The sequence below is a fragment of the Nyctereutes procyonoides genome, unplaced genomic scaffold (assembly GCF_905146905.1).
Source record: "Nyctereutes procyonoides isolate TBG_1078 unplaced genomic scaffold, NYPRO_anot_genome, whole genome shotgun sequence".
Lineage (NCBI taxonomy): Eukaryota > Metazoa > Chordata > Mammalia > Carnivora > Canidae > Nyctereutes > Nyctereutes procyonoides.
In genome coordinates, this window is record NW_026575029.1 from 4,991,108 (window position 1) to 5,279,465 (window position 288,358).

Genomic DNA, 288,358 nt, shown 5'->3' on the forward strand with positions numbered 1-288,358 from the left:
TAATAATAATGAAGTGTATATAAGGCAGTTGCGCTAGTTTGCCAAGGTGAAGGAATGCATCAAAACTAAGTAAAACACTTATTTATTGATTGTGCCTCAATGAACTTTAAAGACATTATGCAGGCAGCCCGGGTGGCTCAGTGGTTTAGCGCCGCCTTCACCCAGGGCCTGATCCTGGAGTCCTGGGATCGAGTCCCACATGGGGCTCCCTGCATGGAGCCTGCTTCTCCCTCTGCCTATGTCTCTGCCTCTCTCTCTCTCTCTCTCTCTCTCTCTCTGTCTGTCTCTCATGAATAAATAAATAAAATCTTAGAAAAAAAGGCATTATGCTAAGAGAAATTAGAGAAAGACAAATACTGTGTGCTCTCACTTATATGGGGAATGTAAAAAGGAAAAAAATAAGCAGAAAAACAAAACTCACAGGTACAGAGAACAGATTAGACAGGTGGTTGCCAGAGATGGAGAGTGAGGGGGTGGGCAAAGTGGGTGATGGGGGTCAAAGAGTACAAACTTCCGGGTACATGATAAAGAAGTCCTGGGGGTGTGATGCACAGCATTGGGCAGCCGGGTGGTAGGGAGAATAAAAAAAATACCACCCCACCCTTCAGTATGGAAGCTAAGGAGTGAGCACTGAATAATCCTACTAAGTTTAATTTTCTTTTCTCTTGTTTTTTTAAGTTTAATTTACTTAGTTCACTTAACGGTGCTTTAAAATAATTAGTGAAGGGGATCCCTGGGTGGCTCAGCGGTTTAGCGCCTGCCTTTGGCCCAGAGTGTGATCCTGGAGCCCCGGGATTGAGTCCCGCGTTGGGCTTCCTGCATGGAGCCTGCTTCTCCCTCTGCCTTTGTCTCTGCCTCGCTCTCTCTCTCTCTCTGTCTATCATAAATAAATAAAATCCTTAAAAATAAATAAATAAATAAATAAATAAATAAATAAATAAATAAACAAACTAATTAGTGAAGAAATCAGACACAAAGGTCCCCTACTGTATGCTTCCATTCACTCCTAATTTCCAAAGTGGCTAAGTCCACAGATAGAGAAAGCGGGTCAGTGGTTGCCAGGTGCCAAGGCGACAAGTGAATGGGGAGTGACTGCTGATAGGCCTGGGCTTCCCTCTGCAGTGATGAAAATGTTCTGGAACCAGACAGAGGGGGGGATGACTGCACAACACGGTGAGTGTACCGAATGCCACTGGGTTGCTCATTCTAAAATAGTCTGTCTCCCATTAAGTGAATTTTACCTCAATTAATGACAAAAAAATTAACTTAATAATTAAATTTTTTAATGCAAATTAATAGAACAGTGATATATATAATAGAACAGTTATATATATATAGTTTTATTATATATATATATATATATATATATATATATATATATATATATATATATCATAAAACTGCAAATGACCTGCTTGCATAAAAGTCATTTTCATTTGGGAGGAAGAGCTCAGGAGGCAAGTGCAAGTCCTAAAGGGGGTGCGGGCACGGGACGAGGCCGTGGCCCGCGGAAGGACGCGATCCCGGGACCGGGCGGCCCGCAGGCCTGCGGGGTCGTGCTCAGGGACTTGAGGCCCGTGGTCGTCAGGGCCGTGGCTTGAAGGTGAGAGGAGAGGGCCAGGTGAGCCCCGGGGGGCCCTGCAGGGGCTCCGCTCCAAGGCGAGCCCACGGCAGGTGCAGGTGGGGCGCTGGGGACCGGCCCCTGGCCCGGGCGGGGGGGGGGGTGCAGCTCCAGGTCAGGCTGCCGGGGCAACGGGGCCAGGGGGCTCCTGGGGATGCTCCGCCTCTGACGGCAGGGCCTGGGGCACGGAAAGACAGGCCGGCATCAGATTCCATCTTGTGCCTGGTGTCCCTGTTCTCCTTCCTTTCCAGCAGCTTCTCCAGAGGCTCGCAGCCCAGCTGGGGGACTGCGGCGCCCGCGGGCTCAGGGTGGAGGGTGGGTGCTGGGGCACTGCGGCTCCACCTCCCTGCTCCCGGGCGCCCTTTGCTGGCCGCCGACCCTAGCCGGTGGTGCAGGGCCCCCACCCGGACGGTCACCCAGCCCCGCCGGGCCCCCCAGGCCCCCCAGGCCCCCCCAGGCCGAGGCACGGGGGGCTCTCCTTTCCCAGGCTGGCCCCGCCTCCCCCACAGGGCAGCTCCAGGGGAGGGTCCAGCACCGCGGCTGCCTCCCAGGCTGCTGCTCTTCCATCCAGACCCTCCCTGACCCATGTGTCCCCCCGGGGGGACAGCGAGCCGGCGCGTCCCCGCTAGTGGCCGCTATTACCCGCCTCGGAGCTCCCCCTTCTGTCCCTGCGCCCTAGCATCAGCCCTTGCAGGTGCAGGTCAGGAGATAGACCCCCCAACTCTCCAGCACCTCCGAGGAGGACGAGAGACCCCGGAGAGCACGGGAGAAACTGAGTCTGGCACCTATTTAGGAAGCTGAGCAGGAAGCATTTATGACTCCCCTTCTGAAAAGAGGCTCGGGAGAGCACAAATGAAAGGCGGCCAGACACCTCTCTTTTAGACTGAAGATGGCAATGAGCTACAATCAGATACAGGGCAGGAAGAAAACGTTGGCCCTGTACAGTAACGATTAAAAAAAAAATTGAACATCGAACATACCTTTCTACTAGGTAGGATAGTGAAACAGGGTGGAATCTTTTAAAAACAGCTTTTCGGACATTTGTTCATTTGTTTATGTAACAAGCATGTGTCACAGGTTTAAGTTGTGCAGGATTTTTTAAAAAAGATTATTTATTTATTTATTTACTTACTTACTTATGAGAGACACAGAGAGAGAGGCAGGGACACAGGCAGAGGGAGAAGCAGGCTCCCTGAGGGGAGCCCAATGTGGGACTCCATCCCAGGACCCCAGGGTCACGCCCTGAGCTGAAGGCAGATGCTCTACCACGGAGCCACCCAGACGTCCCCAAAACAGCAGGTTCTAATACACTTTCTTGATGCAGTGGCAACTTGCCACGGAACACGCAAACGGCAGACAACTTCTCATATACCTTTTCTGTAAGTCACTCTTAGGGGCTTCAGTGCTGATGCTTTAACTAAGGGGAGAGAGGAGTAACCAGCCCCCTCCCCTGTTTCTGTGCTGACATGGAGGGATGGCGACACCCCAGAATCTGGCCTTTCATGTGAATCAAGACTATACTTCTGAGGGGCGTCATAGACTGGAACAGATTTTGCCATCATTTTGCAGCGGCCAGGGGAATCTTTTTTAAATTTTTTTAAAAGATTTTATTTATTTATTCATGAAAGACAGAAAGAGAAAGAGAGAGAGAGAGAGAGAGAGGCAGAGACACAGGCAGAGGGAGAAGTAGGCCCGAAGCGAGACTCGATCCCAGAATCCCAGGACAACCCCCAGAGCCAAAGACAGATACTCAACCACTGAGCCATCCAGGCGTCCCTTAAATTGTGCAGGATTAAGGAGGTAGTGGGAATACAGAGAGAAGGATCTCCCTGCTGCCCCAGAACAACTCAACTGGGAAAAACTGAAGTGAGAAACACGGGAACAGTGTAGAGAGTCTCATTTTTTTTTGAAGCTCAACAAATTTAGTTTAAAAATGTGCCCCCAATCTTGACAGCATGTTTCCCCTTCCAAGAGGACTTGTGTGGTGTTACCTGTCATTTCCTAACATGATGGTAATATAGACGACAGGATCTTTTAAATGCCTTTTTGTGACAAAATTGCAATTTGGTAATTTCTGCCAAGCTTTACGGTTTTTATTTTGAACAGTTATTAGTTGGTGAAAGCTCAAAGTCTGAGGATCATTGCATTGGTCATCTGTAACTAGAGTCATGAACTATTTCTCAATTTTCTCTCCTCTGATTAAATTGTGAGGGATGTGAGATGTGTTCACATGTATGTTTGCCAGGACAGAAAAGGCTACACTATAGTAACGGAGTAAGCCTACAATCTCAAAGGCTTAATGCAAAACCAAACTCATTAATTTCTTACTCATGTTACCCCTCCACCGTGGGTGAGCTGGGGGCTTTACTCCACGTAATCACTCAGGGACTCAGGCTGATGGGGGAGGCTCCACCATTTGGTACCTGCACATGTTTGTGGGAAATCTGTGGCCTCTGAAGACACGATGAAATGTGAGGAGACACCTGGAGAGTCACTCAGTGGCTCTGACGGCCAAGCCTAGAAGTAATCAACCTTGTTTCTAACCACATCTCCTTAGTCAGCCATGTAGGCCCAATGCGGGACTCGATCCCAGAATCCCAGGACAACCCTCAGAGCCAAAGGCAGACACTCAACCACTGAGCCATCCAGGCGTCCCTTTAGTTGTGCAGGATTAAGGAGGTAGTGGGAATACAGAGAGAAGGGTCTCCCTGCTGCCCCAGAATGACTCAACTGGGAAAAATTGAAGTGAGAAAGGCCCAGCCACACAATGAGAGGATCTTCAATATACACTCAATGTTTCTACTAAGCCAGGACTGTAATGTAAAAAAGAAACTGGTCAAGAAAATAAGGCAAGACTGCAAAGTATTTTGATTTCCAGGTGAAGGTGTTAGTACCCTATCTGAGAGGCATCAGGGAGGACCGAGGGAAAGACCAATGTTCCAAGTGTGCTTTAGAAAATATAAGCTAATCCCAGCATGAAAGATGGGATTTCAAGAAGGTGGAGGAGTGAGGAAGACCAGTTTAGGTGTTGTAACAATCTTGGCATAATAAGAGCTGTGTCAGTGTTGTACAAGGAGGGTGAAAAGTAAAGATGAACATTGCATTTTCTGTAGGTGATTAATTACATGGAATGTCAGGATTGGAAATCCAGATTTTGGAATCTAGAGATGATATGTGAAACCATGAGAGCCTGTCAGGGGAGAGGGGAGAGGGGTTCACCCAGGGCTTAGCTGCCCCTTGGCAAGCAGGGTCTGATGGAGCATGAGAAGTTGGCTCCTTCAAGAGAGGCAAGTGTTGGGCAGGCAAGATGTAGATTTGGGCACACTCTTTCTGGAAATTTTGTATGTACTCTTAGGATGGAAAATAAAGGGACTAAAACTAAAAGTCAAGATTTTTATTTCTGTATAAATTTAGGGCTGTTTGCATTTTCTAATTTATCTGATATGAAGATATGTTACCTTTACCATAAAATTGGACAGTCCTGGTTTCAGTTTAAAAAGGAAGAAAAAAAACAGGTTAAAAGCAAGTTTTCATCTTCCACTAACTGTAAAACCAATCATTCTTCCCTGAAAATCACATGCTTCAGTCCTGTGACTCCTATCCTGGCACACATCTCCTGGGAACCCAGCACCCAGGGGAACTGGATATGATGGGTTTGTGTGGGTGAATAACATACACACAGAGAGACATAAACACAAGCAGCATTATTCTGGGCAATTCAATGATTCTGTCCGTCTTTATCAAATTACTCTCTGACCCATAAAGCGAATTAGTCTTACCACTGAGAACAGAAAATGTCCTATCTACTGCATGGTCCGAGAAATTTCCCTTTTCTAGTCTTTCCAAACCCTCTCCTTAGGCCACCTACCTCTGATCTTTATTTCATGAAGCTATTCTTTAAATGCCAAGTGCAAAATTTGAGCTATGAGACATAAGACAAGTGTAACCCATTCAGAGTATAAGTGGATTAATGAAATTCTTGTACTGCTATTAAAAAAAAAAAAAAAGGCAGCAGCAGCAGCAGCTCAAACTAGGTGCCATACTGGCAGAGTTAGGAGCCATGTCTTCATATACAAAGGCTGACACTCTACCAAAAACACAATGTCTTGCTTCAAATTTGACATTCTCAATCCATGGGTCACTTTCATAATCTCCAATATCAACACCCATGATAAATGTAAGTGATTAAAAAAAAAAAAACCATCCACTGACTTTGGATGTGATCAGATCAGAATGCACAACCTGGTAATGTCACTCAGTCATGAGTGACTTTGGGCAAGTCACTGAGTTCTCTGTGCCTGTTTCCTAACCTCTGAAATGCCAACAATGACCCCCCACTGTATAGGTCTCCTGCAACTATTGAAAACAGATAAGCAGATAAGCATGTTAAGTACTTAGCCCCATGCCTCACACATAGTAGGCCCTCCACCGTTGAGGAGCCCTCCTCAAAAAGTTTCCTTATAGATGAGAAAGCGAAGCCCCAAAATTTCAGTAACAGGACAGGGCTTAGCACTGGCAAAGGCACTCTCATATGGCCCTGATTCTCTGAAGTTCCTGATGCTTGCTAGTAGATAAGCTCTTTCATACTGCAAGATTTCCTCAGTCTTGGACATCTGGGGTGGGGATGTGCAGAGAGCCCCGAGATACCAGGGCACCTAGTGTAACAGCATGGCCAAGACTTCATCCAACCCTGGCAGAGAAGCCAAGGAGCAAGACGGTCCTAGAGATGCCATCATCAGCCCCTTTGGTGTGATTTGCCCAGTGCTCTGGACACTAGGGCTCTGTCATACTGGGGATCCAGACATTCTAAGCCCAAGGCTGAATAGTCAACTCTTCTTCCTGCTTCTACTTATCCAAGCCTTCCACCACTGCCTAGAGCTCTGCTTACTGCCTTTGCTCTGCTTCTCTAAACTTCCCAGAAGGGGCTACAGACATGGCAGGCACCAAAGGCATCTTATAGGTAACTAAACCACACTCATTATCTAAGAATATGTCTTTTTTCATGGTGGTGGTGGTGGTGCAGGAGCATAGCTAAAGTGTTTCTGAAGTTATTGAACTTTAATGAAAGTCTAAAACTATTCAGATCCATACCACAGATATAGAAAGGACCATAAGAAACTACACTATGAAACTATATGACAACAAACTAGACAACCTAGAAGAAATGAACAAATTCCTAGAAACATAAAACTTGCCAAGACTGAATCATAAGGAAATAGAAACTCCTAATAGGCCAATTACTAGTAAGGAGCTTAAATCAGTAATCAAAAACCTCCCGACAGACAAAAGTCCAGGACCAGATGGGTTCATTGGTAAATTCTATCAAATGATTATAGAAAAATTAATACCACTTCCCAAACTCCTCCAAGATACAGAAGAGGAAGGGACACTTCCAAACTCATTTTATGAGGCATTACCCTGATACAAAAACAAGAATACTATGAGAAAAGAAAATTTGTAAGCCACATCCCTGATGAACACAGATGCAAAACTTTTCAACAAAATATTTTCAAACTGAACTCAACAATACACTAAAAGAGTCATACACTATGACCAAGTGGCATTTATTTCAGGGATGCCAGGATGTTTCAACCTCTACAAATCAATGTGATACACCACATTAACAAAATGAAAGATAAAAATGATCTGATCATCTCAATAGATGCAGAAAAAGCATGTGACAAAATTCAACATCCTTTCATGACAAAAACTCTCAACAGAGTGGATATACAGGTACCTCAGCATAGTAAAGGCCATATATGACAAGCCCACAATTAATATCATACTCGATGAAACACTGCAAACTTTTCCTATAAGATCAAAAAAAAGACAAGGGTGCCCACTCTCACCACTTTTATTCACCATAGTACTAGTAGTTTAGCCAGAATAATTAGGCAAGAAAAAGAAATAATCCAAATCAGAAAGGAAGAAGTAAAATTGGTCTCTATTTGCAGATGACATGATATTATACATAGAAAGATCTAAAGACTCCATCAAAAAACTGTTAGAACTGACAAATGATTTCAGTAAAGTTGCATGACACAAAATCAATACATAATAATTAATCGCATTTCTATATACCAACAGTGAACTATCAGAAAGAGAAATTAAGAAAACAATTCCATTACAATAGCATCAAAAAGAATAAAATACTTAGGAATAAATGTAACCAAGGCAGTGAAAGATATATACACTGAAAACTAAAGACACTGATGAAAGAAATTAAATTTCCATTCCAAATAAATGGAAACATATTCTTTGTTCATGAATTAGAAATCTTAATATTGTTAAAATGTTCACACTGTCCAAAACAATCTATGGGTCCAATGCAATTCGTATCAAAATTCTAATAGCCTTTTTTTCACAGAAGTTTTTTAAAAATCCTAAAATTTGTATGGAACCACAAAAGACCCCAAATTACCAAAGCAATCTTGTGAAAGAACAAAGCTAGAGAAGCAATACATTTTCTGATCTCAAGCTATATTACAAAGCCATGGTAATCAAAACAATAAGGTTTTGGCATAAAAATTAATGCCACATTAATAACACATTAATAACACATTAATAACACAAATGAATGAAGCAGTACAGAGAGCTCAGAAGTAAATTCATGAATATATGGTCAATTAATTTTCAACAAGAGTCATGAATATACAATGGGGGAAAAATAGTCTGTTCAGTAAATAGACAGCCACATACAAAAGAATGAAGCTGGACCCTGACCTTGCATCACGCACAAAAATCAACTCGACATGGATTAAAGACTTTAACAGAAGACCAGAAACTGCAAAACTCCTGGAAGAAAACAGAGTAAAAACAGAGTAAGCTCCTTGACATTGGTCTTGGCAATATTTTTTTTTATTTTGACACAAAAAGCAAAGTCAACAAAAGCAAAAATAAATACAAGCTAAAAAGCTTATGCACAACAAAGAGAACCATCAACAAAATGAAAAGGCAGCCTACGGAATGGGAGGAAATATTTGCAAATCATGTATCTGGCAAGGGGTTAATCTCCAAAATATCCAAGGAACGCATATAACTCGATAGCAAAACAAACAAACAAACAAAAAAAACCCATAAAACCTCAATTAAAAAATGGGCAATGTCCTGAAGACATGCAAAAGGCCAACAAATACATGTGAAGGTGCTTAACATCACCACCTTAGGGAAATGCAAATCAAAACCAGGATGAGGTTATCACCTCACACCTGTTAGGATATCTATTATCAAAAAGACAAAAAAATAATAAATGCTGGTGATGATACAGGGAAAAGGGAACCCCTATACATGTTGGTGGGACTGTAAATTAGTATAGCCTCTATGGAAGTTCTCAAGAAATTAAAAACAGAACTGCCATGCGATCCAGCAATCTCATTTCTGGATCGTCCAAAGGTAAGGAACACATTATTTCGAAGAGGCATCTGTCCTCCTATGTTCACAGCACATTATTCACAATATCCAAGAAATAAAAAACAACCTAAGTGTACACGGACAGATGAATAGATGAAAAAAAAAATGGACACACACACACCAGAATATTATTCAGCCTTAAAAAAGAAGGAAGTCCTGTCATTTGCAAAACTATGGCTGCAACTGGAGGCTATTAAGTTCAATCAGCCAGAGAAAGACAATTAACACATGGTATCACTTATATGTGGAATCTGAAAGAAAGAAGGGAAGAGGAGAGGAAGGAAGGAGAGGAGAGGAAACTAAATAATTAACTTAGAAACAGAGGAGAAAAGTGCTTTCCAGAGGCTGGGTGTGGAGGAAAGAGGGAGAAGTTGGTAAAAGGATATAAACTTTCAGTCGTTGGATGAATAAGGTTTGATGATCTAATGTATGCTGACATGACATTATATAATTGAAATTTGCTAAGAGAGTAGAACTTCAATGTTCTCACACACAAAAAAAGGGTGTGTGTGTGCATGTACCTATATGAGGTGATGGATGCATCCATTAACTCAATGTGGGGGGGGTGGAGGGGAATCCTCTCACAATGTACAGGTAAGTCAGATAATCATACTGTACATTTTCTCTTACAATTTTATTTACCAGTACAGTTGGAAAATACAGTGGAAAAAATATTCAGATCCTTATTTATTCCTCTATTTGAGAACGTTAATTTGGAATATTCTGAAGTTGGCCACTCATTTCTCTGAGCTCATAATAAACAACCGTATATGCGGGTGACCAGAAAAAGAGCAGCTAACCTGTTTCATATTCTATCTAAGGGCACCTGGGTGGCTCAGCCAGTTAGGCATCTGGCTCTTGGGTTTTGGCTCAGATCATGATCTCAGGGTGATGGGATCAAGCTCCAAGTTGGGCTCCTCACTCAGTGGGGTTCTGCTTGAGATCCTCCCCTTCTCCCTCCGTCCCTCCCCTGACTTGTGCTCTGTCTCTAAAAATAAATAAAACTTCAAAAAAAAATTCTGTCTAAAATAAACCATTCACTTCTTTTTTTTCTTTTTTTTAACCATAGGAAAGGTGATGGGCTAAAAATCTCTGAAACATAAAATAATAGTAACTATATGATTCTTCTTTTTTTAACTTTATGATTCTAGGAAGTGATAACCACTTAGAAATTTTGAACCTTTTCCATTCTACCGGCCTTCACTGGGCCCTGATTTCCTTCGAATATCTCCAAAGACATTTGATTTGTTCAGTTTCAAGTATATACTCCATGTAAACTTTTATTCAATAAACTGAGTTAGAGAATGTCTCTCATCTGATTAAAATCCATATGGTCGACCTCAGAAGGCAGGATCTGGGATGTGATTCAATAAGAGAACATGGAATCAACCGTACGGAAGTGCAGGAGCTCAATGAATACCTGCAGGTGCATGACTTGACCAAGGGGTGAACCCAGAGTCCAGAACTCAGGAAAAGAGGTAAGGCCAAGTCACCAGGGACTGGCAAGCTTGATGGGGGCACAGCCTAGGCCGTGAGGTGGGGGATGACAGCCGGAGGTGTAGTCACAGAGGTAGACAGGCTGCCATCTGTGGGCCAGGGGTCCGGCTGTCACTCCCTCACCCGGATGCAACTTCTCCTATACGATTCACTCTCCTTGACTCTGAATTCTTTGCCCACCAAGCACTCTGCTGATGGTTTATTTAAATTCTCAGGTAAAATCCCAACTGGAGAAGGGCCAGGGGCATAAGCATTCTCATCCCTGGAAAGAGAGAAATATTTGGGAAGCACTGAAAAAAAATATGTTAACTGTGAAAGAGCTTCAGAATCGGTACCAAGAAATCTCTATTTCCCCACTGTTGTTTCTTTTCGTTCTCCATCCAAAATGCCTACTGATTTCAGAGCCAGCTCTGAGCTTGGGGAAACAACCTGGAGGAAGACGAATAACCACAAAAAATCTGACTCTAGTCTCCAAACTGTTCTCCCTTAAACACTCTGTGCATCTGATTCCACCCCCCCACCCCGCACACACACACATAATCTCTCTTAATCCAATTTAAAATCATGGTTTCTGTTCACTTTTCAAGAATTGTGTAAAATAAACATTTCAGCAGACATGACTGTATATTAGCTTTGGCTCCCCTGCTTCTTGACAGAACTGCTTCGCTGTCTTCCACGGTATGGCCTTCTAACCATGGGGTCCTTTGCGCAGCCGCAAGACAAACAGGAAGAAGGATGTGCATCACGGTCCACGTATGTGAAGGGTGACATTTAGAAAGCCACTGCTCTAGCCCTGCAATGAGACAGCAATGTTAATTACCTTGCTCCTGGCATGGAAAATACTAAACTGACCTGCACAATGAGGACGTCAAACTGTCTTTTTTAATCCGACACCTGCACTGGAAATGCTAGGAATCTATGACACTTACAATTAAATACCTAAGATTACCAAACACAAGTTCAGACAGGGCTAATTTAGAAATTATTGTCAAGACTCACTGAGAACAGTCATAATTTGGGAGGGAAAAAAAGTTTAAGACAGAAAAAAAGCCCCACAGAGGGACTAGGTACATGGTTTCCCCATTTGGAAACTGAACTGAAAGTCAAAGACATTTATTTTACTTAGACTAAAACTCACAAAGATAAAAAGACACCTGAGAAGAAGAAGAATCTGTGGTACTGAGTCATTTCCTGGGAAGAGCTGCTATTTCTATGAAAGAGAAAGAGAAAAATCTAAATACTGGATCTCCTTTTTTTTTTTTTTTTCCTGTTTTGGTAAAGAACAAAGATTTCACCTCTAACGTTTGGTGTCAAAGTGGAGTTTTTGCTTGACACTCATGTTGACATCTTTCTCCATGTAAAATTGAGACAGGAAGTAGTAAAAGATGAAAGTGCCAGACCACGAGGGAACCAAGGTCTGTCCTAAGACATACTCAAACTTGATAAGCCTTGAGTATATCCCAAGTCATCCTTTAGAAAAGAAAAAGAAAAACTCAGAGAAGCACTTTTTATCTCTTAGAAATTATAGGAGATACTTTGTCTTCAATACCTTACACCTGGCTCTCTGAGAATTCTGTGACCAGTTTCAAGAGATTGTCTATAGGAAATATCAGGAATCAGAATATGGCCAAATAAAGGGTTTCCTGAACAAGATGTGACTGATAGAAACCAAAGCTATTGGAGTAGAGGAAAGATTAATTTAAGAACACTGCATGCAGCATAATGACAAACTAAAACCTGGCCAAGATCAGATAAATTTTCTTTTGGGAGGAAAAAAAAAATCCTGTGCATTAAATCATAAAGTTGAGTTTTTCAGTTCAGTAGCTCATGTTTGGACAATAGCAAGTTCAGGCTCATTACGAAGGTAGGTGTGGTGCTGAAGCAAGGCTGGGGGTGGGGGGGCGGGGATTAGAACATGAAACCTCCTGGTGTCTGTTAACCAATGACAGCTCCATAAACGCCTAGGAAAACAAACAGGCTGAGGGAGGCATGACAGGTGAGAGGCCAGTCTTGTCTTTGAGAGTTTTACATGCAAAAATCCCAGCAAGGAAACAAAAAAAAACTAGACAGACCTGCCCTCCAGAGAGGGTTTCTTCTTTGCAGAAGGGGCAAACTGACCCGGGACACACGAAGGTTGGCATCCTGGCAGCCAGGCTGCTACTTCCCCATGATAAACCATTAAAATGAAGTTGCTACTTGCTCCTGACATTCCTGTGACCACTTTAAAGACACAATCTCTCAGTTTCAATCCTCAGATTACCAGCTCAAATGTCATACACGCCGAGCGTGCCTGGGGCTGAACTGTAAAGCAGGCCAAGTTCGTTTCTTGGGTGGCCCTGGCTGTTTCTCTTGGAGCTGTTCGCACGACATTTCCTTCCTCTCTGCCTCCAAATGTGCTGGGGTCTGCATGTGATGCTCAGAATGGTGGTGATACACTCAAGGGATGGATGTGCAAGTCTTGAGCTGGCACTGGGGCCCCTCACTGCAGGCACAGGTGGAGGGTTCCTCTAGAGAAAGAGTCATTTGGGGGGGGGAGAATCAGTCATTAGGGGAGGGAGCCCATCTTCCAACTTTGAACCTGGAATTTGGAAGGAGAGCCTCAGACAGGACAGAGACAGGGACCCCGGTTCTCTCGGCCAAGGATCTTGACGGATGAGTACGCTCTCTGAAGACAAGCCAAGAACTGAAACTAAAGAACCCAGACAGGGTGACCCACTTTGGGTCTTCGGAGCTGGAAAGTAATTAGCTCAGCCTTTGAAAGTAGGGCTGTTCTAATACTCGTATGTACTTCGCTTTCTTCTCCATCTGATTCACCTTTTAATGGTGTTTGAAGGGCCCCAGCCTACTGTAGCTGGATTAAAGGGAACACACAGAGAAGGCAATTGCATTCAGGCTGGGCCAAGGACCTTTAAGTGTGTACAATATGCCTCCGGGGCCAGGCACAGAGGCAGAGCTCAATGAAATAAAAGAATCCCTACAGAAGTTGAATCCTTTATGAAGGGAGCCAGCTCTCCCTCTCTGCACAGTCTCCTTCTGCATCCAAGCCTTGATCCTGGATTGGGATTCTGGATTTTGTTTTCTTAGGGGAGTGGTGTTCTTACATTTCAAGCTCTTTCCCTACCTCCTCACAAAACCTGTTCCTAAGAAAAAAATCACAACTATTTCTTCAGCAAACACATACTTGAGGCTTACTGGGGACCAGGCTCCAGGTAATGTTCTGGGGGCTACAACACAGCAGTACTGAGGACCTGCCCACAGGGAGCCCACACTCCCACTGGTCAGTGCCACCTCCCCAAGCTAGATCTATTCTTCTTCATCATCTTCTTCTTCTTTTTTTTTTTTAATAAGCTAGATCTATTCTAAGCCTTATCTCTGATTATAAATGGAAGCATTGTATCCTTCCTTATGGGAATATCTGATGTCAGTTTGGGGCCACTTTTCTGGACCCTTAGATCTTTGCAAGGCCAATTTTGGGTGCAGATCCCACTGACCAGATTCTTGTTCACTGCTCTACAACACTGATCCAATGGTAGTACTTAGCACGTGACCAGGTGACTTGATCTGTTTTCCTGTGAGTAATGAACAGGCAGAAACTTGCTGCGCCTCAACCGCCAGGCTCTTGACTGCACCAAGTTAAATCTCCTAACAACTGTTTTAACAATGTCTTGCCCACTAACAAATCGACACAGTGTACACAACAGATTTGGGGTAATAAATTATATTAAATGACAATGACTTTTCTAGCCTTTGATAAGATAAATACGCTAATAAAGTCTTATTCTGAAAAGACAGAGCTAAAAAAGTAATTGTTTCCCTCCAGCACTGCCTCTCTGAAAGGCATCACCCAGACTGGGAAAAAAGGCAGAACTTGAAAATAAAACCCAAAGGTATCGTCACCATAGATACGCGAAAACCAGGGTAACCCATCCTCCTGCGAGGAGAGTCCCAGCCTCCCCGCCTTCTGTGGAAGCCTTCCTGCTTTATGCCAGCACCAGGCCATCTCAGCCTTGGGCTCAATGCCCAGGCTACCGGTACTTCTGGGCTTACAAAACCTGCATGTCAAAGGGAAAATGAATTGCCTTAAAAATACAAAAGTAAGGGATCCCTGCGTGGCTCAGCGGTTTAGCACCGCCTTCAGCCCAGGGCCCGATTCTGGAGTCCCGGGATCGAATCCCACGTCGGGCTCCATGCATGGAGCCTGCTTCTCCTTTCTGCCTGTGTCTCTGCCTCTCTCTCTCTCTCTGTCTCTCATGAATAAATAAATAATTAAAAAAAATAAGGTGTTCAAGTAATGATACACCCATTTAAAAAAAAATACAAAAGTAAGACGATCTAACTGAAATGAATTCAGGTTCAGTTATGTATCTATTGTATTAGTTGCTAATACAATACAAAGTAGCAATGAACTGGGGGGCTTAAACCCAGAGGTGCATTTGTCTCACAGGTCTGGGGGCTGGAAGTCTGAGATGGAGGTGTCAGCAGGGTTGGCTTCTCCCGAGGCCTCTCTCCCTGGCTTACAGATGGTCATCTTCTTCCCAGGTCCCCACAACCATTTTTTCTGGGTGTGTTTGTGTCCTGATCTCTTCCTTTTATAAGGACACCAGTCATGTGTCCTACATGGGATTGCAACCCATCCACATAACCTCCTTTTCCTTTAATTACCTCTTTAAAGGCCCTATCTCCCAAGATGGTCACGTGTGAGCTCCTAGGAGTTGAAACTTCAACACATGAACTTTGGGGAAACTTGATTCTGTCCCTAATATTTATAAAATACATGATGTCCTTGTGATTATTAAATTTAGAATTCACAAACGTTTTTATTTACTTGAAACAGTTTGTAGGTTAAAAGTTCTTACTTCATAAGGATTCTTGGGTATTCCCAATAATTCTTTAAAAATTATGCCCACCCGTAAATTAGATAAATTACGGAAGTATTCATGGATGCAATTTGAATTTCCAGCCCATGCTTCTCCTCCAAACTTTCCCTTGTGAAATCTGTCTGTCTGACATTGGGTGTCTGTGTGACATCTCAACCTCAGCAGGTGCCATCCCCTCACACCTGCTTCTCATGCCACTTTCCCTGGTCCCGATGGCAGCTACATCAGTTGCTCTGGTCAAAAGCCATGGAGTCCGATTCTGGATGCTGAATTTTCTCTGAACCCAAAGCTGACATGTAAGGAAATCCTGGCGGCTCCAACTTCAAAGTACACTGACGTCCACATCTGTCACCCCCTCCGCTGTGCTGGGACAAGTCACTGCTGTCTCCTGCCTGATTACTGCTGCCGTCTCCTAGAGGGCTCTCGGCTCCTACCCTTGATGCTCTATGGTCTATTCTCAAAAGAGCCGCCAGAGCAGTCCAGGCAAATGTAAGTCTGGCCATGTTAAATCTTGTAATGCTCTTCCACTTTACTCAGAGTAGAAGCCAAGGCCCCAGACCAAGCTCCACAGCCCACAGTGTCCTGGCTTCCTGCTCCCTCTCGGAGCCCATCTGTAGCCCACACTCTCCCCTGCCCAGGTACAAGGGCCTCCTTGCTATTTTTCCACATCAGGGAGCTCCTGCCTTGGCAATTCCCTCTGCTGGGAACAGCCTTCCCCTAGACGGAGCAAGGTGGGCTCCCTGACCCCCTTCCAGTCTCAACTCAGCTCTAACTTTCACTGGGAGACTTATCTTGACCACCACCATTGTGACTGGTAGCCTGTCACCATCCCCTCCCTGGGCATTCCAAACCTCCCTTACCCCAGTCTGCTCTGCCTTCCTCTTCTTGCCTCTAACATGCCATCCGCTTATTAGGTTTATTGCCAGTGCTGCCCCCAGATGCCCACTCCCCATTCAAGGTCGGGTCCATGTCTTGTTCACCAATGTATCCCCCTTACCTGGGCTCAGGTCGGCCACACAGCTGGTGCTCAATAAATATCTGTTGAATAAATGAGTAGATCAGTGAATGAAAAGTACAGAATTCTTTTCAACAATACATCAAAATTGGTATTTAATGTAAGATAGGGAGGATTTTATGTTTTTAAATAAAATGTATTTATTTATTTATTTATTTTACAAATCCTAACAAACTAGTGTATCATCTTCTAACTGCAAAGACAGCCATTCACCTTCTTCCTATTTCTCTACTTAAATAACTCCAGGATTCATGTCTCTTCCTCAGCATCAAGTATTTTCTGGACAATTCCAAAAAACAAAACAAAACAAAAAAAACATACCCCAAAAAACAAAAAACTTCCCACAAACACATCCTTCTGGAACCAGACAGCTTGCATTTGTACCCTGGCTTCATTTTCCTCATGTGCACAATGTAACAGTAGCTATCCCATGTGGCCATGTGAGGATTAAAGGAATTAATTAATGCAAATTCCCTACAACAGTGCCAAGCATATAATAAGAACTATCTAAGTCTTAGTTATTTTTCTTCTCAGTATTATTATACCATGAAGAAATTGGTTTGTGAGATAGAAACACTGTGTTACTTTAACTTGGTTTTAAATTGTACTATTGACCAATCAATGTAACCAAAAAATAAAGCAAAAACAAAAATAAAAGTTCTCTCTGTCTGCATCACACAAAATACCCGGACAGGTTTTCACCAAATGTGAAATGATCTGACTTAAATATAGACTCAGTGGCATGGTAAAAATTCGCTTTGGAAAAATGCCAAAGGAAACTTCAAAATGATAGGCAGCCTTTGTCCAGAACGGCAGAGACTCCAGTATAACAAAAGTCTCATTGAACTGAAAATTAGGAGAGACGTGCTACAAATATTAAGATGCCACCGACAGAGAAAATCAGAGACATTCTGAATATAAGCCCTCAACTGTGAGTCACAAGGGCAAACACTCCTAACTGCAGCTACTGAGTTGTGCTCCAGCTACTTCTCCCATGAGTGACTCCATGAAGGCTGACCTGGGTGAGACAGAAGGACCTATTAAATAATAGTTACTGCTTCTGCAAAGCAACTCCAGGGAGATCATGTAGCAGGTAAAAATAAGCCAGTCCCTTTGGGGGAAAAAAAAGATGTGAAATTATTCACTCAACATGAAGTCTGAGGAGACTTATGGCAGCTTGGTGAAGCACGGGCTTTTGGGATCTAAGGTCAACTGCCAAGTAAGGGAGGGATTTGAAACAATTTTAAAATCCTAAGTGACTTTAAAAATGATCATTTTGCAACTCAGAAAAATTAAGAAATTGAAAGGTTAAGTCCATAGCAAAAAAAAAAATCTTCTATCTCTTGAGAAACTCTATAATGTAAGGATAATAAAAGATTAAAAACATATTATCCTACAGTGTTAAAGAGAGTAGAGAGGGGCTATCTGCAGATGAGTGATTTCAACAAAATTCTGTTAAGGCAGCCAGTCCGTGGAGACATGGTGAGGGAAGCCTGCAAGGTGGAGGAAGGAGCAGCACAGTGCTCACTCAGGGGCATCTTCATCAAAGGAGAAGTGGTTTGCCCCACTGGATTCCTCAGAGGCTTAGGGACTAGAGACTCCAGTGTGGCAAAAGTAGGAGTAAAACTTGAAACCGAAAACAAGTGGATTTTTTAAAGATAAGTCAATTAAGCAATCAGTGCCCCTACCCTATTATATGAAATGCTGTTTCTTAAGCATTCCAAAGTTGACAAATCAGGTTCCTTTATCAGAAAAGTGAGCAGCCACCTCCACATTCTGGCTTTGGTGGACTCCCCGGACACCAGCTGCCTCCCTGCCTGATGGTCCTAAAAACAAAACCTTTACCCAAATCTACAGAACTCCCAATCTCCTTTTAGAATCTTATTCTTAAATATTCATGGCCAATCTGGGATTGGTAAAAAGTTTGAAAAAGACAGTTCATGATAAACAGCTAGAAAACATGATCCCAAAAGGAAGGGATAATGTGGGGAGTAGGAAAGAACTAGATAAACACAAAAACTCTGGCATTCTCAAAGAGATTGAAGGATCATATTACACCTATAAAATGAAGGCAGGATGTTTTGATAAATGAATGGGTATGAAACAAGATAAAAAATTCTTACAAAGTAAAAATACAAGACTCAAGAGGAAATAAATCATTAGGGTAACTGGAAGGATTAAGAAAATCTCCTAAAAAATAAAACCAATTGACAGATGTGAGAGAAAAAACACATGATGTCCTATGTTTAACACACAGGGGCTTGGGGAAGAAAGACTGGAGAAAATGGAGGGATGAAATTAACAAAGACATGAAACAGGGGAATTTATGAGTTGAAAAATAAGTCTCCACATATAAAGAGCCCACTTTAATAAATGAACTAATGAATAAATGAAAAACAACTTGTGTCCAGCACATTATAATGAAATTTCAGAATACTATGAATAATAAAAAGAATCTAATAACTCAAAAAAAGTATCTAATAACTCTTGAAAGAAAAATCAAGTAACATACAAAATATCGAAAATCAGAAGCTATGCTACAGACAAGGGGAAAATATATTTAATCTGGATTTGGGAAAAGAATCAGTTTTCAGGCTAAATTAGCCATTTTCAGCATTACTTGAAGATATGCTAAAGTTAAACAAAGAACTGAAAGGTAAAAATCAAGAGGAAACAAGGTGTGGAGGAAGGGAGGTTAAGGGAATTTCCACGTAGCAGAGAAATTAACCTAGATTGGACCCGGAGAATCAGGGCTGTGAAGGTAGGGGATATTTTTGTTTTTGTTTTTGTTTTTGGAGAATATGAGGAACAATGGAATACCTAATGTTTGAGAGCATTTGAAAATCTTGAGAACATAATAAAGGAAAGCAATGCAAAATAAGAACTAGAAACTCTAGGATAAACAAAAGGCTATATGTAAAAAAAATTTTTTCATATGTGACTTTGTGGCTATAAAAATTGTGGTAAAATGCATATAACATGAAATTCACCATCTTAACCATAATACGTTGGCATTTGGTATATTCACAATGTTGTATATCCATCCCCTCAATCTATAGGTGCTCCTTGAACAACCCAGGTGTGAACTGTGTGGGTCCACTTATATGTGGATTGTTTTCAATACAAGTACACTATCGTAAATGTATTTTCTCTTCCTTATGATTTTCTCGGCAACAGTTTCTTTTCACTAGCTTACTTTATTGTAAGAATACAGTATAAATGTATATAACATAAATGCGTGCTATTCTACAGTTAATGTTACTGGAAAGGCTTCAGGTTAACAGTAGACTCTTAATAGTTTTAGGGGAGTCAAAAGTTATACATGAGTTTTCAACTGTGCAGGGGATCAATGTCCCTAAGTCCTGCATTGTTCAAGGATCAACTGTAGGTCCAGAACTTTTTCATCACCCCAACAGAAAACCCCATACTCATTAAGTAGTCACCACTGGCAACCACTTTTCTGATTCCTGTCTCTACAAATGTACCTATCTTGATATTTACATATAAATGGACTCATACCATATATGGTCTCTTATGTGTGACTCCTTTCACTTAGCATCATGTTTTCAAAGTTCATCCACTTTGTGCCATGTATTGGTACTTTATTTCTTTTTATGGCTGAATAGTGTTCGATTGTATGGAAACATGGTATCTGTTTACCACTTGATGGTCATTGGGTTGTTTCCACTCTTTGGCTACTGCAAAGAGTGCTGTTATAAACATTCATGACCAGGTATCTGAGTGCCTGTTTTCAGTTCTTTGGGGTATATACCTAGGAATGGAATTGCTAGATGATAATGGTAATTCTATGTTTAACTTTTTTGAGTATCTACCAAGATATTTTTCACAGTGGTTGGACCATTTTCGTTTCCCACCTACAAAGGACAAGTGTTCCAATTTCTTCACATCCTTACCAACACTTGTTATTTTCCCCTTTCAAAATAATAATTCTAATGAATTTGAATTAATATCTCATGGTGGTTTCGATTTTTGTTTCCCTAGTGACAAATGATGTTGAGCGTCTTTTTCATGTACTTATTGGCCATTTGTCCATCTTCTTTTTTTTTTTAATTTATTTATGATAGGCACACAGTGAGAGAGAGAGAGAGAGGGGGCAGAGACACAGGCAGAGGGAGAAGCAGGCTCCATGCACCGGGAGCCCGACGTGGGATTCGATCCTGGGTCTCCAGGATCGGGCCCTGGGCCAAAGGCAGGCGCCAAACCGCTGCGCCACCCAGCGATCCCTGTCCATCTTCTTTAGAAAAATGTCTATTCCAGTTGTCTGTCCATCTTTGAACTGCGTCGTTTGGATTTTTGTTACTGTTGAATCACAAGAGTCCTTCGTATTATTATGCATATCAATCTTTATCATATACATGATTTGCAAATATTTTCTCTAATTCTGTGGATTATCTTTTCATGTTAATACTGTTCTTTGGTGAACAATAGTTTTTAACGTTGAAGTCCAATTTACCTATCTTTTTCTTTTGTTACTTGTTCTTTTGCTGTCATATCCAAGAAATCATTGCCAAATCCAGTATGATGATGATTTCCCCCTGTTTCCTTCTAAGAGTTCTATAGTTTAAGCTCTTATGTTTAGGTCTGTGATCAATTTTTAGTTTTTTTGGTAACTTTATTTATTTAATTTTTTGAGGAGGGGAGGCAAAGAAAGAATCTTAAGCAGGCTCCATGTACAGTGTGGAGCTGGACACAGGGCTCAGTCTCACAACCCTGAGATCATGACCTGAGCCAAAATAAAGAGTTGGACTGGGCGAACCGACTGAGCCACCCAGGCACCCTAAGTTAATTTTAGTATCTGGTGTTAGGTAAAAGTCTAATCTCATTTTTTTTGCATTTGGGTGTACATTTGTCCCAGAGTCATTTGTTGAAAAGACTATTCTTCCCTCCATTAAATAGTGATGATGCCCTTGTCAAAAGTGAATTCACTATAGATATATGGATTTATTGTAGAATCTCAATTCTGTTCTACTGACCTATGTCTATTCTTATGCCAACACCAAACTTTTCTGATAACTGTTGCTTAGCAGTACATTTTGAAGTCAGGATATGTGAGTCTCCTAACTTTATTCTTTTTCAATGCTGTTTTTTCTATTCAGGATCCCTTGTCACTTTATATGAATTTTAAGATCGACTTTTCCATTCCTGAAAAAGGAGAGGGAGGACACACTGTGGTTTTGATAAGGATGGCTTTGAATCTTTTCACGGTCTCTTGAGAAGAATGCATATGTTGCTGCTGTTGGGTAGAGTGTTCTGTATATGTTTGTTATGTTAGTTGATTTATAGTGTTGCTCAAGTGACCATGACTTGGTAATGAATGATAATTACATATTCATAACAATAAAAACACTTGCACAGGTGAACTCCAGACTGGCCTGAAGCCTGAGCCTGCTGACCAATCCTCCTCTCTGTCTACAAGAGACAAGCAGCCGGTAGGCAAATGACCGCAGATGAGTGAAGCAAAGTTATACCAGAAGATTAAATACCAGACAACAGAAATTGAGTTGGGAGTTGTATACATCAAAATCCCCTCCAGCAATAGCTATTGAAAGAACATTAAGTAGAGCTGAGAGAAACCCACTCATCCAAAACTCAAAATTACATAGCTTACTCTCTATTTGAGGATGAATAAACAGAAAATAACCAACAATAGTTTCTATGGAAAATAACTGTAGAACACAAGGGATAGAATGTAATTTTAATGATGCAGGAGAAAGAAATTATTACAACCAGAAAAATAACTGGCATTCATAGTAGAAGAATAAACGGTAAGAATTAGAAAGACAAAATAAAGACTTGACAGCATGATAAGCTGCAAGAGCAACAAGCTGAAAATAAAGTGGAAATGAATAGATTAAAAGCCATAATTTCAAAATTATAATTACAATTGTAGAATTAAAATTTGAATTGGAGTCAATAGAGAGAGGTGTTTTGCTAACAGGGCTCTGTCTTGGCCTACTTGTTTCCATTTCCTCCTTAGCACACAGCAACATCTCCCGTTTTTCCCTGCATGTAGATAAGGCCTCAGGACTGAGTTCTGGCCAGGAGAACAGGGGGTGAAAGAGACATACTACTTCCAGGTCAGGCCCATAGAAACACCCTCCACACTCTTTCTTTACTTGCCAATCAGATGCCAAGGATGTGGGACACCTGGGTAGCTCAATGGTTGAACATCTGCCTTTGGCTCAGGTCATAGTCCCGGGGCCCTGGGATCCAGTCCCACATCCAGCTCCCCACAGGGAGCCTGCTTCTCCCACTGCCTATGTCTCTGCCTCTCTCTCTGTGTCTCTCATGAATAAATAAATAAAATCTTTAAAACAAAATCATTTTAATAAGTATATAAATGTAAATGAATTTAGATCTTTCATAGTTAAGAATATACATAATGTAAAGCAATGTCAGAAACCACAAGCTGGATCTTTATTTTTTTTTTTAATTTTTATTTATTTATGATAGTCACACACACACACACAGAGAGAGAGAGAGACAGACATAGGCAGAGGGAGAGGGAGAAGCAGGCTCCATGCACCGGGAGCCTGACGTGGGATTCGAGCCCGAGTCTCCAGGATCGCGCCCTGGGCCAAAGGCAGGCGCTAAACCGCTGCGCCACCCAGGGATCCCAAGCTGGATCTTTATTAACAAAGTCTGGAAAATTGGTGAGGGAGTAGTTGGTGGAATGGGAAATGTGGGGGAATTTGCTCATTTGTATTGGGGATATCAGCATAATGCATAATGTTGACTTTGGTAATTGGTGAAAAGTAAGGTGAGAAACAGAAATTTTTAAATGTAAAGGTAATAAAAAGAACACAATTCTGGTGATACGAGCAGTTGCTAGACTTGAGTGAGATCAGAGCCAAACAGAAATTTTTAAATGTAAAGGTAATAAAAAGAACACAATTCTGGTGATATGAGCAATTGCTAGACTTGAGTGAGATCAGAGCCAGGAAAAGCCCCTATGCCCATCAGGGTACAGAGTGGTGGACGCTCTTGCTGGGACCTCATGGCTCCAGAAACACAACCATGCTTGAAGGCCTGGGAGCATCAAGAGGTTGTTGGCTTATTGTAGGTTTCAGTGAGAGCATCAAAAGTGAAGGACTTGAAGATTTATGGGCAGAGCTAGGCCTCCAAACAAATAAGTCTTCTCTTATTGAGAGTAGCAGCTCCTGGCTGGCCACTGGGCCCTGGAGGAGACAACTGACCATGGGACACCAGGTGACCAGATTCCAGATACTTGCTGTTCATGAACTGGTGGTTATTTGATCCACTCAGTCATAAAATTGGAAATTCCAAGAAGTGCTCAACCATTACAGAAAGGTGATACATTGAAATATATATATATATATTATATATACATATATATATATATATATATATATGTATATATATATATATATATATATATTTCCATGCCTAACGGTCCCTGAAGGTACATAGAAGGCCCAAGAACAAGTCACTCATGTGCCTGGCATGTGCACCCTGGCCACTCTGGCAACCTCACTTGTACCCATTGCCTCATGGCAGGTTCCCAATGACCAACTGACTACAGAGGATGACAGTTCAAACCTGATTTAGATGGCTCTGTACCATATACCAGCACCAGCCGAAAGTGGACTGTTGTAGTGATTATGGCCCCACTTAGGGGTAGCCCCAAACACTGGGGACGGGAGATCTTCCCAGTGAGCAGCACTTTGCCTGTAAGAGGAGCTGGCCTAGAGTAAGGCCCTGCATTGATCCATGGAGTGGCTGACGGTTGGCCATCTGGCCAGAGAATGCCAGCTTAAAAAAAAAAAAACCCCGACAACTGTATATATATTCATCTGATTTAATTAAATATGATTACATATATATAGTGTGTGTATATATATACATTATATATGTACAATTGTAAAATTAAAACTGTATGTCATAAGGTTAATATTATGAGTGGTTTTTATTTTCTTATATTTTCCTAGATTTTTTTCAGTGATTGTTATTTTTATAAACAGAGGCAAAAAAGTTAAATATTATTTTAAAAAGAAACTTTCTTATGGTTTGGCTTCATAGACATTCAGCATGGTTTGTGTAGTTTATCTTCAGATAGGCTCTGAAGTCTGTCTTCTGTAAGAAACATTGTGGTTAGTATGTGAATGTGTTCCATTACGACCCGTTGTGAACCTGCTTTGGCATGCTATGTACCAAAGACAATGGAATCAGGGGCTTTATAATTGATTCAGTTATATAAATAGGATGCAGAATGAGCAGCTTTCTGTTGATCTTAAAGTATGTGAGGCAGTGTGGCATCATTGAGAGACCCAGGCTTTGGGGTAAGACTGGCAGGAATCGGACTCCCGACTGCTGTTTATTAGCTATACGACTTTGGACGATATAACTGACCTCCAAGTACAGATTTCCTTTTCTTGGAAAGGAGAGATTGCCAACCACCTTATGCTATCCCTATAGAGTGATCAAAATAATTGAAAGTGGTAAGTTATGTAAGCTATCTATCTACCAGGGCTGAGCTCGGGTAGGAGCTCCGCATCTGTTCTGTGCACACATGCACAGTGAGGGTGAGTCGGTGGTAGGGATGGAACAAGGAGCAGGCTCCATCTTTCCAAGCTCTGAAATGCTGCTTACTTTTATCAGCAAGAAAGGGAGTGGAAAGTCTCAATTTACTTTCTGCCCAATGGCTTGTGATTGACTAAGTTATAAGCACTGGTGGGCTAGCTGAAAGAGAGGGATGAGGAGAACCTGGTACACTCCACCTTTCTCCCTCAGAGCCCAACTCTTCTGAATATAAGAGTGAATAAGTCTCCAGTCACCATCTACTCCTACAGTTAGATGGGAAACCACAGAATAGAAAAGTGGCGTGCATAGCTTTATAATATTATGAAGTGAGTCTACTTGAATGAAAGCAACCCAGGAAGCAGGCTAGCATGGCATTTGGTTTCCTCTCTGTTCTCTTTAGTTTGGAAAATGCCTTCACTTAAAAAAAATTCCAGCATGTCCCAGGTGGATGAAGTTTATGAGCAATTAAAAAAAGAGCTTTGCAGTTAGATGGAAAGGAACTTTCTAAACTGTGTAGCCACGGGAAGGTCCTATAGCTCATCTCTGTCCCTGTCCGTGTTCTTCACCCAACATTACAGGGAGACTCGTGAAATCCCATTGCTACAGGTGCACAGGTGGTCTGAGCTGTGACCCATCACTATGGCTCCCAGGGCAGATCATGCACACCTCTTCCCAACTCTGCAGGACTGGTGACATCATGCTGATAGCCTGACATCACTGTGCCAGTAGTACTTACTACCAAAAGGCCACTGCACACATGGTTTAGAGTTAGACAGGTTTGGTTTTATAGCCTGGATTCCTGATCCTATTTCTTTGTACCTTGGATAAGGACCATGTGCTCTCATGAGTCTTAGACCCCTCATCTGTGAAATCGGGGATGAATTCATCTTCAAGATCATCATCTGTATGAAAAGTGTTTAGCATGGTACTGGAGAAATAGGGAGGTTCAATTATTATTAAGTTCACTTTCCCTAAGGCAGCTGAAGACTTTCTGGAATTTTCTAAGGAGCTCTGTCAGCTGTCTCTATGATTTTAAGGCAGCCAGGGATAAAGCAAGTAGGAAGGAGTCAACCACAGCTCTTATCTCCAACATAGAATTGCAGGAGGCTCAACCATGAGGAAGGCTACAAATGGCCAGTAGGCCACTGCCCTGAGGTGCTATCCATCCCACAGTCCTCTCCACATTCCTACATGATGTCCAAGTTTGCCATATCTAAAATACCTCCAACCAACCAAAGTCTTATGGCCTTCAGTGCTTAGAATATGGAGCAAGTTATTGCATAAAGTGAGGTTAATAATCAATGTCCAAACTTTCTGGATCCCTTAGAAAAGAAAGAAAAAGATGAGTGTGTGTGTGTGTGTGTGTGTGTGTGTGTGTGTGTGAGAGAGAGAGAGAGAGAGAGGGAGAGAGAGAGGGAGAGAGAGAGAGAACGGAGGGAGGAGGAGGAGGAAGAAGAGAGAGGGGGGAAGAAACAAGAGGAAGGAAGGAACAAGGAAAAAAGAGAGAGAAAGCAAAAGAAAGTACACAATTCTTTATTGTTGGTTTCCCTGATGTAATCTATTATGTCTGGGAATGACAGTCTTGCAGAAACATCTGGGACTCATCATCTGCCTTCTGCTACACCAGAGAAGAGATGATTTCTGGATATTAATCTAACATGGGGGCACTCTCTAAGCCTACCAAAGGGAACAGCAGGCTTTTCTAATTTATTGTGCCAGATGAGAGAATTTAGAGATTTGAGGGAAAGTTTTCATTGCAATGTCAAGGTGGGAGTCCTCAGGACTCTCCCCATCCAGATAAGCACAAGCTCCATCTGTTCCAGGGAAGACTCACACTGGAAAACAAGCCTACATTCTTTGTTTTGCACATACCCTGGAGAGAATAGATAAAAATTTCAAGGAGTTTTGAGACATCAGTCAGCTGGGGTAAGAACAAAGTTTCATTTTCTAGACTCAGTCAAACCATTTACAACTGAGATTCTCTTCTAGATATTGATGATTACTAATAGTTTAAAAAGAATCACCTATAGGAAAGGCAGACATTCAGTTAACCTCTAGCGGGAACAAATTAGTTCAAGTAGAAAATCACAGTCTAGAATTGACAATGACTTTACTAGCATGGTTCGTTTAGAGTTCACTTCCATTTCAAGTCTTGGGAAAGTTCTAAAATTATTTCTGTGATGCCTTGATTTCCCTTTATAAGAAAGAAAGCTGCAGGTTCAGAGAGGATCTAGGAGAAATCAATGTATAAACAGATGATTAATAACCATGACAGATGTCACCATAATTACCAGGAACCATCATATTTCTCTGTGTGTGGATAGAAAAGATGGTTTTAAGTCAAAAGGCAGGTGAAAGAAGTGGTTTTTTCTTTTGGATGATATTAAAAAATGAAATATTTATAGTATTTTTAAAAAGCAAGAAATTTGCTTATTGCTAGGAAAGGCAAATTATTTTATTTATTTTATTATTATACTTTTTAGAGAGAGAGAGAGATGGGGAGAGGGAGTGAGGAAAAAAATCCCAAATAGAGTCCACGCCCAGTGTGGAACCCACCCCAGGGCTTGATCTCACCACCCTGGGATCACGACCTGAGCCGAAAACAAGAGTCAGATGCCCAGCTGAGCCACCGAGGTGCCCCGATGGTTATTTAAAATTAGGAAAAAAGGTCTCCAGATTTTATGTGTTAAAAATTGTGTTTATTGGGGGCATGGAACCAAAAGCTCTCATTTTATTGAAGCTTATGACATATACTCAACTATTAACCTTTAACAGTGAAAACAGAACACTCTTTCTCAGTTCTAGAATTCAGTGAGAATCTAAACATTTTCCCCAAATATTCTTTTATTACAGACAATTTCTGGTTCAGTGAAAGTGCACTGCATTACAAGACAACATTTGAAACACTAGGGAGAAATATTTTTTAAAGTATTTATCATCCTATGGGGTTTTAATTTTCTGCTGACTGTTACGACTTGAGAAGAGAGGGCCTCACTCTAGGGGGGATAAAGCTATTTATGAATAGTTTGTGATTTGGAGCAGCTGCTTTTCACGATATATCATCCTTTTTTGATAACCACATTTTCACAAAAAGCTACCACTAATAAGCAGGTGCATACTAAACAAACTGCAGCAAAGCTGTTACCTTGAAAGAAAGATGTCAAATAAAAAGCTCCTCCAGGTTTGAGTATCCTTGAGTTTCTTCATTATAGGAGAATAATAAATCTGAAAACCTGTTGCATCTTGGGAATCTAATGTTACTAAGGGAAGAATACTGTCAAGTAGTTTCTGTGCAGCTTTCACTCTGGGCTAAAATGAAAAACATCTTCTATGAGAGGTTGCATCCTCCTGGGAATTAGAAACGCTTTCATTCAACCCATACATACAGGATGAAAATATCTGGGTTGTATTGTAAATGTTTCCCTACCAAGCTGGAGACCAAATTGTACTTGCGTTGTGCTTGGGCACTTGAGAATGGGAAAGTGGAAACAATTGTGATTCTGAATACGCTGTTCCTGGCTGTCTAGATGAAAAAGACATATAAGCAAAACAGTTTCTCTCAAAATAGTTATGATTAGAAATGACTAATCCACTTTTCCACGGTGTACTTCTAGAGGTGAAAAAGTCAAGAAATCCTTTATCATCATACTGTTTTATTAAAACTTAATTAGGAGATGCATGATAACCTTCACTGCTAAAGACTCAACCCATAGGAGGGATGACTTCACGGAGCATGCCCTGGAACCTAGCCCTTGAATGCAAGGAGTAGAGGAACAGCTACAATTGCAAAGATACCAAATGGAAGTGACCTTTAAGCATGTTAGAAAGTAAATTCCATGATGACGGCAGGCAGGAGCGTAAGTGGACATGGCAAATAGCGAGGGGAAATTTGACAATATATTTTAGAAGCCTAGAGCACGCATATAGCTTTTGACCTAGGAATTCTAATTCCAGGAAACATTCAGATTTCTTCATGGATGTTCCCCGCAGCCTAAAACTTCAACATCGGGAAAATGTTTAAAGAAATGTCTGACAATGAGGAACAGAAGGAAAATGATTCAAGGAAAGAACTATTAGCAGCCATTTGGAGCAACGTGGCAGAAGAAAATGTAAAGTCATGACAGACGTTCGTGAGAACTATAGGAAAAAGGCAAGTTACAAAGGAGTTTGGACTGTATGGTCCCAATTTTGCTTAAATGTATATAAAACGTTAAAAGGAAATGCAGTATATCAAAGTAATAGTCGTGATCATCTTTGGGTGATGTGATGATACTTGAGTCTTCTTTGCTTCTTTCCGCTTTCCTGTAATTTTCAGATTTCCTAGGATTATAAACATGTATTAGTCTTTAATCAAAGAGATGATAAAGAATGTTGATATCAGTGAGGCATAACCAACAGACGAGACATTCCCAGTGTTTATTCCCCGCCTGTGAATAGTTCCCCAGGTCTTCACGCACTTAGCGTACCCCTGCACCTGTACTGCGTGGACAGTGAGGGCATGCATGCGTGATGGGACCCCTCAGACATGCACAGTGCAGTGGCAGGGCGGTATGGGGTCAGGAGTGCAAGGGCAGAACTAGAGGTGGTTCAGGATGGATTTGTGTTATAAGCCTAATTTCAATTTTGCTCAACTTATTTTTTTAAAGATACAAATATGGTCTATCTCAAATACTTTCAAATTTCAGTCATTTTGTTTTAAAACTTACTGATAGGGCAGCTCGGATGGCTCAGCGGTTTAGCGTCTGCCTTCAGCCCAGGGCATGACCCTGGAGACCGAGGATCCAGTCCTGCATCGGGCTCCCTGCATGGAGCCTGCTTCTCCCTCTGCCTGTGTCTCTGCCTCTGTGAGTGTGTGTGTCTCTCATGAACAAATAAATATTTTTAAAAAAATAAAAATAAAACTTACTGATAACAATGCCTCCCAACAATGTAGCAGTACCACAGCTGCAAGATTTCACTTAGAAGCTTCTTGAAGGAATGGACCTCTATCTCATAGGCTCTTCATTTAGCTATTTAAAGTTTGGACTGAAATGACCAACGAGCGCCAGGTGACTAGGATGCATCTGAGAATTTGTCAAGGTCAACCAAATGTTTACATCCCCCCCCCAACTCCTCCGTATGCATTCACTTGTTTTTGCAGGCATGCATTCATTCATAAACATCCATGTCTACGTCAGCACAGAAAATGCAAAGAGAACTAAGACACAGTCTTCCCACCCTCTTCCGCTCCCCCACTAGCATGAAGCTCCTTACAGACCGACGGGGCAGGTAGACACATATGTGGGCTATTGTGACATTATATAGGTCATGATCACCAGCATCCTCCCATTGTATATTCTTTTATAATATAAATCTCTTTGAGAAGGAGAAGTTTTCTAGATAGCCATTGGCTTTCGTCTGGAGTATGAGAGACAAGGCTGTAAGACAAACTGATGGACAGGAAACAGAAAAGAGACTCAAGACAAACTCACCTGCTTCCCACATTGCCAAGGGGCAGGCCTGGGTATGGCTTGCTCTTCTGAAGAATCATATTTACAGAGGTGAATGTGGCATTGAATCCAGAAGCAGTGGCTCTAGGGGGCTGTGTTGGTGGAGAGGGTGGCACATTGTTCACATGTAGTGGAGATCTTTACGTCTCCGGATAATGGAAATGTAGGGATGAGGCTTTCAGTTTAAATAGGATTCTTGTAATTGTAAGAAGGAATTTTTTTAAAAAAGATTTCATGTCCTTGGAAAATGTTAGCTGTTGTATAGGATGTCTCAGTAGAATGTTCTTCAGCTTGGCAGTGACATATCTTCATGTTTGGCTGTTTAGAACTATGTTTGAGGCGGAGGCGGGGAGGAGTCGGGGGAAAAAAAAAATGTTCCCTGATTCCTGCAGGCCATTTTAAGAAATCACCACCAAACTTGAAGTTGCTCCTTTTTGGAGGGGAAAGGGCAGGTAGTGAGGGCAACAGACTCAATATTAGGGAGTTTTTTTTTTTTTCCCAAAATACTCATACCTGGGCACCGCTCTAGACTTAGCTGAATCAAAATCCTGAGTGAATAGAATCTCCTTGGGGGCCAAGCATGGGGAACTTTAAAGAAGTTTCTCTGGGAACTATTTCATGCCACCTGTTCACTGATGAGAACTGTTGCTCTAGACATTCTGAGAGTCCACAGGAAATAAGTTGTCATTTGGAAAGAAAAGGTTTCATTCAAAGACTAGTAATGGAACACTTAGTCAATTGGAAAATCAAGACCTCGTGATGTGCAGCTTATTGATTTATGTGGCATATATTTATGGGGAGCCTCGTTATGGGTCAGGCACTGTGTAAGGCTTTGCAGGTACAAGGTAGGCCAAGGGAGCCTCGGGCCTGGTCATCCCAAGAGCTTACCATTACGTAGAGAAGAGAGTGAAGCCAAGAGGTGAGTGGCTGCCCTGGTGCGCCACTGGCCCGCCCTGCAAACCAGGGCCTCTGCTCCAGGGTGGTGCTGTCAGGCCGCAGATGGGCTCCCTTCCAGAACTGCCTGAGCTGAAAAGACCACTCTGCACCCGGGTGCCCTTCCTTCCCAGGGGCAGTCTGCATCCAGCAACCGATGGATGTGGGAGCGTAAAGGTTTGCCCTCTCTCCCATTGGACGAGCAGTCACTCTGCAGGGCCACCTGGCTTGGGAGCTTCCTCTGGGAACCTGCCGAGGGACCTCTGCTGCATCACAGGAGAAAGGAGTAAAGACCAGGGAGCCGGTCATAGTCGGGAGCGGCCTGGCACTCACAGCTGGGCCACGTTACTCTCCTGTGGCGGCTGCTCTGAGATCATGATAAAACGAGATGAAGCAAGGCCTCTTCAGAGTTTCATTTAAGCATAAAGACAAGGTCACTGGGCCACTCAGACAGTAACAGATTGTCCTCTCACCCCTCCTTGGCCAGAACGAGTGGCTGCTACTTCTTTACCAGTTACAGCCGTATCCTCATCCTGCCCTCCCCTCCCAGGGCTAAGGTCTGTGGAGGTGCCCATCGTGGACATGCTGCCACCTTGCTTTCTAGATTGTTCTGGCGGCGTCCGATCTAGAGTGAACCTTAGGTTTTCTCCCAGGTCACCCAACCGAAGCCCAAATGTCATCCACCGGACTCTTTCTGACACTCGTCCCGAGAGGCCAGTGGTTCTCCACGGTGTGCATCTCACCCTCTGCCTCAGGAACAGATTGCTCTGCGGAACCCCAGGTGTGTTGTTGCTGGTGGTCTTCAGCTGAGGAGGATGGACACAGCACAGCCTCTCCTTGGCCAGGCATGTTTCTTCCCCTTCTCGGGGGGGCACCGATCCTAAGAGTATCCCCTCCAATACAAATCTTCATCTCAGAGTCTGCATCCCAGGGAACCTAACCAGTGACAGTGCCCCCCAACTCTGAGCAGGAAGCGTCAGGCCTTCTCCAGGTTCGGCAAAGCCAGGGGAATTTTTGCAATCCAGGTGAGCGAAACCTGAAGGTTGGATGGTGAATGGGTGCTAGGCCGGGGCGGTGCGGGCAGGAGAGACGGCTCCAGCTCTACCTGCCAGGCTCTGAAATGAGCCAGAGGCCGCAAGGAGCCCAGGGAAAGGTTCTGGCTGGAACACAGGGAGGCGGGGGGGGGGGGTAGAGGGGGTGGTAGGGGGTGGTAGGGACCAGATCAGGTGCCTCACAAGCCTCAGTAAAGGGTCGGATCTCATTTATTTTATTTTGACTGAAGTAAGCATTTAGGCAAGGGAGTAATAGACTCCAGCTTGTATTTTGGGTTCAGAGTTGAATTTAGTATTTAACTACTTCAAATCACACATAAAACATGGTAAGATCATGGCATCTTTACATTAATGACTCGATACGATAATTCAGCACAGAATTAGAGGTTTTTTGGAAGTCTTAAAAATACATTTGAGTTCTTTTCTACCCGAGGGACTTTGCAAATGCTACTTTGAAACCTACAGAGTGGAACTGCAGGTGGGTCTGACTGTCAGAGCAGTGACCACGTTAACACTAAGAAGGAAGAAGTGTCCGTGGGCCTCCCAGCATTGCAGCAGCAGGGAGCACACCACCGTGCCAGGCCCTGCGAGGTGGCGTGACCACAAAGCACCCCCTCCTTCAGGACCGTCGTAATGCAGGTGGGGGCACCTGATAGGTACATGGGAAAGAGAAGAAAAACAAAGAACACGAGAGTGTTCAAGTGATTGGAGGGGGCAGGAGCTAAGAGAGAGGGCTGACCGCTCACGGTTACCTTGACGGTCATTGGAAGCAAGGGTGTGTGGTGGCTCCATTTGCAGACATGGGCTTGGAGAGTAAGTCATGACACACTTCCAGGTGGCACCTTCCCGTGATTGGTTTCAATGGTCTGTAGCAAAATCATGTTAGAGACTGTATATGTAACGTTAGCACCCCTGCCCCCCGTACCCTCACGGCACTGATGACGATAAACATGAAGTCTGAAGGAAGATTAATTATATATACTCTCTGTCTTACAAATGTTCTCTCTTCCACTCCTGCTTTTCACATGCCTGAAGTACCCTTCGGCCCCCTCTGTCCTTACAGTCTTTAAAGGTCCAGCTTAAACCCCAAGCGTCTATAAGAATCCATCTGCCAGATTAGTACCACAATCGTGCGGGGTCTCCCCTGAAACTGCACAATAGCCCAGCAGGGGTTTCTACCCAGTGTGTGTGGTTTCCACAGGTCTCACGGGATTATAATCCTCATAGATGCCATTGTGAGGGAGAGAAAGCAAAACCTAGCCCCATTTTTCTAACAGACCAGAACGCTGAACCTCAGAGGTCAGATGAGTGAAGCTGGCTGCCAAATCCCACAGTTGGTGAGCAGGTGGGATAGTTCTGGAACCTGGAGCTGCTCCAGGCGGGTGCACTTTCCCATGCTATCTTGAGCATTTTGCAACCTGGTTGCATTGCTACTTTCCCAGGTGTAGGGGTGACCTTCCCTTCTGAACCCCCTAAAAGACAACGATCATGTCTTTCACTTTGTGCTCCCAGAAAACACCAGGGTGCCTTGCAGCCAAGATGAAACACTGCACATTTGCTGCTCAAAATACGTGTTGTATCAAAATTAACATTCAGATGATACTACAGTACATGCAGGTATATTTGTGTTTAATCTTTCCTCTGACTTAGGTTCCTTTCTCTGATGGTATATTATTTCTGAATTTAGAGAAACTATTCAGGATACTATCAAATTTAAACTTCATTTATTTAGCTAGCTTTGCAGAAACCTAGTCTTTAACAACAAAACAAAAATAGTCCTACAACAATGGGCCCTAAATTGTAAAAATGCCATCCCCTTTAATGAACTATTTTTATGGGGGTAATATTTTTTATAGTCTATGATTTAGGGAGACTTGGTTGGCTCAGTCCATTGAGCATCTGACTCTTGGTTTTGGCTCACTCAGGTCATGATCTTAAGTTCCTGAGATTGAGCCCTTCCCCACCTGCACTGAGGAGGGAGTCTGCTTCTCTCTCTCTCTGCCCCTCCGCCTGTTCATGTGCTCACTAGCTTTCTAAAATAAAATAAATCTTAAAAAAAATAAAGTATAGGACTTAGATATATTTGCTACAAATTATGATAAGGATTAATCAAGCACTACCTGAATTGACAAGCACTGGATTTCCAAGCACAGTAACACTATCTGAAGATTCCCACTTAAATCCTGAGGAAGAATGAGTTAATTGTGACAAATCATTTGGGGAGAATGTTGAAGTCTCATGAATAAGTAGAACAGATCAAGCATCAGCTTCTAAAGGCTACAGAGGATTCACTTCTCTCCCCCTCATTATGGCTTTTACTCTGTGCATAAAGAAAAAAATACTGTTACCTTTAACCTTGGCTTTCCCCGCTCTTGATCCTGCCTTATAATGAAGAAATTTTGTATTGCACTTTATTGAGACCAGGAGAACATTCTTGCTCTGGAAAGCCAGAAACACATTGATCTGCAACTCAAAAAATTAACAGGCCTTTTGTACTCAAGAAAACTACAGGGTTCAGAGTTTAGCCCCCAGCAGAGGCCAAGTGGCCAGAAAGAAAGTAGTAACACAGGATGCACCTGAGTCTCAGTTCATGACCGGTCTTCTTTTTGTTGTATTCTTAAAGATTTTATTTTTTTCAGAAACAGCGTTCTGACTGTAGTGTGTGCTTATGGTAGAAAAATTGGAACATAACGGAAAACTAAAATTAAGAGGTGTGTATTCATAGAGGCAGGCCTTTCGAGTTTGGATTTGGAAGATACTGTGCAACGCCATGTCTCACAGTGGGAACTTGCCTTTGTAATCACTCAGTTCACCCTCAGCCAAACCACGCCCCGGGACCGGACTCCAATCCCAGCTTCTGAACTCTGGGGCCACAGAGAAAACCATTGTTCCAGACACTCCTGCTAAAGACACCATCCCCAACATGGCAGGTAAACTAGGGCTTGGGAGAATTTTGACCCAGGGAAAGACTCATTTATTTTTTTTCAGGTAACCTGAGAATTTGGAAGTAATGGCAAGTAGTTTGTCAGTAGAACTCCCTGGCTAAGCTTTTAAACTACCCCCACAGTACAGCTACTAAGTGAGTTAGCTATAGCTAGGGACGCTGTTGTAGGAAGATAGGAGAAAGGTTATCAAGAAATCAAAATCAAGGACTTGTTTTAAAAATGTATGAGAGGGTGGGGGAGAGAGAAATGAGAACATTAAAATGAAAAATTAGCTGTAGTCAAAATCTCACAGACACAGGGAAGGAGCAGGAGTTTGGGCGGGGGGAAGAAACGACAAGAAACAGAAAGAAAAACATGTGGCTAAGATCGGGGGGAAAAAAACCTCAAAATCAAGACAGAAAATAAATTTTTTGTTATACTTCTGTGAAAAGTTTGCATAAACAATAGTCAGCTGTCTTTAGATTTAAGATATGGTTAAAAGGAAACATATTGTGGCCATGGTCATATATACTCCCACCACTTTGGGGAGCCCTGCAGAAACACAGCCTCAGAGACACGGAGACAGACTGCACGCTCTCGGAGCAAGGTCTGCCCCTCCCACGTGCAGCCAGAGCCTTTCCCTACCTGCAGATTCTGTGGCTCTTGACCGCCTCTCTCAACTCCTCTCCCATCTTTGTAGGTGCTGAGTAGAAACACAGTCCCCCCCACCCCCCCCCCGAGTCATAGCCCTAGACCAGAGGAGCAGGCTTTCACAGGAGGGACTAAAGTTTCCCACTCAGCTCTGGTTGTCTTAACAACTTTTTGACATTGCAAAGGCCACACCCTACTTGCCAGCTTTCTTTTGTGATTGGAGAAGACACACGGAGGCCAATGAGGACAGCTAGTGAGCACACTTCCAGAAGGCTGCCTAGGTTAGAAGCAGGCCTGAGCGAAGCGCTCAAGGTTTTTGAAATCCTGCTGGGGGCATCACACAGAGCCCATTGCTTGCACAGCTAGGCCTACTGAAGATTTCCGAGCTCCTAAGGGCCACTGAGAAACAATGATGAGAGGAGGTGCTCCCCTCCTCCCCCGAAAGTCCAGTACATAGCATAAAAGTGGCGTAAATTGTTTAGCTGAGGGCATGGTCTGCGGCAGGAGTCTGAAGTCCTGACTTTAAGACAAAAACTGAGAACGCAGGGTTGGGAATGATACATGTCGTACCGCAAGAGAGGGAAAGAAGCCATACTTTTGTCAGAGCATGGAAGTGGAAAGGGGTGTTTGGAGAAACCCTTGTGCAAGAGAAGGCATTTGATCTCGCCCTTGCAATGTGGTTAACATTTAGGTATAGAGACAAGAATGGAGAGAAGGAAGTAGGGGCTTACCAAACATATGATCTGTTACTACTTCAACACACCACTGTCCTTACAAGTATGGACAGTGTGGCATAAGCAAAGATACACATTAAATAATATCAGTAGTGGCCGTTTCCACTCTGGGCCTTAAAAATTTTACAACAATCCCATCAGACCAAGTAAGTCCATTCATACGTTTATGATCGCCACTGTACTGTCACACTAAGTAAGCCACCAACTTAGGATAAGTTGAGAAACCTTTCCATTTCTTTTCACTTCCATGTTTACCCATGATGACCCGATCAGTTTTTAAAATGCAATGGATGGACTGCTATCCACGTATACTGCAGTTGCACAATTAAGTAAATGGATGGCAGGTGTTGGGTGCCAAGTCTCTCGCTGCTGGAATAGGGGTGGGGGGTACAGATAAGCAGTCTGGAATGGTCCATGTAGTAATGGACTAGAATTGGATACATGAGTATGAACCCACATTTAGCTTACCAGAGATACAGATGGTCACAGATAGAAATATTTATAGACATGCATGTAAGCAGGTTAGCACACCCACACATCTATCTCCTGGCTCTGTAACCTGAGAGCTCCTAGGATGAATGGCTCTCTGGTAGCAATGGGCATGCCTGGTACCACTAGGTCTTGGTTTCCAATACCATCCTCCAGTAAAAGAAACCAGAGCTCCTCAGAGAGGTGGCTGATTCTAAGATCGGGGCAGTATATACAAAATGAGCTTAGAGCATCTTCAAGTGCCAGGAAGGTAGGAGGTGCTCAGAAACAAGTAAGGATCACCTGCAATAATAGGGATGTGTCAAAAGGATACCAGAGCCAACTGGAACAGCAATCAATAGCAAATGCTGGAAAAACGCAAGGAATAACATAAATCAAGTAGTGATGGACTATAACCCAAAGTATAAAATAAATATCCATGATTCTATATTGATAGGAACAAATGATTGAATGAGTAAATGCAGAAGACGAGACACATCTGTACAGAAGAGTTCCAAATAATCTATTTGGATGGAGCATCACCCTCATTCCTTAAGTGTGAGCTGAGCATAGTGACTTTCTTCCAAAGACTACAGTATGGAAGCTGAGAAAGAGTAACTTTCAAACATTACCTCAAGCGAGGTGATCAAAGTTAACATCAATGATGATGTCATATTGGTAGTATTTACTCTCCATATGGTGTGTTGGCCATGGCACCTTACCTCCGTGATCCCCCTCCCAATCACACGTGACTCCAGCCTGGTCATGAGAAAAGCATAGGACATACCCACATTGAGGGACATTGCACAAAATTCCTGACCAGTACCCTTCACAACTATCAAGGTCATCAAAAACAAAGTCTAAGAAATGGTCTCCAACCAGAGGAGACTAAGAGACATAGCGACTAAATGTAATGTGGCATCCTGGATGGCTCCTGGAGCAAAAATGATGGTAGGGACGAACCGAGGAAATCCGAATAAAGTATTGTTTTAGTGAACACTAATGTATCGATGTCGGTTCATTCATTGCAAGCCTCAGACCATATTAATGTAAGATGTTAAAGACAGGGCCAACAGGAACTCTCTCTACTACAGTCACAGATAATTCTGTAATTCAGAAAACTGTTGTAAAAGGTTTGCCTTAAAAAACACAGCAGAAGTGGGGCACCTGGGTGGCTCAGGAGTTGAGCATCAGTCTTTGGCTCAGGTCGTGATCCTGGGGCTGTGGGATCAAGTCCCACATCAGGTTCCCCGCAGGGAGCTTGCGTCTCCCTCTGCCTGTGTCTCTGCCTCTCTGTGTGTGTCTCTCATGAATAAAGAAATAAAATCTTAAAAACACACACACACACACACACACACACCACACACAGTGGAAGTGCTTTACTCTAAATAAGCACTCTACAAAATACTCTGGCTGCCAAAATCTTTAGGGACATGTAAGCATTGGTAGTTCTACCAATTAATTGGCTAGAACAAAAATCAATTGTAAAGCATAACCTTTATCATATCCATTTGTCTGACTTGTTATGAGGCCAGCTGGCACCTGCTATAATTCCCCTAATTTGGTCCTTTTTAAAGGGACACAAAAGGAGGCACAGGAGAACACTGACTGTGGACCTGGAATCTTCTGTTTCCAAGGCCATCACTCTGTCCCTGATACAGGTACACTGTATAGCTTCCAAGTCTGAATATCGATCCTCTGACATTCAGCACAGATGTCTTATGAACTGCCATCAAATAACATGGGGGGGGGGACCCTGTCATCTCCAATCCATTTAACATTTGTTAACTTGTCGCATGTCTTGTCAACAATAACAAACAATGTGAAGTGACACTGGGTGAGACAGACCCCTGGTACCTTTGCGATCTCTAGCCGGATGGCAAATGGGGAAATGCTATGCTGGTGGAAGATATTTGAGAATGAGATTTGAAATGCTAGAAACCACTGAGCTATTACTAACTTTAAAGGAAGTGACTTTCAGGGGAGATTTCCCCACACACACAATCTAGAGCATAATAAAGAATGGCAGATGCTGGCTTGAAGCACAGATATAAAAATATTCAAAACTAATGTCCCAAGATAAGAAATTCTCAACACACCATTAAAAGGGAGTCACACAGAAGTCAAAGTATAGCCTTTTGCATGACATCTTTTGTTTAGTTGCCATTTATAGACTATAAGCAATACAGAGATCTTTGGTTTCGTGCGGTATCTAGCTAGCTAGCTCTCATCTCTGGAAGTTGCCAGTGATTTATCAGACCTTTGATGGATCATCTGGTGGCAGATTTCTATCCAAGTGTTGGAGAACAAAAAGATCCTAGTGCAAAGGTGAGTAAAAGTGAGACTGAGTGAAGACAGTGGTCTGTGGATCCAAGGAGGATAGAGTAATATAAATATGAAATTTAAAATACGAGTAACCAATTGTAGCTACATACAGATTATATATATATAACATGATATATCATACATTACAATACATTTTACATCTATAATATATATGATACTATGTAAATATATCATTAGTACACAATACATAAAATAAAAATAATTATATATATATATTCACAGGTAAATAATTGAAACCAGGAAAGAGTCCAAACATTGGACAAGAAAACATAACTACAAACAAACAAAAATTCTTGGTTAAGCATAGAGAAAAGTAATATAAAGTAAAATAAGCCCAAGGAAATAGAAAAGAAAAAAATGCATGGAGCTTTACAACAAAGGGAAAGAAATCGGGGAGATGAAGGAGGGTGACCCAGGAGGAACATGCTGGGTGCACTTCAGGGTAACCCATCTAAAGAGGCATCTGCAGAGGCCCATGCAGGCTGGAAACACAGGACCCTCCCTCCACCTGACCCACAGACACCAGCCCCAGAGTCCTAGATCCGAGGAGGAAAAAAACACGCTCATCATTGAACCTCATGAGTTGTTTTGTCCCTTGAATCCCAAATGAGCATCTCTGACCTCATCTCTCATCTAATACATCGTATCTCCCTCTTCCTCTTGACATAGCACTTCTGAGGCAGTTCTTTTCAGAAGATTCACCAGGAAAAAAGAAAAAGAAGATTCACCAGGAAACCCTGCTCAGCCTATCTGGAGGGCAGGTGCCTTGCTTTGCCTTGACATTGCTGGCTGGTGGGGTGTGCTCTGTAAATATTCATCACACACACTGACTCCATGTGTTACATGATTAACTATTTGCTTTACAGGAAAAGTCTGGAGTCACGGGGCCCAAACGGGAGGAATATCGTGAAATCCAAGTATTCCCACAGTAGGGATACGATTTCACAGTTAAATAAATTATTAAAGTCAGGTGAATACCTCCTTTTTAGTATTCAGTGGCTCTCGATTTCACAGCTGTCACAGGGCAGGAGGTGCACACTGAGCACTCTGCTTGGCTTTACGGAGGAAAAAAAAAAACCTACCACTCTAAACACTTAAAAATAAGTTAAAACCATACCATTTCCTTTGGAAAGAAAAGATTTTTATGAACTGTGACTATTCTCTCAAAGGAACCAGAATCCTGCCTTCCATCTTCTTAAGTCACCACATTTCCTCCATGTGTCTGGGTCACTGGATCGCTCTGAAAGGAACGTACAGTTACCTTGACTCTTTTTTTTTTTTTTTTAAGAACAGTAGCTTTTGGTCCTGGTGTAAAACCCACATATTCTCCCAGTATTCTTGTTCTTCCTAACTTTGTGCTTGACAAATGAAGTGTCTGAATTGAGACAGTTTGAAATATATAGAGACGAACTCAGGCAAGAAAATAAGAGTTGCCCTTCAAAATGGTCACCTTGGGTTCTCCACGCTCATCCAAATGACACTGTCATCATCGGAGGACCACTCTGGGTATTGCCTTTACAAGAAAATCAGGCTCAACATTATAGCTTCCTATTGTTTTTGACTAATAATGCTGTTTCCTAGCTTCCTCATTTGCTTGACAGTAGATTACTTTTGGCTTGAAAAAAGGTTGTGCTCTCCAAGGACAAAGATTTGCCACTGTGAAGGACAGCCAAGAGAGTTATCTAAAAGATTCTGGAGACAGTGAAACATGGAGGAATTCCCAACTTGTGCAAGCATCTCATGGGAATATGTGGATAGCACCCCCCCACCTGCCCCCCACCAGTGTTCATTGGAGAAGGAATCACGTTTATTTGGGGATAGAAGTTGTGATGTGAGGACTAACAAAACAGACCAACCCCACTGCTTTCTAATTTCACAGAAACGTAATCCTGGGGGTCCCTAAACCTGACTCTTAAATTTGAATAGCTAGCCCCAAACTGGCTTTTTCAGTACGCCTGGAAAAAGATTCCGATCAGATTATTTCCCTTTTCAGTTGTTTTAATTCAAGAGCTCTAATAACAAAGAGTGTTCACTAAAAATTTGTTACAAACTCCGATTAGTTGAAGAGAGAAAGAAAGTGGTCTCACCTCAAGTATTTTCGCTCAAGTACTAAAAAAATCCACTTAGACATATAACCAAATGTTATTTAATATCTTAAAAAGTAACACAATCCAAAATGGATATTTCACACAACACTACATAAACAACATGAACACAATATTACCATATGGAGGGACTTTCAAATATAGACTTACAAAAATCCCTGTGCTTTTTTTCCTTTTAAGTTATTATACTAAGCATGACAAGCCATCATCATTTACAATATGGCACACCGACACGATAAAAACCATGTTACAAATGTGCTGTCATAAATCAGTAACATTAGGGAAGACATTTCATGAACTGTAATTATTTCATATGAAATACTATACAATATAAACAGAACATCCATCTTGGATGACCTTTACAGCAACCAGAGACCAAGTAATTTAAAGTTTTTTTTTTTCAGTGCAAACACATTTTATTCAAGGCAGTCTTGGCTGCAAAACTCCTTTCTAACATACAGTAAATCCCACTTGCACTTCTTAATTCATTTACCCCAATGCAATAGTCACATTCAGTCACTCAGAGAAAGATACCTGCAGAATTATGATCCCTTTAAACTTAACGTTGAAATTTAATTGTCTTCTAGAAAGTAGTATCTATGTCAACTACTCTAAGGACCTTAATTTGTAGCTGTCAATACTTACATGAAGGTGACCCCAGGGCAGCTCTAGTCCTAACCCATCATGTGTGCACAATACCACACACTATTTTGCCCTTTCCTTCCAATGTGGAAAGCGTGGTAGTGGATCAGTATGTAGGCGGGGGGGGGGGGGGAGCGGGGGTAGTGGGAAGGAGACAAGGACGAAGGACCTCGGAGGAAAGGCGGGCAAGGAGCTGCTGAGTGTGTACTTCATGATTCCCATAACTGCAGAGGACTGATACTGGAGGAGCTCTCGGATCTCAGATTTGGTACCTCTTTTTGGTGGGAGCAAGGGAACGGGGGTGCCAGGGTCAGCCTTTGGACAGGGAGGTAGGCAGCTGTACGTGGACCAGCCAAGCCTCTAGCCTTACATTTGCTCCTCCCTTGTGAGACTCCCCTTCCCTCGTTGGCAGGGTGTGTGTGTGTGTGTGTGTGTGTGTGTGTGTGTGTGTGTGTTTGCATTTGAAGCCAACAATGAGCAATTAAAGCCCTATAACATAATATACAGTCATAAGAAGGTTTAGTCCCCCTTGAGCCTTTTAGAATTCTCAACCTTGCAAATCAGCAACTGTAAGTCATAGAACAACCGTAAAAACACAGGATTATGCGTTAGAGGGGCAATCACCAGGGAATCCCTCTCCGGGATGCTGCTGCAAAAGGCGCAGAGATGAACTCCATCAGAGAGATGCCAACGCCTATTTCAAACACGCCAGGAAATTTAATCATGAATTTGTTCGTATACATAATTTATGAAATGCCTCCTAAATAAAAATCTATGGGAAAATATTGGATGTATCCTTAATACTGTAGAACCTTCTGGGAGAATGACGGAGTGACAGCTGATTCTTTTATCTAACTTGGCGAGGATCAGACCGATAAGTAATCTCCTTCCTGCCTGTATTTTACTAAACCCAAAGCAAAGCAATGTGTTCTGTGCTTTTGCCTTCGTTCTTCCTGTGTTCTAGCTTCCTCCCCAAGCCCTCAACGTGTGCAGCAAGCCTGGCTCCTCGCTAACAGAAGAGAACGGGCAGGACAGTGATGTGGGGGGTGGGGAGGAAAGGACAGGATCACTTCTGCTGGGGGGCTCTGCTGTCGCCTGCCAGCATGCTGCTAGCTGGTTCTGTGACCGGCCTGTGGCAACGGAGAAGATCCTCAGCAAGGATCTGATATCTCCGAGTTGGAGAAAACACCTAGAACTAGATCAGCTGCCTTGGAAATCCAGATTCTTCCCCTAGGACTCAGTATATATTGTACTGAATTTCTACTGTGCTAACGCAGCACGGTGAAGAGTACTTGATAAAGTTTTTAATTACGATTTCTGTTTCAGCACCTTCCACTGCCCGGAGCAGTCATGTTCCTGAAAGATGGTATTTTAGCACAGGAATTTTCAGAAGCCCGATAGGATACTGTAAACAAGGGTGTATGTCTAGGATCTGCCTCTGACCACAACGGCTTTGGGGTGGGTTTTGTAAAATTCCAAACACCCTGACCTTTTTGAATGAAAATGGACAAAAGTGTACAGTTGTATTAGTTTGCTTCGACTTTATTAGCACACATCAGAAAAATAGCATCGTATTTAGGGATTTCTCATGATGGTCTATCAGACAGAAGACAGATCATTGGTAGCTGCCACTGAGTTTCTGGGTAACTTTAAGTCCCCCCTCTGTCCATTTCAAGTATGGGTATCACAAATAGGACTGGCTTCGTTAATTGTTTGTCAATCGGAATGCTTTGGAAGCACTTTGAGATCCCCAAAGGAACTGGCAAAGTCATGATAGTTTGTTGTTGGCTTTTAATCAAGTTTCAAATACTGCCCGTGTTATAAATGGCGCGACCTTTCAAAATAGGTTCTCTATTGTATTGTGAGCTATACGCCTATGATTTAAGTTAAAAACTTTATTTTCAAGTACACTTGGTGGCGATAAGTGGTTTCTCCTGGGTAGGATTTTACAAAGCTGTGCCAACCTAAACCAAAACCAAAACCACACAACGCTTTCTTTTTCATCGAACAGGTTTTTCTCCCCATGGCGACTGCGGTAGGATTTAAATTTATACCTTCGAACCGCTGGGTTGGGCTCTGAGAAGGGGAGACCTGGGAACGGCTGGTGTTCAGGTCATCGTTAGTCCAGATCAACTTTCAACTTATGCTTCCTAACATCAGAGAAGCACTGATTTGCTATTTTTATCCTGCTTGGTTCCCCCAATCAGCTCTTCTATCTGTCTTCTCTATTTGATGGCACCCCCCCTCCCTTTTCATATGCTCATTAAGGTCCCCTGAGATGTGCAAAATATATAAAATGGAATACACATTATTTAACAGAACTCAGCTCTTCTAATTAAGATGAAGTTTGGGCTCGGTGTGGTAGCAGGTGAGTGAAGGCAGAGAGGCCCAAAGTACTTCAAAGCCGGCACAGTCCAAATTTGCCGTGTGTCTTCTACTACTGAAAACCTAGAATTTCCAAATCAGATTCTTACAGGAGTAAACAGCTCGCTGAACTATGTTTACCGCTTGGCCCTTCACTGGAGAGAACTCTCATTAGCAGGAAAGGGGTGGGGGGGGGTGTAGGGAGAGACAAGAAATTTAAGCTTCCTTCTGTTCGTCCGCAACAAAATCAAGTGTGCTTTTGTGGGAAAGAGGGGAGAGACAGGTTTACATCTGAAAGCGAAATAATGCCGTAAAACAAAAGCACGGCCATGAAAAAGTCACGAGTCCACATGGGCAACCACTGACACACACACAGAACGCCATGGCCTAATGTTTACGAAGGTTTCAAACTTTGCTTTGCTGAACAATACACTTTAACACACTGCTGCCGCTTCATCAAATTTATGGAGGTAGTTATATGTAAAAATAAAAATTGCCATAAAGGAATATGCTGCATCATAATAATACATAAGTGTGCAAAATGCCGACAGACGGGTTGACCCTTTCAAGTTGAACGCTACACAGATTCAGTCCTGTAAACCTTTCAGCTGATAAACTGGAAGTGAAGACTAGATAAGCAGCCACGTCACACAAAGCTATCAGTTCAGGGAGGAAAAGGATGTTGGCAAAGCTTGGCGTGGGCTGAGCGTTCGGTCACCGAGAAGCCGGCCCGCCATGGGTAGAGCATCTCGGGGCACGTCTCTAACCTGCTTCCCGCTGCCACTCCTCCCCCACCCAAAGGCTCCTGATTAGCCGCCTACGGGGACATCTCTGTAGGGACCGTCTGCTTACGTCTATCTGTATCATCTTTAAAGCCCAACTTTTCCTACTCTCATGGCTCCAGGTCGAAAGGGAGCCTCTTGTTGCTGTTTTTAAAATCATGTACCCTATAGCATCAGGCAAATAGTATACACATTTTAATAATGTCTTCTGTAAACCTGTTTCTTGTGATATAGCGATAAGTTCCTATTTTAAAGCTTCTCTTCAAGGTAATGCTTTCCTTTCCTGTCCACACAGCATTTGATTATGATAATGGCTACTTTCAGAGGATCAACTAGAGGCTGATGTGTTATTTCAATGGTTCCGCTGTTTATGAACTGATGGTATGATTCAACACTCGAGAGCAGGTTTTTTGGAAAAAAAGAAAAAAACGAATTTAGAAGAATTTAGTAACCGTATGGTATACAACTCCCCAAGGAAAGAGACTCTGTGTATAGTCTATTAGATACATTATCATTCCCTCTGGACATATTTAAGCAATGAGACAAATAGTGCATTTTTGGGTAATCGGGGCATGCCTTGGAGGAAATAAGGCATGAGACTGAAAGCCAACTGACTTAAGCATTTTAGTGGTATAAGGGTTTTTAACCAAGAAATGTGCTTACGTTTCATTATAAGCACAAAAAAGGAACCTAGACTAAACTCGGTAAGTCCAGTTTGACCTAATGCAACTTCCAAATATCTGAAAAAAGCATGAGGCCGCATCCACATGCTTCAAGAATTGGCCCAACTGTGTATAGGAGTGCATTCTTTAAACAGATCACTCGTGATTGAATCTACTACCGAAGCAGAAATGTTTCACACATATCTTATGCCAATTACATGGAAAGATTTTAGATTTACTTTTGGATATGTATCTTATGGTTATATGGCTCCAAACATCACATGCCACTAAACTAAACTTTTGGTCAGACCACTACTTGTGTCCTACGTAACCCTTCTGCAAATAATTTTTCATTGTCTACACATTTACGTCCATTGTTCTCATAGAATGAAATGGGGAACTTTGAAATGTCTCTTTTCTGTAAAGTTGAAGCTTGGTTATTTGTAATCCCTTTTTGCTGCTGAGTCGTCCTTGTATTCAATGTGACATTGTAAACCAAAGTGAAATGTTAACAAACCATTTTGAAATAACTTGGGCTAATAACTATACATCCACCTAAAAATGCCTCCTGAAATTGGTTACAAAGTATCTGTAAACATTACTCTGGCATAGTTCATGTATGCATAATTGTTACTCTGATACATTTTAGGGGAGTACAAGTTCAGATTATACCATACTTGCAGAATGAGCACATTCTGTTGGTAATTACATGGGCACATGTATATTTCTAATCAAAACTTATTTTAAAGTTTTCTCTATAGATATCTTTCCAGGAATAAAAGGCCTGAAGTTCAACTCTCCCTAAATTTGCTCTTTCCTATAACCACTAAAAATGATCTCCCATAGCCTAATTTAGGCATTCTATTTAAAACTACATAAAATAGATTAATGTCCTTCCATTAGAAAGAATAACATCCCCAGGCCATACTCTTCATTTGTATCACAAAGAACATTTTGCTTTTAAACAAACTAATTATCGTATCTATTATAGTAAGATAGGATTCATTATAAGTTTCACAAGGAGGAAATCATCTTCCTTAAATATCTGATTGACACCATGAAAGAGTCCCCATTTCCCTCTTCCATCCCTTTAGTGCTGTGCCCCAGCCAGGCTGGGGATCCCCTTCCTTTGTCCACTTCAGCATCAGAGGCCTATATTCCTGTTTGTGATTATGGAAGGTTAAAAATCAGACAAGCATCTGTTACACTTATAAACAAAATCCTGAAAACAAACACTCCCAGAATTTCGATCACGACCCCTTCTGACACACTTCCACGGGCTCCTGCAAAATCGTGTCACAAAAACTCACAGTGAGAAATGACTGGTGCATAAACAATTCACACACAAAGGGCTGGGGTCCCTTCTGGTCAGTTTGACATTGATTTCCCCCTCAAGGTGGGCCCTGGCATTTGACATTTTGTGGTGGCTTGCTTTTTTTTTTTTTTTTTTTTTTTTTGGAAGTGTCAAGGATCAGTTCCGTGGCACCCTCTGACCACAGACTGGGAGCAACACGCATCTGTGGCATTTAAAAATGGAATTGGCAACTTCATGACATTGGAATGCATATCACACTTACAGTGTCTAGACTTTCCTATGTGTGCTCAGTTACAAGTAGTGAAGCAAAAGTATACATATCACCCCTACTGCTATTCGGTTGCTACAGAGCCATAAATGTGAAAAGCAATACTCTGAAATAAAGATTTTTGTTTTTTGCCCTAGCCTACTTAGCAGCACAGTTTAAGTAAACACAAAAACTGTGGTCGAGATGCTTGTCTTTCCCAAGATGTAAACATCAGTCCCAGTGTCGTAAACTTGGCTATATCGAATGAGACAGGAGATCTGGGGCAGAACCACTGTCACACACTAGTAACAGAAGCTTGCAAGCAGTTGGAAGGTTTCTGTAACTTCTCTGCTTCATTCGTGGCGGGGTCCGTACTTGCTCGGAAGCTGAAGGCCGGGCCAGCTCCACCATGGACCGGGCTCAAGGTAGCATTCTGACGACGGTTACTTTCAACGATGCTGGACGTGTTGGAAGCCAGGCTCTCCCGAGTGCTAAAAGAGTAAAAAGGGTTTGTTTTGTTTTGTTTTAAACATAAATAATTATCTCTTGAGCCCCAGGGAAAGAGCAAATGATGTAGTTAATGGATTTCCTCTGTTGGTTTATGATGTCATATATACACCACCTCACACTGATTATTCACATATGCTCCTCCAGCCGGGGCTCCAGAAGCCTTCACACACACACATTAGTAGGATCAGCGGCACCCTGAATAAAGGGGTTTTCATCCAGCTAAATGCACTTTAAATGTTTTCCCTTCTTTCCCATTCAAGGAAACCGCTTCCAAAATTGAAGTGATAGATGGCTATCGCGTTCATTTTAGAGACGAATCCTCTTAAATACACATACGTGATGATTTCATTTCAGGCTGCAAATTCACTGAATAAATGAATAAACTCAATGTTGCCCCTAATGATTCTGTTTTCATTCCTGATTAGCAGATTTTGACTCTGGTGGACTTCAAGCACGCCATTAGCTAATTTGCCACCCTGATGGGAATAAAATTAGTCTTAAAACACTTTGCACCTCTGTTGCAAATTTTAACACTTTCATGGAAATACACTGTATTTTCAGATAAGGAATCTTAGATTCTCCCCCACCTCCCCATTCATTTGTGAAGTTCACATCCCCTCTCCCTGACTTGGGTAGAAATATTTCATTTTTTCAAGGATTCTTACAGAATAGAGGTGATCTAAAGGCTCTAGTGTATCTACTTCTCTTTTAATTTTTCTTAGTTAGAAACTCTTGAATTTGTTTTATTGCTCCAAGAGATTCAAAACACTTTAAATGTGTAGGGCAATAGCAAAAATAAGATTACATGGCCAGACTGACAGGAACTGAACAGGTTCCATGTTCAAAGTCCTCAAAATGGCACTAAGAAACTTGGTTTACAAAGAAACTGAAGAAACCCCAGTGATGCTCACAGCATCCATCCACCCTACTGGACAGATTCAAAGTTTAGAAAATATTCTGTGACAGTTGGCCCCCATCACTGATGTAAGCCTGCTAAAACTAGCCAACAGGTCTGACTACTGTAGGAGACATCCTCGCCACCTCTCTTTCATTCCCCTACTAAATTAAGAGCAATTTTGTCTGAACCCCACACAGGTTTCTCCCACTAACAGAGAATAGGGTGTTCATATGACATCTTTTAAGCCAGAATGGTGTAAAGCAGGGTGTATACACCTGCTTTCTGAATGCTCCCATTAATGCCTCTTATGCCTCTTCACTTTTACCAAAGACCTAATGTTAATCTCTGTTTTTGCTAACTGAAAGAACTCCAAAGATTTCTGCTTTCATGAAGAAAGTGGTTACTAATGGAAGGTCTTTGGAAAAAGCGAAGCAAAGTTTCAGAAAGCGGGGGATGCCTGTACTTTGGCAGCACTTCCTAGATAATGGCTTATTTCATCCTAACTTCTTGTGGACTTGAGTTCGCTTTTCATCAGGGAGCCAAGAGGTAATTGTTTAAAAGAAAGTTTGTTCACGGACTACCAAAAAGACAACTGGATCTTTCCTGACTGCAAAGTATACCTCCAGGAGGTTAATACATTTCTAGAAATCAATCACGTTCTTTCATTGTGCTTACGGCAGATCTGAGCATACCTAAAGAATACCCCAAAACATCATCACCAAAGGGATGGTAAGTGCTAGACTCACCTACTTACCTGCCTTACGCCTTCCCTAAGAAAATTCCCCACTGGCTTGCCAGCACCATAGCTGAGACACAGGGTCAGGCAAGGGAAGGAAGAAGGGCAGTCAACATGTAGAACCCCAAAGATTTCATGACACGTTCCTTCAGTTTCACTCTTAATCGTGACAGTAACTTTTTACAGTTTTTTACTTCCTAATCTAAAATGAGGAGAGTTATGGGCTCTACCTACTCACAGAGTGATTGTGAAGAAGTAAGCACTGAATCTGTACACTAAAAAGCTAGTTACATCATAATTACTTCAGTTGTACATCTGGCATCTAACATCTGGGAACTACTATGAGTTGGTGTCAAAATCCATACATTACTAATGACATCTTTTCTTTAGAAAAATGCATCTTAAGGTCCAAAGGATCTTAAACCAGCTTAAACCTTTGAATCCCACTTTTGAGGTACTGGCTTCATATTCGTCAAGCACCTGCTGTATGCCAGGCACTGTGCACACACATCACTGCAAAAGATCATCTATGTTGGGAGCTGTCTGTGCTCTAAGATGCCTCTGACTGCCTTTGGCCAGAGCCATTAATAGTGATAAATATATACAGCACTCCACTTCCTCCAAAGGATCTATTTCATTAGTGCTGTAATAACAAGTGCAGGGTGTGACATTCATAATGAGGGTTCTGGGTGTGATGATGCTAGCGGAGACAGAGCCATTAGCAGTAAAAATATTCCTCAAATTTGGAAGTTCTTCCTTTCTTGAAAAAGAAACCCAATGGGGTGCAGCCTTAAAAAATAAGATGTTGATTTTAGAAGAAGTGAACCAAGCCACTGTGCTGTTCACCCTGGATGCACGTGTTCCCTTGGCCCCGCACTCCGACAGCACATGCTCGTGTGCTACATTAAACAGACCCGTCCCTGGCAGCTTCATTACCTCTGCTTTTCACACTGTGTCTTTCAACCAGTTTTTGGCCTCATATTTGGAATCTCAGGCTTTTCAGGTCAAGATTTCTCCTCTTCAATATTACATCTAATTATCACAGTTGAAGCTTCTACTCTTTTTTCCTTCATAAAACCCTTTAGCTCCCAACGAAACGAACTCAATTCGGGAATGTGGCTGAACATGACTTCTGAGCCAGCACTGAAAGCTGGGAGTGTGGAGATCACCTTTCTCTGCTGTTGCTGTTGTTGTTGGATCTTAGTTGCTCAGTGGAATATGTACTGAAAGATTTGAATAAATTGCCCACTTGAGGTTTTTGTATCTCACCCCAATGGAGAGGTAGCAGCTGGGTGATGCTATTTGGTTAAAATATTCCTCATGCTGGAGCCTAAAACTCCCTATAACTCAAATATTCTCCTTCATAGGCTGTCCTCACGCCTCGGAAAACAACTTAGCTGATTCACTGAGGTGTACCGAAAACACAGTTTAAAAACCAATTGTGACCTGACTTCTAACCAGAGGATATTAAATATGAGAGGGGCAAAATTAGGAATTGTTCTGTAGATTATCTAACAGCATGAAATTTATGGGTGATCTATGTACTCCTGTAGAGAAAACTTTACCTAACAGTAGTGGAAAGACCCGTAGCTAAATGTAAGAAAGCTGTCTTGCCTCAGAACGATCTTACCTCCTACCATGACTAAGCGTTTAGCCTTAAGTACATCATTAAAGAAATGAAAATAAAACTTACTTCAAGGAATAATCTCATTCATAAATTCTGCATCCCAAATTTAGAGATAAAATCATACATTCTGTGGTAAGACTGGTTCAACTATTTCACGAGTATTTGTGTTTATTTGCCCCCAAACAAACAAACAAAAACATTCAGTAGCATGTGGTGGTAGGCTGTTGAGTTAGAACCCATTAAACTACTCTCAATGTCTCCTTAGCGATTATGTCTGGAGGAGTGCAGTCTTCCCTCTGTGGGGGTGCAGGGGCCGAGAGGGCACAGTGCTAGGTCAGAAACTGTGGTGCGAAGAGCACTGGGCAAGCAGAGTCTATATAGTAAGAAACAGTCGAACACAAGGTACAGGCAAATAAACCACACCCTCCATAAGTGATGGTTTGAACGTCTACCATCAATTATAGACCTTCAATTATGCCTCTCTGGCATCCACTGTTAGAAATTCAAGAGAAAAAAAAAAGAGAGAAGAGGGAAATAGAAAGAAAAGGACATATAAAATAATTGGTAAATAAATTAAGATTTGAGGCTAGCGTTTAAAAAATATTTAGCAAAAGTTATTTTGTAGAAAAGTCACTCAACAGGTAGGCCAGTCATTTTTAGACTGAGTGCCATGGCTCCCAGAGGTCAGTGTGGACTCCTTGAGGAACAAGCAGGGGAGATGTGGGGCTCCTGGCCTCACATCCACTTTCGCCAGAGCACCACCTCTGTGGTTTGTTTAGACATTAGACTCCCACACATGTGTTAACTTGGAAAAAAAGGTTACACGGCAAAAATCATCATCATAATAATAAAAAACTAGCTCTTTAAGACATAAAAGCCTAATATGGGACAAATTAATGATTCCCGATTCTGATTAGGCATGCTCTGTCCCCAAATTATCCAGAGATAAAGTGAGATGATCACAACAGAACTAAGTTTCATTCTTAATAATTAAAATATATGAAGTATAGAATCATATCTGGGTACTTGTTAAAATTATAAGTATCAGAGAATCTTGGGAATCGCAGCTAATGAGAAATGTCCACCTCTCAAGAGTATTTCTGCATCTCAGAGTCACCAATCTGGAGTAGAATTTAGAAGGAGAATTAGGTCCTGAGTTGCCCTTTGAGGAGAAGGAAGAATTAAGGAGGAGAAAAGGAAGTTCCATAGACTCTCTTTTGCTTTCTTAACCCTGAACCACTTGAGCGCTCTGGACATAACCATTAGGCATTGCACACTCTCTGTTGTTAACCCTTTGCTGAATTACCAGCTCTGATTAGAGCCCCTTAATAGGTTGTGTCAGTTCTGCAGGGGGAGAGAGTTGAGTGCGGACACAGGCTTTGATCTAATGGGACACAGGCCCCTCACTGTTCTGTGAGAGACACAATGTTCCATTCCTCTGTGGATGTGAAGTGTTGGAGAAGGTGGGGGTGGGGTGGGGAGCACACAGAGTAGGGACTGCAAAGACAACAAGCATCTAGATCCCCTGGAAAGGTGTTGACATCTGCTATTCCCACTAAAAGGACCTGTCCTTGAATCAATCAATTTATACCCAAGCCCTATCCAACCCCAACTGACTACTGACCACTCATTCTACTCAAAAAGTTACTATTTTTGAGGACCTAAAAAAACCCCTTCTTTTATCAGCATGATGGCAATATAAACACAGAAGAAAAATCCTGGAAAATGTTGGTCCTAGTTAGATTGGCCTGATGCAAGTTTGAGGGAGGGAGCCAACCCACCAGTCCAGATTGGTGATCTCTACAGCTGCAGAAACATTTGTTTCAATTCCTGAAAAAGAAGTTAGAAACAGGTTGTTAACAGTACAACTCATACAACCCTTAACCCGCATCCACAGAATTAGAACTGTGAAATCAGAAACTTTTCAAGTTGTTTGTATAAAGCCCCAGGCCCCGATAGGTGTGTGTGTGTGTGTGTGCACGTGTGCGCAGAGATGCCTCTCCCTACCGTGGGGAGTTGAATCCACTGTCCACAGTGATGCTGCTACTGTCTATGCTGTCAAGGCGTGCCGAGTGGGTGGCTCTCTGGTTGCTGCCACTGTCGGTCTCTTTTGGGGCAAGGAGGGTGAGGTTCTTTTCAAATTTCCTCTGTAAGTCTCTTTCCTTCTCCCTCTCAAGGAGCCACTGCATGGTGCCTACGTCATCTCTGTTTTTTTCCTCGTCCGTGTTTTTGTTCGCCCCTTCCTCGGAGTCGTCGTCGTCAGAGACATTGTAATAGTCAAAAGAGGCTTCCTGGTTCCCCCCTGACTCCTGCTGACGCTGGGAACCAGGCATGGCTGGTGCCACTGAGGTCCCCAGGGGCGGCTCCAGTTTCTCGCATCGGCCTGGCAGTGCGTCGGCAGGTGTCTTCGGGAGAGATTTGAGGAGGGACAGGCTCGATTTGTGGTAGCTGTTTACAGACAAGGTGCTGTGAAGAGGTTTGAACAGTGTGTCTTTGCTGAATATTTCTTTCCTCTTGTCCAGGCTGCTGGGCTCGGCGCCGTGGTGCTGGACGAGGCGTCCATTGGCAATCCCTTCTGCCACCGCGCCCGAGGCAGCTGGGCCCCCGCCTGGCCCTTTTGGTGACTCCTCCTTGTGCCCTACAGGCTCTCTGGAAGAATGTGGGGCCTGCCTATCAGACAGAGGCAGCTTTTTCACCCCTTCCGCCAGAGTCAGAGTGTCATGATCCTCTTTGTTTTTTCCCAGAGGTGATGGCGCCGTGAGGACCGTCTCACTGGAGGTGTTGCACTGGAAATAGTCATCTGTCGCTGTTTTTGTCGGACAAGAGCTGAGTTCCCCGTAGGGTGGCAAACTCTCAGGTGGTTTGCCTGGCTCCAAAAGGCTACAAGCACTGGAAGGCTCCTTGCTGCCACTGACGATTTCTGGAATACACACCTCTTTATAGCTTGTGGATGAAACATGAGCCCTTTGATGACCAATTGTTTGTGCAGGCCTTAAAGTACTGTCGTCAATGTAGGATTGGCTGGGGGTTTGGTCATCTTGGCTACAGCCTTCAGCCAAGTCTTCAGGTGTCCCTAGAGAAGAAGCACCCAGAGGGCCCTTTGAGTTATCCATTGATCTGGATCTCTCCTTGGCTTTGCTCGATCTCTCATTCCTGGACCTTCGGTCCTGGGTATGGCTGTGGCTTCGGTGCACTTTTGAGTGGGAGCTTCCCCTGGAAGGTTCAGGAAAAGGCATCTCAGTTCTCCTTTTGGCCAGTTCTCCAGACACATCCCATTCTGGTGTCATGGGGAAATGAGACTCAATCACGTTCGTGTTGCTATGCATGATGAAGTTATCTCCCTTGTGTTCAATGATGAAGCAGCCCTCCCTGGGTGCCCTGGTAAGAGGGTCACAAAAGTCATACTCTCTGTCACCTGGGATATCCAGATGAGAACCATCCGAAGGGTCTCCTTTAGACACTCGTGTCTTGCTGTGTGACCGAGACTTTCCATGGGACTTCCGATGAGTCCTACTCTTTTTACTTCTTCCACTGTGATGGGCAGAGGACCCGGCTTTACTCCGATGCGCTTTTTCTTCTTCAAGTTTCTTCATTAGTGCAGTGTGCCTCATGACATTTTCCACGGTCAAGTCCGGGTTAATACGCCTAATGATTTCCATTTCGACTTCCCTAGGGATGGTAGTTGGTGTGTCTTCATCTCGCAGGGGCCACTCCTCAGGAGGAAACTGGGCAGAGAAGTTGGCGAGCTGTTTGGTCTTGTCTTTTTTAAAACTTAGCCGGAATAACTTGAGTCCGAATTTTTTGGACTGCTTTTCACTATCTTTAGGTTTTGAGAGAGTTTCTGTCTTGTAAGAAAAGTTTACAGTACTTTTGCTCTTTTCAGTGGGTGGCACCTGGCATAGTGAAGGAGGGCAATAGGGGTCTTTGCAGTCCTTGGCAGGTTTTCTCTGCAGAGTGGAAGCATGCATGCTGTGCATGTCTTCTCTGCAGCAGTGGCAAGAGTCGCAGTGGTTTCTGGGCAATGTTCTTTCCCTGACACAGCCTGAGGCAGAGGGCGTTATGGTTCCGGGCTGTGGAGAGGTACACTGAGACCTGTCAGGTATCCTCTCGTCCAAATGGTACCATTTACTGTTAGTTCTTATGAGAGAAGGAGTAATGAAATAAGTCTGTGGAGTCACGATGAAATAGCCATCCGGAGTTGGGTAGATCTTCCTCTCCCGCACCAGCGTGTTCAGCGTGTGCCGTAGAATTTCTTGGCTTGGGGTGGGAACACCTAAAACCAAAGGGAACACAGACTCATGAGAACGTAGAAGGAACTTACTGTCAGTTCCTGATTTTTCAGAATGTGCTATGAACTCAATGTTTGTACCCCCAACCCAATATCCCTACGTGCAAATCCTAATCCCTGATGTGAGGGCCTTTGGGAGGTGACTAGGTTTAGAGGAGTTCCTGAGTGTGAGGCCCTCATGATGTACCCTCATAAGAAGAGGAAGAAACCGGAGCTCCCCACCTACTCCCACCCCAGCCCCACTGCCATGTGAGGATATGGCCATCTTCAAGCCAGCAAGAGGGCCCCTCACTAGACACCAAATTTGCAGGTGCCTTGATCTCAGAGCTTCCAGCCTCTAGGACTATGAGAATTAAGTGTCTGTTGCTTCAGCCATCCAATCCATGGGATTTTGTTACAGCAGCCCAAACTAGGACAAGACAAAATCCTGTTAATTTTGCCAAGCTTCAAAGTATTATTGCACCACAAGTCAGCAGGACTCAGAGGTGTTCAGGAAGAGACTTGGAAGCTAGGTGCGGCGAGGCTGGTACTGTTGTCATGAGGCCTTTTACTGAACTGAGCCATCAAAGGCAGAGTATTTTTAAAGGAAAGGGAAGTGAAAAATGTTTTGCATGATGTCATATACATTTACAAAACAGCCCTTCTCAGTACAAAAAACTAGGGACACTGGGTTGAAACAGCTGTCTTGGCATTCAAAAGCAAAACAGAACGCATACAGAGGCCACTGTATACCCTGGAAGCTATTCTATACACTCATTTTTCAAGATTAAGCTTACTTAATAAACTAAATTTTGTAAGTTGCATAAAAGAGCAATTAGACTTGACCATGGCTGATGATGCACCCTCTAATTCAGAAATCATCACCTTCAATTTTGAAAGTGACTACAGTAGTGGTAATATTCAAGTGAGAACATTCTCCTTCTTGGACTAAGTCAGCAGGATGGAGGTAGTTTTTCTGCCTCATAACCAGACAGCCCTAATAAATACCCCTGTGAAATCTCAGATGCTCTACGTCTGTCTGGTCACTGAGTCTGAAGCTGCCATACTCGCTAGAATAGAAATTCCAGAAGAAAATGACAGATACTTCCCGGCACAGTGACAGATACTGTTTTCAAAGGGTTTTGTGCGCATGCTTATGCTTTGTCTTTCTGAAGAGACAGAACGAAGAGTATAAATTCTTAAGAGAGTACAAACTCTCCAGGTAATAGGGCATTTACTTATTTCTTAGGTATTCTCCATCCCTCGGTGCCATGTACACTGAGGATGGTAGTACTGACTAGTTGGATCCCAATGATACAATTTGGAAGTAGGTCCAAGTAGGCTGAAATCATACTACCAATGTTCAACCGTGTCTGACCCACAAAATGGCAATTTCACGTGATTCAACCCAACACAGTTAAGGCAGTGTCACATGGAGACTGAAAGCCTCCATCCCAGAGCCACACTGCTGGATTCAAACCCCAGCTCCATCACTTTTAGCTTGTGGTAGTGGGTGAATTATGCAACCCTCACCCCCCATGCCATTCCTCCATTTAAATCTAACCCCCCAATCTCAGAATATAATCTTGTTTGGAGCCAGGTTCTTTTCAGAGATAAACAAGTTAAACTGAGGTCTTCAGGGTGGGCTCTACTCCAACATGACCAGTGCCCTTGTAAAGAGGGGGAATTGTATGGAGAGACAGGCACAGAGGGATGACAGTGTGGAGAAACGTTGGTAGAAAATGTCCATCCACCAGCCAAAGAGCACAGTCTGGAAGAGTTTCTTCCCTCAAAGACCTCAGAAGGAACCAACCAACTGTGCAGATACCTTGATTTTGTAGAGTGAGCCTCCTGAACCGTAAGACTACAAATTTCTGTTGATTAAGCTCCCTGTACTTTGTGAGGGCTATGCTAGAAAACTAATACAGCTGGTACCGCCTTAGGCAACTTAACTAACACCTCTGTGGGCCTCTGTTCACAGTTGTCAGCAGCTGGATGATAACAGCACGTACCCTCATAGGGTAGTCGTGAGTTTAAATGAGCTTCAAGTCTGTAGAGCTGTGCCTGACATTTAGCGGGGGCTCTAGAAACATTAGCTATGAATAGTCTCAACTTTGGGGCAGGACCCATGGAAACCAGATTACCTTCAGAGAACATCGTGTAGCAACGTAGAACAGCAGGGTAAACTAAGTTTAGGCTCTCGCAGTCCTTCCAAAACTACAAAAGTGGGATACGAAAGCATTAGTAACGGCCTGGGAAAGAGTCCATGCATGTGACGTGCCCTGCCCATCCATCTGTGTTACCATCTTCAGAAGGCATCCTTCTTGGCCGAGGTGGGAAAGGTAACATTGCTTATGCATAATGTCCTGTGTAGTATAATTACTTAATTTTTGAGCTGCATCCTTTCCCTTTAGTCTAGTCCTCGAGAGATGTATGGGGGTTTTTATGCAAATGGCTTCAAGGCTGGTATAATAACAATTTTTAAAATTGTTATGATAGTTTCTGCACAAAATGAACTCTAATGGAACTAGTGATACAACCAAACCACATATATGAAAGTCCTGAGTGCTGTCAAAAAAAAAAAAAAATTCTATAGCCTCCTCACAACCAGGGCCTTCTGCTAAACAAGTTCGGGAGCACCATTCACACAGACTACCACTCCCAAGATGAGACACACTAGGCACACTGCAGCCTCACGGGGGATGCCCACTGGGGTTGCGTGGCACAGCATTGTGGGTGGCCAACCCAGACCAAAACTAACTGTATCTTACTCACACGGTAGCATGCCTGCAATCCATACTGTAAGAGAAACAAGTTCTTCAGAAAAAGCGGTAAGGCTCATTTCTCAGAATTCATGATTGACCAGTTTACTCTGCTGCTGTAGTAAAGGCAAGCTGAGGTGTAATGCAGAAAAACAGCTAGTACTACACACAGAATTTGCTGACTGTAGGCCTTCCAAGTGCTGATCCCAGAAAACTCAGGAACCTACGCAGAATCATGACTACGGTGTCGTCGTGTTTATTTGCCATTAAGAATAAGTGCTTGGATTGTTCCCAATTGAAGGAGTAAGAACAAGTTTCCAAGGAGAATTTACATTTAAAGTTTTCATGTTTATCAGTCCAACAATGTTTAATTTGAAAAAACAAGCTAGAAACATTCCCTGTCCAATCCACTTTCCACCCTTCCACTTGTGAGTTTTCAAAGCTCTGTGACTCACTGATACCTAGCGTGATTATTTTATTATGAAGCCCTCGTAGAATGACTGGTATTTTCAGCTGTCTCTGAAATCCAGACTTCCATGAGAAATCTGCAGGGCTCACCTGGAAAAAGAGATGGTTGTGATGGGTATTTTCAATGTTTTGCACATTCCACCACTTCAGATTCTATTCCCAAAGTTCACCACGAATTTGGATTTTGAGCGCTTAAAGAACAAAGATATGTCCAAATTGGGCCGAAACCTAACTTCTCTCCTTTTCCACGCCTTTACATCTTTCCAAAGCAAAAACAGATACCTAAAAACACTGCATGACAACAGGATACTACTCAGACTTGCATATCTCTTTAATCCCGCAAATCTGACAACCATGGGAACAGATAGCGCTTGCACACATTCTAGATGTTAAGCATTTCGGACAGAAACTTTGAGTGGGCTTCTTTGGATTATTTCTTCTCGTGTGTGAAAAGGGAGATTTCTGCAAGAACTGATCTAAAGAGATGAGTTGGGAGGTAGAACATGGGGTATATAACATTAACATTCTCTAGTAAATTCGAAAACCAACTTCAACCCCATTAGCAGCTCTTCTGAGGGTCAGATTTCCTCTCAGGAAGACCCAACTGTAACAACTCAACAAGTACTAGTCTGACTTAAATGATCATTCTTGATGGATGGATGATGAGTACTTACTTAGCTGAGAAGCAAGTATTTACTCTTTTTATACCTTAAAAAAAAAATTCTTGTTTCTGTAATGGAAACTGGCACACAAAAGTGGTTTTTCAAAATTCAACCAATATAGGAAAATGATAAAAGGGTTCACATTTCAGGATGTCAGACATTCTCACAAGACGGCTTTTCACTAAAAAACTTTTTTTAGACTATGGATGTCCAGAGCAGTAATAGAGCCCAAAATCTAGACTATGCTTTTTATTTATACATTGACATTAAATATGAGAGTTCAAATATTTTAATAATATTTGGTTAGACTTCAAAACTTTATTTTCAAACAGTAAGCTTTAAAAAAGTAAATAGTCGGGATCCCTGGGTGGCGCAGTGGTTTAGCGCCTGCCTTTGGCCCAGGGCGTGATCCTGGAGACCCGGGATTGAATCCCACGTCCAGCTCCCGGTGCATGGAGCCTGCTTCTCCCTCTGCCTGTGTCTCTGCTCTCTCTCTCTCTCTCTCTCTCTCTCTCTCTCTCTGTGACTATCATAAATAAATAAAAAAAAATTAAAAAAAGTAAATAGTCTCAAAAAAAATTAAATAGTCTTACCTTAAGAAAAAAAAACCATAAATATGATATTTAAATCCCTCCAGAGTTTTAGCACTGTCATTGAAAATACATTTTCAAATAGAATTTGAAAGTATCAAGTTTCTAAATTGTTTTGTTCTGAAGCTTAAATGCTAGCAAAAGAAAGGAAGGATGTCCAAGCAAGGAAAGAAAAGAAAGGAGGGAGATTAGGAAGAAGGAAGACAGGCAGGAAATAACCTCATTTTATGACATACTAGTTTAAAATATGGAGCTATTGCTGAACAAAGCTTTAAATCATTACTACCATACCGTAAACCTGTGGCTGGCACACTTTTTCTGTAAAGAGCCAGAAAGTAACTACTTTGTGAGCCATATGATCTCCCAGCTGCAACTACTCAATTCTGTAACTGCAGCATAAGCAGCCAAAGACAATACATAAATAGGCAAGACTATGTTCCAATAAAACTTTATTTACAAGCACAAGTGGTGGGCCACACTTAGCCTGAAGCCATAGTTTGGCCACCTGTCCCCTAGACTCAGGTCTGTAGAGTATTCTCCACCCCCACTACCCTGCCCCGGCAACTAGGGTAGACCAGTTAGTCATCAGTGTCACAAAGATGAAGAAGGTTAGGTTCGCTCCTCTAAGTCCATCTGACGAGGCCTTGAGATCTAGGCTCACTTAACATAAAACCTAGCAAAGCAGTTGTTCTTCTAAGCACAAGTGACCTATGAATTTCTCTCTAAAGTATCCCAACTTAGTGATACTGTAATCAGCTGCTTGGCAATTTACTATTTCATTTTGCTATTTTCCACAATTGACTATTACATACTTGCCCTCTGTTCTTCCCATTCTCTATTTTATAGCCCAGTGATGGGAGAGATGTAACCAATTTTGGAAGAGCTATGTGATCTCTCATGAAGCTACTAAAAATAGAGGGATTTTAAAAGCTACTGGGCATTTGATGTCAGAAGTGGCTAACCAGATAGAAGGCTAACCAGACATACCCAACCAGATATAATGTCTTTCTTCACAAGGGCATTACGTCTATGAACAACATCAGTCTCCTTAGATCGCTCTCATCTGGAACTCTGATAATCTTACTAATGAAAGGAAAAGGGTTTGCCTGGAAGGTAACAAAGAAAGGCAATCAGTGGGTAGCCCCAGTGACGCAGCGGTTTAGCGCCGCCTGCAGCCCAGGGCGTGATCCTGGAAACCCTGGATCGAGTCCCACGTATGACGCCTGCTTCTCCCTCTGCCTGTGTTTCTGCCTCTCTGTCTCTCTGTCTCTATGAATAAATAAATAAAATCTTAAAAAAAAAGAAAGGCAATCAGTGAAGAATATTCAGAGATAATATTAGAAAATTTAAGGCAATTTGTAGGTTGCAAAGGTGGATTTTGTGTTAGAGTTTTTCAACAGTATATATAATTTCAAAACATGTTAATTAGAAAACTGAAGAAGGGAGGAAAAAATCACTGGGAGAGAAATATGAAGTTCCTTTGGGGCAAAAGGAAAAGTGGGGAGACCCAGGATGGTAGATGAGTGTTTAGTTTAGAAGTAGTCCCATGGGTTGGGTGCATTTTCCTATACTTTGACCTTAAATTTGCCAGGTTTGCTTTGGCCAATGAAATATTAGTGGCTATGGCGTGACCAAAGGGCTGAAGAGCCCTTGTACAACCAGGCTTGTTCTCTTGTGCCTCTGTCAACCCAGTGAGCAGAAATAGGCCTCTACTTGTGTCTTTTCTCAAAAAGGATGGGGTACAGGTGGAGCAGAGCTACCTGGGCAGGTCCAGTCTGGATCAGCTGACTCTCGGAGAACCCACAGACAACCTGAGCTAAATAAATGGTCGTTTCTGGATACCACTGACTTTCTGCTATTGTTACCCAGCATTTGGGTAGCAAAAGCTAATGGATACAGCCTATAGTTTCTGTTTACCAAGGTCTCTTCTAGGTTGCATGAAAACTTGTGTCAAGGGTTCATGTTTAATGCAAGCATAGGTTGAGTCCAAGCCACGCTGGCAAACTGGTGGCCCAGTGATGTGTTTTATTTGACTTGCATGTCACTGGCACACATGTTAACATGTGTTCACACACATACACACACACACACCCCACACAACGGCCAATAGTTAAGGAAGTCTACAGATTTCACATAAAACTGAATTTTTAGGTCTGAAGAAAGTAGGATATTTACAACTATCCATTTTTTGCAGGGGAGGGGGTGGCAATACACTGAAGCTGAGTAGTGGGCTGCCTCTCTTGAGGTAGCCCATGGAGTCTTTAGCTTATCACTGTTCCTAACATCTTCTGGCATTGGAGGCACCAAATGCCATTCATGCATTGATAGGCAATTGGCCTACTGTCTTCTTTTTATAATATTTAAGAGAAAAGGAAACATTTTATTTTTTTAAATGCGATTTTAGCTAATTTATCAAATAGTATATTACTACAACTCATCAAGCCATGACCCAAGCATTCAAGATGTATTTCTTTTTGACATTTATTGTCGCTTTAGTGTAAACCCTTGGGACGAAAATTTTCTGACACGCTCCCATGAATCATGATGTTCATATATTTCGAGGAGGTTATGTTGAGGTTGAACAGAACCTTGGTAGTTTTTGCCAGAATTCTTTATGGATTCTGATTCAATTTCCTCTTCTCGGTCCCAATTAAAAAACTGTTACAGCATTACGTGAAGACAGCAAATTATTTTTGAAGTAAAGAGGTGCCTTGACTTTTAATTACAGAACTGAGAAAAGTTTCCAGTTTCCAAAGAGTTTTTTTTTTTCTAACTACATTTAAATGGGTGGAACAGTCCATGTGAAGGCTTAGAACAACCAGAACACACCTCTATTTGGAAAGTGCTACATTCCTTTCCCATTACCTGGGAAACACGTGGTCAGGTGCTCCATCAGTGCTTCTTGGGTGACAGGTTTTCTTGCGGAGTTCATTGCCGAGATGGCCAAGCAAAGGATTTCCCCAAGCGGGATAAACTGAGATTGACTGATGGGAGACATGCTGATTGGTGACACATCACCTGCAGAAAGACAATTTTTTCAAGTAAGCAGTTCATTCAAAACCCGGCCTTTCGCCACACACACGTACACACGAGCACACACGCCCCCTCCATGACTCTTGCCTGTTCCCTGTATTATGAACATGACCCACCCTGAACACAGCAGTTTGTTACGGCCACAGTCAATGCCACTCAAGTGGAAAGACATCCACAGAGCGGTGGAAGCTCCAACTGCCTCAACAAGTAGAACCTGCCTTGAAAACCTGAGATCTCACTGAAACCGACTTACTACCGAAAGGCGTACAGCACAAGACTAAAAACTGAACTCTGACTTTATTAACTTGCAGCTGGTTTATTTAATAACTGCCATTCTCATCTCCACAAATGCACTTGTGCAGAAACTTGATTCATTCATCTGAATACTCAGTGCCCTTTATGTGTCAGGCATTTGCTGGGGGCCTGGGATTTACTCGGGAAAGAGAGTCATCTCCCCTCCCCAAAACATCCCTGCTCTCGAGGAGCTTCAATTTAAGTGGAGGAGACAGAGGGGTAGACCAGAGTTCCCAGTTCACCAGAGAAGGCTGCACGGCCGGCCGACACTAGGGCAGAGAAGAACAGGTGGTGGTGCAGCACCTGGGGGTGAGGGTGGGACTTAGAAGCAGCAGTGCGAAGCTTCCCTGAGGACGTGCAGCCTGAATCCAGTGCTGAAGTAGGAGTGTGCCTGGTGGGGGGTTTGGGGGAGCGGTGGGACCTGTAGGCAGATGTTTGCGGGGAGTAGAAGAGAAGGGGCACAGGTACATAGGGACAACCATGAGGGAAGAGCTGAGTGCCCCCGGCCTTCATCCTATGAGGGATGGTGAGGGATGGCGAGCCACAGAAGGAATTTCAGGAATGACAAAGTCAGATGTGAACTTCAGAAACAGGAGGGACTGCAGGGAGCAGCAGAGAGCAGATCACCATCCACAAGGGACTGTGGCCACCTGCCTGCATCTGCCCTGCTCGGCAGAGGCAGGCCAGCCTGAAGACCCCGCAGCGAGGGAGGCCACCAAGGGCTCCCCAAGAGCATCAGCATGCAATGTGAGGGTCTGTCTTCGTGTCTGTGATCTTTATGTCACGCTGTGGTGTTTTCACACTACGTTCCAAGAACTCCCAGAATTCCCCGGAAAGACTTCTGGGGTGCGGGTGGGGGTGGAGGCCTCGGCAGAGGGAGAGGCTGCAGGAGCAGGAAAGTCTGACCCTGACACCCGGGGGCCACCTGTTTCATACACGGGGGCTCTGTAAGGTTTCACCTAAAAAAAAAAAAAAAAAAAAAAAGGCCCTACAGAAAGAGGGTGAAGTTACCAGCGGAGCAGAATGTCCGTGAGCTTCGGAGTTTATTTCCCACACGTATTTGCATAATCTCTCCTTTTTTGTTTACTAAGCATGATTTCTCTCTCATAGTAAACTACCCTGGCTGGCCAGACCTAGACTCGGGTCCACCTCTGACAGGTGCAACATCGTCCTGGGATGGCACGAAGGGGCTCTGGGGTGGGCCAGCCCGCCCACTGTCGGGACACCTAAAGCTGTGCCCAGCCATGGTCCCTGGCTTGCTGGGGGTCCAGAGGTCCTTGGAGAAGGAACCTCAATGTGCTTTGATGGACTGGATGGGAAAAGCTTTGATGGATGAAACCAGGCCAACAGGGCCTGGGAATGAAAACCAACTGTGTGTGTGTGTGTGTGTGTGAAGTCTGACCAGCATGAGATGAAGGGGCCAGACCTGAGCAAGACCTGAGGGCAAGACCCCAGGGCCAGACCTCAGGGTAAGACCTCAGGCCCAGACCTCAGGGCAAGACCCCAGGATCAGACTCCAGGGCCAGGCCTCAGGACAAGACCCCAGGACCAGACCCCAGGGTCAAAGGCTGGAGCCCAACACCTCCCACAAAACCTGGTTCAGTTCAGTGCTTCCCTCTCTCCTGCCTCACCCGGGGCCCCAGTCCATTCTGCTGTGGCTCCATGCTCTGCAAGATGGGGGTGAGAAGAGCAATTTTCTCAGTGGTCAGAGGGAGGGGGAAAGTATCCAAACCCAGAACAAGAGAGGAACAGCAAAAGGCAGGAACTGACCTCACTTAGGACCCATAAACTTCGGGGGCCCATGGGTTAGAAATATCATAAAGAGAGGCCTCTTGCAAACATGTGGTGGGGTGGCGGTGGGTTGAAGTGAGACCATGGCATTTTGGCTGTCACTGGCGATGTGAGCTGCATCCACTGGCTGGTAAAGCTCCATTCATACTGGTGAGTCAAAAATGACCGAATTATGTGGGCTGGGACCATCTCAGTGGGCAAGGGTGCTACTGCCTAGAGCCACATCTCTTTTTTAAGCCTGCCGTACCCTCAGTTAAAACAATCTACTTGGAAAGCCTCATGTGCAACAGATGAAGAGGGGCGGCGGCTGGGTGCACTGGCCGTGGGAGTTTGGAGCTGTCCCTGTTCAGATCTCTCCTCCCTACATGGCCCTCTAGCTCAGCCACAGCCACTGGAAAGTTCTCTTCTGGAAATCTTTCTTCCTCCCTCCACTGTCTACAGGAGAGGAAGGGGACACTGAGGCTGGGTTCTTGATGAGTTGCCATGTTAGCTCCATGGACCTCAAAATCACTTGGGACAATTTTAAAAATGGGATGGAAAGGCAGATGGGGTCGGTGGGCTACGGGGCGATCAAGGTGCAGCACCTTTGGACTCCTGTACCATTCGCAAGTTGAACACCGTCTTGAGATTTGTCTTCTGTGATTAAGGACTTCTCAGAAGACCAAGGTTACAAAACGACTAAGATATGATTCGTTTTAACCACAGTTCTACTTTCTAATTTTGTGTAGGTAACGGGGAACTTGGGCCCTCTGTAGAAGAGAAAGGACCGCTAGCAAAACTAACCACTCCAGTTGAGGCCATGCTTGTCCTTATGCTTTTAGATGAAATTATTTGTTTGTTTGAACTGCCATCTCCTAAGTTTATTTCTTTATGTTCATCGCTGCCAACTATAAGAGCCAGCATGCTCTGAGTGTGTCTGAATTGCATTTGTTTTGGAAAGGCTCAGTTTCGCCATGATGAGTATGTGCAATAACTTTTAACTCAGGATATAGAACAGAATGGAATTTGGATGCTCCAAGTGACTACCTCGTCGTCTTGTTTTTATACTGCACTAAGGTAAGTTATTTTCCACTCCTCTCTGGTCCCCAATGCCACTGGCAATCCTTGTCTACACTGTGCCCAGATGCTCCCCAGGTGGACTCCTCCACTCCACCTTCAGTGCTACCCTTCCTCCAAAGCACCGTCCTCTCCCCTGACCCACTGGAATGGCTCGATGACTGTCACTTTCCCTCCAACCCAACACTGCCTTCTCCACAGAGAAGCCAGATCTTAGAAGAACAGAAAACATGCCACCTCCCTGCATGAAGTCCTATGGTGAGTGCCCGCTGTACCCAGAAAGAGAGTGGAATGGTTCGCCGGCCTGCAGTGGCCCCCAGGGTCTGTCCAGCCATGTCCAGGACCATCACCCTACTGCTCCTCACCCCCTCCCTCTTCCACACTCACAACTTCCTCTGTTCTTTGAACAAGACAAGCTTTTTCTCAACTCAGGGCCTCTGCATTTATTGAGCTTCTGGGAGGCTCCATGCACAGAACTCTGCTGGACTGGCTTCTCCTTTGAGTCTCAATTTAAACAGGACTTCCTCAAGGAGCCCTGTCCTGACCACCTGATCCAGGGCTGCTCCAGCGCTCCAGGGACACTCCCTCTTGTTCCCCAAGTGTGAGATGTGGTTTATAAAAAAATACATATTTGCTGTTTATCACCATTCCTTGCACAGAGCTCCTAAAACCCCCTTGAGGAATTTCCTTAAGTGATGAGAGAGATTAAGTTGCCTTTTGTTATGTTAATAGGGTGGCTTTTGGACTAAGTATGGGGGTGCTGGTGGCCTGGAGGACTAACTCTGTGATTACAGGGTTGGGACTTGCCATCCTCCTCCCCAACCTCCAGGGAGGGGAGAGAGGTGGCAGGTTGAATCAGGCGCCAGTGGCCAATGACTTAATTAGTTGCATTTATGTAATGAAGCCTCCATAAAAACCCAAAGGATGGGGTTCAGAGAGCTTCCAGGCTGGTGAACACACGGGGATTTGGGGAGAGTGGTGTGCTCAGAGAGTAGGGAAGCTGAGCCCCTTCCCTGTACTCAGCCCTATGCAACTCTTCCATGTGGCTGTTCCTGAGTTGAATCCTTGTAGAATAACCTGGCACTCTAATAAGTAAAACGTTTCTCTGAGTTCTATGAGCTGCTCTAGCAAGTTAATCAAGTCCAAGGAGGAAGCCATGGAAACCTCCAATTTATAAACAGTCAGTCAGAGGCACACGTGACAATTTGGGCTTTCCATTGGCTTGGAAGAGGGGCAGTCTTATTGGAGGGAGCCAACTCATAGCTACTTGGTGTTATTCTGAGCTGCCGTAATTCGTATTGTTCTTAAAAAAAGGGGGGGGGAGGGTAAATAGTTTTATATAAGCTTTATTTTCTTATAAACTTCCATTTAAGTACTGTCCTCAGGGAACATTGGTCAAATCCAAAATAATTCAGATAAAACCTGTGGGATCTGATGTTATCTCTGGGTAGAGGGTATCAGAAATCAGCCAAATTGGAGGCTTGTGTTTGAGAACTGCTTGGTGCTGTGGAAAAACCACACACACACACACACCTGAATTGGTAGGAGAATCTAAGCCAAGTTACTATCTTCACACTCTGAATGTATGCATGCGTATCTGTGTTTACTGGTTTCCTGTCTGTCTCACCCACTTGACCATAAGTTCTGCAAAAGAAGAACACATGAATGCTACCCTCTGACTACATTCCCAGTGCCTAGAATAATGTTATGTGAGACACCCAGTAAATGTATGTTGAATGAATGAATGAATAAATGAATCAGAAAGAAAGAGGGAGAGAGAAAGAAAGGAAGAAAGAAAGAAAGAAAGAAAGAAAGAAAGAAAGAAAGAAAGAAGAAAGAAAGAACAAACCCATTTACAACACTGTAATCCTTGGAACTTCTCAGGATATTTTTAAGGATTGTGACTTTTTTTTTTTAAAGATTTTATTTATTTATTCATGAGAGACACTGAGAGAGAGAGAGAGAGAGAGAGAGAGACAGGCAGAGGGGGAAACAGGCTCCATGCAGGAAGCCCGATGTGGGACTCGATCCCGATCCCGGGTCTCCAGGATCACAACCTGGGCTGAAGGCGGCGCCAAACCGCTGAGCCACCTGGGCTGCCCAGGATTGTGACTTTTTGTACATATTTGCTAAATAATTGTAAAACAAATAAAATAACAAGAGACCAAATATACTCAACCAGGCAATTTCTAAGACTCCCTCTATTAGTTTCATCAACAGTGAACCAAAACACAGCAGTTACCATAGAAAAATAATTATATATTAAATGAGGTTCAGGATGTGCATTTAAGGTCTATATTAAAGGAATCATAAATATCTTTTAATACAATACATTATTCAAATTACCGTGATTTTCTATGGCTCTTTTATATAGCACCTGCTTAATGAGCCAGCTAGTCGCTTAAAATACTAGAAAATTCAGGGCGCCTGGGTGGCTGAGTTGGTTAAGCATCTGACTCTTGATTTCAGCTCAGGTCATGCTCTCAGGGTTGTGAGCTTTAGCTCTGTGTCAGGCTCCATCTCGCTTGAGATTCTCTGTCTCTCCTTCTGCCTCTACCCCCCACCCCCCGCTTGCACACCCTCTCTCTGTCAATCTCTCTCAAAATAAAGAAATGGAATATTATTAAAAATGCCAGAGAATTCTTCCAACAACTCGACCACATGTACAGTCAAAGAAGAAAACAAGGGAATGGAAATACTGCTAAAATATTATTGGTCACCGTAACCTACAGAAACTACCATATTGTGTATAAACTATGAATTGTTGTTTGTCTGTAATTTATGGGATGGAGTTCTCTATTGTCAGAATTAGTTCTGAATGCATTCATAAAGACAACTCATAGCTACTTTGCAGGCTAGCCATTTTTTTCTGGACCACCCCAACTCTGTCCTGTGGTTCTAAAAAGAAGGGGTAAATAGGTTTTATGGCAGCTTTGTTTTCTTACAAATATCCATTTAAGTACAGGTCCGTAGGGAACATTTGTCAAATCCAAAATAATTCAGACAAAACCAAGCACAGTGCCTTGGACAGAGTAAGCATTCCATAAATTTCTGGTAAGTAAATATAAAATCTGAGAAGGCAAAAGAAGAGATTCCAGTTGTGAGCAAGCCTGCATTTAACATTAAACTTCAAATGCCTCCATCAACATTTGGACGTTGCTTTTATTTGAGGTACTGGTCAGCTGAGAAGCAGGAGGGCATAGGGAAGCACCCGGTGCCTTGCAGAGAGGAGCGTGGGGAGCCCAGCGGAGGCAGGAGAGAGGGCATGCGGGCAGGAAGCAGAGGGCACTGGGGGGGGCTGGGCACAGCTGGAGCACACTGGGGGTGGGATGGCATGGCAAGGGACACAGATGTGGACCGCAGGCTTAGATCCAATTCTTGATGTTGAAGGGGAACCTTTGCACGTGTTTGTACAGTGGAACGATGTGACATGTTGGTGTTAAGAAAGCCACTCTTGTGCAAATGTGGGAAACAGGGGCAACCGTGACAATCATGCAGGCAGTTGACAAGGAGGGTCTGGGGCAACAGGCAGAAATGATGCACATGCCGACTTCCTCTGTCCTGTATTGTGTCTACCGCTACTTACTTCCACCTCAGAAATATCTTTGTCACAAAAATCCATTTTTACTATCGAAACCCCTCTCTCTCTTTTTCCTTCCAACATTTGGCCAGTTCCTTTACTTGGAATTATTAAAAAAAAAAAATTCCCCCTGACATAATTCATCCTTTCAAGAAATACATTTGAGAGCCTGTTAAATATTCAATACCTTTAGGCACTCACGTTGCAAAATGGGTCCTATCTTGGTTCTATTTGTGTGCCAAAAAAACAAAACAAAAACGTACCGATAAAGCTCTGTTCTTTATAAATGTCATTTTTTTTTCAGTCATTAAGTTCTCTGTACTCTCCAACCTCTGCATATGCAGGAGGGCAACACAGCTCCTAAGATGAGATGACTTTTGCAACAATTTACACCCATCTCTTCCCAGATGATATTTGCAGCTTTCCAAAAGATACCTAGCTAGGAAAGCAAACATAAATCTATTTCCTTCCATCTTAAAGTACCCATCTTCATACAACTCCATAAGAAAAGGACAGCCAAAATTTTCCCAGGAGAACTACATCATAATAAACTACGGCCTTGAAAGTACCCCAAAGCTTATCTTCTATGTGAGCTTTCTTTAAATAACCCATTTTTTTTCAAGTACCAGCATTAGTGTTAAATTATCCTGTTTTCCTGTTTATTTTGAAATACTAGTTCTTGCTGTGAATGTCAATGTGGGCTATACTCCGGATTAAAGAGTTACTTACCTTTGACCCTAGTGAAGTTCATGAAGTTCAGAGCAACCTACTTGCCAACACAGTCCTAAAGGCTGTACTAATTTATAATTGGGAAATTCCCGACATATAAAGGTGTTCCGGAGATATTTTGATAAGTGCCCGGTCTCTCGTAACAAAATACAATTACCACTCTGCGTCTGTTCCCTCATCTGTAAAATGAGGGTTTGGAAATGATGTCAAAGATTCCTTCAGGCTCTCATTGATTCTATGATTCTAGATCAATGCAGCAGAATTCTGGCATAAAAGCATAATAGGGTACTCACGTGTGGCTCTATTTCCATCGTGCTGGAGAAACTATTTTAATACTCAATCCAGTCTGAAAAAAGTAGGCCTTACTTTTCAAAAAAGAAGAGCAAAACATAGCGGCCATTAATCTCTTCCCTTGTAATAAAGGCCTCATCGTTGAACTCTTTCTTTTCTTTTTCTTTTTTATTTTTCGTTGAACTCTTTCTAATTCAAAGTCTTGCTCAGCTTTGCTCCTTAGGACTACAGTGTGCCTGTTTTTGTTCTCTCTGTTGCCAAAATTAACACTAAAGTTAAAATTATACATGCCAATAAAATTACCACATGCAGTAGATACTGTGACTCATAAAAATGGTCAAACATGCCTATAAAATGTGCAGTGGGCACAGCGGCAATCCGACTGTATTCCTTTCAATAAACCGTTCACAGAACTCCGGACATGCCAAGTTTTATCTGAAACACCCTGGAGCCTGGGGAAATTGTAAGCTCTCTGAGGTTAAGTGAACAGTGTAGTGTCTCTGATGCAGAGCATCCAACAGACCCTGTGTTTTACAATGTAGTTCAATTTATTAACCCCAATTTTATGTATATGTGGTGTTTGGTTCTTTTAACAGATGGTCTACACAATATTTTTTAAGGAGCTGTTCTAGAAGAACACATATTCCCCTCCCATACCCTCTCCAGCGAGACAGCAACCTCCTGGCAGAAGGGCAGAGCGAACTGTTCCCATGAACTCACACGCAGCCACACTTTACACAGCTTTCCCTTAAAACCACATTACTATGGTTGGCTTTCAAATGTTTGTGTTTGAAATCTAAAAGGTAACAGCATTGCAAAAGGGCCCCTTTACCAGTTTTCTATATGTCTGATTTACATGCCACTGATTTCAGAAGTTTAAGGCCGAGCTTTTATGGCGATAGTTGATGGCAGTAAAGATGACACTTTTTTTTTTTTAAAAGAGGGATGTTAGAACATTTAGAAATTCTACAACAGCTTTTCTAAATTGGCGTGGTGCTTTATTTTGATACGCGATGGGTCTCATAAAAAAGGTCCAATTCCTAAACTATTGTTTGAATAAACTGTCTGAATTCAAGAGAAATGTAAATGAGGGGCTCCCGTTAGTAATACCAAAGTTAATGGTGTCTGCTGCCTAAGTCTTTACTAAGAAACTTCACATGAGAGTAAACAACAGCAATCACGGTGGCACACAGCGTGCATACATGCCCGCGAGCACACCCACAAAGGGGTTAAGGCCACCACATCCCCTGAATCTTTCTGGTTTGCAGTCTAATGCATAGATATGCAGCCACCAGGTATAATGACAAATCAATCAGTTCACTGGTTTATAAAAGAAACCCATTGCCTCCCTCAGTCCACAAGCTTTCATCACTCCTGTTACTGAGATTTGACTACTGATTAAAAACAAATTGTCACAGGATAAGCAGAGATGGACAAGCCAGAGAGGGTAGAGAATGTGGTAGAGGAGGGCAACCAATGGATAGTGATGGCTGAGAACCCCCCAAGTAGGGGGCTGCGGTCACCATCACCAGGGATGACCACCGACACCTAATCATAACCAGCTAATGCTGCTGGACCATTCTGCTCCTACAACAGATTTGTAGCTGAAAAGTTAGGATGGGAATATGAGCCATCAGGCCAATTATATGCTTTAGTAACTCACACCTTTGGTCAGGCTCCACGTTATCATCCAAGTGCGGTGTGTGTTAGGCACTATAAAATAAAACCTAGCAGTGTGCTATTCACAAGCAGGCACTCAAATGTTTTGTTGAATACGCAGGTACTGCACATACAGACAAGGCAAAGTAAGACCCTGCTCACTGCCAGATGTTTCCATCACCAGCTGCCCCCTTTGCTCTCTAGACCTTCATTCAGGGCTAAGGTACAGCCATTTTACCACCAGGGATACAACCATGATGACACATCAGCCTTAGTTGACAACAATTCATAAGACTTCTCAGATGTCACTCGGCCTGTGAGGCACCTGGCCGGCGGAGTCCTGTGTCTGCCACCTCTTTGCTAGAAGTACATCACGCAAGTCAGAATCGACATGCCTCTTTTAAGCTAACACATACTTCTCTTCCATCTCTATCCTGTATGAACCCAGCCTAACACCAGAGCCATATTAGATGCTCCAATGTCCACCGATGATATTTCTCAATGACAACTTAATACGTCAGTCTAACATCTCCAGGGTCATTCGCTTCCACTGTTTATGAGTTAGAATTGCCACAGCTGTTACTCAGCCTCTGTACTCCCTGCTTCACCCATTCAGGTATCACAACCAGACTGTGACTGATTTCTCTACAATGCAATTATACCAGAACAAGAAGGCCTAATTAAATACAGTTCGAATATATGTAAATGCTGACAGTTCCCAAATTACAGCAAAATTATACCGAATGACTGCTACCAACTCTCCAACAACTGAACACTCTACTACCCCTTCCAACGGCCATGGAGGCTATTATGAAATAACACGTTAAGAGTCTACAGGGATGAAACAGTGCAGAGGCCAGAGGACACACGCAGAGAACACTCCCAATTCACTGTACCAACAAGGATCTTTTCTCTCCAAAGTCTGGCATCACCAGACAGGGGCTGAAGCCATGGACTCTACAGCCAACACTGTAGGTTCAGAGCCCAGGTCTGCTCCTCATTAGTTGTATGATTTGAAGCAAATTATTTAATTTGGGGGGGGGTCGTGATTTCTTCTTCGGTAAAGGGCACAAAATGATGTTCACCCACAGAGTTGAAGAGATTAAAGGAGATAGGGATGTTGAATACTTATGCTGTCCCTGAAATAAAAAAATATCCAACAAATAGTATTACATTTACCTTCCCTGAGCCTATTTAAATGTGTTCAATTTACTTTTTCATGGTGTTTGAATTTCTACCAATAGGAAAATCACTGGGACCTAAAAATAAACTTTTTTTTTTTTTTTAACAAAACTGAGACATCTGCAAGAAGGCTAAAAGGGCAATAGTCTTTGTTACTCTAGTATGAATTAGTTAAATCACATGGCTTACCTCTTCATTCTTAAATGTGAGCATGAGCACTGAGCGAATGGAACAGTTTGGGAAGCAGAAAAGTTAAGATACATATATATGTAAACATACAGCATTTGGCATGTAATACTGGCCTAGGGGAGAATGGTCTGAAAGCAAACAGGAAGCACACATAACATAGGGACTTTGGAGAGAGGAGGGCACCAAAAATTGGGAAATTGTGTGGATAGAGAGGTCATAGTGACACCAAAGAAAGTTGGCCTATTTCAAAATTTTGGCAGGGCTAATCTCTTCCCCGAGAATGGAAACTTGGCACTTGAGTGGACACTCTTGGTACTAAAGACCAGTGACACTAGGAGCTACATAATCTTGAAGGAACCATAGCCATTACCTCTTGTAAGGATAATGTCCTATGGGATTCGAGAGAATCACTTTCACATAAATATTCAGAAGTTAGCATACCCCTTACCTACAGATGGCTTGTCCAATAATATTCTTCTTAATCGAGTAAACCATAATCAACGTCCACGTGGAAGGGCCTCATCCTCACATTTGTTCTGAACAGTAACAACCTTTTACAAGCAGCATACGGTACCATCTGTAATCATATCTCAAGGTAATATCTCAATCATCATTTCTAGAGTCTGAACTCTCAATGTCTCCCCTACATTAATCTACCCTGTGAAGACTCTTAAAATGAACAAAACAGATCACTCTCCCCCCTCTATGACAAGGGAATGCTTTTTAAATGGCCTCTCTTCTTAATCAACTACTTACTGAGTGGTTTCCAACTGTAGGGATCTATTAGGAGATGTGAATTGTGAAAAAAAAAAAGACATAAATCTTGATCCTTGCCTTCAATGAGCTTATGATTTAGATGGGGAAACATGATATAAATGTGTGAAAATATAAGTGATTATGACATATTCAAATTACTATTTACAACATCATTAGAAGAGATACAAGAGAATACATGAATGACTAGCAAATTAACTCCTACAGTAGGAATTTATTAATATTTAATTACACCCATCTCTCCATAGAGAGAAATAGTAATTCTCCACCAGCATTAAGAAATGACCTCCTGGGGATCCCTGGGTGGCGCAGCGGTTTGGCGCCTGCCTTTGGCCCAGGGCGCGATCCTGGAGACCCGGGATCGAATCCCACGTCAGGCTCCCGGTGCATGGAGCCTGCTTCTCTCCCTCTGCCTGTGTCTCTGCCTCTCTCTCTCTCTGTGTGACTATCGTAAATAAATTAAAAAAAAAAAAACATTTAAGAAATGACCTCCTGTTGAGTAATCAGGGAAAGTTCTACAGGAGAGGGAGACTTTGAATAGGGTCTTTAAGGATGAATCGAATTGATGGGCGTGAGGCCTTATGTAATTACTGTGTATTCTCAACATACTATGACGTCACCAAGCAACCTTTAAAACTGACTCAACACCCTCCACTTTGCTTTGAAGATGCAGGGCACTATGCACAAAGAGAAATCTCTGACAGTGAAGAGAGGAAGCATCCTCTCTTCCCCTCTGAGAAAGGGTGAGCGATGGGGATGGATATGAGAGCAAAGAGAAAAGAGATGTTCAAGGAGCCGACCCAATACACAGTTTGCATTTTAAATGTTCTAATTATTATTACAAGTGACATAAGGGATTTAGTGCTCTCAGAAGTATCTTTAATGACAGAGAGTGCTAAACCTGTACATTTGATGAGATGGTAAAACCATGCTTTCGGACTTGCCAAGTTTCACTCTGGGAACACAGCATGTAACGGACTTTGGAGGACCACATTTTGCCATCTTGCTATTAACAAAGAGGAAGTTCTCCTGTGAAAAGGCCGTGGATGTTGTAAGAAAACAGCTATGTAATAATTTGAATCCTAAAGCATACTCGGAAGAAATATGCTTGCTTCCTTAGTGGTTAATAGCCATCTCAATCTGATGTTAGTGTTGGAAACAGTCCCTGAGCGTATAAATCAGGCGCGCCTGGATTTTAAGTGTGCTGCATGTAGGTTAACAGGCCAAATAACACGCCAAATTTCAGGGACTATATTGAGAAGAAAATATTTCAAGTTGTATTGACCGAACGCCTCCATCCGAAGAGCGGAAGAGCTACTACAGCTGATGGAAATCTGGAGCAGTCTAATTATTCCCTATTTGCAAATCCTACAGCTGCCTGACTTTTCAGTTCTGATGTGACTTAGAATGAATCATGCATCTGGTGGGCAGCCGACGTGGGGCACTTCTGCTGCCTACCACTGAGGCTGCACAGGGGCTCTAACAGCAAGACCACCTTTCAGAGGACAGTGCACCCTTATCAAAGGGGGTGTAGACATTTTACCATATTGCTTTGCACACAACAACTCTTGAAAGAAAAGCAGGGGAAACCTACCTGACCCTTTCTGGACTGGCTCCATCCCCCAGGTAGCTTTGACGCTAAAGCCTGGTGCATGCTAGGGGGTTGCATCCAGGCACAAGAAGGAGCCAGTAACAGAAACGGACGTCCTAGAATCTGGAATAAGAAGAAAGAGTAAACCTTCGAGTAATAATATCCGAAATGAGCATTTCAGATGGGCTACTGAGGGCATGTGGAAGGCAACAGGAATCTGGTACTTTACCTTCGTAGATCTACTTTTAAAAAATGAGTTCCAGAACTCTCAGCTCTTCTTACAATTCAGGGCTCGAGAAACTGGTTCGAGTTCGGTTCAAAAGCTGGCAAAAAGCACCTCAAAAAAAGGCTCTGTGAATGTACTTTGCTGGTAACGATTTTAGGAGAAAAAAAAAATCCTCTTTACCATTCTTTCATCCTATTTGCATAGAACAGCTGGAATCCGTCCCATGCCTATCCCATATATCAGAGCCACTTGCACTGAGCCAACATCCCACTGCAGTGCCTCGGGAATCTGCAGTGTCACTCCTCTTCTGCCTTGTTCTCTGCAAAGTGAAGTCATAGGGACGGATCAGCCAACCTGACTTCTCACTACCCTGCCCAGAATCCTTTGTGAACTGAAATGAGTCATCGCTCCAAGAAAAGCTACAGCCTCTGGTTGTCTGTGCAGGCCCCTTTGTCTGTGCGGTGCGGAGACTCCGGGCTGGGAATGCACCCCAGGCCCCCCAGGTCCCCCTAGAGCCCCCCCAGGCCAGGGGCTGGGCTGTGAGGGGGGCACATCCTCCTCTCCAGGGGGCCCAGGTCCCCTCCCACACATTAGCCCCAACTCAGATTTTTTTCATCATTAAAACAGCAAAAAGGGCACATACCTCCGGATGCTTGAACACACACACACACACACACATGCATGCACGCACATTAAAATTGATCTAGCATCATATACTCACCAGTCCGTAATTATAAACCTGACACATTCTCATTCTCTCTCTCTCTCTTTTTTTTTTTTTTAAGGCTGGCTTTTCATTGTGATGAAGGACGCATCTCCCTCTGTGTGTAACAGGCGGTTTCTACTGTACACTGGATCAAAGTTTAGCTGCAGCGAGCTATTTGTCATACATTCCAGTCGCCGCACAAGCCCTTGCAAGCCCGGGTGTCCTCATTCCCGGCCGGCGGCCTGCAGCAGGGGTGGCCCGGCAGCCGCGGAGAGGAGAGGCGGTGTGGGGAATGAGGTCACTGTGTCAGGGGCTGGTTCACAGCGTGAGCCTCTCCTGAGCTCGCCACACAACTGAAATTGCACGGACTGGTATGATTCACACGGGTTTGTTTGTTTGTTGTTTTTTTTTTTTTTTTTTTTTTTAGCTCGCTGCATCCTCTGCTTTTTTTCCCCAAAAATAAAAAAATAAAAATAAATAAATAAATAAATTCTGCATCAGAGATCGGTAAGGCAAGAAATCGATTGCCTATTTGTGTGCCAAGGTCCGTTTCCCTGCACCGCTGGTGCTACACTCCCCGTTAGCCCCGCACTAACTCGTGCACACACACACACACACACACACACACGTGCGCACGCACACACACGTGTACGTGTTGTATTTATAGACACACATACACACTGAACCATAGAGAAAATGATTCATCTCTATTTAGAGTACAAGCAACCGCATATAAACATCTCGAGAAGAAAAGGGGGGGCGGGAGGTTTTGGCAGAGGGGAGAGGACCAGAGGAGAACCAGCAATCACGTTAACACCAGGAAGACGAATGGAGTCAGGGGAAAAGAATGATTAAGGAAGAAGTGAATTCCATTGTGTTCGTTAATGATGCTGCCCAAACTGCCCCCACAAGAAATAATACCAAGGCAGGCGCCTCCCACTGTCTGCACCCGGGAACCAAAAGGATGCCAGTAAATTATCCAATGCACAGAAACCCAACAGATTTGGGTGGCAGAGGATGTTTGGGCAGCAGATCGCCCATAACACCATGAATATAGCGGCTAACCTGCCGTGGATCCAAAGTAGAGGGCACAACCAGAGCCGGAGGTACAGAGATGGAATGGTTCTCTCAGTAGGACTATCCCAAATCACTGGGGTAGAAGTATCCCGACCCAGGCTGACGTCCCACCACGGCCACACCCTCTCTTAACCTCTGTGATCTAGCCTGTCGTCCAGGATCTCTTCCCCCAGAAGCCAGGAAGACCACACCTGTGCATGCCCCCAAGTGAAGGCCCTCCCTCCCCAAGCTGAGTCCTACACCCCACACAGTGATTCCCATCCTGCCCTCGGACAGTAAAAAATGGATAAGCCTCTTTTGCCTGACAACTCACTCAGTCTCTACAAATAAAACTCCTGTCCCTACATTCCAAATCCTCTCTCTCCCAGTTGCCTACCGTTTGGGACACTTCATACGCATGCATGCTCCATGCTCATTTAGTGACTGGCTGATACACTTGGTCTAAACATTATTAAATAAATACTATTAAATATTAAATATTAAATAATATTAAATATTAAATAAATATTAAATAATTAAATATTATATAAATATATAATATTAAATATTAAATAAAAACTTCTTCAACTCCTCCAACCATCTCTCATTTTCCAAATCCCCTGCCCTCATGGCTTCCCACCTTTCCTTCTGCTTTAGCACATCAACTTCCCTCTTCAAATGCTGTCTGAAGAGCTGAGTACACTCCAGCTGCATTCTACCCTTGGCAGGCACTATCACCTCCCTTGTTCTGGACTCAGTATTCTCACGGCGTAAGACTACAGAAGGCCTTTGGCTGAGTCACACTGTCAACCCCCAGAGAACTTCTTTGCATGAAAGTGCTAGTAAATCAGGACTCACTCATGCACTTGAAAAATCCTCATCAATTATGCCCTATACATTTCATCAGAAATGGTTTGGTCTTGATTTTCCTTCCCAAAGTATTATTTCTTCTCATTTGATATGCCACCTAGATTCTCATCCATGACACAGACTGAGCCTGTGGCCCAGCACCAGGGCCTCCTACCAAGACAGTTCACCTTCACTCAATCAACTCCCTTTGCATTTGGTTATGTTGTTAGTTATAAATCTACCGAATCCCACCTGCTCTGGCTCATTCCTGTTGGGCACAGACTGATCACTATATGGTTAGAAAGTATGCTCAATAACCTCCTGAATTTAAGAGTGAAATGACGTAACTATATAATAAATGTATTAAAAGTTAAGATCTAAATAGAGATATCTTTAGCTCTGGCAATGTACGAGCATCTGGAATGGCTCTGGGCTATTGGACCATTTCTTGATAGCTAAGATTTCAAGTTTTCTCTATGGTAAAGTTAAATAGATAAAGAAAAAAAAAAACACCCAAAGAAAACGGATGGAGAATTACAAATAAAAATATACTTAAAATTTCTAATATCCAAACGTGTATGTTTTCTACCTGTACACGGGCCTCCTGCACCCCTATCAGAAACTCGCCTAAGCTTTCCAAGGACCCCGTAAAGAAAGTACCGTTACTATCCCCATTTTTAAAAAGGAGATTAACTGGGGTGCTTGGGTGGCTCTTACTTTGGCTCAAGTCATGATCTCAGAGTCCTGGGATGGAGCCCCACGTTGGGCTCCTCATTCATCGGGGAGACTGCTTGCCCCTCCTCTTGCTCATGCTTGTTTCCTCTTTAGTTATAAATAAAGAAAATCTTTAAAAAGAGAGAGAGGGAGATTAACTGCCTTCCTCAAAGTCCACAGTTGGTAAGTGGCGGAATCAGGATTTGAACCTGGAAAAACAGGGCCTAGGATCTGTGTTTTTTTGTTTGTTTTTGTTTTTGTTTTTTGTTTTTTGTTTTTTATGAAGGACTTTTTACATTACTATTTTTTTTCAAGATTTTTTTAAATTCAAAAGTTAGTTCACATACAGTGTATTATTAGTTTCAGGGGTAGAATTTAGTGATTCAATCCATTGCGAATAACACCCAGTACTCATCACATCATGTGCCCTCCTTCATGCCCATCACCCCCTTACCTAATTCGCACCCCCTTCAAGGACCCTCAGTTAGTTTCTTAGAGTTAAGAGCCTGTGTGCTTTTAACCACCACACACACTGCCACTCAACTATTAAAATAAAATTACCACTAGAAACAAAAAGTTTTTAAAAATCTATACCTCAAGTTTTATATTTAAATTGAAGGCTGTTGGCTTCACTAGCACATGAGGCCAGTGAGGTTAAGCTCACCAGTCGAAGTCCCTTCCTAGCAGTTGCCTAGGTTCTGCTAACAGTGATGGACTCCCCTCCCATCTCAGGGCCAGAGGAGCTGAATGATGATGCAAAGGACAGTAACTGATCAGCTACCACAGTAACCGTAAGCTCATTTTTGCTGTCCTACTCATACCATGCTGAGTTTTATGATGGACAACCATTAGCCTCAACTTAGAAATACAGGTGAGAAAGGCACTCTCATGTTTTCCACCCCAGTCTGAGGGGGAGATGAACTCAAGAATCAACTACAGACATTATTAGAAGTCCTCCTCCTCCACCTCCTCCTCCTGCCTCTTGCTCCTTTTAATAGCATCTTTGGTGTTACAGTAAAGATTTACAAACATCATAGAGACCATCGCAGAGGTGATTTGCTCAGTTGATGAGGTGTGGGCAGAGGCTGTGCTTGGCACTTGACTGGTTCCTTGGTAAAAGAGTTCATAGCAGCACTACCCCCTGACACAGGCATGCAGGATCTTACAAAATGCTTTGAGGACTTGATGATGGAGCACAGTCTCAGAGCTACTGTACTTGATAAAGCAGAGTCCCAGGTATCTTAAATCAGTTAAAAAATAGTTTTGGGGTGCTCAGTTGCAAAGTCCTATTGTAAGTATGGAGATCTGAATGTGTTTTGATAGCGTACAGAATGCAGGCTATATACGCTGGTACACACTAACCTTTTTACAAACAAATGACATGGTCTCTACTCTCAAGAACCTTATAAAACACTTAAGGAGATAAGATATTCACACAAAAAAAGTGCAAAGAATACAAGACAGTGTCTGTCCAAGAGGAGGAACAGGTTAACAGGTGCCTCCGAGAATTCTAGAGCAAAGCACCCCGCCAAAGCAGTCAGGAATGGCGCAAAGGCAAAGGCAAATCTGCCCTAAAATCTGGACTGGTGAGAGGTAAGAGAAAGGACCATGTGTTAGAATACGAGCTCTGTGGAGAGAGGGATTTTTGCATGCCTATGTTTACAGGTGAATTCCTGAAAAGTGCCCAGCCAATGGTAGGCACGAAATAAACTTGTGCTGAATGAATGACCTGGAGAGGCAAACTATGAACCCAAGTACCGATGCAGGGAGGAGGGGACCACAAGGTGGGCCTGCCTGTGACATGGGGTTCATACTGGAACACAGAGTTAGAGGAGGCCAAAGAGGTGGTTTAAAATCAGATTAAGAAGAGTTTCTAATGGATTAGAAGATGATCCTGGTTAAATTTACAATGAATTCCACTTGGCATTTGTTATAGCTATTAGTAAGTCTCCTCCTGAGAATCACTACCTCTACATGAACCCCTCATTCTCCCAAAACAAGTTATTTATAAGCTTACGGCAGCCCATTAGAGGGACAGTATGTTGACCGTCTGGCCAGATGTTGCTTTCCTCAGAGGCTTCTCTGCACCCACATCACCACACAAAAGTCTGTAATGTCAAGACTCTCTCTGCTTTGCCAGAATGTACCAATAGGGGAGAAAAAAAAATCCTAGTCTGCAGCAATATTATACTAAACTTACCCTAATTCGATGTAGTTCAAGTCCACAAACATTTCTTACGTACCATATGTAAGGCACTGCTTGTTGCTGAGGTCAGAATAAAGGCGAAGAAGTTACAGCATCCATCCTCACAGTTTTGTGTCAACATGTGAGTTACTCAGGGCAAACAGGGGAAGAGTATCATGAGACCAAAGATACACGGTAATTTCTGCTGTAAGACAGAGGTGGCAAGGAAGCATAGTGGGAACTTGGTAGTGCTACCTGAAGGTTGGCAGTTGAGGTGGGTCCTGAAGATGGGTAAACAAAGGAGGGGAGAAGAGAGGAAGTTGGGGATGTCTGTCGAGGCCCCAAAGCAGTGTGCTCAGATACCATGTGGAGTAGAGAGTACAAGATGTCTTGGAGAATGGCTGGTGGCCGACCTTGCATCAGCATGGCAGGATACACCAAGGAGATGGGTAGAGATAAAGCCAGATGGGCTGAGATAAGATTTTGAAGAGCAGGAAACTGTAGGAGAAAGGCACTGCAGGTTCCTATAGAGGGCGATGCTGTAAGTTTAGGTTACTGTGGCAACAGCGTATATAGGATGCATCCAAGGAGAGAAGATAATGAATTACCCACACAGGGGATGAGTCTATTGTGAGAGACCCAACAAGAGGCAAACAGTGCCTGAACAAGGAACAGAGAGAAGTGCAGAGACGTGGGATACTCTTCTGTTTCCCAAAGGGACTGTCCAAAATGTCCGGCATGAAATATCAGAGTACCACCTGCCATGCATTTCTAGAAGCATCATGTACGCCTACCACGACTCACCCAGAATCTTTCCAAAAGCCTGTCTGTGCTCGGGTGATAGTCTGACATCAGGAGTGGTGCCCAGGGTAGAATGTTGGTGCAAATAGAGAAAAAGGGGAAGAGGAGAAATCCGCTAAAATCCCTGGGCACCAATAACAGACCAGATTTTCCTTGTTTCACAAAAACTGATTAAAAAAAGAAAAAGGCACAAATTTATAATTCAACAAAAGTGATTTCAGAAACAGGAAGTTCCAAAGTTTTTAAGGGCTTTATAGCCTAGGGTTTACTGAGGTGAGTGCATTATTATGGTAGCAGAAGCAACTGCAGTTATGGTTGGATTCAATGCAGCACCGTATAGGCTAGAAACTAATTATTTAAAGAACAAATAAATAAATACACTTGGTATCTGCTGCAAGCAGTGGAGAGGACCAACAGGACCACAAAGTGAAGAATGAGGTTATTCTAGGTACTAAAATTCTCAAGAGTCTTTGGATTACATCAATTCTCACAGGATTAGAAAACAGAATAATGATTTAGAGCGGGACAAGGCACTGAAAGTCATCTGGCGTGTTATGGTTTGACTCTGGAGATAAGCCTAGGGTCCAAATGGGGGAGATGATCTGGCCAAGGTTACACAGAGTTAGTGGCAAAGCCAAGCTAGCCCCCCCCGATGTCCTGATTCTCAGTGCAGACATCTCTCCATTACTCCTCAACACCTTGTAAGATTTATTAAAAGAATATTAAATTCTAAGGTTTTTCTGGATGCATTTTGGGTAAGATATTATAAATTAAGCAGGCAGATGTTCAATTTTTCCATTCTTCACTGTAGAATAAATTATTTTTCTGCCCTCGGTTCTTCTCATCAACGTCCAGAGAAGACAAAGAAGGAAAAGATAAAAGTGAAATCAGAAAAACTGAGAGCCAGTGAATTTTCAGGTAAAAGACATTAAATGTCATGTTTTGATATTAAACGTTGAGACAACTACAGGAAGACATGGGGAAGTGAGACAGTGTAATTCAATTTAATGTAACAGAATTCCATTATAATTTTATTACAAAAGCATCTTGATTTGTGGACTATTCATTTCCAACCCACTGGGTGAAAACTCACCTAGGCACATCTCAGACAGTGGCTCTCCGTATTTTCAATTGCAGAGGCCAGGGATGGTGTGCCCAAAGCAGCCCACCGTCTGCCGGGGAAAAGATTCTGTTTTGACGTCTCCCTGAAATTCAGGCAAGCTATATATTATACTCTGTAATATACCACTTTTTGTCTTAAGAGTAAAAGTTAAAAAAAAATGTTTCCACTGAACATCATTCAACATTACTTTCCAAAATCTACAAGGGAACTAGCTCGAGGAAGCCCGTCTGCATTTGTCTTGAGGTTGTATAAACCTACAGTGTAGGCCCCCAGTCCCTGGAGGCATATATGCCCCCAATTTGAGAGGCAACGACTACATCTGAAAATACACCAGAAAGTGGTATATCCCAATTCCTTTACAAAGTCATCATCAGCCTTTCTGCAGCTTTAAAGACACACCATTATAGAGTCCTAGAGCTCTTTTAGCTGGAATTAGTTAGAAGGTCAAAGAGCTGAGAAACTGAATTACTTTATCACTGGCTTATTTAATTATGGCCAAGTTATTCTCTCTGTGGGCTGCATTCCTCCTCTGTAAGATGGAATCAGAAAAAGAGAAAAGGAAGAAGAAGGAAAAAGAATGTTGCAAAGCCTGCCATATTTTTTAAAAGGAGACATATCTATAGAGCTAACCTCTGACCCTCAAGGTGCTTCCAATTAACTAAAGAATGAAAAGTAAACACACATGAAAAGAAGGTATCACACTACTTCCCCAAGAAAACTATGAATAAGAAGGGAAAAATTATGGCAAACTAAGTCCAGACGGAGTGTAAAGAAATACCGGCTAAAGGTTTCCATCACAGAGCTGAACGCCGCATGCCTGGGTTGTGTTCCTACTTACAGGTTCCAACAGAATGAGCTTGGAAGGAGGGGGGAGCCACTGATCCAACACATGCTTCAGGGGAGTTGTGGTCCCCCCAGCATGCTGCTTTCCCGACACTTCCATAAACCCTGGACTGACTCGAATGTCTACACTATTCAAACTGACTAGGGTGAGAACAGCATTAGGATTGTATTTCCAGGACTCAAAACAGTGGCTGAAAACGGTGGTTTCAGCACCTGCAGCAGGGAGATAGTTATTGACAGAAAAACAACAACATTCTGTGGGCTTGGGTTTCCTCTAAGCATTCAGTATCACAGACTTCTACTTATCCACTAACTTCTTTGGCTGACATTTGTCCAATCCTGAGTGTCATCTCCACATGTCATCTCAAGGAAGTCAGAGTGTACATTTTTCTTAACAAATACAGTGTTTACAAAGAAAAAAAAAACCCATAAAATTCTGGAGTAAAAAAAATACAAGCCAGTCATAGTCTCTTTCATCCCTGTATAATGAATGGATAAAAATAATTAGAATTTCTTTGCTGTTTGGGATCTCAGTGATTCTACAATCATCTCTATTTGCTCTGTCCAATACAGTAGCTACTAGCCACATTCGGGTTTTCTTTTATTAAGTTACTTTGAATTAAATAAATTAAAACTTTAGTTCCTCTATTTCAGTGCTCATTAGCTAACATGGGGCTAGTATTCACCGTAGTGGGCACAGCATACAGAGAACATTGCCACCATCTCAGAAAGTTCTATTGGACAATACTGATCGAGTTCATCAACAAGCAATCACAAGAATATCAGGCACCATTCACTTTTACCACAAAAATCTCTAATTTTTAGATGTAATTTTTAAAAATTAACATTCCAAAATCAAGGACTTTCTTGATGTTCAACATCTATGGGTCTTAACACATATGTAGACGTAGATTTGTGCAGCTACCACCACGATCAGGATAAGTCAGACATAGAACAATTCCATCACCACCCTCTCTCCCCTCATAAACTCCTTCATCCTGTTCCTTTTACACTCCTAACCCCTGGAAACAACTGACCTATCCATGTTGTTGCACGTAGGAGGAATGGGATCATTGGGTCATATGGTAAGAGTATATTTACCTTTATAGGTAACTACTATTAAACTACTCTCAATTTTGCAGTCCAATGAGCAATGTATTTCTTAGGAACTTTTTCATAGATTTCTTGAGATTTTTCTATATGGTCAATCATGTTGTCTGCGAACAGGAACAGTTTTATGACAGCCTGTAAGTCTGTTCATTCATTTTTCCCTTGGAATGTCTTTTCAGAATTCTAGCATGATGTTGAATAGGAATGGTGACAGTAGACATCCTTGGCTTGCTCTCAGTGTTGAGGGGAAAGCTTTCAGTCTTTTTAAAATATGATGTCAACAGGAGAGTTTTGTTGATGTTCTTTATCAGGTTAAGGAAGTTGCCTTCTATTCCCAGATGAAGACCTTTTATCACGAGTGTATCTTGAATTTTGTCAGTTGCTTTTTTTTCTCAATCAATTGATATTATGTGGATTTTTTTCTTCTTTGGTTTTTTAATATGGTAGATTACAGTGATTGGTTTTCAAATGCTGAATTAGCTCTGCATTCCAGGGCTAATCTCCACTTGGTCATGGTTTATTATTCTTTCTATATATTGCTGGAATCAATTTGCTAATATTTTTTGGAGGTTTTCTGCATCTATGTTTATGAGGTACATTGGTCTGTAGTTTTATCATAATATCTGTGTCTGGTTTTGGCATAAGGATAATGCTGGGTTTGTAAAATGAGTGGGGAAGTGTTGCCTCCTCTTTTCATGTCAAATTGGTGGCATTTCTTCTATGAACGTTTGATAGAAAACTGTCTAGACCTGAAGTTTTTGGTTTTGGGTTTTTTGGGGGGTAAAATTTTAACTATAAGCTAAATGCGTTTAAAGGATAAAGAACTATTCAGGTAATCTACTTCTTCTTGAATGAGTTCTGATAGGATGTTTTTTCTGGGATTTGGTCCATTTCAACTAAATCGTTGAATTGTCAATTTTGTTTTGAAATTCCTTGATATCTACTCTTTATTATTTTTCTTCTGCTTGCTTTGGATTTATTTTGCTCTTCTTTTCCTAGTTTCCTCAGGCAAAAGCTCAGATTGTTGATTACAGACCTTTTCTTCTTTTCTAATGTAAGTACTTAATCTATATATTTCTCTCTAAGCCCTGCTTGGTCTGCTTAATATGAATTGTGATATGTTGTATTTTCATTTTTTGTTCACCTCAAAATACTTTCTACTTTTCCTAAGACTTCTTCTTTGATCCATGGATTACTTAGAAGCAGTTGTTTCATTTCCTAGTATTTGGGGATTTACCAGCTATCTTTCTGTTGATTTCCTGCTAAATTCCATTATGGTAAAACAGCACACTTTGAATTATTTCAGTTCTTTCAACTGCTTTTAGGTTTGTTTTATGTTTCAGGATATCATCTATCTTTGTGAATGATCTCTGAGGGTTTGAAAGGAATGCATATTCTGCTATTTTGAGGAGGAATGTTTTATAAATGTCATTTGGATCTAGTTGGTTAATGGGTTTTGTTCAGTTTGTCTATATTCTTTTTTTTTAAGATTTTATTTATTTATTACTGAGAGACACAGAGAAAGGCAGAGACATAGGCAGAGAGAGAAGCAGGCTCCATGCAGGGAGCCCCACGCGAGACTCAATCTCCAGGATGACACCCTGGGCTGAAGGCAAGCGCCAAACTGCTGAGCCACCCAGGTATCCCCAGTTTGTCTATATTCTTACTGGTTTTCTACCTACTTGATCTATCAATTACTGCAAGAGTGATGTTGAAGTCCCCAACTATAATCACCTATTTCTCTTTTCAGTCCTATCTTGTTTCATGTACTATAAAGGTCTATTGTTAGGTACATATACTTTTAATATGTTCTTTTTAAAAGACAATTGTTTTTGGTAAGAATACTTACCATGAGATCTATTGTCTTTTTGTAGTATATGTGCTGCTGAAGCGAGCACAAGATCTATCTTCTTAACAGATTTCTAAGTATACGATATAATACTGTTATCAGAGGCACAATGCTGTACATCAAATCTCTAGAACTTACTCATCTTAAAAACTAAAATTTCATACATGTCATTGATTAGCAACTCCCCATTTCCCCCTCTCCCCCTAGACCCTGGCAAACACCACTCTATTCTTTGCCTCTGTGAGTTTGCCCGTTTTACATATTAAATAGAATCCTACAGTATTCATGACTAGCTTATTGCATATTGTAGAATATCTTTCTTTTTTAAGGCTGAATAATACTCTGTTGTATGTATGTATGACATTTTGCTTATCCATTCGTCGATGGACAATTAGGGTTGTTCCACATCTTGCCTATCATGAAGAGTGTCGCAGGGAACATGGGAGTGCTAATATGTCTTCAAGATCCTGCTTTCAATTCTTGAATAAATAAGAAGTGGGATTTCTGGATTATATGGTAATCTTATTTTTAATTTTTTGAGGAAATTTTACACTGTATTCTATAGTGATCTCACCACTTTGCATTCCCATCAACAATGTACCAGAGTTTCAATTTCTTCACATCCTCACTAGCACTTGTTTCTTTTGTTTTTTTATAATAACTACCCTACCAGCTATCCCATTGTGGTTTTGATTTGCATTTCCCTGGTGATGAGTGATTAGTGATGTTGAGCATCTTTTCATATACCTGTTGGCTATTTGTATATCTTCTTTGAAGAAATGTCTATTCAAGTCTTTAGCCCATTTTTAAATCAGGTTACTAGTTTTTTGCTTTTGTTTTTCTACCAAATTGCAGGAGTTCCTTATATATTTTAGAAATTAACCTCTTTGGGCAGCCCTGGTGGCGCAGCGGTTTAGCACCACCTGCAGCCCAGGGCGTGATCCTGGAGACCCTGGATGGAGTCCCACGTCGGGATCCCTGCATGGAGCCTGCTTCTCCCTCTGCCTGTGTCTCTGCCCCTCTCTGTGTGTGTCTCTATGAATAAATAAATAAAATCTTTAAAAAAATAAATAAATGAAAAAAAAGAAATTAACCTCTTCTTGAATATATGATTTATAAATATTTTCTCCCATTCCACAGGTTGCCCTATTCTGTTGAGTTTGTTCCTGGTCAGAACCTTTTATTTTGACTTAGTCCAACTTACCTAATTTTCCTTTCATTGTCTGTGGTTTTGGGGTTATATCCAATGACAATCATTGAAGTCTCTGAAATCATTCAATGACAATCATTAAAATAACTGTCAAGACTAATGTCATGAAGCTGCCTGTTTTCTTCTTAAGGTCTTGTAGTTTGGGATCTTAATTCTATTTTGAGTTGATTTTTGTGTATGGTGAAAGACGTACATACACTTTTTATGTCATCTTGGTGAACTTACCCATTCATTTTTGTATAATGATCCTCTTTATCCCCAGTAATTTTCCTTGTTTGGAAGTCTACTTTTTTGACAATGACATGGCCACTCCAGCTTTCTTTTGATTAGTGTATACATGGTATGTCTTTTTATCTTTTACTTTTAACCTAGTCACATCATTATACTTAAAATGTATTACTTGTAGACAACATATCCCTTGGTTATTGTTTTTTAAATCCACTCTGACAGTCTCTGCTATTTATTTGGTATGTTGGACCATTTATATTTAATGGAGTTGTTTATATGTTGGGATTTAGATCCCAACTTTTTATGCTTCTACTCTCAATTTGTTCATGTTTTCCTCTTATTTTCATTTGAAATATTGAATATTTTTTACTATTCTATTTTAATTTACCTATTGAGTTTTTGTTAATTTCTTTGTGTAGCATCTTTAGTTGTTCCTCTAAACATTTCATTACATATACTTAGCTTTTCAGTTTGCTTAGAATTAATATTTTATTTCACTTCAAGTGAAAAACCTTACTACCATATTGGTCCCTTTACTCTCCACTTTTTGTGTTATAGTTGTTTTATTTATTTATTCATGAGAGACACAGACTGAGAGAGAGAGAGGCAGAGACACAGGCAGAGGGAGAAGCAGGCTCCTTGCAGGCAGCCCGATGCAGGACTCGATCCCGGACCCCGGGATTACAACCTGAGTCGAAGGCAGGTGCCCAACCGCTGAGCCACCCAGGAGTCCCTAGTTGTTTTATTTATTACATCTATATACACTGAAAGGTTCATCACCCTTTTTATATGTTATATTTTTTTATTTGTTTTCTGTCATTACACATATTTTATAGAACTTAAAAAAAGTTGATTATATTTAACCAGATATTTATCATTACTGCTTTTCTTTCATTCCTAATATTCCAAGTTTTCCCCTGGCATTTTTGTCCATCAGCATTTCTTTTAGAGCAGGTCTCTGGCAGTGAATTTTTTTGGTTTTCTTTTATCTGAAAATGTCATTAATTTCACCTTCATATCTGAAGGATATGTTCACTGGATAGTTTAAAAATATTGTTCTCCATGGGGTGCCTGGATGGCTCAGTCGGTTAAGCACCTGACTCTTGATCTCAGCTCAGGTCATGATCTTATGGGTTGTGAGACTGAGCCCTGCATCAGGTTTTGTGCTCAGTGAGGAGTCTGCTTGAGATTGTCTCTCTCCCCTCCCCTGACTCCTCTCCCTACTCATACTCACACTCCTTCTCTCTCTCTCTAAAAATAAATAACTAAACCTTTTAAACAATATTGTTCCACTTTATTCTGGCCTTCATGGTTTCTAATGAAAAATTTGAAGTCATTTTACTTGTTGTTTTATCATGTTATGTATAATATTTCTCTAGCTGCTTTCAAGATTTTTTTTCCTCTTTAATCTTCAGCAATTTATGATGTATCTGAGAATGGATTACTTTCAGTTTATCCTGTTTAGAATTTGCTGGGTTTCTTGAATCTGAAAGTTTGTCTTTTTCCAAATAGAAAGTTTTCAGCCATTATTTCTTTAAGTATTTTTTTTTTCAGATCACATCAGAACTTTGATGACAAAAATGTTAGACATTTTGGCATTGTCCCACATAACCTGAGACTCTGTTTATTTTTTCTTTCAGTCTTTTATTCTCTGTTGTTGAGACTAAATAACTTCCATTGATTGGTCTTCAAGTCTAGACCTTGATTATCTCCATGCTATATTGAGCCCATCCACAAATTTTTAATTTTGGTTATATTACCATTCTAAAACATTTGATTCTACATTATATCCTGTATCCCTTTCCACTCTATCTTCCTATACTTTTTCAAGAGTGTTTATCCACGATTCTTGAACTATAATTATAATAGCTGATTTGATGTCTTTGTCTAAAAATTGCAATATGTGACACTTCAGCACTGGCAACTGCTGACTATCCTTTACCATACAAATTGAGATTATCCTTGTTTTTCATATACTGTGTAATTTTGAGTAATGTTGATTACTATGTTGTGAGACTCTGAGTCTTTAAATCCTAAGTTTTTTTTTTTTTGTTTTTGTTTTTTAAAGGGAGGTGATCAACGTGGTAAGTTCAGGCTGCAATTTCGAAACCACCTCTGTCAGGTGTGATCTAAATGTCAGTGTGCTCAAAGCTTCTGCAATGACACTTGGATCTGTCCCCTTTGCATACTATTCAGTGGCGAATCTGAGAATTTTGCCATGGTCTAGTCCATATGTCAGATCTCCAAGTGTTTAGAATGCTACTTAGGGTCCAGAGCTACATATGTACAGCTTAGAAGTGAACCCAGAAATTCATTCAACATTTCAAGTGACAGTTCTCTTGAGCTCCTTCCTCTTGGTGATCTCCTCAACACTTTCCAGTTCCCTGGGATCCTTCTGCCAGAAGGCTGGGGCTTTGGTTTCCTTGCTCGACCATGTACTTCTAGCTACTGTCTCAGTCAGTCTGGTGCCAAGTTGTAGGAAGACAGAGCGAGCAAAAGTAATGGGAGTTCACACCACACTCTTGGGATCATGGTTGCTCTTATCAGAGAGAAGGATTCTCCTATCTTTACAGGTTGAGATGACCTCCCAGCCCCTACTGCTGCTCTCTGTAGGATGGCTGTAAGTTGGACAGGAGAGAAGGAAAAGAGAAGAAATGAAAGTGACTTCTCCCACTCTTCTGAATGTAGGAGTCCACTTTTCTGCTTTTCAGGCCAGAGAGTGAGGACTGATCTTTTCGAAATCTTTCCGTCCACACCTGTGTGCCCTCTGGGCTTGGGTCCACCTTTGAGTCTATGCCATGTAATAGCAGAGGAGGCACAAAGGAAACTCACAACCAGTTTAGTGGTACTTCAAATTCTGGTCTCCTTCCCCAATTTCCTACTGCTACCATTTCTCTTCAGTGTCCTCACATGGCAACTTAATGTCTTCTGCATAAAATTCATAGCTACATTCAAGGCAAAGACAAGGTGGAGTATGCTTATCTAGCGTCCTCACAGGTGGGATCTTCTTTTTATTGTCATTACTTTTTATTGTTTAAATAAACATAACATAAATAAGCAAGCATTGTTGACGACAAAAGCCAGTATGTTAACTTTGGTCTTTGTTTTCCTTTTACAAAAACTTACTTTTATTTCAGGATATATTTAATTGAGATGTTTTTAAAAAATTTTAAATTCTAGCTGCAAAAAGATTTTACTTCAGCTCATTCATTTCTCACATACCAAACACCCCCCACCCCGCCTTCCCACCTCGGTGATAATGGTAGATAGACACGGTTAACTAAGATTTACTTCCTTTTTTTGTGGCCCTGGCCTCTTTAGCACAACATTTTCTTTAGAGTCACTACAGAGAAGCTAACATGATTGACACGAGTGCCATTCTCTCATTCCTCGCGTCCAGCCTCCGGCACAAGGACTAATGAGCTTTGTCATCAGTGTTTGATAGATCAGGAGCAGTGAGGCACCCACACTCCCCACAAACCAGATCATTAGCATCAAATGTCATTATTGCATTCTTTGCTTCCCTCTCTGACCCTCTCTCTTTTAACCACACTATGCACAGAGCAGTAATAGGTGCTTCAAAGACTCCCTCCTTCATGGTGGCTGAGGCTGTTACCACTGAGGGGAGAAACAAAAGTGTGGCCTGAGACTTTTACTCAGGTATGTTCAGTCTTCCTACTTTTTCTTCAAACTGAGGCATCTGTGGTCCCCAGAGGCATGTCACTCAATTTAGTCAGTGTACGAGCATGACTGGACTGTCTGTCCTCTATCAACTCAAAACATCCCAACAAAAGCAAAACTCTCAAACGCTACATCCCAGCAACATACTCCCACCCATAAGTAACTTTGCCCCCCAAATTCCAATGGCCTTCTCGCTAGGAGGTATTATGTATTGGCACATTAAAAACAGCTCTATGAAGACAGTGTTCATATTGCAAGTATCATTCCTTATGACAGAACTGGGGATGGTTTAGTCCTAACAGGACAAAAAGTGCCTGTTGAACAGAAATTGTTAGTGGGGAGCATGAAGAGTAAGCAAGGTGTATTTGTAATTCTACGCTGCCATGGAGTAAAAGCTGCAAGTCCTATCTGCAGCATGAGCAGATTTGTTAGAGAAGGTTCCTGAAGGACGGATAAACTTTCCTACTCAGCCCAAGTGAGGACTGTAATTCCGGCTCCTGGCAGCAGCCCTTTGGTAGGGGAGAGGGGGAAGGAGAGAAGGCCACTCAGCTCAAACCGCTTCAGGATGCACCCCTGCCATTAGGGGAAGGGAAGCTTTTTCCTTCAGCTGTGAAGGGACTGCTCTTCCTTCTGCACAACTCCCCCCATGACACGTGAAGGGTACATTTAAGCAAGGGCCTGGTGGGAGACAATGATGTGACATGGGTCATGGAATGAGGCTTCCCATTTAGAGAGGAACAAGCTGTGCTTGGTCTGCAGAGTGCAGTGACCTGCAGAGCGCCCCTACCCACCTGAGATGGCACAGCCTTCTGGTCCATCTCATGTCTAGGGAATCACTGCAACTGAGTCATCAGTGGGGACATCTGCAAGGGGTACCCACAGGGCCACGGCCACTGGAGAGGTCAGAATCACCACCCTCAATACTAGTGCTTATGGGAATAATGACAAATTATAAAGTAAGTAAAACCTGATTTCTAACCCAAACTCAGGTCAGAAAATTCAGCTGAATCTCCCCCTAGCCCCCCCCCACACACACCCCAGGCTACAGAGAACAAGAGACCTGAGAGGGTGCGAGGAGTATTTTCTCATGTCAGGCAAAGAGCAGCACTACGCAATCTGTCTGGAGGGGGGAAGGTATCTGACGAGCTCCCTCACACTCAGGTTTGCCTAGATGTCCAGGCCCAAATCTCTAGTTTCCACAACAGCAGATCAGTAAGCTTAACATCTACAAACTGCAAACCCTGCAAATTAGAAAACCAATTAATACAGCAGGAATCAGTACGAAGCAAACCAATTTACCAAGTCAATGTTTCTGAAAATTAAGCTGTTTGTATAAAAGAATTCTAAATTCATGAAATTTATCAACACACGGTATCTGTAAGCTTTTTTAATAATAAAGGTTCACGGTACATTTTTGCTTCCACATTTCAGCCTCTTCCTTGCTGATAAATCACTGCCAATTCAAGTGTTTAAGTTTTATTGTCTTTTTGGTTTGTGTTTTTTTTTTTTTTCCTTCTGGAAGTAACACACACACGGATGAAGGAGGCCGTACTCTTAATGATCTGTTTGGATCAGTAAAATTTTTCTGTTAACTTAAAAAATCAACATGCCTGTCACATTCGTATTTCAAAATAATGGAGTTGGGGCTCACAGGAATAGCAGCAAAACTGTCCTCTTTAACCCTATAAAATTCTGGTTTTTGACCAAGTGACTGATGAAGAAAGACGTTATTCCCATCGTGATATTGTATGTATTTATGCTAGAATTGAACATATTCTCGTCTATATATCGTAAAGTCATACTATTGAATCACTGTGTGTATTTAAGCTTTTGCCTTCTTGTGTTATACTATTCACCCTTTATCCCGCCTATCCCTGCTACCCGCCAGCCCAACCTCGCCTCAAGAAAGAAAAAAAAAATTCCCTGGCAACAAAGATCCTTTTGGTAAATTGGCTTGGGGACACAAAGTGGTCTGGAAAAAGTGTTGTCTTTTCAGCACTTCGTTTGAAGCCATGGAAGTGGCAGGATTTCTGTCTCCCAAGCTGTCCAGGCTGGTGGTCACCTGGGAACAGGAAGATGACAGCTGGACCAGTACTTCCCAAATTCCGGTCCTACATCTGTGTTTGTGTGAACAAGGAGAAAGTCCCCAGTGAACAGAAGGAAAAATTGGACAACACAGAAAATTTTTCATCAAGATAACTCTACTTGATTAAAAAACACACACATCTTTTATGCTGACAATGGTTGAAGCTTTTTTAAAAAAGCACTTACTTGCTAGAACTGAAAGGTGGTAACGTGATGTTGGTCCACACAAATTTTACTGAAATGCTTTTGGTCTGTGAACCCCCTGGATTAGGTTTCAGATGGATGGGAGGTAGAAAGGCACAGTATCTATAATCCTAACACATCCTGAAACCATCCCCACCCAGGGGAGATGCCCAGGACTTGGAAAGCAAAGTGTTACTGACCCTGATACCTTTTGGATTAAAGAAAGGTATTGTTTTTAGCTGCTTAATCAGTATGTATGAATGAATTTTTTTTAAGTGCATCGCCTCATTGTTTTTCCTTAAGCTTTGTCATCTTCGTTTTGTTTTCTTCTGCTTTTAAAAAAATGGGACTTTATATTTCTGTCTCCAAATTAACATTACTAAGTCCTCGGTTTATAAATTTTAATGTTCTGTTCATGTCTTGGCACTATCTATCCTGTAATCTGAAGTTGATGATCTTTTTTAATCCAGTACAATGTAATGACCTTCCTTCTCAGTATCACTGTTTTCCCCATATCCTGCAATCCTACTATGTCTGATGTCAGGAACCTAACACAAAGCGAACAAAACAATTAGAGCATAGTGAAATCAACAAATTCGGTTAGGTACACCTTGGGTCCCGAACATCCAACTGTCAGGTCTGGACAACACGCTTGGGTGGCTAGGATGTGTTCCAATGTCCCTCCCCAACATCCTCATTCACCCTTCAAGACACCAGATACGACATTCCCCTTTCTTCCTCTTGCACCACTTACCCTTCTGACAATGCCACCTACTGCCAGCATTTCACTCATGTCCACACACCCGCATCACCTTTAACCACTTTCCTCTCCTTGATAATGCCTACCCAGCACCTCCAAATAATTCTCCCTTCACTCCTCCTGTTGACAACCATATCCACATTTACTGAATTCCTTCATGTACCAAGCATTTATCAAGAAGGCCTTCCATATGCCAATCCATTTGTCACCAGAACACTATGAAATCAATACTATTATCTCCATTTGATGGATGAAGTCCAGGAGAATTTGGTGACTTGCTTGGGGTCACAGTCAGTAGGCAGCTTTCATAGCAGATAATCATAATAGCTATGATATTGGTGTAGTTATAGCCAAGGAAAGAAAAAAGGGTTGAAGGAAAACTTGACAAAGCAAAGAATAATTTGCTTGTTTTAATAGCTCTCGAAAGTAGAGATTAGAAGATCAAGTCACAATTTCCACGTGTCCTACCTCATTGCTTCTGATGATAAACTTGCTTACGCACTCATGGTGAAGAGTTAAAAGTTATTTTTAAGTTGACATTTCGTGTTTAGTGTTTAGTATCTTCTTCCATTTTTCCACTGCCATCTGTAGCACTTTTGTGTCACGAAAGCGGGAGTACATTGTGTGGTTTGGCCTGGCTACACAACCACGACTGCGCAAGCTTCTGGGGAAAGTGCATCATGGGAAGGCTATGGTGTGATGAAAAGGTGAGGTCTCCCACTGACCCAGGACACCCATCAATCTGTCAGTCAAAGGCAGAAAGGCCAATTACATGGCTGTGGCTCTTTCCAGCTTTGGCTTTTCAGTTCCAAACAGTGGACTTATCAATTTCTTTGGGGAAACAAGTCATATGTGAATCATTAAAAGGCAATCTGGGTTCTTTTTTTAAAATATTTTTATTTATTTATGATAGTCACAGAAAGAGAGAGAGAGGCAGAGACACAGGCAGAGGGAGAAGCAGGTTCCATGTACCGGGAGCCTGACGTGGGATTTGATCCCGGGTCTCCAGGATCGCGCCCTGGGCCAAAGGCAGGCACCAAACCGCTGCGCCACCCAGGGATACCTGGGTTCTAAATGCACATGTTGGGTCTGCGTTTCCCCTGGCTGCTTCTAGAAAGGAGTGCTTGGGCTCCAACCTTCACCCTCTTCTCTTTCTCCCTGCTACATCCCCAGCAGAGGCCCCCATTCACTATCCTGGTTGTAACCCTCAGGTATACACAGCTGATAGGAGCCAAACCTCCCTCCCAGATCCTAAAATTTTCCCCTGACTTCCAGACCCACCTCCCTCTTCTCTCCTTACCAGACAACTCCATCTACATGTCCCCAGTGCCTTAAACTCAACATGTCCAAAATGGAATTTATCCTTCCCATAAATCCTGCAGTCTCTTTTATCTCCTAGTTTGGATTACAGCACCATCATGGGTGCAGACATATAACCTGTGAATGTCAGATTCCTGTCTTTTCCTCACTGACCACCCCTGCCCCATAATCCAGAGTCAATAAAGCCAGTCTATTTGCTGCCCAGATGTCTCTGAATCTGGCTCTTTTCTTCTACTTTACTGATGGCCAGTCTCTGCCTCTCTGGACCACTAGGAAAGCCTCCTGCTATTTCTCGCACCTACCCTAAACAGGACTACCACAATTCACTTCCTGTCTGATGCTCCTGTATTTATGTAACAATCCTGGTTTCATCAGCTTGAAAACAGGGATATAATCAATATTAAATGCTCTAAATCTGTTGATACCAATTACGTCCCTATTGTCAAGCTAATAAAACCAAGGATAGTATGTAAATACAAATGATAAAATTTTCTTTTCATATCAAAAAGACATTCCTATAGAATAACTTATCTGAGTTGAAGAACAAATCATTCTTTTCCTATCCCAGCAGGAAAAAGATCCCATTAAGGTTAAAAGAATTCAATCACAGCAGTAATTAAGAGCAAACAGGAGCTAGAGATACTAACATTTATTGGGTATCTACTACATGGCAGGTACTATATGCCAGGTACTTTACATAAGTTACCTAAATTAATACAACCCTGTAATAAAGGAATAACTCTGATTTAAAGGAATAACAGTAACTAATTTGTTCTATGTCTCACAGCAATAAGTGATACATCCACTTATTCAAATGTCAGTCTGTGCAGTATCCAAACCCATGCATTTGCCACCATCCCGCACCCTGCCTCACCAAAAAATCCTGAAGCTCACAGAGGTAAAGAGTGACTGTAAGATTCGCACACGTGGTGTAATTCCTTTTATTTAAATTCAACCACAATATGTCCTTTTTTTGGTTAAAATTTCAAATTTCAAGAATATAAAACTTCAATGTTGACTGAAAGAGAAACTGGGTAAAGATGAGAAACATGAGTTAATGATAAGAAAATTCAACTGGCAACAAAGTTCAGACTCTACAGGACCCTTCCATTTCCTGGGTCTAAGGTCAGCGGTAACTTTTCCATAGAAAAACCCACCAATTGTTTAACTAGATAAGATGGATCAGTACCTATCCTATGCTTAGTATTGGGCTAGGCACCATGAGGACGGGGAAACAAAGCCATGATACCAGCCCCTGGAGGTAAACTATCAATTCAGGGGCACCAAGATAAGCATGGGATAATTGATAAAGGCGGCAATTGCTAATTCCAGCATTGTGACATTGATACGACACACAGCCTCACCAAATAGTCCATCTAAACCAAACAGCTCCAAATACAAAAGGATTTGACATATTAAAACCACATAGGTGCATAAATTACACCATAACAAGGGAGATTCCACAGCATAAAGATCTGGAAAGCGGTCCTTTGTAAACATGACATCTGAGTATTAAAGAGTAATTCATATGAAGAACTGAAGTGACTTGAAAAGTTTATTCTCTAAAGCAGGTATTTCCCCCTTACGCATTTTTCAGTGCTACCAGCTCAACCAGAAAACCTTTTTCTTCAAGAGGGGAAGACAAGTATATTTCATACCAGTCCCAATTTCAATTATTACATGCTGAATTAGCATACTGTGGATTTCTAAGGTTTTATTTTTATATTAGAAATAATAATAACATCTTAAAATGGAAGAAATCCACATTCAACATTGAGTTCCCTTTTACAGTGAGCTGTGCCACTCACAAAAACTATTTTAATGGCACTTTATTCTTGAAGTTAAGTGTTACACGAATGCAACTTTTGGATGTCATAATAAAGTCCAAGAGAATAGGGACCGCCTTGTTCTCATTGGGGGTAAGAGCTCCCCCCCCTCCTGTTTCCACGTGATGGAACATTCCTTAGAATAAAGACCCAGGTGTGTCCCTCAGTCCCCATGACTCCCGCCCTGTGGTGACACTGACTTTTGTGACTGATAAACACAGAAGGCTCGACTCAGAGAGGGGAAGTGACCAAAAAGTTTCCTGGAAGGAATGTAGAACAAGTCGGATTCTGTCTCATTGCCAAGCATTAATACTTTGACATCCTACTTTCCAGAGCCACTCATTTTATCTTCCGCCTTTTAAAGTTTTGCTGTTCCCACAACAATTTTTACGTCTACTCCTCAATAAACCCCATTTTATAGATTTTGCTGGGCTTGTGATTCGTTTGTCAAGGGTGAATTTATTTTTATTTTTATTTTTTTATTTTTTTAAAATTTTTTTAAATTTTTTATTTATTTATGATAGTCACAGAGAGAGAGAGAGAGAGAGGCAGAGACACAGGCAGAGGGAGAAGCTGGCTCCATGCACCAGGAGCCCGACGTGGGATTCGATCCCGGGTCTCCAGGATCGCGCCCTGGGCCAAAGGCAGGTGCTAAACCGCTGCGCCACCCAGGGATCCCTTATTTTATTTTTTTATAATTGGAGTTCAATTTGCAACATATAGCATAACACCCAGTGCTCATCCCATCAAGTGCCCCCCTCAGTGCCTGTCACCCAGTCATCCCAACCCCCCGGGTCAAGGGTGAATTTTTAAAGAAAAGTATCTTTTAAAGCCCTTGAGGGACGCCTGGGTGGCTCAGTGGTTGAGCATCAGCTTTTGGCCCATGGCGTGATCCTGGGGTCCTGGGATCGAGTCCTGCATCTGGCTCCCCGCAAGGATCCTGCTTCTCCCTCTGCCTGTGTGTCTCTGTGTCTCTCATGAATAAATAAAAAAAATATTTTTTAAAAATAAGTAAATAAAATAAAGCCCTTGAATCCCTCATACTATCTAAAAGCATATTCCAACCCTCCACCCGGGCTTCCCCAAGGGTCATCTTTCTGAAACTTCATAAACCATCAATATCATCAATCACACACTTAGTTCTTCTGCAAAGCCCTTTGCTAATAAGCTCCTAGTTTCTTGGGAGACGATGAGACATGAAAGCGAAGCACCGCCACACGGCACCTGCCCCGAATCTCTACGCATCAGTCAGAAGTCATTTATTGCGGAACCTGTCACAGGACATAATGACTCATTGCTAGTTGAGACCTGCAATTTCCCTCTTCCAGAGGGCTTGCAAACTAGTAAACAGCTTATGAAACAGTAAATTAAGCAGAAAGTTTCTTTTCCTTTTTACTTCATCTTTAACGTGTTATTTTTGCATGTGTTAAAGGCTCTAAAATGACTTAACAATGATTTTGCAATCTCACCATCCGATCCACAGAGAAATGCTAAATCACCTAAGTAAAAGAGATTAGAATTTTACTGCTTGATAAAGAGAAAGAGGTTACCACACGGTTGCACAATATTCACGTAGGATCCTTCATAGCCTGCAAGATAACAGAGGTGACAAATCCTGCCAATGACAATGGGACTGTATGACAGTCCAATCTTATGAAAACTCGGAATCAATAATGAACCTTAAAACTCTCTAAATTAGCCAGGCATGCCTGAAGATCTGCCACTACACAATTAACCTACCCCCAGATAAACGAAGGTAACAAAGCATCAAATTCTTCATAGAGGAAAAAGTGCCTGTCTTATCAACAGGTGGGTTTTTCTTGCATTGTTCAGGGGGTCACCACGTCCTGCTTTGCTGTAGACAAAGGAGTCCAGCTGACTTCAAGGGCCTCCCCATTCATGAATAAGTCCAGGCTGTTTGACTCTGGCATTTGTGCCACGTTGGTGGAAAGTCACAACCTAAGATCCTTATTTGTGCCACCAAGTGTGTGAACCAATTACTTAAAACCTAGGTACGCTATTACATTTATTCAGTTCTTGGTTCTGTTCATACAGCCTTTGTTTACAACCACACAGATGAGTAAAATGAATGCAGGCCTTCAACTCCTTAAAGGAATAAAGAAAGCGTGGTTTTGCCGCAAGACCAGACACTGAGGGACTCCTGCTGTGGGGCCGTGTGTTTCGTGAACTGCAATGGCTGGGACGGATAATCACCCGGTGTCAACCACATGCCCGGGTCCTGCCCTCAAGTAAAGCAAGGCAGCTGACAGTTTACTGTATTGTGCAGCAGCAGAAACCATCCTGACCAGTATTGTTACAGGGGTCTTCATTCTTTGTTTACCCATTTAAAGGCTTATAAATTTTTATGAACTCTTTGCAAGGTAAATACAACAGGGTGGCAACATGACAGCCCGATGAGCTCGGTCCAAAGCCAGCTCCCATGCTTGCCATTTGTGACATGAAGAACCAGGTCATCCACTCAGCTTCCCCCAAGCCCAACAGAGCATTTGGAGATGCTGCCCTAACCTTTCCAGGGCACTAGGTTACTGTTTATGAATGTGGTAAAACATTCTCTAACCACCTGAAAAACCCTGGAGCGGGTCCAAGTCCCTGGATCCTGGAGGACCACACTGAGGGCTTAGCTCGTGTGCCTGTGTCACATCAGCACCTGGATGTACTGGTTTCACGAACCACATACACACACACATCTCTAGATCCCTGTGTCTGCAAACACTGCTTCCCTTTAGAGCTTTAAGTTTAAGCTGTCAAACCATTATTCAGCAGATCATTTCGGAGCAGATAGTCTGTTCAATTAATGAAAACCCCTATCAGAGCAATATTAGGATATAAAGCAGCCAATTTCAAGGCATCTAAAATGAACTGAACCTCCTGACCAAGCAAATCCGACACTCTTTACAACCTCCTTTACATCTATCAAAAGACTGATCACAAATAAAAGACTTTAAAAAGTAATCAATGCCAAAATATTCTCTAGAAATGAACAAGTTTGCTTACCCAACATACATGCACTTTAATACATCATTTATCCATCAACAGATATTGTCACTGATGCCAGCACTCAAAGGAAATGTTGACTCTAAGCAGAATGGCTAATATGGAGGGTTATCTCTTTTTTTAGAATGCGCGTGAGATTCTATATGCAACCTACACACGTGTTATCTATATAACACACACATGCATGTACAAAAGCACGAATAAAAGCAGCCGTAAAACTTCTTAACACGTTATAGTCCGTAATTAACGCAAATAGGAATGAAAACACTCTAGACTGCAGTCTTTTGGAGGCAGGAGCTCATAATCCCCAAAGATTCAGAAGCATTACCTCATTGCAGCCTTGAGACAAGCTGAGCATTCACTCTAGGCCTTACCCAGCATCCTCCGGTTCACACAAAGACAACAGAGGCGTGACCAATCACATTGTGGCTAGCAGGCACTGTTTCAAAGCCCTCTCCCAATATTACCCATTGACATGCTCGCTGGCAGCCTGCTGAACTTGTCGTCATGGCAACACATCCCAGCTGCTCACCGAGGCTTGTTATATTACTTTTCCTTTTCACCACTCACTTAGCTAATTAAAAATTTAGGACTATGTTTTGCATGTTGGACGCAAATTGAAACAATGCAGGGTCCTTTCTCTCTTTTCTTGCCTTTTCTTCTTCTTCTTCTTCTTTTATTTTTTTCAATGGAGCTTTAAAAAATGCTGGGAAAAGCGATTTGAAGGACACTCCCATGAAGTCCCAATATAACCAATCAATAGAGAGACTGCATGTAGCTCTAGCCAGATAGAATTTGTCGCTAAACCTAATCTGCAGCAAAGCAAAACCAAGCCATGAGCATCGCCAAAGATGTTCTTCCTGTTTTGAAATATATAAGCCCATTCAGCACAGATGATTTACGTTGCAATCTTCACATTATTCTTGGTCAAAATGTACTTTAGGTATTTTTGTTTAACATGATTCTGATTTAAAGCAGCTTTACCCATAATTCCACAATGCAAGCAGAGTAAATAAATAAATAAAGCACGGAAAGATCCTGTAAAAACACACACACACACACACACACACACAAAATGGCCAATATGGTAAGTGCTAAAAGAGGTTTCAGCAGAAAGCATGTCTGTAGACCTGCCATATGTTTTAGATTTGACCATCAAAATGTACCACTGCCGTGTGAGGATGAAGCAGCTCTGCAGTTGAAATCCCATGGAGAGAAAATGCCAGTTTTTGTTTACCAAAGCACAGAGAGAGAAACGGAACCTCCCAAATGGGTTCAGGGATGATGGCTGCTTCACACACACCTTCCTTGAAAACTCCCTTTATGCCTCTAGTGATACCTTACAACTGGAACTGATACCACAGACATTCCCAGAATTCTAAAGTAAAAATTCCTCTTGCTGTTTTCTTTTCCTGTCAGCTTTCCACTTAACATATTTAATAGAGTAGAAAGAAAATTAAAATTTGATGCCACGTTCATTGTGAATAAGCAGAGATAACAGACATCAAAGTGGTTTTGAAAATCCAAGTGTTAGAGTTTATGGGAAAAGTCTGTACTAATTTCAATCAAATGAGAAAACCAAGATATCAAAAACAAGCTTGGAGAGGTGACTTGGCTCCCAGGTAGGTCTGCTAATTTTCCTGTCTGAAGTCATCCACTACTGCCTGACTCACAGCACTCTGTCCTCAAACATAGGGCAAACACATAATCAGACAGGCAGGCCACATACTCCCCCCCCCCCGAGTCCCCCCCCCCCCACGCCCCAGTCTCTGAATTTTCTGATCTACCATCAAATACCACTGAAAAGAAGTCCCACCCACTGAGATAGTTAGAAATGTCAAAGGAGCCCTATAGAATTCTAATTTGTCTGTGAGGGATAGGGGAGCGATGGCGGCCTATGAAAGCAAAGGAGAGGTGATTGACAGAGCTATTTTGGGTATTAAAGGTAAATACCATTTACTCTCTCCCTGTCTTCGCCCTTCAAGTGATGGAACATAAATGAGGCTGGTCTCCGTTAAACAGGGGAGGCTGCAAACAGTACCTCCTAACTCCCATTAAGAGAACAGTAAGTGGAATGGAAAAGAGGAGAATGAAAGAGGAAATCATCAAATAATTCTAGAAGCTGGAAAAACAGATGGATGAGAGGTAGCTGAATGAAGAGAGTAAAGAAAGTTTAAATATACATACAAGAGGAAAAGCAAACCACGGATGGTAGTGTGGGTGTAGTAATTCAGAAATGATGTTGTGCGTATGGTGAGATTGAGAAAGTGAGTAAATACACTGTGGGAGAAGGAATATCACATACGCCTGGGGAGAGGAGTGGAAGAGTCCCATTTCCCAGCTCTTGCTGCTGAAAATCTCTAGAAGCAATGCTACCTCCAAGAGCCACGAACACACACAGCATTCACGATCTTGGGTTCTAAATTCCTCACTAAAAGAAAAGGTCAAACACAGACAGGGACACCTCAAAAGACTCAAGGACCAAATTGGAGGGGTTTCCTCGGCCAAATCAAAACCAAGTTGAATATCAAACAGTGTGTATGCAAAATCCTATTTAATACACTGAACAAAAATGAATCCATAAGTACACTGTGATACTAAAACAAAAAATACAGGGTATACACAGACAAATAATGCTTTTCTGTTGTTGCTCACAAATTGTTGCTCATCAATTCATAACGTCAGAAGAAACTCAAGAATTAGATTCTGCATCTGTAACCACCATTGTAATGGAAGGGATCAAGTGAGAATTACTGATGGATAATAAAAACACAGGGTAAAAGACTGATTGTTGGAGAACAAGTCATTCATAGTCTCAAAGTATCAACAAACAGATTACCTTTTAACTACAAAAGGAAAAAAACAATGGTGAAGCCAGGCTTGGACATCACCGTAACCAAGTGATCAAACTTAGCATCACCCATAAGACAAAGAGCCAGCATATGTCTCCTAATGTTATGCGTGGAAAAGCACACGACCCAACCTATGAAATATTCTTGCCAAAAAAAGTTTAACCTGTATCTAAATATGAAAAAATTATCATACTTCAAATTGAGGAATTATCTACAAAACAACCAGCCTATAATGTTCAAGAAGGTTAATGTCATAAAAGAAAGAAGCTGGTAACGTTCTAGCTTAAAGGAGAATGAAGATGTGCAACATGTGGTGCCTGACTGGAGTTAGGGAATTAAAAAATAAAAATTCAAAGAGAATAGCCATAGAGGACAAAGGACAACAGGACAAAGTTAAATATAAGTTATATAGCAGATAATAATGTTATATCAATGTTCAGCTTTCTGAATTTGGCAATTCTGGTTTCATTATGTAACAGAATATCCTTGTTCACCCTAAAGATGAAGTGTCCCAGTGTTTGCACCTACTCTCCAATGGCACTAAAGACAGACACATGATGATGGATGAATGGATGTTTGGATGGATGGATGGATGGATGGATGGACAGGTGGATGGATGGGTAGATGGATGAATGAGTATATGAGAAGATGGATGAATAGGTGGATGGATGGCTGAATGTATATTTGGATGAATGGGTGGATGGATGAATGGATGGATGGATGGATAGGTTGATGGATGGATAGATAGATGGATAGACAGAATGTGGCAAAATGTCAACAATTAGTAAATCTAGGTGAAGGATATACTGGTGCCCATTTCATTTGTTTTGTAACTTTTATGTTATAAGAAATATATTCAAAGCTGGAGAGGGAAGGAAATCTGGAAAGTCTCTAGAGTGCAGGTATCATGAAAGGTGAGGTATGAAACAGATTGAAACAGGACTATTATTCAAAAAACTTGATAAGGAGGATGTGGGCACTCACTCTCACTCCTCCATCTAATATAGATACCTCTCCTCCTTGACAGATGCAGGAATTTTACATTCTGGAGAGGTTAAAATGGATGATCTTTAATTTAGGAACACCAAGCATAGCTCAGGCGGTAGTTAGATACTGAATAAAGTGGGATTATGTGAAAAATGACATACCTCCCTCGGCCTCTAGAATGCCAGCAGCCAATCAAGAGACTTGGCGGACTCTTCTGGGGAAGCTGACCAAGCAAGAGAAAAGACCCACTGAAGCCTCTCTGGATCTCTCTGCAGGAAGGTCCAACAGAGGACAAACCTTATGTCTCATAGAACTTCGAAAACAGCATTTTGGTGCCGCTAGAGATCAAAACCAAACAAAAACTAGAAAAGGAACTCTAAAATATGCAGACAAGGCATGGAGTAGAAGAAGGCTTCTCCAAACTCCTAAATACTTCCAAGAAGCTACTGGAGAGACAGCCTGGCAAAATAAGGATATAAACTGAGGAATATAAAGACCCAGGACCTAGAAAACTGGGATCCAACTTAAGAGTAGTGGGAAGAAAACTCTCAGATAGCAGCTGTTTGCCAGCCTACAAAGCAATTAGTCCGGATCAGAAAAGGAGAACAAGATGCTCCCAAGGGAAGTTCTCTAAGGAAATAGGGGAATGGGTAGATTATTTGAAATATGAGAGCATGCTGGAAAAAAAAAAACAAACACTAGTGGGTGTATGGCACATCTCATGGAAGATTTGGGGAAAAAAATTAAAGATGGATATATAGAAACCTATAAAATTAAAGATGGATATATAGAAACCTATGCAATTAAAAAAAGACAATCCTTAACTGCAGGCAAAATAAAACAGTTGCGTAAGAAAGTAAATGTACTCACAGTGCAATTCTTGGTCCTTCATTAAACAAAAAACTACACAGTCATCATAATATGAACACTGATTACTGATTTATCTTTAAATTCTTATGTAACTGCACTGGAAAGATCAGGGGAGGGGAAGTGAGTTTACAAGGAAGCCAAATCTTCCCTACCAGGAAGACAAAAGATAAAACATAAAATTAATAAATCGAGATACAGTATTATAAACACATTATTTAGAAACTGTATGAATACCAAAGAAACTCCTAAAGGGGTTGGGAGAGATTGTTCCTAGGAAGTAAGAATCAGAAATGGTGATCTGGGGATAGAGGGGGATGGCCTGAGTACACACACACACACGTGTGTGTGTGTGTGTGTGTGTGTGTGTGTATACTTACTATAATAGCTGTATCATTGACTTTTTAAACTTTCTACATAATTATCTTTGTAAAAGTACAAATTAAATTATAAAAACAAAACTCTGATGCATAGCATAAACATGGGTAGGGTAGAAATCAATCCATTAATAATACCTTTTCTGAGTACCTCCTATGGCCCCAGCACTTACTAGCTTTGTGACTGTGGGCACGTTTTTAACTTCCCAGTGTCTTAGTCTGCTTACTTGTAAAATGGGTATAATAATAATATACATATAATAATATGGATATATAATAAGATACAGATTTCATTAATGGCATGCAGCACAGAAAAAATGCTCAATCAAGTGAACTATTACTCATACCATTATGAATGGGCCCTGGGTTTGCCACTGGGGAAAAACACGAAAAGGAGGCAGCACCTGTCCTCCAGGACCACCAGGGGCAGGTGGCAGTGAAGTTGGCGGTGATGATGCAAGGCCACAAAGGGGCAGAGACATGGGGCTAGGAGATAAGTCCCTGTACTTCCTCTCAGCACCCCAGCATGAAAGATTAGCATTTCCAAAGTAAATTCCAGAAAACATGAGTCCCAGAAAACATTTCTATAGAAAAGGTTTTGAAGTCAAATCAATCTGGGAAACCACTACATATTACACCTGCTTCAGGAGAGCCCCCACTGATACAGCATTATCTATATAGCTCTATAGTCCTACAGCAAAGAAAAGGGTTCAAATCCACTATTTCCCAAACTAATTTTACCATGTAAGTCTTTTATTCTAGAGGCCCGAACATCGCAAAATTGTTGCTCCAGTGAGACGTTCTGAGAGCCATGGCCATAGATTTTAAGACTGTCAAGAGGGAGAGCCTTTTATTCTGCTCCTCCTATTTCACAGCCTTTTAAATTCCCTTTTCACTTACCTCGATTATTTTCACAAATTTAAAAGTGGTAAAAATACTGTTTAATAGGAAGCTCCTCTAATGAAATTACTTTTGAGAAAAGGAATCTTGTATGTATCGATGAGATCTGCATATACTCTTAAAAATGATTCTATAGTTGATTTGAAATAATTCACAACCAAGACAAAGCTCCAATAAAGTTTTCAAAACAAAGGTAAAATCAGTACTAGATTCTTTCCTCTATGCTTAGAAGATTACTATGGATCACGGGTAAATTTGTGAACTGGGACATGTTCTGGTGTTTGAAGCATCTAGAACAAATCCACATCAGAAGACCTCCATTAGAACACCTTCTTAGAAAAAAGGAGCCAGGTGGGTTCTGCAGCAGTTTTCCTGTTTGGAAATATGCACGACTCGGATTATTTTATATTCACTGGCTTCTTCTTGCCTTTTGAGAAAACTCAAAATATACTCTTTCCGTGCTGGCGCTTTCTGAGAAGGCGAGTCTGGAAATCCAGGGTTGTGTATCTCACAGAAAAGCAAGCAAACAAACAAACAACTATGCTTGCATGTGAAAACTGAAAAGGTTATAGGAAGAGCCCTGGACAGTTAAAAACAGTCGGTCACCTACGTTTCAAAAACTATAGAGGAGACTGTCTTCTGCCAAATTGCTGGTGAATATAGCAGAGGAGGGGCAGCAGTGATGACTTGCCTCCCCTCTTTTGCTCCTGTGCCCCCCACACTCATCCTCCCGCATCCCCCCCACGGAAGGAGAAGAGCCTTTCCAAGGGGCCTCAGCCTGGTCATGTCAGTCCCCTGAGGAAAGCCTTGCAACCCCTACCCCCCATTGCTCTTCTTACTGAAACTAAACACTCTTTGATATGGGTTGTAGGGTCTTTCTGCCATGACCGCAGCCAACACTTGTTGGCAGCCACTGTCCTCTTGTCCTGTCCTCCTGCAGGACTGTGAGCTCCTGAAAGCAGTCCTCTCTGGGCTGCCTGTTGACTTGTCTGGAAGCTCCCTGTGGTACCAGGTCTCTCCCATGACATCGCATCCCCACCATCAAGAGGTGTGCCAGTGTGCCACTCCATTTCCTTGGTACACTGTGGCCTTTTCCATACTGGGCCCAATCAGGCCACTTGCCTCAAGTGAGGACAGCCAGTGGCCCTGGGGCACTCGATCTCTCCATCCTGCCTCCCACAAGGTCCCCAGGAGCTCCAGCCAACTGGTCTCCCCGCTGCTTCCTGCTGCCCCCACACTGGGCTCAGGGTCCTGTCCAGGTTGGTTTTGTGACAAACCTTCATGCTTGACGCTGTCTCCCACTAAACTGGTCACCCATGAAGGGCCTGTGCTCACCAGCACATGTCCTCAAATAATCCCCAGGCCACCGCCAGGCTCACAGTGAGTCTCCATAAATGTGTCCTGCATATACGAATGAATGCATGCTTGAAAGAAGAGTCTGGGTCCATCTGGAGAAATGAAACTAAAAGAATTTCAGCTTCAGCCACCCTTTCTACGAAACAGCAATGTCATTTGATGAGTGTAACGCAGTTGACACATTAATAAAACATAATAAAAAATGTACGACAGCCAGAAGAGCATGCCTAACATGAAAATCCTGGGCTTTTTAATTCAGATTATGAACTTTCATTGGGAAACCTTAAACCCCTTAGTGGTGCACAATGTGGGAAAAGTGGCTCAAGGAGACACGAACTGAGGCAGAACATAATGTTGACCTCCACGAAGCACTGCCAGCAAGAGCACAAGATGTGGAGCATCCTTCAGCTACATTTCTGAAGCTCTAAGACCCTCAGCCTCAAACAATATCAAGAATGCAATAAAGTAATGGGATTTAAAAATATAAATGCTGTCGGGGATCCCTGGGTGGCGCAGCGGTTTGGCGCCTGCCTTTGGCCCAGGGCGCGATCCTGGAGACCCGGGATCGAATCCCACGTCGGGCTCCCGGTGCATGGAGCCTGCTTCTCCCTCTGCCTATGTCTCTTTCTCTCTCTCTCTCTCTCTCTTTCTCATGAATAAATAAATAAAATCTTAAAAAAAAAAAAGAAGGAGAACAGAAGGAAAAGGGTACCTGAGCTCCCATGTTTTAGGAAGCAATATTTTGATTCTTTAAAACCTTGCCTATTTGAGGATTTGGTTGGCAATTTGGCTACTGAATTTTTATGACTTGAGATCATTTCTGAGAGCTCGTCCTCTGTACATTTCTCCGTCTCCTTGTGGCACATGATCTTTGGGTCTGGTTGGTGGCTACAAGCACTGCTACACCCCAGCGACAACACCAGGAACTTCAATTACCCCGTCAGGTCATGCAAACAAATATCAAAACTAAACCACGACTCCCCCATGGTATTTTAATTAGCAGACATCACATATCTTATTTTTCTCATGATCTCTATTTCAACGATGATAAACCAGGAGCCAGGAAAAGAAAATCTCAGAGGTACTGAGCGCCACCAAAGTACCAGGGACAGTACTTTACCTGTTGTCTCATGTCATCATAATAGTGACCCAGCTAAGTTAGGTCTTGTTATCTCCATTTTAAGAATAAACCATTACAAAGTTAATAGCTCGTCCAGGGCCTACACAGCTGCTGTTCAGAGGAACAGCCCTGAGAACACCTGGGTCCCCGCCGAGTGATTATTACCCAAACCATGGGTTGAACTGATGAACAGCAATCTGGAGCTAAACTGGAAAACACTCCACCTGCCAATTGTGAGATGCTACATATCAGTTTAAGGACAAGTAATAAAGGCTCCAGCTAAAAATAGTCTGTCTACTGGCTTCTACTTTTGAAAGGAAAGAAGGTTCCACTCGTTGTCAAGCATTGCTCTCTACTACCCTGAGACCAAAGCTTGTTACGACAGCACCTTGTTACAAGGATAGCACAGAATCAAGGAAAAAAGTCAACTAATGATAACACAAGATGCCAGCCGCTATATTAGCATGTGCCAAATGGCACTGGGACACACTGGGCATTAACTCTGCCTGGGAGGATCCCAAAAATGCCACAGAGAAAGGCGACAACCAGGGAGTCTCCAGAGAGGAGTAAGAGGGAAAGGCATTTCAAGCAAAGACAAGAGTGTGTGTCATACAACATGAGCAATCGTCAGTTGAGTACCGAGAGCAAGGTAACCACCACTACTTGATCCTCCCAACAATCCAACCAGGTGGTACTATCACCGTTCACTGTTTATGGGCAGGGAAACAGAAGCACAGAAAAATTAAATAATGCATTGCCCTGGCGGAAGAGCCTAGCACCAAAGAGCTGAGGCAGTCACAGGGCACATTTTGGGAGGCGTGTCGAATAAGAAGCAAAACGCAGGTCCACTTCACACACTCCAAGACCCACACAATGGTAAATGCTGAGATTGACCGTCACGTATCGCTTATTATTTAGTTCTTGCCACGTGCTTGGCACCTCTCACATGCATGACCTCACTTACTCCCCACATCAATCGTCTCTGCAATAGTTATTCTTAACAATAACCACTCTACAAATGAGGACATTAAAGCTAAGAAAAGCCACGTAATCTGTCTGAGATCACACAGCAAATAAATGCTGAATTCAGGCCCTGAAATGGAGTTGCTCTGACTAGAAAGCCCATAATTTTCACCACGATGCCATGCTGCTTTTTGATTAAACACCAAGAGGTCATCTGAAACAATTAAAAAGTGGCTGGTGGGGATCCCTGGGTGGCTCAGTGGTTTAGTGCCTGCCTTCAGCCCAGAGCGTGATCCTGGAGTCCTGGGATCACGTCCCGCATCCAGCTCCCTGCATGGAGCCTGCTTCTCCCTCTGCCTGTGTCTCTGTCTCTCTCTTTTTCTCTCTCATGAATAAATAAAAGATCTTTAAAAAAATAATAATACAAAATAAAAAGTGCTGGTTGGTTGTTTTTGTTTACCTCAAATTCAGCCAAGACCTTATATTTATTTGTTTTAGAACAAGACCATTTCCACCGAAATATGTCTGCATTCTTACCCAAATCACTTACCCTGAGTGCCCATTCACATAGGAAATATTTTAAATTGTTCTACTTAAAAACCTGTAGTCCTAAGGGAGCTTTACAACTACATACAAAATGTATTATTCAGATTTAGAACATGAAGCATTTCATGACTGAAGTTTTTTATAAAGACCTTCAAGAAATGCATAGGAGATGACTGCAGCTCTTGGCAGGGGGAGAGGAAAGGATGTGTCCTCGCAAAACGAACTGAAAATAAAAGAACATACGGAGGACAAGAGCTCATTTCCAAAAGTCTTCGTCAGACCTACGTCACAGTGTCTTTTAGCTGCCACTAAAATGATGTGCCCTGACTTCAGGGAAAGTAAAACGCCTTCACTGCACCAACTGACATCGTTTTCCTCTGCCCTCTGCAACATTCATCATCCCCCAAGACAACCGAACCTTCTTGGTTTTCACAAAACTTTTTCTCCTAAGAAATGCCACAGGTTCCATTCCTTCTTCGACACAGGCCTAGAGGCCCACGTAGCATGTTGCACCCCTCAGAATGGAGCATCCCTCCGAATGGACTTGAGTACAACTCACTTTGGCTCAAAATAAACATACAAAAAAAGAAAAAAAGAAAATAAAAATAAACATACAACAGGGAAACAATCTATAAAATCCAAAGGACAAAATGACTTAAAACTGTTCTAAGCAGAGAAATAAACTGTTCCATCAGTAACTAGGCAATAAGTCACCTCGCGCTTTCTCACCAATGAATGGCGCGGTACCATGACAGTTCTCTTCTCAGCCAAGATGAGATCGGCCTGCCGTCTTCCCCACCTCCATCCCCCCAATTCTGCAAACCGGGATTCTCTTGGGTGCCCTCTTCTTAGAGAAATTTTAAAAATCCAAATGAAATTTTCAAAGTAACCAACACCCGCAGAGCCACCACCCCACATTTTTGGCCACTGTTGAAATTGTGTCATAATCTTCTCTCATGGGAGAAATGAAATCTTTCGGGTAAAGGTGACCTATTCGTTGTCTCCATACCCTCAGACAGTCACTCTCATCAATTTGCTGCCAATCCTCCCAGGATACTTGAAACACTTTTACATATGTGAAGGTATACACACACACGGTATTTGGCACTTGTAGGTGCCCAAAAGACTTCTGTAACTGGGTCTGTCTAGCACGAGCTCTGGACACGGTTCAGCAAGATGAATATCTGCTGAATGAATGCAAGACAGGTTTATAACAGGGCAGTTCCATAATTTGCTGAATAAATAAGTTCTTCCAAACTTTCTTCACCAGTAGACATCAAACTCAAATGCAAACCGAGAACTCACACAGCTTTTTCACCCATGTGTTTCACATGCATGCTCAGTAAATACCTGATTGATTAATGACATCATCTCAACGTATTTGAGTAGTGACGTAACCTCAAAGTATCTGAGTATTCACTAGCATCTGGGGGACCCACACATCAGTCCTACGTGAGTTAAGTACTGGCACTCAAAGAGAGGATATTTTCCAGGATGTGGAGAGGTATGCTGGCTTCGGTCTCTATTATGCATAACCTGGCCAAGATACTCACTTTGCAATAGGAATGACCTGATAAATAACTTCTTTTTTTTTTTTTCTGATTTACTACTGATAACTATTCTGTGATGTAGTCCCCACATCCTTAGCATGGCTTCATTCTCTCCTGCTCTGCACATTCTATTAGAGCACTTAGGACACCATATTATAACTTGTTGGGTTTACACATCTGTCGTCTATACACCACATCATGGGTTTCTCAAGGGTAGTGCTTATCTTTAACCATCTTCGCATCCATAGCACTAGACTCAATGTTCAATCATAGCTCCAGTGGAGTGGATCTCCTCGATTCTTAAAATATCATAAAATTCAACAATGATTCTAGGCTTCCACCATATCTCCTCTTATGTGTTTTATATTCTTGATCACTTTATTTCTTTCTATTTTTATTTTTAAAACATTTTTAAAATGGAAACTTCCCAATATGCAAAAGCTGCAGAGTGGTATACTGAATTCTCATGTACCTATCACCCAGCTTCAATAATTAACTCATTTTCAGCCCTCTTTACGGAAACCAAAACAACATCGATGATATATTATAGGTATGATTTATTCAAGAAACACTATGCAAAATCACATGCAGAGAAGAGTTCTTGGCCCTACATCAAAAAGGTGTTTTCAGTTAAAATACTTGAGATTTTAAAAAAATGACTCCCTGCTTCAGCTAAGTTTACCAATTAAACAACTAGCTACTGGTCATGTTCACAAAGTCGCAGTCTGGATCACCAACTCTGCAGACACAGGGTCACGGTCCCATTATATCCTACACCAAAAATTAATACTAGTTAAGTGATTGCATGTAATTAGTAATGAAGGATCACCATTCCTTTCCAGCCTAAGCTTTCATCTGCAACAGTGAACCTTACTCCATTTGGAATCTCCCAGTTTCTTCTGTTTGCCACTCTGAGAGCCGCTTGCATCCCGGAGTCACACATCTCTCTAAAAGTTTTATTACCTCACTCCTTCCAGAACCGGAATTCAGAGCCCCAGCAATTAGACAGACTTATCAATAATGCTAACACAGCAATACAAAGACAGAGGCCGACCTCTTTATGAAATGAAAATATCTGACTAGAAGAGCGGTAATAATCAATTTCACTTCCATAAGCATTGCTTTCCAAAGGAAATTGTTTTTAAAAAGAGGTTTCTAAAGACCACGGGAGAGAGAAAACCCTGAGTGCTACAGAGCTCCTGTTTTGTTTTCTCAAGTTGAAATAGCAATTGGCCTATATTTTACAAATAAAGAGTGGGTTTCCCCCCCTCTTTTGGGAGTGCCTACGAAGTCCATTTACAAATGTAAATTGTGCAGTGTGGAATTACTCTTATTTTCTGAGAAAAGGAAGAATATGGTTGAAGGGGAGCTGGAGGACTGGAGGTTTTTGCATACAGGTCACAAAAATGAAAGAGGGAGTGTAGCCGTCTCCTAGATACGAGCTCAGAAGAATCAGAGGCCTCACAGTGATTCTGCAGCAGGTGCGTAGAGACCTACATCTAACGTATCTCAAATGTGGTCGGATGGGGTGAGTCATGAGCGCCCTACAATGATGTATTTTTCGTTTTTGTAAGCAAGAAGCTTTGCACATATGCATATCACAAATGTGTAAGAAAAGTGTTTTACAAATGTCTAAACTGAAAGGAAATTAGCTAGCTGATCAATCAGTAGTAGGTTTCATTGTGCCTTTGTTGACAGGTCTGCTCTGGGTGTCAAAGTTTATTTAACTGTTGGCTGCTGATCTGTTAACATCAAAATTACACTGATTGAGCCAAAATCAAAGATTCCTCTGCTGTTTACACATTAGGCACGAAGGCTAATTACTTACTAGTCCTCGAGGGTTTTAAACACTTTTGATGTATTAAATACCCCTGAGGACCATACATATTTTTTAATGGGTTGAGGACAGATCCTTCAACACATGTGCAATCTAAAAACTGAAGAGCAGGGCAAGACGATGTGACAAATGTCAACAAGAGAATCATTATGTCTCTTGTCATAGAGAAGTCTCAAATTTTCTCTCTAGCCAAAGTTTACAATAAAATATTCACAATCTACTGATTTATATTTCATCTCTGTGTTCCTTCTGGTGGAGGTTTTTAATGCATAATACATAAACTTAATAATATTAATGTTAATTCTATCTGCCATTTGCCAATGACTTACTATGCGCCAGGCACTGTGCTAAGTACCTAAAGCAACACCACGTGATATCTGTCTTATTTATCACTGCACACTCAGGACCGTGAGTAGGGATAGATCCCCAGTACACAACTACTGGGGTGCTCAAGAAATATTTTTTGAACGAATGAAAGAACCGAAAAGTAGGAAGAGAACCAGAATGCTGGGTAAGAATGAATATTGTGAACAAGTGCACAGCACTCAAACACCACTCATCTACTGAATCCATAGTTCAGTACAGTCATCTCACAGAGTAATTAATTTGGTTCATGAAAAGATACAATAAAGATAACCTAGTGCTTTTTTACTAACTCATCATCCTTATCTCGGGCCTGTGTAAAAGAAGCTAGATCAGTGCTGGTTTCATAAAAAGTGGCTGGTTAGCCGTACCAGATCAAAAAAACAAAACATAAAAAACAAAAAAAACACACAGCATGCTTTGTATCGCCTGTGTTCATCTCTGTGTTAGCCTGAACAAAAAAAAACAAACAAAAAAACAAAACAAAAGCTTCTTTGACATGGTATTTTTTTTTGACATGGTATTCATCAAAAAGCATTTACTGAATAATTACTTTATGCGGGAATATTTTTTAAAAATTTTAAACAGTAAAATAAATAGGGTTGGAAATTTAGAAGCATGTTTAGAATAAAATATATAAATTATTTACGATAATAAAAAGTAAGAAATTCTTTTTTTTTTAATTTTTTAAAATTTATTCATGGAGACACAGAGAGAGAGAGAGAGAGTCAGAGTCAGAGACACAGGCAGAGGGAGAAGCAGGCTCCATGCAGGGAGCCTGACGTGGGACTTGATCCAGGGTCTCCAGGATCACACCCTGGGCTGCAGGCGGCACTAAACCGCTGTGCCACCAGGGCTGCCCAAAAGTAAGAAATTCTTGAAGAAAAAGCAAGGCAGGCTTTTATGTTGCTGATTCAGGAGTAAATTTGAGTATAACCAAATTAGAGAACAGTACTTGATCTCTGTCAGATATCATGCCAACAACCAGCTTGGGTTATCGTATAGCCTCAAATTAGATTGTGCTACATTGCTGTTGATGACATCTCTGAGAAGCTGGCCCTTGGATGGCTGCAGTGATAAACAGTGGTATTATGCAAAAAAAAATCAGTGTGGAGCATGAATACGGGTGGCAGCGTCTAATCTAATTCCCAGGTTTGAGAAGTGGTACAGTGCTCGGCATATACGTGAGTCTGTTTGGTAAGTAGCCAGTTATTTAAGAATTTAAAAAAAAAATTTCGATTTGCTACTAAGTTGTTAGGACATCCTTTAAATATTTATTTAGTCATCTGGACCTAAATTAGCAAATAGAATGAGGAGGTATTTCTTTTGCCTTGGGACTGCCAGGGCAAAATTACAGAAGCACAAAAGATACCATGAATCCACAAAGTTCAGAGAACCCGTGGCTCACTTCCAGGGGCACCCTCCTTTCAGAAATGAAAAAAAAAAAAAAGCATCTTCAAATATGAGAAGACTGGAGTTACTATCGCGCCGGACGTACCTACCATATTGCTCAAAATTTTCAGGAATGATATGTCTCCTCAACTGTGTTGCTTTGCAGATGAGGAGGTTGAGATGCAGAGAAGTTGGGAAATGGGTCACCAGGTCACAGAGCTAGGAGGACGCGAGAACATGAACTCAGACTCAGGACTGTCTACCCCAAGTCGGCACTCTTCACTCTGGCACTGCTCTCACCCCTCCAGCAACTACTAGCACATACTACACAACACTCCAGAGATGCTCAGTAATTGTAAAAAAAAAAAAAAAAAAAAAAAAAAAACAAACCAAAAACAAACAAAATCCATTACCATCTATAGTGGATTGAGTGGTGGCCCCCAAAAAGTATTCGTCTAAGTCCCCAGAACCAGCAAGTGTGATCATATTTAGAAAAGGGTCTTGGGGCACCTGGGTGGCTCAGTGGCTGAGTGTCTGCCTTCGGCTCAGGTCGTGATCCCGGGGTCCTTGGATTGAGTCCTGCATCGGGCTCCCCAAGGGAACCTGCTTGTCCCTCTGCCTATGTCTTTGCCTCTCTCTGTGTGTCTCTCATGCATAAATAAAGATTAAAATCTTTAAAAGAGAAAAAAAAGAAAAGGTCTTTAAGGTAAGGATCTTGAGATGAGAAGATCATCCTGGATTAGCTGGCTTCCTGGAAATTCAATGACAAGTGCCCTTATAAGAGACAGAAGGCCACATGAAGACAGAAGCAGAGACCAGGGTGATAGATACAGTCAGAGGCCAAGGAAGGTCTGGAGCCACCAGACACAGGAAGAGAAAAGAAAAGATTCACCCCTTAGAGCCTTCAAAGGGAGTGAGGCCCTGCCACCAACACCTTGATTTCAGACTTCTGGTTTCCAGAACTGGGATGGGGTAACCCTCTGTGATTGTAAAGACACCTAGTTTATGGCACTTTGCTACAGTGGCACTAGGAAATTACCACACCCTCCATAGATCCAAATCACCAAATGACTAAACTGGTTATAAATCACTTCAAAATCCAAATTACCTGATCCACTACTAAGAGTTTTTACATTCTGGACTCTGAAAGCAATCTCCTACCTGGTAGATATCAAGGAGTTGATTCCTGACCAATTTTATGATGTGGCTCTCATTTTTAAAATAATTTATTTTCAGAAAAAATATTCATAACTAGTAGCCTAATTAAAAGACCAGTATCTTCAGTCAGAGCTGATAGATTGTAACAACTGATGTTACAAGGCTAGAAAAAACATCTGAAATGCATTTCCAAACAATCATCCTAAAATGAGACCGAATGTGGTCTCCAAGGTGAGTTACGAAAACCAGAGTTATCACACGGAAGCCATGGCATTTGAAAGAACAAATTCCAGGAATAAAATAGATTCCTCCTATGAACTCACAGAAAAAAATAACTTGAAAGGAAACAATCTACCTTTATTTAAAAAGAACAGAAACAATGATGCGGACCCTACACATCATTGGAAAACCACAAGTACAAGCAATCCATCACTAAAAGCTCTTAGAAAAAGGGGTATAAGATGTGCGTATAAGCCAAACAACTGCCTGCTTCCTCAACTTCAGATAGATCATTACATGCCTGCTTCTCAAACTACCTATGGCAAGGATGTTTTTGTAAAATATGATAAAAATGAATTATTGGGGGAAATGAAATTTAAAACAAGAAAAGGAAGCCCAACTTTCTTCCATTTTCTATGTTTTCCAAATTTTTATTATGTGCAGACATCAAATTACATTTCAATAAATATAACCAGAACAAATAAAACAGGCAGAAAAGACAAATAGGGCACACTGTTCACTGAAAGTGTACTCAGACAATTAATTTCAAGAAAAGCTATTATACTCGCATTTCTTTGTCTTTTCATAATTGTAATGGAACAAAATTTATGAGAAAAAGAGTATTCCCCATATTAAATGTCAATATGCACACCCTGAACAAACTAAGTGTATCAATAAGGTTTTTAATGTGACAAATGAGCTTGCTTCTTGCTTGTTAAGTTACTAAACTGGATAGATGGCAATGCTCTTGCAAGAGATAATGTGTATCTAAAGTGCTTCTGTGTTTTGCTTCAATAACAGTCATAGTAGAGAAATCGGTCTCAAAAAGGTATGTTAAATGGGAATGGGGGAGATTTTAAAGCAAGTCAACAAGCTCAGACTTTTTCTCTTTTTTTAAACTTTACTCAAAGCCAGAGATGCTGTATTTTCAAAATTTACCCTTAATCCTTCCTCAGTAGTCAATGTCCACAATTTACCCAGTGAAGTCAGAGCTAAGTTTAAATCACCAATTGGTTAAAAAAAAAAAAAAGGCAGCAGTTTCCAGGGTTTGTAGCCTTGTGGGTTACAGAAACTAATCTTAAACTGGGGCATATAGTGACAAGATCCGACTAGCTTAGCTCAAACCACACCTGAATTCAATGCGGGAGTCCACCAACAGTGTACTCGGATATGGCTGCAATGCCAATCTCCTCTCAAGTTTAAATGCCTACTCTCAATGTATTTTTAAATATTTTAACCACTTTATTGAGGTATGATTGCTATATAAAAGACTACATATTTAATGTATTCAACTTGATGATGTCAGAGATAAGCATACACCCCCATGGAACCGTATTATGCCTATAGTTAACAGCACTGTGCCATATACTTAAAAATTTGCCAAGAGGGTAGATCCTATGCTAAGTATTCTTATCACATATACACAAAATACTAATAAATGAAGAGGTCAGGAGGAAACTTCTTGAGGTGATGGGATACTACTGTATTTCTATACTGTGGTAATTGACAGGCATTCAACTCATAAATTGAGTAAAAACCTATGTATACAGCAAGAGACGAGAGTATGTTTTAGATGGCTGTGACTCACATAATTTCTAGTTCTACCTTCAAAAAAAAAAAGACTATTTCTCCCTCCCCCCCCCCACTTTTATTGAGATATAATGACATACCTACTCTTAATTTTTGAATGTAAGTTCTGGTGGACCTTCCACCCACCCCACTCAGAGTAGCTTTCAAACAAACTCTGACATCCCTAAGGAAGCACCATGGCCACATCTAATAAAGGAGATGGCTTATTATTTTTTTTTAAGATTTTATTTATTTATTCATGAGAGACACGGAGAGAGAGGCAGAGACACAGGCAGAGGGAGTCCCTGCTATGGGACTCGATCCTGGGACTCCAGGATCACGCCCTGAGCCAAAGGGCAGATGCTCAACCACTGAGCCACCCAGGCGTCCCTAAAGGAGGTGGCTTAGTATGGCTTCCCGGGTGTCTGAACAAAGGCAAGAAGACATGGTCTTCTCTCTACTGGAAACTCCTTCAAGTCAAATAAAGAAATCATTACAGCCTTTCAAGAAATCTATGTCTACATGGGGAATTGGCATTAACTAGGAGAATTCTGGATTATAGTTGTTTTTTTTTTAAAAAATGACAGATTTTTACCTCAACTGAAGCATCACATATGCAAAATACTAGTTTCAATATGTTAGGCATCTTTCTTGCATGCTATTAAGCTTTCTCTTAGGCAGGGAATGGAAAGGAAAAACCCCAATGAATGTGCATTGGATGCAGTGTAGATCACCACAGTCCCCTCAGGAAAGAGAGGCTTTAACTGTGCACCAAAGACACCCATGCACTGCTCTAGTGCCTAAAAATACGTGCACATGTAAACTTAAGATATTGTCAGGATTATTTCACTCCTTGCTTCTGATGCCTATTCTAGAGTATGTTAAAATGATAATGCCTTTGTAAAGAAAACTCATGGGGATCCCTGGATCACTTAGTGGTTTGGCGCCTGCCTTCGGCCCAGGGCATGATCCTGGAGTCCCGGAACCGAGACCCAGGTTGGGCTCCCTGCATGGAGCCTGCTTCTCCCTCTGCCTGTGTCTCCGCCTCTCTCTCTCTCTGTGTCTCTCATGAATAAATAAATAGAATCTTAAAAAAAAAAAGAAAGAAAAGAAAACTCATAATACACAAAAGTGTCAATCTCGTGGCCATGAAATTATATCTCAAATTGTTTTAAGAATTATTCATTTGGGGGCACCTGGGTAGCTCAGTGGTTGAGCATCTGCCTTCAGCTCAGGGCATGATCCCGGAGTCCTGGGATCGAGTCCCGCACTGGGCTCCCCATAGGGAGCCTGCTTCTCCCTCTGCCTATGTCTCTGCCTCTCTATTTCTGGGTCTCTCATGAATAAATAAATATAGAAATGCATAAATAAATACATAAATAGAATTTTTCATTCTTACAAAACTTGTTTCAATCACAGTTATAATAGAAATAAGGTAACATAGCATCAACAAGACCTATAAGCGGTTACAAAGATAATCCTGCAGGAAGTTAGGAAATAAGACAGTGTCCCACAGCACACCAGTACTTCTATGAATACAAGCAGGCTGGTAATTCCAAATATCAAAGAAGTCCATGCACTTACATTTATTCATTAGATAGGCTTATTTATGATCAATACTCAAAAAGTCCTTAGTTCCTCATACTCTAGGCTTTCCATTTATGGCCTTCAGACACAGTTGTTCCTACAGAACATGTATCATGTAACATCACAATTTCAACGCTCTAGTCCATATTTTGTTTTTGAGCAACTTTTTTATGCAAAAAAAAACAACAACCCCATAAGGCCTTACAATAAAGTAAAATAATAGATTACAACAAAGTAGAATACTCTTTCCAATAAACTCATGATCCACTGTAAAAGAAAAAAAAAGCACAACTTTTACAGGGGAAATATATAGTGATATACATCAATCACAGCCCTGGGGCAAAGAAAAGCCACATGGAAGCAATTAGAATGAATAGAATCAGGTGGGCATTTCATAGCAGGGTGGCTTTTCCAGGACAGATGTGGACGAGTCACATGGACAGTGCACAGAGACTCCGGAAGAAAGAACAGTCTTGGCCAAGGCCAGGAGGCAGACCGTAGGGGCACTCCAGTTCAAATTCTATTAACGTTGGTCAACTTAGGTTGGTTAACTTAGGTTAACATTGGTTAACTTAGGGAGTTCGAGTGGGTGGTGAGGATTTCAAGTTAAGTTTATTTACAGGTATATTGTTTGAAGTTTCTACAGCAAAGCATTTCTTCTGTCATTTAAAAAAGTAACCTTTTCTTTTTCTCCAAGGAATGTTTTTGAAGTCTCAAATCCAAATCTGAAATGCAGAGGGTTCGTTTCAACAAAGATTCAAGGTGCTTCAAGGTATATAATGCAGCATCTATCAAGTTTTTGAGCTTAAAAATTAAGAACCTAAGAAATTAAGAACCTAAAAACCGAAGCACCTAGAAAAAAATGTCACCTAATTATTACTCCTACATCCCCCTTCTGGAATGTAAATATCATTATTATAAATCTCTGTAGGAAACCAGTAGTTTTTAAGTCCATCTGGTCCTAGGCACCATGCCAACAACTTCAATGTATTACCATCCCCTTCATTCCCATAACCGCCCTACAAATGAGACATAAGTAGCTGTGTTACAGGTGAAGGAAGAAACTCAGAGAGTTGAACAGGATTTTTCCATATCCCATCGCCAAGCACCAGGGCTAGGATTCAGTTTGGTTTGACTTCCACCAGCTACCAAACTGCTCTGCCACTCACTCACCCTCTATCTCTCTCACCTGTTTCCTTTCTAGTTCTTCTGGAACAGGTAAGATAGATACATTCACCCTTATAATTCTCTAAGGCATTGGCCTTCAAATGCTGCACTACAAATCCAAAGGGAAGACAACTCTAAATATGGATTTGCAATTAAAAAAAAAATCTTCCTCTTCTCTTTCACCAGGATACCAATTAGAGGCACTCTGGACACGTGTGAAGGCAGTTTTGTTTGCCTCACCTCGAGAGGGGATGTCACTGTCACAGGGATCCTGGAAGTTCCAAAGTACATGGGGCAGACCCCCAGAGTGCATGTTCCTGTGTGGGCTCCCCGAATCCTACTGGACATTGATTTTGTGAAACATTCACAAAATGTGTAATTCATTCAATTACACAAAATGTGTAATTCATTACAAAAGAATTCCATTTTACATATGAACACAAAACTGTTTCACGCTTACTTTTTCCAGGAGATTACAACTGGACACAGAATACACTCTGCTTCATTTACAATGTTGCCTTGAGTTATTCCTCACTGCAGAAAATTGTGTCGATAGTGGCAATGGCAAATACCACTTGGGTCACCCCGCAACACAGCTGGATTGGCCTGTGTTTGCATTCACGATGGCTGCTGACAGGTGCACGCATCTGGCCACTTCATGGTGTCTTCCACTGAAGCCCTATCCAAGCACTGACTCGTTAAAATACCCATTGTTTTTTATTGCCTTGTTTTTATTTCCCACTTATTTTGCAACTACGTAACATACTGGTAACATTTTTTTGAATTATATGTGGGGGTAAGATTGTATTTCTCGGTAGGAAGAGATGCATTACCAAAGTATTTGTTGTAACAAAGGAGGTCTGTTGAGGCTAAGAGGGGTTGAAAACCACTGCTCTAAATCAAAGAATTATTGAAAAAGAGAATTTGAATGTTTATTTTAAAGAACCCTGTCACTACTTGCCATGTAACTAGAAAAGTCAGCAAAAGGAGAGAGACAAAAGATAAGCTGTATAAAAAATTAGAAATGGAACTGCAGGATATTGTGCTGACTGAAATAAATCAATCAGAGAAAGACCATTAGCATATGGTTTCACTCATATGTGGAATATAGGAAACAGTACAGAGGACCATAGGGGAAGGGAGGGAAGACTGAATGGGAGTCATCAGAGAGGGAGAAAAACCATGAGAGATTCTTAACTCTAGGAAACAAACTGAGGGTTGCTGGAGGGGAGGTGGGTGGGAAGGGGTAACTGGGTGATGGGCATTAAGGAGGGCATGGGATGGGGTGAGCACTGGGTGTTAAATGCAACTGATGAATTACTGAACACTACACCTGAGACTAATGATGTACTACTCTATGTTGGCTAATTTAATATAAATAAAAAAGAGAGAGAGAAAGAGAGATGCTATATCCTTAACTCAACATGCTTGAGTAAGTTTCTGATTCAACAGAATGGGGGTGGGGCAGGGCATCTGGAGAGAGGAGCAGAGATCATTAGATTAAACATTATATTTTTCCTTTAAATAGGTGGGAATCAGATTTGAGTTTTGAGTCACTTCCAGCCCTATACCCTCTTTTTGTGGATCTTTAAATATCCTACCTTCTGTTTACTTTCCTTTTATTCCCCCTTTGTTCATTTTCCATTTGTTTAATTTTTAAAATCATATTACATTTAAATATCTCCCTAAGACATCTCAAATCCTTTTGAGAGAGAGAGATAGAGAGGATAAGTTGGAGCACAATTAAATAATAATATTTTTCCAAACAGAAGATTCTACAATTTTAACTACTGCAACCAAAACTGAAATGGTTAGGGATACTCAGGCTGGGCACAATGTCTTATGACCTAGAACTACCCCCAACTTTTTGTATAGATTTTGATGTAATCACTTTAATTTCAGTAAGATTAAGCACGTTTAAGAAAAGCCATTCCCAATTATGTCTTTTGCTAAATCTAGAGTATTAAATATAAATGAACCACTATCATTTCAAACACGTTGGGGAAAGGTATGATATTTGTATCTGTCCATAAATCAAAATAAACATTGGACGTGAACTAGATAATCTGCTTCTGAAATTATCCAAGAGATTAAGGAGAAGCTTTTATAAGGCTGTGCATTAAAAATGTAAATTTTAGGGTAATATAAACATTAACCAATAAAGCATTCAGAGAGTGTTGTGATATCTGTATTTCTTTCATTGTCATTCAGAATGTGAATCTGCCTCTTGCCAACTTCACATGTATGTGAAGCTCTTCAGAAGAAGTACTGTATAGGGGCGCCTCGCCTGGATGGCTCAGTCGGTTGAGCATCAGACTCCTGATTTCAGCTAAGGTAATGATCTCGGGGTTGTGAGGTCGAGCCTCGCATAGGGCTTGGGCTGGGCTTGGGGACTGCTTAGGATTCTCTCTCTCTCTCTCTCTCTGCTCCTCACCCCCCTCTCTTTCTCTCTTTCTCAAATAAAAAAATAAATAAAATCTTTAAAGAGAAAAAAGAAGTCCTTTATAAATACTAGGTATTTTTGAAGTAGTATTCCGCAAGAGGCTATAAATATTGTTCAAATGAGGAGCTCTCATGTAGGACATTTCTTTAGTTCTAAAGCTGCAGAAACACCCACATCTTCCTCAGTTCTGACAGGCAGTGGGGAAACACTGCTGCAGGAAGCTGGGTTCCCCATTTCGTAGCCAAGCTAAAGTTCTTCAGGAGGAGCAGCCATGCTTCTTTCTTCCTTTGCACAAGGCTCAACACAGTAACTGGATTATTCAAGATGGACACGATCCCTTGTGTGAAACAAGGCAAATCTAGGTGCTTAAGACCTTTATGGGGAATTGGGAATTAGAGTCGTAGGGAATAACACCAGTATATTGTGCAGGCTGATTTTCCCATTAACACAAGGGGAAAATGTCTATCAGACATCTCTAAACGCTACATCTGAGGAAGTACCTCAAACACAACATCCAAGATGGAACTCACCAACATCTTCTGCCCAAAATCTGCTCCTCTCCTGGTGCATTTTTCATGGCAGTAAACGATGCCCCTCCGTCCCTCAGACAGCTCCTCTACTTCCCCCTCCTGCTCATCTGCCATGTTGGATGGCTCACTAAGCTCTGCCAGCTGGGTCTCCAAGGGACACCGCAGGTCTGTCCACCATCTGCCTCTCACTTGTCTTCACAAGCTCCTGGCCGCCACCTTCTCAGGCCTGGGTCCCTGGCACAGCACATACATGGTCTCTGGGGCTCCCCTTTTGCCTTCCACAATGCAAAGTTTTATTATATCACATTCTAGATTTAAAAGTTTTAAATGGCTCGCCATGGCTCCTTGTTTACTGCTTTTTGAATAACATGCAAATTCCCTAACCCTAGAAATAGGGTAACCACATGTCTTGGTCTGTCTAGGATAGTTGCCCTTGGGCCTGTTATTCTAGAGTATTTACTAATAGTGCCCCCTTTCACTGACCCACATGTTCCAGTGTGGATGATAAGTTATATGGTCACCCTACCCACAAAGCCCCTTCTGATTTGCCTTATTCTTCAGACTCAGGTCTGGCTTCTCCTTACCTTCCAGGCATAATGAATTTCTTTCAGTTCCCTTCTTTCCCCATGGCTGAAGGCTCTAGAGCAGGACCCTGGGTCTTTTACTCTCCCAAGGCACCTGGCACCTAATATACTGCTTACATACAGACACCAGACAGATCTCATGGAGCAAACCAGGCAAAGAGAATACCGGAATACGGCAGCTCCATAATGAGTATATTGTAGCAGATGACTGATGAAGATTTTTTTGAGAAATTAAAACGAAAAATAACTCAGCAAGGGAGGGTTTGGATTCAATGCAATCATTTCAACAATAAACTCTGTTTCTAGATTACTGTTTTAAAGGGCTATTTTGACCCTATACATTTTCATAATCCCTCAACAGAAATTTCTATTATGGCTTATGCTCAGTCTCTCTCTTATTTGAAGACTTGTATAGAAGCCACATATGGCTCTTAGAGTATCATGCAAGAAGAACAACACAAAACACTGTAGAGCTGGATCAGTATTCTGAACCAGGTTTTCAGAAATACTAACTGATGCCAAAAAAAAAAAAAAAATATATATATATATATATATATATATATATATATATATATATATATATATGGCTTCTTCCTCCAAAAAGAAAAAAAGAAAAGAGCAAGAAATATAGCTTCATAGTATTCTATTATGCTTTAAAAATTAATACTGAAAACCAATTTCCTTCTTGAAAACAAAAGTTACATGGCAAGGATAATTAGTTGCAATAGATGGACAAAAATAATCAGAAAGCAGTGCACATAATGCCAACAAGATAGCTGTTGTACCTCAGAAACACATTTAAGTACGAGCTCATCGACGCTGCAGTCCTCCACCATACAGTGCTGCTAAATGGTCTTTTTTTGGGTACATGTGGGGGTGGAGTAAGAAGCAAAAGATATGAATCCTTAATGAGTCTGTTCACTTGGTTTTAATGTTTACAAAAGGCTCAGAAGAACCTGATGCGATCTATGGCCAGAGAGCCCAGCACTTTCTCAGTCTCACTTGCATAGCTGCAATATACTCAACAATCAGCTGGTTATTGGTATAAGTTATATCTCAAAACTACACTCACAAAGGCAACGGCCCAACATTCTTTACACTTCATGCAGTATAAGAAGAAACTGCATACTACTTCTAAAGCCATCAGACCAAGACTACTCTTTTCCTTGATTTCCTAAAACATCTGTATCTAAGTATGTGCTGGATTAGTTGACGAAGGAAGGCAAATGTCACCACAGAATCAAAACATAACATAAAGTATTTGACACAGTTGTAAGTTCCTTACTCAATTTCCAGGGTGAGCTCTGTGTTCTTTGGACTCATCCTCCATGTTGTACAAAAGAGCCTAATTATTAGTAACAGGCGGGTCCCCCAGCAAATCTCTACATCTCTAAATATGGCTATATTCCGGGTAATCTTCCCAATAACTACAAATTTAAGTTACCTCTTTATATCTTTAAAGACTGTGTGCATGAAACTTAAGACCACAATTAAAACACAGTATTCAGGGATCCCTGGGTGGCTCAGCGGTTTAACACCTGCCTTCGGCCCAGGGTGTGATCCTGGAGACCCGGGATCGAGTCCCACATCGGGCTCCCTGCGTGGAGCCTGCTTCTCCCTCTGCCTGTGTCTCTATCTCTTTCTCTCTCTCTCTCTCTCTCTCTCTCTCTCTCTCTGTGTGTGTGTGTGTGTGTGTCTCATGAATAAATAAATAAAATCTTAAAAAGAACAAAACCACAGTATTCATCTGAGCGCATTCTTGGGACAGTTACAGAAGTTGCTCTTCCTGGGCCTGAGTTACAGCACAGACCCAAACCATCACCACATTTTTTTATTTCACACTTGATCCAAAGCTTTTATCTCTCTGCCTAAGAACCACCTGTTTCCCCGAGATTTGCATTTCCTTTTCATTCTTATCCCCCAAAACCAGGGCTCAGTTGTTCTTTTCAGGACTTTTCCCAAAAGGAAGCCAAGGAAACTCTCCTCTGTCTCGGAAGCTTTGAGAGAAGGCCCAGGCCACAGTGGAGGCCAGCTCACTGGCTTAGGGACCCGCACCCCCACGGGCAGGACGCTTGGTTAGAAACCGCGCCTCCGCGAGACTGTGAATGTGGGCTAGGCCTTCTTTGGGGTCACCCGTTAATAGCCCCAATCTCTACTGCACAGACCCCCGAGCACCGGGGCTCTCCTCCGTCATCCCCTCTGTGGTATCCTCCACCTCAAACAGAAATTTCCCAAGACCCTGGACAAGGCGAAACCCGGAATCCTGCAGGCCCTGCGCAGCCTGGCAGAGTGGGTGGGCTGTCACCCGCGTTCGTTGAGGTCCCCAGAGCCCCCGCCAACTAGGGCAATACCCAGGGCCCAGCGCCCACGTGGACCAGCCGGGGAGAGCCGGGGAGAGCCCCCCACTGGGCCCGGCACCCCGACGATGAGCCTGCTCCCGGGCTGCTGCCGTGAGGCACAGGCCAACACGAAGCAGCCAGGCCACCCGCAGTGGATCCTTAGGGCCTCTGTTCATCTGGGGACAAGTCTGCACTTCTGTCCCCGGCACGGGGCCCACGACGGCCACCTGGTCCCCATCACAGCCTCGGCACAACAGTCCTTCAGCGGCTTGGGGCCCGCTGAGGCTCTGCGCCCTGCCCTGCACAGAGGGCATCTGCGGAGCACCTGGGGGGGGGGCTGCGGACTGGGGGTGCCTCCCTACAGGGGTCAAGCCCCAGGCGAGGCCCAGGAAGGGCAAATGAGGTGAATTAGGGTGTCCCACCAGCACACACGCACACTCCTAAGCTCCTCCTGGAAATCTCGGCGGGCACCCTCACGCCTGCTGCTTCCAGATCAGGGCCCCAGTGCCGAGCAAGGACCCCGTCTATGCCGCGGAGCCAATCTATGTGAAACACACTGTTTAAAACTGCTCTCTACAGGGATCCCTGGGTGGCGCAGCGGTTTGGCGCCTGCATTTGGCCTAGGGCGTGATCCTGGAGACCCGGGATCGAGTCCCACGTCGGGCTCCCGGTGCATGGAGCCTGCTTCTCCCTCTGCCTGTGTCTCTGCCTCTCTCTCTCTCTCTCTCTCTCTCTCTCTCTCTCTCTGTGACTATCATAAAAAAATTTAAAAATAAAAAAATAAAAAAATTTAAAAAAAAAAAATAAAAATCACTTCTAAAAAAAAAAAAAAAACTGCTCTCTACAGGTCAGGGAAATTGTAATTACTGGCAGTTAAGCCTTTCCTACCCCTAAAAAAAAAAAAAAAAAAAAAAAAGAGTTCTAAGAACAAGTGACTCCTTTTTGGAGACCCAAAGCTGCTTGTTGCTGACCTCAGACCATAAGGTTGTTATTAATAAGAACTATTAACTGTTCCTGAGCACAAATTGTGTGACGAGCACTACTCTCAAGGTTTTACATCTATTAAGGCATTGAATTCTCAGCCCTGTATGTAGATGCTGTTATTAGCCCATTTTACAGAGAGGACAGGCTACACAGCTGGTTACATGCACGACTCCGGCGGCCTTCTCCCAAACCTGGGCCTGGGGCCGCTGGCTGGCGTTGACTCTACTTCCGGAAAGCCAACTGGAAAGTCTGTGTGTACAAAGGATAGATAACTGGCTGGAAAAAAGATTGTGGTCAATGAATAACACCATGATGTACCGTTGCAGTCCTCATGTCTGCCATTTTTGCACTACCACATTTTTGTTTCTATTAGCTGTACATTGATACCTGATTCATAACCCAGGTTCCATCTCCTAATTCTGTTAGATTTGGTTAAAAATACCACTTGGGGCGTCTGGGTGGCTCAGTCAGTTAAGCATCCAACTCTTGGTTTTGGCTCAGGTCATGATCTCAGGGTCTTGAGATCCAGCCCCATGTCAGGCTCCACGCTGAGAATGGAACCTGTTTGACATTCTCTCTCCCTCTCCCTTTGGCCTCCCCCGCCCCCCCCCCCCCCGCAATCTCTCTCTCTCTCTCTCTCTCTCTCCCCCCCTCCAAAAAAAACAACAAAAACAAAAAACACTTCCTTTATTTTAATTGTAAACTGGAGGATGACACACTATACCTTTTGCTAAGGAAAGTTGGATCTGGCTTCTAATCCTAGCTCTGACACAATAATACTACAGATCTTAAAGGATTGTTTGTTGTATGAAGTATATACATAACTGTCATCTCATAGGCCCTCAGTAACAAAGGACATTATTAGCACAAAATTCTAAATTTCTTTGGGGAAATCAATATGATTTGTTACTTATTTCTTTTGGGATATATACATTCATCATTCTGAGTGTTCATCTTGTATGCTTTGCTGATTTTTAATTTTAGTATTTATTTATTTTATCTTGAATATCATCTTTTTTCAATTTTACTTTTTAGGTTTATCTTGAATATCTATTAATTTATCTTGAATATGTATTTATGCATGATGTATTTATGTAGCAGGCATTTTTTAGCATATTACTTGTGAGTTTTAGAAATGAATCTGTTCTTACAGAGATGGCAGAAATATATATTTCTTTTCAAAAGGAAAGCAGAAGACCCAAGATGTCTTTAAGGATGCAGAATTACCTCATTCTCCCATATAAGAAAATTTTAATTTGCAATCTACCCATTTGGAGTTAGGGAATTATAGAATAGGGCTAGGCTGATGGTCATCTTTACTCTAGTTAGGATGGATAAGTGGCATAAATATTGTTTCAATGGCCCAAATCAATTACTGAAGAAGGAAATATAACCTGTTTTCAAATATTAAAGGAGCAAATTCTTATATATGGCAACAACTGATATGCTAATTATAAATAATTTATCCATTCGTTAGATAGCCTGAGGACATGAAAGGAATGTCTCCATTTCACTAAACATTCTATAAAATTTAAATCTTTCACTTATTTAGACAAGTCTTCTTCCTGATTATCCCAAATTAGTGCAATTCTAGTCCTAGTTATATTTATTACATTGTCTAGTGGGACATTATATACGTAGCAAGTCCCATCTGACAAAGACCTAATTAGATGATCAATTTCTCTTGACTAGAGCTACAAAAGAACACCAATGGTCTTGAAGAAAAACTTCTTCATGATGCTATACTCAGATCTGAATTATTCTTAGAACAATGTTAAAATGAGTTTTGGATGACTCAGTTTGAGAAAAAGACTCAAATTTTTGCTTTCTGTATTTCTGTCTAATTTGGATTCACTTTTTAAGTATTCAGAACACCATCATCAGAGAACCATCCAGAAGATTAAGCTAAATCCCCCGGACCCCTCATCACACGCTGACCCTGCACTTCCAGGACCACACGTCAAATGAGACACCAGCTCTGGCTTCACTGGAAGATGACAACAAGAGAGAGAAGGGATCTCGACTGCTTAGGACTCTTGATCCTTCTGCTTGGCAAAGTGCCAATCCTAGAAAAATCCAAATGTCTGGTTTTTCCACTTCTCTACTCAGATTAAAGAGCACTGGTTACAAAAACCACTCAATCAAACTAAATTAAATTCAAACTTAAAAGCCACCCCTAATTCATGGTATCTGGCCTCAGCTGGGCTCCTCAAGAAGTTGCTCACCCATCTATCTGCACATCTTTCTTCTAGTACCAACACGACTATTTGGACTTCACCACCCTGCCCATCTCCCCTTCCACCCCTCATAGTCCATGGCCAACTTCCTGCTTCAAGGAGGAGACAGACACCATGGCATTGAAATCCCTCCACATTCTGGTCCCTGTGGCCCTCACAAGCCTATTGATAATCACCCTTCTCCTTGTACCTCTTCCTCTAGGTCACCAATCCACTGTCCTGAGCAGGATGGTCTCTAATGCAAATCACAACACATCACAACCCTGATCAAAAGGTACAGATGTAATGAAACGCCGGGACACCTGCACCCCGATGTTTCTAGCAGCAATGTCCACAATAGCCAAACTGTGGAAGGAGCCTCGGTGCCCATCGAAAGATGAATGGATAAAGAAGATGTGGTTTATGTATACAATGGAATATTACTCAGCCATTAGAAACGACAAATACCCACCATTTGCTTCGACGTGGATGGAACTGGAGGGTATTATGCTGAGTGAAATAAGTCAATCGGAGAAGGACAAACATTGTATGTTCTCATTCATTTGGGGAATATAAATAATAGTGAAAGGTAATATAAGGGAAGGGAGAAGAAATGTGTGGGAAATATCAGAAAGGGAGACAGAACATAAAGACTCCTAACTCTGGGAAACGAACTAGGGGTGGTGGAAGGGGAGGAGGGCGGGGGGTGGGGGTGAATGGGTGACGGGCACTGAGGGGGGCACTTGACGGGATGAGCACTGGCTGTTATTCTGTATGTTGGTAAATTGAAAACCAATAAAAAATAAATTTATTATAAAAAAAAAGAAAAGAAAATTCTTCTGTGATTCATTATCCTCTGAATAAAATCATGGCTCCTTGGTTTGACCTCGACGACCCTTCTAGATCCCTAGATCTTATACTGTATCTACCCCCACCCCCAGATCACCTCCAAAGGCTCCTTTGCCTGTGTGAAGCCCCCTCCAGCTGTCCCTCCCTGCCCAGCTGATGCCCCCTGAACCTTTAAAGGACGGCTCAGGACCACTGACTCGGAAGTCTCCTCCCATCGCCCAGATATCTGCCAGGTGCCCGGGCTGTGTGGTCCCCCTCCCTCAACTCTCTCACCCCAGAGTTCCATGACACTGTCCTACAATTGCTGCTGCTGCTGCTTCTTTTTAAAGATTTTATTTATTTATTCATGAGACACACAGAAAGAGAGGCAGAGACACAGGCAGAGGGAGAAGCAGGCTCCTTAAGGGGAGCCTGATGTGGGACTCCATCCCAGGACCCCAGGATCATGGCCTGAGCCAAAGGGAGATGTTCAACCACTGAGCCGCCCAGGTGCGCCACAATTACCTCCTCCAAGTCTCTGGAAACCTGCAGGATTCCTGCAGGCCAGAACCAGTCTGCATGCTCTACTGCCTTCAGGCTCTCACCAAGCCCTGAACACGAGAGGACAGGACTGAGCAGACACAGGAGTCATGGACCTGAGAGCCTCATCACCCTGGACGAGGGATGCAAAATCAGTGGCTACCACACCTCCTGGTGCTGCAGAATCACCTGGGGAGTTTTTAAAACTACAGAATCCTGGACCTCGCCCCAAGCTTAGAAACCCAAATACTTGAGGAAGGAGGCCGAGACATGTATCTGCTTAACAGGCTCCCCTGATGATTCTGCAGAAGGAACAATAAGTGCGCGCGGGTCTACAGACGGTAGCCAGGAGCCACGGTCCACACCGCACATCCCGATCCTGGCTGCCTCCAGGTGAGGGTAGCCAAGACGCTAGGACAGGGACACCTCGCTGATGCCACCATAGGCACCACGGAACTTCCTGCAGCCCTCTCTTTACCCTCGATTAGGACTTGGGACTTTTCACCTTCCAACATTTCATCTCTGCGGTTCACCTCCTGGGTGTTCCAGGCTCTCAGCATGTTTTAAGCACCCAGAGGGTGAGGGTCCACGTCCCTACGACATCCCAGAGCACACATCCCTGAGCACTGCCTCAAAGCACATGCCACAGGCAGGAATAGGGTTTGGATGATTAGAAGTTGGCTTACCCTCATTTAAGTACATCTCTCATTTGGGGAAAAAAAAAAAAAAAGAAAACTGGATTCAAAGGAACTAGAAGCTCCTTGTTGTATCTGCTCTACCTTTACTTTCCACTGTGTTTATTAATCAGGGGACTGTGGCCTTCTTGTAAAAACAAACAGAAACAAGAACAAACCCAAATACCAACCAACCAACCAACAAAAAACAAAAAAAGCTCCAACACTCATCATGTTCCTCTGTGTGGGAGATGACCACATGGAGATCACTCTACTTTCCTTCCAACTTCCCAGGGAAGAAAGATCTTCCAGAACATAGTGAAGCTCTGCACACCTTTGCTGCCTGAATTACACGACTAAGACTGCTGCACATCCATTACGATGGCTACTGTCAAAAGAAAAAAGGAGAGAAAGAAAGGGAGGTAGGAAGGAAACATGCGGTTTCCTCAAAAAAATTAGCCATAGAATTACCATATGATCCAGCAATTCCCCTTTGGGTAGAGACCCAGAAGAACTGAAAACAGGGCTTGAACAGATGTTTGTACACCCATGTTCACAGCAGCATTATTCACAGTAGCCAAAGGGGGGGGGAGTAACCCAAGTGTCCATCAACAGATGAAGAGATAAACAAAATACAGTCTATCCATCGGATGGGATATTACTTATTCTTAAGAAGGAAGGAAATCCTGACACCTGCTAAACACGGATGAACTCTGAGGACATTATGCTGAGTGAAATAAAAGGATGTAGGTCACATTTGTCACAAAAGGACAAATATGATGACACAATTCCATTTGTATCAGGTAGGTAGAGGAGTCAAATTCACAGAGATAGAAAGCGAATGGCTCGCAAAGTCACAGGAGATAGAAAGGTGGTGGCCACGGGCTGGGAGGAAGAGGGACAGAGAACTGCTATCTAATGGGAACAGATTTCGTTTGCAAGATGGAAACAGTTCTGTGGACATCTAGATGGTGGGGATGGGTGCCCGATGTGTGGGTACTGAATGCCACTGACCTACACACCGGGAAAGAATCAAGGTGATACATTTTGTTGCATGCATCTCACAATGAAAATAAAAGGCAAAAAACAAACAAACAAAAACAAAAACAAAAAAAAAAACATGCCTAAAGAATGAGTCTATGGAGTTAAATATACCTGAGAAGGAAACTATTCATCTCAAAGCAGCAGGGCACAGGGAATCAGTGAGAAGTCTTCAGGCTGAGAGGAATGTCATTTCCATACATTTTATTTCCTGCATATCGTTAAACACTTTTCTCTAAAGAAATACCTGACTAATCAGATCTCTCCCACATTGCTTTCCTGGCAATAAGAAGTTAAAACAAAGATATGCAACTATCCAGAAATTCTAATTTTAGGAAACTGAATACAAGTGAATGTGAGTTTAGCTAGTTTGGTGCCTTGATTCTAAAGTCAATACAGAGAAACTGTAAGTCGCATTTTGTTTTATTTAAGAGCTGACAATTTTGCGATATTTATTTAGTATGTTTAAATCTGGTACATACAGAATATAAGTGTTTGCTGATTAGCCATAAAACAGGGAAAGGGCTCATAAGAGATACGGTATTTAACTATTATACTGTCTAAAAGCAATTTCTAGGGTTTGTTTTGAGATTTTTTTAAAAAAAAAACCTAGTGTATCATAGAGATGTGACTATTCTTAAATGTTCTCAAGAATAGGAGAGTTTGCTTTATTTGTTTTACTTTTTAAAAATATTTTATTTATTTATTCATGAGAGACATGGAGAGAGAGAGGTAGAGACACAGGGAGAGGGGGAAGCAGGCTCCACGTAGGGATTCCCATGTGGAACTCGATCCCGGGACTCCAGGATCACGCTCTGGGCCGAAGGCGGCGCTAAACTGCTGAGCCACCCAGGGATCCCCTATTTGTTTTACTTTAAATGTTATACACTCCAGGGGCACCTCGCTGGCTCAGTCGGTGGAGCATGCAACTCTTGATCTCAAGGTTGTAAGTTCGAGCCCCACATTGAGTATAAAGATTACTTAAAAATAAAATCTTTAAAAAGAATGTACACTCCAAGGGTTATATAAATGCTAGATTTTGCAAGTCTTCTGGTCAGCGGAAAGTACTAAATGAAGATTATGTTTTCATATTATTCACACTCACTACATTGCCATGGGTCACTGAACTCATCTCCCTTGGCCACTGAAACAGGAGGAAAGACTGTACAGGATTTTCTGAGTGATCCCTATGGGGAATCACAAAGACATTTTTTCCCTTTCCCTCTAAACTGAAAATTTTATAATATACATCTGAGGTACTCTAAACGAGTCAACTTATTCTTTGCAAAGATACAGTCCACTTAGCCCATTTTAACCAACTACACTTTTTTTTTTAACATATTCACCCAAATTCCTAGTTTACTAATTTCTCAACTACCTTTTACTTAATCCTACCTTGAGCCACTCAGACCCATATAACTCCTTCTTTGCCCCCCTGACACTCCATCATTTAAAATTACTATGCAGGGGGCTGTTCAATTATTCAATTATTTGGATTTAGGCCTATTGTACTTACTGCTCAGAATAACGTTCAGTGTGAACTCTTACAACAGACGGCAAAAGTTCAACTGCACTGAACTAATGTTTCTTCAGTGGTTGTTCATAACCAAAAAAGGAAAGAAGAGTATAAGGGAAAATGAGCCTGCAGAAGGAAATGGTTTACAAATACATGAAATGATGTTTATGTGGGGGATTTCTTTCCATTTAAAGTTTCAAATTTTGTTGTCAGGTCCTTTTGTGCCCAAACAAGTTAAGACGACCTAGGAAGTTTGTGATCTCAACTGTTCCATCGCCTCCAAGAATCCAGGATGTTCCCCGCATGACTGATGGCTCATGGAAACACGAGGCCAATTAAGACAAGGAGGAGCTCACAGGACGCCTGGGTGGTTGAGCATCTGCCTTCAGCTCAGGGCGTGATCCCAGAGTCCTGGGATCGAGTCCCGTGTAGGGCTCCCCACATGGAGCCTACTTCTCCCTCTGCCTGTGTCTCTGTGTGTGTGTGTGTGTGTGTGTGTGTGTCTCCCGTGAATAAATAAAATCTTTAAAAAAAAAAAAGGCACTCGACAGATGGATGAGAAATCCTGTCTTGGGTGGGAAGAGATGGGTATGAAACACCAGCAGGAAAAGATTCCAGCAACCTCCCCACTCTCCACGATCCTCCGCCCCCTCGCCTGCCAGATTTTAGGAGACCTGTCCTTTAGGCAAGTCAAGGTAGCTCTTCGAACGTTAGAGCAGAGTGGAGATAACTTTCAAATAATGCACAGATATTTGAGGTTAAGCTCGTCAGAATATGCAGAGAAGGCTAAAACCTGTCTCTGGAGTGGGGGCTGCTAGAGAAGAACAAGATGAACCAGCTGAAGTGACCAAAGAAATTACTTGGTATTTACATAAAAATAAGTTAATTTTACTAACATCGAACATATAGACTAACAGTTGAATACATACATGATTTAAAGCATGTGTGTGTGAGTGTGTACGTGTGTGGGTGAGAGTATGTGTGTGAGTATGTGTGTGTGAGTATATAAAATCTCAGTTTTGTGATCTCTGCTGCTCAAAATATTACTTTGTATCTGGCCCCCAGGGCGGCTATGTGAAATGAATGAGACGGTTTGTACCCACTGGTTGGTGCCAAGTACATGCCCAGGGAAGAGTGGTCCCCTCCTGGGGGGAAAAGGCTCCCCCCTAATATCTACATTTCAGGACCACCTGGGGAACTCTGTTACCTTGTTGGAAACTTGTTCTCAGATCCGTGGAGGGAGCCCATGCTTACATCCCAGGGCCTTTGACCTCTGGCTTCCCACCATCGAGCTGAAGAGAAACCTTCCAGGGCCACACTACATACACAAATGATGTGTTACCATGAGACACACCTACCACAAACCCACAGCATCAAGCCCAGCCTGAGCACACTCGCAGGGCCTCTCTGGAGAGAAACTGTCACACCTCTGGCTGCATGTGATGATGGAAACCTCCATCCTGGTCCCTAGAATCAGGACGGTATGCCACTTATTGTGTCTTGGGCATCCCAAACCTCCTCTTTGAAATTGGCACATGTTTAAATTATCCACATCGAGTAGAGCACAACCCATGGAAAACAAGATCTGCATTTTCCAAATACAAGATCTACATTCTCCAAAAATGATGCTTTAATCAACAAAAGCCAATGCTTTTGTCCCGTTTTGGAGTTCTATTTAGAGGAGGCTTCTGAAGTTCAATGACTTGGCCACAGCCATACAAAGCAAGGTCCTCCTTATTACCCTTTAGGTTGGGTTCATGAGGTATCCTTTGCTGGACTTTCAGGAAGGAGGGAGGAGGAAAAGGGTTGAAAACGAATAGGTAAAATGTAAACTCGGGAGTAAACAAGGCAAACGTGGGAAGCTCAGAGTTCCCAAATCCCAGTGGCTGGGGCTTGCATGTCTGCCTGAAAAGGCGGGGTGGGGGGGCTGGGGGGGTGAAGTGGAGGTGGTGGCAGCTCTGAAAGCTGGAGGGGGGAGGCTCTTTCTTCCCCAGCTCAGGCTACCACCCCAAAGCCTTGAGTTCAAAGGCCAAGTTGGCCAAACTATCTGCTCTTCGGAAAGCTGCTGAAATATTAACACATTTGACTAGTGGACCCCAAACTGTAGCACCCCTTTACCTCCTACACGATTCAAGGAGACTCCTGACCTGAGATTCCATGGGACCATCCCTAAGCTCACCCATGGAGTGAAATGGGCTTGGTTTGGAGAAGAGAACCCCTGGGCTTCACTTTCAAAACAGCCCTTGACTGATGTACCTTAGACACACTGCTCCTTTCTCACACTGCATCTCTGTGAGAGTCGATTCTGCTGCATACACAACCTGCGAGAGTCAATTTTGCTGCATGCACAACCTGTGAGAGTCGATTTTGTTGCATGCACAACCACACGCAAGCACACAACTCCACCCTCCGCTCAGAAGAAGCTTTTTTCCTCCCTTTGCCATCAACTGAAAAGCCAACGTAGGTATCTCAGATTAAGCCGAGTCTGATTATACAGGGCACTGTCTCTCTGATTTTTGTGAAGCCAAGTTCTCTTAGATGTAATATCCCACAGGACTTCTGAACACACAACAATTCTCTACCGTTCTTCCGAAGATGGAAATTCAAGGGCAAGTGAGCCCACTTAGGTAAAGGAATAATTCTGCGGATTTCTTAGAAGATCATATACCAAAATCAATAAGAAATGGAATGTTTGGTTTCTGATGAAATGAGTACCAAGTATAAGAGTCAGATTTAAAGCTGTTTTTTTTTTTAACTTTACATGTCACCTGCCGTGTCCCTTCTTCTGCACCCTTAGGTGTTAAACATTTGGAAATGAGTCAGCCTTGCAGTTATGACCTCCAAAAATAATATGATAGCAAAAATGTCCTAAGTTCTTATCTTGTGTCAGGCACGAGGCTAATTATTTTGTATGCATTTTGCACCTTTAATGCACAGAACAACCAACAGTTAGATACCATTTTATCCTCACTTAACAGATACTATCAGTTAGATATTATTTTACCCTTATTTTACAGAAGATAAACAGAGGATAGAGTGATCACATAAATTGCCAAGGCTATACAGCTAGCAAGTGGGTGCCGGGAAGCCAATGTACACCCCCCTGATTTCAAAGCCCGAAGTCACAATACTCTACACTGTTATGTAAAGTGACTGGAGCCACTATTACAAAGGTGGAAAATCCTATCCGACACTATGAACATCCCTCCTGTTCAGCCTTGGGGACATGTTTACTCCCTGGCTAAACTCTTTCAAAGTTTTTTTTTTTTTTTTAAGTTTATCAACAACCGGTCATTGTCTTCATTATAAATAACCAGTGAGTAAATGTGGGACAAAAAAAAAAAAAAAAAAAGTCCAAATATTCCTTTCAATTAAAATAATTTTAATTACTAAAAAAATAATAATAATTTTAATTGAAAGGAGTATTTAATCTTAAAACCAATCAACATGAAAATACAAATGGAAAAAAAAAAGAAAATTCAAATGGTTCACTAGGTGAACAGAAACCAATGCTGGCTCTTTTGTCATGATGCTAATGACAAGGACTGATACAATGCTTCCTATGTGCCAAGTCTGGTTGTCAGTGCTTCCCGTATATTCACATAATTCACCCCACACCTCATGGGGATATACCATTATCATTATTCCCATTTTGCAGGCAAGGAAACTGAGGCCCTAAAGAAAAAGAGGACATTTAGCCACATTTATCCAGCCAGTCTTGGAAAGGCTAGATTATGAAGCTGGCATCTCTGCTCTTAATTGCCATGTGACACAGCCTCTCAGAAAAGACAGGCTGAAATATTTACTGAAATATTTTGAGTAACTCGGGGTTTGTCAAGGTGGGGTGGGCGTTGGAGATCCAGGCTCGGAACTCTGCAGCCAGAGCTGCTCCAGTGAGGACTCCTCCGCAGCCACTATGGAGCCCAAGTGCTACCAACCCTGCCACAGGGCTTGCCACTTGCCCCCAACTCCCCTTCCCCCCCTTCCAGAACTCTGTCTTGCACAACAGCGCCACCCTGTGAGCAGATTGTGCCTCACAGCCCCCACTGCTCGGTGGACAAGCGCCAGCTCCCAAGTCTGGAAGGGCGCAGGTAAGGGGGTGAAACCCAGATCATGCACCTGTGCCCTCCATGCCAGGCAGGCCAGGAAAGCGATCCCATGGCAACTTCGGCATCTACACGGAGAAATGAGGTTTCCACCTCCCACCAACATTCATATGTCGGGTGCATTAATCCCCAGCAGCTGCCAAAACCCAGTGCTGGAAACTGGATGGCTTCAAACAAGAGAAATGTATTCTCTCAAGATTCTGGAGGCCAGAAGACAGAAGCAGGACCATTTCCCTCAGGAGGCTCTGAGGGAGAACCCATCCCATGCCCTTCTCCTGCCCCATGGTGGTGACTAGCAATCCCCGGCCTGGCCTGGCTTGACGTCATTCCCGTCTCTGCCTTTGTCGTCACATGACCTTTTCTTTCCTTCTTCTTACAAAAACACCAGTCTTACCGAATTTAGGGCCCGCTCTACTCCGGCATTCTTACCTGACTTATGTCTGACCTATTTCTAAGGAAGGTCCCAATCATAGGCACCAGAGGTTAGAACCTGAATGGCTCTTAGCATGGGGTGAGGGTGGGGGGTGTGTAATCCAACCCATGACAGTGGGGAATTACCCAGACACAGAAAGAGGGGTGCAGATGCTGGGCAGCCAAAAAAAAAAAAAAAAGAAGAACTATCCACAGTATCTCAATTGCTATAAGGGCCTTTCATTTCACATAATGATGAATAAATGATTTCAAAGCAAAAGCTGGATATGCCAAAAGCAATATGTGGCCTGTTAGCTCTCTTAGGGGAATCAGCTAGACAGGAATGTACAGTAGGGGTGAGGTGGGGGGTGTTAATTGCAAAGCTAGATGGTTCCTCCCTCTGAAACCATGGCCATCAGAAGGACAGGGCCAGGCATAAGTCCTGCTACCACTAATGCCCACAGGCATCTGCCAAATATCTCTCTTTCATCTTCAAAGAGAGAAAACTTGGCCTGCAGGAGCCATCATGGATTTGAGTGGAAAAGATAAATGGAGATTTTAGCCGTGTGTATGAGTTACCTAAGCCATAATTTTTCAACTGCATAGGTATATGACAGATGTTTGAAATGTACATTATTTACATAGCTGGTCTAGTCTTCTGGGCTGCTATGTGCAGAGCTCTAACCCTTTTCACACCTGACTATACACATCAAACATATATCCCTTTTATCAACAACACAGTGGCTTCTGAAGAGATGCTAACACTCCTAACACAGATCCTAGCGTTAAAAAGCTCTTCACACTTAGGAACAGGAGAGCAGATGATCTCCAGGCAATCCCAACCCTGATTCCCCACATTTTCAGAAACCCAAGTAGAACTCAAAGCTAAAGGAATCCAACTGACCCTCCATCTGCCAGAAACAAAAATAAGGCAGTCATCTGCTCCCCTCTAAGAAATGGAACATACAGCACAGAAAGCTAAGCTAGTCTCATGTTCTCAACTAACACGGCTAAGTGGATGACCCCCAAACTATATCTCCATCCTCTACTGTTACTTGCCTGTCTAACCAGCCCATTAACATCCAAAATGGAACTCATCACCTGGTCCACTGTCATGTACCACATTCTTACAACACAAACCTGGTTTGCCTTTCTTCTTCTTCTTCTTCTCTTTTTAAACCTCTTAAATCCAGTTACAAGGAACGGGCCAGTTCTTTGTTCTCAAAGATTCCCCCTCTCCCCTCTGATCCCATCCCTTCGTCTTGGCTGATACAGGGTTTTCTACTAGGTGGCATGAGTACCACTCGGGTATGTGAGGTGGTACTTAGTTGAATATTTTAACTGAAAGGGTAATGTATTTGTTTTAATGGGGGTTCGAAAAATAGAATTCTCAAATGAAACCTGTAATTTCACAGACAATACAAAATTTTCTTTTCAATTCATTTCCATAAAATAGTAGGTCAGGTTAAGGAAAAAAAATATTCAGTAAATAATATGGGTGGTATCCCGACACAGTTAAAATCTTGGGGGCAGTATGCTAATGCCATGCAGGGTTGGGAAGCATTGCTCTGTGGTGGCCACTCATCATCTGATGGCTTGATCACGTGGGCCCCCTCAACCACCTCCTGACTGGTTTCCTGGACTCAAGACTTTCACCTCTTCCATCTGTCCGGCAAGCCCCCGCAGACATCCCTCCTGAAATGCTCCTTTCATCCTTGGCTCATACTGCTTCTACAACCTTCCCCCCCATCTGCCTCCTTCCCTGTCTCCTCAAATCCTACCCAGTCCTTCAAGACACAAGGAAGTCCTCCCCCTGGGCGACCTGTCCTAATTGATATCATTCTCAATTGATATCCATTCTCAATTGTTCCATCTACACCAACTATATCAACCACCTTACTTGACTCTCAATTAGATCCTATTATTTACTGCTTTCTAATGGTCGATTCACTGAGAGCTGGTCCTATCTTAATCCAATTTTTTAACAGAAGTCATATTTTATTCATTCATGCAATAAACATTTACTGAGTACCCGATATGTGCCAAGCTCTGCGGTTGCTGGCAAAGTAGAGATGTGAATAAAATATGGACTGCCAGTGAGGAACTCCCAGGCTCATACAGGAGACCCACATGTGAACTTGTGGTTTGGCATAAGGTGACCATGTTGCTATGACACAAGTACAGAACAAATGTCACAGGAGTGATTTACTCCAGAAAGGATCTGGAAGGTTTCGTGGTATTCCAACAGACCTTCAAAGAAGGGGAGCATATTCTCAGCAGTGCCAGAGAAATTAAGAAAGTCACGAAATGGCAACCAGGTATTGCTGAAGGTAGAGAGTTTCTCCAGGCCTGGAGCACAGTGTGGTGACAAACACACAGGAAGAAGAGGTGGAAAAGGTGGGGGAGGTCATGCCATGAAGAGCCTTGGTCTAGGAAGGACTCTGTCCACAGGCCTGAGAAACAGTGCAAAGAGAACTAATGTAACTGTAACACAAAAACCCCCTGGGGACCCGGGGAGGATGAACTGGATTGGAAGATACTATAATAGATCAGAAGAAGATTTAAACAACACAGATGAAGAAGGAAGAGCAGATTTTAGAAATACTTAGGTGGTAGAAACTGGATTTTCTGACCAACTGGTTGGTTGTACATTCCAATGTCACATAAAAATAGTCTAGGGATTAGCTACTTAAGGAAAAGTTTACTATCTACTGAAAAAATTACCCATGTCATTTCTTTCTGGTATTACTGTGGCTACGATTAATTTAGGGTTGACTATCACCTACATTCTTACCAACTACAAGAACCTCTACTGTACACCTTACGGATTAGCCTCCAACACAGTCTCCATGACTGATCTACACAAAGCCTGCCCTAAATTCAGAAGTCAGCATATTATCCCACCAGCGGGGATCTAACCAGATTTTGTTTCTTGGTTATAACTGCACTCAGCATAAGCAGTCGTTGTACCAAAGAACATGCTATTGTCTGAACTGCCCTAACTCTCTGGGGTACAGGGAATTTAAGCCAGGATTGCTCTGGGCGTGCAAAAATGCTAAGGCTTTTATACAATATACTCATATTCCTTTTTTCAAATAAAAACGTTCGCAAGAGTGTAAAAGATATTGAAATACCAAGAGAGGTGACCTTTTGTAAGCGCATTCATGCTCTCCTGGGAAATAAAGAATAAAGTCATTCACCACCAAGTGTAATATTCCTCACTTCTACTTGCCTGATGAAAGGAGTCAACACAGGTAGTTTCAAATTAAAACACAGTTGGAGTAGCTGGCTGAAAATGGATCTCTGCAAAGACGGGAAAGGAGGCGACAGGATGCTGTTTATTGAAACTTGCATATGATTATAGCCTCGTCCACCACCACCACCCCCATTACTCTGAGCGCCAGGATAAGCCCTGCACATACTTAATGCAATGCTTGGGGATGGCAGGAAACAGGGATTCTATTGCAAAATGAGCACTATTCCCACATACGCCACGTACAGGGAAGCACATGACTCCAATAAGTAGAAAGGGCAAAGGTCATTTCTAACGATTTCTGTGTAAGTGCTCAGAAGTCCTGGGATGGCTCATTACAGAGTCACTGCAGGGCCCGATTCTGTAATGGAAGTGGGGACCAGAAGGACCCGTCACAGACGGGAGGGAGGTCATGTTACTTGCCAGGGACACAGCTGGTTGGTGGCAGGCCCAGATTAGAACCCCGAGTGTCCATCCTCCACTCCCAGAAAACTCTCACGTCTCTTAAAATAACAGAACATAAGGAACTGGGACACACAATCAGCTGTGCCCCAGAATTCATTTCTATAAAATGAAAACTAATAAACCCATCCAGGCAGTGTGCTGGTCATTCTTCCCCACTGATGGTATTAGTTAGGTGGGCAGAGAAAAATTGCTTTACATTTCTTTAAAAGATGTCAATTTGGGGCTTTTGACTTATCTTCTCCAATCCTTTAAAGCCATTGTATTAAAACTGTCTACTCTTTTGGGACGCCTGGGGGGCTCGGCTCGTTTGTGGAGCGTCTGCCTTCAGTGCAGGTTGTGATCCCGGAGTCCTGGGATCAAGTCCCACATCAGGCTCCCCACAGGGAGCCTGCGTCTCCCTCTGCCTACATCTCTGCCTCTCTCTGTGTGTGTCTCTCATGAATAAATAAATAAAATCTCTAAAAAATTAAATTAAAAAATAAAACTGTCTACTCTCTTGTTCTTTATTATGACAAGTACCAGACTTAAAGCGCCATGACTTTGGGGGTGTCTCACATTAAGAACATGCTCTGTAGAACCTTTCTAGTGGAAATACTAGTTTCTGATTCTGATCAACAGAAGGCCCCCAAACGTGGTGGCATTACACATGCAACACCCAGAAGCACACATCTCCAGGGCTGGGGAAGAAGAGAGTGAAGAAAACATAGTGAGTAGCATCATTTGTGTGACGAGGTCACAGGTCACACAGTTGACAGGGCCCTAACAGCTTCACCAACAAAAGCTTTGGCGCCTTGAAAATTATTTCATGGAGGTACGTGAGCATGTTTTCATATGTAAAGCACTAGGAATTACACAGATATTTTCCTCTTTGGGGAAGGGGGAGGATTTACTTTTATCTCTAGTTAATTGATATCATAATTTCCAGTTTTAGAAAATCCAGAGAATGATCCCACATCCATTTGATCTCACCTCTTTTCTTCTTCAGATAATGCATGCACATGGAGTTATTCATCCTGATTTGAACAAAAGACAAGATTTTCCCCCTTTTCTTGCCCAGAAACTACCATTGGGAAATTAATATTCAAGATGAACAATGAACTCATCTCATGGCCTGTGAACTTGCTGGTTGCCAGGAGAAGGCCTGTGAATTCTTAGGGTTATTTTAGATTTGGTAGCATGAATTGGGAGCTTACACTGTCATAAAAGACCTGGTTTTCAAGAGTGAAAGTTTCAGAATTCTCTATTGAACTGTGTTTCCACAGGATCTCTTTTAAGTTTTATATGCGCTTTTTCGAGCCTCTTGAGTTTAAGTGTAGTTTATCCTGAAGCTATATGAAAAAGCCCAGGCTAAATGTCAAGCCTATTGCTATAAATCACATTTCAAACTGGTAATTACTTATTAGTGGAGAGAAGGCTGTTTGAAATGGTGCTGTCTCATTAGAAAGCTATTATGGAATGCCTACAATTCTGCTTTAATAAACAGAGTTCAACTTCAAGTATCTACTGTGTGACAGGTATGCCGGGCCAAAACAACAGCTCTTAAAATTTCCAAGGATATCTCTCTCTTCCTCTCCCCTTCCCCAAACCTTTTTTTTAAGTTTTTTTTTTTTCTTTAACGTGATGTTCACCCCATATTTTTTACAAATAGTTGTTGTGGGGGGGTGGATTTCTAAAAAAGAGTCTCAACTGAAGTTAGAGTTCCTTGTTTTAAATAACTCAGTAACTTATCTTGTCCTTTGAACTCAGTATGAGAAAAAACCTTTTCACTGAAAGCGAATTATGATAATACCAGTAGTTATTATATCAAAAGACTGGACAAACAGAAAGAAGAAATATGAAAAGACTCATGTGTTTCTCAGCAGCTTCATTTTCTATTCCATTCTATGTGACAAAGGCTCTGTTTGTATCCAGAGTCACTAACTTGATACAAGTGGATTTCCTTTACATTTCTTAAGAGGAAGAGAACTTCCTGTAAATGATCTCTGCATGTTTCAATACACCATCTATTCCTATCAAGGCTCATATTTGGAAAAGAGCCTATTTGAAAAGGAAATTGATAAGATACCCCCTCACACCCACACCCACACACACACACACAAAAGATGCACATGAGCGATTCCATCTATTCTCACAGTGTCCATGGTAGGCGTCTGTCTTAATATTTACTATCTCCTTCCATTAACACCAATACCTTTTATTACATGTTTTAGCTAGCATTTAAAATGATGAATAAATAATAGCCCACCGTCCCTGGGCAAACCACATCATAGCCAACCCTTCAGCCCCATGAGAATCTAGCAAGGCACTTTGCTCTCAGGGGACACTCCAGAAAATGCTGAATGAATGACACAGCTCTCTTTCCCCCCGCCTCTGAGGTTTCTCTTCTAGGTAGGTGCCGAACATTAAACCTGCATAGCAAACCATCAACCCGAAAGAGCTCATCTCTCAATAACACTGTAAGAACAGCTGGCCGTTTGCAGGTCAAGCAATGAAATAAGAAAAGAGAACCAAATAAAATTATCAGTCTCTTCCCCGAGCCCTCAAAAACACCTTGCAGAACTGGCAGTGTAGCAGAGAAGAGGTTGCTTTAGCAAATAATGAAAATGTGATCATAACGAACCTATGCCAGAGACAGATAAAAACAGGCTCCATGAGACCTATGCCTGAGATCACTATGCCTGAATCTCACAGGTTTGTTGAAGAAATTATGGCCACCTGCCCTCCTACAGCTTCACACCTGGTGTCAGTACTGGTTCTTGAAGAGGCATAAAAAAGAGGGGAACCATTCAGTGTGGAATGAAGACATTCAAACCATTTGAAACCTGGGGATTATCTAAACACTCAGCGCAGACATGCGTTTATGTACATATGTGTTTTGAGGTTAGATTTCCATTTAAGTGTGTCTTAAAATCTACTATCATAAGTCTGAAGAATGTAGCAACCGTAGCCGCGACTGACTGACGTTACTAACGTATAAACTGCACTTGTCACTTTGCGAATCTGGCTTTTCGTGAAAGAGAAAATCAAGGGAGCCTTATTGCCAAAATAGTACAACATCCTTCTGTGGGCAGATTTTGCAATAAAAAGGATGGTTATTTTATTTAGGTTTTACATTTAGGGAAATGTGGTCACAGGACATTTTTAAAGCATGAGATACTGGCCCCAGCTTAAAAGGAAAAAAAAAAAAAACAACACAACAACTTGCTGTTTTAGGGGAAAGATAGTAGAGCTACACTGTGAGCACCAACCGCAAGCTTCAAGCAATCTCACCAGTTAAGACAGGGCTGGGGATGATGTAGACTAGTATGTGGTTTCCAGTGTAATCTCAGCTCTTGCATCGCAGTGTGTTCAGTCGAAAAATCAATTCTTTCAAAATGAAAAACCTCACAAAAACGCATGTCTTACACATCACTGAGTGCTAAGGAAGGAGAGAACGAGGGAAGAGTTCCAGGCTTTTCCTCCCTGGGCATTTCCTCCAGTATGTTATCCCCTGGGTTCCTGAGTCACAACCGAAGCCATCCCGCTGTGCTGCCCAAGGGAACTGGCTCCTTCCGAAATGCTTTTTTAGCAGCCCTGCGTTTCACGGGGATGAAAGCCTCCAGTTTCCATTTACCGTTTTTGTTCGTCCTTCCTGCCTGACATGCATACACAGCCTCCATTCTTTCCATACAACCTGATTCGAAGCAACATATGTTAAACCCCACACCGGATCATGTGAGCGTTGGATCCGCATACACACCATAACCCCACAGAATGCATTCAATGAGCTCCAGCAGAGCTCTCTGCGAGCGGATCCGACGAGCCTGCGAGGTCCGTGCAGCTCTTCCCTGCCTCAGACCATCCAGAACGGTGCATGGAACCTGTCCCCTTTGCAGAAAGGTGGGGGGTGGCGGGGGGGCGTTTCCATGCCCACCAGGACGACTGGCCACAATGCAGGAGCCGGCCAGCTCGGGTACTGCAGGCAGCCCCGGACGCAGGCTCCTGCCCAAAGCTCAAGGCGGCGGCCTCGCACGGCGCTTGCAGTCATCTGCCTCCTGCGGCCCAAACGCCCGGCTCGCCCCCCTCCCTTATTTTACCTACCTAATAGCTCGCAAACCCCATATTGAGAGGGCCTGCTGAGGATCCCGCGGAGGTACAAAATGGTGGATGCGAGCTAATTTTTTCCTGCTTTCCCCATAACTTACCGCATCCATCCCCGGCCGCCCTGCCCCCTAAGCGCCCCGGCAGCGGCGGCGGCCCCGGCCCGGGGTTAGAGACGCGGGCACCCACCTGATGTCATGTAGCCCCGCGAAGCCTGGGGCGCGAAGGCCGCGGGGAAGCGCTTGTGCAGGCGGTAGTCCTTCTCGCTGCGGGACCTCATGCGGTCCGAGGCCCGGTCCGAGAAATCCGAGCTAGGCCAGGCTCGCCGCAAGGTTGTGCTCCGGGTCTTCTTCATGGTGGGGGAGCGCGACCTGCCGCCCCGGTCCTGGGGGCCTCAGCGCCGGGGCGCAGCGCGCTGCTGCTTCATCCGTCCACGGCGGGCACGACCCGGGCGGACTCTGCGCGCATTTTCCCCAGCCCCTCCTCGTCGGCGTCTACACCGCCAGCGGCGGGTCCGGCCCTCCCCACGCCCCCACACCCCCCCACGGCGAAGGCTCCGATTTTACACACGTCCCACAATGCATTACACTTCATTTGCAATCCGCCCGGCTTATAGCTTCCAGATTCCTGGGGGGGGAAAGGCACGTTAGGAGGCTCCCGGGCCGGGAGGGGGCGGGGAGGGGGCGGGCGGGCGGGGTGGGGGCGCCGAGACTTGCAGCGTGAAGGCAATGGGAGCGCAGACAATGGCCCGATTCAGCGCAGGAGTGCTTAGCCGACTGTGAGCCGCGGCACAAAAGACCCAAACAAACGAGGGAGCCGAGGCCTCCGGGGCTGACCCGGGGCCGGGCGCCCCTCCGCACCCGGGCGGCCCGCGGCTCAGGGCGAGGCGTGGGCTTGACGGCGTCCGCGTCGTGTCCCCCAGGGCCCGCCGGCCGCGCGGCCCGCAGTCCCCGGCGCGGGCTGGCTCTGCGCCCCCCGCAGTCCCTGGGAGGCAGCCTTCATCGCGGGCGCGGGCCGCGTGCGCACGGGCTCCGGGGGCTCCGGGGGGCTCCGGGGGGCTCCGGGGGGGCTCTGCGGGCGGCAGCTGCGGCCGCCGGGCTCCGGGCGTCCCCGCTCCCGAGGCTCAGGGTGGTGTGCGCGCGTGTGAGTGTGAGTGCGCGCGCGCGCCGACACGCAAGTGCCCCCTACACGCGCAGGCTCCCACTCACTGGCCGGGGCGCGTCGGGAGCCATGGCTGCCCACGATGCCGGGCCCGCCCAGTCCCGGGCTCCTCGCCGCGCCGCCTGGAGTCCGAGCACCGCTCCTGGCCGCTTCTCTCTCTCTCTCCCGGGGCAACACGCCGCGGCGGCGCGGGGGCCTCGGCCGGCGCCCCAGCCTGGAGCCCGCGCTCCGGTATTCACCCCCGTTCGGGGTGGCCCCTCCCCCTCGCAGGGCGCGCGGGGACCCCCCGGCGGGGGCAGGGAGCCCTGCGGCGCCCCGTCTGGCCCACCTGCGCCGACGCCCCGAGCGGCGAGAGGAGGAGCGGGCGGGGCGCCACGGCGGCTCCCCGGTGCACGCGGCCGCTCGTCCTCTCCGTCCCCCGCTGCCCCGAGTGAGTCACTCACTAGCCGCCCGCTAACCTGCACGCAGGTCCTCTAGCCCGCGCGGCTCTGCAGAATCGCTAGGGGACAGCAGGGCGCGCGGCGCGGGCGGGGCGCGGGGCGCGGGGGCGCAGGGGCGCCGGCCGAGCGCGGGCCCGGGGCGCCGAGGTCACGCCGAGTTACAGACGCGCGGCGCCCGTGCTGCGAGCCCCGACCACGCCGTGCTGCTGCCGGGTTTTTTGGTTTTTTTCCAAACGCTCATGCATACCCCACATGTGGGTTTCCAAAAATGCTCGGCTGGTTACAAACAAAAATAAACCTGATTTTTTTTTCTTTCTCAGCATTAGATTTTATTTTGCTTTTTTTGCGCTTTTAAATGAATTACTAACGATGCGACGTTCAAAATCATTTCTTTTTAAATGCTGTTGTTTCGTAGCCGCAGGTGGCAAGGATATGAAATCTTTGTTGGGGCTATGATCTTACCAGGCAGGAAAGAGAAGAAAAGAGATGAAAAGAGAAGAAAAGAAAGGAAAGAAAGAAGAAAAGGAAAGAAGAAAAGAAAGAGAAAGAAGAAAGAAAGAAAGAAAGAAAGAAAGAAAGAAAGAAAGAAAGAAAGAAAGAAAGAAAGAAAGAAAAAGGAGGAAGGAGACCAACAGCAGGCTCTAAATGGTTAAGAGTTCTAGAGCAATTCGGTGCTATTTCGAGGGTTGAATTCTTTGGAAGGTGGGAGGGTGGACAGCAAGGTTCTTGTAGAACTACCCGTAGGGGGCTGAGTTTAAGCCACAAGCCTTAGATAATCTAGAACTAGAGCTTCCCTTCAGTAACTTAAGGCTACCCTCTGTGACCTGGGGCCAGCAAAACTCATCCATCTCTTGGGATGCTGGGGGGTAAACAAGCAAACAAATAAAATCACTAAGTATCATGTGGAACTTGTATTTACACCAATAAAAATTTAGTACTAACTGGAAGCCAATTAGCTAATGTTCAGTGACATTTTTCAAAAAATTAGGAAAGGCCAGTCCCACAAAATGCACATTTTGCTAGTATGTCTTCCTTACTCTAAGAGATCTTCTAAGAACACAAAGACCACAGCTTTAGAAGCTATACGAGACTACTGTGTCAAGAACTAAGGTAATCTAAAATAACTGTATTAAGGAATGTGCGAGCTATTGACATTTAGATATCTCAATCGAATTCAAGACAATTACTCAGTACATGAGCCAAAAGTGGTGAGCCACAGTGAGTGGTGATATGAATGATTATAACAGTTATGACTGAAGGCTAATGGTGATTGCTGTGGCAACTGTGGTATTTACTCATTCAGCAAATAATCACTATCTAGAATGTGCCAGCACTGTGATGGGTGCTGGACACACCGAACACCACACATGGCCCCACACAGCTTATGGTCTAGGTAGTAAGCAAATAAATGCACAAAGTGTGCAAGTTCTATGAAGAACAATAGCCTCTATGAAAAAATGACATCTCATCTGAGACCTATGGGATGAGGGGGTCATGCAAGCAGAGAGTAGGGAAAATGGTGTTTCAGAAAGTGGGAACGGTACATGCAAAGGACCTGAGGTAGGAAAGAAGTGCAGCTTCTGTTGGAAGAAGTTAAAGGCAGCCAGTGTGGCTGAAATTGGAGCATAAGAGAAAGGCGTGTGATGAGGTCACGGAGGAAGGCGAGAGCCAGATCATGCAAGGACTTGCAAGCTGCATTATGGGTTTTGTCTTCTATTCCAAGTGCAGTGTGAACTGCTGAAGGGTTTTAAGCAAAAAAGCAATGATAGTTTTAGAATTTCTCTATAGAAGGGGCTCAGCAGAGAAGGGAGGGGTCAGCCAGGAATTTTCGGGAGAGCAAGCTTGAATTGCCTTTGACTTAAAACTGAGCATATATTCATTGTTTGTATGGAAAAAAAATGGGGTGGATTGATGGAGAATTGGAAGAGGAAAGCTACACTCGGCCACCTCTGCATGCTGGGGGAGTGGCATGGTCCAGTGTACATAAACAGAGCACCCTTGGAGGCAAGGCCAAATAGCCAGGCACAGAAGAATCAGAATAGCTTCGGTTAGCTGAATGGAATCAGATAGTAAAGTAGGAGAGGTAGGGACAGGTAAGTAATTTATCCATCCAAATCGGATGATGACATCAAAAAAGGTTATGAAGTCAACGTTTGAATCCAACTAAGAGCATATTATGTCACCAATCTTGTCTGATGCAAGTGCATGCGGGGTCCCCTGTTCCTCTAATCACTGTTAAAATCAGACCCAGTGTGTCCCTTCTGTCCTATGGAAACATTCACTCTGGTCATATGCAGCCTGTACATCCCCAGTCCTACTAGTTTCCATTCTCTCAACCTACATGAGATTATCATGTATCTGGGTTATGAACTGGGTTATGAACTGGGTTATGAACATCACAGAAGCTCAGCTGCATAACCCAGTATTCAGTATGAGAAAGTTTAGAAATAAATGGAGAAATGACAAAGCAAATCGAGTTTACAGTATTAGAATTTTGTAATTCAGGCTTCAGAATCATTTGTACACTTGGTATCTACGTGTCAGATTATAGATTAAGTAGATACAATTTGCTTTATGATTCTAACTCAAAGATATAATTGATTTTAGGCTTGTAGTTTTAGGTTGAAAGGTATAAGAATTTTAACTTTGAAATTCTCATTTAAAACAGGTTCATAAGGCAGCCCGGGTGGCTCAGTGGTTTAGCGCCTGCCTTCAGCACAGGGCATGATCCTGGAGACCTGGGATCGAGTCCCACGTCAGGCTCCCTGCATGGAGTCTGCTTCTCCCTCTGCCTGTGTCTCTGCCTCTGTGTGTGTGTCTTTCATGAATAAATAAATAAAATCTTTAAAAAAAATAAAAATAAAACAGGTTCGTGGGACATGTGGGTGGCTCAGTGGTTGAATGTCTGCCTTTGACTCAGGGTGTGATCCCGGAGTCCTGGGATCGAGTTCTGCATCGGGCTCCCTGCGTGGAGCCTGCTTCTCCCTCCTCCTATGTCTCTGCCTCTCTGTGTCTCTCATGAATAAATTAAATGTTTTTAAAATAAATAAAACTTCAGTTTGTTAGGCTTTTAAGAGTTTAATGAACTTAAGAGTTGTAAGAATATAAACTCCATGAAGGCAAGGGATTTTTCTGTTTTGTTCATTGTTCATTGCTCTGTTTTGTTCACAGCTATATCTCCAGTGGCTAGCAATGCCTGGCATGTATTTATTTGATGACTAATGAAGCCCAAGGAAGTAATTTGGAAGATCTGGTTTGAACCCTTTCCCGTCAGACATACTACATGCTTTTTAAAAATTAAATATACAGGGCAGCCCGGGTGGCTCAGTGGTTTAGCGCCGCCTTCAGCCCAGGGTGTGATCCCGTGCAGGATGGAGTCCCACATCAGGCTCCCTGCATGGATCCTGCTTCTTCCTCTACCTGTGTCTCTGCATCTATCTATCTATCTATCTATCTATCTATCTATCTATCTCATGAATAAATAACATTTTAAAAAATTAAATATACAAATTGATCAATGCAATTTAGGTTTTTAAGGGAATGTACTTAACCAGGTTTCTAAATGGAACGAATTATTGAATAAAGGGCCTTTAGTTATCAATTTGAATTAATCAAGCATTTTTCAAAGTTCCCCAAGAGTTACAGTTTTTATTTTATTATTTTAAATTTACACATAGCGCAAACTGAATCCAACAACTGCAAGACACTTGTGTTTTTCCAATGTGTATCTCTAGTAAAAGAAAATTTTTGATTTTTTTGAATTTCTATCTCTAGTATATGAACATTAATTAAAGACCTAACTATCTGTAAACAATCTTTGCTGTGCACAGAAAGCCCCTCTCAGACATTAGAAAGCCCACACTGACTATAGAATGAATATGTAGTAGGTCAGGGAGAAACCAAGTCACTGGGGTAAAGGTTGCAGTGAGTGAGAGATGAACATAAGTATAAACCTAAGTGGTAAGAGGTCTGAGCCTGGACCGTGTAGCCTAGTAAAGATGAATTTCAATCCAGGAACTCCTAAGCACTCAATATCCTGGGATGCAGGGATGCCCACTAATAGGAAAGTGCACAGAAATAGGCATTCATGTATCTATGCATGTTATGTGATATATGCATCAAACTTTATGATTAAAATATTTGTTAAATAAAAATCAGAATTCCTTCTTTAAATTTTTATATTTTGTTATTTTTATTTATTTTTTTTAAAGAGAGAGAGAGTGCAAGACCATGAGAAGAGAAAGGCAGAAGGAGGGAGAGAATCTTAAGCAGGGATGGCCAGTGCAGAGCCCAACACGGGGCTCGATCTCATAATCCTGAGATCGTGACCTGAGCTGAAATCAAGAGTCAGCCACCCAGGTACCCCTAAAAAAAATCAGAATTCTGAGTCTGATAGTAACTTATTTTTCTGCTTCTTCCTGAAACGTGATTTGCAGATGATAACAATAGGTTACTTTGACTAATGAGCTGATTAGTCAAAAAAAAAAAAAAAGAGGTATATATACACACCTTAAAATTGAGTAGTTGTGTGGCCAAGGTTACAAAGCCATATGGAATCTGGGAAAGAACATTCCCCTGAAGGACTAGGACAGAGCTTTTTCAGATGTTTGTGAGATGGAAAATTGGGGGAATTTCTTACGGGACACATGTCTACACTCATACATTCATATGTATGTGTGTTTCCACATCCATAGGGCCTGGAGTATGCTGGCCTCCAAAAGCAGCTAACTAAGGTAGCTGACCAAAGCCTTATCCCCAGGGCACTTTGGTCCACATTTTGTCTTCCTTAACCCAGGCTCCAAACTGCTAGCTACAATTTTAACAGAAAGCTCCAGCACTTTGGCCCCCCCTTAGAAGATGCTAGACTGGTGGTGGCTAAAACACCCTGGGAAGTGTTAAAGCCATAGGATAAAATAAGGTTAAGAGAACTCCTAAGAATAATGAGAATGTATGTATGTATTTCCTTCCCACTGCTACCAAAATCTCCCTCAAATGTCTCTTCTTCTCTACGTAGGTACACTGTCACCTGCCATTCACTCCTGACGGGGCCATAATGAGTAATGGTTGTTGGTGATGCTACCCTCAAGGACAGCGATGTTTGGGGATGGAGGGATTCACTGAAAAGAAGTAATTCCAGTGGGGCCTGAGTTTGGGAGGCCTGCTGATGGAGTGGGTGGGCAGCATTGTGATGTGATGCACATCTCGAGGCCAGACTGATCACAGGCAGGTAACAGAGGGCAGGGAGGCATGGTGATGCTCAGGACACAGGCATTCCTATCTTTGTGGGGGTGGGGGGTGGCCTGGAAACATTAGTCTTTTGAGTTCCATTTGTTTTTTCAATTGGGACAGTAATAATATCTCTCTCAAAGGGTTGTAGCAAGGATTTGAGGTAAATATACCAAATGTTCCAGTTCACTGCTAACAAACAGAAAGCGCATCAGCAAAAGATAGCCAATTTTATTATTTCTATTGAACACTGAGGGAGGAAAGCATTTTAAAAACCTGAATCCTCTTTAGATCCCGTTTGTTCACCTCTGAACTGAGCTTTGTATCAAATTAACAAAGCGAGCTGAATTCCTGTGGGGGCCAGGGTTGCTACCAGCTTAGCACACAGTTCCTGCAGCAGAGTCCCATAGTTGAAATACACAGTATCCACACACCGGTTTACAAAAAAAGAAAGAAAACAATCCCCAGCTCACCTAGAGCATACTCAAGAGCGGAGGCATTCAGTGGTGCCCAGCACAACTTGATTCAAGTGGAAAAGTTACTGGGATCAAGAATGGAGTCCAGAGAAGGTAAAAAGAGCCCAAGTGTCCATCAACAAACGGACGAGCAGAATGTGGCCTGTCCAGACCATGAAACAGTACTCAGCCTGAAAGAGGATGGCATTCTGGCCCAAGCCACAACATGGATGAACCGTGAAGACACTGAGTGAGATGAAAGAAGCCAGGTGCAAAAGGACTACATGATTCCACTTAAATGAAGTACCCAGTGTAGAGGTACATAGGCACAGAAAGGACGATCACGGTGGCCAGGGCCTAGGGACAGTGGGGAAAGGGAGTGAGTGGTTAGTGAGGACAGAGTTTCAGCTTGGGAAGATGAAAAAGTTCTGCAGGAGGATGGTGGTGATGGCTGCACCACAGTGAGAATGTACATTATAGGGATCCCTAGGTGGCTCAGCGGTTTAATGCCTGCCTTTGGCCCAGGGCCCGATCCTGGAGACCCGGGATTGAGTCCCACATCAGGCTCCCTGCACGGAGCCTGCTTCTCCCTCTGCCTCTCTCTTTGTCTGTCTCTCAAGAATAAATAAATAAAATCTCTAAAAAAAAAAAAAAAAGAATGTACATAATGCCGCTAACTCAACAATTAAAATGGTAATTATTTTAAGCATATTTCACCAAAATTTTAAGAATAAAAAGAAGAGAGTACATGGAACAAAGCTACAGTCAAGAAGCAGCCTTGTGAGTGCACTCCTACAGGAGAACAAGCTATTGCAAGTTGGTCTTCTGACCTGTCCACACTGGTTGCACACATTTCCTTCATGACCTTTGAAAACAGGCTAATCTATGGTAAGCCCTGAGCACAGAACAAGCTCCAAAATAAACCAGCACGGTCAGGTGCCACCACATTACCAGTGGGAAATGGGTCCTTCAAGGATGCGTTTGAATTTGTAAAGCTTGAGAGAAAAAATTTAAGATTTTTTTAAAGTTTACAGACACTTAAGTTTTTGCTCTTTAAATGTATATTATGAATAAATAAATGTATGTTAACGAACACTGCATTCTAACACTCCATTTCTACCTGCTGGAGAAAGTAGCCTGAGCTATGACACTGGTCAGAAATCAAAGAGGAACCTGATGGTCTTGCCCGGTTGGAAGGTAGGGAGGTGCAGCAAATAGTGAACAACAGGGGTGGAAAGGTATATTGGGACCGTTGGTGGAGCGAGAGCTTGGGATTTAGTGTGATTAGTCTGTGCATAATTCACAAGGAAAAGGGGCATAATGAATACTGAGCAAAGGAGAAACAAAACTGGGTAATATTTATAAATTTAACCCAGTGGGAACTGGCTGCAAACAGGCAAGAGGAAACCTTTGAGGGTGATGAAAATATTGTTACAACTGAATTGTGGCATCAGCTAACAGTTGCATAAATGTATCAAAATATATCAAACACTTAAAAATGGGTGAATTTTATGGCATCTGAATTATACCTCTTTAATGCTGTTAAAAAAAAAAATCACTCCGTCATTGAGTGGAGGATTATCTGAAAAAGAAAGAGACCTGCACCAAAAGACCAGCTGGGAGACTACTGCAATAGTGGGGTTGATGTGATGTGAGTTGGAATTCAAGTTCTCGCTGGAAAAATGAAGTGTGAACAGGAGCCAGTGCCAGGTTGGAATATGCAGACCTTACGAGAGGATGGGCGAGGAGGAGACAAGAGAGGATCATAGATCCCGCAAAGGTCTATGGACTGGTGATTCCACAGACAGAAACCCGGGAGTCGTTTTACTTCTGGACCCTCCCCCTTTCCTGAACTTTGTAGCACTTATGATTTTAGGTGACATATTTTGGCCATTATCCTCACACTTTTCAATATTATATATTCCTAAATATTATACGCGCACAATTTTCTTCTTGCTAACAGAACTGACAATCTCTCCATTGCAAAACCCATTGGCGATGTTAGTCTGTATCTGGGTTCTTGCTTGGTACCGGTGCCCACTCTCTCCTCCTAAAACATGTCTCTCTTTCATCTCCCTCTCCACCTACCATCCTCTCGCATCCTACCTCTCAATTCTCCTCTGCCCACGAAACACTGGTGTTCTCTGGATCCCATCACCAAGCGCTGCTTCTTCGCCTTCTCAGTCTCCCTAGCTGAGCTCAACAACACCCTATGCTTAGTGTTAACCCCCATAAGAGAAAGCTTTCCCCAAACTCTCACCATCAGATCTCTCCCCTAGTCTGCAAATCCCTATTTCCTACTGCCAAACTGGGTATTTTCCCCAGATACTCCAAGGACAATCAAACTTAAGCTGCTCATTACACAAAATTAATCATCTTTATCCCCACTCTCCCAACCTCTGGCTTTCTGACATACATTTCTGGGCATGGTGAATGGCACTCCTAGTCATCCAGTTTCATAGAGCAAGTACATGGGATCAACTATGCTTCTCTCTCTCATGGCTCCCTCCTATCCATCCCATGCCCCACACTACACCCAGTGGTCACCATATTTCTCCCACTTTCTACTGCCTTCCTATGTCCCAAAGGCCTAATGAAGGCACTGGGGAAGGAGCAGCTGGCCATAAACAGAAAACCAGTGTCACTTGCCAAAGATACATGAAGGGTAACCTAAAATCTTTAGTGAAATAAGACTATATTATAAATTTAAATATCAAAAATTAAAATAAGATCTATAGAATCATATGCCGAATTTATTTGTCTAATACATACTTCAAAATACACTTTTCAATTAAAAATGGAAACTGATCATCAGTAACTTGGCTCAGTATTATACAGTTTAAGGCAAAAATCAGATCATACAGTAATAAAAAGATTATACATTTCAGTCTTTATATTAACTAGCATAGAGAAGCCCCATATCACATATGACCGTAGTTGGAAATCATAAAACTATTTAACCATCTTCTCTGAGAAGATTTTGACACTGATCATGAGGCTGTTGACTTCTGTTCAACAAGTTCTGTTACCTAAGGTAAACCTCAGAATTGTTTTTTATTATGAATATGCCACATATTTAGCAATATCTTCTCTCCCCTTCTTTGTTTTTTTTTTCTCTCCCCTTCTTTGGAAAAGTATCCATGAGGGTCTTATATCAAGCCTTCAAGTATCTCTTCAAAATGCTTAAAATACTTTCAGCAAAATCAGAAGAGTTTTCATGATTGTTCAGCCAACTAGAAGAACCTCGTTCACCATGATTTTAGCGTGCAGCCCCTATGACCAGCTTTGAAACCACCTTTTTAAATCCTCCTTATGCTGAAAAACTGTCTTTGCAAAGTAGCACATGTTGCAGCTCTATTTATTCTTTTAAAAAACCTAATGTTATACTCAAAAGGCTTCAAGTAATTAAAGATAGCACCAAATTCGGCCATCTACAAGGCCAGGAGCAACTAGGCATACTCTCAGAGAAGAGGCTTCCTTTAGAAAGGCCTAATATTTTTCTGAAACCCATGCAGATGCACCCTGGGCTTTCTCACGTGATCTAATAAGCTTCATACTGAAACAATCTGAATGAATTGAGTGGATGAAAAATTTGAGTCACCTTACCCCTATACTGATTGAGAGGAAAAAGTAGAACATTGCCCGATTGATATGACTGGTAATATTAACAATTCATTAAATAAAGCTTTCAATTTTTCACGTACATGTGGGGCCCGTGTACAGGGTAGTGAGAAACTTTTGCCTCCACTGCCAAGCTTCAGTAGGTAGACTGAGCTCTCCACTGCACCACCAGGACTTTAGTCACAACTGATACAATGTCTCTGTGAACCCAAACATTCTGCTCATAGTTCACTAACCACAAAAGATTAGCTAAAATCACAGTATTGGTGGGTTCCTCAGATTATAGGAGTGGTATCAACCTTGGACTCGGAAAAGGTCAGCAAAACTGTTAGCTCTCATCATCTTATAATGAAAAACCACTGTATCTTTATGTTGAACAACTCTTTAAAGTGTTGTGTCGCAAGATAACCAGCAGGCTTTGCCTGTTAGAAATTCTTCTCATGGTTACTCCTCATCTCATAACAAAATGTGAAGATCACATGAGCTGTAAATCCACTTTCTGAGCACAGATAATCTGCAATGGAGAATAATATCCTAAAAGCAAAACACAGCTTTGGAGAAAGGGGAACCCTTTTAGACAGTCGGTGGGAATGCAAGCTGGTGCAGCCACTCGGGAAACAGTATGGAGGTTCCCCAAAAAGTTAAAAATAGAACTACCCTGTGATGCAGCAATTGCACTACTGGGTATTTATCCAAAGGATACAAAAATACTGATTCAAAGGGGCACCTGCACGCCAGTGTTTATAGCAGTAATGTCCACAATAGCCAAAATATAGAAAGATCCCAGATGTCAACAGATAAATGGACAAAGAAGATGAGGCATACACACACACACACACACACACACACACACTGAAATATTACTCAGCCATCAAAAAAAATGAAATCTTGCCATTTGCAATGATGTGGATAAAACTAGAGGGTATTACACTAAGTGAAATAAGTCAATCACAGAAAGACTAATACCATATGATTTCACTCATATGTGGAATTTAAGAAATAAAACAGATGAACATAGGGGAAGGGAAGGAAAAATAAAACAAGATGAAAACAGAGAGGGAGTGAAACTATAAGAGACTCTTAACTATAGGAAACAAACTGAGGGTTGCTGGGGTGGGGGGGTGGGGTGAGGGGATGGGATTATGGGGTGACAGGCATTACAGAGGGCACGTGATGGGATGAGCATATAACACCGGGTATTATATGCAACTGGTGAATCACTAAATTCTAACCCTGAAACTAACAAACACTACATGCTAACTAAATTGAATTTAAATTTAAAATTTTTTTTAAAAGTCAAACACAGCATGCAGCCACAGAGAAATGGCCTCCACGTCATGTACTCCCAACTCATCCCCAGATGACACACAGTCATCTGACGCACCCAAGTGCAGGTCCTGCCCTCAATCTGTAAGTCTTAATTTCTGTTGTAGCTTTTACTTAGAAGTGCAATATGAATACAAGTCCTTGCATTTTCTCCTGATGGCCCAACAAATCACCCTGGGCACTCATTGCAATGTGCACAGAAGACTGACCTATGCCCACTCCCAGCAGCATCATTAACCTTCTCTGGACCTTCTTGGAAGCCGCCCTGCTTGCCTGAGATGCCTATCTCCTCTTTATCCTCCTGGAACACTCTCACTCCTCCAACATTCAAACTGGGGTCAGTGCTCTGACAAACTTCCCACCTGCTCCCTCCCTCAGCCCTCCTGTTCTCTTGCAGAGTGAGAAGCCCTTGCTTTGCTTCCATGACAGCACTCACCACATTGTAATATAACACAATATTGCACACATGTTCCAACCTGCCTCTCTGGCTTGTATGCTGCTTGAGACCAAGGACCATTTTGCTCATGGGACCAATGTGCACTGAGCACCTGCTATGTGCTAAGAAAAGCCTTAAGTTCTGGGATAAATGGGACACCTGGGTGGCTCAGTGGTTGAGCACTTGCCTTCGGCCCAAGGTGTGATCCTAGAGTCCCGGGATCGAGTCCTACATCGGGCTCCTTGCATGGAGCCTGCTTCTCCCTCTGCCTGTATCTCTGTCTCTCTGTCTCTCTCTGTCTCTCTCTGCCTCTCATGAATAAATAAATAAAATCTTTAAAAAGAAAGTTCTGGGATAACAAAATAACAGCAATAAGAACAAAAGGTTCGGTCACTAAGGAGTCTGCATCTTAATGGGAAGAGACAACAATAAACAAAGTAATGTGAAACAGCAATACTGTGATGGAAGAAAATAAAGCAAGGGACAAACATGTCCCTTTATTTGCAATTTAAAGCCAAGGTCAGCTTCCTTGTACTATTCAGGGATGTCTCATGCCTTTCCAAAAGGAGGCCCTCAATAAAATGTGTGCCATGCTGTGCTAATTTTAGACCCTTTTCAGTGCTGTGGTCCTAGCAGAAGTGCAACGAATGCCATGGATGTGTACTGTGGATTTGGGGATCGTAAAGGAACTAGTATTGTAACTACTTCGTTTTCCCTCAATCCACTTGTAGCTAAGGAATAATAAAAGATGCCTTCTGTTTACACAGGACTTTACAGTTTACTGAGTCTCTGAGGTCTGTGGTGAGCGAGGCAGGAGTTACAATTAAAGACCAAAAAAAAAAAAAGACGACCCAAAAGCAGTAATGGATTTATTTGCCCAAAGTCATACAGAGATTGAAGGGCTTCCATCCTTGTGACCCCCCATCCAGGAGTTTCCTCCCCACCCACCTGCCTCTGGAAATGACTGCTCTGAGCAGTTGCAAGGCTCATCTGCTAACTGCTTTCCATAGCATGAATGAAGTTCATACACATTTTTATATTGCTAGAATAGCCCCCAAATTTCTGTTATCTTATTAATACATTTTCATGAATCAATGTGTATGTAAAACAGAAGACGAATTTCTTCAGATGACTCAAATGACTCCCTCGGCTGCTTTATACAGATGGTGCATGAGATTTAGAGTTAAATCCACACACCTCCTTCAGACTAATCAATCTTGAAAGTTTTCTTTCCTCAGTTCTGTTTACAGGTCACCACAGACCCGTTTCCCAAGCCAGTGAAATAAAACACACTAGACCACAGATGGATTTTTAAAGGAGGGATCTTTTTTCCAACATGTGCCTTCCTGTAATTTAAGGAAATGTTATACATGAACAATTAAAGGCATATATCAAAAAAAGAAGCAAAGCTCCAATAGTTTCCTATTCTATAAAATTATAATAATTGTAAAAAAAAAAAGGCCCCAGATATGGAAATTCCAGCCTCTATTTAAGAATAACTACTTCAACCTCCAGTGAAAATAGGACTTTTAGGTAATATCATGTAATAATTACTAACAACGTTTTAAACTTTAATATGGAGTGAAAGGCACACAGATGCAATTATTTAATAATTTTTGCTAAGCCCATTTGAAATTTTCTTTAGCTTTCTCTCAATAGTTAGGAGTTGAAGTAATTAGACTTATGGATAATAATCTTCAGTCTTCCTATTATTATTCATCTGGTTATTTTAAAGGTGCTGTGGACCCTCTCGTTCAAACACAGAAGAGTAGCTATAACCCAGAAATCATTTGCAGCAGCTTTCATTACAGTTACCATATTATTTATTATTCCTCTAGGACACTTTCCAAAGTAGAAAGGATGCTATTAATAAGACTAGGACAAAATGCTTAAACCAGTGTCCTCCTGGGCAAACAGGGACATCTGGTCACTCTACTTTCAGGAAGATTACTCAAAAAATACAAGTTTTGCTTTATAACAGCAAATAAGTAAATCTAAAGTGGGGAGACGAGAGAAGTTCCCAAGAAGAAAAGTTACTTTTAAACATAAAATAATAATATTGGGGGTGTGTGTCTCTATCTGCTCTTCTCTCTCCTCTGATTAAAATGGTGAGGATTCAAAGATCTGTAGCAAATGGTTAGTTGTGGCCAAGACATATATTCAGTTGGCTCTGCTATGACCCCATTGGCCAAAAAACAAACCACCCACTTCTCAGTAAGTGCATATGATGGCAAAAGATCCTTGTGAAGGGAACATGAACTCAACATTCCCTAGATTTTCTTCCCTGGCACTCTCCTGCTTCCCACAGAGAAGGAGGGGTTGACGGTGTTAAGATGCCTCTAGTGGCTCCCTCCAGGCCATCATGTTGAAGACACTGGCAGCAGAGGAAAGGAACAAATGCCTAACATTGTACATGTGGAACACGCTTCAGCACACAAACAAGACAAGTTCTGACAGTGGAGCCCTGGCCTCAGCCTACATTTGGGCTTTTCACGGACAGATCTCTGTGCCTGTCCAGAGACTCTACCTATCTACCTCAGTGGCTTCTCAGAAGAAAGAAGGTAAAGTATCCTAGAGGTAGGAAAAGGCTGAACCCAAATAAGAAGCCAGGAGAAAGAAACAGAAGGCAATGAAGGAAAGAGAACACTGAACCCAGAGATAAAAAAGGGTCACAGGTACGTGACACAGTTTTCTTCCAAACCTCAAAGACTGATTACCAGAGGATATCTGATCTGGCGTGCTGGCCTCCAGACACTGTGTTTTAAACATCTCCACGGAAACAGCCTTCCACGGAATTTTCCAGAACCATGATACAATTTTTAACCTGTATTATTTAAGTTTCAGGCATCAGGAAATCTATTCATGTTTGATACTAACAAAAAAGGTATTCAGAGGCATCACCCATATGCTAATGAAGAGGTGGCCTTGCAAGAGTGATATTCTATTTATTTTTTTTGAAGATTTTATTTATTTATTCATGAGAGACACAGAGAGAGAGAGAGACAGAGAGAGAGAGACAGAGACACAGGCAGAGGGAGAAGCAGGCTTCATTCAGGGAGCCTGATGTGGGACTTGATCGCAGGACTCAGGGATCACGTCTTGAGCCAAAGGCAGATGCTCAACCACTGAGCCACCCAGGTGCCCCCAAGAGTGATATTTTAAATTTAGATGCTGTAACAAGTGAAAACTAACTGCTTGGGGTGAGAGGCTAGATATGTCCTATGTATGCATCAATTAAGAGAAGAATATCCAGTTGGCATTTTTTAAAATTTAAATTCAATAAGCCAACATAGAGCACATCATTAGTTTCAAATGAAGAGTTCAATAATTCATCAGTTGTGTATAACACCCAGTGCTCATCCCATCCCATGCCCTCCTTAATGCCCATCATCCAGTTACCCCTTCCCACTCACCTCCTCTCCAGCAACCCTCAGTTTGTTTCCTACAGTTAAGAGTCTCTCATGGTTTTTCTCCCTCTCTGGTGATTTCCCATTCAGTTTTCCCTCCCTTCCCCCTTTGATCCTCTGTGCTGTTTCTTATATTCCACATATGAGTGAAAGCATATGATAATTGTCTTTCTCTGATTGAATTATTTCACTCAGCATTATACCCTCCAGTTCCATCCACCTAGATGTAAATGGTAGGTATCCATCCTTTCTGATGGCTGAGTAATATTCCATTATATATATAATCTTCCTTATCCATTCATCTGTCAATGGACATCTTGGCTTTCACATGTCATTACAGATCGTTGAGATCACCACCTCAATCTCAGCCACCCAAATCTAAAAAGTTTAAGAGAAAGTGATTCTATGCATTTGTCAGAGTTCACACATGATCCGAGTTCAAGAACTGCAGCACTGGACAGTACCCATGACATCAGGGCCACAGTCCTGGCTGTGTGCATCTGTAGGTTCCCAGAAGGTGGCTCAGAGGCCCAGGACCCAAGAAGGGACAGGAGAAGACTTGAGCCATCTTGGAGAGACATGGTGCCCTCAACTTCCTCTCTGGAAATTTGCTAGGGTAAGGAATATCCCTGCAAGGATTTTGCCAAGGCGGCGTGGGGTAGGAGTCACAAGGAAACATTCTGAATTCATGCTTCAGTGTCCAAATCCCAGCATCTCTGCTTCCCAACCAGTTGATGGTGGACGGGCCCTATAATTGCTCTTTTTCCATCACTTCTTGGTCTGTAACATGGAGACAAACAAAGGCAGGTTGTTCTAAGGATTCAGTGAGATACACACCAAAAGCTTAAAACTGGGTCTGGCAATTAGTACTCAGTAAATGTTAGTTTAAATTTTTTTTAAATATTTATTTATTTATTTATTTGAGAGAGAGAGAGAGAGAGAAAGAGCAAGCAGGTGGGGAGGGGCACAGGGAGAGGGAGAAGAGTCCCATCAGACTTCACATTGAGTGTAGAGCCCCACACAGGGCTTGGTCTCATGACCCTGAGATCATGACCTGAGCTGAAAACCAAGAGTTGGTCGTTCAACCAGCTGAGCCACCTAGGTGTAGGTGCCCTTAATTATTTTTCATTAACACCCTCTACCTGGCCCAGGGCTGGACACACAGACAACTTCTTCTGCCCCGCCCCCCAAGGGAGGGGTCTCCCCCCCCCCCCGCCCCGGAAAGCTCACAGAGCTCTTTACTGGGCCATATGAGAAAGTTGAAGGTCTCTCTTTTCCTCTCCATTCCATCTCATCCTCTCCTTCTATTCTTTCAGGGACTACCCTATTTTAGAAAACATTCTTACATTTAAAAAAAAATCTAAAATTAATCACTCTCTCCATGTTTTCCCCAACAACACAAGGACCTTATAATGATTCAACTCTGTCCACACACATATTGGCTCCCAGGCTACTGCTTTCTGTCCAGGATGTCTCTCTCTCTCTCTCTCTCTCTCTCTTTCTTTTCCTTCTTTCCTCCCTCCCTCCCTCCCTTTTCTATTACTGTTTTAAATAGTCAGACCTTGTAGCAATTGGCCTACCAGTTTCCTTGCTCAGCATGAGCAGACCAGTTCCCTTGGGTTGGAGCTCCTTTCTTAATGGTGGATGGAGATAGCTCTGTCTTATGAAATTGAAGAGCCAAGAAATACTATGAAATATTTCGCCTGAGAATTTCTAGATTTATTTATTCTAATCTGGGGCTTTTCAGGCTAGAGAGTCAGCTCTATTGCTGGAAATGGAAGCAAGAAGTTCACTTTTCCTTTTTTTCATTTCCTTCTTTTTTTGGGGGGGGGGGTGGGTGTTGCTAAATAGGAAGAATTCCTTAATATTTATAAAATCTGACTTTTTCACCAAAAGAAGAAGAAGAAGAAGAAGAAGAAGAAGAAGAAGAAGAAGAAGAAGAAGAAGAAGAATACAGGATAGGAAAAGAAACACACGCACATACACACTCATTTAACAAAAGTTCCCAGCCACCCTTCAATATTTTCACAGTAAGTCACAATCAGATACGATGTGGTTATGGTTCTCCCTCCCTCTCTTCCTCTCCCTCCCTCTCTCAGTGGGCTCAAGGCAACAGGGCCACTCTGAGACCTACAGAAAGGGCAGTCCCTACTGGGCACAGCATAGCAAGGCTCGGGGAGCTGGGGTGGGGCGATGGAAGGCACCCCAAGACAGTAATGAAGGCTCTGCAGCTCGTGTCCTGCTTCTGCTACTCAATCACTTGGGCTTCTCTAGCAAGTGTCACTTAACTTCTCTGAACCTGTGCTTCTTCACCCACCAAGCTCAGCGAAGTTCCCAGGAGGATCGGGGCTCTGGATGGGACAGCGATCGTGGGTAAAGAACACCAGGATGGAAGTCTGCAAACTCGAGTCCTACGCCAGGCTTTAATGATCCCTGTGACAGTCACAAAGCCTCTGTGAGTCTTGACATCTTCATTTAGAACAGGCAGGGAGCGCGTTAGACAGCTGCCAGGTCCCCTCCTTGGCTCAAGCTCCACCACGTATTATTATAATGAGATAATAAATGTGAACACACTTTGAGGTCTCTATAAGCACTCTATCTCAGTTTTATATACAGGAGTTGATTGGGGCTGGAATAATAATAAATATAGATGGTAGGTCATCTTTCTATTTCTTTGTGATTTTGAAATAATAATAATATAGCAGGTTATGGTAAAATTTTACTTTGGAGCAACAGGAATAGTAAAGAGAAATTCTTAGGAACCCAGAATTGCTAAGTAGGACAGGACTGGTTATAACAGTTCAATGCTTAACACATTGGAAGCCAGCCCTTGGTAAAGTCCTGGCTCTGCCTCTAACGGTGTCTATGTCCCCAGACAAATGATTTAATCTCTATAAGCCTCAGTCTTCTCCTCTTTAAAATGAGAATGAAAAAATAAATAAAATAAAATAAAATAAAGATGAGAACAATATTGGGATGCCTGGCTGGCTCAGTGGTTGGGCACCTCCCTTTGGCCCAGGGTGTGATCCTGGGGTTCTGGGATCCAGTCCCACATGGGGGGGCTCCCTGCATGGAGCCTACTTCTCCCTCTGCCTGTGTCTCTGCCTCTTTCTCGCTGTGTCTCTCTCATGAATAAATAAATAAAATCTTAAAAAATAAAAAATAAAAAAATAAAATAAAATGAGAACAATATTACATTAGTGGTGAATTTAAATAAGATAATAACTGTGAAGCTCTTGGCTCAGTCTTAAACCCAGCAAGTAAGTCTCTGCTGTTGAAGATGAGCAAATGAGGCAAAACTTAGTTAAGTCAAGGATTTTCACTAAGTATTTATTTGGTTAATAACTAAAGTCTTTGCTGGGTGGGGGGGGAGCGATAAGCTTGTTTTATCCTGCAAAGAGAACAGAAAAATAGAAGTAGCAACCTGGCTCTACTTTGGTGTCTGCTAGGGAAAAAAGTCCCCTCTGGGGACAGGCCAGGGTACAGTGCACTTTCTTCCATCCCCTTGGTACAGCTCTTGCCCACTCTTCCATACAGAGCAGATTTGGAAACCACTGGGGTTCCAAAGAGAAAATGAGTAACACTTTAGAAAGAATTATTACTCCCAGTAAAGCATGATAACCGTAGAAAGCATAATACTCAGAGCCCTCCACAGGCAGGATCTGTGAATTCAAGAGATTTTCATCCCAGGTGACCCAGTAGGCACGTCCTGGGGGTCTCTGCACCTCCTAATACATGGGGCTCCAACCTCTGCAAGCCCTACTCACTGGCCAGTGGCGGGCACACACACTGCACACTGTTGCCAGAGACCATCTACACTGCTGGGTCTTCAGCCTGGATCCTAAACCCATTCTCTCTGTCTGCCTGGTTCTATTTCCCCCTGCCTGATGCTTGGCCAGATGCCCCAGGTGTGAAGTCACCCATGCGCTGGCTTGTGTTTCTGACTGTGGTTGCCCCTTCAGGGCTCATGGGTGCTACCGACACCCTCCATCACCTGCAACTGCAACCCCGTCTGGTTGTTGGCCTCCCCCACAATGCCAGTCCCACCTCAGCTCCAACTTTACCTAGCACATGTTAGAATACAGTATGGTAGGCACCAGACACTGAGGCACAAAACGTGGCATCCAAACATACAGGTGAAGGTTAAAGGCATTGGAGGGGTTAAGAGTGGGAAGAAATGTAAAATCAGGGTAGTGTTTCTTCCACACCTGGCGGGTGGTGATTTCACTTCTGGATCAGGAAAGCTGAAAGGAAACAGTGTATTTTTATCAAACAAGGAAGATTTAAAGAAAAGGGCAGGAAAAGAGGGGTGGGGGGCTTAACGGGCTGGGAGGAGAAGATGGTCTCTGGGATGTGGACCTTGTGAAAGGGGACAAGGGTGCAGGGAAAGATGTTTGGGTGGGGAAGAGGAGCGAGCAGGGTGCCCCGACTCTGGCTGCACCTGGCAGGTGCCTGGACACCTCGGTTGGGTCCCTGCCAGCACCGAGGTCCTCTGCTTTGAAGCTGCTGCAATGTTGCAAAAAGGCGAGCCCTGGGACCCCTGGGTGGCTCAGTGGTTGAGCATCTGTCTTCATTTCAGGTCCTGATCCCAGGGTCCCAGGGTCCCAGGGTCCCAGGATAGAGTCCTCCATCGGGATCCCCACAGGGAGCTTGCTTCTCCCTCTGCCCGTGTCTCTGCCTCTCTCTGTGTGTCTGTCATGAATAAATAAATTAAAAAGAAAATGGCAAGCCCTCCTTCACAAATGTTGCTAACTTAACGCTTTCACTTTTGCTGCTTTCTTTTGTTTGCTCAAGGGAAGAATTTGTATTGGTTTGCAAGGGCTGCCATCACAAAACTCCACAAACTGAGTTGCTGAACAGAAATGGTCTCTGTTCTGGAGGCTAGAAGTGATCAAGGTGATCACCTTGATCAAGATCAAGGTATTGGCAGGTTGGCTCCTGCTGAGGGCTGTGAGGAAGAATGGGTCCCAGGCCTCTCTCCTCGCTTCTGGTGGTTTCCTGTCAACTGCTGCTGTTCCCTGCCTGGGGCATCATGCCTACCTTCATATAGCATTCTCCTTGTGTGTGCATCTGTGTCCAGATTTTCCCCTTTTTCATAAGGACTAGTCATTTTGGATTGGAGGCCACCCTACCGATGACCTCATCGTAACTAATTACATCTCCAACAACTCTAGCTCCTAATGACATCATATTCTGATAGCCTTAGAGGCTAGGACTTCAACATATGAATTTAGGGAGACACAATTCAACACACAAAAGTGCTATTGATGACAGTCCTCTGACACTCCTTCCCAGTCCTGAACCAAAGCTAGATTCATCAAGAAAAAAAAAACAAACAAATACAAAACAAAAACAAAAAAACAAGCAAGATGGCCCAACGATGCTTCCGAAACTTCTTGGCAGTTTATAAAAGCAAAACTTCCCTTTTGGGTAAACCTGTATATATCACTTATGCAAAGAAGAAGCCAACTTGTTTTCTGTGCTCTAGAGAAAGGGAGCATTGGCCCCTTTTCCTTGGACAAAACCAAAATAGTCCAAGGCACCAGTAAGTGGTAAATCAGGTCTGCCTTACAGACAGTGGCATAATTGCAGGATTTGAGCACCATCCAAAAAAATAAAGTGGGAGATAGAGGTGGAAAAAAAGTAGCACTCAAGTTGTTTAACTCTCATTAACAGGAGCAAGAATCTGTCTCATTTCCATGCAGGGTGTGTGAACCTCTAGATTCTTCTGTGCCAAGCCCGAGGGGCCCTAAATAAGCAAGTTAGAATAAGAAGTAACCATGGGATTGGCAAAGAGCAGGCAAGAGAAAACATCCACATCCCAATTAGGCTGCGTTGTCTCAGACCTCCAAACGCCTCCTCCTCAAGTTCCATGGAAGCCAGGAGGAAACAAGCAGGACAAGTCCTCAAAAGTACCAGGGATCCAGGTGGCACATCAGAGAGGCAGAAGGTGGAGACTCTGGAGCCTGCTGCCCCAGGCAAAATACACTGGGCCACTGATAATCCGTGTTTGGACAACCCTGTGCCTCAATACCCTCAACTGTAAAATGGAGATAATTATAGAACTCACAGGGGATGCCTGGGTGGCTCAGTCAGCTGGGCACCCAACTCTCAGTCTCAGCTCCAGTCTTGATCTCAGTGTCGTGAGTTGAAACCATACGTTGGGCTCCACACTGAGCATGAAGCCTACTATTTAAAAATGTATGTATGTATTTATTAGTATTTAAGCCTACTATTAAAAAATAATTAAATTATTAAATTTTTTAAAAGCCTACTATTAAATACTGTTTATTAGTATTTAAACCTATTAAAAATGTATATATATTTATATTTTTATATATAGATATATATAAATACACACACACATAAGACAATAGAACTCTTAGGGCTGCTGTAAGGTTCAAATAAATGAATACACATGAACTGCTTGAAACAACACCTGATACAGAGTAAGCACTGTAAATGTTAGCTAGCATTAACACTGTTTGAGGGTCATGGCCTAGGGGGAGCCTCTTGCTTAGAGCCTTGAATCCCCATCCTTTGAAAAAAGAAAGTTGTCTTGGGAATCATACGGAGGTCCCCAACACCGTATTCCTCCCCACACGGGGTCCAAGGATACAGATGAGTCTAAGATATTTGCCTACCATTCTAAGGCATTAAGAAGAGCCTGGGTTTTGGAGCCTGGATCTAACATTTATTAGATGCATAACCTTGAGCAAAGTCCGAAATCTCCACTAAGCCATCATTTCCTCTAAGGTAAAAAAAAAAAAAAAAAAAGGAAAAATAGCTTTCTCCTAATGCTGTGTGGAGAATGAATATGAAAATGTACCTAAAGCGCTCAGTGGGGTGCCCGCTTCATAACTATTGACTGACGCAGTTCAATCATTAGCAGCCACGTGTTTGATCATGAAGTGGGGAAGCAGGTGGATTGCGAGCCGCCACCAGCTTACACGGGCAGGGGAGGGGTACCCGTCTAAGGACACATTACTTCATGCCCCCGAACCGGCTGTGATGGCCCCATGAAGCCCTGATGGGAAGGACACCCTTGTAGTTGGAGCATCCTAGGGCAGGCTGGGTCTGCACACCGCCGTGAGCGGCCGTGGAAAGAAGTCCCGACGTGGACAGGCAGGTGTGCTCCAAGGAGCAAGCATTACTGCCCTGCACGGAAGGCATTCCAAGATCTGCAGTAGGAGGGGTGGGGGAAGAGGGAAGGGAGGGCAGGCAGACGTTATTAGGGATCGTTCTGCGCCCACCTGATGGATGTCAGCGCTCGGGAGGGTAAAAGGACATCTGAGAGAAAGACAGGTGGGCGAAAACGAAGGCTGTGGCCTGTCCTTTGCTGCATATCCTGCCCGACTAACCCTTGCCTCCTGCCGGTGCGGGCCTGGGAAGCACTGTGATGCCAACTGCTGCCCATGCACCAGCTCTTTCCCCTTCTCCCAAGCCAAGCCCCCAGATACCCTGGATGGACTAACAGACATGCAGGCAGGACTGTCCAGGCTCATGCTCCTGAGAAATCCAGGTGGCCCCCAGGTGGAAGCACGTTCCATTTGCAAAGCATCCCCGAGGATCCCTTCTCGCCCTTACTCCATCCCTCCTCAGCAACAGCCAACCCTCTCCCTTACCCTGCATCTGTCTGAAGCCCCTGTCAAGCAACCCTCTAACACCCCATCACACCCTCTAGCCTTCACGTGCTTTTGGAGACCCTGCCTCTGCTCCTTATTCCCTTCCAGAATCCTGTGTGTCCCACCCCCCTCCCCTGCCACTTGAGGCCCAGTGTCTGGGCCAGGGAAGGTCACTCCCTCTGGCCGGTGAACTCAGATGACAGGAGCCCAGGAATGGGGTGTTGCTGGAAGTCTTACAGTTCTTACCCCGCGAGCATTGTCACAAAGGTGGCAGGGCTCCCTCCGTGGGGCGCTCGAGCAGCTCAGGCCTTTGGCTGTGGCCGATCGTCCTATGTGAGCCAACTGTCATAAAGAAACAGGCAATCAGGGGATCTCTGGGTGGCTCAGCGGTTCAGCACCTGCCTTTGGCCCAGGGTGTGATCCGGGGTCCTGGGATCGAGTCCCACATCAGGCTCCCTGCATGGAGCCTGCTTCTCCCTCTGCCTGTGTCTTTGTCTCTCTCTCTCTCTTTCTCTATGTCTATCATGAATAAATAAATAAAATCTTTTTAAAAAAAGAAACAAACAAAAAAAACCAGGCGATCTTGACAAGGTGGGCGCCTCTAACCCCCCAGTCAGAGCCACAGGCCGACGGGGGGAAAGAGCAGTGCTTTGGATAAATGGACTATTGGGGAGCGAGGTAGAAATTTTACTCATCCATCAGGCCGGACGTCCACACTGTTTAGCTTCCAGAAGCTGAGCCGTCTCCTCCTCCCTCCCCGGCACCACTAGCAAGGCAAATGCCAGGCCGTCCCGCGTGGCTCCCATGAACCGAGGAGCCCCATTTGTCTCCGGGCACGAGAACCCACATCACCATCACTCAACGGGGCTGAGAGCCGCACGCGGGAGGCGCTGACCCCAGGGCACAGGCCCCGGGGACCCAAGTGTCAACCCCAGGCACGAACAGCTGTTCCAGCCAGAGGATCCATCAACTCTGCAATTCCTCTCTCCCTCTCCCTCTCTCTGTCTCTCTGTTTTGTTTTCTTGAGACCCTTGTACATCTTAGACCAGCCAAAACCAAGGGCAGAGAGAAAGGCACACGGTGACAACACCGCTGCATGACAGGCTGTAAGGAGGCTGGTGACCTCTAGGGAAGAGCAAAAGAATCACAGGTGCGTCCGTGGCCCTGATCGCCACCGGGCCCCGGATTTCGCTCCGTGCTGCAAGTCAGGCTGGCCTACAGAGAGCTGGTCTGCAGCTGGCTTCGGATCACACCTCTCTCCACGGTCAGGTTTCAGGGGTGCGGTGACCGGAGCAGGCACCTGGAGCACCCCGTCCCTTCGCCCCGGCCAGCTGTGGTGTCCGGCAGGTTCGTGCCTGCCGGTTTCAGGAAAATCCTGCTTGCTGCTTCTCATTCCCAGGACCCAACTCTCCCTACCTTTTCTCTAAGGAAGAAAATGTCTGGCTTTAGGGCAGCCCGGGTGGCTCAGCGGTTTAGTGCTGCCTTTGGCCCAGGGCGTGATCCTGGAGACCCCAGATCGAGTCCCACATCGGGCTCCCTGCATGGGGCCTGCTTCTCCCTCTGCCTGTGTCTCTGCCTCTCTCTCTATGTCTCTCATGAATACATAAAATCTTAAAAAAAAAAAAAAAAGGCAAAAGAAAAGAAAGGTCTGGCTTTAGCCAGCCTGACAAACTTCATCGCTTTCTCATTTCACCAGACAAGCAAGGAGGAAACTTTTGTTGTGTACTCTATATCCTGCAATGCAAAATTCCAGGCCAGTCTGGCTATATGACTGAAATGGGATATCCATTCAAAACCTGCTCTTGGCTTCTATCACTGAACACATTTAAAAGGAGAAGTCAAAGAAATGAGAAATGCAATATCAACCATGTCCCCCTAAAGCATCAACCTGTCTCCCCTAAAATGGTCCCCTGGAATGTAGCTTGCAGTGAACAGAACAAGTCTCTAACTGTAAAATATTTTATATCCCATCCTAGGAAACTAGAGCTCTAGGAACCCAGGCTATTCACATTTGCTGACGTGAAGGAAAAATCCGTTATGGACTCACCACCAAAAATAACCACGACTTTCCCCTTTTCTGTGGTGATAAGTTTCTTTAATCTACTGATACTTAACTCAAAGGGATATGAAAAGAACAGCTGCAATGTCCTTGGAAAACATCACATTAAAATTGACTAGTTTCAGTAGAAAGGAGAATTGAAACACTCCAAAATCAAGTGAACATCTAGTAAATTCCACAGTGATTGTAAAGTCATGGCAGGCTTTATCAGTAATATTGAGAATCCTTTTATTACCCATATCTCTTTTCATTGACCTAAAACACCCACCATTCTTAATGGAGCTTTTTTTTTTCCTTTCAAAGAAAAAACATATTTGAAAATAAAATGGTCATATACTACTTATAATAGAGTCTTTGAAAGGCTCTGGGATATTCTTCAAGATTATAGAATTAATGTTAATTTATTTCGGTTACTAATAGCATGGTAGTTATGGGTTTTTTTTAAAAGCATTAATCTTTTGGAGACACGTACCAAAATATTTATAGGTGAAATAATATGATGTCTGGGTTTGCTCCAAAATAACCTGGGTGGGAGAGTCAGGAAAAATATAGATGAAACAAGGTGAGCCATAAGTTGAAAATTGTTGAGGCTGGCTACTGGGTTTGTGGGTTTAGGCTCTCCACCTTTGTACAGATTAGAAATTGTGCACAACAAAAAGAAAAAAAAAGTAACAGCGATATAAAATGGTCTGAGTTTTATTAATCTCCAACAATATCATGCATTCCCACATTCCTCCCAATTCCGTACTGAGGTGGAAAAATATCACTAAATCCTATCTGGAAATAAGCAACAGAAAATTCTGGAGTAGAAGTCAGGAAACGGGTTGTAGCCTGGGTTTTGCCATTTGCGGGCTCTGTGACCCTGAGCCCATCTCTTGACTCCTGTTTGTTGCTTCATTTCCAAGACAAATGGGTTAAACCAAAAGTTTTCCAAGGTCTTTTCCAGCTATAAGATTCTATGAAATTCGAAGCCCACTTAAAAATAAGCAGCGAAATATGTCAGACAAGCAGTTTCAAGTACAACCCAGGCACAATAAATCCCAACAGCTGCTAAAACTCTACAGTACATGTGCTCAACGACAGACACTAAGCATTCAACCTAAATGTTGGAAGAAAGACATTTTCTGACATTGACCAAAGTCTTGGCTTTGTTCCTCTTTATGCGGCCAGAAGTATACTCCAGAATCCAGATAGAATGAAGTGATAGAATTTAATTGAATTAGGTTTTGCTGAACTCTTGCAATATCCCAGGATTAACTGACCCGCTGGGACATGAGAAAGAGTTTTATGTCTGGGAAATGCCCTGTTTTCTCTTTTATAATTGCTTTAAAAAAGTGGGAGCCCAGCACTCAGGAACCCATAAAGATCAATGTGTATGCAGAGTAAAAGGGTCAATGAACATAAAACTCCATATACAGAAAAACATGGGGTCTGACTCGGATCAAGGGAGTAACATTTCATCTCAGGGATTCAGTTTCCCAAATTCCATTTGGGGAGTCCTCATAAAGAAAGAACAGGCTGGGATCTGTTTTAGAACAAATATTTCCACTGTAATTTTTCAGAATGGTGAGTTGGGTATTTATGTACATTAGAGCTGAACCCCTACTATCTGTTCCTTACCCATACTTGTCACATAGCACTGTCGGTCACAAAGCATACTACGGAATGGTACATTAGCCAGGGCCCTCATCACATGCCCTTAATTCAGTTCTAGGTCAGTTCAAGTTCAAAGCAGTTGAAATAAGGTATTCTAAAGTTACTGGTTCAAATTAGTTCTACCGCTAGAATGGAGGGCGCCTAAAGATGTCTCCATCAGAAATAATTCTGGTCGTTATTTGCCAGTGTTATGAAGCCACACAGATGGTGGCTCACACGCCACACGGAATGAAGTCAGATGGAAATTTTAAACCAGAGTATGAAACAGGCTTGAGTAGAAATGGAAATAGCATAATGAAGCATAGATATATTACTCTTTCTGTGCATTTCTGCCTAAAAAAAAAAAATCACCTTGTATATAGAGATTTCAATACTTTCATCAGGTTTTTCTATGTGCCCTAGGCAACAAATTCCCGTTGAAATCTCGTTTTCAAAAATGACAGTATCAATCTGATACTTAACAAATATCTGAGAGCCAAAGATGGCTCCTTTTAAAGATGACATCCTTTTTTTTTTAATTTTTTTTATTTATTTATGATAGTCACAGAGAGAGAGAGAGAGAGAGAGAGAGAGAGAGAGAGACAGAGACACAGGCAGAGGGAGAAGCAGGCTCCATGCACCGGGAGCCCGACGTGGGATTCGATTCCGGGAAGATGACATCCTTTTAATGCACTTACCCAGCCTTTTCTTGTTCTCCACGACTGGGCCAGAGATTTCCTCTCCCTCTTGATACCTGAGGTTGTACTTCTTTCCTGGACAATCTCTGAGCTTATAGGTAACTTTAGCAGCCCTTGGAGCTCAGACAATATGCTTTAGTGTCATTGAAGACAGGAAGGATCTTGAAGGGACCTGCACCACCAACAGTGTCTTTTTGTCATCTGTAGAGAATGTTTTCACCTCCATTCTTTCACTTGGTATCTGAAGCATGAATCGTCCAACCAATGACACAAAGAATAATTGTAATTGCTATACACAGTATTCTAAATTTAAAAAAAAAATCCAACAATAACATATATTCCTTGGAAAAATTTCCTCTTACATGTTTTTACACAGATTTTTAAAAAGTCACTAAATCCTGTTCAGTAATGAGTTCCCAGTCAAATTTATTACCCTACGGTGTTCTTCATCTTTTGGAGGTAAGATCCCAACATTTCACGCTTTGGTTGGTCAAATTTTAAAATAAGAGGAAAATAATTATCAGAGATGTTGTCCAATTCTTCTGCCCTCTCATACACAATCTCTTTAAATCCCTCTTCTTTCCACCTTGTCTTTAGCAGCATAGGCCTCAACTTAATTCTAACCTAACCATTTCCGTTTTAGTTTCTCCATTTTCCTGGCCCCCAGAAACACTTTTTCTGGTCATATTTAATGTAGATGACAAAATTATCTTTATTCCTGATCTGGCCACAATATTCTCTTTTTAAAATGCTAACTGGCTCAGTCAGTAAAGCACATGACTCTTGACCTCGGGATTTTGAGTTCGAGCCCCATGGTGGGTGTAGATATCACTTAAAAATAAAAAAAGAAAAATGAAAAAAATAAAAAATTCTAATGGTATGTTTCAATTCCTCTGCAAAATGATGCACAATGTTTGGTCCTCCTTGTTAAGACTTTTGGCTCATTTGGTTGGTTTGTTGGTTGACTGGATTCATTAGATTAGAATCAAATAGTCTGATAACTGAAAAAGAGGACTTTTTTATTTTATTTTATATTTTATTTAAGATAGCTTTTAAAGTCATCTTCTCCTACACCTACACTGTGGTGAGGCATGAACGTTTTTCCCAAGGCCTGCAGCTAGCTGACAGCACACAGTAGGACTAGCCCCACGTCCCTGACTTGGGAGTCATTGCTGTTTGCCACATGATACGTGCTACCACTTTTCCATAGCCACCTCCACTCTTCTCAAGTAGAACTGATTCCTGTTCTATATCTCATCATCCCCTAAGCCTCCTAAGAAGCCGGCCACACACCTAAGACAGTTCCTGCTCACCTCTCCCTGGATGCAGCAGCAGCAAACCAACTACACCACTTGTACCTCCTGAAACTGCTCCCAAAATTCCCCCACGAAGATAACACATATCTTGGTTCACGAATGTTGCCATGAGAAATGTACTTGAGATGTATCTCGCTTTCACTTATGGCTACACAAGCCTTACTGACATAGTTGCAATTAGAAGAGAAAACCACTACAGCCTGTTATCCAGCCACTTTCTGAACTCATGCAAGACATATAAGAGTTCGTGAAACCACACTGAAGTTCTGTGCCTCCCTCCACAGCATGCTTCTGTGCAGTTTTTATTCAGTGGAAACACTGTACAACACATCCACCTTTGGCGTATTGGCTGAGAGTAAGAAGGTGTGTGAATGGTGTGTGCAGCGCCGGTGTAGGTGGGGAAGGCAGGGGTGGTGAGAGGCAGGGGGGACAGCAACTACTTTAGGGGGATCCCTTGGCCAAAGAGTCAATGGAAGCTGGGCTAAGCCTGCTTGACGTCATTGCAACTAATTTATACCAACCCCCGGCCTTGCAGATATACACCCTACAAACACTGAAATAACAACACACAGAAGATAGTTTAAGAGAGATTTATGGTTTTTTATCTTTTATGGAAACAGGCTGTGAGCACATGAGACTCATTTGTAAGTGCCAAGTCCTTCCATTACTCTATTTTTTTTTTAATGACAGACCCCACTGTGCAGATTTCAACATAGTTTAGGACTAAAAAAAAAAAATCTATCAATGAGTAAAGAACAATTCCAGAGAGTGAAGTTTTCATTGTAACTCTTTGGGAAAAAGAAAAATAAAGCAAAACAAAAAAAGTGCGGCTTGCCCCTTGTGTGTGTCTACTTTGTGTTCCTAATCTCAATACAAAGGTTAGGATTAAAAGCACTGGCATTAAAATAGCCTTCCGTTTCTGCTTTGAAGTCTAATGATGACAACTGTTAAAATCTTTGACAACTTTCATGAAGGCAGAGGCCTTCAAAATCCTTTGAAATGTTAAATGACAAAGTGAAGAGGTCTTTATGGGGGAAACTTTTTCATAAAAGGTGCACAAACAGCATGCTTTTTAAATTCACACTCATTCAGTTTTCTTCCAACACCAAAACTGCATGTATGTTGTACATTTGTTATTGTCTGCAATTCTCATTCAAAAGTCAAAATCAGGAACCAACTTCTCGGATCAAATACGTACAGGAAACAACTGTTAAAATACAATAATTGGTCCTTATGAAGTGACAAATATTTCCTATCTTGGAGCTGCTCTCACTTTTTATTGGCCATCGAAGATCTAAGAAACAGTCTTTCCCAAAAACAAAAGAATAAAGTGCAAGGAATCAGTGTGAAGCAGCATCCTAAGGCCTGCATTGTAGTCTTACTCATCCCTTGAAATTCTGCAGGGGGCACCGTTAGCAGGCAGGGTCACTGAATCTGAAAGTGTCTTCAGCAAGGCCAGGCCAAGGCAAAGCTACAGAAAAGAAGCCTGAACTAGACAGCTCTCTGGGCATCCAGCTCTTCTGGGGACATATCACTCCTCTCTCCTCCTCCTACCACGTGGCACTGGATGGTTTCTTAAGCTTTTCTACAACTCTGGTTTCCTCAACTAAAACATTCAAGTTGATCTTGCCTCAAAATACTGTTGTCAGGACCTAGTAAGATAAGTTATGGGAAAGGGTTAATAAGCACAATGTGGCATCGGGTAGGCGCTTAGAATTCTTAGTAAAATGAAAACACCCACATATATACACACAAAACCTCCATCCTCAACCAGAAGCTTCCACACATCCCACCCTGCTGCCCAGAGAATTTAAAACATCAGAACCAAAGTCACAAGCCTTATTTTCTCCTTTCATCAAAGCTAATTTTCATATGTTTGACTCATTCATTCTGCCCATCGGTGTATTAATCTAAAGACTGGATTCATGTCAATATATCAGTGAGTGTTCATGCTTTCTCCTACTCTGAAATATTTCAGCAAGACCTTTCCCGAAATGATGTTCTAGTCTACCATTTCTCCAACCGCTTTGTTTGGGGTCCCTACAGTCTGGGGTGGGGGTCTGAGACTCTTCATTTCTCTCAGGCTCCCGGGACCGGAGTTGGTCCTGACCCATGGACCATATTTTGAGTGACAGGATTCTAGTTCAGGGTAATAAGGATCGAAGACCCATTGAATTTTGAGCTACAAAGAACTTCAAGATTGTTTTTTATCCCAAAGATAGAAAACTGGAAAAAATTCAGGTCACACATAAGTGGGGGGTTGGGTTTTTTATTTTTTATTTTTTGATCCTCCTACTGTTTTCAGAAACTGGGGAATTTTTACTGATTTACAGCATGAAAAAAAAATCCAAAGATACCATAGCACAAGGCCTTTATTCTTGAGTGGCAATAAACACTGAGTAATGGCCCAAGGGATGGACCACATGCTCTCCAGGACCACCCAACACCATGGTCCTCTCCAACACAGAGGCCAAACATCAGTGACTATGGATCATCATACACACACTATTGTACACTTTTCTCACACCAGAGATATATTTCTCAATTCCCAAGTCCCAGTGGTACTGAGGGGGCCACATGTTCTCTGAAATGGCAGACAAGGATGTCTACTTGGCTGACTTCACTCATTTACATTACCTACCTGGCAACCTCTGATCCGCTCCTCTCTATAGACAAGAAAGTGGAAGGCACAGCAGTTAAGCGACTCAGCTCAGGCCACAGCTGGTCAGTCCCCCACTGGACGCTGAGAATTATTAACAGCTGGGCGGGCAGACTTTGTGCAGGTGGGGCCTTTTAGCACTTCTCAAATCACTTCATGTTGGCAACCTCTCCTCCTCATCCCAGGCTTAGTGTGACTAACTACTTTCATTTTTTAAAAATCTCCTCTCTGGTGGAACTCCATTTCTAGATATTAATACTATAAACAAAGAACACCAGGAAGCCTATTCATCATCCACTTACCGGTCAGAGCCAACCAGGTAGGTTGCCGAGCCAAAGCTGGCATTTCCCCCATGGAAACAAAACCCAGACTTCCTAGACCTGCTGCACACTCTCTGGAAGGACCGCAAGCATGGCCTTTGCAGGCATGTTTGGGAGGCTGCCAAGAGCTTGGGGCCTGGCCAAGTCGGGGGTAATGACTCTGACTGCTTGGAGTCTCCCCTTAATGTTCAAATTATAGACATGGTCTCTGTCAAAGAAGTGTGTGTATCAGGGACAGAGTTCAGATGTCCCCAGGAAACAGAACTGGAGTCAACAGGAGACCTGTACCTCTTGGGGAGGACATGAGGTGCATTCAAGGTGAGCATGGGCAACACATTCCTGTAAAAAAAAAAAACCCTACCTGGCTTGGGGTCTCTAGGTCAATGCTATATAAAGAGTTGATGTGAAACTAAAATAAGCAAAACCCCATCATTCTCAAGAGCCAGGTTTTAAGGAGACCTTCTCTGCATCATTTGATAAAACACATTCCACCACTCATGTGTCTCAGAGAGCTTTGCAGAGGCACCAACTATTGTCATGTGGAAGGTGGAGGAAGAGCAGCCTGGCTTCCCAGGGTTGCTGGCTCCCATGGCTTGTGAGAGAGAACTCTCCAGGTAACACAGCCCCGTGGTTGGCAGTCCCAGATCCTGCCCCCTAAAGGAGACCTGGCCTGGGCAGGGGCAGAGACCCCACCTAGAAAAGCAATTTGGCTAGGGGAAAGTGAGAGCAGCAAGAAGAAAACAGAATCATAATGCCTCTCCTTCCTGGCCCATCTCTAAAACACTGACCTTGGCACTCACCACTACCTTACTAGGCTTAAAGCCGGTAGGAAGCTGTAGGAAGGAGGGATGGGGTAAAGAAAGAGAAAGATAAAAAGAGCCTTGATGTTTTTAAGAGAGTAAGAACTAAAAGGACTGGAGTTTAGTTTCTCCATAATCCCCACGGCCTCAAGCCCCCACTGATCGGCTTTGTTGGCCATGACTCGGGCAGGATGCCGGCCGGTGGGAGAGGCCGCAGAGAGCCCCCCAAACATCCAAGGAATGGGAGCTCTGGAAATGGATGCGACTCTCTTCTTGAGTTTGCACACAAACCAAAGACATCCCACAACATGCAGATGTAACTTATACTGTCAATCCCTAAAATATATAGGTAGAGTCTCTGCATAAATAGGTGCACAGTTCTACAATCAAGAAAATAAATAGGAGTGGAGAGAGTTCTGTACAAATGCTTAAAATAATAAGTACATTTTAAAACCCTCCACAAAAAAAAAAGCTCATTAATAATCTTTAGTCTCCCAGAGACTGAATTTCCAGCATCCAGCTCTCTGCACAATTGGTCGACCCAAGTGTGCAGAAAATTCTGTACATCTAAGCTCTGACTGCATGGCTCTCCCCTTCTCCGAGAGACAGACAGTTAAAACAAAACAAAAAAAACTTGTTCAATGAGGACTCTTGGGAGGGCCGGGCCTAAAGAGCTGAGTAGGACACTGACAGGCACATCAAAGGAAGAATGACCTGCAAAGGGGTCACTTCCACCAGGGCACCAAGACTCGCTCACAATGACACTGGTAAGAAATCAGCCCAACTGGAGTTGCAGCTCCAAGCGTGGGTTGGCTGCACCCATGGCATGTCGATTCCCTCCAAGTATCTGCAATCTGTTCCTCGCCATCTGCTAGGCTGTGGGTACAACCACGTCTGAGGCAGAACATCTCTTCTCCAAGAAAGACTGGAAGGACTGTCCACTCACTTACTGCCTAGGAGCCACCGAGCAGAATGGTGTCAGGTGTCCGGCACCCATGGGAAAAAAAGGTGAGCCCCAGTGCACCCCCAAAAGGCATGTGCCTGGGTGGAGGGGACAGCAAGTCTGGAGAACAGGGCTCGTTCACCCTCCCCAGTCCAAGAAGAGGTTCTTTCAAGCTCACTGCCAAGCTCTGGAATGACGATCCTGGGAAGAAGGAGGCATCCAGGGGCAGGGTGGCCCTGGAGACTTCCACAGCTGCGACGCTGCATCACCATGCAGCTTCCCTGGGATACCTTTAGGAGAAGCACAGATAATAATGGGGATGAAACCAATTACATGCCTGATTGAAACTTCTCTCTTCCAAGAACTCAAAGCCCGTGTGTGTGCACACACTGTCTCACTACCCTTCCAGCATCACCTGTGAGAGAGCAGGGCTGCTGTGATTAGGCCCACTGTCTCCGTGAAAACACTCCCCAAATCCCAGTGTTTCAGAAGAAAGGGTGGCTCTGGGGTGTGTGATGATGGGCACACTTGTCCTTTAATAGTTGGGAAAGCAGTCTTCAACACTCTCCTAGGACTCTCGACAGGATGCTCAAACAAATAAACCAATCCTCCGGGTCTCACACATGCACAATATGAAAACGTGGACACACAGATTGGGGTGTGCCCACAGGATGTGACATGTAGGGGAAAGACTTAAGACCCCCTTGAGATGAAAAAATAAAGAGACGGCTTCTGAAAAAGAAGTAACACTTTCCAAATCGAGGAAATAACATCCATAGCTTATACACAAGTCTCAGAACGTGACTTTCTGAACGTTTTGCATCTTAACAGTTGATTCCAGGGTTTTCATGGTTCTTCAAACTTTCGCTGGAAAGCAAACAACAGAACCACCACGAAGATGACTGACTAATCTCATTATAGCCGATCTGAATTCCAAAGTGTCAGATACGCAGATATTGCAGGGTGAGAATAGACAGGATTAAAAAAAAAATAAGCAGATGGTCAATGAGTTATGAGGACCAGAGCCATCAATTTATGTGGGTTTATCTTGTTTATTTACTCAGATTTTGGCAAAAGCAGTACCCTCACCCTAGCAACGGCTATATCATATGCTTCTTCACTTACAACATACCCGGCTTCTAATTTTAAAAGCCACCACTTCACAATCTGCAAGAAGCTCCTTTTGTTATCAATGTGAAATATGCTATTTCAAGCCTCTGACACATAGCCTTTGTATTTCTCCCGTATGTTTAAATTTTTAAATCCTCCTGTGTTTTTTTAAGTACATATAATGTTTATACATATCCTACAATCTGACTGTGACTCTTCCTTTAGAGGGTATGCTCCAACGCAATCCTGAACTGAAGGTATTTCTAATAAATAAGTCATCTTGAACAAGATCCAAACAGCTCCCCATGATGCCATGCTGTCTTGGTACAAGCTCTAGTTGATCCATATGATACCGCCTTTTAATTTTATTCTGCAACACTTCATATTACATTATTACATTAATATACCAGGTACAAATTTTCATCCTCGCAAAAATAACTAACTTGGATACATAAAATCCACTATCTTGCCATTATAAACCCATATTTCTGTAGTGAATTATAGCCGTACTTTTTTTTGTATTGAATGTTTCATAAGAAGAGCTCACGGTCTGTCAGAGAAATTTTCCAAACGATAACTTATTACATAAGGAATTCATTTTTTTCCCCCTAAAAAGAACTGGGCCTGAGGTGGTAGTTACAAGGCAGAGTAATCACAAGCAGATGTAAAAATACTTGCACAAAGTAAAAAAATAATAATAATAAAATAAACTTCATATGCTTTGCTCCTTTAAAAAAAAATGTCAGATGTGGCAGGCAGTACGTTGGCCCTGATTGTCATTAATTGCCATTATTATGTGCTGCTGATGGCTCCTAATGGCACTATGTTTCTGAGCAATGGTTTTATATTATTTTTCTGGCACAAAAGCCTGTTCTACAAATACCACAATGTTCTCATACCAAAGCTAAAGTGACTAGGAGATTAAAAGCAATTAGCGTAATTTTACTCACTGGCATTAGCACTGAAAGTAGATCAGGATACACATTTTGCAAGGTTCAAAAACTTTTCCAAGTTTAGCAAGATTTGAAAACAGAGCAGGAAATGCCTATCAGAGGCACTAAAAAAAGACATGCCCTCTGAAGGGCAGCCAAGAAAAGGGCAAAGAATGTTTATCTGCTGAAGAGATTTCGTAGTTGTTATGGGGAGAGCAATAGTTGAAAAAATAAAATAAAATTAAATAAATAAAATAAAATAAAATAAAATAAAAACAAAAATCTGTGGGCACCACCAGAGCCACAGATCTAACCATAAGGTATAAAAGACACTGGCTCCTGTGTCAGGATTGCATCTCTCTTAAATCCAGCCAGGAATGGTGCCTACTGAACAGAGTAAGAGCCACTGTGGTGCCATATTGGTTAAGACAGATAAGAGAATCAAATAAATGGAAAGCTTACAAATAAATTCAGGCAATCATTAGGTAAGCCACGTATAACCAGCATCTGCACGATTTCTAGGTTTCCTAAATTTAAGTGAAAGAACAGAATCGTATAAGATCTCAAGTGAGAACATTTCTCCATTCAATAAGCTCCACAACCATGCTTGCTAAGGGACGTATAGCTGGAATTAATAAAAAGTGTGAAATTAAGAATCCTCTTAGTCCACTTGTATATTTTTTAAGAATACAGTTTTACCAACACACAAGGTTCTAGTAACTAGCACTCCCAACTCCCATGTATAGTAACTTTAAGACACTAACCTGCTCAGTGTAACAACTGAAATTCATAATGATGATGTTGAAAGACCCAACGATGGCAATGCTCTGAGAATCCTAACAGGGTAAGCATTCAAAACTATTCAAAGAACAAGTTTTCATCTAAAGATTTGTATTATGAAACAGAGTTTACTCTGGTCCTTATAATTTGAATATGGACACAGGTGTTCTTTGACTCAAAATACATGAGCCACAATCTGTTGTAGAATACATTATCTCAAGAAACAATATTTTCAGCAGTAATTCACATCACAATCCAGAGCACAAAAGCCCAACATAATCCCTCATGTAGGTGAAATAACTAGGAAGACTGTAAGAGTATTAAGGTACTACTTTGATGAGCTGGGCTCACCAAACCATCTGAACCATATGTGGCTCTGGAACTCTAATTCTAGCAAACTATCTATCTGTACTATAGTTTGGAGATACTATTACCATAATAGATATCTCAGCTGCGCAAGGAACGAAATGGGTGTAAGTCTAAAAACCGTTCTATTTTAAATGATTTTTCCCTTTGGAAATCTGAGTTCTGAGCTGCTTCAGATCAACTCAAAAACAAGGGATGCCTGGGTGGCTCAGAGGTTGAGCATCTGCCTTTGGGTCGGGGCATGATCCTGGAGTCCCGGGATCAAGTCCTGCATCAGGCTTCCTGCATGGAGCCCGCTTCTCCCTCTAGGTCTATGCCTCCCTCTCTCTCTGTCTCTCATGAATAAATAAATAAAATCTTAAAAAAAAAACTTCAAAGACAAATTTGGGGAAAGACCCACATGTCACCGTATGGACTACCTATTTAGAGTAGCCCCTCTGCTAATCAGAAGCCCATTCCTTGATCCTGCCATAATAAAGCCTGGAATGAACACATCCCAGACAAGAAGCAAGGAAAAGCAAACTGTCTCCAGGCTTTAAGACTGAAAGGAATGATTTTTTAAATAGCTTCTCAATGTTTTCAAGTATAGGGGAACTTCCAAAGAATGGTCTCTTAAGTAGCCCTAAGTCGTCACTGGTTGTTTCTATTTCTACAATTATATAATCTAACAAGCCTTTCACACATCCTGCAAAGGCAATCCTAGTCCAGACTGCATCCTACATAATCACATTTAAAATTAGCAAAGCCAAAATTAATAAAGGTAAATTCTGAGCTAACAAATTAATAGTGTGATAAACTGACAAGTCTCAGTATTCTGAAGGTTAGGCCAAATTTCACCTTAACTGATTTAATCTAAGGAATGAAAACATTCTGTTTTCCAACTGTATAAATAGAGGGTATACAGGTACATTAATACAAATTACTTCCAATGAGAAAATCTAACTTAGCACATTGAAAAGGTGAAACATTACAGTTTCTAACCTTTCCTGGGATTCCTATGGCTACAGTAAAAAAAAGAAATGCTTTAAGAACACCTGTTTCTACCCATCAATCTAGATGCACCACTGATGGCAGACATGGATCATGAATAGCTTTCTTTTTTTTTTAAGATTTTTATTTATTTATTCACGAGAGACACACACACACACAGAGAGAGAGAGAGGAGAGAGAGAGAGAGAGAGAGAGAGAGAGAGAGAGTGAGAGAGAGAGGCAGAGACACAGGCAGAGAGAGAAGCAGGGTCCCTGCAGGGAACCTAATCGGGACTCGATCCCGGGACTCCAGGATCATGCCCTGGACCAAAGGCAGGCGCTCAACCGCTGAGCCACCCAGGGATCCCCACGTGAATAGCTTTCAATGATAAGCCAGTTTCTATCACTTAATGCCACTGACAGTATTATTCCTGGTGGTTTCTGCTTTCTTTATTGTCTGTTCTCTTTCCTTTTGGTGGCAAAATTATGTTGTAAAACAGCAGAGCTTGGTTTCTTGTGTTTGTCATGTGTGCTAAAAATGGGCTACATCATACTGTACTGGTAAACTTTAATTTCACTAGCCAGCACATTCTCACACCAAATAAATACATAATCCGTATTTATTTAATTATTTAAGAAAATAATCTGAATTCCTAAGAGTTACATTCTCATCCTCTTACCATGAGGATGGGTACCAGTCAAATAAACTTGGAGAAGTCCTCAAAACACCAAATAAACAAATAAGAAAGAAGATTCATGAGTATTTGCCATATTATATTGAAGACATATTTTCACAGACAGGAGCGGGGGGGGCAGGGAAGGTTTACTTTTAATAAAAAGACTTTTTTTTTAATAAAAGAGGTTGCTCTTAAAAAAAAATAAAAGAGCTTGCTTTTAACAAAAAGGTTTATTCTTAATAAACCAGAAAATTCAGTTAAGCCAGACACCTTATTCCTGCTCACGTGAGGTTTGGCTACATCCCATAAGGTCTGGAATTGGGGTAAAAGACTAGCAATCAGGACAAAGACTGAGCATCTGAATACTTCTTAGCAGTCAGGATGCAGTGTGCTGTGATATGGCTCCTTGACATTTAATGATTGTTCCTCATTTCCCTAGACTTTTCCTGTGTCACAACAGCCCTGACATCGGTCTTAGGTGGCAGGGCCGACATCAGCCACCCAGCTAGCTGGCAGGATTCAGACAGGTCTTCCGTTACCCAACCCACAGGCATAGGAAGGAGCTGAAGTCCCGCTCATCCATGGCTATCCGAGATTCTGGTGTCTTCTCTAAAATGTCACTATGCTTTATTAGCAAAATTGTTTCTGTGATTTATTGGCCTGATGTCCAAATATTTCCTTAGCAGTTCACCTCAGATGCCACTGGGAGGCTGCAGTCATGGAGATGATGCCAAAGAGAAGCATTTAGGGTAAATGCAGGCTTGCAGCGCAAGAGCCCACACCCTTGACCTCAGATGCACTTCGATGTCTGAAAGGCATCAGTTGACACAGCATATTAATTTGATTCCCTATCACACAAATGTCAAACAGCATGAATAAATTGCTGAAGGAGTTCTGGCTTTCCCAAGCAACCTGTTCCTCCTTCCACCTCGCTCGCATGCTGTGGGAGTTCCAGTCGAATACCGGGCGCTTGGTGACAATTTGCTTCCCTGTTTATTTCCCTCTGTGGTGCAGTGAGACAGCCTTCGGGAGGAGCACTGAACATAGACCCACAAAAGGGACTCGATGAAATCAATAAGCAAATCAAAAGTCATTGCACAAGACAAGAAGTCCCTGTATGGGACAAGCCCGGAGGGAGGGACCCCTCCTCCTGATGACAAGGGACAGATACCCGCCTGTGCCCCTGTAAAGTAGGATCATGGAGCTACTGCTCCAAGAAACTATGACAGCTTTATATACTTTTAATGATAATCAGACCAAGAGAAAAAGCATGAGACTTAGCATTCACTGCTCATTTAGCACCACTGCTCTAGTAGCTCTGCCTGGAAAGGGACATGTCCATCCTTCACCATCCCGGCCTTTGCTCCTTAGGCTCATGGACTTAACAATGTCTATTCTTTCACCCTCCCTTTCTATGCCACAAATTTGTTTGTTTGTTTATTTATTTTTAGAGAAGGAAGGGGTGGGAGACAGAGAGAGAATCTTAAGAAGGCTCCACACCCAGAGTGGAGCCCAATGTGGGGCTCGATCTCACAACCGAGATCATGACCTGAGCCAAAATCAAGAGTCAAATGCTGGGATACCTGGGTGGCTCAAGGGGTGTGTTGGGCTCAGGGCATGATCCCAGGGTCCTGGGATCGAGTCCCACATTGGGCTCCCTGCAGGGAGATGCTTCTCCCTCTGCCTATGCCTCTCTCGGTGTCTCTCATGAATAAATAAATAAAATCTTAAGAAAAAAAAAGAGTTAGATGCTTAACTGAATGAGCCACCCAGGAGCCCCTATATCACATTTTAAAAATCTCCAACACTTAATAAGTAAATAGTCCTGGTAAGTTTTATTTTTTTATTTATTTTTTTATTTATTTATGATAGTCACACGGGGAGGGGGGGCAGAGACACAGGCAGAGGGAGAAGCAGGCTCCATGCACCGGGAGCCTGACGTGGGATTCGATCCCGGGTCTCCAGGATGGCGCCCTGGGCCAAAGGCAGGCGCCAAACCGCTGCGCCACCCAGGGATCCCAGTCCTGGTAAGTTTTAAAGGCAATCCGGGGGTTTCGAAATCAATCAGAATGTTGGAGAAAATTCTTAAAAGATCTGTCAGTAAATGAAAATGGCAGTTTAGAGAAAAACTGTTTTCTAAAAAGGCAAGGGACATGCCCATAGGATACAGATGGATGGTGAATACACACACCCCTTGATGTACTCAAATCTATGAAGCAGTTTACAGGAGGCTCTAGAGCTAAAACACAGTGATGGGAAGTCGAGCCACTGATTCCTCCACATATAATAAAATAGCTCCCATTCATGGGGGGAACAACTATAAACAAAAGTTAGCTCTATTTTTCTTTCCTCTAATTCATGCCACAGGTATCAAATGTGAGGACGAACTGCTTCAACTTCTAGACAAGTTGATTTACGGAATAAAATACACTGATCGGGCGCTGGGATGGCTCAGTCAGTTAAGTGTCTGTCTCAGCTCAGGTCGTGATCCCGGGGTGCTGGGATCGAGCCCCCAGATCAGGCTCCCTGCTCAGCGGGGAGCCTGCTTCTCCCCTGATCCCTCCCCCTTGCTCATTCTCTCTCTCAAATAAACAAATAAAATCTTCTAAAAAATAAATAAACAAAATACATTGATCATTTAATCTACTATATTTATACCTATATTCCCTACTTCACCTCCTCTAACTATCCGGGATCTAATACTTCATATGCTTTAAAGTGAGTGCCGTTTGAGTTTATCAAGTCAGCAGAGGAAAAAGCTTAATTCGCAACCAAATTGGCAGTCCAAATATTTTCGTTGTAAGAAAACAGATTTCAAAGCCGCCTGATACTGAAGGCCCAGGATGTTTACGTATACCTAAATTTTACCCTACTCCTAGCTTTTTCAAATAATATTAAAGAAAAGTTAAACTGAGAAAGAGCAAAAAAGAGGGTCCCCAAAGAAAAGTGCAAGGTGCCATATGATAAAATATGTCTTTTTCAGTACAAATAATGTAGTAGCTCCTCAGACCCTTGGCACAGTGGCAGTTTTCCATCGACAATACTATGAGAAACCAAAGGGAAATCTGACAGATCAAATATTGCATTTAGAATGGGAATAAACACCTGATTGCAAAGTCAGAGCCACTGGAATATCATCACCACTGATGTGGAGACACAGTGGTCACCCAGGTAAATACAAAGGGCCGTCAGGATGCAGAGCTCAAGTTAAATCTGATTCATAAAACTACCAACACAAAAAAAGAAAAGCAAACTCCTTTAACTTTTGTTCCTTGCGACAGTGATGCTTGTGCTAACAAGAAACAGTGACAGCCTTCCAAATGGCAGTCATTTATAATCTGGAAAAAAAAACTCCACATAATTCTATGAAAATGGCAAACAGCATGCCAGAAAAGATAAAATGCTTGTATGAGTTGAATCTTACCCACAGGTGATGTTCCTTTGGCAGACCCCTCCAGCCCCACTGCGCCCAGCCGCACACCTTCCAGCCCAGTTCCACGAGGTCTGGTCACCCTGAAAGGAGCAAGCCCTCACCCTCCATCTCTCTCAAAGGCAGCAAGAAGCTCCTCTCCATCGCTCTGTGTCAACGGCTTCATGGAACTTTAAAGTTGGAATCGTCTCACATGGAAAGAAGAGGCTTCGGAAAATGTAAATAATTGGCACAGTGTCCCAGAGCTCGTTGGAGTCCGTGCTAAAATTGAAACTCACGCCTTTTGACTTTCAAGTCACTCCATTTTCTGTGCCGCATTCTCACAACCAAGTCCACCTTGCAACTTTTTATGTCACTTGTATTTTCCCTAAGAAGTTCTGGAAAGGAGGGACACCCGGGCGGCTCAGTGGCTGAGCATCTGCCTTTGACTCAGGGTGTGATCCCAGGGTCCTGGGATCGAGTCCCACGTCGGGCTCCCTGCATGGAGCCTGCTTCTTCCCCTGCCTGTGTCTCTGCCTCTCTCTGTGTCTCTCATGAACAAATAAATGAAATCTTTAGAAAAAAAAAAGTATTTCTGGAAAGGAAGGGGATAAACAGTGGGAAATGCATCATTCCTACCTGGAACATCCATTTGAAGTATATATATTTATTTTTTTCTTTTAGAAAAATGTCACTAGTAGCATCTTTTCTGAATCATAGCAAATGAGAAGACTACCCAAGGGAAAGGTTGGGTCGTGGCGCGCTGGTGTGGGCAGACTGCAGATCTCAGGGGCCTGGGTTCAAACCCCAGCTGGGCCATTCCCACTGCTATGACCTCCTCCTCCAGTATCCTCACCTGTCCTCTGGTGGTAATAACACCAGCATCTCTTTCAGGGGCTCCCAGGAGACTAGTTGAATTTGTATTATGTCTGGGATATAGAATAAGTTTTTGAACCACAGTAAATGCTATGTAACTCTTAAGCATTTTTTCCATGCAGGGAGATGTTATGCATCGTGATATGCATAAAATAAAGAAATATTGTGTTATTTTAGGTTGAAAATCCAAAGTCTGAGAGCTCCCAAAATATAAATTGTTGCAGTTTTAGAAACGCTGGCAAAGGGCTTTGAAACTCCAAGCTCAAGAGCAATTAGAGGAAAAACAACAATGGCATCAGATAATATAAACACACCTTCGCCGGGGCCTCTGGTACTGGCATAATAATTCTGATCCAATTAGGAGAATATAGTTTACACCAGCCCCCTCCCCCCACATCCTCCTCTTCCCCATAAATCTCAGAAAAGGCCTGATTAGAACAGATGGCTCTTAAATCATACCCTGAAGCTCTGAAGACTGAACCATCCTACTCATAACACCAGGAGAAACAGGATCTTGAGAGTGTCAGAACTGGTTCTCCATGGAGAACATTCTTTCCTCACTCAGTATAATGTGATATTGTGGAGGCTGCTAGCTGGAGAAACCTGGAGAGAGACCACGGGGGAGACCAGCTATCAGACTCCCAGGGGAGTGGAGCACCTGCTCAGGGCTTAGTGTTCCCCCCCCCCCCCCGCCGGGGAAGGCTGAGCACTTGTCATCAGGGAATGTGTGTGAGTGGATGGCAAGGCCTTGAGGCATCTGCACTGCCTACTTCACCAGGAGAAAGGAAATCCCACCTGCACGTTCATCCTTGTCTCCCCAGATGAGGCTGGAGGCTTTCTCGATGCCTTAGACCCAGATCTGCTGGGAATAAAAATGATAGCTGGATTGGATCCACGATCGCCCCAGCTGGACCCTCATTTTTTTTCTCACCTACAGTCAACTCCCTCTTCCATTTTGCCCAAACATTTGACCACATCCCTAGGTAGCTTAAACTCTGTTTTTTTTTTAATTTTTTTTATTTATTTATGATAGTCACACAGAGAGAGAGAGAGAGAGGCAGAGACACAGGCAGAGGGAGAAGCAGGCTCCATGCACCGGGAGCCCGACGTGGGATTCGATCCCGGGTCTCCAGGATCGCGCCCTGGGCCAAAGGCAGGCGCCAAACCACTGCACCACCCAGGGATCCCTTAAACTCTGTTTTTTAAAAAAGATTCTATCCATTCATTCATGAGAGACACAGAGACAGAGGCAGAGACCCAGACAGAGGGAGAAGTGGCTCCATGCAGGGAGCCCGATGCGAGACTCGATCCCAGGACCCGGGATCACCACCTGAGGTAGAGACAGATGCTCAACCACTGAGCCACCCAGGGGCCTCACTTAAACTCTATTTTAACAGCCTCTCCACGCCTGCCTGATAAAAAGCCTTCCACAGTATGATCCCCTTCAAATTCTGCTTTTATCTCCAAGCCTTCTGGGCCTCACTCGTGCCACTTTCCCTCTGAAGGAATCTGCTTTCCTTCCTCTCCACCTTCCAAACTCCCAATCCCCCTTACTCTTCTTGTCTCCATCACTACATCCTCTGGAATCTTTTTCTTTGCATCTCTTAAATTCCATGCATCTGCCTTCCAGCAGCCTTCCTCACCTGACACTAACCATCCCGAATTCTGTATTCCTATAATGGTTTTCAGTACCACTCGTGCGGCCTTTTCATTAAATTGTATATATCTCCCCCAACAGACCACAAGCTCATTTAGGGAAAATAACAGTGCTTTTATTCACAGAGCTTGGCACCCTCCATGGGCTGAATATGTTTGTTTATTGCAATTTTCCCAGCAATTATTCACTCCTCTTCTATAGCCCCTGTCTGCCCCGTGGACCAGGCAGTCGGTGAACCAACAATCCCACTCCACCCCGCTCCTTATCCGGGAAGTGACCGAACGCATCTTCCAAACGTTAGTCTTCCAAACAAAATATAAACTGTCTTTTCCATCCAGTGGATTTTTCCCAAGGTGCAAAGCTCAACTGGAGATTAAACACACACGTATGCGCACACACACAGAGGGTTCAGCCTCCAGGAGCAGAGAGAGCACACATGCGATAAACCACAAGGCAGTAAACATTTATAATACTGGCTAACAGGGCGATACAGACGATAAGGATGCTAAGAGTGATCCTTTGTAGATCTTGGTGGTCAGGAAAATCTTCCCAGAGGAGCCGAGATCGGAAGAATTGCAAGCTCTCGTGCAGGTGCCAAGAAAAGAAAATAAAGCATTCCGGACTCATGAGGAATGATCATTGGAGCCAAGGAGACAAGAGAGAGACTATCACAAGGTTAAACTGAAAGTAGAGAAACGCAAACTGTTTTTGGAGGATTATAAAATAATTAGTTTGGCTGGGACAGATAATCCAAGGGGTGATGGGGCATAATGCAGTGAAATGCAGGCGGAGAGAGGTTTGAGTTGGAATCTGAGGACAGCACTTTCCAAAGCAGGATTTGCAAGTTTTCTTACAAGTTGCTATTAAAGGGGTTGAGGGTAGAAGTTTGGTAGTTAAATAAGTTTGGAAAATACCATCTGGTCTCCCTTCTGGAGATTAACGATGCATATTAGAATATTCAAGGCACTGAGAAGTCCTGCACTAAAGACCCCCATTTACCTCTAGGTTTTCACGAATTTCAAAAAAGTTTGTTTTGGGAACCCTAACTGAAAAAATGCTGAACTCCAGGCAGCACAGAGTATTAAAATAAAGCAACATTCACATTTTTTAAAAGTGTAGACCACAGAGTTACCAAAATGAAGGAGACAACACAGATGGAGCTGGAGCTAAGAAACAGAGGGAAACAAAGGTGTGAAGAGATGTGAAAATCTGTGAGGAATTATAAAGTTGAAGTTAGAAGCGAGTCAGGCACTTTCCGCAAACTTTGCCAGGGATCAGTGGGGTTTCTGTGAACATTTATCAAAAGCATCTCCTGCAAGCGCAGGTAGGATTGTGTATCTCCCTAGGGAAGAGCAAAAAATAATTAAAAGAAGAATCTGTATGGAAACAGGTACAGGAGATTGCGAGTGATCTGTAAATGGACTCTTTTCTTTGTAAATATATATCCTTGTACATAATAATCCCAAATCAAAGCCATGTGTGATTCAGAACACTTATCTTTTAAACCAGATAAAACTGGTTCCAGCTCCAACATCCTAGAATCCAGAAGTATAAGCCAATCGTGGCACAACATAATGGAAATGCTGTAAGTCCAAAGGGCAAAGTAATTAACATTAGTGTTCAAAACAGGAGTGGATTTATGATTTTCATCACTTTGAATCTCCATTTATCCAGGTTCTTCATGCTAAGCATATGGAAGTGCTTTACATCTGTGGTTTCTAATCCTTTCACAGAGAGAGGCATTTCATGCTTAGAAAATAACTGAATTCTTTCAAGACACCATTTAGTAAACAGTAAATAGCAACTCTCTGGGCTGGTCCAGAGAGGACCTGGACAAAATGGCATGTCCAGAACTTGTATTCCTTGAGATGTCAGTGGATCTCTGCATATAAAAAAGGGGCCTAGGGCCAGGTGTGGGCAATGGTGAGGTTACTATGATTTCTTTACTGCAGATTCCCAGAGCCTCTACAGCATTTTACTTTGAAAAACCTCAGAGTGGGGGAGGTACTGTGCCCTGTGTCCTCATTCACTCAACCCAGGACCCCTTCTTTCATGAGTACTGTATGTCCCTAATATTCCACTAATAACCTGTTGAAAAACACAAGACTTCCATGTTCTCACTGCTTGTGTTCCCCTTTTTTTAAAAAAAAGATTTTATTTATTTATTCATAGAGATGCAGAGAGAGAGAGAGAGAGGCAGAGACACAGGCAGAGGGAGAAGCAGGCTCCGTGCAGGGAGCCCGACGTGGGACTCGATCCAGGGTCTCCAGATCACACACTGGGCTGCAGGCAGCACTAAACCACTGCACCACCAGGGCTGCCCTTGTGTTCCCCTTTTACCCAAGGGTGTTTACATGGCTGCATTCCCTTTGTGATCATTCGTCTAGCTGTAAATGTGTATTTCTGCCCTCTTTTGGGTATTGGGTTACACTAAAAGGGTTTTTGACATACCAATGTTTACATAATCATGAATAGGGGATGAGAGTAACTGTTACTATTCTTGAGGACCCACGAAGAGCCCTACGCTCTGCTAGGTGCTTCATCTATATCATCACATCGAATCCTCAAAAATACTATGTAAGTAATCATCACGGCCCATTTTACAGATGGAGAAACTGAGGCACAGAGAGGCCAAGTAATATGATCATGGTCACACAGCTAGTAAGTCAACACAACTGGGATCCCAAACCCATTTGTTCTAATTCTAAAATGTACAAGTATTCTATTGAATCCTGCTTGAAAGTCACTTACAAAGTCAAGACTGTCATTCCAAGGCATCCTATCCTTCCCCTTTCCCTTTCCCTTTCCCACCTAGAGGCTGTCACAGGCCAACAGTGGTCGAATGCGGCCCCTTACTCCCCGCCTTCTCAGGTACCTACAAACGCCACAGTCACTTGAACTTCACCTTTGCATCAAACACACCAGAAATAGTCTCATGTGGCATAAAGCAGACAGTGGGCAGAGTGCTTGCCCCAATGCAGCAGTGAGGACCTGCCAAGGTAACAACGATGGCCCCCGCTCACCTGGAGGACTTCCCAGGGGCAGAGTCAGGTCTGGGGCTTCAGGTCTGGCCCTGAGTTTGGAATCTGACCAGGTCCTGGTGTTTTTCTCTATGTCATTTAGAATTTCCTTGGAAGAAACAGCACTTCTGGTTAGAAGATATCTGGGGAAATATGTCATCGTGGGGAGAGAAACACTTTGTTGTCCCCCTCCCAAATAACTACTTGCACTGTTGGATTAGTGTACCGTAACAACAACTGAAAAGGATTTGTTTCTCCAGAGAGGGGGTCACCTTGGAGTGATTAGCATGGCTGCCAAAATATAATCCCTCTGCAAACGATGAATGGGGGCACGGACAAGTTTCTACAGGAAGAAGCTTGGCAGGCGAGTTCTCCGGGAAAGGCCCTGACTTACACCAGAGGAAACTCAGATGGAAATGACACTGTTTGCTTTTCCTTCCATGTGTCTGACAGATTTCCCCAGTTTCTATGTGGTTGATTATAAAGGTGTCAGACCCTATCAGAAATGTGATGGCAGTCACACATTATCAAATAAATAAAATGAACACTCGTTTGTCCGATCTTTGAGGTTTCCTTAAGTTTCTCTGAATAGCATCCTTCTGCCAAATTTCCTGTTCCTTGCATAATGAGATACTTTCTAATTAGCATATCACAAATAGTCCTGATCGTCTTTACAAGTCCGGATACATTTTTAAATGTTACTTTTCAAGTACATCAGGATTTTTCACACTCTATAAAGAGGGAGGAGAATCAAAGCAATGTCAGTTCCTCAATTTTTTTTTCTTTTGCTTTTACTTTTTTCTGTTTTTTTTTTCTTCTTTGTGATGGAAAGGTCACGGGACTGGCAGCCAGGAGACTGGATTCTGGTTTTGGCTGAGCTGCTGATTAGCTGTGTCACTTTAGGCAAATTGCTTCACCTTTGAGGGTCTTGGATTCCTTTTCAGCAAAACGAGGGAAGAGGTTGGCCCAAATGGAAAGTCCCTCCCAGTTTAAAACACGATGATCCTATTTGTGAAGCCTGAATAATTCCTTGTCTCCTTATCCAAAAGCTGAAGCAAGTGCTTCTCTTTGACTTAAAAATTCAGTGAGCTAAATACAGACAGGTACACACATCAATGAAAGGGGATGTGATTTAAAGGCACACAGTTAACTGGGAAATTACATATTACCCTTTGAATACCTCTCTTCCCTGCAGAGCTATAGGGATTTTCATGTCGCTTTAATAGGTTGACAAATATGAAAATAAACACACACACAACACACACACACACTCCGACATGAAGTAATCCACACTGACATAAAGGATTATTGAGGCAATGAAAATAAAGTCCTAGATATCAGAAAGGTGTTGTCTTTTAGTATACTTAAAAAAAAATTCCGATCAGTTTAATAAAATAATTTGGATTGCCCACTAACATCTGGGTTTCAGGATTTGAGTTACAATATGAAAATTCATAAAAACACAGAAATTTATCTTGGTTTTGATTAAGAACTCCCCGAGGATAAGAATCATGCTGGCTTTATGTGCTTCACAGTCAAAACCATCTGCTGGATGGATTGAGACTTCCCCATAAAGGCTTTCCAACCCCTGGACGTGCCATCTCTTTCTTGCCACAGCCACGCCAACACCCACAATGCAGCACCCCACCTTCCTTCCAGGGGCCGCCTCCCGCCTCTCATCTCGCGGAGTTCCAGGTCTGGTTCTCCCAGTGCCCCCACCTCCCGCCTCCCACATCCCTGTGGGTCCTGGCCACCCTCATCCTCTTTGATCACAAGCAACTTAACTCAGTAAGTGCCTCTCGCAATGATGTCACCCTGTTCAGAGCCCTCTGCTCCCACAGCACCGTGATCCCACTGTATTGTATCTGCCTGTTTACACAGCTGCCTCCCACTCTTACTTCTGAAGGAGCCAGAGCTCAGAGGGGCCTTGGTCCCATCTGTAGCCCAGGATACCCGGATGGCAAAGAAGAAAAAGAGAAAATGGACAAAGGGTGAGCAAGGTGCTGAGTGAGGCACTGTGCACATCCCAAGAACTGATCTGCATCATCCGAGGCCCCCACCTTCCTGGAAGATGTACCATATAAGGTGTTAATGTTCGATAGCCACCAAAATGTGGTGCAAATAATGTTACTCCTCATGGGGGAAGGAATCCTGAAGACTGAGAGTCAGGAAAACCTTCCTATAAAAAAGTATGCGTGTGTGCATGTGTGTACATGTGCATAGGCAATGGGAATCACTGATGTTTTTACCACAGAAGAAGAGTCAGGATGAAAAAAGTTTTAAAAGGGATAGCTAGCAGTGGTACATAAATATATTGAAATGGCCTAGAGATTAAAGTACATTATTTCCAATAATTATGCAGCCATGAAAAACTATTACAAATAATTATATCATTAGAGGTGGAAAAGCAATGATATAGGTTAGGTACAAAAAGTGGGCTACAAAACCATATAGGTAATAGAATCACAATCTGTAACATATTTTTCTCTTTTTATGTATGAGAATATTTAGATAAATAGGGTAAACTTCAGAGGGTTAACAGGGGTATCATCTGAGTGGTGAAACAGATTACTTTTCTCATTCCTTCTTTCTTTCCTTCTTTCTCTTTGGTTATCTCTATTTTCTAATTTTTTTTTCTCACATGAACCACTCAGGCAATTTTTTTAAATCTCCTCTGAATAAGTAAATAGCACATTTATAAATATTAAATAGTGCAGGGAGGACGTGGTGAGGATTTGGCCGCAGGCGGTGGCCATGGGAATAGAGAAGCAGAGCTGAGAGCCGTTACAGAGGAAAAGCTGACAGAAGAAGTGGGTGCCTGACTGGGTGATGGATTTAAGGGCAATCAGAAATCCAGTGGGACACCCAGGTTTTCAGCCCATGTAGGGGGAACGCTGGTTATGCCACCAGGAATGGGGCCAGTACCGAGGGCAGGGACTTTGGAGGAAATGATCATTTTCCCCTTGATACTGGGGAATGTTTGAAGTAGTGACAGGTCATCCAAGAGACACTGAAGTTCCAAGATGGGGGTGACGGAGGTGGGAGCGAGGCAGCCGTAGATCTAGAAGTCACACCCCGCCCCAGGTCAGAGGAGGTACCCCTCTGCGGGCCTGGGACTGGGCCAAGGCAAGGCATCTACTGGTCTTCCTTCCTCACCAGACCTTGGACTCTGGGAGGTGGGGCCCAGCTGGCGAGTCAGGTCACCCTCAATGCCTGGGTCAATGCCTGGGGCAGAGCAGGTGCCCAAGGAGTGTCTGAGAAGCGGACTGTTGAATCCTCCACCGTAACAGCTGAGGCAGGGACAGTGGATGAAATGTCTGAGGGCGAGAAGGAGGAGCTGGGTGGATAGACACTTGGGAAATACAGAAGCGTGGGAGTGCCAACAAAATAGACACGATCAGCTGCAAAACAAGGACAAGGCAACTTTCCAGAATCCACCGGAGGGGAGCTGCAAAGCAAAAAAAGGAGACCAACAAGGCCCCCTGTAGTCACAGCGGGAGAGGACAGGACCGGGAAGGTCACCGATAATCACGAGGTTACTGGTGACTCAAGAGAGAATGGTTTCAGGAAGAAAACACAAGGCATGATAGCGACACTCTTGGAAGCTGAGCAGTGAAGAGGTAAAGGAACAGCTCAGCTCGAGGAGAAGCTGAGTCAGGGCAGACTTCTGCAGGATCCAGGAGAGCAGGGGAGGCAGAACGCCGAGGGTGCACAGGCACTGGCCGGGAGGCAGCGGGGTCCCCGGGGCGCACAGGTGCTGGCAGGGAGGCAGTGGGGCCCCTGGGGTACACAGGCACTGGCTGGGAGGCAGCGGGGTCCCCGGGGTGTACAGGCGCTGGCCGGGAGGCAGCGGGGTCCCAGGGGCTGTACAGGCACTGGCCGGGAGGCAGCAGGGTCCCCGGGGTGCACAGGCACTGGCCAGGAGGCAGCGGGGTCCCTGGAGCATACAGGCGCTGGCCGGGAGGCAGCGGGGTCCCCAGGGTGCACAGGTGCTGGCGGGGAGGCAGCAGGGTCCCCGGGGCGCATAGGCGCCTGGGCTGGGAGACAGCAGGGTCCCCGGGGTGTACAGGCGCTGGCCGGGAGGCAGCAGGGTCCCCGGGCGCACAGGCGCTGGGCCGGGACGCAGCAGAGCCCCCAGGGTGCACAGGCACTGGCCGGGACGGAGCCCGCCCCCGTGGGCGGGAGAAGGAAGAGGAACAGCGGTGTGACCTCCCCGGGCTCTGGAGGCCGGCATCCCAGCCCACGCCCCACGGTCTCGAGCTCTAATTACACGCTCAGATCATTCGCTGCGGCTCCTGCGTCCTCTCTGCTCCCTATATGGCAGCCTGAACCCCAGGGACTTTCCACAGCAAATTTCACCATGAGATTCGATAGTTGATGCTTTAGGTCCTGGTGGGATCAGGGCCAAACAGCATAAAGTCACAGACCCACAGACCCATATGTATTCCAAATACATATGCAGTAACTTTTAAACAGATGCTAACTGCAAAAAAAAAAAAAAAAAAAAAAAGGCTATTTTTGAAGGAGCACCTTGACATCTCCCTGCCCTTTCTCCCTAACAGCCAAACCCCCCACTGTACTTGGAGCGAAGGAGTGTCATCCCCCGCCACCCTCCATGCCAGCCACCTGCAGAGCGACGGTCCTATGCCAGCCCCACTATGCGCTTCGCGCCAGCTGGGGACAGGCGGGGACGGCAGTGGCAGCCCCGGGCGAGGCGGCGCCTGCGGGCAGATCCCCAGGCCTGTCCGGGATCCCAGTGGGCATGCCCAGGATGGTTCCAGGGGAGGTACACCTCTGCAGCAAGACTTTCTGGAAGCTGGTCAGGGTGCCCCCAGCAAGGTCGGGAATGGAGCCCGGACGGAAGCTGACTCAGAAGAGACCCGCCCAGGTCGCCGGCCCCAGCCACGCTCGCCTGCCCCTGACCCACAGCGGAGCAGCTGAGAACGGCCTTCCCAGGATTGTGGGATGAACCCAAGCTTCCTATTGAGCTGGCACCACAAGGCGGCTAAAATGCCAAATGTCACTTCAAAAAGAAGGCAGAATGGAAGTGAAGAGCTCCCATTTGCCCTCCGTTCACACGCGCCCAGACAAACCATTAACATTCCTCAATCCGTAATTCCAACCGTACTTTCTGCTGCATAAAACTGCTTGGGGATCCCCGGGTGGCTCAGCGGTTCAGCGCCTGCCTTCAGCCCAGGGCGTGATCCTGGAGACCAGGGATCAAGTCCCGCGTCGGGCTCCCTGCAGGGAGCCTGCTTGTGTCTCTGCCTCTCTCTCTATCATGAATAAATTAAAAAAGCACACCAAGCTAATGTTTAAAAAACAAAAAACCTTGCTGCTTGCTCACGAGTATTTTGCAACAGGAGAAGTCAACTATGCCTATTTGGCACTTTTTTTCTTAAGTGTAAAGATGCTTACATACACATAAAAAAAGTGTATTATAAACATATTCATAATAAACTTTACCAGAGACTTTTCTTCCCACACTGCGGTATTTTTCAAAATGTATACGAAACATACAAACGTTGGTTTTTCTTCAATAATGAGCTTGGCTCTTTCCAAGCTACTCTTGCTATAAGTTACACTTTCCGGCAAGAGAAAGTGAACATGTGGAAATGACATGAACGTTTTCAGGACGCTGGGGTCCATTTAATATACCGAAGCAACAATTTATCAAATAGGACCCAAGAGTCCAGCCGCATGGCCCCTTTCACATATGCTAAACGACTCCCCCAAGACCAGCCTATAGACTAAGAATCTGCATCATTAATTAAAGAACTGGAATGGGCTGTACTAACCTCAGAGCACCCTGCCGTAGGAGAGACTCAAACGTACACTCTAATTGCAAAGCGAACAGTTGGGATGAGGAGTTTTCAGAATTAAGCACTTAAAACTAATGTGTGTGATTCAACTCGCTTGCTAATCTAGTGTACAACAGGTGTGGGAATTAATTCTATTATTTCCACTCTCCCTCATTTTAACTTGGCCAAATGTTCCATATTGAATTATTCTGTGGGTTTTAGATTAATCACCAAAGCAAAAAGAAAGCCAGGTGAAGAGCTTCTTGCTAAACATTAAGGTTTCAGGGCCTGTCGGGAAAGAAAAAAGCTTATCCACAGAACATTTCACATCCAGGAGACTCAACTGAGTCTCGAAGATTTGAGATTTCAATGTTGCCAAACTAGCCAAGAATTGCCAAGTATTCTACTAAATTCGTATGCACATTAAAAAAAAAAAAACCCTCCCTGTTTATAAACAATCTTCCATATGCGTTGGATGGAAAAGCACTAAGTTACGATTCACTGGCTGACTTCTGCAATCTGTCATTAATTGCTATTTTCAAGTTAAAATTATCCCATTAGATTTATTTCCAGTGCTCTATATCAAACCTGCTTATAAGCAAGTTTCTATTTCCCAAATGAGATGTCAAATAATTTACCGAATGATTCCATTTCCATAGGATTCAACTTTCTAAGTAAACATTTTAGAAAAGCTGGCCACTCCTGTGCACTGCTTATTATTTTAAAACAGACATTCACTTTGTATAAAAAAGAACAAACTTGGGGTGCCTGGGTGGTTCAGTTAAGCATCTGCCTTCGGCTCAGGTCATGATCTAGGGGTCCTGGGATCGAGCCCCACGTCGGGCTCCCTGCTCAGCGGGAAGCTTGCTTCTCCCTCTGCTCTTCCTCCTCCTGCTCATGCTCCCTCTCTCGAATAAATAAATGAAATCTTAAAAACAAAACAAAAGAACAAACTCATCTCTCCCTTTCCCAACCCCTCCCCCCCTCCCATGAATCTAGTTTTTTTCAAGGTCTAGAGTTTGTAAGTTTGGGTCTAAGCTCTCAGAACAAATAGAAATCTTGATTAAAGCACATGCATGTGTACACAGTCTAAAGCTTTTGTGTTTTATGTCCGGTCTCTACGTAGGTCACAGCTGTAGGGAATCTTGCTGTTGGCTCAAATTATAATGTCAATCAAACATGGGGCAAAAAAATTAATCTAAAGATATTTCATGTGGGCTCATCAGAAAGCACCTTCTTCTGGATAATAAATAGCAAAGTCCCAGCTAAGTGATCTACGACAGTGATGAATCAATTCATTCCCAAACACTTAAATGTGTTTCGTGATGACCTTTCCACAAGTTTCTGGAAAGAACGCAAAAACGCATTTACGAGAACCATCTGAAAGTGGAGAGCAATTGACAAATAATTCTACATTTACAGAGAAATCATGGAAGTATGAAGGCCTGCTATAGTAAAACTTTATAGCAATGGTATCTCCCACATGAGACACACAAATAATTCCTCCTCATGTTCCAGATTTTGAACAAATGAATTATTAGTGCCACTGTCACCAGACCAAAAAAAAAAAAAAGAAGAAGAAAGAAAACCAACCTGTCAGGTTTTATGAAGTATTGTATTTAAAAATTCAGACCAATTTCTGAGTTTCTTCCATCTAGCAACATACCCCAGAGTTCAATATACTTACTCTCCAGTGTGGGTCCTGGTTTCTGGTTTTGCGATGGGTCTGTAAAACGTACAGATGGTAATAATCTGTGGCTTACTTCAAATCCTGACGACTGCTGCTTTATTCTCTGGATTTCCTTTGGTGCCAAAGATGTCGTTCTGTTCCAGAGTTACCACACGTTAAGTGAAGCTGCTGTCAACATTTTATTACGTTCAGCATTTCAGGTTTCCTGATAGCTAACTCAAACATTAAAGATAGCCATGCTCTGTATATTTTTCAATCTTCTTATTCTCTTTCTCTTTCACCCTCCATGGAAGGGTGCTGGGTCCTCCTTAAGCAGCCCAGAGGTTTAAAGTTGGACATTTCCAGGTTGCATTAATATAAATATTAATGCAATTCATTTCCACCTTCAGACATGTCTTTCCTTCCCTGGTTGCTCTGGCAGTGTTAATTTTCCCACACTCTCCTGTAATGGTGAAGGGCTTGTCTGGGCAAGTAAGATAACACTTGGGCAGGAGATTAAAAGCCCACACTGAAGTCATTAAGTACCTATGGGGCTGGGCCCTGAATCCACTCAACACAGTCTCCAAACACTGTCACCTTGACTTGAAAAGCAATGGGAAAAGTGTGACAACTAAGACCATCTCATTTGGGCATTTCCAGGCCCTTGAGCCACCTGTATTTTATATAACGAAATAGTGCTTCAGCTTAGAGGCTGGAGCAAGGAGAAAATGCCTTACTTTCATTTCATTTCACCTTGATGTTTGTGAACAGTGAACCACCGCTGAGGTCTAGGCCTCAAGTCCCATGCAACTCGGAACAGGTCCCAATGTGTAATCATCCCCCATACTGCCCTCAAAACTGTCCTGCTTTCATCAACACTTGGTTACCTTATCTTTATAGCTTTTGACTTCAATTCTGGAAAGTTCTTTACATTTACCATGTGCTTCTGAAAAACTAGTTGACATCTCTACCTGCAAAAACACAGGTTCGGGTAACTATTTAGCTATTCCGACTGTTAAGAACTTACAACTTGCTCCTACCTGTTATTTACACTGAGGCACTCTTAAATCCCCTCATGAAACCATTTATCTTATTATACAGATTTGAGTATTTTTCTTTTTCCTTGTTACTATAAACCCTTAAAAACCCACCTCTAACTTACACAGAAGAATCCTTCACAGCTTAAAGAAAGGCTCCTTCCCAAGTACAAGGCGTGGCTAGATCATTCAATCTAGGGTAATTTGATGTGGGTGTGACATGAGGCAGCATTGTCCTCTCTCCTATTTGGTGCCTGATGAAAGTAGGAATAAAGTAGCAACATAGTCTTCCTTTGACATTTCTTAAAAAGAAATCTCACTACAGAATCTTGGGGATTATCCATAAGTAACAATTGCTACAAATAAAAATCATAAAGAATAATAAACAAAAATCCTCATCTGGGGGCTGGGAAAGATGATATTCTCCGAGGCCCTTGAAGAATCTAAATAAATCTTTTAGCATAAGAAAATGCAGCTATTTGGGGAAATTGGGTACAAATGTAAACATTAGGAAAGAAAAACCAATCAGAAATCTCAGGGATCTGGAAAAAGAATTCAGGGGGCAGTAAAATGAACAGGAAACAAACACCTCCATCTGAGGCAAGGGCTTCTCCTTTGTGGCACAGAAACAGAAAGAGCATGCTGAACTCTCCAGGCCTTCTCCTGCTCCAGTTTTACCTCATCATTATCTTGATGTGGAGGACTCCAGCCTCTATTTTACTCTCTCCCAAGTTCTAGTCCCATATGGCCAATTACGGATATCCCCACCTTGGTGTCCTATGTGTGGCTCAGACTCAACGGGTCTTAGCTTCAACAAGTATTGCCACCTCCACATTCCATATTTTTGATAAGGTCAGCCACCCAGGTTCAAATGCCAGCACCATCTTCCTCTTGCAAGATCCTATAAATGTGACCTCCAAAATATTTCTTATATCTATCTCCTATGAAGCTACAAGCTGTCTTTCATCCCCAGCTGGGACCAGCCGACCCCCATGTATAGTAGGCTGGGCCTTCTCTTCCATTCCCACAACCAGTCCCACCCTGAGACAGGAGACCTTTCATTTAACCTGAGCCAGCTCCACCCTGGAGTCCTACAGCAGGGAGCATGGACTGACACGCCCTCTCTAAAGTCCCCCCTAGAGTTCCCCTATCCCAGCCTGCCTCCAACCCTCAAATAACAAGGTTTCGCCTCTAGGCCTTGTTCCCAAACTCCTGTTTTGGTAATTGCCCAGAACATCGGGCTCCTCCTGGGTCTGGGACTCCTGCCAATTTCCCAACTTGGCCCTGAAAAATCTTTCTTCCATCTCCGGTTCAATACTTGGAATCTGCTAGCCCCTGCCACACTGTGTTCTTACCCAGAGTTAACTAGTTGTCTGAGGCCCTAGAGCTTGCCACACCTGTCAGAAACGGCTTGTCAGCCCTCAATGCAGTGGAAACTCCCACCAAGCAAAAACCAGAGCCAGAAACCAGGCGCTCAGCGGAACTGTATTTGCTCCATCTGGGCCTGACATGGGCTTCGGGATCCTGTTCCAGCTCTTGGACAACACCACAGGCTTTGGCTTATTTTGGCTCTGGATTGACACTTCTGGTTTTACCCCTGTTAAATAACTGTCTGGACATTTTGTATTTCCGATCCTCATTCCTAACCTTCCACTTCCCCAGTAACTGTGACAACTTGCTCCCATTTGGGCATGGTCTAGGACAAAGCAGCCAGTTGCCACTCTTCCAAACAGCCGCCTCCCACCCTCCTCATCTGCCAACTCTCCTAGTTTCTGTCTACAATCACCTCTGTCCACTGCCTACTGAATGGCTCTCCTCCATCCTTCCTCCTGGCTTATAGGACCTTGATCCATCGATCTTTTGACAGACAGGACTTGCTTGGGCCCTAAGGAAAGGGTCATGGTGAATCTCATTTCTTTTGAGAAAGCATGACTGACAGGAGAGGTCTATGATCCATTCATGGCTAACTAAATATAAGAAGTCTTCTGAGAAGGACTTCTGTCCTGATATTTTTTTAAAAAGCACCAGGAGGGGATCCCTGGGTGGCTCAGTGGTTTGGCGCCTGCCTTTGGCCCAGGGCGCGATCCTGGAGTCCCAGGATCGAGTCCCACGTCAGGCTCCCGGCATGGAGCCTGCTTCTCTCTCCTCCTGTGTCTCTGCCTCTCTCTCTCTCTCTCTCTCTCTATCATAAAAAAATAAATCTTTAAAAAAAAAGCCCAAAATGCAATACTCTGGGGATACCATTATAAAAATAAATAAATAAAAATTAAAAATAAATAAAAAATAAATAAAAAGCACCAGAAAAAGGCCTTGTGCCAATCCTCTACCTTGAACACACAGGAATCATCTAGAGCTACAGCAGCCACCTTGAGATTAAAAGGCAGCAACAGAGGATGCAGGAGACAATATTCTAACAATGCTGGGAGAGAAAGATCATGGGGCCTGCATTCTTGACAGTGTCACTAGGCTACTTCTCTAGCTCTTGCCAGTCCATCCCAGGTTTCTTGTTATATGAGTCAAATAAATTCCTACTTGTCTGAGCTAGCATTAGCCAGCTTTTCTGTCATAGATGACCAAATGCCATTCCCCTAATAGAAGACATACACAAACTGCATAACTTTCCAGGAAAATTGTGCTGGGTTCTGGGGCCCCAGGTTGGAGTGGTCTGTATCCCCTCCCATTTCTGTTAATGGAACTCTTTAAACCAAAATAGTAGTAAGGCAGCATTTTGTACTTAGCTCATACATATGTTTTCTTTGAGAGGTACACTACTTTTAAGGTATATGAGTGACATCACTGAGAACAGTGGAGTGGGAAATTGCATGGGCCAGACCCTCCGCCAACAGCTACTGAACACTGTCAGAATCAACTTCATTCACAATCTGGGAACTAGTTAAATGCTTGCAGCAATCAAGTGAACACACAATCCCAAAAAAGATGGCTAAATATCAGGAGGAGAGATCAGTGGCATTTTAACTTACCCTAACCCCACGTCCCCAGTGTATCTGTCTGGTGGTCTTAAAGACACAACCCACTGGCCTGGTATGGGTTCCTGGTGCTGGAAGGAGCCATATAGACCTCCTTTCCAAATAATTATGGACCAGGTTATTTGTTTGGACCTATCTGGGGGCTCTCTAAAGGACTGGTGCAAAGGGCTTATCTTTATTTCACCTAATTCAGAATTCTCCCTTGGTGAAGAGGCATTTATTAAACATGTTAAAGGCAAAAGAATTTTCTGCTGCCACTAGGGGTAAGGGATACAAACACATCAAAAGGCCTGGGGGGAAAAGCTGGGAGTGAGATATTTTGGGAAATAAGGACCTTGAAAAGCTCCCACATGTTGCTGGGAATCTAATAGCTCATATACATGCCCAGGGCATATATTGTTCAGAAAAGACCTGAGAAGACCATGATCATCCCCTTCCACCCGACTTACAGGCTGCAAGCAAGCAGAAAATGAAGGCTAAGGTAGAGTTGTAAACTGCATGGCTGAGTGCTGAAGGCATGCCTCAACACACACTGCCTACTACATGGTTTTTTTCTTTATAAAATTTATTTCTTTTTCTCCTTCTCCTTTTCCTTCTACTTATTATTATTATTATTATTACTTTTTGTCTGTTTGAGATGTTTAAGGAAATCTCTGTCAAAATTGCTAGCTGATCACTAAGCTAAGACTTCAGTGACCTTACATGACAAAGAATACAAAATTCGTTCAGAACAGTCACTAAACCACAAAAAGCAAGAACAACCTGTGAAGGAGAAATCTGATTTCCAAAGTAGCAACATTACACTATTCAAAACATCCAGTTTTCAACAACAAATTATAAGGCATGCAAAGATACAAGAAAGTATGGCCCATATCTAGGGGAAATAAGAAATCCACAGAAGCTGTCTCTGAGGAAGCCCAGATACTGAATTTTCTAGAGAGATTTTAAATCAATTATATTAAATATGCTCAAAAATCTAAAGAAACCATATACAAAGAACTAAAGGAAACCAAGAAAAAGGTGTCTCACCAAATAGAAAATATTGATAAACGACAGATACTATAATATATATACATGAGAGACAGAGAGAGAGAGAGAGAGAGAAATTCCAGAGTTGAGAAGTATAGTAATTGGAATGGAGGAGTTCAACAGCAGGTGTGAGCAAACAGATGAAATAACTAGTAAACTTGAAATAAATGAATGGAAATTACCCAAATGAATGGAAATCACCCAATCTTAGGAGCAGGAAAAAAGAAAAAGAATGCATTAAAACGAACAGAGCCTAAGAAATCCAAGGGACACCACAAGCATGCATGGATAATAGGAGACCCAGAAGGAAAGGAGAAAAAGAGGTAGAAAGAAAATAATGACCATAACATTTATTTACATATTCAAGAAGCTCCACGTGGACTCCATGTGTGATAAACTCAGAGAGGTCTACATTGAGACACACTGTAATCAAAGTATTGAAAAACAGAATCTCAAAAGTAGAAAGAGAGAAAAGATCTGTCACATACAAAGGATCCACTATAAGATTAACAGCTGATTTCTTGTTAAAAAACCACGGAAACCAGAAGTCAATAGAATGACATCTAGGTGCTAAAGGAAAAGATATTATCAACTAAGAATTCTATATTCAGCAAAACTATCCTTCAAAAATGACAAAGAAAAGGACATTCCCAGATAAACAAAAACTGGGAGAGTCTGTCACTAGTAAGCTACCCTACAAGAAATGCTCCAGAGTCCCTTGTGTACAAATCAAAGGAGACTAACAATAACCTGATCTCCATGAAGAAATAAAAACACTGGCAAGGGTAACTGCATAGGTGAATATAAAAGTCAGTATTAATGTATATGTACTTATTTCCTTTTCTTCTGTGACCTAAAAGACAACTATATAAAATAATAATTATAATCTATGTTGAGGATCACTCGTGGTAGAAAGATGTAATTTGTGACAATAAAGCACATGTGCACAAGAGAACAATAAATCCACATTAGGGTAAGAAGTTGGGTTCCTAAAGCAATGAATGACAACAATCCACAAAAGAAGACATCCTTTCCTTTTGCCACATCCTCTCTGCTTCATTTGTTGGTATTTATAGGCATTTGAGTTTGCAATTCTTTTGTTTAAAACTCCTCCTAGATCAATCCCACTTCTGCTTGGAGACCCCAAATGGTTCTTCGTTTCCTTGAAAATAAAATTCAAACCTCTTAATCTACATCAATGACTTGGAATATGTGTCTCTTTTGCATCTTTTCGACTTCATCTCTAAAAACTCCGTGTGCCACATTTTATAAGATAAACAGAACTGCTGACTATTCCTATTTCCAATCTTCCCATGCTCGTTTCCTACCTGGCTTAAATTTTACTGAAGCTTTTCCAGGACTGGATGGAAAGACATACCCCAACTCTGAAAGTGTAAAGTCCATCTAACCTAATTCCAGTGGCATTCCTTTGTCCATCCCCTGCCCAGAAGCCATCTCTCCCTCTTCTGGACTCCTGCACCACTTCAGCTGTATTTCTCTAATTGTATATATTATTTTCTATTTTTTATTTAGCTATAGTGGACATTTCTTATTGTTCCTTTTTGATTGCCAGAGTCATCTCTGTAGCTTACCAAGGACACCTGATTGGTAATCTAAGGAACTGCATTATAGACAGCCTTGGGTAGACTATTTTGTTTTCTGTTTCTGTTTCATCTTTAAAATTAGTGAAACAACATCTGCTTTACGAGATTCTTGTGAGAATTTAATGATGTTATTTGTAATCTGTAAAGTTCATTTTACATATGAACTCTATCTGTGAAGTTAACATTTTTGCCTAGGGTCAAAGTCCACATTTCAGTCACTTTTATGTCTAATAAAATACTCAATACATAGTAGGTGAGGTGCCCAATAAATTTTTGTGGAATGAGCAAGCATGCTAATCTGTGGTAAGATGAAGCTGAATAATTTAAAAATATTTTTTTAAAGATAATTTAAAGGCATTTTTATTCATGATTTTACCATATTATCCGTAATCTCTACCAGAGGAAATCAGTACAAGGATTTTTTTTTTAATAGGTGCAGTTAAATGCCTTAGCTTGACTTTTAACACAAGCAACGACTTATTTTACTACTAACATGACTTTTTTTGGTATCTCTCAAGGTAAAAATTTTCTGAACCCAGGGCTATTTTTCACAATTCAATAATCAAGTTGTCAAATGAAAGTGAGAGAAGAAAAACTGACTACATTAGGTATAGTGAAGGTATACCCAGTTTTATTTAAAAAAAAAAAGACTTAAATACAAGAAGATTAAGTGAGTAAAACTGCTGATTTTATAGTAAAATAAAGCAATTGTTCGCCTTGGTTTCACTCACCTACAAATGTCAGGCAGCCTAAAGAGAGAAATGAGTTCACGGGTTTGTTTTTCTAAGAAATCCACTGTTGCTTTCCTGCAGACATTTTTCAGCACCAAAATATTCAACTGGACCATGGGAACTCCCTGGGGCAGGTTAAGAGTGGAAGAAGAAAAAAAAAACAATGACTGCCATCTTAGTAACTACTCATGATGATGTGTCTATTTTTCAGAGACTGATATCCCAGAATACTCAACTAATATAAATTTACCAGTTTTGTTTTTATACTAAAAAAATCTATTCGACTTTTAGAATAGAAACTGCAACTGGGTACAGATGAAATTAAAGAACTAAACAATTTCATCTCAAAATTTTACCTATACTATGTAAAATTATTATAATAGGATTTTATATCTCTATCTACATATGTATATATAGCTATATACTGGCATGTATCAACACATATTTTTATTTAAAGATTTTATTTATTTATTTCAGAGAGAGAGAGCACAAGCATGAGCAGACAGACAAGCAGACTCCCCACCAAGTAGGGAGGAAACTCAGGGCCTGACTCCAGGCCCCCAAGATCATGACCTGAGCCAAAGTCAGACACTCAACCAACTGAGCCACTCAGGTGCCCCTCAATATATATTTATTTTATATCTATAATATATATCATATATTTATATAACCTGGAAACATATATAAATATATATTAATATATGTTGATATATACTGAGAAAAACAAATGTACATAACTGTGAGTCAACTATAATCACAATTATTAGAAATATATAATATATTTCTATATATTATATATATTATATATAATATAATCACAATTATTAGAAAATACACTGGTGTATGAAGAATATGAAAAAGATGGGTTATGGAATCATGGATGGATATGAAAATTCAGACAAGAAAAATCTAGGATTTTTTTGTTTGGGACGGATTTTTTTTTTTTTTTTTGCTAAAACAAAATACTTTGAAGCCCTCAAGCTAATGCATTCAGTGCTCTCCAATTCTGAATACAAAAAATAATAGGAATATATTTGTAGGGGCCCTTTAGGAAAATTGCTTTTCTTCTACTAATGCTATACATAGTTCTTAGTTTACGTGCATTGTTATTCTCTAAATTGTGTCTAAAATTTAAATTTAAGAAGTGTTAAAACAACTGACAAATTATGGTCTGTATTTTTTTTTAATTTTTTTTATTTATTTACTATAGTCACAGAGAGACAGAGAGAGAGAGAGAGGCAGAGACACAGGCAGAGGGAGAAACAGGCTCCATGCACCGGGAGCCCGACGTGGGATTCGATCCTGGGTCTCCAGGATCGCGCCCTGGGCCAAAGGCAGGCGCTAAACCACTGCGCCACCCAGGGATCCCTGGTCTGTATTTTTTAATGTAGAACAGAAAAGTTCCTTAGCACCAAGTTTGGAAACAACCAAGAATTCTTGGGTTTGAAGTAAAACTCCAAATAAAACATTGGGCAATCAATCTTTTTCATTTTAATATTGGTGCTCCTATTTAAGGAAGGTGCTCTTCTATTTAAGCCTATTAAGGCTCTAATATTAAGGAAATATTGGTGCTCTTCTATTTATATAAGTTTCATTTGCATTTTTAATAACCCTCTCTAAGAAGCAATTGCTTTTTATAAATAAGAGAGAAACATGTGTGCTGATTATTTTAACATGTTTACTTTATTTGGTTTCCAGGTAGACAATTCTCACTAAATGTCTTTCCTCTTGTTTCCTTAGGTGCTTCTGCTCCCTCACTATTTTCAGAAAGGGAAGTGAGAGTGTTTTAGTCCCTGGACCACAGTAATTCCTTATAATTTTTCTTTGTGTCACTTAATATTTAGTGCTTTAAGATACATCTGTAACAACTAAACATAAAAGAAATGGCTAATGTTTTCACATACATTTTTCAGATACTTTTTTTTTTTTTAACCATGAAAATCAGTCAAGACCTTCCTGGTCTATGGCTGACACACCTCTACATCACTGATATTTACATACTTTGGCCATGTATATACTTGGCTATGGCTATTGGCTGTCAAATTCTATTTATTTTCCACATGAAATGAGGTATTTAAAAATATCTGTAATTCTGAAAGAATTCTGGAATATTAAGACGGAGAGAGAAAGTTCTACAATGCTACTAAATAGTGGATATCAAGAAGTTATTAGCATGTTGAATTGGAATTCACCTTTATATCTACTTTTTCCTTAAAATCTTCACCTTCCCTAAATTTTACATACTTGAAAATCCCCTGAGACTTCAGCCAAATGAATTACTTATGCTTTGCTTTCTTAAGCAATTATTTCATGTTGATGAGACTGTACAAAAACATTAGAATAATTACACGATAATACAAGTTCCAGGAAAGCAAGAACTTTGGCAATTCTGTTCATGGCTCTGTCTTGACCTCACAGTACAGTGCCTGATATACAGCTGACACAATCAATAAATGTCTGTCACATATGTATTGAACTTATAGAACTAAATCACCAAAAGTTTGAATTTAGTGGTCAAAGAATTACAAATAGAAATGTTATCAATTTTGCTGTTGACAACAACAAAAGGTTTTTTCATGATTACTTTCTAAAGTCGAATCTCCTAAATTCTGAGCCTCTTATAGAACCAGATAGAGCATCGTTTTACTGTGGGCTAGCTCACCTTGCTGACATACAGGGGTTGCTGCAAAGAACTCAGGTAGTGGGATCTATCTTGTAAACTGTCATTTAACTACACTTAATGACAACCTATTCACCTGTAGGGGTGCCCGCCAGTCCAGCAGGTAAATGATAGCTTACTTTGCCTTGGTAGAAGCAGACTCTGTGCATTTAAGCCTCTTCACAGCCTTTCTATTTATAATTAGGAGTACTCACACCACTATGAGGTTAGATTCTATAAATATAAATGCACCTCCCGTGCCTTTCTTTTTGGTCTCTGCACTCATTATTTGCAACTCCCATTTTAGAGTCCTAAGACATTTGCTCGGTCCTGAAAGTCTTCCAACCGCTCAAGGAAATGGTATCAACTGGTGTTGTTGCCCCTGACCCCAGCTGGCCACAGATAGAACTCACTCACCTTCCTTCCCCCTGACATTATTCTCCAGGGTTATCTGGCTATCTAAAGAAAACTAGCCCATGTCTCTCTGGAGTAAAACTTAAACAAAATGCATGAGGAAATCTAATGTAATGTAGGGTGGATAACTCTCTTCGCTGTCCTCACTCTTTCACACCTGTCACTAGTGGGCTCCTCGGTCCTCACTATCCCCCTGCCCCGCACCCTCCAGAGGGACCCACCTGGCAAGGGGACCCCTCCATGACACCCATTCAGACTGCAGGCACCTTTACCTCCCACGTCTCTCCCAGGCTGGGAGGCCACCCTCCCCTCCTCCAGATGCCCTGACCATCCCACCCCTGGGTGGTATGCTATTCATCTGCAATCCCAGGGTCTTCCCTACATGCTCCAGGCACAGGAATCCAGCCCCAGTGCCCCCTGCCCCAGCTTTGAACTCCCATAGCACTTACCCCTAGGCGGGGAGGGCCTCCCTACTCTAGCTCCAACCCAAACATCCCATCCCTCTGCTTGTTTGCTCTATATGTCAGGCTCCAGGTAGGTGTTAATTTGAAGATGGGATTGTCATTAAAAAAAATAAATACAAGTGTAAAAGCCAGAAACCACTGGTCTACAGTGCTAATTGTGGTAAACAACCAGGTACTGGGTTATTTCATGTTGAGTCCTGTCTTGCAAACCAAATAAGGAGGCTCCTGAAGGACAAGGATGTGCCTTACTTTTTGTAGGTATCCCTTGAACATAGCATAATGCTGTGTACATGATAAGTGTTCTAGAAAACAGAGCTGAGTAAATGAATTAAACTGTTAGAATATATAATGCAGACACCTCCCTCTACAAATGAACCATAGAGGGTGCCTGGAATTTCTGTATCTCAGCATGACTGGCTGTTCCATTGTACATACGTATGTATGTGTATGTGTGTATACATATGTGTATATGTATGTTATTATATGTGTATTTATATATATTAAATCATTGAGCTGTACACTTAAAGTTAGTGCACTTTACATGTTTTACCTGTATTATGCTAGCCTTCAATTTTTAAGTAAACAAACACGACTTAAAAGTAAGAAAAAAAAACATAGTTACTCCACCGGCATCAATCGAATCCATACTGTATTCTGGGCAAGGCACTATGCCCCACATTCATTTCCCAGGCACTTTTGTGACAACATACAAGCCACTGAACATGCATGTCTGAGATTGATATGGTCCTTCTCCTCGCCAAGTTTATAGTCACATGAGGAGGATAAACTATTAAACATGCAATCATAGTCAGGAATGATGAACAGGGCAGAGACAGAAGCGATGGGAACATCTCATTTTGTAACTGGGAGATATTCAAAAGCCAGTTTCACAATGTAAATGGAGAAGCCCAGATCTGGATCCAGGCAGTCACATACTTCTGTGGCAGGTTTCTTGCTCCCTTGATGACTTCACAGGTCCCTGCACAAATCTAGCACCTTCCCAGAAGGCAGGAAGGGACGGATCCAGACCTGGCTGCCCAGGGTCCCTCGATCTCACACTCCTGACTCACAGGCTAGTTCTGGTGTCTTTTGGACTTCTTTGTCCTCCAGGGCCACTTATCCTGGCACCACATGGAGGGAGATGATGGAAAGGAAGGAGAAACTGACCTGCCTTTTGCTGAATACCTACTCTGTGCCAGTTATTGCACTGAAAAAGGTGGATGCTGTTCTCATTAATCCTCAGACTTTTGTCAGAATCTGTCATCCTTGCAGGCACAAGGAAAATGAAGATTACAGAGGATAAGTGGCAGTGAAGGACAGGGCTGAAATTGAAATCCAGGTCCGGGAACCAGGACTGGGGGTTGCCTCAAGAGTTCTACTCAGAGTGTTTAAGCAACTCTTGGGGACCATGTCAACCCTTTTTTATGAGCCTGGGAGAATGAGGAGGCTGCTCTAAGATCAGCCTTCCAGCTCATGAGAACCAAAGAGACCATCATTTTCCCTGTGTCTTTCCCCATTAACAGAGTCCAGGCTCCAGGCACCAATATTCCAAGCTTTGATGAGATAAACACACTTGACCTGAAGGATGTGGCTCAACAAAAGCAATTCCCAAACTCCAAACACTGTAAGAAGCTGCAGTCTAGAAAAATAATGTGATGTCATAAATGTGAAGAATTCTTTTTTTTTTAAATGTGAAGAATTCTTGAGAATTCTTGAGATTCGAGCCTCAAAAGAGAACTAAATACTTATCCTGAAGATTTGTTAGGATCAGAAAATGACTTATATCTTGCTTTTTAAAAAATTGTTTTCTATCAGCCATCTTTCTTTACTCTCCTACACAAGTCTATGCCTAAAACAGCATCTCAAGAAGGCAAAATTTCAATTTTAAAATGCTTTATACAAATCTGGACAATGCCCTAAAAAATTAGTTTTAATTTCCTAACCAATATAAGCTTGTCCCTAATGTCCTACAGAATTCAACATTAAATGACTGGCACAGAACAGTGGCACTTCCCTAGAAGAAGGAAAAAGAATTTACCCCCTAAAATTTCCCCAACAGTTAAACTGAGACACAAAATAGCAAGATCAAATATGACAGAGCTGGTAGGACATGGGAAGCTGAAACAGGAAACTCTGTTATCCAGCCTCAAAGATAAGGTTTTGACAAGTGCTTTTCAACTACCCGGGAGGGTGTAGGAAGTAGCGAGATGTGACAATTACACAGGACTTGAGTATCAGGCCGAGGCTCAATCTCAGCTCTGTCACTGACTTGTGATGTGATCTAGGGCAAGTCTGCCCAACTCCTCACGCTTCTGGTCTTGATCACCAGGGGGATGGGAGCAACAGCATAGCGTAACAACACTGGCCAACACTGAACAGCAAATAACATAGCAATTATCACACACATGCACACACACACACACACACACACACACACGATATGACCGCCAAACATCATTACACATCAGGGAAATACAACTGTGCTTGCAGTGGTTGGATAGGATGAATAGGTGACAAGTCATAAGATGCAAATTTTCTGCATGGGTATTTACTGATAGAAATAAACTTCAACCCGCATACATTAGTTGAACTATTCCCCTTGCTTCTGTGTTTTCTCCTTTTCCACCCCTCTTCCTGTCTTTAAAACCTGCTGCTCAGCTCAGAGAGAAGGAAGCTGGGATTTGACTTTTTGGTGACAATGATGTGGGAACTTGACAAGAGCAAATATAGGAACTCACTAACTCTCTCAGAGTATTAGTTTCCCTTTTGCTCTTCTATAAAAATGGAAACAAAGAAATTAGAGAGTGCTATGGACTGAATGTTTGTGTCTCCCCTCTCCTAAAAAATTCCTACGTTGAAGACCTAATTCTCAATGCAATGGTATTTGGAGGTGGAGGCGTTAGGAGGTGATTAGGTTTAGATGGGGATATGAGGACGGGGCCCCCATGAGGGGATTAGTGTCCTTCTAACAATAGGAAGAGGGACCAGTGCACTCTCTCTGCCCTCCATAGGAGGACACAGCAAGATGACAGATGTCCACAAGCCAGGAAAAGAGCCCTCACCCACAACCAACTTTACCAGCAGCTTGATCTTGGCTTTCCCAGCCTCTAGAACAGTGGGAAATAAATTCCTGTTGTTTAAACCATGCAGTCCATGGTATTTGTTATGGCACCCCAAGCAGACACAGAGATGATGCAAAAAAAAAAGCAATAAAAATTATTTTTTTAAGTAGCCATTGTTAACTTAAAAGATTCAAAGGGGAGGAGTCCATCATTTATAGACGGCCAAGGACATGCCACGTGCTGCTCCTCCTCTCTATATGCCACTCAGTGAGTACTTACTAAGGGCACTGCAAATAACCTCTCATTTAATCCTCACAGTTGTTCTATGAAACAGTATTCTTGTCCCCACAGGACAAGTGAAGGAACTGAGAAAGTGCTGGGTCCAGTAGAGAGAGAGATCAGGGTCTTGCCAGAGCTAAGGAGCAGAGATTTGGGCCCACCTCTGCCTGGGGTGGGGGGTATGTCTACCCTATGCCATCAGCTTCGAAAAACTCACAAAACGCAGGAGGCAGGTACCTGCCCTGCTATCACTTCATAGGCAAGCCATGGAGACTCAAAGAGGAGACTCCCATGAAAACCGAGCCTGCATCCTGACCGCCTTCCTCTCCCACCCCATACCCGCCCTCTGGTTCCTTCCTCCTGTCAATGGTATCCAGCTCCTCTGCACCTCCACAGCCAATACCTCGCTTAGAACTGCCACCACCTCTTGGTGGACACTGCAACTGCTGCCTCGCTGGGGTCTCTCCGTCTGAAAAGCTGTGGAAAGAAGATTCGAATTCGTTCCAATGCAAGACACAAGGCCATGTTCATCAACCTGGCATCCTCATGATCCTTTATGAGTCATCACAATGATTTCACTGGTTGGCATGGGTAAGGAGGGGAAAAAAAGGCAAGAAGAAAACAGAATATCAAATATCAGAGTGTACTGCATGTACTAAGAGCATTATTCTTGTTTTCAGCTGTATGGGTCCTAGTGCACATGTGCAATCGTGTCATAGAGCATGTCTGCGCGTGTGAGATCTACAGTGCACTCTGTTTTTCTTTCTCTTCTTGCATTCTTCTGACTCTTCCATGCTCAGGTTGTGACAGGAACAGGTGCAGCCCGAGTGAGAAACTTAAGACATCAAGTACATTTCTCTAGCCTGAGTCTTAAATCTCTTCCTGAGAAAATGTCGACTGAGAAGGAAACGGAAGACATGGGGAAGAAAGCAAATACTAAATAGAAAATAAAAGCGTTTTAATTTTATACACAGCAGCTTAGCCATTTTGTGACCTATGTCAATGGCCTACCAGCCTGGTCTATATTTAACTGCCTCTTCGCCATGTACTCAAGGGAACGTTTGTATCAGGAATCAGCAGCCTCTGAGACACAAAGCAGACATCTACAGTAGTCTCAGAAAAGGGGAAAGAGGTTGTCAGAAAAGCTGAAATAAACTACAAACACCTTTATCTGAACTTCAGCTAAACACATTTAACTTCCTCTTTTTTCTTTCCTTCCAAAATACCTATAGAATGATGAAGGTAGGAGCTAGCAAACTCTGGCCCACCCACCAAAGCCAGCTCCATGGCCCGTCACCCAACTTGCTTGTCCATTTTCAAAAGGTTGAAAAAAAAATAGAAACCATAATATTTCATCACATGTGACAATCATTTGAAATTCAAATTTTCGTGTCCATGAATAGAGCTTTCCCACCCAGCCACGCTCAGTTTCCATACGTCTGGGACGGCTGTGGCGCTACAGCGGCAGGGCTATGCAGCTGTGACACAGACCATATGGCCCACAGACCTGAAAATATTTACTATCTTGCCTTTTACAGAAAAAAGTGTGCCAATCCCTGAACTAAGGTTCGTTCCCATGAAGGCAGAGAAATGCTTCTGTACACATAGAGGACACAGCAAGTACAAAGAGTAAGAGGAAAATATGCGGCACTTACCCGCAAAAAAGCAACTTAATCTCCTATTTCAGTGTTTTTCACACTGAGTTCTAAGGAGTCCTCTAGGTCAGGGTGATGTCCCTTTGAGAGATATGAGGATAAGCTTCTGAGACTCTTATCCCTCCTCCCAAAAAGGGTGCTTTTGCTTTCATCCTTATAGACTGGGATACCATGTGTAATTTTATTTGAAAAAGGGTTTTCTTGGGGTGCCTGGATGGCTCAGTCAGTTAAGTGTGTCGGCCTTTGGTTCAGATCATGATCTCAGGGTCCTGGGATTGAGCCCTATGTTGGGCTCCCTGCTTAGTGGGGAGTCTGCTTCTCCCTCTCCCTCTGTTCTCTCTCTTTCTCTCTCTCTCTCTCTCAAAAATAAATAAATAAATAAAATCTTAAAAAAGAAAGAAAAAGGGTTTTCTTGAAAAAATAAAAGAGTTTGGAACTCACTGTGACCTATTTTATCTCTGAGAAGTGACTGCAAACTCAAGCCAGTTTCAAAGGCCATGAATGGGAAAACCACCATACATCTAAAACCCCACAAACCAGGCCAGCCGGCCAAGCAGCCCTCTCCGCTGAGCACGCATGTCCTGTACCACAGTGCAGGCCACCAACTTGGTGTAATATAAGAAGCCCTGGATTTTTGTCCTAACACACTTTCTTCTACCTCAGCTTAACCCCATGCACACATAGCCCTGTGGTACACTTTATTAAAATACATAAAATTGCAAAGCAATTGGGTTCACAGGTCCATATTTTTGCCACACACCCATTTTCCCGGCGGTAGGCAAATCAAAAATATTAAAGGAACTACAAACAGGGTTGCACAGTACCTATAATTTATTTTTATAAGTAATGAATCATTAATAGGTGCTTCAGGAGATAATTAAAGGTAAATTGATAGTGGTTAGCTGGAAGACCCGGAGTTGTCATGTTTGCTTTTTCAGTAAACCAACAGTCTTCTCTACGTCATTCAAAGCATCTGAAAAATTAGTGCAGTCATGTAGTTTGGAGCCAGTAAGTTGACACAGGCTAGGCTCCATCTAAAAAGGCAGTTCTAATACATTCTCACAAAGATTGAGTCCCGCAGAACGCCTAGGCCGCCAATTCTAGGCCGGCTTCTTAAACACTCCAGTCATTGCAAGGCACTAAGAATGACAAGGGAAACGGAGAATTACCTATGTGTTATATTTTAATGACTATATGTTGTAATGAGCATGAAAAGATCAAGTGACTTCATTACCCATCTAGTTAGTTTTTTTGTTTTTTGGGTTTTTTTTACAGGGATTATATGAGGAAATTAATTACATAAGCCACACACTGGCAAGAACAGAGCACTTGCTGAAAGCACTGCCACCATCCATAATTCCACAGCTACATTTTTTTCCATATGGAGGACTCTCTGAAATCACATGCCTTCGTGGGAAAATAGCTGGTCCAATAGCAGTGCTTATCTTGCCCATGATTTTTCAAAATCGTGCTTATAATGCAAGATCAACTCTGTATTTGTTTCCACTGTTCATCCACTAAGAACTGCTTAAAACAGGGCTGTTCTCCACCATCATCTGGGATATATTTCGGAATGCCTTAACGAGTTGTTTATTTTTCCTGCTCCTGTTTTCTAAACTTTCTTACCTGTTCTAGAAAGTTGTTGTACACTTCGCACCATATGTATTGTCAAGTCATTACGCTGTGCTCCTTCAACTTGTGCGGGGCTGTGTGTCAATTTTAAGTAAATAAATGAATAAAACTTTGTTCCAATTGTTCCAAAATAGTGAGAAAGGCAGCTTCCAAGTGAACGTCACTTTAAAATAAAAAACAGGTGGGGCAGTTACAGAGGCTGGAGAGGGACCAGTGAGGTCCAGAGGGTTCTGATTATTAGTGATGTTGCATTAAAAACTCTCTGCCACAGATCTGCAGTATGCAATGTCTCTAAGAACATACTGTGATCACATTCCTAAGCATTTTTGTAGCTAGAGGACAAGATTAAGACCAAATCTCAGGGATTGGAAGCGGGATTTTGGCAAGATTGAAATATGCAGATTAGACAAGCCCCACAGTATTAGAATTTCCACTGAAACTGCTGTGTTCTAATCATGTTTTAAAAATTTAAGCTTTGTTGAAGTCATCTCTACACTCAACATGGGGCTCGAACTCACAAACCCAAGACCAAGAGTTGTACACGCTCTTCCGACTGAGCCAGCCAGGCACTTTTAAAGGACTTCTAAAAAAAAATAAGACTAAAACTAAAATAATAAATAAATAAATAAATAAATAAATAAATAAATAAATAAATAAATAAAATAAAATAAAATAAAATAAAATAAAATAAAATAAAATAAAATAAAGGACTTCCAAGAAGCCAGGTGAAAACTATGGCAATTTTATACAGTCAAAATACAGCAAATAAGGTCCCTCTTCCCCCCTGCACCTGCCACATACACACTCCCACATAAAGCCTCACACAGTGCTGGGAAAGCCTCACTGCAGGGCCTTTGCAGAGTCAGACTGACTGCTTTTCTTCGCTTGCCCCCTGGTGGGGAAACCAAACCTAAGCCAGCCAGCTGAAGGGGAAACAAAAATACCCAAGAAAATTCATCCTTCAGACAACAAGAGTCGTCGGCTGTAAAAAAAACAAGGACAAAGCACAGGTATCTGAGAATAAGACAAAGTTTTCTAAATAGGATAGGAAGCATTATTTTAAATCACCCATCCATTCTAAAAAAATTTTCACCTTTTATTGCCTACTTCTAACAACAAAGGTATTAGAACATTCTAATCCAGGTACAAAAGACTTGATTCCAAAAAGTAAAATTATTTTTTTGGCATCCTCTTTTCCCCTAAACAGCCCCCACCCCTAAGACAGACAGACAGACACACACACACACACACACACACACACACACCAGGAAAAAGAGGAATCTTTGTGTGCTGAGTCTTTCTGTGCCACAAGCTTCCTCAGTTCCTTGAATGTATTGTTTTTAAAAAAGAAAAACAAGCAAAATCCTTAGAGTGTTCACCAAAACTAGCAATGGACCCAATACCAACACAATCTGAGTATCATAAGGTTTATAAAAAGTTATATGGATTCTATACTCATACAATCTGCATAATATATATGTACCATTTCATCACATGTAACTTACAAGAACCAAAAAACTCATATTTCAAATTATTTCAAATTAATTTTAATTAACATTAATTATCAATTTTTATTAATTATTATGCAATTAATATACATTTTCAGGATGACATGAAATGTAAAGCCAAAAAGCTACAGTTTTATCTCTTGCCTCCATCATTTATTTTTTAATTTAAAAAAATTTATTTATTTTTTTTTTAATTTTTTTATTTATTTATTTATTTATTTATTTATTTATTTATTTATTTATTTATTTATTTATTTATTTATTTATGATAGGCACACAGTGAGAGAGAGAGAGGCAGAGACACAGGCAGAGGGAGAAGCAGGCTCCATGCACCGGGAGCCCGACGTGGGACTCGATCCAGGGTCTCCAGGATCGCGCCCTGGGCCAAAGGCAGGCGCCAAACCGCCGCGCCACCCAGGGATCCCTAATTTAAAAAAATTTAAATTCAATTTGCCAACATTCAGTACAGTATAACACCCTCGCCTCCATCATTTATTTACTCTGTAAACTTGCAGTGTAAACTTTCAGGCAGTGAAAGTAACCTTCTCAACTGTAGAAGTAGGGACTTGAATAGAGAAATCCCCAGGGTTTCCTCGCAGTGCCTACTTTGGTTGTTGTAAAAAAAAAAAAAAAAAACAGCAAATGAGCCATATCTTCTGTTTCCCTTGTTCACAGTGCCCTCCAGTGGCTCCCAGGGAAAAAAAATCAAGTAATTTTAAAATATTTTTTTTTGTATATTCATCAAAGAACATGGAATTCAGTGGTAACCAAACTTTTTTTAGATCAGTGTGATGATGTCCACTTGGTGAGGAGATGGTCAAACACCAGTCTAGATGTCACCGTGATGGCATTTTTCTAATGAGATTATGAGCACTCACTAACATTAGGTCTCCTAGATTCCTAGATCCTGCTCCACTGGATACAGCCATGTGTCAGGGCTCACCAATGGCTTGTGAATAGAACAGATGCCTGTCACTTCTGGGTTGAGACAATGAACAGTCCTTGAAAACTTACTAGCTGTTCTCCTTCACCCAAAGCAGAATAGAGCCATAAGATTGGGTCATGGCAGTAAGCCACTGAGATGTTAGGATTGTTTGTTACATCATCATAAAATTCAAGCTCAGCTATGCTCTGCTTTAAGACACACATTTCCTGGGGCACCTGGGTGGCTCCATGGTTGAGCATCTGCCTTTGGCTTGGGTCATGATCCTGGGGTCCAGGGATCGAGTCCCGCATCAGGCTCCCCAGAGGAAGCCTGCTTCTCCTTCAGCCTGTGTCTCTGCCTCTTTTTCTGTCTCTCATGGATAAATAAATACAACTTAAAAAAAAAGACACACATTTCCTCTCCATACCACTGAGTTGCATCAAACTCTAAAGATCACATGCTTCCTACCTGCCCCAGCTCTATCCTGAGAAGATTCATGGTTCATCCCCTGCCTCTATAACCCTGGATCATAAAGCTGGCATGCTTCTTCCACCACAGACTTAAAGCTCCTGAGGCAGGGCCCTCAGGCCCTAGCACAGTGCCTGACACAAGGCAAGTGCTTACATTGGTTTGGAGAATGAACAAATGAATGAATGTCTCACACTGAAATTCAAAGCAAGCAGCTAATGCTCCAGAGCCTGTGTATTCTCCTTGCCTCACAGTAGTATGCTTTTAAGACAAAGAGAAAGAGGGGTATAGGCACGATCTTCATGATTATTCTGAGAGACGATGGAAGACTGTAAGGAATTCTATAGCCCCCTGCCTTAATCCTCTTATGTGACTGCACAGGACCATGTGGCTGCGACCTCACTGAGGCAGAGAGAGCAGCTCTATCACTGAGGCAGAGACAGCAACACCACCACTGAGACAGAGACACCAGCTCCACTACTTCTCCTGGCTCCACTCAGCTAACCCCAGCTTCTCCTGGTCCAGAGGGAACAAACTAACCAACCAACACAGGCATGGGTTGGCCAACTGCTCGCCAGCTTTCACCATGTAAAACTTCAGAGATCTTAATTGGTTCAGATGAACCATCTGAAGCCTTCAGGGACCCTTTAATCCAATACCTGGGTAGTACTCCTACAGCTCGGCTCTCCTGCAAGGCTGTGACAAGGAACTAAAACAAAGGCTAGTGAATGCCTTCCTCCTTAGGCAGAGCTCCTCTCCTGTGAAGCAAGTAATGCTTTGTACCCATTCTACAGATGGGAATGTTGAGACTCAACAAGAAGATCAAATGGCTTGTGTGAGGAGGCTCCCCTGGTTTTAGGTGGAGAAAGCACAGGTATGCCTGGATCCTGTGACATGTTCTTCCTTCTTTTTTTTTTTCTTTTTTATTAAAAAAATTTTTAAAGATTTTACTTATTTATTCATGAGACACAGAGAGAGAGAGAGGCAGAGACACAGGCAGAGGGAAAAGCAGGCTCCCCGTGGGAAGTGTGATACGGAACTCGATTCTAGGACCCCCAGATCATGACCTAAGACAAAGGCAGACGCTCAACCACTGAGCCACCCGGCGCCCCTACTCCCATCCTTCTGACCTGCTTGGGTTAAGCTGTTGTGTGCCTGGTGTGAAAAAAAAAAAAATCCAGCAGAAAATACAAAGGTCCTCTTCTGCCTATGGCATTTTGCTGAGGTCTGTCTCTGCCCCTGACTTGCTGCTTCTCTGTTGTGGCAAACGTGAAACAACGGTTCCTGGTCTACCATCGTCTGTGCTCAGATTTCTTCAGGATATTCTCCACATGACCTGATGTGGAGCCAAAGACCTGATGGTGTTAAAGGGTGGGTGACACAGAAGAGTCTAACGAACACTTGACAAATGATCTTACTCTGGCGAACTTAACTAGGGAAACAACTTTGTAAGAGTGATTCAACAACTCTCTACCGGCTTCATCATCACGAAATACAGTCTGGCACTGTTGGATGGTTCTGGACCTGAGTGCTCTGTTAAGAAACCCTAAAGAGAGGCTGCAAAGCACAAAAACTCCCGTAAAATCAGAAAGAGACTTTGGCCCTTTAGGGACCTTTTTGCAGGCAGTTATTAGATGCAGCAAAATGAATTTTAGCTAAATTTTAAAATATTATTAAGAACTAAACTCACCAGTGCTAAAACTTACTGAACCACATCCACCCCAAGGGAGAAATTTTCAGTACACTGTCTTCCGGGGTAATCTAAATCTTAACAAATTAGCAAAATAGTCTTAATAATGGGCTAATCTTCCAAAGTCACTTAAGATGAAAAAGAGACAGTGTGGCATAGCAGAAAGTTTGGGTTTTTATTTATTTTATTTATTTTTTACTTTTTTTTTAGCAGAAAGTTTTAAAGTAACTGAGACTGTAGTGTCTGCCCTGCAGAGGTGCGAGTAACAGGAGATATTGCTATCTCTTAAGTATATGTAAGGGTCTTATGCACGACGTTGACCTTGCCTTCATTCTCACTAAGATTTAGGGAAAAAAATACAATGACAATAAAGATAAGAATCAAATCATGGGCTGGTAAAGACCTGTAGAATCTAGTTTTCTGGAGTTTTAAAAGATTGCAAGAATTCTTACACCCCTTAGATTTCAACAGGGTCTTCGCCAGCAGGTGACGGAAGATGATCAAACATCAGAACTGGTGGTAAGGATAGCAGAGCCGTTGCTTTCGAAAGCAAACAGAAACCAATGAGCTCCAGAATTGCTAAAGTTGGCTCCAACAGAGGACTGGGAGCCAGAGAGGATTTGGGCAGAGCAGGAAGGAAACAGGTCAAGCACAGACCCAGAGGTGGGGACAGAGTGCTTGGGGCCAGAGAGAAAATGCCAAAGAACTGGATTAACGAAATCCATGAAGCGTCCCTCTCTTACACCACACAGTACAGTTTTCAGATGATAGCAGATTCATTCTGCACCTACCACTAGATCCCAACAATATGACAATAGAGCTATTTCTAGACACCTTTTCCCCCAGAATTTAAGTCTGATATTCACAAGACATTCTCCTGTTTCCAAATTTTCCATCAAGATCATCAAAAACTAACTTTCGGGATCCACACAATTCTTAGCGTTTCCAGGAACCATGTGACCACCTGTTTCCTGACAGGAGCTGCAATCTGGCAACACAAGCAAAGCGAGGTTCCAAGTTCAAGGCAGGACCGGGGGCAGACATGAGTGCTGGCAAAAGGAGCCAAGCTTCTGTCCCATCAAATTTTTCCTTACATGTGTACAACTGTGGGTGTGTTTTTCCCAGGACAACCTTTCTAACCTTCTTATATCCTGCCACTCCAGAGCCCTCTGGCAGCAAACACTCCCACTGAAATCCGCCACTGCCCGCCCCTCCCCACAGAAGGAAGCCAACACCCTCCAACCCAGCTGCTCAGGCCTAATCTGAGACCTGCATTTGGGCATCTTCACAATGAGGGCCTGGCCCAGAATCCCACGGTCCTCCTAAGGCTGGCCCAGGTGTGATGTAAACAGGTACACTTTTTCAACTGAGAACAACTTAATTCCACGCAGCTAACAACATAAGAAAATATTATTTTTCTAAAACCACAGACCTGCCTGTTACAAGAACCTTTCAAGACATCCCGTAAACCTTTCTCATTCAATAGCCCCCTATTACAGTGACTTTCCCAACCATGTTCCTGGTGGACCGGGTGATGCTGAAAGCATGACCAATTTCCCATTCTGGGAGGAGGATGCTTAATTATTACTTTTCAGGTAGGAGTGAAGCTCATGACTAATTTCTTTTCATGGAGCCACTGGCTTGTGATGAAAGATATGGTTTCCACTCCAGCTAATTTCAACCAACAGGTAAGCCCAACATCACCCTCAGATGCCCTCATCTGATCTCCACAGAAAGAACGACAAGCAGCCAGGCCAGACCAGCCCTGGCCTGAGAGAGCAGAGTTGAAAGTGAAACCTCCAAGGTGAGAGTATAAGGACCTTGTGACTGCTTCTGTCAAGCCCGTCGCTTAGGCCTCCACTAGACATTTTCCTTTCTCCCAAAGAATGGAGTATATCACGATAGCCCTGGGGAATTGAGGAAACAATGTCACCACCCCTAGTAGTAATCTCTCGAGGTGCATCTAGAACATACTCCAGCCAACTGAGAACCTAATAAACCACATCTGTTTGCATGTGGCCAATGGAAAAAAAGCCTTTTAATTATAATCAGAACATTAAAGTTATATTTGGCCCAATTTTCTACCATGGGCCACAAAAACAAATTGGACGTAAGGCAAGTAAGAATGGACCAGGTGACCCAAAATTCCTTATGTTAGAATAGGAGTGAGATTAGTTCTTCTCACACAGCCACTGAGAATAGCACTGCCCTCCTGAGGCACTGTGCCCAGATTTGGGTAGAAATCCATCACTCCAGCAGCAATGGGAAAAGCAGTAAAATGGACTTGCAATCCTGTGTACATCACTTATATGTGCATGACCAAATGGACATTAACTGTGCAGGTAAACAAGCACAATCATGCCCATTTCTTTTTTTTTTTTAAAGATTTTATTTATTTATTCATGAGAGACACAGAGAGGGAGAGAGGCAGAGACACAGGCAGAGGGAGAAGCACGCTCCATGCAGGGAGCCCGATGCGGGACTCGATCCCGGGACTCCAGGATCACTCCAGGCGCTAAACCGCTGAGCCACCCAGGGATCCCCAATCATGTCCATTTCTAGGATGAACCTAGAAAATATGAGAACATCTTACATTGTGCTGACACACAGCAAGTGCTTCATAACTGTTTGCTTGCCTTCTTAGGTCTTTGGGGGTATAAATTCCTCGGCCCACTGAGGAGAATGACTCTGTTTTACTTCCTTATAAAGTTCATCTGCTTATAAAGTTCATTACAATCAGAATTCGTTGGGTGTTTTTGGTTGCAAGTAACAGAAACCCCAAGCCGAGATGCCCTAAAATTACATGGAATTTATTCGCTCATGTAATGCAAACTCCAGGGGGAGGGTTGGAATGGGGGGGGGGGCACAGCCCAGGGGCTCAGAGACCAATGTCCATTGAAATGTAAAATGTGTACTGTGACTTAACCTAGTGACTTATAGTGTAACACAAAAATACAGAGAATGCAGAACAATAAATAATCTTGCTCACAGAAAATTTCTAGCTATGAATTTTCTGGTTATATGTAGTACTGGTGGGTTCTTGAGACTAGAAAGATCTACACAGTGAGGAAGGCAATAATATGATAATGGATCAACAGCTTTAACAAGAAGGGAGCAGGCTGCTTCCAAGTTTCCTCCTCTTCCCTTTCTGCTACTACTGCAACTCACAATCCCTTGGCAGCCTGAAAGTACATCGACTATAAAGATTAATATTTTTTTTATTCTTCTTAAGATTTTATTTATTTGAGAGAGAAAGACAGCAAGAGAGAGCAGGAGCAAGGAGGAGAGGGAGAAGCAGGCAGCCCGATGTGGGGCTCGATCCCAGGACCCTGAGATCGTGACCAAAGCCAAAGGCAGACACTTAACCAATTGAACCACCCAGGAGCCTCAAAGATTAAGTTTTTTTAAATTTTTTTTTAATTTATTTATGATAGTCACACACAGAGAGAGAGAGAGAGGCAGAGACACAGGCAGAGGGAGAAGCAGGCCCCATGCACGGGGAGCCCGACGTGGGATTCGATCCTGGGTCTCCAGGATCATGCCCTGGGCCAAAGGCAGGCGCTAAACCGCTGCGCCACCCAGGGATCCCAAAGATTAATATTTTTAATATTTCTAAAATGACAACCTCATGCTTGAAGTTAAATTCAAAGCACAGCAGATTAACTTAAATAGCTCACAAAAAAAGAAAAACCAGGAGTTTCATGATGTACTTTTGAAAATAACTTTTAATGGGTATGAAAAATGACTGACACGCATCAAATAGAGTGTCTCTAACCAAAGAAAAAGATGATAGATTTTAAAAGACTGAATACCATCTCTTTAGACAGGAAAAAAAAAAAAGTTTATCTCTAAAATCTCTTATTTCTCAGTGCTAGCTGGCAAAATATCTGTGGAGGAAATTAGCCAACTTTATAAATGCTATCTGAAACAGCCGAAATAAGCAAACTGCTGTTCTATTCTCCTGGTTGGCACCAAAGTCAAATTGCTTTCTCTCGTCTGCCTGTTTCAACTTAAATCTACTTGATGAAACTCATATGTGTGCAGCAGCAGGTTTCAGCAGTAGATTTTTATAGTGTGCATATGATTCTCCATCAAGTTTTTAAAGTGTGGTCTTGGTTAAGAGAAAAAAAAATTCCATCAAACTCAAGGTAAATCACAACACTTTACTTTGAAGTTAGCAAGGTCCCCAAAACAAAGAGATGAATAGTTTCAAAGCAAACAGAAATATTTCATAGAATTTCATCTTTCCCCTTCTCCAAATGCTTGCTCATTTGACAAGGCATTCTCCGGTACATTAGAGCCCGACTAAACAATAAAAGCATTTATCTAGAAACTTACACCTGTCACCACTGGGATTATGCCACTAAAGTGGATGGATTGACCCCACCACACCTATTAATTTCACGAAAAGATCCTGTTGTTTAACTACATCCCCCAAATTTCCATCAACTTTTTAAAGGGGAAGGAAAAAAAGCCAACACAGTGACTTTCCAGTTGCCATGAAAAGAAGGATCGAGTGTATAGGGAGAGATGAAGAGTGGGATGCAGAAAATATCCATGTAGGATAGAATATGTTTTTAGATTCTAAATACTAACCATGAGACAAACCCCATCGTATTTCTTCCTTCCACCTTTCTATCTCTGTCAAGAGTTCCAGTCCAGCATTACCCATCCAAGCAAAATGAGCCAATACCATCTGCCATTTTCTGAATCTGGTCAGTTACCATGGCAGCTGACAGCTCCTTGGAAATCATTTTTCATCATCCTCAGACCGGGCCTTGCAAAATGCAGACACGCGATAAATACGTGCTGGAAGGAAGCCCAAGAAGTACAAGTCTTCAGGTACTCTGCTTTAAAAAACATTACTAAAAATAAGCTATCTTTGTTTGGATCCTCATTGAACAAATAAACTGTAAAGAATGTTTATGTGGGATGCCTGGGAGGCTCGGTCGGTTAAGCATCCCACCCTTGGTTTTGGCTCAGGGCATGATCTCGGGGTTTGTGAGATCAAGTCCCACATTAGGCTCCATGCTGAGTGTTGAGTCTGCTTAAGATTCTCCCCCTCTCTCTCCCTCTACCCCCTCCCCTTCCCACCCCTCTCTCTAAAATAACAAAACAAAACAAATCAACCCAAGAATGTTAATGCTACCATCACAGACATTTAAGCACAAACTGAATAGTTGACATCAAGGAACAACTGATATTTTTATGTGTGGTAACAGCACTGCATTTACACTTTTTTAAAAAAGGCATCTTTTAGAGCTACGTACATATGTATTTACAACGAAATTCTATGATGTCTGGGATTTGCTTCAAAATAATTTAAAGTGGAGACAGAGAGGTAGGTGGTGTTATAGACAAAACAGACGGGCCATGTGTGGATTATGATTGAGGCTGCGTAAATAGGAAGTCATTATATTGTTCCCTCTATCTCTGTAGTACATGATTAACATTTTTCCCAATAATAAAATAGGCTTTCTTCTTTTTCAAGTCCTATGAGAGGTGGCAGCCAAATTTTCTGAGTTCCAACGCTGGCTCTGCTACACAGCAGCTGGGTGACCTTGAGCAACTGGATTACTCACTCTGTGCCTGTTTCCTCACCTAATGTTAATATTAGCACCCACCTCAAAGCTTTGTTGAGAAGATTAAATGAATAACACTCTATAGAATGCCCAGCAGAGCACAAGTACTTTATAAATTTGCCTTTGCTGCTACTTCCACTACCGCTACTATTACTACTTTTTGTGTTACTGTTACCTACTGAGCAGTCAGCCCAATGCTGAGACCAAAGGAGGAACAACGTAAGGCACAACCTTTTTCTTTTAAAGGCCTTTTGGTCCAGCTGGGGATTCAGGACACACCCGGAAGAGAAGGTGAAAGAACTTACTTAACTTTCTGTATGCAAAGCACTGAGCTGAGTCCCCTCCTGGGCAGCATCTCACTTCCACCCCACCAAACCCCATGGGGCAGGCCATGCAGCCAGGAAACTCGGACTCGACTCGAGGGGAGTGAAGCGACCTGCCTAGAGTCACAGGGGGGCCTGATTCAAAGCCCCTGCTTTCTCGACAAGCTGGTGGCTTACCCTTCATCACTATTACCTAGTATGAATATGAGAGGCCGCAGAAGTGGAAAGGAGGTCCCCACGATGACTCAGCTGGGGAAGCCAGAGCAGAAGGTCTCAGAGGAAGAGGAGTGCAGAGCTGGACCCCTCAAGGCCACTGACAGGGACAGGAGGCATGAGCCTGAGGACTGAGATGCACCCTGAGTTATGCCCTGGGCTCAGTGACAACCCCTTCTCACTGAGGGGAGCAGAGAAGGACAGGGTGAGAGGAAGCAGCTGAGGGCCTCAGTACAAAAGGAAAATCAGAACAGAGACTAAGAACCTAACAGGGACCAATTGAGTAAATTTTCTCAAACATGGTCACCAGATCCACTGCACTGGAATCCTCTGGGATGCAAAATAAAAATGCAGACTCCCAGCCCCGCTCCTGGCTGACTCACTTAGAGACCCACAGGGTGGGGGAGCCCAGGAATCTGTATTTCTAATACACTCCTTGGGTGAGTCTGCTGTGTACTAAAAATTGAGAACTTCCAGGGCACCTGGGTGGCTCAGGTCATGAACCTGGGGTCCTAGAATCTAGCCGACTGCGGGCTCCCGGCTCAGCAGGGAGCCTGCTTCTCCCTCTCCCCTGCTTATGCACTCCCTCTCCCTCACTCTCTCTCTCATAAAGAAAATCTTAAAAAAAAAAAAAAGTAAAAATCGAGAACTTCCATGTTAGACAAATAGGAAACAGAAGAAGAAGCCAAAGATTACCCAAAGGACTCAGTGACTGAAAAAATGATGTCAATTTTCAGCTCACACCCAACTGACCTGTTGCTGCTCCTGCCCTCTCCCCAGCATTTGTCTGCCTGTTGCCAGACTCATCATTTCCCAACACTGCTTTTATCATACTCAGGCATCTTTCCATTGCTTATGGTACAAATCTAAACTCCTCTGCTTGCTTCCCTCCCCAACAAAGGCCGGCCCAGAATCCCTCCCAATTTTCCATACTCCTTAATGTGGCACTAGGTTTAGACCTCAAGCCCTCCTAGAGAACAGTATGGAAGCAAGTGCTCAGGGCTTTCCAGGCTGGGGAGGTGGGGGGTGTGGGGTGGGAGGGAAGCGGTGGGGGGCATCCTCCATCCCATGTACTTGCAAATGAAGTGCTTGGATTGAAGACCCACCTCCATTCTGAGGCTGCCTCCGGCCCAGTACAAGTATATTTCACTGAAATATGGATGCTAGGTGATGCTAGGGGTTGACCTCCGCCAGCCCGAGCAGAGCTTAACACAGGGGGAGGGATGAATCAGCTCTGGACTGCCCCCTAGGCCTGCCTTACTCCCTACCATTTTGGAGGCCTCATGCAAGCTGCTTCTCCCACCTTGGAATACCCGCTTTCTTTCTCACCCACAGTCTCTCCACCCCTTCCATGAATATTAGCTCAAGATCTTCAAAGCATAATAAGTAGCAAAGAATGTCCCCGCTACCTCGAACTATCCACCATTGACCTGCTGACACCATGGAGGGATCCCAGACCCTCAGTTCAACTCTGCCTCTCTTTAGCAAGTGTCTTTGATAGCAGCCTCCTCAGTCTCTAAGAGCCAGGGATTATCCACCACGTTTCTGCCCCTGTCCAGTAGCCCCAGAGCCATCTGAGGAGAGAAGGGACAGGAAAGCATTCTGGATGTACAGGCCAGGAAGAAAGCCACCTTGGGATCCCACACTTAGTAGTCCAAGGTAAGGACCACAGTCTAGCTCTACAGTTCTATCCCTTTCCATGAACCCATGGAGCTTGCCCAGCAACAGGTGCTTGGTTCTTCACCACCAGCCAGTGGACTATTCCATGTGCTCAAACAAATGGAGTTTTGGTAACTGGTTGGTCAAAAAGAATTTCTTAAAAAAAAAAAAAAGAATTTTGTTCCTTTTTTTTTAACAATCACACAATATAATATTTCTGTGGTCATTTATTTGAGAAGCTGTTGAAGATTAACACAATGGTTGGCTGTTCCATTTAATTCTCTCTAGTATGTCTTTTCATATTAGATGTAACTGAAATGAGTCTCAAGAAACTACCCAAGGCCAACCGCCTAGGAAAATGAAATAGGCTCAATGAAAGTAGATCATAGGTGAGAAGTAATTTATATTAAAATATGGGGAATATTGGGAATAATAAAAACATTTTATTAGCAGGAAAAAACGTAAAGCTTATTATGACAGTATTCCTATTTAAATTCTCCTATTCTGGGGGCACCTGAGTGGCTCAGTCAGTTAAGCATCTGCCTTCAGCTCAGGTCATGATCTTGGGGTCCTGGAATCCGGTCCCCCAATAGGCTCCCTGATCGGCGGGGAGTCTGCTTCTCGCTCTCCCTCCACCTCTCCCCTGACGTGTGTTCTCTCTCTCCCCCAAATAAATAAAAAATTTAAAAAATAAATTCTCCTATTCTGGCAAGTCTAAATTTATCATAAGACTGTCTTATTCTCAAAATTATTTTCAAGTAGGTAACAGTATACTGGATGAGCTAAACACAACCATTACATAAAACTGTCAAACTGCTTTAACGCTTCATGACTTCCCAAGTTTGCAGGAACACAGCAAAATGGATCTTGTTAAAAACCACTTCTCATGGGAAGCATGGTAGCCGACTTTACAAGGTGCATGGCTATACACGTCTGCATATCTGGGGAAAAGATCGAGACCCGAGGCTGCATTTGAAGGACAAGGTTGTACTGTTGTTATATCGTTTTTAATATAGGGTGTACACCACCCTTTACAATAGTTAAAATGAGCCAAAGAACAAAATTCTTTGCCCTAGAGCATTTACAGTCTAGAGGCACAGACAGAAAGAGCCAAGGAAAACCCCAAGAACGTTGTAGAAGTCACTGGGATTGAAAGGCCTGCTCATCAAGCAAGTTTTCATTCCTGCTGAAGCTGTCCCCCAGATGGACCTGAGGGGCAGTAAATGCCTTTAGGCACTGCTGTCTCTCTGGTTTGAGAATTATAAGTACATGCTTTGTGCATCTACTTCTGGCCAGCCATGGCCTCCTGATAACAGAGTTTGGAAAAGAAAGAGGACCCTTATTAGATTCTGGTGGTAAAGTTTATATTGGAAGAAAAAAATTGATTGTATAAACTTTGCAGAGCACTCAAAGGTTCCAGGAGAAGCAAAGTGGCCAGGTGGGAAGCAGGGGAGTGTGGGGGCAGGGGTGCACCCAGCAGAAGGCCCCCAGGAGGGGGGTGGCAGAGGGCTAGGCTGCTCAGAGCCTCAGCACTGCTGCTCTTTATCCATCTGACAGCAGCTAAGACCCTCATCCTCTCTGAAGTTCAGCTTCTCATAACATGGAGGTAAGAATACGATGCTCATTGGGTTTCTATGCAGATTAAATACAACATACATAAGTGGGCTACTTCTGAACCTAACATACAGCAGGTATGCAATAAATGGTAGCATTTTCCAACCTCGTTCTTTTTTTTTTTTAAATATTTTATTTATTTATTCATGAGAGACAGAGGGAGAGAGAGAAGCAGAGACACAGGCAGAGGGAGAAGCAGGCTCCTTGCAGGGAGCCCGATGTGGGACTTGATCCCAGGACCCAGGATCATGCCCTGGGCCGAAGGTAGGCACTAAACCACTGAGCCACCCAGGGATCCCTCCAACCTTGTTCTTAAACAACAGTTAGGTGTGCCAGGTCCAGAAGGGCACGCGGATCCCCTCCAGGCTCACACCGAATGGGGACCGACCCTCCGAGACCGAAGTTAGAAAAGACATTTCACCCCATCCAAAGCCTGGAAGCCTGAACTGGGACAGGGAGGAAGAAGTGTGTGAGGCACCCGTCCTGGGGGGCAAAGCTGAGCCCTGCACCGCCGCTGGGCCTGGGCCACCCTGGCTGCCAGACACTAACGCCAATCAGATCTTTCTACACTTCTGTTTCCTGTTGAGGGAAGGGTGACTCCCCAGGTCCGGTCTGGATCTAATATCCTAAGCTCCAACTCTGCGACCTAGGGATGCCCAGGCTACTCACTAACAGACCCCTGAGACAAGCGTGGCATCAAGCTGACAGGGACAGGAGTGGGGGCACCTTGGCAGCTGGGGAGGTGGAGGCAGCCTGAGAGAGCAAGGGGACCCTTCCCCGGTCTGCCAGAGGCCCCAGGGGCCGGGGGACTGGAACTTTCCAGCATCGGGGAGCGGACACTGCCAGACCTAACCATGCTGACTACCCTGCCTCTCAGCCCCCCAGCCCAACACCTGCGGCATCACAGCAAGGAGCACAGACATGGCTGCAGCTGGGACCTCTGACCTTGAGAGCAAGGAAGCCAGTCACCCTCAAGTCTTCAGAGTCATGGGTGAGATGTCCAGAAAGAAGACAATTACTGTTTCTGAACAGATTCAGGCTGCTGTGCCCTGGCATGAATACCACCGCGTGTGCTTTCATTTGTACTCTGTATAAAAGCTCTGCTACCTGCTAACACAGGTTTCTACCTATTACAACACAGGAAAATGAAGCCATTATCCGCATTCCGTGTAGTACCCTATGGTTACACATGGGCATCCAGCCAAGGGAGGGTTCTCAGCAAGCCTCTGTGAAAAATTCAAAAGCAAAATAAAGTCGTTACACTATATTGGATTAGTGTCAGGAAAGGAGGGCCAGGAAGTCAGCAGAGCAGTGAGCAGAAAAAACTCCTTAGCTTCATTTTCTTCTCTTTTTTCCTTTCTTTTTTTTTTTTTTTTTTTTTAACTTCTAGTTTCAGGGCTACCTTGAGCTTCTCAAAAACCAAAATTCCAAAATTTGGAATTAGCCAAATTTTACTGTACTGACAGCCTGTTATTCAATCAGTATACTTTGAAACCAAGTATGAAAAATTCAGTCCTTTGCAAGATACAGAAGCCAATGAGACATTGTTACGTATAAATATGCAGAGACCAGAAAACAAACAAACAAAAAAAAAAAAAAACACAAATCAGGGAACACGAAAGGATGAAAGAATAAATGGTTATACTTGTATTTGCTGACTTCCTTTAATACTCCAATAGAGGGACCCTTAGGTGGCTCAGTGGATGAACATCTATCTTTGGCTCAGGGAGTGATCCTGGGGTCCTAGGATCGAGTCCCACATCAGGCTCCCTGCATGGAGCCTGCTTCTCCCTCTGTCTGTGTCTCTGCCTCTGTCTGTGTGTCTCTTATGAATAAATACATAATACCTTTTTTTTAATGTAAAAATAAAAGAAATAATACTCCAATAGAATGCTGACTCATCCAAGACCCCAGAGCTGCAAATTCAAAGCAGGAATGAGAACCCATCCTTGGGTTCTCTTGACATCCCACCCAGGTCATCCAAAAAAGGCTTATCTCCACCCAACAACAATGAGCAACAATGTGGACAGTCAGCAGTATTCCCGAACCCTCTGCACACAGGGCAGGAAAAGGTGCTAAGGGACTGTGATCCCCCTGCTTCCCACATAGGACCCTAATAATAGGGACTAATGTAAAAATAAAAAAGGTGAGGGATATAATAAGCATAGGCAGGGGTCGATCTCCTGGACACAGAACATTGTTTTAGTAATGAAACAAAAATAACCTGGAGTTTTCAGATTTTACTAATACCTCAAAAACAGATGAATCTCGAACACAAATCATTTTTGACCACTAATACGGAGAGGGGTTTAACTTTAATTCTGATACTTCTCATGCCATAAACTGCATTCTCTAAGCACTCCTAATCTCAACTGTATTGTAAAACTATTTCTAGAATATTTGCTTACCCTATTTAAGACCATGACCCTCACAACTTCTCTTCCAGGAGCAGTTCACAAGGGAACAAAACCACAACCCTGAAGTGAGCGAGAAAAATGGAGGAAGAAGTTTTATCTTCCCACTTGTGATGTACTATGGCAAGCTTTCACAACCCTGTCTCCTTTAGGTAAACATAAAAATCTCACCCTCTCTTTTCATTGTACTGGACGTTGCAAAATTAAACACAGCAATGAAAAGTGTCACAGCAATGATATTTTCAAAGAAAAATATTTACAGTAACCTTGAAAGATTCATATTTTTTCTTCATTACCCAATGTTCTTAAAGACCCTTGAGGATGCTTGCTCAGTGAAAGGACAATGACAATCACTTCATCATCAAAGTGTTTTGCTTGTTTTCATACTCTGAAGTGAAGGAGAAAACCAGCCTAGCTAATGTACGTAAATGAAAGAAATAAGCTCATACCTGGAAAAGCTTGTTTTAATACGAATAGGGAGATCACCACAGTAATCTGTAAAGTATGTCTGACACCTGAGTCAAATCCCTTTTCCAAAACTCCTCTTAGTCCTCTTTTCAAGAATATCAGTGAGAAAAGGTCTCCCCTCAAAAGCTCACAAAAGTGACTTATCACCAGTGACAAGAGTACATTACCTGGAGTCACCCAGCAGACAGAATGAATGTGATCTAACGTCTTAAAATTCACCTACAGGAAGCCTTGAGGGTGTCATCAAATTTTTAAAAATTAAAAGGTAGTGGACACCTGAGTGGTTCAGTTGGTTAAGCGTCTGACTCTTGATTGTGGGTTGGGTCATGATCTCGGGGTCCTGGGATCCTGCCCCCATACTGGGCTCTCCTGCCCCTTCCCCTGCTTGCACTCACTCTCTGTCTCTCTCTCTCTCTCTCAAGTAAATAAATTTAAAAATAAATAAATAAAAATAAATAAATAAAACAGTGGCTTTAATTTTTAAAATCAGCTATAAATGCACAAACTATAATGTTGGATCTTTATCCCATGGAGTATCCATTTCTGTGTATCTAGAGCTTCAATTTCTTCTACCAAATATGCAGTGCTCCAACTGAAAACTGTTCAGAAGTGCAAAGAAGTCGGTTTTTTCCCCTGGAGTTCCCCAAACAGAGCTACTATGTCTATTTACTCACAAATCCAGCAAGCATATTTCCCTCTGATAACCCAGCAAAGGACAGACCCAAGGGTTATCATTCAAGGATTTACAAAGCAAGGTGCACCACCTTTAGCACATTTGTTTGGATGTGAATAACCACCTAATTAGTGGACAGAGGTCTTCTAGGTTAAGGGGGCAGTTGTGAAGGCCACTGTTTCCTAATCTGACCCCAAAACAGGGTTCTTCTTTTGATTCAAATACCTTGCGAGAATGTTGAGACCATTTCAAAGCTCAAGTGGTGGTCTCCTATCCTGAAGAAGCAGGGCAGACTTCATTTCTTCTATCATGACTTCAGGGATACATGACACCCAGAGCAGGTGAACACGATTTCAATGATCACAGCCAACAGCAAAAGCAGTGTTGGATCTATGGCTACACTGGAGATTTGGTAGCTTCCACTGAGCCATCAGTTCAGCCAATTCAACACTTGCCTTGAAATGGACAAGGACATACTCTGGAATTCCTTCTCCCCTTCCTCTTCAACAAAGTTGGGACCAATGTAAAACTCTGGTTTTCAGGAGAATATCTTTAATGGGGACTTCTTTTATTTTCAATTAAGGAATGATTTAATATAAAACTTCCACTGTCTTTGTGGATTTCTGGTTCTCTGTTCCCATTCCATCTGCTCTCTCATGTAGAAGTCACTGCTCCAGAGGACAAAATTTTTGTCATTTTTTAAATAAATTTTTCACAACTAAGGTTCATCATTACTCATCTTTTAAAAAGATGTATAATATTTGGGGTGCCAGGATGGCTTAGTTGGTTAGGTACCCAACTCTTGATTTCAGCTCAGGCCATGATCTCAGTTTCCTGAAACTGAGGAACCCCTCGATGGGCTCCACCCTCACTGGGGAATCTGCTTCTCTCTCTCTCTGTCCCTCCCCCCTGCTCACACCATCACGCACTCTCTCTAAAATAAAAAAATAAATCTTTTAAAATATATATACACACACACAATGTGCACCTTATTCTTTACAATATACATTCATGAATATATAATTTATAACTCAGGCAATTATTTACGATCTGAATACACCCAGGAATTCTGAAGACTGCTTGGCCAGGCCTGCAAAGAGAAAATATTGAACTTACATACTGGAGTCTAAGGCTACCCTGGGCCCCTCATCATGTAAGCAAACTTTGTGATCATTTCATGTATCCTAATAAATACAAAAATATCATTAGCACTTAGGACACTCCTTTTAAGATATGCACATATGACTTGTGTAGTTCTGACATCTTCCTCTGTCCTCCAAAAAAACAGAAATTTGTCAGCATTGCTTTCTTCTTATTTAAAGTTCCATATTGGGGGATCCCTGGGTGGCTCAGCGGTTTAGTGCCTGCCTTTGGCCCAGGGCGCGATCCTGGAGTCCCGGGATCGAGTCCCACGTCAGGCTCCCGGCATGGAGCCTGCTTCTCCCTCCTCCTGTGTCTCTGCCTCTCTCTCTCTCTATGATAAATAAATAAATAAATCTTTAAAAATAAATAAATAAATAAAGTTCCACATTGTTATTCTTGCCTCAGGGTGACCCAACATGGCAGCTCACAGTGTCACAGAGGCTCGATGAAAAAGGCCCAGTGTTGACCTCTCCAACACGAGTGTCACGTGGTTGTACATTAACAATAAAGTCCATTATTTCCTGTAATTATGATCTCATTTCACACCCCTTCCTCCCAACTATGAGAAAAAGAACTCTTTCCCCTTTGCTTGACAACAAAAATATTCCATGATCATAGTCTTCTTTTTCTTCAAAATGCTAAATAGATCAGTTTCTCTGGGGTTTTGTCTAACTATGTAATGTATTTATTTTCTTTTTTAGTTGAAATATAATTAATATACCATCAACTTCTTTTCTTAAATCTATAGTCCAAGTTATATTTTCTAAGGCACTGTTACAATGCAAAGAAATTTAGTATGTGCTGTTAACTGTAAACATCATTAGACTGATATATTTTATAGTATCTTGCTAAAATTATGCCTCCTTTGGGCACCCTCCCATTTTTCTCAGTTATGCACTTTCAGAATGGACTTTTAAAAAGCATCAGAATATAATATCCTCCCCCCAAAATGGGAGACTCTTTAAATGAAGTATTTTATTCAATCATCTTCATTAAGTGTTTATACTCAAAGTAACATCACTTCTCATGGAAAAATGGAGGGAAAAAATAAAATCACCCTTAGTCCCATTACCTAAATTCAACTACTATTATATTCACAAATTAACATTCACTGTATTTTTTTTTACACAACAAGTGGAATCTGCAGGGGGTCCTAAATGCTGGCCATGAACCAGCCACAGAACCCACTTTGTGTATAAGAAACACAGGCTCCTGGCTGTCTGGCTGGTAATCCTGATCCAGGAGATCTGGGGTGAAGCCATACAGTATTTATTAATTTATTAATTTATTTAGTTATTTAAAGTTTCACAATTATTCTGATGCACAGTCAACTTTGGGAATCACCAGTTTCAAGCACAGATTTTAGGTCCCCCAGGCCTGGGTCCAGACCTGGTTCCATCAACTAACATGGCGGAGAAAGGTTATCCAATCTCTCAAAGCTCAGTTCCCTCATCCACAAAATGGGTGCATCAAAAGCCATTTATAAAAATTCAATGAGGGGACAACTGGGTGATTCAGTGGTTGAGCATCTGCCTTCGGCTCAGGTCACGGTCCCGGGGTCCTGGGATCGAGTCCTGCATCAGGTGCCCCACAGGGAGCCTGCTTCTTCCTCTGCCTATGTCTCTGGCTCTCTCTCTGTGTCTCTCATGAATAAAAAAATAAAATCTTAAAAAAATAAATTAGAAAGATAAAATAAAAATTCAATGAGAAAATACTCACTGTGCCCATAACACAGTCATTATTCAGTACCTAGTACTTCTTATTCTTCCCCATTTTTTCCTATGCACCTTGTTTGATATTTTGTTCTGATTTATACTGCTATGAAACATCACATGCATTTCACATAAACTACGTAGTATAGACATTTTCCATGTGGTTCCATAACCATCATAGACATGTGAACAGCTGTATATCCATCCAGTATGTAGAACTATAATTTACTCTCTGCTAATGATATTTAGGTTACTTACAATCTTTCTTTCCTTTTTTTTAAGATTTATTTATTTATTTATTTATTTATTTATTTATAGCACAGGTGAGAGTAAGGGGAGGGGCAGAGGGAGAGAGAGAATCTCAAGCAGACTCCAAGCTGAGAGAGGAGCCTGATTTGGGCGGGGGGGGGGGGCTCCATCTCAGGACCCTGAGATCATGATCTGAGCAGAAATCAAGAGTAGGACATTCAACCAACTAAGTCACCCAGGAGCTCCACAATCTTTCTTAAAAATTGTATAATGCATAGCTTCCTACATATAGCTCTCAGTAGTTTGGATTACTACCTTCAACGTAGTTCTAAAAATAGGTTTACTACATCAAACTATGTGAATATTTACATGGCTTTTCGTTACATACTGACAAGATCTTTTCCCCAAAATATGTGTTTTTCAATTTATACTACCTTTGTCAATATATTAAGATTCTCAGACTTATCTTGCCTTTACCAGATCTGAGTCACTTTTCCCCAGTGTTAAATATCTAAAAAGATAAACCGAGACACATTAAATTTTTAAAAATTTACTTGAGCAAACAATTCCAGTTGAGGGTCTCCCCAGTAGAGCAGAAGTATTTATAAAGAAGACAAGGAGGGACACCTGGGTGGCTCAGCGGTTGGGCGTCTGCCCTCAGCTCAGGGTGTGATCCTGGAGTCCAGGGATCGAGTCCCACATCAGGCTCCTTGCATGGAGCCTGCTTCTCCCTCTGCCTGTGTCTCTGCCTCTCTCTCTCTCTCTCTGTGTCTCTCATGAATAAATAAATAAAATCTTAAAAATTAAAAAAAGAAGAAGACAGGGAAGTAAAGAAAAGCAATTATTTAATTGGCTATAATTTAAATTTCTGCCTTATGTGGGAAATTTATCCAGCTGTTATGATAGTTGTTCTTGAGTTCCATTTTCTCAGATTCAAGAAAATCTAGATGACTTTGGATTTAATCTGTTTGCATAGGCTATGAAAGGCACTAAAGCTACTCCTGTCTAATGGCCTCCTTGTTTAACTATTTTATCAAATGGTACTTTAAAAATTGCCACCAGCAGCCAGTTAGCATTAACTATACCTATAAGTGTATGTATATTATACTTCTAAATCCATATTACATAGAGAATTGGAGTAGGACATAAAAACTGAAGGTTAGGGGCACTTGGGTGGCTCAGTCTGTTGAGCTTCTGCCTTTAGCTGAGGTCATGATCTTGGGGTCCTGGGATCGAACCCTGCATCAGGCTCCTCAGTGGAAGCCTGCTTCTCCCTCTCCTGCTACAGCTCCCCCTGCTTGTTCTCTTTCTCTTTCTCTCTCTCTTATCAAATAAATAAATAAAATTTTTGAAATAAATACTGAAGTTTATAGTCTCCACCCTCAAAGAAGTTACAATCTAATGGGAAAGACACATTCACAGTGAACTGCTAATATAAGCAAGTAGGATACAAATGCCAATCCTTTTAAAATATGTGATTGTATAAATGGTGATCATGCCAACTTTTATGACTTCTGAGAGGCAGTATCTTAACTGAAATGACTGAGTAATCTTTTTGGCAAGAGGACAAAGTTGGCACAATGACCCACCTACTCAGGAAATTAAATATGTTAGCAATACTATGTTAGCAGTACAGAGGACTGCATTCACTCATTTGAGTGCATATGCTTAAATCATCAGAACTTTTGAGCACCCAGGGTCAGGGCTTAGGGAAAAGTACTCACATTCTCTCTGCACAATTGCATGTACTCTAAATCCCTCTCCATGAATGTAAAAGCATTTTCTGAATAGACCATACTCTTGACCCTCAGATGGGCCAATACGGATTTACATTCTAACAGAGAAGGCAACCTTCCAGTCACTGAAATTATGTGAACTCACCAATTCACATCAAACTGCTCTTTAGAAATAACTTCAATTTACATTCTGTTAGCATGAAAATGATCCCTCCCTCTTCTACTAATAAATCTCCAGAAATTTTAAAGGAACAGAGGGAGAGGGGATAAAAAATCATTGAAAGCAATGTAATGCTTATTTCAGCAAAGCTCCCTTTTTTCTTTCATCTGTAACGCCATTTAAAAAGTTTACACACAAAAATAAATAAATAAATAAATAAAATAAAAAGTTTACACACATTAAAAGGTATTATGCACAATGTGACTTTATCAACTTATCATCATTTTGAGTCCATATAAATTTAAAATATAATTTATTCAAATTACATGCAAATTAGCTGATTAAATTTGCTGTTACATTTTTCAGGACAAGTATAGCTACTTACAGCTGGACTTTAAGGAAGCTGGTCATTTTATAAGGAGTGATCCTCGACTTCAGAACAAAAGAAACTGGTATTATGTTAAGAAAATGACATTTTTGAGTCTTCTGAGCCTTGTTTTCTCCATAGAACCAAAGAGATATATAAGTGCTCATTTTTCAAAGAAAGTAGGGGGGAAATCACCAGATTAAAACTTTTCTGTACAATAAACCTTTTATCATTAGCCATACAGGCTGAGCACATGCCATCAGCAATTTCCATCTGATTTTGTCTTTGTGGGCTTCTCCAAACTGAAGACTTGCCTCCGTTACAAGAAGCTTCTATTCTCTTTCTGGTCTTCATTTATTCCTTGATTTGGCATAAGTAGTTTAAAACATAAATCAACCCTTTCCACATGAAAAAGACGGAAGATCTAAAACAGCAGAGGAGAAGGACAACAACGAACACTGTCATCCAAAGGAACAGCATGACACTCCATATGTTGGGCCTGGACCAAAGAGCTGGTGCTTGCTTGTAACATCTGGAGATCTCTTTGCAGAACTGTCTGAGAGTGCTGTGTGCTTTGTGAGCCAGTTTAACCCAGAACAATGGCAACATCCCTCACTTTTTTGCCTTTGAATGCTAAATCTAAGACACTTGCACAGCCTGAACAAAAAAAAAAATAAAACAAAGTGTCCAGTTTCCAAATGACACTGATGTAGCCTCTTTAGAATAAATGGGTGCCACTCCCCCTGCACTCCCCTCTTCTCTCCCCGCTTTGAAGCCTGGTCAAGCGGGAGCATTCTCAACTGCCTCTAGTCCAAGTCGACACTGTCTGAGGCTAGGAAGGGAATGCTTTACCAACTCACATCTACACTGGCTCCTTCCTGGGAAATGCAAGGTAGCAGCTGTGGTTTTCTTTCTCTCTGTGATGGGGGAGAATTTGGGGCTCACTTATCTATAGAATAATCAGGTTTGCGAATCATTGCTCTAGTGACAAGGTCAAAAGGAAAACACCAAAGATGGTACTTAATTCTTCATTTGTAAAACTGGCAGTGACCACTTGAGAGTAACATTGCACCATTTCCTCACAATGCAAATGATATGGGATGCTTGGGTGGCTCAGTGGTTGGGTGCCTCCCTTTAGCCTATGTGATCCTGGAGTCCTGGGATCCAATCTCTGCATTGGGCTCCCTGCAGGAGCCCTATGTCTGCCTATGTCTCTGCCTTTCTCTCTCTGTGTCTCTCATGAGTAAATAAATAAAATCTTTTTTAAAAATGCAAATGATCTATAAGAAGCTGATACTGTAGGGCCTCCCAGATAAATAAAAAAGTTCCAAACAAGACCAAACATATCAGCTACTACAGCATGTTTAATGGTTCAATATACCTAAAAGGCAAATACTCTTCACCCTGAGTTAAAATTCAAACTCTAACTATATTTTGCTTATAAAACACACATTAAAACAGAAGGATACAAAAGATTAAAATGCTAGGCATGGAATATACATTAAAAAAATTTCACAAGAGGATTTGGGGCTCCTGGGTGGCTCAGTTGGTTAAGCGTCTGACTCTTGGTTTCAGCTCAGGTCATGATCTCAGGGTTATAAGATCGAGCCCTGCGTTTGGCTCAATGGGGAGTCTGCTTAAGATTCACTCTCTCCTTCTCTCTTTGCCCCTCTCCCCATTAGGCACTCACTCTCTCTAAAAAACAACAACAAAACCCAAAAGATTGGGGTGCCTCAATGGCTCAGTCAGTTAAGCCTCTGCCTTTGGCTCAGGTCATGATCCCAGGGTCCTAAGATAGAGCCCCATGTAAGGCTCCCTGCTCAGTGGGGAGTCTGCTTCTCCCTCTCCCTCTGCCCTGAATCATGCCTCTCTCTTCCCCCCGCCCTTCATCTCAAATAAACAAATTAAATCTTTAAAAATTTTTTTAAAAAAGAAATTACAGTACAAGAGAAAAAAATTCTCAATGATAATGAACAAAGCCAAAACCTTCATCCCACAGAAATGATTATCAGTTTTGGTGTATGATGCCACTCATATGAAGTTCAAAAAAGGAATGAACACATATTTGGCAAACTTACAAAACAAAATCAAATGAAGGAGTAACAGAAATTTCAGGATAATTATTATCTTTGGTGGAGAGAGAAGAGGATGCTGTTGAAGAAAAGTGCAAAGATGCTGCATGTCATTCTTAAATCATGGTTGCACATATTTTGTTTTAATATTATTATGTGTGTGTGTTTATGTATGTATGTACATATTTTGTGGAAATTTTTTACGTATGCCACTTGGAATTTGGAAACTTTTACATATTTACCAGTTGTGGGTCACTGTGCCAACGGCTGTACTGATATATTCTAACAAGACCATGTCCAGATCTGGAGCTATGATATTAGTCATTACTTCATTAAGCTTGCAATTCTCTGCCGTTCTGCACCTGTCATACTTCAGAGCTAAATGGGGTTGAGACAGAAATTTCCATCCTGAACCATTCAAGTCTTTGATAGTAGTCTTAATCTCTGTGAGCCTCTTCTCCAAAGACACAAAAGATTTTATGACTTCTATTGGAGGTGGAGAGACCCAGGGCTTCCACATTGCTCTCAATGCAAACAGTCCCTACTTACTCCAGGGTTGGGAAGGCAATCTAGAGATTCTCACAGTTGCTGAGAACATCAATTCCAACTCCATCTTCTGTGGACTTGGTTTAATGAGCTCCACTGATCCCCTGACAAAGCCAAAGTTCAATAAATTAAAATAGTCTCATTAAAAAGAGAGAGAGAGAAATGACAACCAGTTTTAAATGGGTTGACAGCTCAGACCCTGGAATCAGATTAGCGGGTTGAAATTTGAGATTGCTTACTCATGCAAGATTACTCTCTGAACCTCAGTTTTCTCCTCTACAAAATAGAAATAATGTTATCACTACCCCTATAAGGATTAAAGGAGACAACGTATCAAAGTGCTTGGAATAATTCCTGACCCATATGACCAACTCTTGGAGTAGCGCCAGTACACATTTAATAAAATGAAGGAGCATATGGTGTAAAGATTGTGTTCTAGAATGTTCCTTCTTCAGTATAAGAGGAAACATTAAAGATACAGGAAGAGGAGAAGATGCTAGAATAACCCCCACTGCCTGGGAGCGCTCAGAGACATGGTTTCTGAAGTACTGATTTCTTTGCTCTACATCGGCGCTTTGCAGTTACAAACTTAAAGCCTCTTTCTTATTTTTTTTAACAAATTAATAATCAGACTCTGATGAAAGGAAAGTGATCAACCCAGGCAAATTATGGTCACAAAATCCCCCGTAACAACAAATCATTCATCTCTCCTAAGATTCTCTATTAACTCCAAAGTCAGCAGGCTTTCCAAGTCACCCTATGCTGCGCAAGACCATTCGAAAAGGAACCCATGGGGAAAGGATGGGTCATCAGAATCTAGGGGGCAAGACTTTATGGATCAAGCACAGCTGCATCAAGCTGAAGTCAAAGAGGGAAGGAACCAAGGATTGGTGCAGGGGTGGCCACAAACACCCACAGCTCTCTGGGGTGAGCATGTAGGAATGTCCTGCTGACAGCAGGCTTGGAACTGCACCATCGCCCCATGAACAAAACACAGCCTAAAGGGCCAAGAGCCAAAGGTTTGGGAATATCTACAAAGAAATAAAACTTCATCTTGAGAATCCTATCAATCCTCCAAAGGGTTAAATATGTAGACAGCTCTTCCCCTCTTTCCCACCATGAAGGGGTCAGCCTGGAATTTCTGAAATAAAGTTCCTTAGAAGAGCAGGTACTGAGCTCTATTGTCCTATCAATGGATACCTAAGGGGAACTTTAGTTCCTAGAAAAATCTTGGTGGGGGGCACTACCTAGAAAGGCAGAGATGTAATCATAATCTTTTGTTGCAAAGGTATGAAAGGAAAAATTGCCTAAACCCTGGAGGGAAAGTAGGGGGAGGGTATCTGACCCAGCATTGGAGGAAGGCTAGCACACAGGAGGATGCTGAGACCGCAACTTTCCCCGGAAGTAACAAAGCAGAAGCCTGGAAGCTGTGCTTCGAGCCAGCACCCCCTCAGCATCCTGGGGCTGCCTGAGGACACGGGCTGCTGCAATCCCAGGTGGGAAGAAGGTGAAATACCACCAGATTGTACTACAGCCCCTGAAGACATCGGTAAGCCTTTAGGGGCCTCCAGAGACCCCTAGATTCATGAGAAGAAGGTTATTCTGGACGTACTACTAATCAGCCAGCATTCAGCAGATTGAGGGACTTTATACGCTCCCCTTGTGTTTGGTATTGGGAAGGGAGAAGGGGACATCCTGGTTTCAGAGACAAGTCATTTTGCATCGACAGATGTGCTCTTACTTTAGAAAATTCTATTTGAGGGCCTTCACAAGAATTTGAAAAATAGAGGAATTTTATTGTGTGTTTTAAGAGTTAAACTGACAGCACGGAGGTATGCTCTCATATTGTTAACATCACAAGAACAGCTTCACATCCAGTCTGTTCCACGTGGTGTCCACCACCCTGTGGACTTTCTAATCAGTTGGGTCTGCCCTCCCAGGAGGATTTACCGTTATCTCCACCCCAAAATGACTCTGATGGATCCTCTTTACCTTAAGTCATTTATCAAATTCTTCAGAGATACCTCTCATTCTGGTTTTTGACAGTGTCCTAATTTACTGTTCTTTATCAAGAGAAATTGACTGTGGGGCACCTGGGGTTGCTTAGTCAGGCATCTGACTCCAGATTCATCTCAGTCATGATCTCAGGGTCGTGAAATCAAGTCCCGCATCAGTCTCTGCATTGGGCATGGAACCTGCTTGGGCTTCTCTCTCTTTCCCTCTGCCCCTCCCTCCACCCTGCTCATTCACTCTCTTTCTCGCTCTCCAAAAAAAAAAAAAAAAAAAGGATTGATATTAAAAAATCAAAAGCTGCTTTAAACATCCTCTGATGCCAGTGTGATTCAAGTTTATTAAAAAGTTCTTGGCACAGGATCTTCTTAAGGATAAATTTATTTAAGGCACCTGGGGGGCTCAGTCCATTAAGCCTCTGCTTTTAGCTCAGGTCATGGTCTCAGGATCTTGGGATCGAGCACGACATTGGGCTCTTTGCTCACCGGGGAGCCTGCTTCTCCCTCTCACTCTCCCTCTGTGCTCTCTCCGCCCCCTCTCACATAGATAAATAAAATCTTTTAAGAAAGATAAATTTATTTCTATATATGCATATATGTAATACTTATATGTTAGCTTATATTCACAGCTTGTACCTTATCAGTACATCTGTTTAACCTCTTCATTCAGATAAACCAGATTATTAATTTAAAAAGTTACCAAAAAAAGGTCTGCAATTGTTATGTCTACAGCTATAATACAGAATGGAAGGATTCAAAACTTGTTTTACAAATGCATAAAATGAGGAGAACAACAACACAAGTACATCTCCAACCCCCAAGGGACCATGGTAAAGCCCACCTCATATACATCATTGTGGGAGATACTGTACACAGGATGAAACCTTTAAAATTATTTGTAGCAAGTAGTTTGTATCCAACAAACCTCTCTGGGTTTTTTACCCCAAAACACCTGAGTGCTTTCACTCTAGCACAAAAGACAGAGACAAACACTTTTCAGTCTTATGCTTTTAAAAAGAATTTGGTGATAACTGGCAAATTTACCTCTTAATACAAGAGGGAAACAAACATGTGCTCAAGATCAGAATTAAGCCCTACCAGATAAAATTTACAAATCTCTGCCAAGCCTCTCAGTTATCACAGCAAGCCTGGGAGTCTCCAAAGTTCATTCTAAATGCTTTATTACAATGAAACTGACACACCTTGCCTGAAAATATCTTTGAGCCAGAGTGAGGTAATTCATAAAAATATTTTTTATGACTATCCAGAAATTAATAAAACTTGACATGCATCATCGTTTGCTGTTTAGACTTCATCCTGAGATTTTAATAGGAGAGGTAAGGTTCTCTGAGACGGAGGCCCATGTCTGAAACTTTTCTGGATATTCTACAGAACCCCATCCAGTGCTCTGTGTTTATTGGATGCTCAATGCCTTGTCATCACAGAATAAAATCCCAGGAGGCCCCACATGACCTGGAGGCCAAGAGCCCCTCTGACCTCATCTCCTGTCCTGCCTCCCATTTGTTCACTGGCTCAACAAGCCTCAGCCTCGCTGGCTCTTTCCGTTCCTCCAACATGTCAAGCTGATTTCCGTGTGCTCTTGCATTGTTGGCAGACTGCTCATCAGTCAAGTGCCACGTGAAATGAGATGTTATGACAGGGAAGTCACTCAAAACACTGGTGGGGAAGGACACTAGCTTTGGGTGCAAAAAGTGAAGCATTTGCTGTCCTTTGCCTAAGCCCTGCAGAAAGATTCTTCACGACACAAAGTAATGAACCGACCTGTTTAAGGCAAAGGAAGCTCAAACAGGGTGGTACAAGGCAACAGCCTGGACCCTGGCACTGGTTTCTCTTTTCCGTTGTGTCACTGAAGAGAAAAGAAGAATGTAGCCACTTCCAGCCAAGCCAGTTGCCACTGGGCCATCTGGCCCCCTAAATTGTTGGGAGAGTATGTGTATTGGAAGGAAATTTTGGTCCGGACAACCTGACCAAAGGGAAGGGAAGGGTAGGGAAGAGGAAAAGAGAAGACAAGACAAAACAAAACTCACTGTCTGCACCCAGATCCTAGCTCTTTCTCTTAGTAACTAGGTGTCCTTGGAGAAGTAATTGCTTTTCTGTCCCTCAATTTCTTCATTTATGAAATGGGTAAAATAATGATACCTAAATAGGATGGCTGTCTTAAAGATTCATTAATAATATGCTAAGTGAAATAAGACAGAGAAAGCAAAAGACTATGTTATTTCATTTATATGTGGCATCTAAACAACAAAACAAATTAACAAACAAGCAAAATGTAGAAACAGACCCATAAATACCAAGAACAAACTAGTGGTTGTGAGGGGGTTGGGAGAGTGGGGGGAGAGCCAAATGCATGGAGGAAAGAGGGAGACAGGCTTGCAGTTATGGAGTGAATATGGGATGTGAGGTACAGCATGGGGAATATAGTCAATGGTGATGGAATAGTGTTGAATGGTGATAGATTACAGCTACATTTGTAATGAGCATGGCAAAACATACAGACTTGTTGAATCCCTATGTTGTACACCTGAAACTAATGTAACATTGTGTGTCAATATTATACGTTAACTTAAAAAAATTGCTTAATAAAAATAAAGCACTTAGACAATAAAGGATCAATAAATGTTGACTATTATCCCATTTCTCCTCATCACTCTTTATCCCATCACCTGCATAAATTTTACAGCACTTGTAACTATGTGACATTCTCATGACTTTGGTTTTCGAAATGTCTGTTGCCCCATTAGAATGGAACTTCCAGGGACGCCTGGGTGGCTCAGCAGTTGAGCGTCTGCCTTTGGCTCAGAGCGTGATCCTGGGGTCCCAGGATGGAGTCCCACATCAGGTTCCCCATGGGGAGCCTGCTTCTCCCTCTGCCTATGTCTCTGCCTCTGTGTCTCTCATGAATAAATAAAATCTTAAAAAAAAAAAAAAAAGAATGGAACCTCCTGGTTCTGACAGGTTTTCCACTTCAGTTCCCAGAACTGAACAAAACAAAAAAATCCTAGAAAAACAAAAAAACAAAACAAAAAAATCCTAGAAAACAGTTGGAGTTCCAGTTGTTGAATAAATCAGTACCTCTCATTCAAAAAACTTCATAACACTCATTAACCAATCCCAACCATCAGTCTACAAATATTATTTAATATTAAGTTGACTCAAATAACAAAATAAACTTTTGGGGGATTATATACAAACTTTTTTGGAGAATATATATTTTTGTTTGTTTTGGGGGTTGTTATTATTTAAAGATTTTATGTATTTATTTGAGAGAAAGAGCAAGAGCAGCGGGGGTGGGTGGCAGGGAGCAGAGGGAGAAGGACAAGGAGACTCTGTGCTGAGTGCAGAGCCCAACATGGGGCTTGATGTGGGACTCAATCCTACAACCCCAAGATGATCATGACCTGAACCAAAATCAAAAGGTGGTCACTTAACCAACTAAGCCAACCAGGTGCCCCTGTTGTTTTTTAAATAAACTCTACCCCGAACTTGGGGCTCAAACTCAGGGCTCCAAGATCAAGAGTCACATGCTCTACCAACTGAGCCAGCCAGGCACCTCTAGAAAAGAAAGAAAGGAAAGGAAGGGAAGGAAGGAAGGAAGAAAAAAAAGAAAAAAGAAGAAAAGAAAAGAAAAGAAAAGAGAAGAAAAGAAAAGAAAAAAAAGAAAAGAAAGAGAAAGAAATTTTTTTCAAAGATTTTATTTATTTATTCATGAGAGACACAGACACTGGCAGAGGGAGAAGCAGGCTCCATGCTGGGAGCCTGATGTGGGTCTCCAGGATCAGGCCCTGGGCTGAAGGCGGCGCTAAACCGCTGAGCCACTGGGGCTGCCCTGAAAGCGCCTGGCCTGCGTGGCTCATTCAGTTAAGCATCTGATTCTATGTTTCAGCTCAGGTATTGATCTCAGGGTGGTAACGTCCAGCCCCCAGCAATGGGCTCCACACTCAGCATGAAGCCTACTTAAGATTCTTTCTCTCCTTCTGCCTCTGCTCCTCCCTGCCTCCCTCTCAAAACAAAAACAATAACAAAAAAACAGAAAAAAAAAAAAAAAAACAAGAACAAAACACACACACACACACAAACCCCACAATTCTGTCTTAAAGTTTTATTTTAAGAAACCACTTCAAGAGAGCAACTCCTTTTGAGAAAACCAATAAGATACTGAAATAGAATAAAATCTTGGTGCCCATAAATTCTAAACAATTTTATAATATAAAACAGAAGTTCTGATTTAAAGTCTAAAAAGCATATAGCATATTTGGAGCTAAGTATTTGAAGATTGAAGGATAAAGTGGAAACATATAAAGAACCACTGGCAGGGACAGAGAACCAAGCCATGCCATGCCCCCTGAGATGTGAAGTCAGGGACCCTATGGCATTGACTGCTGGATCTGACTACAGCTGGCAGGTGGGAAAACCCCATGAGCCCCAGCAGGAGGAGCATGTGCGCTCCACACACAGGCCTGTGGGTTAGGAGCTGGGGCTGGAAGGCCCTCCAGACACAACCCAGCTAAAATGGTATCTTAAGGAAATACTCCTTGACCATGGCATGTACCTTAGAGTGTGACCACTCAAATACGGCTCCCATCACCTATCCCCACAACTGTGTCTATGGACTTAGCCAGAGCTCCTGGGTCTAATCCCTCCCAGTCCCATCCACCACTCCCACTGGCCCCAGAATTCTCCGTATACCAACAATCAAATCATGTCACCCCCTCCCTGCTCAAAAGCCACTAGTGGCTTCTAAATCGTTACATCTGGGCCTAGCCTCCTTTTGCACTGTTGGATCACATCCGTCTCCCCAGCCACCCAAACCAGCCCATTTCCAAACATGTCATGAGCAACCCCACATCTACTAACTCTGCTCATGCTCTTGCCTGCATAGGAAAGCTGTCCTGTTCTGAAGGAACCCCTTGCACCCCACACCTGCACAAGGTCTAGCTCAAGTCTCATCTCTGTGAAACCTCTCTACCAGCTCACAAGGCAGAAAGACCTGCTCCTTGCTCCCTTTTCAAAGCACTTCCCAGTTTTGTGGGAGTCTCCCAAGAAAGACTGCACACCTCACCAGTCTTTACAATCTCAGGAGAGAGACAGAGACTGGAACTAGTACGCACTCAATAGACACATATGGGATTTACTCCAAATCTACAGCACAAATTTGAAATGTTCCTAGTTTCCCGAACACACATGTCCCATCTAAGGATCCTGGAAATCCAAAGCCTAAGCTTTTTGCTACATGCCCAGAGAAGATAATTTCTAAGGAGTGAATCTGACTATTCCAAATCAAAACTTCTCCTTTGACTTGCTTATTTTGCTTCATTTTGTTGGATCCATTATCACCTCCTCATTGCCCAACGCTCACCTGAGGTTTTACGGTTGGTTAGAACCACATACTTTTGGAATTACAGGCAAAAGTAATTTGGAATTCCTTGCACCTTTGATAGAGCAGACACCACAGCCTGCAGCAGAAACGGAGGTTCCCACAGAGAATTAGTAGATAAACTCTGGCCAACAATTTAGCATTTTACGGTCATTACTGAAGCACAATTGGAATTCCAGTAGAAATTCTGAACCCCCAAAGCAGTTCAAAAGAAAGTGACCACTTGGATCCCAGCAGGCACCACTCCTGCTCCTTTATCTGATGCTTCTGTTTCAAGAGGCAGTGTCTTTGCTTCCCATCATGGTACTGAGTTCCGGGCTGAGCTGAGCAATGCAGCTGCTGCCCCCACCAGCTACCAGTCAGCTTGAGTCGGCTCTAGCTCTAGCTAATCAGCCGGATCAGGGCAAGAGTCAATCAACTACAGCAATTTGGAACCTTTCAAACTGCCAGAATATTTCTCTTTGGTTAATATATAACAGGTTCTCAAATCCTATGATTTTACAAATTCTGCCTAGATGAAAAAAAAATTAAAAACGTGAACTGAAACATTTACAAATCAAATGCTATTGATACAGTGCCTGGGATTTCAAAATGGCATTAGCTTGGGGGACAAGGGTAAAGGGGAAATCAGATTGCCCATGTGCTGATAAATTTCAAAGATGGATGATGGGCACATGGGAATTCAATACAAGATTTTTGAATTATGCTACTTTTACATGCTTGAGATTTTTGAAAATGGAAAAACAGGAATGAAGTCAAGTTTAAAAGTAAACTATTAAAATGCTGTTATCTATACAGGGCATTAAAAATAACTATGTACATCCCTACTTTCTGATGTGTTGCAGCCCTACCTACAAGAGCAGATCAAGTCTCGGAGGCATTGACCTTGGCCCCTTTACTAAGGCAGCTTAATTACAGGTACTCCACTGAGGTTTTTGGTAAAGTAAAAAAGAAAAAAATCAATAAAGCACCTTTTGAAATTTAGCACAGGTTACAAAACACACAAGATGCAAGCAAGCCTTCCTGGTTTATTGTCTACTCGATTCAAAGGAAGCTTTGTAAAGATTTCTGCTATACAAAAACAGGCAAGATACAACTAAATTTTCAAAATGCTATAAATGTGCGACAGGCATGCAGGAAGACACATGAGCAGGTATTAGCTAATCTGGCAGAGGAAGGCAGCCTGGCAACAACGGGAACCGGGAACGGGGAACGAAAAAGGCGGCTTTACAGTCTTTTCGCGTTTGAACTTTTGACCTCCTCCCAAAATGTCATGAAAGAATTTCTAAGCCGTGGTACTTAGAAAGAACGCTTTCTTTCTTGAAATCGTTTCATTAAACACTGCTATTCACTATATGCGCTTTTACCCGCGGGGCCCAAGGTACAAAACTAAAAAGTGTATTCTAACAAGACATGCAATCTGGACGAAGAATACAGGAGTGCATTTACAAAAAATACAGGAGTGCAATCACTGAATTAATTAATTAATTAATCAATTAATTAATTAATTAAAATAATAAAATTAAACAGCAAGTCACGCCACCCGGGAAGCGCGCAGCGACCATCTCCTATGCCCCGTACACTCCCTTCTTTTGTTGAGGATCAGACCCCCCCCCCACCCGATTTCCTCGTGTCCCTTCTTCCCTTCAAGCGCACAGAACCTCAGAAAGGTGTAACTGGAAGCAAGACATTTAAAACGCAATCTGCAGGTCCGCCTGGCGCAGAGCGGCCGCGCGCGAACCCGCGGAGCCCCGGAGCCCCGGCCGCGCCCCCCGGGCCGACGGCGGGGAGCCACGAAAGGCCGTCGGGGCGCGGGGGGGGCGGCAGCAGCGCCCGAAGCGCCCGCGGCTACCTGAGGCGACCGGGATCCTCTCGGGACTCCCCTCGGGACCGCGCGCCCAAGGGCAGCCCCGCCGCCGAGCCTCCAGCGCCGCCGCCGAGCCGCCGCCGAGCCGCCGCCGAGCCGCCGCCTACCTGCCGGCCGCAGGCACCGCCCCGCTGGAGCGCAGGGCTGCGCCGCGGGGAGGCTCCGGCGCGCGGCGGGGGGAGGCGGGGGGGACAGGTACGAATCCCCGTTTGGGGTGCCAGGAAGTTCCCCAATCCCGCGCTCGCGGAGGCCCGCCGGCCCCTCCCCGGCCGGGGCTCGCGCGCGGAGGGCGGCGCGGGGCGCGCTGGGGAGGCAGGCGGCCCGGGTCGGGGGGTCGGGGGGTCGGGGGGCCGGGGGGTCGGGGGGCCGGGGCGCGGCAGCCGGACTCACCGAGGCAGCGGATGTGGAAGCCCGAGGGCGGCCGCAGCGCCCGGCGCGTCCAGCCCTCGCGCAGCGCCTCCAGGTGCTCCTCCTTGCCCTGGATCAGCAGGACCTGCTCGTCGATCCAGCCCAGGAAGAAGGTCTCGGCCACCGCGGCCGTGACCCTCTTGTTCCAGAAGTGCTGCATGTTCTCGGCTTTGAAGTCGGCGAAGATCTCGTAGCCGATGTGGTGCCGGGCGAGCTGGCGCGGCGGGGCGGGGGGCGCGGGCGGGGCGGCGGCGGCGGCGGCGGCGGCGGCGGCGGACCGCTCCCCCGCCGGCCCCTCGGCCGGGCCCAGGACGATGGCCAGGGAGTGGGGCGCGATCTGCAGAAACTTCTCCATCTTCCGAAGCCGCGGGCGCCCCCGCCGCGCGGGCCCCGCTCACTGCCGCCGCCGCTCCGGGAACAGCCGCCGGGACGTCGCTGCGCGGCAGGCGGGGAGCGTTAGTGCCCCCCCGCGCCCGGGCTGGCCGCGCCCCCCGCGCCCCCCGCGCCCCCCCGCGCCCCGGGCGCCCCGCGCCGCCCCGGGGTCGCCGCGCCGGGAAGGGGAGGGTGCGCGGCGCCCGCTCGGCCCGAGCTCCGGCGCGAGTTACCTGCAGCCGCGGGCCACCCGGCGGGCAGCGCTCATTCTCCAGCGGCGGCACCCTCGCCTCCCTCGGCGCCCCGCGGCCCCGGCAGGGGGCGGAGACGCGGGAGGAGGAGGGCACTTCGCGCCGAGGCCGGGGAACCCTCTGGCTGGACTTGGCCAGAGAAGTCTCCAGGAGGCCCAAGTGGAAGGTGGTGGAGGTGGCCCCGAAGGCCGGGGCGGGGTGGCGGTGACGGGGGTGTTTAGGTGGCAGGGCTCAGGGGAGACCTGGAGCCCGGGGCGGGGGGGGGGGGGGCACGGCGACACTCGGAAGGCAAGGATTCCCGAGCAGAGTGTCGCTCCTCCCCACGCTCCACCCACCCCCTCCACCTCCTGCTGGAACAAGTGGATTAGCTGGCTGGTTGATGGGCCCTTGGAAGTGGCTTTTTAAAAAACTTAGCCAAACCTCGAAAATGTGTCGTCAGCCCCTCCTCCCAAAATCTTGTGGAACTCCCCTGTCATATCTCCATCATGCACCGTGGGCCTGCTACAGAAGAAGCCCAGTAATCCCCCCCCCCTTACATGCACAACAGCCCCTTTACGAAGACGATACAGATATTACCAGGAAAAAGTAACAATCATGCTTTAAAAGAAAAAGAAAAACTCTTCGTTAAGGTTGTGTCTGTGCAAATTTGTATTTTGCTCATTTTTCATTGAGAAAAACTATATTGTCATGTATCTAAAGCAATGACTATCAGAAGAAATATTAGGGGTTAATGCTCCGCGGGAATGATTTTCCCAGAATAAAGAATGCACAAAACACTACCTCTTGAAAGATTGTTTGGAGCTTTGAAACAACAGGCTTTCCATTTTCTGCTACTCTTGTCCAGGAAAGGTCTTAGGGCCATGTTTTTGGTTTTGGTTTGTTTTTTTGTTTTTTTAAGATTTTATTTATTTATTCATGAGAAACACAGAGAGAGAGGCAGAGATACAGGTAGAGGGAGAAGCTGGCTTCATGCAGGAAGCCTGACGCGGAACTCGATCCCAGGTCTCCAAGATCACACCCTGGGCTGAAGGAGGCGCTAAACCGCTGAGCCACCGGGGCTGCCCAAGGGCCATGTTTTTTTGTTTTTCTTTTAATATATTTTTTTAAGATTTATGTATTTATTTATGATAGACATAGAGAGAGAGGCAGAGACACAGGAGGAGGGAGGAGCAGGTTCCATGCTGGGAGCCCAACGCGGGACTCTATCCGGGGACTCCAGGATCGCGCCCTGGGCCAAAGGCAGGCACTAAACCGCTGAGCCACCCATGGAATTCCCCAAGGGGCCATGTTTTAATGAAGAGTAAAACTCAAGCTTCCCCTCTCCTCGCCTCAGTGAAAAGAAAGCCCCTTTTACCCAAACACAGGGCTTAGGAGTTCAGCCCTGAGATGTCTGGACAAGTCCTACGGGCACACTCTTTCCACATGGAGCTCCAGGGGTCACTCTCTTCTCTGGGCAGCAATCTCCCTTGATAATAATAATAGAGTAGCATTTGATCAGCTCTCATAGAAAGCAAATCCTTACAACAGCCCTTTCAGTTAGATATGACCATGCCTATTTTGTGGAAGAGGCAAAAAGAACATTAAGTAATTTGTCTAGGGTTCCCCTGTCCATGAAGCCATAGGACTGAAATCTAAACCTAGACCGGTTGTCTCCAAGGCTCAACCCCAGTGCTTTTATACCTGTTCCATTTAACTGACCAACCACTGGCAGATAAAATTTTCCAAAAAAGGCCTTCCATGGTGCCTCTCGAATAAATGATACTTAACATTTATCTTAGGTATCTATTGTGGCACAAGAAATCACCCCCAAACTTAGCTTAAAAAAAACAAAACATTTATTATTTCACACTTTCTGTGAGTCAGGAATCCAGGTACAGTTCAACTGGATGCCTCTAGCTCAGTCTCTCATAAAGTTGCAGTCAAGCCAGAGCTATAGTCTTATCTGAAGGCTTGGTGTGGACCTGCTGCTAAGCTCACTCACTAAGCTGTTGGCCAGATTCAGTTTCTTGAGTGTAGTTGGACTGAGGGACTTAGTCCCTCCCTCTCTGGAGAGTCATTCTGTTCCTAACAATATGAACATCTACATAAGGTAGCTCACAACATGCTAGATGGCTTTCCTCAGATCACCCAATTCAGAAATTACAATCTCATCTTGGAGGTGACATCTCATCATCTCTGCTACATTGTTTGCTAGAAGTGATTCACTAAAGCCAAACCCAAACCCCAAGGGCAAGGGATTACACAAAGGTATGAAGACCAAGAGGTAGGGATCATGTGAGGTCATCTTAGAAGCTAGCTACCACAACAACTAAAATGAAACAATGGGGGGCACCTGGGTGGCTCAGCCCATGAAGCATCAGCCTTCAGCTCAGGCCATTTTCCCAGGATCCTGGGATAGAGTCCATGCATCCCTGCATCAGGCTCCCTGCTCAGCGTGGAACTGTTTTTCCCTCTCCTCCCCACTCGTACTCTCTGTCATTATCTCTGTCTCTCTCTCTCTCTCTCAAATAAATAAAATTTTTTTAAAAATACAAAATAAAATAAACCAGTGAAAAGTTTCCATTTTTACAATGTTTGTAATAATGTGAAACATTAAAAGGAAAACTTCTACTATAAGTGCTCTCTCTCACATACTGATAGCAAGCTCCTCACACACACACACACACATACACACACACACACACACACAATACTACTGATCCTCTAACAGGTAGGGCTGTGTGAGAGTCTATACCATCAGAACTCAGTGGAATTAATATGAGGAGCTACCTAATTGATCCTTGACACTGTCATCACTTACATGATCAACCTCATTATCATCATTATGGCCTTTTATGATTACTCACAAAATGCCAGGCAATGTAGTAAGAACTTTTTATATATGTTGATATTATTGTGATTTTGTTCAGAGGATAAATATAATGGCATAATATATTTGAGATAAGTAGCCTAACATTTTCATTTTCAACAACCCTCAGTTCCCAGTTATTCATGAACTCAATTGTTCCTGCTCCACATCAGTTCGCCAAAATCTGTCCACGAATATAGCTTTCTTTTCTTCCTTAGTCTTCCTCTCTCTTTTTCCCTCTCATCTCCCTGATTGAAGGTGCAAATGTTGCTCAGTAGGGAACTGCTTCCTTCCCTAGATTGAGTATTCAGGACTTTTATGTTGACCCAAATGCCATGAAAATTTCCTGGTCAATTTCCAAGGAGAGGTGTTCAACATTTATCAAATGCCTCATTCTTAGAAAATTCAATAAGGACAAACAGTTATTATTCAGTAATAATAATTCAGTATTCAGTACTGAATTATTCACAGACATTCAGTAATTTCTCCAAGGTCAAAAAAACTACTAGCTGATCAACCCAAAATTTCAACCAGATCTATGACTCCAGAACTCCTGTTTGTTCAGCATTCACCGCAGCCTCCAAAAGAAACAAGAAAACCCACAAGACAGACCTAATGTCACTTCATTTAGAAGAAATACTTACACTGATTTCCTTAAAAACATGTAAGAAAAACAATCTAGAAGTGTTTGACTATTAATCAGACAAGAAACTCCCAAACCAAATCCAACACCCTGGGGAGAACACTTGCCTAGTTGTCTCAATCCTGAAGCTTGAGACTGAGTGAGATTTTGTGCAGGATGTAAAGACTGGGAATGAACTTCTTTGTCAGCATTTCCCCCCACTGCCTACAGTCAATGGCCTGCCATTCTTGTGGGGAAAGAGGGCTTTGCTAAACTTTCTCTTGTCCAGACTTATCAACTGCTGATTGTCCACTGGGAAATAACAGAAGCTCAGACAATCATCACTCCAGGAGGTACATTCCAGTCCAAGGGCCTTCACTTTGGAATTTCTGTTGGTGGCAGACCGTGTTTTCTAAAGACGGCTGCCATGATATTGCCCAGGGATGTGCATTCTGTAATATGACTTTGCCACTCCTTCATCAAGAGGGAGAGTCTCTCTGTCTCTCTTTCTCTCTCCCTCTTTGACTATGGCCAGACCCTGTGATTGCTTTGACCAATGGAATAGAGTTGAATTGATGCTGTGCCAGTTCTGGGCATAGACCTTATTGGCCTCACAGCTCTCACTCCCACCTCTTAATCCAGTTGTTGTTGGATTTAGACTAATAAGTTTAAGGCACCAATTAATATGTCAGGAAAAATGACATCTGCACAAACCACTTAATAAAATCTTGCAGCAGTAGGAGTCCAGAGGACCAGTCCTAAGCCAGGCACCATAGAACAAGTGCAGCTCCTCTGAGATCATCATGTTGTGAGGATGCTGGAGCTAGCCACATGAAGACGGTATGGAGAGAGAGCAGTGTCAGCCAATGCCCAGCCATTCTCGCCATCCCAGCCCATGCACCAGATACTTGACCTATGTGAGTAAAGGAGACATTCTAGCCCCAGCTGACCACCAAATACAGAAGAACGAGGACCCCAGACTGAACTCCAGTCAAGACATCTCTGGGTATTTAAGTCACTGCAGCCAAAGCTTCCAACTTAGTGTAGCAGAGGTGAGCCATCCCCACTGAGCCCGACTGATTGTCTAACCCACAGAATTGTGAGCATAATAAAGTGGCAGCCATTTTTCATCACAGAGTTTTGAGATGATTGGTTACAAAGCAATAGATAATTGGACCACTGTTGGCTCTTGTTGTGTTTGCACGCTGTGTATGAAATTCAAATGTATAAGAATCCAGGCAGGAAATAGTATTTCAATGACATCCTGAGTGTGGTATCTATGGAAAGCCAACTTGTATAAAGAAAAAGGAAGTCCTGTTATGTTATTGTTTCATCACCAGTGTTGTAGTTGGATTTAGACTAATAAGTTTAAGGTACCAATTAATATGTCAGGAAAAATGACATCTGCACAAACCACTTAATAAAATCTTGCTGCAGTAGGACTCCAGAATTTCCAGAGAGTTTCTATAATCATGGGGTCACTGCTTCATCTAATTAAAAGCCTCATAATGAAATAAGTAAATACATAAATAAATAAAAGGGGGTGGGGCACCTGGTTGGCTCAGTCAGTAGAGCATATGACTCTTGGTCTTGGGGTCATGAGTTCAAGTCCCACCTTGGGTGTAGAAATTACTAAAAATATACATATATGTAAACTTAAAAAAAATAGCCTCCTAAAAGGTTATTTCAATGGTAATCCACCTACATCCTTAATTGTGTCACACCACTTATGCAGTATTAATGATTTTGTTTGACCCTTACTACTACATGCTTACCTACTATCTTGAAAGAATAACACTGATTATAGGGTGCCTCATGGCTCATTCATTAAGCATCTGCCTTCAGCTCAGGTCATGATCTCAGGGTCTTGGGATCTAGCCCAGAGTCAAGTCAGGCTTGCTGCTCAGCAGGGAATCTGCTTCTCCCTCTCCTTCGGCACCTCCCCATCATGCTCTCTCTTGCTCCCTGTCTCTTATATAAATAAATAAAATATTTAAAAAAAATAATAACACTGATTATTGATGACCTGAATTACAAGTCTACAACTGCTTATCCTAGATTAATAAAAAAAAAATAAAATTTATACGGTGTTTCCTATGTATCACATACTATGCCTTATGTACTTTATGTATATTCATTCATTTAATCCACATGACAACCCTATGGGGTAGATACTGTTGTTATTCTATATTTACAGATGAGAAACTGATCCAGAGATGTTAAGCAACAGGAGCTCGGCTGTTAAGTCACCTGGATTCAAATCCAGGCAGTCTGGCTCTAGTGTCTGTGCTCTTGACAACTATACTATAAGGCCCCTCCTCTTCTTCAAAGAGTTAATGATCATCTTATTATCATAGCCAAACGTGTGTGAATCACTGAGGATATGGGCTGTATTTTGTGGTTTAGAATTAATTTGATATGGAAAAGAGTGCAAAAGTATATCACATGCTTGGCTTCTTCCAACAACCTACCAAAGATTTTTACCTTAGTCGAGACCTATATTGATCTTCCTTACATGGAAGATTTTTTCATTGCCTGAGACACCTTTTCAAAATGGCTCCAAGTGCTTCTAGATGCTACTCTGATCTCATTCAGTTTTCCCTTCAAAGAATTAATCTTTCCTAGGACAAAATTTAAGATTTCCACCATAACGGAGAGATTCACATAGCCTAAAAATTAAGATGGTTCATCTGGATGCTTCTTGACATGCTTCTCAATAATGCCTTTGTTGACAATCACATAGCCATGACCCCTCTGTACTCTGGCTGTCAGATGGCACCAGCTTTGGCATCTCAATTACAGTGGCAGAAGCCCATCCCAGTCAATTTTCAAAGACCAGTGTACAAAATATACTTATCTTTGTCTTAGGTTTCTATTAGTGGTTCACTCATGTTCAATTCCTACAGCTGTGCATAGCAGCATTTAAGGGTAAAACCAGTCTAGAATAATACTTTTTCCCTCATTGAAATATTTAACATTTTTCCTGACTACTATTGTAAACCCAACTCAATACACTCTAAATTTCATGCTAAAATCACTGTTATTTGAGCAAAAATTCCATCAGCCACACCAAATTAATGTGGGTTTTTTTTTTCATGAAATGTTTTAGAATACTGGAGGTTCACAGCATTAGTATGCATGCCTCAGGCTTTCACTCTGAGTGATTGAGAGTTACTAAATCTTGGTCCCATTCATTACAATCTTACATTAGACAACTATTGTATTCTAGGCATTCTGAGTTCTAGACACAGAAAAATAAATATGACCTAGTCTTTATTTTGGGGAAGATCATAGTTTGTAAGAGGAAATAGACAAATAATCTCCCTGAAGTGAAATTATGGCCTTATTGGTGCAATGGTAGAAGCATGTACATACATTCATTAAGTTCATTAAGAAAGTGACATTAAGAATGAGATAAGACTTCATACAGTAGGCAATATTGAGCTAACACTTGAAAAGTAGGTATTTATTGTATGATATTGGTGTTTTACATACAGCTCCTTCCAGACTAAAGGATATGATCCACTAGTGAGCATCTATCACTGGGAAGTGTGTCATAGAAAATGATTATTAACAATAGAATATCAGTTCGGGATTGAATCCTTTCTATTTATTTTTAAATTAGTGTAGATTCAAAGTCCCTCTAACGATAAGTTTACTCTCATTCCTCTGCAAACTTCAAAGCTTTCTTAGATAGGAAAAGAAAGGGGTGGAGTTACAACTACTTTGCCAGGATTTGTGCATTTCACTAGCATTCCCAAGGGACTGTATCCCTCATGTAAATGCTATTCCCCATAAAAGCTGCGGTGTGGGGAAAAAAAAAAGTGCTGCTATAATACATACTATACCATCATTAATTTTATCAGTATTTAGATGAACATAAACATCTTGTTGCTATTTCATGGAAATAACAATGGCTGATATTAATAACAAAGCAACGTGATAAAGCAAACACAACTTTTGTATATTTTCTCCTATTCACTGGAATGAAATCAGTTCCTTATCTGTTGAGGTTTTTTTCCATATAATCACCAAGTTCTACCCTTGATTATGTCTCCTCCAAATAAGGAAGTGAGTGCTGTGTCTGAGATCTCCAACAGTGGAAATTACAACCTGTCAGAACTCTGCCATCTTGCCCAAAGTACGTATTCTCCAGTAAACAGGCCCTCCTTCCTCTGAGATCACTGCACATGGCAGATCTCCAGAGCCAAGAGAAGGGCTAGCTAAAAATAGACAGTTTTAGGAAAATGCTATGGTTAATCAGATAACTGCTATCTGAAACGTGCAGATATCAAAACATTTTAAAAGGCAGAAACACAGTCATTCACAAGAGAAAGCTTAATGATCTAATTCATGCTGTATTTGTCCAAAAGTGGAACTTCAAAATCATTTATCTTGGGCATTCAATTATAAGTGGAATTAGATTCTTATGCTGTTTTACACATAATTACTTTAGAAATGTGATTAGTAAAGCATTTAGAAAAATAGTAAATGTAGTTGGTTACTGTTAATGATTCAAAACAAAGTTATTAACTTCTAAACATTTATCCCATTTATTGTAGATGAAAAAATATAGATACCCTGTCTTGGAAAAATATTATAGTTTTATTTGCAATTTGTTCACATTTCCTTTATACTGTTAATGAGGATTGTTTTATTAATTTAGAAGTGCAAAATAAGTGGCACATTGACAAGAACTGTCTATCATCTGTGACAGTTATTGCAAATCCTGGTGTCTTTTCAGCTCACCACTTTCAATTTGTTCTATTTATTGTACTTAAATATTTTAAAAGGTATAAACATAATTTGGAAAGGTAATTAGATAAGCGCTCCTGTCTACATATTGTATTTCTTATTGGAATTAAATATATACATACAACAAAGACAATGTGCTTTAATAGAAAACATACTGATTATCAAGAAAAAAAGTGCATTTAGGCCTTCCATTTCTGGCAATGGAGCACACTATATATCCTCAAAACTTCTCAGTAAAAGCATTTAAAATTATGTATATCGAAAATACCACCTCCAGCACTGACATTATGCTTCTAAGTAGGATAGAGTTGCTAACATTGAACCAATGATTTTGTCAGGAACCTAGAAAATCTATATAAAATATAAACATTGTCTGCTTAAAGGCATCACATAGTTGTTGAAGCAAGAAGGAAAGAAAGTAATGAAATTTCAAAGGGAAGACCCATGAAGCAGTGAGTTGACCTTCTGCGGTCACTTGCCCCAAAGGAAACTGGTTAACCCACTTCCTAGATATGAGCAGAAGCTGAAAATCCACTCTTTGCCTGATGGAAAAGCTGCCTCTGGTTGATGGAGAAACCAACAGACTTCTGGCAGTTTTATGCAGCTGGAGTGGCATAATTGAAAGGCCTCAAATGAGGAAGTTTTCTCTTCAAGACACTTGTAAAGGATGGGAGGAAGAGAAGCTGGGCGGAAATCCTCAGAAAAGTAAAGTAAAGCTTTTGGCAACCTCAGTGTAATGATGAGATAGATTGGAGTTCCTGAGCTGCCAGGGGGAAGAGCCCCAGCACACACATCAAGCTGTCTCCAGAAAGCCTTCAGAGACATCAGCATGTGAAGAGGGTGAATCAAATGTAAACGGAGCTATGCCAGAACTTCAATCCAGACTACAATTCAATTCAGCCCTTTAGTGAACTAACGTGATCTGCCCCTACGCTCTCTACTTATGAAGGAAAAGGGTTAACTCTCTCTGGAAGAAGGTAATATTTTAAACACATACACACACACACACACTCCATTCATTTAAAAATTACAAGGCATGCCAAGGAAAAGAACTCTATTGAGTCCTTATGGAAGAAATATATCCATAGAAATATATCCAAACAGATCCATAGCAGATCAGAACTTTAAAATAACTATACTATGTTCAAGAAAATAGAGGGGGAAAATGGAGGAAAAGAAACCAAGAGGAGATTTTACCACAGAACAGAAATCTTAAAAAAAAAAAAAAAAATCAAACAAAATTTAAAACAGAAAGTACAATGTCCTTCTCTGGGAGGGAACAGAAATATATAGGATATACTGGAAAATTTTAATAAGTGTATAATTTGAATTCTGTAAGAGGAAAATGAGAATGGGAAGGAAGAAATATTTGAAGAGATAACAAAAGAGAATTTTCCAAAACTGGAAAACGTAACATCATCTCACAGATTTCAGAAACCAAAGCAAAATAAACACAAAGAAAATTACACACAGGTATATCAAAATAAAACTGCTGGAAACCAAAGATAAAAAGAATACCAAAAAGAAGCCAAAAGAAAAGAAAGTGCATTGTCTTCAAAGGTGTAACAATGAGGTTAACAGCTGACATCTCAGTAGAAATAATGGAAGCTAGAAGTAATGGAATGATACCTCTTTAAATACCAAACAAAAATAACTTCTGACCTAGAATTCTATAGCCAGTGACAATAATCTTCCAAAATGAAGGTGAGCAAAAAATATTTCAGACAGCACTGAAAATATTTCACTTTCCAAAGTGAAGGTAAGCAAAAAATATTTCAAAAACCACAGCACTAGCTTAATAATTCTAACCCCCATGTGGCAGACTGAATAATGGCCTTACAATAATGCCAATTCTTAATCATCAGAAGCTGTGAATATGTTACATTACATAGAAAAACCAACTTTGAGGATGCAATTAAGGTTACTAATCAGTTGACCTCAAAATAGGAAGATTATCCTAGATTGTCTGGATTAACTATGTGTGATCATATGGGTTCCTCCAACCAGAGCTTTCTTCCAGCTGAAGATGAAAGGAAAGGCAGAAGAAAGATATGGCAGAAAGGAGAGTCAGAGAGATTTCAGTGTATCATGGTGGGCTCTAAGATGTGCAGGCCCATGTGCGAGAACCAAAGTGAGCCCTCTAGAAGCTGAGGTCCCCCAGCTGGCAGGCAGCACAGAAACAGGACCTCAGTACTAAACCTGAGGGTCAGGGGATCTGAACATGTGTATTGGAGACTTCTAGCACTATGAGACAGATCTGGGAGTGCAAAGAGAAGGGAGAAGGGACAGGCTAGAGGCGAGGACCTGTGATAGAGTGTCCTCAGGTAGAATGCCCTGGAATCAAAAAGTTCTAAATTAGAACCTGAATTTATAGACTGTAACTATGTATTTATCAAAATGAAAAGATACACTATAGTAATCAAGACAGTATGGTGCTAGCATATGGACAGACATGTAGATCAATGAAAAAGAATTGAGAGCCCAGAAATAAAAGCTTACATTTATGGTCAACTGGTTTTCAAGCAAGTATGCCAACAAAATGCAATAAGAAAAACATACCGTTTCCTACAAGTAGTGCTGGGACAACTGGATACTCGCAAGTAAAAACCTACACCAAAAAAAAAAAAAATACCTATACCATACCCCCCCAAAAAAAAAAATTTACTCAAAATTATCATGGGCCAACACATAATAGCTAGAACCATAAAAATCCTAGAAGGAATGGCAAAAAATCTTCATGATCTTGGGTTAGGCAATGGTTATTATATAGGACACCAGAAACACATGCAACTTTTAAAATTGATAAATTGGAATGCCTGGGTGGCTAAGCAGTTGAGCCTCTGCCTTCAGCTCAGGGAGTGGTCCCAGGATCCCAGGATCAAGTCCCACATCAGGCTCCCCTTGAGGAGCCTGCTTCTTCCCCTGCCTATATCTCTGCCTTTCTCTCTGTGTCTCTCATGAATCCATAAATAAATTTTTTTAAAAATTGATAAACTGGACTTAATCAAAATGAAAATCTTTTGTACATCAAAAGATACTACTGAGAAAATGAAAACACAACCTATACACTAGGAGAAAATATTTGTAAATCATGTAATTCATAAGGAACTTGGAATATTCATAAGGAATATGTAAATCACCTTCAAAACTTAATGGCAATTACCTCAATAAAAAATTCAGCTCAAAAAGACAAAGGTATATAGTACACCTGAAATTAATATAATGTTGCGTGTCAGTTATACCACAATTCTTTAAAAAGGCAAATGATTTTATTTTTTAAAAGATTTATTTGAGAAAGAGAGTGTGTGTGCTCATGAGAAAGAGAAAAAACACGCCCACGAGCAGGGGTAGGGGCAGAGGGAGAAGCAGACACCCCGCTGAGCAGGGAACCCAACTCAGGGTTAATCCAGGACCCTGAGATCATGACCTGAGCCAAAGACAGTTGCTTAACTGACTGAGCCACCCAGGCACCCCACGCCAAATGGTTTTGATATTTTTCTCAAGAAGATGTGTAAATGACCAATGGGCACATGAAAAGATGCTCAACATTGTTAGTCATTGGGAAAATGCACACTGATGGGCAGCCCGGGTGGCTCAGTGGTTTAGCGCCACCTTCAGCCCAGGGTGTAATCCTGGAGTCCCAGGATGGAGTCCCATGTCAGGCTCCCTGCATGGAGTCTGCTTCTCCCTCTGCCTGTGTCTCTGCCTCTGCCTCTCTGTCTTTCTTATGAATAAATAAATAAAAATCTTAAAAAAAAAAACAGAAAATGCACACTGTCAAGTGACAAAAGCACAGTGAGATACCATTTTTTACTTACTTGGGTAGTTATGATGGAAAAGGCAGATGGCAGCAAGTGTCGTTGAGGATGTGAACAAATTAGAGACCTCATATAGTGCTGATGGGAATGTCAAATGCTGTAGCACTTTGGAAAACAGTTTAGCAATGTTTCAAAAAGTGAAATACAGGGTCGCCTGGGTGACTCAGTTGGTTAAGCATCTGCCTTCAGCTCATGATCTCAGGGTCCTAGGATTGAGCCCCACATCCGGCTCCCTGCTCAGCTGGGAGTCTGCTTATCCCTCACCCTCTATCCTGCTCATCCTCGTTCTCTAAGTCTCTCTCTCTCTCTCTCTCTTTCGAATAAATAAATAAAATATTTTAAAAAAATGAAATACAGTCTTATATGTGACTAGTAATTCCACTTCTAGCTATCTACCCAAAAGAAATGAAATGAAACCATACACCTACACAAAGACTTGTACACAGTGGTCATACTAGCATTATCCATTATAGCCAAAAAGTGGAAATAATCCAAGTGTCCAAGAACCAATAAATGGGAAAATAGTTGTATATCCATGCAATTGAATACTATTTAACAATAAAAAGAATGATGTAGTAATAAATACTAAAAAGTGGAAGAACCTCAAAACCACAATGTTCAGTGAAGCAAGCCAGACACAAAATACCACTAACTGTACATTTTTATTTGCATGAAATGTCCAAAAAAGATAACTTTATAGAGGGAAAGAGTAGATTTGTAGTTCCCTAGGACTGGGGCAGATATGAAGAGTGACTGGTAATAGGCAGGAAGTTTCTTTCTAGGAGTGATGGAGATGTTCTAAAATCTGATTGTGGTAGTAAGGGTACATCTCTGTAAATATACGAAAATTCTTTGAATCATATACCTAACAGAGGTGAATGCTATGCTATGTAAACTATATCTCTATGTAAAGCAATTAAAATTTAAAAAATAAACTAAAAATAATCAACTAATAGAATAAAGCACATTCTGAAAACATACTTTAATAGTTTGTTAGCTTGACTTAAAACTGTGGAATAGTTAAACATGTGGTAAGCGGGTCTCTATTTGTGTTAGGGACAGCCTGTCATTGTCACTAGTGAGACTAGGCACACAGTGCTGTGTTCACACTAGGAACCAAGCCCAAGAAGTGGGTGACGAGCTTGAGGACCACAGCAAAGAGAGTGGGGGAAATCGTGAGGATTTGGAAAGTTCTAATCGTGCTGATGGAAGCTGTGTTATACCCTACGCCTTCAAAGTGCTCAGGATTCCTTTTCATTTTGCAGTTCTGCTAGTCACTGCACAGGGGAAAGTATAGACTCTGAGCTGAGAACATATTGCAATTTCTTTCCCCATTTCCTCCAGAAGGCTCCCATCACTGATCCTCTCTTAGCCCAGACTTCCACCCATGTTGTTCAGTGAAGCTCATGGACAAATGCTCCTCTAGTCACAGCTCTAACTCCTACAACTCAATTTATGGTCTATTTTACATATCATTATCCCCTTTAAGTCTATCCTAATCAATCCCATGGGTAAATTGAAGAACAATATATTGAAAATAAAAATAAACTTAGTCACAATTTTGATATAATTCAGCACCTATACAGAATTACCTAATATCTAATATTACAACAGAGTGCAAGCCAGGGAATGTATTGCAGTTAAACAAAAGCAATGATGCTATGGTCCTGAATACAGTCAGACCAGCCCAAGCATTGTATTCCCAGAAAGGGAAAATGCTTCTATGCTTTGTCATGCATTAATTAAGAGCTAAGTGCTCTTTCATAAATCTTCGTTTGGTGGCCCAAGGATCTAAGTGATTACCACCTGGATTTGATGAGTCAGACTCTAAATATTGAAACATCACCACAGGCAATGTCTGTTGCTCAGATCTGCCCTTTTGTGGCTAGAGACTCTAACCATTTGGGAGACTTATGTCCCCCAGGCTCTTATTCATCCCACCAGCCCTCGTCTCCAAGGGATCATCCTCCACAGAGCTTGTCTGGGCCCCAAGGGGAAGCCCAGGGAAATCTGCACATGCCTGAGCTATGGAGAGACTTCTAGGGACTGGGAGTCTCTGAGGCTGTAGGCAAACTACCTGCTGGGTTTTCTCCATTTCCCCTTCAGATTCCTTCTCCATCTTCCTCTCTCCTGCTCTCCACCAGAAGACATAGGCTGCCACACACCACACCAACAGGGCTCTCTTGCCCTCTTACTTCTAGTTGGATTCAGCCAATGAATAGAAATTGGCACAACATGGGAGGCCAGGGGGAGAGAGACAATGGGGTATAGATTTCCCAGCTGTTCCTGGTCAGGTTACCTGGGTTGGCAGTAGGTGATCCTCTTCCCAAGGCCTATCATTCCTCTCCAAGGCCCTTTTCTGCAATGGCCGGTCTTGCTGGGCCAGCAACCACTTCCTTAGCTTGCTCCTCTGGCTTAGGAGAGTAGCAGAGTCCCTGCTGCCGCTAGCCCCAGGATGCTTCGCTACCCCTTGTTAGATTCCCCTAACCCTACTCACTCCTTGGTTAATATTCCCTTCACAAAACTTTCTTCAATCACTACTTTTGAGAGCACCTTCTATTTCATGCCACAATCCAAGCAATTAATAGGAGTTGCAGTTGGTGAGTGGAATTAAGAGGAATTGATAAATGGTTCAACATTTTATTTTATCCTGCTTTGTAATTTCTTCTATATTTTAAAAATGAGTAGGTGTTACTTTGGTAATTAAATACACATATGCACATGCACGCACATAATAGTACCTCTTTAAAACAAACAAGATTTATTTATTTACTTGAGAGAGAGAGTGGGGAGGGAGGGGCAGAGGGACAAGCAGACTCCCTGCTGAGTGGGGAGCCCAATGTGGGGCTCTATCCCAGGACCCTGAGATCATGACCTAGGCCAAAATCAAGAGTCTGATGCTTAACCAACTGAGCCACCCAGGTGCCCAAGAGTCCTTTTTTGTAACATGCTTCCCATTTGAACATTTGCAGAAGCACCATTTATCTCTTCTAAGTACCTCACCTCCCCCGGTGGAGGAAACTCTTAACCAGCATCTCTTCCCCAATGACATTTTAACACCAAGTCCCTGATATGCATTCTCTCGGTGCTTATAAAGCCCACGCACTCTTCCAACACAAGGCATCTTATTAATCCAAGATCTTATTTCAAGTCTGTGACATGGCAATTTTACACAGTGCCTTTTCAAGACTCCTAGCCCAAAAGAACAAAAGGCACAGGTTTATGTGTTGTAAACAGCAAGCTTGTCTGCTCAGGGATTCTAAAGACACAAAATTGGTTTATTATTGCTTTTGCTTTGTCTAACCAACTATTTGTGCTTGATCCAAAGCACAAGTCAACTTCCCGGCCTCAGATTTCAGCTAACAGCTTAACTTAAAGCTATTATAACTCTGGCCCCATTTAGTTGGATCTGAAGACCCATTTATGAAATGGATTTAAATCTGGGAACCTTAGACTCCAACCCAACCTGTGCTTAGTCAGAGGCCCCTCTCGGCTGCTATCTGATGGCCTGATGAACTTGAGCTGACCTATTGCTTCCTTCTGGTTCCCCAACAGAAAGAAATCCTTCTTGCAATTTCCTTCATTCTCGTTAGGACTTTTCTACCTTCTCCGATATCCATTTTCTCTTTTGCTTTTGCTTTCTGAGTTCATTTTTTCCTCGTGAAAATGCTTACTTCCCAACACTCATGAGAGACTTTGTGATTCCAAAATGAGACCCAAAAAGGCATAAATCAATCAAATCAAAAGGTGGAAATACTGGTTGAGTTGTTTGAAATCAAGATGGGTTCTTCCTCAAATACCACAGTTGCTATAACCACACACACACACACACACACACACACACACACGTTCCAGAAACACAAGTATGCAAGCACTTAATATAAAGCAGATACAATCCCCATTCTCAGAGCATATATCTAATTAGAGGAGCAAGAATAGTATGTTCTATATGTTTGCAGCTAGTCTATATCTCAGTATATTTTTTTCTTGTCCCCCCCAAGATATATAAGAAATAGAGCTCTACTTTTCTTTGACTTACACTATTTTGTCTTTCAAGCCACCACTACACCATTACCATTTCATCAGAGTGGTAGAACTAAATCCCATTCAACCCTATACCTGAGGCTGTATCTAGGTTTTGGGTGGTGGTAACAGGGGCCGTATGTTATGTCAAGGTGTCCAGAAGGGGAGATGAGCCAGCCAGGCCCTCACTGGCACCTGTCCGCACAGAAATCCACTTAAACATGCATTGCCTGCCTGGTCCTTGGTATGAGGTCCACCCATGTGATCACAGAGATAGTTCCCTTTCAATCCACTTGCTCCTTCAAGTTTTAGGGTTCTCTCTCTGAATCCTGGGATCCTTGTGGATACCCAAGTATCATCCTGCTGTTTCTGTGACATGAGTAGGTGCAGGATGTCTAAGCCATTCTATAGCTACCTCTTCTCTAGGATCTGGTGGCCTCTTGGGGCACGAGGAGGGGGAAACACAAACCTATCTGTGGTTTTGCTGCTGCCCCAAACCAGAGAAGCAGATGCAGGGCTCTTCCTTCTGGAACCCACCAACATCTACACTCTTACTGCCTTCTATCACTTTCATCCTACTCTTACTAAGAAAAAACTTCTTCTTATATATCTTAATGGGTCTAAAGTGGAGGTCAAATTGCAAAGCTGAAAAGAGCAGGGATTTGCATATATATATGGGATGCTCTAAGACCTGGTCAGCACAGAAAGAGCCTCTAGAGGAAATACTGCACCACCACTGGATACATTTAAGAGAAATACAATAATTGTATTTTAAACTATCAGTTTTTAATACTCTGGAAATTAAATCTCATTTAAATCTAGTTCAACTTATGATTTTAAAAATTGGGAATAAAATCAACCTGACCATCTATAAGGGTTAGACAGTCTTCCAAAATCTTTTTAGAGGGTGTCTGACCAAAAAGTTTGAAGGCCAACTACTCCTGAACCTAAAAGAGACTTACATTTGAAATGGATCTTGAAAAGTGAGTTGAACATTGCAGGGTGGGCATGCTAGGGAAAGAAGGTCCAGGTAGAGGACTGCCCTCCAGTCTTGAGGAAATGAAAATGCAGGCATATTTAGAAATATATGAGGAGCTGGTGTAATTGGAATATACATGGAGGGCCTAATTTGCCCCTCTAATGAGCCTAGACTTGTCCTTAGGCAAAAAGGAGAAATGAGTCTGTCATCTGATCAAGTTCAACCCTTGACCAATACTAAGAGAACAGTGGTTAAACTTCTGAAAACTTAATGTCCAAAACATAAAGAACTCACACAATTAAACAATAACAACAAAAACTTGATTTAAAAATGAGTAAATTTAGGGGTACCTGGGTGGCTCCATGGATTAAGCATCCAACTCTTGATTTCAGCTTGGGTTGTGATCTGTAAATTTAGGGGTACCTGGGTGGCTCCATGGATTAAGCATCCAACTCTTGATTTCAGCTTGGGTTGTGAGGGTCATGGGATCAAGCCCCTCATTGAGCTCCATACTCAGCAGGGAGTCTGTTTGAGATTCTTCCCCTCTGCCACTCTCCCTGTTTGTACACTTTCTCTCTCTTAAATAAATAAATAAATAAATAAATAAATAAATAAATCTTTAAAAAAGATAATGAGTAGACATAGACACTTCTCCGAGAAGATACATAAATGGCCAATAGGCACATGAAAAGATGCTCGATGTCACTAATCATTAGGAAACTGCAAATCAGAACCACAGTGAGATCCCACTTCACACCCATTCAGACGGACATCATCAAAACCAAAATAAACAACAACAGCAACAAAACAGAAAAAGACAAGGGATGGTGAGGATGTGAAAAAATTGGGACTCTGTGCTCTCCAGTAGGAACATAAAATGGTGCAACCACTGTTAAAAAAACAGTATGGTGGTTCCTAAAAAATCAAAAATAGAATTACCATATAATCCAGCAATCTCACATCTGGGTATATATCCAAAAGAATTGAATGCAGGTTCTCAAAGAGATATTTGTACACCCATGTACATGGTTATGAATAGTTATTTTCACATGTACATATTTGTACGTGGCTATATTCGTATGTACATATTTGCACACCCATGTTCATAGGTTATGAACATGTTATTCACAATAGCCAAAAAAGCAACCCAAGTATCCATTGATTGATGAATGAATAAACAGAATGTGGTCTATACATAAAATGGAATATTAGTCTTAAAGAAGGAAATCCTGACACATGTTACAACATAGATGAGGCTTAAAGACATTACTGGTTAAGTGAAATAAGGCAGTCACAGAAGGACAAACACTGTATGATTCTACTTATATGTGCCACCTAGATAGTCAAATTCATAGAGCTAGCAAGCAGAATGGTGGTTGCCAGGAGCTGGGGAGGAGGACGCATGGAAGTTACTGTTCTAGGCATGGAGTCTGGGAAGATGACAAAAGTTCTGGAGAGAAATGGCATTGTTGGCTGCCCAACAATGTAAATGTACTTAATGCCACTGAATTGTATGTTGTAAGATGATTAAAATGGTAAATTTATGTTATGGGTATTTTATAATCTTAAAAACATTTTTTCACACAGTTAATACATTTTATGTATGTTTTAAGTGAAAATTTACATTTTAAAATTTTTTCTGGAAACTTAAGTCTCTTTCTCTGGAGACTAGAAAAGACTTGTTCAGGCTATATGCAGAGTTTGAGCTTTTTCTAAACAAATCACCTTGACCCTTTGTTAAAACCTGGTGTTTTAACATCCCTGCTGTTTTCTCTCCACCTGCAGTCTTGTACCCTCCATCCTTGTTGACTGCAGCACAGGGTTCAATTAACTCTTTGTTTGGAAAAAAATCCAGACTTTCTGTCCCCAAGAATGGGTCATCAGCTCCTCAAACATTCCCTCAGGCTACCCTCCAACCTGCTTAAGCCTCTGTCCTAACTGCATTGAAGTCTGTTTCCTCTCTTCCTCAGATGCTTGCCAAGCTCTCTCCCTCTCAAAAAACAAATCATAAAATGAAGTAAAAACAAACCCTGCTCTGCTTTATTCCACGTGTAGCTACATCGTACTGCACCAAGTTAAAGTTCAGATCTTTGCAAGTTTACGGTCTCTGGTGGTTTGTTCAACAAATGTTATTGCACATCTGCCAGTGGCAGGGATGGAGCGTGACAAAGGCAAGGAAGACATGATTTCAGTCATTATGACGTCTGCGGTTCAGCAGGGAAAACAAATAAATAGGAAATGACAGCCCAGAGTGAAAATGCAACCGTCCTCAGAGGAAGCACTGAGTGGCCAGGCGGGCTGAGACTGGGAAGCGAGGGGCACCCAACCCGGTTAAGAGATGGGAAGAAGAGAATCCCAAAAAGAGGAAGCCTCAGAGGAGAAGCTTGCAGCAGAGACAGATGCTGAAACACAGGGTAAAAAGCAGGTGCATGTCCCCGAGATCCCAGAGCCACCGTCTCATTTGTTTCCCTCCAAAGTCCTCTGGCTCTTACTTTTGTGTTGACAGCCCCCAGTTAGTTTTTCCAACTGTTCCAACCTGTTCAAAACTTCCCAAGAACCAACAGGAGAAAAACAGCACCTCACCTTTTGAGCTGTAATTCCTTGAAAAGACTTAGGCTTTCAGGACATTCAGCACCCTGTGTCATCCCCTTCCCCTTGTATTTTCCTCTCTCCTTAGCACTAGGGACAGTGGCACTGAGCAAAATATGCATTATGCAAAAGCAACTTGAAGCTCTAAAGTGTGATAAAAATGGTGGGTATGAATCATCATGATTAATAATGGGATGTTTTGTACAGAGGAAAGTGCAGAGTCTGAGATCCCAGGAATCTTGGGTCTAGTTCCTTCCTCTGACTCTGTGACCCAGAGTAAATTTTAAATGTCTCTTCAGCACATGCTGGCATTTTACTGCATCTTGCACTTCATATTCTTACCCTCATCCCCAAGCGCGCACACACACGTATATGCATGGATAGGTGACACAAATATGGAGATATGTTTCATTTTTGTAATATAGATTGTAAGGTTTCTGGGTGATCACTCTAGTATTCCTTTAAATTTTCTCAATTTTTGAAATTTTCATAGCAAAAATTTAGAAAACAAAATTCCTCCCTTCCAGCCATCTTCCATCTGTGACCTGTGACTTTCCCTCAATTTAAGACACTCTTTCTGGTCCCAGACAATATCATACCACCCCTTCTTCTGATATCAAAATCTGCTCAGAAATATGTAGTTACTCATTATCACCTCTCCTTAGCTTTGGGCATATTTATGCTAAGTTCTTACTTTTTTAAAGAGCATTCCCATGTTACCTCTAACTATGACATAAAGGTTTTATAGTTTCTTTAAAGGATTTCAGGATGAGCGAGTAAGAAAGGATTGGAGGGCCAGGGAGGCTGTCTTCCCAGACCCGCATAGCAGTATCCCTTTTTAAGCCACGTGTCTCAAGTGGACTCTGCTTTAAATTGGCTGCTGCGCTGAGCCCCATTACCCCCGTAGACGACCGACCACTCATTTGTCAAGTAAGGCCACTGCACCAGCTGGGTACTGGACTAGCTCCCCTGGGCTGCTCATTAAGCATGTGGATCCTGGGCCCCACTCCCTGGTACACGTGGTCAACAACATGCGAAACACTGCCCTGGATGCCCCATAGGACTCTCTTGAGCTATAATACATGGACATTTATGACAAAATAGTTGTGGGCTGTGTGCTCCCAAGAGAGCGTCTGTCCCAGCCTCCTCTCTTTCCCCCCACTCCCACACCCTCTTCTCCATCCATTATTCACAGCATGAGCGGGACCTTATCAGCCCAAAGGGAAATGCTCTCCTGACTCTGCTGACCTGTAAGCCTAAGGCAAGAGAACTCAGAAGAAGGTGGGGTTGAAGCAGATATGCCACAATCCAGGAGGATTTTCTCTCTTTTTTGGCCATCCTCTAAAATAAAATATAACTGCTCATCTCTTTCTCATTACACGAAACTATATTTTTAAAAAGATTTTATTTAATTATTCATGAGAGACACAGAGAGAGAGGCAGAGATATAAGCAGAGGGAGGAGAAGCAAGTTCCCTGCAAGGAGCCTGATGTGGGACTCGATCCCAGGACTCTGGGATCACCCCTGAGCCAAAGGCAGACACTCAATCACTGAGCCACCCAGGGGCCCCACGAAACTGTATTTTATAAGCCACATTGCCTGCAGTTTAAGTGCTATTTTCTTGTTGTGCAGAGCTCTCTTTTTTGATATATTTTTTGGGGAAAAGCTTTGTAAAGGCCTATTTCAGCCTAAAAATAGAAATACTTTCCTTTAGGAAGTCACCGCTCCCTTCCTCTCACATATTTAAGGAAATACTGCAGATATAACTGTAATGATGTTAAAAAGGAAATCCAACCACAAAACAAATTCCCTTCCAAGTGTTTTCACAGGAGCCTATAACAGCTGATATCCAAAAGATGGGGGGGGGGGCTCTTTCCCCTCCATGTCATACCAGGCCTTCCATTTTCAGTGGGCCAAATGTTAACTAAATTGAAAAGAAAGTCAACAAAAGTCCTTTTCATTCTGGGACATACAAGAATGCAGGGCCTCATCCTGAAGTTTCAAGTCTCTGAGACCTTCTACCCGGCTGAGTGAACTACAGGAATTCATTCAATAATCCTGTGGAATGATCCTTCTTGGGAGAAGATGGAAGCCCAGAGCACCACCTGACCAGCCTCAGCAGTGACCCCTCATTCTTCCCCGACTGTTCTCTTGTCCCGACTTGTCTGGAATATGTGATTATCATAACACCAGTACGCAGGGAGTACTTGAAGGAGTCCTGTTTTCTCTTTTCTTTTTTTTTTTATTTTTTTTAATTTATTTATGATAGTCACAGAAGAGAGAGAGAGAGAGAGAGAGAGAGAGGGAGAGAGAGGCAGAGACACAGGCAGAGGGAGAAGCAGGCTCCATGCACCGGGAGCCCGACGTGGGATTTGATCCCGGGTCTCCAGGATCGCGCCCTGGGCCAAAGGCAGGCGCCAAACCGCTGCGCCACCCAGGGATCCGTTTTCTCTTTTCTTCAGCATGTTTCAAAGAACTGACAAAAGCAATTGAGAAAAGATTTCTTTCAGATTTGCTGTTGCTCAGGCCAGGGGTACACACACTTTGCCTTGACCATCAAGGGCATTATGTCAAAAAAAGGGGGGGGGCATTATGTCAACGCAATGAGAAGTTGCAGGTGCAAGCTGAATGTATGCTATTAGCCACCAAACCAGCGTGCAAAAATAAAATTCATGTTATCTCTCAGTTTTATGCCAACTGGAGATAATTATCAATGAGTAAAACAACAATAAGTTACAAGACAAGACAGTCCGGATGCAACAAACTGCTAAAATCGGTGATAAAACTTGAAGGAAGTGTGCAGTTTGAGTTGAGCATCTGGGGAAGGCTCCATGCAGAATAAAGAAAGTAGACTAGCTGTTACTGCCATGGGCTTTGCAAACTGCCCTCATCTAGAACTTGGATCCGGTACTTATTAGCTGTAGGACCTAAGGCAAAATACTTAACCCATGTCTGCCTTGGTTTCCTCATCTGTAAAATGGAGATAATGCAAGCATTTATCTCAGAAGGTTGTAATAAAAAAATACACACATACAAGCACACCCATATGTATGTATGTATGTATGTATGTATATATATATATATATACACACACACACATGTATTTATTCTTTTACCCATTTTCACAGAATATAAACTGCATGACAACAGAAAATATCATTTGCTGCTATGATGACTGTCCTGTATTGACTTAGCTAAATTGCGAGTACATTTCCAGCATTCTCTTCCCTGCATATTCCTGGGACAGTGGCCATAAGAGAAATGTGTATGATATTTGGAAGTTAAAAGTGAAGCCTCCGCCATATTTTTCTGCTCTGAAGGTCAGTGCAGGGCTCCAGCAGTGTGTTGGCTTACACATGAGGTCACTGATCTACTGGCACACCCTGTTGCATGAGGCAGCAGCCAGACTTACGCTTCTCCACTTCTCAGCAAATCTCTTCCTTCAGCTTTTTTGAGTCCTGGGCCAGGCATGAGTGCAGCTCCGTGGTGTCACTGCCTCCTACAGGTTCCCTCTGTTAGAGGCAATGACAGACAGGTTGTTTTTTTCCCACAGGTCAGAATCGGCCCTTGTTGGTACCATTTTGCATAGTTTTCCTTCCCCACTAGCTGGTCTTAAACTATAAAGACTTCTGGATCGTCACCAGATGGAGAGGCAACAGCCTTGCATAGAGTCCCCAGCAGCTTCTACAGTCATGGAGCCATGGAGTCTAATTCCTAAAATAAATCCTTATTTGGCATCATTTATAGTGATTTGGCTTCTCTGACTGAACCTGGACTTATAGGGAAACTGGTGTCAGACATGGTTCCAGATGACATGTTCTCTGACTCAGTTCTAGAACCAATCTAGAAATTGGTTCTCTGATCTCATCCAATTTAAAGGCATGAATGATCCAGGATCATTCATAATAATTGATAATGGTGGTCTATGAGATGCAAGCAAAAGTTACTTTAACAATTACCTGCAATCGAATGTCAATAGCAAACAAAGCTTTGGGTGATAGTTTCTTCTAAAAAAAAAAAAAAAGACTTCATAGGGATGCCTGGGTGGCTCGGTAGTTGAGTGTCTCCATAGAGTCCCACATTGGGGTTCCCACAGGGAGCCTGCTTCTCTCTCTGCCTGTGTCTCTGTCTCTGTCTCTCTCCGTGTCTCTCATGAATAAAAAATTTAAAAATAAAATAAAATAAAGGCATGAATGATCCAGGACCATTAATGATAACTGATAATGGTGATCTATGAGATGCACAGCAGAAGTTACTTTAATGATTACCTGCAATCAAATGTCTATAGTAAACAAAGCTTTGGGTAACAAAGTAGTTTCTTCTACAAAAATGATTCATATATTATGGAGTTGTTTGGTCACATTCTGGAGAACTTAGGGGGAGAAAATGATACACTTGGGCTTTACATTCCCAGCTCAAGATCTGATGAAAGGATGAGAAATCTATGCTTGCCCTGAAATCAAACGTTTTTCTTGTAGCTACAGGACCAAGATTTCTGAAAAAATAAGCCCAAAGTCCAACCCAACTGAACGACCAACCTTACAGGATCTCTTTTACTATAGTTAAGGCAATGACTGGAAAGGAGTAGGACCACAAAAATTGGGAAGGGGGCATAGAAGTCAACACAGCTGGGGACCTTATGTCCTCAAGTTCTGCTGAATCTTCTTTGCCAGTAGAAGAAATTCTTTCTCCCATGTCTAAGGAAGTTTTCAATCTTGTGCCCAAAGATCCTGACATGGTCTCTTCTAAGACCTTATCCAAGAGATTGGTGAACCTCCTCAGGGTGAACCTATTGATTCTAGATCAGATTCAAATTCTAGCAGGTCCCAACAGGTACAACATATGACCTATGACATTGCCATATACACCAAAAGAATTGCAAGATTTTACCAATTTACATCAACAGAAACTTGGGGAGGAGGCATGCTTGGGAATCCAATAACCTACTGGATCATGGTGGAAGGAGTACAATGTTGAACTGGACTGAATTGTTTAAATAAATGTGTAATGATGTGTGTTACATAATATAAATTGAAACAGAGATTCTATGTGTTCTTGATATAATGTGTTTGTTCAGTGGCAGGGAGTGGCTCTGTTTCCTTATTTAGTGGACTGAAGCCTGGTAACTTGGTTACCTGGACCCAAAGACAGTGACACTAAAATGTTAAGGAAATAGCAAAGAGACAGCTTCTTCTATAGAATGAATAGAAAATGGGATGGTAGTAACAGTTTCAAATATACACAGGGCAACCCTCTTGGGTCATCTCCCTCTTTGGGAGCCTTCTATTATCACTCAATAAACTGCTTTACTATCACTAAAATAAATAAATAAATAAATAAATAAATAAATAAATAAATAAATAAATAAATAGTTTTTAAAAATTCAAATATATTCAATCTTTAGGAATAAATGAAAAGTAATGGATTATCTTCTTACTCATGTCTACAAATTCAGCCCTTGTGAAGTTTGTTTCTGCTTTTTACACTAATTCCAAGAAAGAATATCATCATGGATCAATTTTTTTCCAGCCTGTGTGTATCATTGCAATTTGCAAATATTCTTGCTTATCAAGTAATGTCTGGGCAACGTGGTTAAATTTAATGAGAAATTCTTTTTTTTTAAGATTGTATTTATTTATTCATGAGAGACACACACACAGAGAGAGGCAGAGACATAGGCAGAGGGAGGAGAAGCAGGCTCCATGCAGGGGGCCTGATGTGGGACTTGACCCTGGGATTCCAGGATCACACCCTGGGCCAAATTTTTCTTCTTTTAAGAAAATTCAGTCCCCAAATACTCTTTGTACTCTTTAATTCTGCTTCTTATTTTGAAAAAAAATACACACTCTCTAAGATGTCAGCCCTTAAAATGCTAATTGATTTTAAATATTTTTATTTATTTATTCTAGAGCATGAAAGAGAGAGCACAACCAGGGAGAGAGGCAGAGGAAGAGGAAGAATTGGATTCCCCACTGAGCAGGGAACCCAACACAGGAGTCAATCCCAGGACTCTGAGATGGTGACCTGAGCCCAAGGCAGATACTTAACCGTCTCATCTGAGCCACCCAGGTGACCCAGAGGGGCATTTTTAAAAAGGGAACAATTATGTTATGGCCTTTTACAAATATAAATCTCATTGTGTAATCTAAATGAATGATTTTTTAAAACTCTAGGTATAAGTAGGAAAAGTGTTCTGAAAATCATTGTCCACTATTGAGATCACATATAACATCCACATATGTTGATATTACTTATGCTCCTTGAAAATTTTCAAGGGGCAAGATGGGTCTCTTCCTCTGAATTTACATGGAACTTGACAATTTAATTTTAATATATTTTAATCTATAAATATTTTAGAAAATTGTATCCTTTATCACATCAATACCAGCAGGAAAGTTGAGCTATCACAGTGTAAGGGGTTAACTCAACACCTATTATTTATTCAAAATATGTAATTTTAAAAATCTAAGATTTGGTTAAATGTTGCACCATGTAACCTCAACATATTCAAATTTCAATTTATAAAATTATTACATTCAGAGAAACGTACTGAAGTTCTGTTTTTAAAACTGTAAGATAAGAAAAATAATATTGTCTGCTGTTACCACAGCCTAAGAGCCTGAAAAAGTTTTGCAGGTTCGACTAATAATTGCTATATAATCCTGCCCTGATTTATACCACTGTAGCAATTTTATGCTAGATTTTCCAGTATCAAAGCAGAGCTATAGTCATTTTTTAAAGATGACCATTATGCAAGTGCAAACTTAAACAATTCTGTTTACTAGAATATGCAACCTGAGACATCCCCTTAAAACAAATACAAAACAACCAAATATATGAAAGGGAGCAAGAGTGTGTGTACATATTACATATATATATGTGTGTGTGTGTGTATGTATATATATATATATATACACATATATATATCACCTTTTTCACAGGTTCTGCCTTCATTTTCAAGCATGATAATATTTACTTTATAGCAAATCCCACTATATATCATAAATACATTATAATAATTTTTCTTTAAGATTTTATTTATTTATTTGAGAGAGAGAAAGAGCACAAGAGCAGAGTGATGGCAGAGGAGATGTGGCCTCCCCGCTGAGCAGGAAGCCCAATGTGGGGCTTAACCCCAGGACCCTGGGATCATGACCTGAGCCAAAGGTAGGCACTTAACCAACCAACTGAGTCACTCATGTGCCCCATTATAATAATTTTTCATCTGTGTGAACAAGTCAAAATCTTTAGATCCACACTCGTGAACTTGCCCTAAAATGTTTCTAATAAGACTCATACAATGTAAAGTTTAGTAGGTTCTTATAAAATATCCAGTTCCTCTCACTTCTAGACATTTTCTATAACTTTTGGAAATGTTTAATATAGAATTTCAATGTTATTTCTTCTCTCCTTGGATTTCTCTGTCGTGGCAGCTAAAATTTAATTTTTAAAAAGTGACTATCGTTAAATTCAGAAGTTCTTGGTCTTGGTTAGTTATTAAGAATTTTGATGCCCAAAAGATGTAGGGGTCTCCATAAACCTCTTTAAATGACATCTCATGAACCATTTCTTCTTACTTTTGCTGTTGATTGGTGCTTTCTGAGACATTTAATTGAATCCTAAGTAGGGTTGCCAAATAAAATACAGGACATCCATTTAAATGTGGATTTCAAATAAATAATGAAAATGTTTTCAGTATAAATCTACCTCAACGATTGCATAGCATATACTTACACTAAATTTATTTTCATAGTTTATCTGAAATTCAAATTTAACTTGCCATCCTGTATTATTAAAAAGAGCTTTATTAAGATAGTCATGTATCATAAAATTCTATCACTTTAAGTATAAGAAGCCATGGATTTCAGTATATTCAGAGTTGTGCAGCCATTTCACAAGCTGATTTTAAAACATTTTATCACCTCAAAAAGAAACCCTGAGCCCCATCCCCGAGGTCCCCTTATTCTGCAGCCTTGGGAAACCACTAATTTACTTTCTACTTTTATAGATTTACCCATTCTGGACCTTTGACCTATATGGACTCACACAATATGTGGTCTTCTGTGATTACCTTCTTTTACTTAGCTTGATTTCAAGGTCCATCCCCGTTGTAGCATATTATCAATGCACTTGTATTTTTATTTCTAAATCTGGCCATGTTAATCATAAGGCAATAGGGAATAGAACTATTTTGCCTAGCATAAGGCAAAAAAAAAAAACCCTGTTCATTTCTACCAGACTCTGATCCAAACTGACCCCTGGAGCTACTCTATCAAATTCTCACATCTCCTTTGAACTCCCAAAATTTGCCATTCTGGATTTGGGGACCTGGGATCAGAAACAACTATGCTCAAGGTAACAGGATTGGGGCAGTTGGTGGAGAAGTTGCCAGAGGTCCAAGTGTAGGATGGAGTAGGATCCAGTGCTGCAGTTGGTGGTAAAAGGCCCGAGCTGGCCATCACACAAACCCAAGGGGTGTCAGAGCTGGGTTTCTGCCTTCCAAACTCTGGGCCTTTTATGATTGCTTCTTTCCTTTTCTCTCTAGCTTTCTCCTTGATGATGGTTATCACCAGATTTTCTCTCTGTGAGACTTGAGAGGAAGAATAACACCAGGGCATTATCCGACAAGCTGAAGATGGGGCTAGCCCAGCCAGAAATAGTGGTCTTGGGGTAGGAAGAGGGATATGATTTTAAAACAGTCCTACTGTACATATCTCAAGGGCCCGATTTTGCATCCACCTACATGGTTACCCCCAGCCCCCAGATTCCAGTCCCAAACCACCCCAGCCCTGACTCCCACTACCACCCGTGATAGCTACCTGCAAGGAGGTGGTGATTTAAGATGCAAGGCCCTGGCTTTCACCCTGATAGTCTGCTGTGCTCATGGCCTTGAAAACTCTGGTCTGTGCACAGTAAACCACTGCTCCAAGATTTCCCTATCAGGACTATGGAGGAGGAAGCATTCACTAAAATATCACCAAACAACTTAGTCAAATGATTATTTTGTTCTTTCTTAGCGCAATGTTACTCTTGGCCTTCTTCAGAATTAGAAAATTGTATTTCCTTAATTTAGACAGGTTTCAGGAGAAATTATATGACTTTGCTCCTGAGGGTGAGTGAGCGGACCTCCAAAGGGATTCAAGCAGCAGGCTCAACCCCCTCTCTGCCTTGCGTGACAGGATGCTCTGTGCATGCCTGATGGAATCCAGGACACCATCCCACACCCTCCCCTTGTAAAATATGTATTTCAAACTTGATGTATCTTTCAGCTTAAGCCTTCATCAAAGCTGTAGCCAGCATCAAAACTCCCCAGAGGGCCTCACTCGAACACTTCTCTCTCCCACAGAGAAAGGAACCCACTCTCACCCCATTGTACATGCTCAGCTGGCAGAGTGAATTTTTATCACATTAAAAGAAAAAAAAAACCCACTAACCAACATTCTTCCAAAACTCTTGCAAAAAGGTCAGCTTTAATGCGGTGCTTATCCAATGCATTTCAAGGAATCTAGGCTTTGGCTAACTTGTTCTCAAACTTTAGTTTTGTTGTTGTTAAGTTCCCAATTCACTTCAAATTCCAAATATTTATGGTTCTCTGAGAGCAGGCTGTCATACTTTGCAGCATGGCAGCCCTTAGGTAGCATTCTTGCTTGTCAGGATTCTGGAGGGAGATGAAAGAATGATAAATAGAATCCACTGTGGGTGAGTTTGATCTAAAGGAAGTGGTGTTCCTCTTGCGCTGTGGGAAAGAGGTCTGTGAGCCGTGCTGCTCCTTGGAGGGACCACACCAGAGGAGCCTGTAGCCTTCAGACAGGCACGTTCTCCAGTTCTCGGCTTACTTTTCACCCCTGATCAGCTCAGTGGAGAAAATATGAGCACTTCACTAATTAGATTTCATCACGGTCACTATAATTAGAGAAACATATTCCACTAGAGCAAAATATAGTGAGACTAAGTGCATACTACATGTGTAAAAATGATATAAAACTACCTTAAAGATGAGAAATTTATAAGAAACAGAACACAAAGCCACCAAACAATCCAAAAGATTCACTTTCTATACCTGGGCCCAGTAATGTCTGAACATATTTCCCTCAAGAAATCTCTTGGAGGGCACAAATTATAGTTATTTTATCAAGCTATCCATCAACCATTACATATTAAACATGCCCACAGTATGTAAGGCATTATAAAATTGTTCCCTGAACTAAAAGCACTGAATGCATTTCTTGCAACTGCAAGTGATTAGCTCGTTATCTCAAAATAGAAATCCTAATTTAAAGGTGCCTGGTGGCTTAGTCTGTTAAGCCTCTGCCTTTGGCTCAGATCATGATCTCAGAGTCCTGGGATCGAGCCCCATGTCCAGTTCCCTACTCAGCAGGAAGTCTGCTCCTTCCTTCCCCTCTGCTTTTTCCCATTTCCCATTCATGCTCTCTCTCTCAAATAAATAAATAAATAAAATTTTAAATTCTAATTTAAAAAAATTACTGAATTCCAAGATTTTTTTTAAAGATTTTATTTATTTATTTGAGACAGAAAGAATGAGAGAAAGAGCACAAGCAGGGAAGGGGCAGAGGGAGACAGAGAAGTAGACTCCCTGCTAACCAGGGAGCCCTGAGTCAGGCTCCACCCCAGGACCCTGAGATCATGGCCTGAACCAAAGGCAGACGCTTAACCAACTGAGCTGCCCAGGCACCTCAAATTCCAAGATTTTAAAGAGACTTGTGTCCTTGTAAATAGTGAACTCCATACCAAAAATTCCCCAGGAAGATAATGGCTCACTAATGTCTCCTATTTGGTATAACACTATGTCTTAGGTGGTTCAATGAACCAAAGAGAGAAGATCATTTCAGCTGTGTATCATTTACTGGGCAGGTCTTTTGAAGAAGTAAACGTTTGATGTGGAGGACTCCCCCCACAGCACACTGGCACAACATTACACTTCTGTTGTATCTGTACGTGTATATATGTATACATAT

General features: G+C 42.6%; 1 protein-coding gene across 4 annotated transcripts; it reads right to left on the reverse strand.

Annotated features, from left to right (window-relative positions):
- Positions 1-41,709: 41,709 nt before the first annotated feature.
- On the reverse strand, positions 41,710-204,794 carry STOX2 (storkhead box 2). 4 transcript variants are annotated; one of them, XM_055315701.1, is made up of 5 exons: positions 204,387-204,794; positions 172,919-173,014; positions 63,082-63,234; positions 53,475-55,740; positions 41,710-48,187 (listed from the first exon to the last, which is right to left on the reverse strand). In XM_055315701.1, the coding sequence occupies exons 3-5, from the start codon at positions 63,212-63,214 to the stop codon at positions 47,992-47,994; spliced, it is 2,595 nt and encodes an 864-aa protein (XP_055171676.1). In that variant the 5' UTR covers positions 63,215-63,234; positions 172,919-173,014; positions 204,387-204,794; the 3' UTR covers positions 41,710-47,991. The 4 variants fall into 4 exon arrangements, with proteins under 4 accessions (XP_055171676.1, XP_055171675.1, XP_055171674.1 ...); XM_055315700.1 differs by lacking the exon at positions 172,919-173,014; XM_055315699.1 differs by lacking the exons at positions 172,919-173,014; positions 204,387-204,794 and adding an exon at positions 149,165-149,471.
- Positions 204,795-288,358: the final 83,564 nt, after the last annotated feature.

What these genes read in the sequence shown, in the direction of transcription:
- STOX2 (XM_055315699.1), bottom strand. Translation starts at nt 149,330, where the DNA reads ATGAAGAAGACCCGGAGCACAACCTTGCGGCGAGCCTGGCCTAGCTCG. An exon ending in CCTGACCACGTGTTTCCCAG is followed by an intron (nt 55,741 to 63,081) that starts GTAATGGGAAAG and finishes CTTTGGTTTTAG; the next exon opens with GTGTTCCCACCCCAAGCCAA. An exon ending in AGTGGATTCAACTCCCCACG is followed by an intron (nt 48,188 to 53,474) that starts GTAGGGAGAGGC and finishes TTACTCTTTTAG; the next exon opens with CACTCGGGAGAGCCTGGCTT.